This window comes from Somniosus microcephalus, chromosome 5 (genome assembly GCF_052327205.1).
Source record: "Somniosus microcephalus isolate GS21.2 chromosome 5, FLI_Smic_1.0, whole genome shotgun sequence".
In the NCBI taxonomy this organism is placed as follows: domain Eukaryota; kingdom Metazoa; phylum Chordata; class Chondrichthyes; order Squaliformes; family Somniosidae; genus Somniosus; species Somniosus microcephalus.
In genome coordinates, this window is record NC_140991.1 from 261,835,711 (window position 1) to 262,124,068 (window position 288,358).

General features: G+C 48.4%; 1 protein-coding gene, 1 long non-coding RNA gene and 1 pseudogene across 2 annotated transcripts; 2 read left to right on the top strand and 1 right to left on the bottom strand.

Annotated features, from left to right (window-relative positions):
* Window positions 1-32,416: 32,416 nt before the first annotated feature.
* LOC147117692 (RNA-binding protein 24) lies at window positions 32,417-75,916 on the top strand. The gene is made up of 6 exons (XM_085988891.1): window positions 32,417-33,167; window positions 33,372-33,660; window positions 61,935-62,162; window positions 62,329-62,452; window positions 62,772-62,826; window positions 73,805-75,916. The coding sequence occupies exons 3-6, from the start codon at window positions 61,995-61,997 to the stop codon at window positions 74,139-74,141; spliced, it is 684 nt and encodes a 227-aa protein (XP_085845017.1). The 5' UTR covers window positions 32,417-33,167; window positions 33,372-33,660; window positions 61,935-61,994; the 3' UTR covers window positions 74,142-75,916.
* Window positions 75,917-77,899: 1,983 nt separating this feature from the next.
* On the top strand, window positions 77,900-154,614 carry LOC147117693 (uncharacterized). The gene is made up of 3 exons (XR_015078503.1): window positions 77,900-78,460; window positions 152,912-153,010; window positions 154,383-154,614. It is a non-coding gene; the product is annotated as an uncharacterized LOC147117693 (long non-coding RNA).
* Window positions 154,615-186,856: 32,242 nt separating this feature from the next.
* On the bottom strand, window positions 186,857-187,153 carry LOC147117694 (large ribosomal subunit protein eL33 pseudogene; annotated as a pseudogene).
* Window positions 187,154-288,358: the final 101,205 nt, after the last annotated feature.

Consider the following 288,358-nt stretch of genomic DNA (forward strand, 5'->3'; position numbering starts at 1 on the left):
TGGGCGTTACCGCCTTACACCCACAGGCCCGGCCAAGCACGGACAGTGCTTGGAGGTATTCCTCAGTCGATTCCCCAGGTTGTTGCTTGCGACTCCCCAGGAGGTGCCTGGCATAAACTTCGTTCACAGGGCGCGTGTACTGGGTCTTGAGGAGCTGGAGGGCGGCTGTGTACGAGGTCGCGTCCCGGATGACTGAGTACACTCGGTGGCTCACCTTGGAGATCAGGACAGACAGTTTGTTCGCATCCGTTACGACCGCAGTGGAGGCAGTCAGGAATGCCTCGAAGCACATGAGCCAGTGAGCAAACTTGGTGGAAGCGTCCGCTTCCCGACTGTCCAGGTCCAGGCATGCTGGTGTGAGGATCTTCTCCATTATAAAAAATTTAGTTAATAAAATTGATGCGCCATCAATTACTCAAAAGACTGAGGTTAAGCGAGTAACAACCAGGCTTTTATTAACTAAAGAATGAAGGTCTAGTCTCGAGTGGTCGACCCGTCCAGAATACTAAGGGACTGGGAGGTAGTCACTTATATACCTGGAATAGTGGGAGGAGTCAGCCGAGGCATGTCCAGACCTGTACCTAGTGGAATACACATACACATACAGACAGGTATAACAGTGGTTTACCACAGCTTGTACAACGATAAATCAGATAAGAGGTGGAAATGTTCCAACACATTGCCGCATACAGTGGTGGAGCATGAGTTCGCATTCTATGATCTCAGAAGTGTCGTATAGAGGATAGAAAAGTTCCCCACAAGTGGAAAGGGGTGGTTGAAGAGACTTTGGAGGGAGAGTCAACCTGCACTCTCCCAGGACTAGTATCAGGGTGAAGGCCTGGGAGCAAGTTATTTCCCATTCTTCTAATCCAGGGATGGCGTGTACTGTGGGAGGACCCAAACTAGAGGAAGGGGAGAAAAAAACATTACCTTTCAATTGACTTAAGTGCCTGAAATAGAAACATAGGAAGAGGGGGCCATTCAGCCCATTGAGCCTACCCCGCCATTCAATTAGATCATGGCTCATTTGTACCTCAACTCCATTTACCCGTCTTAGCTCCATATCCCTCGATACCCTTACCTAACAAAGATAAATAAGCACTCTTAATAGTTTTTTTAATGGACCGGTAACTTCTTGATAGATACTTGTCAGAATCCTAGTAGTACTGAGCTTGGTATGTGTGGATCGTAATATTCCACAGAGTAGAATTACATTTGCAGCACTGCTAAATAAATTGAGTAGCATAATATGTCAATCAAATACTTTAGCAACGCCACAAGCATTAAAGTCATTTTAGCCTCCCGCTAGCTGCCGGCACCAATTAATGACAGTGCAAGATTTCTACAAGCCACAGTTAGATGGGGTAGGATTGGCAGTTCTGTATTCTTCTGGAATTCAAGGGCTTCCATCAGAATTGTGATTTTTAAAAATTCCTTTTGAATTATGTGGTTCTTTTCATGGCATCGACGATAATGTAGAACTGGCACCATATCTACTTGTGCAGCGTAAAATGAACCATCAAATGATTTCAGCACCTGATAGAATAATCCAAGCTTTATTTCAAAGCTTTGACATTCTCTGCACTGACACCATGAACAATAGGTACGGCCTAAAGATTTACAGCTTACCACAACCTTTCAGATCCATGGAAAGGTACTAGCCACCCCTGCTGCTCTCTTTTCTTGCTGTATCCTGCACTTCTGAAACACTTGTGTTGTCTCCTTGAATTTTGATTCTGTGCATTTGTGTCTCAAATTATCCTGCGTTCATTTTTTTCCTCACTGGAAAGGAAGTTTCATCTGTTGTAGAATCTTCCTTCTTACAAATTCCTTCTTACAAAGTTCTACTCCAAACACCAGTTCAAAGGAGCTGCATGTTCTTGTATTCATCCTGACATTCCTCCAACTCATTGTGGCTCCATTGCATCACCTGACTTCAATCAAAACACGGACCGCCCCCCCCCCTTCCCCAATTCCAGGCCCCATACCCCAACACCAAGTACAACTGGACTCCAGACCACCTCCTGACTGTTCCCAGGCTCCAACCCCCTTCTGAGCACACCGGGTGCCAAAGAATCGCATATCTTAACCCCCCCCTTAAGTGATTCCAGGCCCCAGCAGTGATCCAGCTGGCTGCTCCCTAACACGAGGTCCCGCCAGTGTTCCCAGGATCAAATCAACCTCAATGCTCCCAGACCTCAGCTCTCACTCTCTCATTCAAGCGTACCAGGACCCCAGTAGCCTTTCAGTGTCTCCATGGCTCAGTCTCTTCTATAGGTGCTCCCATGTCCCAACAACAGCAACTTACATTTATATAGAGCCTTTAACGTAGTAAAACATCCCAAAGCATTTCATAAGACATTAAGACAGGTGACCAAATGCTGGTCAAATATGTAACTTTTATGCAGTACCTGAAAGGAAGAGAGAGATGTGGAGAGGTTTAGGGAGGGATTTCCAGAGCTTAGGGCCTAGACTGTTGAAGGCATGACTGCCAATGGTGGGATGAAGGAAGTGTCTCTCTCCCAGTCTGAGGCCTTGTTCAATCCTAGGTTCAGGCCCCCAGTTTCACAACCAGTGCTTGCTTTCAAATCATTTTGTGTTACGAGATTCCTTAGAGCAGTTCAGTGAGGGAAGCATTTGGACCGAGATCAGGATGGGATCCCTCCCAAGCACTTACAAGTCAGACTTTCAACAGAGACACAGGCTTAGAAATTGGATATGGCCCGAAAATGGGTGGTGTCATGGCCCAGCGCTATTTAGCTGCGCCAGGTCAAAGTAGTCTAGGTAGCACGCAAAATTCGTACTCAGTGCTCATTCACATAATTACAGTGCTGCGCCCTCATGCTGGCCAAGTTGTGAAGCCTGCAGCAGACCACCATGAAATGGGACACCCGCTCCGACGAGTGGTCAAGGCAGCGGAACCGTTGCTTCAGCAGCCCGATGGTCTGCTCGATGATGCTCCTGGTGGCAGCATGGCTCTTATTATAGGAGTGCTGGGCAGAAGTGGTGGGGTTGCGGAGGGGAGTCATGAGCCAGGTGTACAGCGGATAGCCCTTGTCTCCGAGCAGCCACCCTTTGGTTTGACATGACTGGAAGATTGCTGGCACGCTGGACTGACACAGGATGAAGGCACCATGACTGCTGCCAGTATAGTCAGCATTGACCATCAGGAAGCACTGGGCATGGTCACACAACAACTGCACATTAAGTGAGTGGTAGCCTTTGCAGTTATGGAAGATCTCAGGATTGTTATGCGGCGTCCACAAAGCCACGTGTGTGCAGTCGATGGCGCCCTGCACCACGGGGAAGCTCGCTATCCTGGCAAAGCCACAAGCACACTCCTCCTGCTTCTCTCTGCTCAGAGAGAAGAAAATGAAGTCCCTTCTCCTGGTCTAGAGAGCCTCAGTGACCCCCTGGATGCAGCGATTGACGGTGAACTGGAGATGTTAGCTATGTCTCCTGCTGCAGACTGGAAGGATCCGCTGGCAAAGAAATTGAGGGCCACGGTGCCCTTGAGAGCTGCTGGGAGAGCTGTGGTCACCCAGCTCTCAGGCTGCAGGTCTGGTTACAGGAGGTGGCAGAGTTCTGTGACCACCTCCTTGGTGAAGCGGAACCTCCTAATACACTTCTCCTCGCTTAAGTGGCTATTAGAGAAGTGCCCTCTGAAGACCCTAGGTGGGTAAGGCCTCCTGTTGAGAGCATTCCTGGCCCTCCACCTCCTTCCTCTGTGAGCATCTTTTCTTCTTTGCTGCCTCCGCTCCCTCCCCCTAAGATACTCGAGTGCGAGGGGGACTGCCAGTAGAGTCCCCGTGACTGTGAGCAAGTGTTGTGAGCAGAAGCCTTTAAATAAGAATGAAGACATTCTTCACTTGTCCCACCACTCCCTGTCACCTTAGAGCCTTGATAGAAGTTTATAAAGCCGCTAGAGTTGCAGAAAGTTCCACAGAGCCATTCAAACCGAAGAAACATGTCAGCTGCAAGTTGTTGCTGATAATCCCTTTAAATAACGCTGCTGGAGCCTCCTTCCTGCTCGTCAATGCTTGCTCAGCTGGTCGCACTGAAGACAGTAAGTGGAGCAGTGGACTCCAAAATAGCAGATTGGGCGTCAAGTGAACATTGCACACCCAGTGATGTCATGATCTGCATAATCTCCATAATAATAGCGAGCGCACACATCGGCAGCGCTGCCGCCCAGCTGAAAATGGCGGCTGCCACGGGAGCCGCCAGCAGTGAGCAGAAGTGCAGCAGCCGCTATTTTTTCCCCAGAATCGGGCCTTAATGGCCGGTACTAAACCCCCAAATTTCTAGGCTAAACAGTATTACATAACCTCAAAATGTAATAAGTGTGAGACACATACAGAGAAAATGTAATGCATACACAATAAAGATAGAGAAATGGAGAGACTTAGAGCAAGGGAGAGAGAATAAATAAGAAGGAGTCACAGACAGAGAGTACAATGAGAGGACATTCATGAGAGATATTTTCGGCCGTGCCTTCGGCTGACCAGGCCCTAAGTTCTGGGACTCACTCCCTAAATCTCCCCACTTCTCTCTTCCTTTACGACGTTCCTTAAAACCTACTTCTTTGACCAAGCTTTTGGTCATCTGTTCTAATATCACTTATGTGATGCGATGTCAAATTTTGTTTGCTAACGCTCCTGTGAAGTGCTTTGGGATGTTAAAGGTGCTATATAAATACTTGTTGTTGTTGTTGATCTATCAGAAAAAGAGTGACAGAAAGAATGAAAAAACAATGACAACTTGCATTTATATAGCACCTTTAACATAGAAAACACCCCATGGCGCTTCACAGAAGTGTAATCAGACAATAATTGACGCTGAACGAAAGAAGGAGATATTAGGAGGGGTGATTAAAAGCTTGGCCAATGAAGTGGGATTTCAAACGTGTCATAAAGGAGGAGAGGGAGGTGGAGAGGTGGAGAGGTTTAGGGAGGGAGTTTCAGAGCTTAGGGTCATTAAAGAGAAAAGAAAGACTCGAGTTTATATAGCGCCTTTCACGTCCTCAGGGTGTCCCAAAGCACTTTACAGCCAATGAAGCACTTTTGAAGTGTAGTCATTGTTGTAATATAGGAAACGCGGCAGCCAATTTACCACACAGCAAGGTCCCACAAACAGCAATGAAATAAATGACCAGATCATCTGTTTTAGGTGGTCGCTAGACCTAGATGGCTGAAGGCACAATTGGCAATGGTGAGCGATGGGGGCAGGTAGGTGGGGTGATGCACAAGAGGCCAACAGTTGGAGGAGTGCAGTCCTCTCAGAGGGATGTAGGGCTGGAGAAGTTTACAGAGTTAGAGAGGGGCGAGGCATTGAAGGGATTTAAAAATGAGAATGAGAATTTTTAGACAAGCAGAAAAACAGAAAGAGACAAAAACAGATAGACTGGGGAAGACAAGCAGAGAGAAAATTACAGGAAGAGAGACATAGGAGCAGGACTGGGCCATTCAGCCCCTCGAACCTGTTCCGCCATTCATTTAGATCATGACTGATCTGCACCTCATCTCCATTTACCCACCTTTGCTCCATATCCCTCGATAACCTTACCTAACAAAAATCTATCGCACATACATTTTATTTTTTATTTTTGTCTGTAAACAATGCCATGGTTATATCAACTAGTAAATTATAAATAACTAAGAAAAAAAGTGACGGGTGACTCAGTTACAGCCTCTGACAGCTAGATGGCACTCTGTTGTTACAATATCTTCAGATCTGCAGTACTTTATTCAGCTTTTGTTCTCGTTCCTGCAAAACATTTTTCAACCACCTAAGGTGCTTTCTTTTTAATTCTTGCAAAACAACATTTTCAGTTTGATGAACTTTAAATTGCAGAGCAGGAGATGCAGAATGACCGTGATGATGCCATTAAATTGAATGCAAGCAAAATGAGCACAATAAATAACTGATGGAGCAAAATACAAGTAGTTACCAATCCATAATATAAAACACCAAAGGTTGTATTTTCCTCTATTTAAAAAAAGGGGAGAATTATGAATTTTCCTTAATAATTCATAGCCCACTATGCATGGTTTTGAAATGGGTGATTCTTGAGAATGAAAAATAGCAGCCAATCACAACACATTTGCAATCAATAATGCTCCTTTTAACACTTCTCAAGTAGCTAATGAGCCCCCTTGACCAGTAATGTTGAAACATTTGTTTGTCCAGTTGTCTTAAGCATGTAAAATTTGTGTGGAATGGCTCAATACCAAATTTGTACAGCCTGGTTTTTTTTTGGAGGTTTTGTGATGGAAAAATGTAAGGACATTTTCGGTGGGAAAGAATGGCAACAAGCTTAGCAACTTGTCCCACAAAGAATCAGAGTCTTGGAAAACTTGGCAAGAAGCTTGGAAGGATTTGCACCATTTAAGAAGTAGCACAGAGGCATAGGCTGTGAATATTCTTGCAAAATAACAGCAAGATTACATGCACGGGAGGAAAATAAACTGCAGATGTTGGAAATCTGAAACGAAATAGAAAATGCTAAAGAAGAGTCTACTCCTGAAACATTAACTCATCTGTTCTCCCAACAGTTGTTGACTGGCCTTCTGAACGTTTTCAGTGGTTACTGGAAAAAAGAAAAATAATAGTTGTTAAAGATATGTGCAAAAATAATTCTGTAGTGACACGGGGGAATGTTAGTAAGTATTTAGAAATGAGAATATTGGGGTTATGTATAAAACGTCTATGGGCCCTGCCTCAATCCCCACTGCACTTATGCTTAGAGACAAAGGTGGCACATAATGGGACATAATGGGAGGACACAAGATACAACAGGAGGTGCACCATGAAAGCAATCACAATTTATGAGGAAAGAATTGTTGAATTTCTTTGAGGGAGAGCTCAGAAGGCACAGACTATCCCCAGAGATTGGAGGAACGCTGGGAAGTTGTGGTATGTAGAATCATAGAACCATGAAGCACAGAAGGAGGCCCTTTGGTCCATCGTGCCTGTGCCGGCTCTTTGAAAGAGTTGTCCAATTAGTCCCACTCCCCTGCTCCTTTCCCTGTAGCCCTTGTCTTCTCCAGTCTAATTGTTTTGTCTGCTTCTCTCTGCTTTTCTGCCTGTCTTAAAATTCTCATTCTCATTTTTAAATCTATTCACAGCCTCACCCCTCCTTATCTCTGTAAACTTCTCCTTTTAAAGTATATGTTAAATTCTCTTTTGAAAGTTACTGTCGAATAATATGTACCATATTATTCAGATGTTCTATGTTATATCAACGCATTCACACACAGTGATTGTGCACCAGTGAATAGTGGATTTAATGACAATACAGTACCCGAACGCATAGATTTTATCGACTCATTCTCCAGCTGCAAATGAGGAGCACTATTTAGCAGAGCACCACTGGCCCCATAAAGAAAAAAGAAAGAATTTGAAAGCCAATGAAGTACTTTTGAAGTGTTGTCACTGTTGTAATGTAGGAAACGCGGCAGCCAAATTACGCACAGCAAGGTCCCACAAACAGCAATGTGATACAGGTTGCAGACCTTCTGTATCCCATGCAGCTTGCCAGCTAGCTATGGAAACAGCCATTTTGCTACCTCTTAAAATATAGGAGCATCTAATTATAAGGCACATGCACAACCAGCAGAAAGTAGTTCACAAAACAACAAGAGACAAATACACCAGCGCAACAGATTAAACAATCACGCCACCCCATCAAATTAGCTCACTTTCAATAAATCATGCAGTCTGATTCTTTCATTGTGTGGAATAGAAAGCATCCGTTTTCCAAAAGGTTGAATCCTGACCTGTCTCCTGTGGGTGCCTATATGTATGCCCTCTGACATACAACCTGCAGTCAGCGGCAGTGTAAACCGCCATTGTGTGGAATAAACTTCTCAATGTGTGGAATAAACTTCCAGATAGAGTAGTGAAGGCAAAAACCGTGGAATCAATTAAGAATGAATTGGATGCTGCAATGGAGTGATTTTAGGATCTGTCTAGATGGTTGAATGGCCTTCTTCATCCATAATTATCTTGTGATAGCATAGTGTAGGTGGCTGCTTGACTTTGCAGGTTTCCATGGCCCATGTGGCACATCTGAGTCACAGTTTCTCTGCTGAGCTTGAGCCTCCCAATGCAGTGAAAGATTTGTGGTCGATCTGCTGTCAAGGGTATTACTCACTGCACGTCTTGAGCGTCCTCTGTGGTTCTAGGCAGACTTCTCTTTCTCCTACTCCACTGCATACCAATGGCCATTGCATTTATGCTAACAAAAGCTGCTAAATATGTATCACTGCCATGGTGATACTTTTCATTAAACTCTGATGCTTGGCTTAGAATAAAATACTCACTTTACGATTTAATTCTGCAGCTGCTGAATGCTGCATGAGTCCCTCACTAATCGTCTTTAACAAAGCCTTAATAAGTAAAATCAATGGCCCAGAATTTGCGGTCGAGATGACGGCAAACTGGTAGCGTTCGCCACCATTCTGCCTTTGGGAACGGACCGCAACTTCGGGGTTTGGCGCAGGCACATGCAGAAATCCCGAAGTTGCAGTCTGTCGATGACAGCTCCGAAACAGGCCGTGCTGTGCCCACCCCCATAAAGTTGGCAATCAGTGAAATCTCATAAATCATTGAAACTGACGAAGACTTCGCCTCTTCCGCGGTAATTATGCTGTTAAATCCCCCACTAAAAGTTAGAACCAAGGGGTTAAGTGTAACTGGGGTTTTAACAGTGTATTGCCTGCCAAACAAATGTTAAGGCCCTGGAAAACTAATTTTAATTTTGTGCAATGTGAAATTTGTCCATTTTAATAAAAACTAAAAAAATTTAAGAAACTTTTCAATAAAAATTCTTTAAATTTTTTAAGTTTGTCCATCTTTATTTTAAGTTTGCCTTTTCACTATGTGAGAACCCCAATCTTTCATTTGCTCTCTCTCTAACTATTTAAAAAAGTTATAATTTTAAGGGCTTACTCACTTCCTTGTTCGCTGTCTATTAGAATTCTGCCTTTTGATTGGCTGCTGAGACAGCCTGTTGAGTCACAGCAGTTCGAACAAGGGAATCCCCATTAAGTTCCGTTGAATTGAATTGTAGGTCGGAAAATCCAAGGCTCTCGACACAGGGATTGTGAAATCCTTGTGCGGAGCGTACTTCGGGGCCAGCAGCGAACGCCTTTGTTTCGCTGTTGACCGCAAATTCCGGGCCAATGATTATATTCTTACACTTTTCACCAGCTTCCATTAATCTATTTTTGAAGGGTTACAGATCTTCAGAGTAACACTAAACATGGAAGTAAAGTCTGTTTGTGTTTTCTACAAGTATCGCACCCCTTTTATTTATGCCTACAATTTCAATAAAATTATTGAACAGAATATTATCATGAGCTTTATTCGTAAAGAAACTATTGTTTATGAAGCAACATGGCATGCGCTCCCCAGGCTTCAGACCATCGAGGTGCTTGATATCGAGCCATCTATAAATGAGCTTGAAAAGACAATCTGTTCCCTAGCATCAGGAAAGGCTGCAGGGAATTCACATCAATAACAACAACATCTTGCATTTATATAGCACCTTTAACATAGTAAAATGTCCCAAGGTGCTTCACAGGAGCATTATCAGACGTAATTTTACATTGAGATATTAGGACAGGTGACCAAAAGCTTGGTCAAAGAAGTAGATTTTAAAAAGCATCTTAAAGGAAGAGAGAGCAATAGAGAGACAAAGAGATTTAGGAAGGGAATTCCAGAGTTTAGGGCCTGGAAAGCTGAAGGCATGGCCGCCAATGGTGGGGTGAAGGAAATTGAGGATGTATAAGAGGCCAGAATTGGAGGAACGCAGAGTTCATGGAGGGTTGTGGTGCTGGAGGAGGTTAAAGAGATAATGAGGGGTGATGCCATGGAGGGATTTGTACACAAGGATGAGACTTTTTAATTTGAGGCACTGTTGAACCAGGAACCAATGTAGGTCTACAAGCACAGGGGTGATGGCTGAACGGGACTTGGTGCGAGTTAGAATACGGCAAAGTTTTGGATGAGCTGAAGTTTACAAAGGGTGGAAGGTAGGAGGGCAGCCAGGTGAGCATTAGAATAGTGGAGTCTGAGGTAACAAAAGCATGGATGAGGGTTTCAGCAACAGATGGGCTGAGGCAGATGCAGAGACAGGTGATATTATGGAGGTGGAAGTTGCGGTTATGGTGATGGAGAGGATGGTGTCGGAAGCTCTGCTCAGGATTCCAGCTTAAGTACTGAAACAAGGGGGACAAGTTGTGCTTAAACATCAGCACAATGTCTTCCTTGCATGTTGCAGGAAGGGTACCACAAGGCATGAGGGATGCCAACATCATTCCATTGTACAAAATAAAAGGAGATCGGAGTGATTTCAACAACTATTGGGGAATTTCTCGCCTTGGTGTTGCTGGCAAGGCATGGGTCATTCTTGAAAGACTGCAAGTACTCACTGAACGTGTTTATCCAGAGAGTTGGTGTGGCCTCTATGTCGGTGGATCAACAATACAGATAGGGGGGAAATTCAGTTGGTCAATGCCTCCAGTTACTGCCTGGCGGGGCACTAACGGGGTACTGATGCAGTAGTGTCGGGGCAGGGCGAGGCAAATCCAGCGACATGCCAAATCCGCACCCCCACCCCGCTGTAGTGCCGCTGCTACAAGTTACCGCTGGGGACCTTGGCGTCAAGCAGATCATGACGTCAGTGAGCATGCAACGCTCACTGGGCACCTGATCTGCAAAATTAATTGTTGCCCCTGCCTTAGCACCTCGCCCCAACAGCAACAGGGAGAGGAGGCGTCAAGCAGGCGGATGCCGGCTCCAGGAGCCCTACTTAAAGGGATGAGTCGCAGCTGTCATGTTAGTACTGTTTCACTGCTTCCTTGTCAGTTTGACATTGTGCAACAATTTAATTCAGTCATTTAAAGGTTGTTTAGTATCAGGAGTGTTGTGGCTACTAAAACTTATTTACATATATTCTCACAAAATATCAGAAGTGCTACACTTGGTTACATTAATGTTGGCTGTACTGGCAGTTGACCTCTCCCTCCAGGATCTACGGCAGAGGCAGGGAGAAAGATTGGAACATGTGGCCAGAGGGAGGAGGAGGGCCATGAAGGCTCTCAACAGGAGGCCTTACCCTCCAAGGGTTTTCCGAGAGCACTTCTCCTACCTCCAATTAAGCACGGAGTAGTGTATTAGAAGGCTCTGTTTCACCATGGAGGTGGTCACAGAACTCTGCCACCTCCTGCAACCAGATCTCAAGCCTCAGATTAGGTTGACCATGGCTCTCTCAGTGGCAGTCAAGGTCACCGTTGCCCTCAATTTCTTCACCAGGGGATTCTTCCAGTCTGCAACAGGAGCTATAGCTAACATCTCGCAGTTTGCCAACCATCGCTGCATTTGGGAGTTCATAGTGGCTCTCTACAGTAGGAGAAGGGATTATATTTCCTTCCCCATCACCAGGGAGAAGCAGGACAAACATGCATGTGGCTTTGCCAGGATAGCGGGCTTCCCCATGGTACAGGACACCATTGACTGCACCCACATGGCTTTGTGGGCACCGCATAACAATCCTGAGACATTCCGTAACCACAAAGGCTACCACTCACTTAATGTGCAGTTGGTATGCGACCACAGACAGCTAATCCTCAATGTGAATGCCTGCTATCCTGGCAGCAGCCACAATGCCTTTATCCTGCGCCAGACTGTGGTGCCAGCACTCTTCCAGTCACCACGTCAAGCTCACAGCTGGCTGGTCAGAGACAAGGGTAATCTGCTCTCCACCTGGCTCATGACTCCCCTTCACAACCCCAACACTCCTGCCCAGCACTCATATAATGCAAGTCTCATATAATTTTTTAATGTGTCTTTTAATGAGAGCCATGCTGCCACCAGGAACATCATTGAGCAGACCATCAGGGTGCTCAAGCAATGGCTCCGCTGCCTTGACCGCTCGGGAGGAGCCCTCCAGTAATTGCTGAGTGGGTGTCCCATTTTGTCATGCTCTGCTGCATGCTCCACAACTTGGCCATCATGAGGGCCCAGCCCTTGCCACCAGACATAGCAGAACCACCTCAGGAGGAGGAAGAGGAAGATGAGGAGGAGGCAGCCACTCAATCGGCCTTCTGGAAGGGCGGTCCATGACTGCCTCATCAGACTGTGGTTCCAATAAATCAAACCCCAGATCCCCGTTGCTCACCACATCCCCATCATTCCATCCCTGTCGCAGGCCATATCACAGCGCAAAGCTGAAATGAGAGACACCACAAAATAATCCAAACTGAATTCATAAATTTATCAATAATCAGTGAACACATATTTACAACAATATTACCTATTCACCCTTGTGCAATCCCTTAGTGCCACTCCTTACTGTGCCTTTGCCTACTCTAGTGCTCCTATGAAGTGTTGGCCCAGTGGCTGCAGCACAGCTGGTGGAAAGCTGCTGAGTGTCCATGCGGGAGACTTCAGATGACCTTGCAGAACGCCATTGACCAGCTCTGGGCCTGAAAGGCCTGGCTGTAGACTGCACCACCTCAGCATGGGTGGCAGCCGTCTGGGATGACTGGATGACAGGCAGCGACAAGAACAATGGTGGAGTGGCAGTGGTGGGAGCAGGGATGCTATCATCCTGAGAGAGGACAGCAGGTTCCTGCTCCACTGACCCACTGCCACTCCCCCAGGGCAGCACCTCAGCATCCCTAGCAATCTGTTGCTGCACAGATTGTTGGCCTGCTGCGACACCGTGAAAGCCCTGGTCGACGGTGGTAGACCCAGCCACAATGGCAGCTGTCAGAACTTGGGTGGCAGCATGCTGAGACTGTATGAGAGCAGACTGAGATTGAATGCCACCAGGCATAGACTGAATTACAGCACTAAGACATTGCGCCGCTTCTGCCTGTGCTGCAATTGAAGCTGCCAGATCGCCCATCACACGTTGCATGAGGTCTGTGTCGCCACGGTCTCTCTGGGAGTCTACCATCCTTTGCAGACTGGAAATGATGGGCTCCATGGTGTGTACAGAGCTATGTGCAATGTTGGAAGCGGACTCCTCCATGCTCCTTACCATTGCCGACAGGCTCTCGGGCACCCTTGCCATTGCACCTATCATCTCCGTGTGCATGCCCGTCAGCCTTCTTCTAAAGGCCTCCCCATCGAGGTCCTTATCTGAGACTTGTGCAGCAGAACTCGCATGCGAACTCACCCTCCGGGGAGCTGGCTCCCGAGCTACCCTTTCCCCCTGGCCTTGCTGCAACCCGCTCATCCCCAGTGCATCACCCTGTGTAGATCCCGCTACTATACTAGCCTCTAAAGAATGCGTAGTGCCAGTATCTGAGCTGGTGCCTGCGGGTGAGACAAGCAGTGATGCGTTGTGCTCTTCCTCCTCTTCCTCTCCCGCCTCGCTCTCAACAGTACCCTCAGAGACAGGCTGCTCAGGTGCTTGCTCATTATCTGAAAGCATAAAGGCACAAGATTTGGGTTAAGGTGAGGGGAGGGGGCAGGAAGGGAGAAATGCATGCATAAAGCATGATTAGCTGGAAAGTGCAAAATGCTTGTGGGATGAGGGGGAAGTGGGATGTGAGAAGAAGGAGTAGGGATGAACATACCGTTGTTGTCCCAAAGGGGGTCAACATCGCCGGTGGCCATGGCACCTACCACCTGATGGCCAATAATCTGCAGCGCTCAAGTCTATAGCTCAGACAGTGGTTGGGTGTTGGCTTGTCACCCGCCAGTGTGCTCCTGCTCCCTCCTGTTGTGAGCATCCTTGGCCTGCAAAAGAAAGGAAAGTGTGTGAGTGAGTGTGGAGCAATGTGTTTGGGTGATGTGGCTGCCACAGTTGAATAGCTGTCATTGTGTGCAAGGTGTGAGATGTGGGTGTGAGTGCTGGTAGGTAGAGATTGTTGATGGGTGAGTGCTGGGGGTGCTTTGGGCAGTGTGTGCAGACTGTGGTTCAGACGGTGGTATGTAGCATTTGTTGAAGCATTGACTCACCCTGACCACCCAAGTGAGGTCGTTAAATTATTTCCTGCACTGTGTGTGGGTCCTGGGGACCACAGTGCTGCCCGAGACATGCTGGGCTACCTCCCACCACATGGTGCGGAAGAGTTGCGGCGAGGGCCTCCTGCCACTTGCCGGGTAGAGCACCGCCCTCCATCTTTCCCCTGGAACACCAACGCCTCCAATGCATGGTCGTAGAATCTGTGGGCTCTCTCCCTGGTGCGTGGATCTGCCATCATTACGGCTGCTTGAGTCGTCTGGCTCCTTCTCCTTGACCTGCTGCTGCTGGCTGAGATGGCTGCACAGCCAGCAGTGATGAGAATGAGGTTCTGCAGCATCAATGAACTTCCCCTTTAAGAACTGGAAAGAGCCTGTGGCAATGATGACTTGTGATTAGACTGCACCTGATATTGGTCAGCATTTCCAGTTTAACGCCACTGAGCTAGGCCATTAGTGCTTGATTTAGCGCTCCCATCCTTTCTTTGTGTAATGAGGCTGAATTTTGCGTGTAATCTGAAGCATTAGCATCTGGCGCTAATTCTCAAACTTTTCAAAAGTTACCGCACATTCCTGGGCAATAATGAACTTCTCCCCCATGGTCTTTACACTAATGCAACTGCAAGAAAAGTGTCAGGAGCAGGGAAAACCTCTTTACACAGCCTTTCTAGATCTAGGCTGATACTTCAGAGCAGGACTGAGGGAGTGCTACACTGTCAGATGAGATGTTAAGTGGATGTAAAAAATCCCATGCCACTATTTTGAAGAAGAGCAGGGGAGTTCTTCCCAGTGTCCTGGCCAACATTAATTCCTCAATCAACACCTAAAGACAGATTATTTGGTCATTATCTCATTGCTGCTTGTGGGACCTTGCTGAGCATAAGTTGACATTTCCTACATTACAACAGTGACTACACTTCAAAACTACTTCATTGGCTGTAAAGTGCTTTGGGATGCCCTGAGGTCATGAAAGGCGCTATAGAAATGCAAGGCTTTCTTTCTTTTATAAAGGCTTTTGACCTGGTCAGCACAAACATCCTTTTCCAATTGTTGGTTAGCCCCAAGCCTCCTCAGTATGATATGTTCCTTCCTTGATGGTACAAAGGCTACAATCCAATATGATGATAATTTGTTTTGAAATCCGTAGTGGTGTCAAGCAGTGATGTGTTTTAGCACCAACATTCTTTGGTATAGCTTCTCTAAAAGCTAAAAGTGTTCTGTTCCTCAGAGCGTCGACATTCCTCATGAAAAGGAAAATGTCAGTTTATGGAACATATATTCAATACTCACTCATGAGTTATTAGCCCTTCATCACTCAATGAATAAACAGAAGCTTTCACTTCCCTATTGTGCTGTTTCTGATATAAATCCTTCATCTGTCAGTAGTAACGTTATTTCCTGTTGTATTTCACCTACATATTTAATTTGCAACAATTAAGAATGCTGATTTAATATTGACTTTGTCCTGATTCCATTATTTGTTTGTTAAGTAATATGATTAAAAGGCTATCTAAAATGAAAAATCCTACTGCAGGTATTCACCTCTGTAAATGCTGAAAATGTGGTGTATTTCCAATAATCTAGAGCTTGAATGTTACACCGGGTGGTTGCTCTTAGGAATAGTTGAAAAAAAAATCACATTTTTGGATGATTGTAAATTAGCAAATATCTATTGTCATGGAAATAGTAATTTAAAAGATATTAGAACTAGCTGGGGGGGCCCCGGCGTTGCCAGGGCTGTTTTGGGCCGGGCGTTTTAAATCGACTCCCAGACTTTGGGGCCTGTCTGTCTGTCCCTGTGTGAATCTGCTGCCGGGCAACATTTTAAATGGCGTCCTAGGCTTTGGGGCCTGTCTCTGTGTCCCTCTTTGAATCTGCTGCCGGGCAACATTTCTACCTTTTAATAGCTTCAAAGATGAAAGTGAAAGTACTTATAAAACGTTTTTGGTAAATGTTATGTTACTTTTAAAAGAGATACTAACTTTTTCGAAGCTGGATTAGCAGATTTTGAGCTGGAAGTAAATGGGGTTGTTAGCTTGAGGCAATGGCTGCCAGATCCCTGAGATGAAAACGATTAGTCCCGCCCACAGACGCAGCGATTGGCCAACCATCAGGCGACTGAACTGTAGGATTGGTCAATCGTGACGGCACAGGATTGGTCGACCTTGACGTCAGTCAATCAATGCTAATTAGCAGATAATGAGTTTAATTTTGAAGGTTTTTTGCATAACGCGCGAACAATTTTATTCAGACCGAAAAGTAAATATGCTTATGACGGTTCTGGAATCGTAAGCTTTCTTTTGATGAAACACATGTGTAGGTACGCTCCATAACTTTTGAGTTTATTCAATACAGACAGACGGAATGACAGACAGACAGAAGTATCCTTTTATATACATAGACTAGCTGGGGGTGCCCGGCAGTGCCGAGGCTTTTTTGAGGGCATGTTGTTGTTGGAAGAGAGAGAGAGAGAGTTGGGGGGAAGAGAGCGAGCGAGTTGGGAGGAAGAGAGAGAGCGACTGGGGGGAAGAGAGAGAGCGACTGGGGGAAGAGAGAGAGCGACTGGGGGGGAAGAGAGAGAACGACTGGGGGGAAGAGAGAGAGCGACTGGGGGGAAGAGAGAGAGCGACTGGGGGGAAGAGAGAGAGTGACTGGGGGGGAAGAGAGAGAGCGAGAGACGGGGGAGTGAGCACGACTGGGGGGGAGGAGAGAGAGCGATGGGGGGGAAGAGAGCGAGAGACTGGGGGGGAAGAGAGAGAGCGAGAGACGGGGGGAAGAGAGAGAGCGAGAGACTGGGGGGAAGAGAGAGAGCGAGAGACTGGGGGAAGAGAGAGAGCGAGAGACTGGGGGGAAGAGAGAGAGAGTGAGAGACTGGGGGGAAGAGAGAGAGTGACTGGGGGAAGGGGGAGGAAGGGGAAGGGGAGGAAGGGAAGGGGGGAGGGGGAGAGGAAGGGGGGAGGGGAGGGGGAGTGAAGGGGGAGGGAGAGGGAGGGAAGGGGGAGCAGGAGGGGGGAGAGGGGAGGGGGGAGGGAAGGAGGGGTAGGGAAGGGAGGGGGGGAGAAGGTGGGGGAGGGAGGAGAGGGGGAGAGAGTGGAGGGAGAGAGGGGAGGCAGAGGGAAGGAGAGAGAGAGAGAGAGAGGGAAAGAGAGAGAGAGGGAAGGAGAGAGAGAGAGAGGGTGAGGGAAGGAGAGAGAGAGAGAGAGTGGGAAGGAGAGAGAGAGAGAGAGATTGGGAGTGTGAGCGAGAGAGATTGGGAGTGTGAGAGAGAGAGAGATTGGGAGTGTGAGAGAGAGAGAGATTGGGAGTGTGAGAGAGAGAGATTGGAAGTGCGAGAGAGAGAGATTGGGAGTGCGAGAGAGAGAGATTGGGAGTGCGAGAGAGAGAGGCTGGGAGTGTGCGAGAGAGAGAGACTGGGAGTGTGCGAGAGAGAGAGACTGGGAGTGTGAGAGAGAGAGACTGGGAGTGTGAGAGAGAGAGAGATTGGGAGTGTGAGAGAGAGAGAGATTGGGAGTGTGAGAGAGAGAAAGATTTGGAGTGTGAGAGAGAGAGAGAGATTGGGAGTGAGAGAGAGAGAGAGAGATTGGGAGTGTGAGAGAGAGAGAGATTGGGAGTGTGAGAGAGAGAGCGATTGGAAGTGTGAGAGAGAGATTGGGAGTGTGAGAGAGAGAGATTGGGAGTGTGAGAGAGAGAGAGATTGGGAGTGTGAGAGAGAGAGACTGGGAGTGTGTGAGAGAGAGAGACTGGGAGTGTGTGAGAGAGAGAGAGATTGGGAGTGTGAGAAAGTGAGAGATTGGGAGTGTGAGAGAGAGAGAGATTGGGAGTGTGAGAGAGAGAGAGATTGGGAGTGTGAGAGAGAGATTGGGAGTGCGAGAGAGAGAGAGATTGGGAGTGTGAGAGGGAGATTGGGAGTGTGAGAGAGAGAGAGATTGGGAGTGTGAGAGAGAGAGAGATTGGGAGTGAGAGAGAGAGAGAGATTGGGAGTGTGAGAGAGAGAGATTGGGAGTGTGAGAGAGAGAGACTGGGAGTGTGAGAGAGAGAGACTGGGAGTGTGTGAGAGAGACTGGGAGTGTGTGAGAGAGAGAGACTGTGAGTGTGTGAGAGAGAGAGACTGGGAGTGAGAGAGAGAGAGAGATTGGGAGTGTGAGAGAGAGAGATAGATTGGTAGTGTGAGAGAGAGAGAGATTGGGAGTGTGAGAGAGAGAGATTGGGAGTGTGAGAGAGAGATTGGGAGTGTCAGAGAGAGATTGGGAGTCTCAGAGAGAGATTGGGAGTGTCAGAGAGAGCGATTGGGTGTGTGAGAGAGAGAGAGATTGGGAGTGTCAGAGAGAGAGATTGGGAGTGTGAGAGAGAGAGAGATTGGGAGTGTGAGAGAGAGAGATTGGGAGTGTGAGAGAGAGAGATTGGGAGTGTGAGAGAGAGAGAGATTGGGAGTGTGAGAGATTGGGAGTGTGAGAGAGAGAGATTGGGAGTGTGAGAGAGAGACTGGGCCGCCGCGGCCGGTGACCTGATGGCTTTGGGTCGGGCTCTGGGGCGGTGCTGTTGACATTGCAGGGAGGTTTTGTGCGAGGCAGCTCCCGGCACGGCTCGCCGCGGCCGGTGACCTGGTGGCTATGGGTCCGGCTCTGGGGCGGGGCTGTTGATGCCGCAGGGAAGTTTTGTGCGCGGCAGCTCCCAGCACGGCCCGCTGCGGCCGGTGACCTGATGGCTTTGGGTCGGGCTCTGGGGCGGGGCTGTTGACGCCGCGGGGAAGTTTTGTGCACGGCGGCTCCCAGCACGGCCCGCAACTCAAGGCCCAGGCTTCCCGGGCTGCTAGGCCGCGCCCGGCACCGGCACAGCCACTCGAAATGGCCGTCAAAGTAGGCGAGCCTCCGGGCGAAGGGCTGGGGATCACTTCATTTCCTACTGTTGCTAAATACAATTTAAAACTCAAATAAATTGTTTTTTAATTCCCTAACACATAATTCAAATAATTCCCTAACACACAAAGTGTGGAAAAAAAATCGTGAAGAATCAAGATGGTGGCCACTCACCTTGGTACAGAATGATAAGGCCCGCCCACACATGCACCGATTGGTCGACCGTCAGGTCACCGAAGCATAGGATTGGTCAATCGTCAAGTCACTCAACACTCAACTGTAGGATGGCCCGCCCACACGCGCAATGAACCCGCCCCCGCGACGCAGCGATTGGTCAACCGTCGGTCAACTGTCAGGTCGCTCGACCGCACGATTGGTCACCCTTCACGTCACTCAATGCTAATGAGCAAATGAGCGGAACTTTTCCCATTTAATGAGTGGAATTTTGAGCGTTTTTTGGATACCGTGGGCACGATTTTTGACTGACGGAAAAGTAAATATGCCTATGACCGGTCCGTAATCGTAAGCTTTCGTTTGATGTGACGCACGTGTAGGTACGCTCTATAACTTTCGAACGTATAGAGAACGGACAAACAAACAGACAGACAGACAGAAGAGGTCTTATATAGATATCGATTATTATACCATCTTATTGCATATTCAGGCCACTCAAAGTATTTTATAACCAAATAATTATTTTTGCTGTTATGTAAACAAATAATTGCAATGAAAAGGTCCCATAAAGAGCAAATGAGATGAATGATAATGAGTTCTGTTGGTTGAGGAGGAAATATTCATCAGGACAATGTCCTACTCCTCTTTAAACAGTGCTGTAAGATCCTTCACACCCACCTGAACAGGCAGCTGACATCTGATGGGGTGGAGTTTTGGTGTCAGCCTTGGCCCAGTTGGTAGCATTCTTGTCTCTAAGGCTGTGGGTTTGAGCCCGACTCCAGAGACCTGAGTATATAATCTAAGCAGAAATGTCCATGTGGTACTGAGAGAGTGCTGCACTGTTGCAGGTGATGTTTTTCAGATGTGATGTTAAATCAAGACCCTGTCCGCCCTCTCGGGTGGATGTAAAAGATCCCACGTCACTATTTGAAGGAGAGTTGGGGAGTTCTCCCTGTGTCCTGGCCAACATTTATCGCTCAACCAACATCGCCAAAACAGATTATCTGGTCATTTATCTTATTGCTGGGATCTTGCTGTGTGCAAATTGGCTCCCATGGTTACCTACATTACAACAGTAACTACACTTCAAAAGTACTTTGCTGGCTGTGAAGTGCTTTGGGATGAAAGGCGTTGTATAAATGAAAGTTCTTTCTTTTCTACTTCCCTATTCCTGCTGTGTGTAAGGGATCGGCAGACAGCACCAACCCCAGAACAATTAAGCGAGGAGGATACCACACCTGCAAAGGAACCCACCCAATTTTCTGTCCATTAACCTAGATGAGCAGGAAATCTGGTGGGCTTCCTTGCCCATTTATCCTTTATTGGTGTGCCCACGACGATCCAATATGCTGAGATTCAGGAACACAAAAATGTCCCCTTGCATTTTCAACAGCACGGCACTTCCCTGAAATATCAGCCGAGATTGTGCAGCACGAGACTTGAACCCACAACCTTCTAACTCAAAAGCTAAGGTGCTACCGACTGAACCAAGCTGACACTTGAACAGCACAGTTTAAATCAGCTTCCTAGAACTGTGCCTTACGTTTGAAGCACTTCATTAAATAAAAGAGTTTGCTAATTAAAAATGCAGAAGCGCTGAGTTTAAGGTTACTTTTTTCAAATTTACACCATGGAAACTTCAGTGTTGTTTTATTTAAATGGAGATTGAATTTGTGCATTTGGTTTCAATGACAAAGATATCAGGCATCGGTTACCTGAAGTAAAAGCTGCTCACCATATACCGTGTATCCAATAAATTAAAAATAAACCTGCCATCGAAACAACACCCAAGTCTGAATATTTATTATTGTCATTTTTAACTTATTTTACAAATAATACATGTTTTCTGTATTTATAATACATTGTAAACATTTCTGAATTGTTTAACTTGTAAAAGGATACTTATACCTGGAATCACGCTTAAGTTTAAGTAGTTTAGAATCACCGTGAAACCACTTGGCTCCCCCTATTCATGGAGTGGGCTAAGTTTCAGTGGGTTATCTTTACCTCCTGTGGTGTCCCTAGTCCCATCTAGAAAGTGAAGCACAACAGTAAGCAGCATCAACAGAGCTGACACTTGTCCAAATAATGTCATTAGCACTTAAAAAACCACACAATAAGGAAATGTCATTGGATCTATCAAGCCCAGTTTTTCTGCACAACAATGGAAGGTCACTGGCCTATCAAGCCCAGTTTTTCTACACAACAATGATGTGGTGACGATCACCTCATATAAACAGTAAGTACTGTATAACATTAATCAGGGCCAGAGTGGTCTCCTGGATGAGTTGTTATAAATACAAGTTGTTGTTGAGTTGTGATTGCCCAAAGGACGTCGGAGAGAAATTTTTCAGTTTTCATTTCCCCTAATTGGCCTGCCTTTTTATCTTTTGTTGACTCTCCCAGGAGATGAAGGGGCTTTCAGGTGGGGTGGTGACTGTATCTATTGTGATGCACAAGCATTGCAGTTGCGTGGGACAGGCTGGATGGACTAGTGGGTCTTTTCCTGTCCATCGTTCTTCATATGCTCGCATGTATCCTGGCTTCCTCCGCATCTCCTGTGATACTCCTGTGAAGCGCCTTGGGACATTTCACTACATTAAAGGCGCTATATAAATACAAGTTGTTGTTGTTGTTGTTGAATCTGCCTCTTCCCAACAAAGTTATTGTTTGGCAAAGGTTTTCCCCACATCCCTGAAAGGAAATGAAGAAAAATGTCAGGATCAAAATCAAAAAGACATACAAGCTAACGTGATGAATATCAAATCCAGAAAAAAAGCTTCTTCACACAATGGGCTGTGAGAATATGGAATGAACTTTTGAGAGACCAATGATGCAAAATCAATGGAGGTGTTAAAGCGGAAATAAATAAGGGATATGGAGAAGGTGCAAGGAATTGTGATTAGGAAGATAACAACAATAACTAACAAAATGGCAGAGCAGGCTTGATGACTGAATGGCCTACACCTGTTCCTATGTTCTAAAATGGCAGACATTTTGCTTTATACACATGTCTACACAGAGTCCAGTGAAAGTACAGCAGCAATTATTGTTTGCTAATGTGATCTGAATTATAGAATCCATGAATTAAGATGGAGATTGCTAAAATATTGGTGACATACTAAACATGCAATATCAGGACAGTACTTTACTCAAATTAAAATCATTAGTTAATTAAGTAACAGCAGCACTATTACATAGAATTCTGAGGGTCTTTTTCAGGTAAATAAATTGCTGGTTTGTTCAAATCAGATAGTTATGAAAAAGTATTAAAAAGGAACAAGAAACCAATACAAAACCAACCAACTAAATTACTTATTTGCTAATAAAGGCGCCAATCTAGCAGCAGCACCTATCACAGGGCAAACCAATTGCATCACTCAATTTATTTTGTCAAGTTGGCTTGAATTTCCATCTTTATTTCTGAATATATAAGCCATATAAATGATATTCATAACAAACAATAAAATTAAATATTTAATATTAAGTGTTTAAGTTTACCCATACCCATGATTTTCTGTCTGGTTCCATGCTGTATGCTGTTTTAAATTCTTGCAATAACATACCCTTCCAGAGGCCTACCTGTTCTCAAAAACCTGGAACTCAGTTTTTGTTTATACCTGCAACTCCAATTCTTCTGCTGGACTTTGCTGCCTTTTGTTTCCCTTAATCATGGAGTTCCAGTGTGGTTGAAGGCCCTATTCTCCATGTGTGCATGGTGTTTTACAGTGTGTTCTATTCTTTTGTATTTTCCTCTCTGATATTTTGCTCTGTTGTCATTTTGGCCTCCTTGGAGTTACATTAGTTTATGTTTGATTTAACCTTTTTGTTTACATTTTTCCCATTTTCAAATCGGGCTAATCTTGCATGCGCAATCTGGCCCTGTTTTAGCGATTTTTGAATCTTTCTGTACTCCCATTATTCAAAAACAATGTCCATTTTTTTCAATTTTTTTAACTCAATTTGTTGAACTGTATCTATTGTAATATATATAAACTAGCTGGGGGGGCCCCAGCGTTGCCAGGGCTGTTTTGGGCCGGGCGGTTTAAATCGAGTCCCAGGCTTTGGGGCCTGTCTGTCTGTCCCTGTGTGAATCTGCTGCCGGGCAACGTTTTAAATGGAGTCCTAGGCTTTGGGGCCTGTCTCTGTGTCCCTCTTTGAATCTGCTGCCGGGCAACATTTCTACCTTTTAATAGCTTCAAAGATGAAAGTGAAAGTACTTATAAAACGTTTTTGGTAAATGTTATGTTATTTTTAAAAGAGATACTATCTTTTTCGAAGCTGGATTAGCAGATTTTGAGCTGGAAGTAAATGGGGTTGTTAGCTTGAGGCAATGGCTGCCAGATCCCTGAGATGAAAACGATTAGTCCCGCCCACAGACGCAGCGATTGGCCAACCATCAGGTGACTGAACTGTAGGATTGGTCAATCGTGACGGCACAGGATTGGTCGACCTTGACGTCAGTCAATCAATGCTAATTAGCAGATAATGAGTTTAATTTTGAAGGTTTTTTGCATAAAGCGCGAACAATTTTAGTCAGACCGAAAAGTAAATATGCTTATGACGGTTCTGGAATCGTAAGCTTTCTTTCGATGTAACACATGTGTAGGTATGCTCCATAACTTTTGAGTTTATTCAATACAGACAGACGGAATGACAGACAGACAGAACTATCCAGAAGCTGGGGGTGCCCGGCGGTGCCGAGGCTTTTTTGAGGGCATGTTGTTGTTGGAAGAGAGAGAGAGAGAGTTGGGGGGAAGAGAGAGAGTGAGTTGGGGGGAAGAGAGAGAGCGACTGGGGGGAAGAGAGAGAGCGACTGGGGGAAGAGAGAGAGCGATGGGGGGGAAGAGAGAGAATGACTGGGGGGAAGAGAGAGAGCGACTGGGGAGAAGAGAGAGAGTGACTGGGGGAAGAGAGAGAGCGACTGGGGGGAAGAGAGAGAGCGAGAGACGGGGGGAGTGAGCACGACTGGGGGGGAAGAGAGAGAGCGACGGGGGGAAGAGAGCGAGAGACTGGGGGGGAAGAGAGAGCGCGAGAGACGGGGGGAAGAGAGAGAGCGAGAGACTGGGGGGAAGAGAGAGAGCGAGAGACTGGGGGGAAGAGAGAGAGTGAGAGACTGGGGGGAAGAGAGAGAGCGAGAGACTGGGGGGAAGAGAGAGAGCGACTAGGGGGAAGGGGAGGAAGGGGAAGGGGGAGGAAGGGAAGGGGGAGGAATGGAAGGGGGAGGGGGAGAGGAAGGGGGGGAGGGGGAGGGGGAGTGAAGGGGGAGGGAGAGGGAGGGAAGGGGGAGCAGGAGGGGGAGAGGGGAGGGGGAGGGAAGGAGGGGTAGGGAAGGGAGGGGGGAGAAGGTGGGGGAGGGAGGAGGGGGGAGAGAGTGGAGGGAGAGAGGGGAGGCAGAGGGAAGGAGAGAGAGAGAGAGAGAGAGGGAAAGAGAGAGAGAGGGAAGGAGAGAGAGAGAGAGAGAGAGGGAGGGAAGGAGAGAGAGAGAGAGAGGGAAGGAGAGAGAGAGAGAGATTGGGAGTGTGAGAGAGAGAGATTGGGAGTGTGAGAGAGAGAGAGATTGGGAGTGTGAGAGAGAGAGAGATTGGGAGTGTGAGAGAGAGAGATTGGAAGTGCGAGAGAGAGAGATTGGGAGTGCGAGAGAGAGAGATTGGGAGTGCGAGAGAGAGAGACTGGGAGTGTGCGAGAGAGAGAGACTGGGAGTGTGCGAGAGAGAGAGACTGGGAGTGTGAGAGAGAGAGAGACTGGGAGTGTGAGAGAGAGAGAGATTGGGAGTGTGAGAGAGAGAGATTGGGAGTGTGAGAGAGAGAAGAGATTGGGAGTGAGAGAGAGAGAGAGAGATTGGGAGTGTGAGAGAGAGAGAGATTGGGAGTGTGAGAGAGAGAGAGATTGGAAGTGTGAGAGAGAGAGATTGGGAGTGTGAGACAGAGAGAGAGATTGGGAGTGTGAGAGAGAGAGAGATTGGGAGTGTGAGAGAGAGAGAGACTGGGAGTGTGTGAGAGCGAGAGACTGGGAGTGTGAGAGAGAGAGAGATTGGGAGTGTGAGAGAGAGAGAGATTGGGAGTGTGAGAGAGAGAGAGATTGGAAGTGTGAGAGAGAGAGATTGGGAGTGTGAGAGAGAGAGAGAGATTGGGAGTGTGTGAGAGAGAGATTGGGAGTGTGAGAGTTATATACTGTATGAATAGATCTGCGTTTATGTGTTCAACCATAAATGTATTTTGATGCTTTGGCAACATAAGATGTACCTTATTCATGCCAATAAAGCGATTTGAATTGAATTGAATTGAATTGAATTGAAGTGAGAGAGAGAGAGATTGGGAGTGTGAGAGAGAGAGAGATTGGGAGTGTGAGAGAGGGAGAGATTGGGAGTGTGAGAGAGAGAGAGATTGGGAGTGTGAGAGAGAGAGACTGGGAGTGTGAGAGAGAGAGAGATTTGGAGTGTGAGAGAGAGAGATTGGGAGCGTGAGAGAGAGAGAGATTGGGAGTGTGAGAGAGAGAGAGATTGGAAGTGTGAGAGAGAGAGAGATTGGGAGTGTGAGAGAGAGAGAGATTGGGAGTGTGAGAGAGAGAGACTGGGAGTGTGAGAGAGAGAGAGATTGGGAGTGTGAGAGAGAGAGATTGGGAGTGTGAGAGAGAGAGAGATTGGGAGTGTGAGAGAGAGAGAGATTGGGAGTGTGAGAGAGAGAGATTGGGAGTGAGAGAGAGAGAGACTGGGAGTGAGAGAGAGAGAGAGATTGGGATTGTGAGAGTGAGAGATTGGGAGTGTGAGAGAGAGAGAGATTGGGAGTGTGAGAGAGAGAGAATGGGAGTGTGAGAGAGAGAGAGATTGGGAGTGTGAGAGAGAGAGAGATTGGGAGTGAGAGAGAGAGAGATTGGGAGTGTGAGAGAGAGAGATTGGGAGTGTGAGAGAGAGACTGGGAGTGTGAGAGAGAGAGACTGGGAGTGTGTGAGAGAGACTGGGAGTGTGTGAGAGAGACTGGGAGTGTGAGAGAGAGAGACTGGGAGTGTGTGAGAGAGACTGGGAGTGTGTGAGAGAGACTGGGAGTGTGAGAGAGAGAGATTGGGAGTGTGTGAGACAGAGAGACTGGGAGTGTGTGAGAGAGAGAGACTGGGAGTGTGAGAGAGAGAGATTGGGAGTGTGAGAGAGAGAGATTGGGAGTGTGAGAGAGAAAGACTGGGAGTGAGAGAGAGAGAGAGATTGGGAGTGTGAGAGAGAGAGAGAGATTGGGAGTGTGAGAGAGAGAGATTGGGAGTGTGAGAGAGAGAGATTGGGAGTGTGAGAGAGAGAGAGATTGGGAGTGTGAGAGAGAGATTGGGAGTGTGAGAGAGAGATTGGGAGTGTCAGAGAGAGATTGGGAGTGTCAGAGAGAGATTGGGAGTGTCAGAGAGAGCGATTGGGAGTGTGAGAGAGAGAGAGATTGGGAGTGTGAGAGAGAGAGATTGGGAGTGTGAGAGAGAGAGAGATTGGGAGTGTGAGAGAGAGAGATTGGGAGTGTGAGAGAGAGACTGGGCCGCCGCGGCCGCTCACCTGATGGCTTTGGGTCGGGCTCTCGGGCGGTGCTGTTGACGCCGCGGGGAGGTTTTGTGCGCGGCAGCTCCCGGCACGGCCCACCGCGGCCGGTGACCTGGTGGCTATGGGTTCGGCTCTGGGGCGGGGCTGTTGACGCCGCGGGGAAGTTTTGTGCGCGGCAGCTCCCGGCACGGCCCGCTGCGGCCGGTGACCTGGTGGCTTTGGGTCAGGCTGTGGGGCGGGGCTGTTGATGCCACGGGGAGGTTTTGTGCGCGGCAGCTCCCGGCACGGCCCGCCGCGGCCGGTGACCTGATGGCTTTGGGTCGGGCTCTGGGGCGGGGCTGTTGACGCCGCGGGGAAGTTTTGTGCGCGGCGGCTCCCGGCACGGCCCGCAACACAAGGCCCAGGCTTCCCGGGCGGCTAGGCCGCGCCCGGCGCCGGCACAGCCGCTCGAAATGGCCGTCAAAGTAGGCGAGCCTCCGGGCGAAGGGCAGGGTATCACTTCATTTCCTACTGTTGCTAAATACAATTTAAAACTCAAATAAATTGTTTTTTAATTCCCTAACACATAATTCAAATAAATTCCCGAACACACAAAGTGTGGAAAAAGAATCGTGAAGAATCAAGATGGTGGCCACTCACCTCGGTTCAGAATGATAAGGCCCGCCCACACACGCACCGATTGGTCGACCGTCAGGTCACCGAAGCGTAGGATTGGTCAATCGTCAAGTCACTCAACACTCAACTGTAGGATGGCCTGCCCGCACGCGCAATGAACCCGCCCCCGCGACGCAGCGATTGGTCAACCGTCGGTCAACTGTCAGGTCGCTCGACCGCATGATTGGTCAACCTTCACGTCACTCAATGCTAATGAGCAAATGAGCGGAACTTTTCCCATTTAATGAGCGGAATTTTGAGCGTTTTTTTGATACCGTGGGCACGATTTTTGACTGACGGAAAAGTAAATATCCCTATGACTGGCCCGTAATCGTAAGCTTTCTTTTGATGTGACGCACGTGTAGGTACGCTATATAACTTTCGAATGTATAGAGAACGGACAGACAGACAGACAGACAGACAGAAGAGGTCTTATATATAGATAATAGATAGATATATTGTGAGTTACATAGTTTATTAATCCTGTTATAAATAGCCTATCATCTAACTCACCATGAGCAATTCTATATAACATTCTTGTGTCTGAGAAGAAAGACTTGCAATAATAGAACTACTTTCAGGGCCTCAAGATATCCCATAGTTACTTTGTACAAATGCCTTATGGACAAAACTTCCAGAATGTAGCAGTGTCATTATCTGCAAGCAATCTGTGCATTACAATTCCAAGAGTACAATTAAGGCTGCCTCACATCTGAATTTAATGAATACCACTGTAGGAATTCAGGTTGACCTCAGCAGGTATTGAACGAATGCCTACTAAATAATCGAGTTTGACTTCAGGAGAACAATAAATAAGTTATTTAATGCAGGAAGCAGACGAAATACAGTAGGTAAGTGAGATGGTTGCAGGAGAGCCGTACAGTAGGTCTTTCCCCAGCGAGGACGCCATGAGGACTGAGTCCGCAGTCCTCTGGATAGCGCGATGATGTCATCACGCTCGGCTGTGTTTTCCCGCGCTTCGGGCATCACGTGACCGCGTCGTGATGTCAGCGCGTTCGCCTGCGCTTGGGGCGGTCACGTGACCCGCGCCGATACGTCGACGCGTCTACCCGGCACTGAGGCTGGCCGTTGCGGCCGAAGTCGCGGGAGCGGGAGAGGCACCCGGCATTGTGGCTGGCCGTTGCGACCGTCGAGGGAGCAGACGGCCGAACTAGGCCGGTGGCCGACGCGTTTAGGTGCATCACGTGACGTCAGCGCGCTAGGGCGCATCTTAAAGGGACAATGGCCCAAACAGGTAAGTTAAAGGGGCAACGGCCCAAACAGGTAAGTAATATACATACAGTTAGGTTAAAGTGAATTATGTACATTATATATGTAAGGGGTGGAACCGCCACATGCGCCCCCCCAGAATTTGCTTTAACGAAAGTCCAAAGATGAGATGGTCTGACGAGCTAGTGGTCTCGGCGGGCGTGCTGTCTCGACTTGGCGGGCCAGGTCTGAAGATGCTGGTCGTAAGCGGATCCTTACGTGCGTCGTGGCGAATAAAACGTATCCGTCAGGCGAAGGACCGTGGAGACGTGCGAAACAGCAGGCCTTGTCAGAGTGACGAGCAGGTTGGGCGGACGTGGGCGATGTCTCCGTTGATGTTGAAACAAGTCCATGTTCTGACGAACTCTGCAGGAACGCCAACCGAGCGATCCAGAAGGACTTGACAGGCGAGGTCGGTGAACTCGCCGACAGGTGAGCGAACACCTCGGGAGGCTGGAACGCATGGAACGGTGCGTGCCATAGTGCTACGACGATAACACAACAGAGGGTGAAAAGTTGCTGCGTCGATCAGTGATCGGTGAGGACAGCAACTTTCACGTGGCTGATCGCGGCCGTGGGATGCCCGTTGGACCCATCCTCGATGTTTGCAGCGTCAGTAGATGTTTGCGTTTCTTAAGGAGAAAACTGGAGAAAGGGCGGCAATGGACCGTTGTTAATTTCGGTAGGGGTAAACAGCCTGGAGGGCGGCAACACTTGTAGTTGTTCTTGCTATAGGAGAAAACAGCCGGGAGGGCGGCACGCTTCTTGTCTCGCCGAAAAGTGTGGTAGGTAACACAACTAGCAGGCTGATGGGCTGGTGCGTCGTCGGCGGGGGCATGAGTCTTCGTGTTTCACGAGGGATGGGTCCTCGTGGTTCACGAGGGATGGGCCCTCATGGGTCGTGAGGAGCGATTCCTCGTAGTTCGCGGGGGTGAGTCCTTGTGGTATCCCGCAGGGCGCGCTCCGATCTTGTGGGCCCGAACATGCTGTACCCCACGCTTGGAGAGATTTATACTTGCTGTTGCATTGGACATAGAGGCGGACGGCCCGCGTGGTGGTAGAAAAGTCGAATACGGAGACCGTAAGCAAGTGCATGGTTTGCGATGCATCGATGTTCTCGGCGAACAGGGCTTCTACCTTTACAAAGCACGAGGGCGGTTGTTTCTCCCTGAATTGCGGTAGTGACAGTGGAACGGCTGGTGCTTCCATGGCGTGCTTCTTTTGTGAAAATTGTTCACAAAAATCGGGGTCCGGCTGCATTTTGTCCGTGAAAAACAGGATCACCTCCAGGCTGCGCTTCCTTTGCGAATACATTCGCAAAGGCGGGGTCGCCAATGTAGGAATTGGTGTTCGTCGGCTGTTCATCGGTCGTCTTCTGTGAAGACGAGGTTCAGGTTGCGCGTTGCTTCCGTGAAAATCGTTCACGGATACGGGGTCACCAATTGTAGTGTAGGAATTGATGAGCTCCTGTACTCACGTCGTTGGGTCACCAATTGTAGGAATTGGTGTTCGTCGGTTGCTGTTCGTCGGTTGTTCGTTGGTCATCTTCCGTGAAGATGAGGTTCAGGCTGCGCGTTTCTTCCGTGAAAAACGTTCATGGATATGGGGTCACCAATGTAGGTATTGATGAGCTCCCGTACTCACGTCGTTGGGTCACCAATTGTAGGAATTCGGGTTGACTTCAGCAGGTATTGAACGAATGCCTACTAAATAATCGAGTTCGACTTCAAGAGAACAATAAATAAGTTCTTAATGCAGGAAGCAGCCGAAATACAGCAGGTTGCAGGAGAGCCGTACAGTAGGTCTTTCCCCAGCGAGGACGCCACGAGGACTGAGTCCGCAGTCCTCTGGATAGCGTGATGATGTCATCACGCTCGGCTGTGTTTTCCCGCGCTTCGGGTGTCACTTGACCGCGTCGTGACGTCAGCGCGTTCGCCCGCGCTTGGGGCGGTCACGTGACCCGCGCTGATACGTCGACGCGTCTACCTGGCACTGAGGCTGGCCGTTGCGGCCGAAGTCGCGAGCGTGAAAGGCACCCGGCACTGAGGCTGGCCGTTGCAGCCGAAGTCGCGGGAGCGGGAGAGGCACCCAGCATTGTGGCTGGCCGTTGCGACCGTTGAGGGAGCGGATGGCCGAACTAGGCCGGCGGCCGACGCGTTTAGGTGCGTCACGTGATACGTGATGTGACGTCAGCGCGCTAGGGCGCATCTTAAAGGGGCAACGGCCCAAACAGGTAAGTTAAAGGGGCAACGGCCCAAACAGGTAAGTAATATACATACAGTTAGGTTGAAGTGAATTATGTACATTATATATGGAAGGGACACCCGGTGGAACCGCCACACCACCACAATTTGGAATTGAGCATTATTGTTTCCCCAGAGTGTATTCTGCCCCCTTGCTTCCCTCAGTGCTTCCACCAAGTGTTGTTCAACATGGAGGAGTATTGATTCATCAATTGAGCAGTAGATGGTAATCAGCAGGAGCTTTCCTTTCCCTTTTCTGACCTGATGACTTCATGGAGTCTGCGGTCAATGCTGAGGCCATCCAGAGCCATTCCTACCTGACTATATACACCTGTGCCTCCACCTCTGGTGGGCCTTTCCTACTGATAGCGAGCAGAGAGAGACAAAAGTGAAGGAGGACAGGGAACCAGAAGTAAAAGTGAAAGAGAGAAATAAAGGAGATAGAGTGAGCAAAATGGTGGAGAGCGAAGTGAAGGGGAAAACAGAGAGACAAAAGAAAAAGACTTGCATATATATTGTGCCTTTCACGACCTCAGGATGTCCCAAAGCACTTTGCAGCCACTGGAGTACTTTTGAAGTGTAGTCACTGTTGTAATGTAGGAAACGCGGTAGGTCCCATCAAACAGCAATGTGATAATGACCAGATAATCTGTTTTCGCAACGCTGATTCAGGGATAAATATTGACCAGGACACTGGAGAGAACTCCCCTGCTCTTCTTCAAAATAGTGCCATGGGATCTTTTATGGCCACCTGAGAGGGCAGATGCGGCCTTGGTTTAATGTCTCACAAGAAAGGCGACACCTGCAACAGTGCAGCAGTCCCTCAGTACTGCACTGAAATGTCAGCCTAGATTATGTGCTCATAAACCCATGATGGGCCGAATGGTCTCCTTCTGTGCTGCATCACTATATGATTCTAAGGGGGTGAAATTGGATATCGCCCCGTTTAAAGTTTGGAAAATTAGTGCTAGGCGCTATGTTTTTCTAACTTTTAAAAAATGCGGTTTTCTCACTCCAAGAGGGAGATGGAGCGCTAAATCAAGCGCTCCACTTCCCTCTTGGAGCGCGACCGGCAGCAGGTGGGGTGGCGAGTTCTGCAGCGTTGCACACTGGGTTGCCACATTGGAAGGCTCCTTTCCTCCCTTAAAGGGAAGGGCCATCGCTGCAGGCTCTGCAAAAGAAAGGGCATCTACCTGGACCACCAAGGGAGCGGCGAACCCGTGTGATCAGCCCGGCACTCACTCAGACTGCCGGGCTGATCGATCACGGGCAAGAACCCGCAAAAAAAACTGGATCAAAAAAGGTACTTTTTTTTAACTTACCTCGGACACCTCACCTTTAAGCATCGCCGCAAAGCGACCGGTCGCCCAATGCATGTCCCCTGAAGCTGGTGTTTTCACCCAGCGATGCTTCAGAGGGGCGGAAATGAATTTCGGGTCCGGGGTGCTACCGGGGCGATGCGCGGCCAGATGATGTCACGATCTCCAGCCGCGGGTGGGCGTGGCGATAAGGGTTACCGCCACCGCAAACCGGCAGGTGAATTTCGCGGGTGGCGGTAACATTGCCGTGCCTGGGCGGTAAGACCTTAGTGACCTGTTATCGCCCCCGGAGGCGATAACTGGAGATGCTAAGGCACCGAATTTCTAGCCCTAAGTGTCTGGAGGGGAACTTGAACCCATGACTTTCTGACTCAGAGGCGAGAGTGCTACCACTGAGTCAAAGCTCACATAAAAGTGAAAGACAGCACACACAGAGATGGTGAAGGAGGAGTGCAGAGAGACAGAAGTGTACGAAAGCAGAGAGGACAACAGAAGCTAACGAAAGGGAGAACCAAAAGTGTAGAAACAGTGCAGAGAGAGAGAAGGAGGAGAGACAGAGTGAATGAGGAGGGGAGAGAAAAAGAGAAGTAGAGAAAAAGACAGAAATGAATCAGGAGACCAACAGAGCAAAGGAGGGGAGAGAGGAACATTGAAGTAACAGAGACACAGGGAGGAGAGAGACTAACAGAAGTGAACAGAGAGACAGACAGTGAAGTAAGAAAAAGATGAAGGAAAAGAAGACAGATTGACAGAAATGACCAGAGACCGAAGAGGAGAAACAGAAAGGAAAGGTCGACCCGCCCCACACACAGACACCCCATTACGCAGTTTTTTCGGGTTTTGCGCCGATCTTCCGCCGAAATCGCAGTGGATGATCAGGAGAATCCCTGTGTCAATTAATGGCGAGAGAGAAGCGAAGAAAGGAAGAAAGAAAGGGAATAAAGAAAAGTAACTTTAATCGGTGATCCAGGAATTGTAAGAAAAGCGAAACAGATTGAGAGCTGGAGGTGCCATTTCATCACATCCTGCCGGACTCAAACATGATTTAATCAGTCTGGAACCGATTGACTTAGAGGTGCCAGGGATAAATGAGTAGTCTCCAAGTTAATTAAAGCCAACATGTTTCCAAGAATCCGTTGCCATCATGTTCCCCCATAAGGTAATAATAAGGCATGATGTTGGTATATGTGTGGGAGGGTTTGTTTTCTCTCAATCGCTGAATGTGAAAAATGCTGTAAGTGGAGTTAAAGTTTTTGCAAATGATGAATAAAATTGAACATAGTTAATGATTATGCATCAGTAATGTAGGGAGACCGTCCCTGCGATATTAAACGCGTGTAATGGTGGTTATTCTCTGTTAAAGGCTGGGAGACAGGCTGTCGAAAGGCGGCGCTCCGGATCACTACATGGTCCGGCTGAACCCAGGGAGAGGGTTAGTTCAGGACAGAGACTCGCTGCCACTCAACGACATCAGCTCAGCCGGTAACAGAGCCGGGACAACATACAAACTCGCCTCTAGTACTCGGGTCACTTGGCCACATGACACTGCGGGTCTCAGGCGATGCGATGCGCATCTGGCGATGTTAAATAAATAAAGAGGCGTCCGATTACAGCCCGATCGGGTAACGCTATTCACCAGCTTGCAGCATTGGGTGAGTTCGCATTTAGCCCCAGCACTTTTATTGGGGGAACAGCAGAAAACAAAAGCGTCATGAGGCAAGTTTGCCAACTGTAAGTGATAGCCCGCGAGTCTGAAATACTCTCGTCAGGAGGCCATCTCTTTATAACAGCTATTTATAAAATGTACATATTCATAAACTATATATATACATATTTATAAAATATCTTTATAAAACTTATAAAATGTCCCTAGATAATGTTCGAGTCGGCATCTTATAATTTTAAAATAGACAATTTAGAACTATTTTACATTGTTAAAAGTTCCCATATAGCTTTTTGACATATTTAAACGGGATATTTGAAGTTCAGTGATCCGCTGGTGGTGATTTAAAAACGTTCAAAATGTGGACTGTGGGTGTGAATTGTCCCAAGCTGCTTCCAAACTTGCTGCTGTCGGAAACTAGGTGGTGAGAAAGGGAAACAGCGGAGTGTGTCAACTTTTTCTGACTTGCATTTGGTAATCGTCAAAATCGACAAGACTCCAGTGACTGTGTCAATAACCTGTCGCCAGCAGCCCGCGTGTGTATTTGTGATCTGACAGCGAGCGGAACACTTAATGAGTCTTCGCAGACCAAAAAACACACACGCTATAACCAGTCTTCCATATAATATGACACACTAAGTAAAAAAGATCTTTATAGACTTGGGTCGATTTGCATACGTCTATCTGCATGTTGCCGCGCATTCTTAGTGTCAGCACCTTACATGTATCGATTTGATTAGGATCGCATTTTGCTCATTGGTTTCTGTACAAATTCACATCGTTTTTATTCAGCAGAAGTTCACTTTCACTCCGGAAACTTAGTTATGCAAAGTACAGTAGTAGCAACGTTTTAGCAAACTCCACAGTGACTAGGTTGGTTCAGTTACCTCAGTATCCATTTATATGCAGTCTCAATGTATACTGTTTTGTTTAGTCGGCTCAGTTTTGCTGCCTTTGTACTACAAGTACCGATTTAACACCAGCACATGCTTTGAAGCTGACAGCACCGATTTACCGACAGCTCCGCATGACTCGGATTAAGGAGAAACAGTACTGTACATGTGTACTTAAATGAACGATCTAACTGCCGATGGACGTTTTAGAGACTGCCTTTCAGCACTATACTAAAATAAAATAAACTTAAAGGATGGCCCAGCCCACAAAATAAAAACTTTTTAAACTTTAATTGTAAAGTTTAAAACGATTGCTTTGTAGCAGTCCCAACTATACTGTAGCTGGTGCGAAGCAGGAGCTGTACAAGAGGAGTTCTTCAAGCTGCTTTCACACCTGAGGATCAAACTCAAAACGAAGGTCATTTTGGCCTCATGCTTTGCATTGCTGCAGAGCCAAAACTGTCGTGTAACTGGTCTGTTGGTTAATATGTAATGTCAAATTTACACAGAGTCTCTCCTGTTCCCATAAATTTATAAGGAATTTAATGAGCATAGAAATAAATACGGATTAATCATGAAATATATATGTGGTGCATAAAACTAGTTATTGTTTCCATAGATATCCCTACTCTGTAACCTCCTCCAGCCCCACAACTCTTCAAGATCTCTGCGTTCCTCCAATTCTGGCCTCTTGTGCATTCCCCACTTCCTTCACCCCACTATTGGCAGCCGTGCCTTCAGCTGTCTAGGCCCTAAGCTCTGAAGTTCCCTCCCTAAACCTCTCTGCCACTCCACATCTCGCTCCTCCATTAAGACGCTGCTTAAAACCTACTTCTTTGACCAAGCTTTGGTCACCTGTCCTAATGTCTCCTTCTTTGGCTCAATGTCAATTTATGTCTGATTACGCTCCCAAGAAGCATCTTGGGATGTTTTACTATGTTAAAGGCTCTATATAAATCCAGGTTGTTGATAGATAAATTGTTAGTTTTTATATTTCAAAGAATTAGATTTTAGCCATTTGTGAAGTTTAAAGTAGGTAGTTATTTTGGATAAGTAAATACAAAAGTAAAAGCCCATTAAGAGAATGGTATAGTTCTAAAGACAATGTAACACTTCAGAACAGCTAACACAGGTCGTATTTCAGAAGTGCTTAAAAAATCTATGTAGCATTAAATCAGCAACCCCAATATGTGCGTGCTGTACACTGATCTGAGGTATTTTAAAGTCTAGAATGAGATATGGTGCTTGCTCAATGTAACCTTTCTCACTGCTGGGCCAATATTCCTTAATGCAGTAACCAAATAAACAAGACTGGCCTCAGGGAATGTTATGAGCTTAATATTCAAATATAATAGTAAATAAGATGGAAGATCGTAGCATTACTGCGACTTTTATTTGGATCCAACTGAAGAAAGATGCTGAAGTTGAAAAAAGTGTGGAATCCACCTGGGTTTCTGGAAACAAGAATTGTTGCTAGGAGATATGCCCAGGATCAGTTGTTGGAATAACCAACAACAAACTGAAATACATTGCCAATTCAAATCAATCTTCTTTTTAAATATAATTACCATATATAAATAAAGACTGCCATTAGATGAAAAAGTATGTTCAGTAGGAACTTTTAGATCACCACAGGATGTAATAATAAAGGAATGTTCCAGGATCACCACTACAGAAGAATGGCAAATCCTTGGTGTCTGTAAAACCAGGGGAAATTGTATGTGCTATCATATAGGTTTTCACTAGATGTAGACATACAAAAACTAAGCATTGATTGGGCTTTGGGAAAACTTCAAATTAGCCTTTGATACCCAATATGGTTTCTCCAAGTCTTTCTAGGATCTTAGCAACCACAAGGGTCAAATCTGTGGAATATCTGTCCTTATTACAGTTGTACAGAGTAGACTAGGCCTATATTCTCTGGAGTTTAGAAGAATGAGAGCTGATCTCATTGAAACATACAAAATTCTTACAGGGCTTGACAGGATAGATGCAGGGAGGATGTTTCCCCTGGCTGGGGAGTGTAGAACCAGGGGTCACAGTCTCAGAATAAGGGGTCAGCCATTTAGGACTGAGATGAGGAGACATTTCTTCATTCAGAGGGTGGTGAATCTTTGGAATTCTCTACCCAAGGGGGCTGTGGAGGCTCAGTTGTCGAGTATATTCAAGACAGAGATCGATAGATTTTTGAATATTAAAGGAATCTAGGGATATGGGGATCGGGCGGGAAGGTGGAGTTGAGGTAGAAGATCAGTCACGATCTTATTGAAGGGCAGAGCAGGCTCGAAGGGCCAAATCTACTACTCCTGCTCCTATTTCTTATGTTCTTATGTCTCTGACTGTATGCTATGATTGTAGCTCATACAGAAAACAAAGTGAACTCCTATTCCCTCCGCAATTATAATTAGGTTGAAATTGTCCTTCAATTATATAACCATTATCCTTCATCTCTACACTGAGGGATAAATTTACAACCCTGTCACATTTTCCAATGGCAAATGAAGACAGATTATCAAAAATTATATATAAACATGTCAAATGTACTAAGATAATTGCACAAATGTAGTCAAAAATTGTGCTGAATGAGTAGACCTGTCAGAATTTTCTCAGCCTGTGGACCTTGTGTCGAATGCATGCCCTATCCCACCAAGGTCACCACAATGTAAAGTTGCACAATTATTTTTACGATTACATGAATGTGGGAACAAAAAGTAAATGAAATTAGATAATAGGAGAACAATGAGTTAAAATAGAATGGCAGCCATGAGGCTGGGCAGGGGGAGGGGTGGGTTTAAACCAATGGCTGATGAATTAGCAGTATTGGATTTTTCTCCTCTGGTTGTCTACTGTATTTTGATCTGATGGTCTTCTATTACCAATCTCACATTCAGTTAAGATAGAAATGTTAAACAAAAGTGTACTGGCAACATAGTAAATACACCACAATTGTATCAAAGTTTCACACCAGGCATTCCCCACATAGTGAGTTCCTGATTTCAGTCCTAGTGTTGGGTGAGGTAATAAATGGAGACAAACACTTATTCACAGGGAGAATCAGCCCTTATAGCAAAATCCTAATTAAATATTGAATTTGTTTTTATTATCATGGAGGCACTCGCTCATCAATGTCATATCTTTAGACAATGAGAAAAGCCAAGATTTTTTAATTCAGTTGTGATGTTAAATACTTCATTCCTCTCCACCAACATCACCGCCACATTGGATAGTTGCGGACAATTTGGACATATAATGGCAGTGTATTAAAGATGGACTAAAGTTCACAGAGTTGTTACACAATGGTAATAAGTATAAATTTTAATTACTGTTTTAATAGTGGTATGGTTACAGTGAGTCACTACATTTTACAAAACTTGTTTCAGTTATCACAGTATCAGTATTCTTCACAATTGTTTATATTATAAAATAGAGCAAGCATTCATCAGAATGTGATTCAATGGCACATTGGGTTAGACACCGGTCTTTTACATCTGAGACCTGATTTCAAGTCCAGTCGAGACTGATGGCATGAAAGTCTCTTCTGCTGTAAGAGCTCCATGTGAAATGAATCTTAAATCGAGTTCCCAGTAGGCATGGTTCCCAGCACAAAAATGGTTATAATTGGTAGTTTTATTCACAGAGGCTGATGGTTGTGTTGGTAAAGGAAAAATACAAACTGGTGGAGTAGGGCTTTGAAAAGGGAATTGGATAAGTACCTGAAGGAAAAAGATTTGCAGGGCTACGGGGAAAGGGCGGGGAAGTGGGACTAGCTGAAGTGCTCTTGCAGAGAGCTGGCATGGACTCGACGGGCCGAATTGCCTCCTTCTGTGCTGTAACCATTCTATGATTCTAGGGCCTACTTTTTGGAGATTCAGCCAGACCTGGGATTTTGCAGCGCTAACATCCCTCAACTTGATGAACACAAAATTCACAAAAATGTCAAAGGGAAAAGACTGCCATCTTTCACATTGTCAGGTCCATTTACACTACACAATTGTGACAAGAGATGGTTTTAGTTACACATGATAATCCATGGCAGTTACAAATATTTATGAAATGAGTGGATGTGACTGTAAAATTCATAAATGACTAAACCACTGTTATGTTATGAGATTACAGTCACTCATATAAATAATGCATAACACCAGCACCCATAAACTATATTATTCATACAATTAAAATGTTAAGTGTCAATTGATTTATTATGTTTAAGATATTTAGTCTCTTTATATATATATATATATAAACTAGTTGATCTCCTGGAGAGTTTTATACAGTGAGTCAGAGAATATGGTCACTCTTACCAGTCTCTGATGTCTTTGTGTTGCTGTTTGTCTCTTCTCTTCTGCTTCTAACTCTCTCTCCTCTGCTTCTCCCCGAAACTCTTTTTCTCTCCCTCTTCTGCTTCTCTCTTTTTCTTTTCTTCTTTCCTTTCAGGTGGGAAGTAGTGGGTGGTATAGCACAAAAGGAGCCACCAGTGGCTGGCTGTAGGCTGCATTTGGGGTGTGACTTGCAAGAATATCTGACCCTCAGTAGCTTCCTTCCCACCCCTCCCCCAATCACTCATGATTTTCCCAGACTCCTTTGCTCCAAACACGTCCCCTACCTCTTCACTTTCCCTCTACTCATTCTCCTTCCTACCACCCCTTCATTCCCATCATTACCCTACCACTTCCCCATTGAACCATTCACTCAACCTTTATATCCTCCCCTCCCCCTGTTTTGCTGTATTACTTATTTCAAGTGGACCACTTTCCATACCTCGGGAGCCTACTGTCAACAAGGGCAGACGTCGATGACGAAGTCCAACACCGCCTTCAGTGTGTCAGTGCAGCCTTCGGTCACCTGAGGAAGAGAGTGTTTGAAGACCAGGACCTCAAACCCGGCACCAAGCTCATGGTCTACAGAGCAGCAGTGATACCCGCCCTGCTGTATGCCTCAGAGACATGGACCATGTACAGCAGGCACCTCAAAGCACTGGAGAGGTACCACCAACGCTGCCTCTGCAAGATCCTGCAAATCCATTGGCAGGATTGGTGCACCAACGTCAGTGTTCTTGCTCAGGCCAACATCCCCAACATCGAAGCTTTGACCACGCTCGATCAGCTCCGATGGACGGGTCACATCGTCCACATGCCCGATACGAGATTCCGAAAACAACTGCTCTACTCGGAGCTCCGACACGGCAAGAGAGCCCCAGGTGGGCAGAGGAAATGCTTCAAGGACACCCTCAAAGCCTCCTTGAAGAAGTGCAACATCCCCACCAACACCTGGGAATCCCTGGCCCAGGACCACAGAAAGTGGAGGAGAAGCATTCGGGAAGGCGCCAAACACCTCGAGTCTCTTCGCCGGGAGCAAGTGGAAGCCAAGCGCAAGCAGCGCAAGGAGCGCACGTCAACCCAAGCACCCCAGCCACCCGCACCTTCAACCACTGTCTGCCCCACCTGTGACAGAGACTGTAGGTCCCGCATTGGACTCATGTAGGAGGTGGCGTGTGATGGTGTTTGGCGTATACGCCCAGTCAGTTATGCCTCTGACTGTTTTGTGAGCGGTTTGAATCGCTCCCACGCCCCTGGGTTCTAGACACCGGACTTAGGTACAAGGCAGTACTAAAACTTGCTTGAAGTATCATACTTTTAAGGTGAGCAAAATTTTTCTGACCCTCCATAGTCAACCTTCCCCTGTAATTATCTATCTAATATACCCACGACACATGCACTTCCCATTCCACGAAAATGTAGTGTACATCAGCATACAGAGAGTAAAATTACAGACTTTACACACACATCCAAGCATGGAGGGGGTCCAATACCCCTGCACCACTTGGTACACATATCTTTATTAAACCGCGTCACAGAAAAACAACAAAAGAAAAACCTATTAAAAATAACAAACACAAAGAAACAACAATCTTTAACTTATAATACAGGGAAAAGACTTAAACTGGCGTATCTCCCTCCACCTTTACATAATGTTCCTTCCAAATCCTCTGGTTTCGGAATTCTGACCACTGACCTTTTCCCTTACACTGGATACAAACTAAATACAACACTATCCCTAACTGGCAAACCACGAGAATGTGGGAAGCCAGTCTGATCCACGAAGGGACCTCTATATTACTGAAAATGTTCCACCAGGGTGGAGTCACAATATCCAATATCTTAATCCCTATCTCTACTGTTTTCTGTTCAAGAGTGTAAAAATGTTTCTGCGAAACTATAACGGCTTTGAGTATTTTGGTAAGGTGTTCAGGGAGAGGGGGAATTTCATAGCCAAAGTGCGCTACGTACTTCTGCAAATTCGTAAAATTCTCCTTCACAGTGAGGTGAACAGTGGAGGGTTCAGGAATGGGGACAATTCACTCCTGGGCCACTTGAACTTCTGCCTCGGGTGTAAAAAAGAAACTGCTGTCACTAATCGGACACCAACTATGCTGTCCATGCTGGTAGTGGGACGCGCCGGTGGTAACGCAATATGTCCCACCTCCTATATATGCTACCTGCGGGGGAAAATGGCCTTAGAAACATAGAAACATAGAAGATAGGAGCAGGAGTAGGCCAATCGGCCCTTTGAGCCTGCTGCGCCATTCAACGAGATCATGGCTGATCATCCAAACCCTAGCACCCGGTCCCTACACCGACAGCCATCCCACCCAAGCCCTATCCCCGTAACCCCACATATTTAATCCCCCCTAACACTAAGGGCCAATTTTTATCATGGCCAATCAACCTAACCCGCACATCTTTGGACTGTGGGAGGAAACCGGAGCACCCGGAGGAAACCCACGCAAACACGGGGAGAATGTGCAAACTCCACACAGACAGTCACCTGAGGCCGGATTTGAACCCGGGTCCCTGGCACTGTGAGGCAACAGTGCTAACCACTATGCCACCTTGTGCCATTGCCTCCATGGTACAATTTATAGGCTTCGCGCCAGCAGCTCTGAACCCACACTGCGGTTTTGAAAAGGCATTCAAGTGCTGGGGACACAGGATTATGTGTGCTTCCCGACTCCGGCACCCTGGGAGGTCATTACCTGTCATAGCGTGCTCCCACTTAATGACGTAAGGCGGGACCGCTGTGAAACGAATGTGTGCACCCCCTTGAATGAATCCAATGTTCTCAACCCTGTATACCGGTGCGGGTCGGGCTGTCCTACCCATGACCGGCATCCTAACTACTACTCCCATGATTGTGTGGTTGGACTGCTCACAATCCACGGGGACTGGATAGGCTTCAGAGGCTAGCCGGAGTTGGCACGGGCTCAATGCATTCTCAAAAGGGTGGAGGGCTGCGAAGTGCTTGTTGCTAATCCAGGAGGGGACCAAACCTTGTTTTAAATCCTCCAGAGTACTGCGGCCCTCGCCCAGTAACCACGCCCCTATAACACGCACACCTCATTCTGCGCAGCCTGGTCAGAGGCATTTCTGTCCTCCCTTATGAGAGCATTCACCGTCTTTGCGTGCTTTTCCAACTCGGCTATGATCTCTTTTAAATGGACCATCATGGCCTGTTCCTCATGCAGCTCCGAGCCCACTACCTTGTTCTCATCCAGTAATATCCCTTTTAACTGTGTTTTTAAACCGTTTACCTGGGTCTGCAGCTCTATGTCATCCAAGCTGTTGATGACAGAGGACCCAGTATTAAACGCAGTAAAAAACATCATTCCATACTCCCCTTCTTTGTCTCCCTGCATTACTCAAAAATTCTTGGTGTGTGGCGTAAAGTTCGCTCTTGTCCATGTGGGCAAAATCAAACTCGTAAAATTTCTTGAACATGTCCTTTAATAGGGCCTGGTATAACTGCTATGTTTCTTTGGGGCACCACTCTGGTAAATGAACCTCCATGAGATTTAAAATCACGGAGGCTACCGCGTAGTGTACCCCCTGGTACAGCATCTGATCGGTGGGGACTAGTACCAACCCATTCCCTGGTCCCTTGGTGGCGGTGGGGCAATCTTCCCTGGATAACCTCGCTGCCTGCGCCATGGGCGGGGCACAAGCTCAGTGGCATTGACTGGGATCTGGGTGTATGGGACCACACACACCTTCAGGCTGGTATCCCACCTTATCCCATCCCTGGCGTCTTGCCACTGCCGGTGGAAAACAATGGATATGCCTGCGGGGCAGACCTTCTCTGACCCCTACATACAGATGTAAATCCCTTGATCCGGTTCCCACCATTTGTCCCAACACACGCTTAGTCCTCCATGAGTCCCGGTAATCGTCTGATGGGTGTTGTTACCCAACCGTTCCCACTCGACTTCGGGGTTCCTCATGTCCTTGCTCAACTTCCTGAGCCACCACCATCTATCCAGTGGAATGTGTCCTTTACACATTAAACATATTCGCTTTCCAACGGTGACGCTGACCCTCGTGGTAACGACCCGTACCCTGGGGCACAGGAGGGAGGCCTCCCCATACGTGAATCCGGTTTGGCTGGAGTACTGAGACGAATTGGACCCCAGCCATCCTGGCCACCTTCCCTCGTGGAAGTAAATGGCGGTCTCCTCCGCATCCCGCTCACCGCTCCCATTGATCGCCAGGGGCGCCTTGTCTCCCGAACACCCGTAGATGTGGGAGTCTTGGACGTCGCCCCTCCTCTCCACACTCATCCCGATCAGGGCGAATAGGATCACGATCCATTCCATCCCGAAAATCTTTCTGCAAAAAGATGTAAAAGAACATGCAGCCAGGTCACTAAGAGATTCTCTGGCTCGGTGAAGCATGGTCGGGTCCCACGACCTCGACCCAAATATACACTCTTAACAGACTACTTAACTTAAAACTACCCATCACCTTATTTAACTTAAATTATATACACCCAAACTTAAGCCAAATAATTACACTTTCTTAAACTTAACTTGAACTAAAACTATGTACATCCGCCGCCCGTCTCCGGGCGGCCAGGCTAATCCCTGGTTGGACTGCGGCTCACCGCTACCCCCGTCGTGACCGCACCGTCCTTGACTGTTGGTCCCTCGCAGCCCGTGGCTGCTGGCTGAGGACCTGTGTCCTTGGACCTCTCCCTGACTCGAGGGGCGGCCCTAGGTAACTGGAGGGCTGGTGACCATGGCTTTCTCGGCTGGGGCATCCGTGGGGACCTTCTAGGGGCTTTGACGGGTGGGGCTTTCTTGGCCGCTGGGCCTTTTACCCGAACCGCTGCTCCCCCAGGCTTGACCCCTCCCAAACCTGGGCCAGGGGCAGGTAACTTTTCACAGCCTGCTGCTGCGAGCTGAGAGTCTCCGCCCCCAGGTCCCATGGCTGGGTCCGGGGCAGGGTTTTTGACCTCAGGTCCCTCCCTCTCTACACCTGGGTTAGGGGGCAGAGTTTTCGCCCTCAGGTCCCTCCCCCTCGTTTGGATCCCAGAAGAGTGGGGGCTTGTCCCAATCGATGGGCTGGATGGTCCCTCCCTTCAAACAAGCCACAGCGCCTGCCTGTGCAGTCTGTGGACTCGCTCCTGCTGCAGGCTGAGGATCTTTATCCGCAGACCCTCTTCCAACTGGCTGCTTTCCCCTTTCAGGTGTAAACAGCTTACACTGGTTGATGTAACCAGCGGCCTGTTTTAAAACCTGTGTGGAGGGCTTGCCCGCTGCCGCAAGCGGACCTTCTAGGGGCTCCCCTTTCTCCTTCCTCACCGGGACGGTCTTACAGACGGGATCTTGGGCCCAGACCCGCTTTAGGTCCGGGGCCAAAACTACCCCCTGTGTGCCTCCCTTGTCCCAGACTGCGGCTTCCAGACCTGCCCGATAGGGGCCTCGGGACTCTCCTTCCCCAGCCTTATCTATGGCCCTTTCTCCAGCGCGCACGGTCAGACCAAGGAATTTCACCTCCTGCTGGCCGATTTGCGCCTTCTTGGGATTTACCTTGAAACCCTTCTGTCCTAACAGCTCCAGCAGTTCGGCCAATAGCGGGCCATGCTCCTCTTTTGAATCAGTGAACAGGAGCAGGTCATCCATATATTGAACCAACTGTCTGGGCTGGCGAAAATCCTTCAAACTGTCGGCCATGCACTGATGGAAAATGCTGGGGCTGTTGTGGAAGCCCTGTGGCAAACAGTTCCACGTGTACTGTTGCCCTTTAAACGTAAAGGCAAACTTGTACAGATCCTCCCTCCTTACAGGGATGGACCAAAACGCATTTGAAATATCCAGCACCGTGAAAGTAGTCGCGGATGCTGGAATACTCCCAATGAGGTCGGCAACTGCTGCTACTGTGGGTGTGCAGGCTGGGATGTTGCTATTGAGCACCCAATAGTCCACCGTGGCCCTCCAGGAATTGTCCGTCTTTCTGACCGGCCATAATGGAGAATTCACGTGGGTAGCTATCGGTCTCAGAACTCCCTGCTGTACTACCGAGGACATGGCTGCTTCCATGTCCGGCTCCGCTTCCCTGGGGAAGTTATACCGTTTCTGTGGTCGGGCCATGGGGTCCCCGTCTACACTGGCCTCAAACCCTGTGACCCTCCCGCAGTCATGTTTGTGAGTGGCAAATGTGGTCAGGTGGGCCTGCACAAATGCCTGGAACTCTGGTGGGGTGTTGCTGACCATGAGCCCAAGGTTATAATCCTCTTTGGGCTTCATGGTGCAGAGGGTTCCCTTCCCTTCCTTACCCGAGATAACTATGACCTCTCCATTCTTTACTTTTCCTGCCCCCCAAAGGCAGTGATTCCTCAAATCCACTAGGATCCCGTGGCCTACAATAAAGTCGGCTCCAAGGATCCCTCTTACATCCTCCATGTCCCATTTCATCAGGACACATGTCCACTTGGAGCGGAGCGGCCCTATCCGAATAGCGAGCGGGATGGAAACCGAGCCGGCCTGTTCCTTACCCGTGAACCCCGATAGACTGTATGGGACCCCGCTGGAGAGAGGTGAGGTGATGGGGTTAGCTGAGTAGATCACGGTGCGCGATGCCCCCGTGTCCAACAGATAGGTCCCTGTCACCTTTTCCACCTCCATCTCCAAAAGGGGTCTTCTCCACTCATCATATCGGAGCGAACACAGATAAACAGGCTGCGCTGGCTCTAGTCACGGCTGTGGGTTGGATGGGGTTGACGGGGTGAGAGCACTGCTACTCTCCCCAGGCCAGTCAGTAAGGACCTCATGGCGTCCAAAAGTGACTCGATCTCTGCGGAAGGGGTCCCTACCCCCGCCTTTTGGGCTGGGGCTGTGGGATGCTTTCCCTTGTTATCCTTCCAAGGGTTTTTGCACTCCTTCCGCCAGTGACCATCCTTCCCACACCCGTAACAATTGGTCTTTGTGTTGGGGGGGTTACTCCCTTCCTGGTGCCACTCTTTCCTACTCTGCACTCCTGGTTTTATCTCATGCACCTTCCCCTTGGGTGGGTGTGCATCGGTTCCCCTGCCATTTTTGTAGGCTAGGGTTAGCTGCCTGATTACCATGAGCTCTGTGGTCTGGGGATCTTTGGGATCGAACCAGGCTTCTGCGTTGGCCCGGACCTGTGGCAAGCTGTTCGCCACCAAGCAACGGAGCCAATGTGTCAGGGAATCCCCGTTCAGGAACGTCTGGCCTGGCGTCCCTGGGCAAGCTTTCCAGTACACCGGCCACAGCCGGTCCGCAAAAGCCCGCGGGGTTTCCCCAGAAAGCTGGATCGTCTTCTCCACGCGGGAGAAGGGACTTCCCTCATCCATCCCCATGGCCTCTAGGACTGCATCTCTAAGCTCCTCATACCCGCTCTGCCCCCTTTTACACTCGTCAGAGAGGGATTGGAGGAGATTACTCTCCAGGGAGAATAGCAGCATCTTGGCCTTCTCAGCGTCATCGCAGTTGTTGACGCTGGCTGTCTGCTCTATTTCCCTGAAGTGGATCGAGGGGTCTCCGTTTGCGGAAAGCTTCGGGATATGGTTGACCATAACCCTGAGCTGTTGGGTGTCAAAGGGTAACACAAACTGGTTTTGGAGGGGTCCCTCAATGTCGCCATTGGCAGGTGGGCTGAACCTCCGATGCCACGCTGGGCACATCGGTCCCGGCTCCGGCCTCTCGGGCAGGGGTTGCTCCACCTCTGCCTCCACCTCTGGCTCCACTTCGGGTTCCACCCCCGGTTGCACCCCCCCTTGCTGCCAAACCTAACTGAAACTTGGCGCTACGGGTGGTGGCCATGAGGTCTCCTCTCTCTCAACCGGGTCGTCCCTAGGCACCACCGGTGACGTTGGAACTGTCCTCCCCTCATTCCCCATAAAATCTGCCTGGCCTGCCTTTGGGCTTATGAGGCATACCATGCCTTTTGCCTTCCGGAGGGCCCGGCTCAGATTTTCTATCCTCTCTCTACAGGGGTCTTGGTCTGCCTCCTCAAACCCCTGTTCACTTGGTAGCTTGTAAGCGGCTTTTACCTCCTGTAATTTTTCTTCCTGTTCCCTGATCTGCCTTGCCAAGCGGGCAACCTGAACTCGTTTCCCTTGGCCTCAGTGACTTGGCACCGTAGGTATTCCAACTGGGCCTCGTGTTCTCCTACTAAATGTACTCTCTCTTGGTTCAAAACCTGCAAAGCTACTAATAACTTCTCCCCTGCGAGAGCCTTATCCTGGATCTCTAGGGCTGACTCCCTTAACTCGACTGCCTGTGCTGCAATGAGCCCGTCCAAGAGCTGGACCTGCTTTTTAAAGCACATCAGCCAAACTGCCTTCTCTAAGGACTTCTTGTGTTCCTTTCCCTCTGTCCACTTAGCTGCTGCATCTATCAGACGCCCAGCTCTTAACAGAATGGTGATCCACTTCTTAGTGATATTCACCTTGCTAAACACATAATCAGAAATCCTTTCCTCCATCACGGTTCGCTCATCCGAACCACTGTCCACTGCATCGCAACCTTGTTGCCGGTGTCCTGCCGTGGTCGCCATTTCTGTACGGGGGTGGCGTATGGTGGTGTTTGGCGCATACGCCCAGTCAGTTATGCCTCTGACTGTTTTGTGAGCGGTTCGAATTGCTCCCACGCCCCTGGGTTCTAGACACCGGACTTAGGTACAAGGCAGCGGTACAGAGAAGATTCAAATAGACAGGTGGTTGGATGTAAACAAAAACCAAGATTTTATTGAAAAGGAAAAACTGATACAATCTTATGGAAAATTACTAGTGTACACTTCTACAGGCAAAAAAAATACAAAAGAATAACTATATTTATACGGGAAATGGGGAACACATGGCACATCGAGGGAAAACAACTATCTTAACAATCCCCTTATCCTTATCCCACCCCCTATACCTAACTAGATTAAGCTATGAAGGGTCAGAACTGCATGCTCACCAATCAAAAGGTTTGTTGGACTCAAAACAGCGGTGGGGTTTGGGGTTCGCTCTTGGTGCTCTCTGGAGCCTGCCGTCGTCATGTGGTCTCCGCGTGCTGCAAGGGCATTGTCCAGGTTCGAGTACCCCAAAGTTAAAGTCTCTGTTTGGGTACTTTACCTTGCAGGGATGATTCTTCGTCGCCAGCTGACAGTTTGAGTTGGTGTGCAGATATTCAAAGGTCGGCTGAAGCTGAAGGCCCGATAATTCGAAGTCTCCCCTCAGTTCGTCTCCTCAGTTGGTTTTCTTCAGCCGGTCTTCCTCAGATGGCCTTCCCTCCGGTGGTCTTCCCTCCTCCCCTCGTCGTGTCCCGCCTCGCCTGGCCTGAATTGTCCATGTCCGCCCGACCCGGTGCCGGGGCGATTCCAGATGGAGTGGGGAAAGGCACGGGCAAAGGCCAGGGGTAAGCGTGGGACAGGGAAAGAGCGGCAGCCACGAGGGCGAGGGGCCGAAGAGCGGAGAGAGAAGAGAAGAGCAGCAGCACACAGCACACCGATTGCTACCCGGGAGCCTTCAATTATACCTTTTTCGAAAACCCTTATTTGCGCGCCAAATCAGGTTAGTCCTTTGTCTTAATCTTGGCGGGCTATTTTAAATAATGGTAGCAATCCATACTAACTGTTTTTAGATGGCCAGTAATCGCATCAACCGGCCCGATAATCGACTTGTATTGTCATGAATGTTCCTTGATGGGCCTGTCCAGCCTCGATGGCTCTGTTAATCTGTTTCCGATTATATATATAGACTGCTTGATGGCCTTAACTATAGGCCTAAACTGAATTTAGATTTGTCTCCAATTCGGTCTAATGCATAATTCAGAGTCCTGTCTGGTTTCAAAATACAAAGTCTCTCTTCACAGAAACCTGCAGCTTGGGCTTCGATCCACAAGCTGTCTGCGTTGCAGTGTCCATTTTAAAATCTCACAGGCTTTCTGCCAGGAGGCACAGGCGCCATCTTGGGTACCCTTTTTGATTTAAAATGTCCACGCAGGGTCCCGTTTATTAACAGCCTTCGGGGAAATGCAGAAATGTTGCAAATCTTACACTCATCAGAGCCACCTGAGAACTCATTTTTAGTGTGGAAACAAGTCATCCTCGGTTCCGAGGGACTGCCTAAGAAGAAGAAGATTACTCATTTCACCCTTAACCCTCCATCCACTCCCACTTGCTGCACTCCCCGCGCCCCCCCCCAACACCCCCACCGGCATCCGGTGAGAGGCTTGGGGGTCTCTCACTCTCAGCAATTCACTCCTCCTGCTACCCGCCCTTCCTATCTCTTTTCCTCAAAGAAGCTTTGTTTTTGTTTATAAAATGAAACTTTTTAAAGAAGCCAAATTAGCAGGAAAGAAACTGTTGGCCTCTCTTTCTCTCTCTGTTTCTCTCTAATTTTTCCCTTTCTCTCTCCCTCTGTCTCATTGATTTTAGAAATTAAAATCTCTGTCTTACAGGTGCAAGTGTTAGCATTGATCTTTTCTAACTGTTAGCAAACCACTAGTGAGATAATTGGTTGGCTTAAAAATGCACCTTTTTTGAAAATTGAAATGAAGAAACACACCCACTGTCTCCTTCCCTCTCTCACCCCTCTCCTTCTCTGTGATCAGAGTCTTGCACTATCCTCTCCTTAGCTTTAATACGCTTTCTAAAGTTTATAGTATGCAAAACAAAAGCTATGAAATCATTTTTCTCTCTGACTTACATTCACAAATATATACACAGACACACACACTTCTCTGTATTTTTAAAAGAAAGCACAATCTAAATTTACCTTAATAAAGCTTTTGAAATTTGTCCTATTGTTTTTCTAAATAATTTGAATAAAAGCTACTGAGCAAGAAAGTGCTAGAAGCTGAAGAAAAATATTCCACCAATACGGCTAACTGAATTGTACTGATGCATCCTAGGAAATTAGGCAGATTGTACATGCTTAGACTGCACAATCCAAATTCAGCTCACAAAGTCATAATTCATATTACGTCCAAGCCCAGGCTTTTGGAAGAGGCTGAGACCTTCGGGTAAAATCTTTAATGCAGGCATTAAAAGATACAAAAGACAATTCAATTGATAAGTTTAATTATTCTACTGTCAAATATGTAATTATTTAGAATTTTAAAAATTGGTTTAAAGCCTTATTTTCAACGTTAAGAATTTTAGTTACTGAGAAAAAATGACAGATAAACAACAAGAACAACTTGTATTTAAAGCACACCTTTAACATAGTAAAACATCCCAAGATGCTTCACAGGAGCGTTATCAAACAAAATTTGTCACCAAGCCACATAAGGAGATATTAGGATAGATGACCAAAAGCTTGGTCAAAGTGATAGGTTTTAAGGATTTTAAAAAATGTCAGAAAGCATTGAGAGTGATTATTGGGAGCCCTGTGCCCAAATTATACAGAGTGACAGCAGAGAAAATAGCATACTCCAGAAAGATTGTAAATTATTCCTGTTTGGAATGATGTTCTGAATAAAAGCTCTAAATTTAAGTTATTTTTAACTTGTTTATTTAAGCAGAACCTTACAGTTACACAAAGTTCCAGCACAATTTATTTGGAAAAGAAGAAACAGTACAAATTAATTTATCTCTTAAGTGTTATATTTCTTGGCCTTCAATATAAAATCTCCAAATCTAAATGGATGGGACAAGCCTCCCTTTGATTATGTTGTAATCAGGTATCTGTCAAGAAAACTTTTGATAGGGTGTATTATTTTAGCTACAAATATTGCATTTTATGCATCTAACCATGAAGAAAACATAGCAGAAATTGTTTGATGTTTAAAGCTGTGTTTCAAATTGAAAGAGAACCCATTCTTTAAAACAGGAAATCATAATGTGGTTCACTGGCTTTAGTTTATGTAATGCAGGTTGGATAACTGTAGATTTTAAGATTATACATGTTTTGATTGCCTGTGAAAATGTTTATTTACTGGCAGTATTGACTTGGCTTCTATAATAACTTATCTGTATGACTGTGTAGGGCAATTGTTACAACCACATCTAGTTCACTCGCATGTCTGATAAAGAGTGCATGTGTGTGAAAAGAAACTAATAAATGAGCTGCAAACAGAATGCTGTGACCTGCCGAGAAGGCCAAGCACCAAATTTCACAATAGGGAAATGGCGGTGGCATCATCCCCTGTGACAAAACACTTTAGGCTTCTGTGCATGCACTACTTCAGTGCCTGGTGAAGAAAGAAGAAAGACTTGGATTTATATAGCGCCTTTCGTGACCACCGGATGCCCCAAAATGCTTTACAACCAATGAAGTACTTTTTGAAGTGTAGTTACTGTTGTAATGTAGGAAACACGGCAGCCAATTTGCGCACAGCAAGGTTCCACAAACAGCAATGTGATAATGACCAGATAATCTGTTTTAGTGATGTTGATTGAGCGATAAATATTGTCCAGGACACTGGGGATAGCTCCCCTGTTCTTCTTCCAAAAATCGATTATCCGGTCATTTATTTCATTACTGTCTGAGGGAGCTTGCTGTGCGCAAATTTGCTGCTATATTTCCTAAATTACAACAGTGACTGCACTTCAAAAGCACTTAATTGGTTTCAAGTGCTTTGGGTTGGCCTGAGGTCATGAAAGGTGCTATAGAAATGCAATTTCTTTATTTTATAGGGGTACTGCTCACAGGAAGCAGCCAGGAGTGGAGTCAAAGAACTCAAGTTTGACTCCCAGAAACAAACGGCATATTTTTAACAATATAGCCTGGAAGGGCCAGCTGTAAGGGGAACAAATGTCAGCTGTGGCTCAGTGGGTATCACCCTCGCCTCTGAGTCAGAAGGTTATGGGTTGAAGTCCCACTCCAGAGACTCAAGCACAAAAATCTAGGCTGATACTCCAGTGCGGTACTGAGGGAGTGTTGCTCTCTTGGGTGGACGTAAAGGATCTCATGGCACTATTTCGAAGACCCCTTGAAATCTTCTCGTGGACCCCGAGGGGTCCGCCAATGTGCAGCCAAAATAAATACTTTATTTTGCCCTAACGAAATATGGCGGTAGCCATTCTCAAATCGGCACGGCCCCAGAGTGCGCATGCGGTACAGTGAGGTGACTGGAAAGTGGTCGGCGATTGCAAGCTATCGGCAGCAGCGCGAAGTTTAATTAAAAGCAGCGATTCCTGAGCAGGGCACCGTCCTGCGCCCTGTGGCTCCTGCTGATATATTGGGGAGCGCTTGTAGCGTTTGAGGACAGGCGGCTGATTGCTGCCGAGAAACCTGGCGATAGGGTTGTATGAAAGCGGAGCCTGGAGTCTGATGACGAGTCCACTGGTGCCGCGATCCCGCTCCAGGAATGGCCACACAGCCGAGGGAAATCCTTCCCGAGGCCGCTTAACTTCCAGCCGTTGCATCCCGAGGGAGCGGCTGGAGGGGGGTTTACGGCATTTGTCGGGGTGTGTTTGTGGGTCATTGCTCCTTTCTGGAGGACAATACAATCAGAGGCTCGATCTCGCGGCTATTCGAGCTGAATTGGAGGCTGTATTTAACTGGCCGGCACAGGCACAATGGGCGGAATGGCCTCTTCTGCGCTGTAGGATTTTATGATTCTATGATTATTCTATGTTTGAGAAAGGCGAGTCGTTATAAAGCAGCATGCGGAGGTGAAGGACACACCTGGAGACAGGCAGAGGCGCAAGGGGATAGTCCTAGCACGATAGCAAAATACTGCAGATGTTGGAAATCCGAAATAACAACAGAAAATGCTGGAAAAACTCAGCAGGTCAGGCAACATCCGTGGAGAGAAATTTGAGTTGACGTTTCGGGTTGAACCCTTCTTCAAAACTGGAAAGAAAAGAAACTAGATCGAAGGCAGGGCTGCTATCGGACAAAAGAATAAAAGAAACAAAAGAAGTAAAAGAGATTAGAAGCTAGACGAGATGGTAATAGGCTGGGATTAGGTGTAAAGTGTACTGGCAGGGCAAAAGATAGCTGCCAGGTGTGAGAGAGAAACAAAAGGAAAGGGGGGGGGGGAAAGGAGTGGAACAATTACAAGAGAAAATGAAATGGGGGCCGAGCTTATGATCTGAAATTGTTGAACTCGATATTGAGTCCGGAAGGCTGCAGAGTGCCTAATCGGAAGATGAGGTGCTGTTCCTTGAGTTTACGTTGAGCTTCCGGATAGTCCTAGCAACTCACCTGGAGACAGTAAGGCCGCGACTTCTAGGTGAATCCCAGTTCCCCTCTTGCCGGGGGCGGATGATGTTGACGGTTACGGACGAGTTGTAGCCCGGCCCTCCTCCTTCTGCCACTCGCTCTGTCCTTTCCCTGTCCAGACTCCGGCTGTGCTGGGCTCGCTATTTAGTCATCTGCAGGCGGCCGCTCCAAGAACGCGTGAGGCAGGAGGACGCGCTCGGCAACTCAACCCGCAGCGCCTCCTTACAACAGGGAATTCATGTGGTGCAGGTTCACAATATGACTTATCAAAACGTCCCCTTTATAGGGAGCGAAAAAACAAATAACTACAACAGTACACGTACTGGAAAACAGCATGTCAGTCAACATCTGCAGGAAGAGCAGATAGAAGGGGTTGAGGTATCTGATTCTTTGTTCACCCACCTGGGGTATCTGATGCTTTGCTCATCCATAGAATCATATGTGAGGTAGCTGATGATATGTTGGCCCATCTGAGGTTGGGGTATCATGCTTTACTCACAATTCAAGTGAGGGCTGGGATATTTTTAATATATATGTTGATTCTTGGGATGTGGGTAAGGCTGACATTTATGTCCATCCCTAGTTGGTGCGTGTTTATTACATGCTGAAAGTGCAGAAATTAACACGTTATCAGGTTACGTAATATGTTCTCTCTTTACATAAGGTGTAATATTTCACAATAAGTAAAACAAAAATAATAATAAATATATATGTTTAATTGTATAACTTTTTTATACAGAAAAAAATACTTGTTTTCTGTTACAGGGGGTCCGTGGAATTTTTATAACACGGGATGCGCGCCTCAGAAACAAAAAAGTTGAGAACCCCTGAACTAGAAATTCAAGGTGGCTGGCATGGTGCAAGCTACCATCTGTAGGCCCTTTCACTATGCTGAAAGTAGATGCCCATCTTATAGCTAATGAGGAGACTGGGACTTGGGATGGCAGCTACTTACCTGGAAGACAGATATGAGAACATACACTCGTATCCAAGGCACAATGCCTACCATGATTGGTTTGCAGAGAGGCAAGCAGCAGCTCCTGAAATTCCACACCTGCAAAGGCTCCAACCACTTGGAACCACTGATCAATGGGAAGTGATATGTGTCCATGCTGTGGTCAGGGAATGGTAGCAATGTACTTGCATCTTACAGTAAGTTGTGCTGATCACCATGCCAATTGTGAGGAGCTCCTGATACCTGATGCCTACCTAACGAGGGCTCAGACCTGTAATTAATTGTTCAACAACCACCTAGTGACTATCATCCAGGGAGAGGGAGGTGTGATAAGCAGGGGGTTCAGATTGCTCCAAGGTGACATGCGTAGTGAAGCTCAGTACCAAAGTCAGCCATCTGTGGCAGACTCACTAATCCGCTATCTATGGCAGGCAGTACACCAGGGTGATTGTAATGATTAACCAGCCAGTCTGGCTTATGAATGGGTTGACATTCTTACCACTCGGCTCCACGTGATCCTGCAAGCCAATGCCTCAACAAGTAGGATAATCCTAGCTGGACGAGCAGCAGGGAGCCGCTCCTGAATGCTGCATGGTATTAGCTAGTTAAACTAGCATTGGATACAGCAAAGGTTATGGGCCCCAACAACATCCTGGCTATTGTGCTGAAGACTTGTGCTTCAGAACTAGCCATGCCTCTAGCCAAGCTGTTCCAGTACAGTTACAACACTGGCATCTATCCGGCAATGTGGAAAACTGCCCAGGTATGTCCTGTCCACAAAAAGCAGGACAAATCCAATCTGGCCAATTACCACCACCCCCAGTCTACTCTCAATCATCAGCAAAGTGATGGAAGGTGTCATCGACAGTGCTATCAAGCGGCACTTGCTCACCAATAACCTGCTCACTGATGCCCAGTTTGGGTTCCGCCAAGACCACTTGGCTCGTGGCCTCATTACAGCCTTGGTCCAAACATGGACAAAGGAGCTGAATTCCAGAGGTGAGGTGAGAGTGACTGCCCTAGACATCAAGGCAGCATTTGACCGAGTGTGGCATCAAGGAGCCCTAGTAAAACTGAAGTCAATGGGAATCAGGGGGAAAACTCTCCACTGGCTGGAGTCATACCTAGCACAAAGGAAGATGGTTGTGGTGGTTGAAGGTCAATCATCACAGCCCCAAGACATCGCTGCAGGAATTCCTCAGGGCAATGACCTAGGCCCAACCATCTTCAGCTGCTTCATCAATGACCTTCCCTCCAACATAAGGTCAGAAATGGGGATGTTCGCTGATGACTGCACAGTGTTCAGTGCCATTCACAACTCCTCAGATAATGAAGCAATCCATGCCCGCATGCAACAAGACCTGGATGACGTTCAGGCTTGGTCTGATAAGTGGCAGGTAACATTCGCGCCACAGAAATGCCAGGCAATTACTATCCCCAACAAGCGAGAGTCTAACCCCTGCCCCATGACATTCAATGGCATTACCATCGCCGAATCCCCCACCAGCAATATCCTGGGGGGTCACCATTGACCAGAAACTTAACTGGACTAGCCACATAAATACTGTGGCAACAAGAGCAGGTCAGAGGCTAGGTATTCTGCGGTGAGTGTCTCACCTCCTGACTCCCTGAAGCCTTTCCACCATCTACAAGACACAAGTAAGGAGCATGATGGAATACACTCCACTTGCCTGGATGAGTGCAGCTCCAACAACACTCAAGAAGCTCGACACCATACAGGACAAAGCAGCCCACTTGATTGGCACCCCATCCACCACCTTAAACATTCACTCCCTCCACCACCGGCGTACCGTGGCTGCAGTGTGTACCATCTACAAGATGCACTGCAGCAACTCGCCAAGGTTTCTTCGGCAGCACCTCCCAAACCCGCAACCTCTTCTACCTAGAAGGACAAGGGCAGCAGGCGCATGGGAACACCACCACCTCCAAGTTCCCCTCCAAGTCACACACCATCCTGACTTAGAAGTATATCGCTGATCCTTCATCGTCGCTGGGTCAAAAGCCTGGAACTCCTTACCTAACTGCACTGTGGGAGTACATTCACCACACGGACTGGAGCAGTTCAAGAAGGCGGCTCACCACCACCTTCTCAAGGGCAATTAGGGATGGGCAATAAATGCTGGCCTTGCCAGCAACGTCCACATCCCATAAACGGATTTTAAAAAACTTCAGCACCCCTGTTCACATTTGGGGGTCCCTAAGTCTTGGTTCTGCCAACCTGCACCTAAGCTCTGTGGTCTTGGGTTAGTTTCCTGCCAGGAAAAAATGTGGGCTGCTTATTGGGAAAATAGAAGTCTTACAGGCAGGTGTAAATTTCTTAGTTGCTTGTTTTGGAGATTCTTAGACAAGGGACAGGAGCACACCCCACAAGTGTTACTTGCAGACCCTTGGCTGACCAAAATAAATTAATTCCATTTTAGTGAAAGTACCTGTTTTTATGTAATGCCCTCAATATAGGACCAGTTTAATGACACAAGAGACTTCATCAACAATGTAAGTTAAATTAACTCAAAGCATTTATTTGATATCAGACTTCATAGGCCCAGGCATTGGGCAATGGTTGTATTTTTCTAATTATCATTAACTACCTGCTCTTTGAGCCACTGTGTTGCAGCATTTCCACTGTTACTCGAGCAACATAAGCACTGCAATGCTGTATTTCTTCTTTTATGACAATGTAACTGTTTACACAGGACCAAAACAACATTAAACAAATCGTAAATCATCTTACTCCTGGACCCATGCTAGTTCGGACGAGTAGGCCTATTTTTGCTTCCATTTTCATTTTCGCAGGAATTTTCTCTCCTGTTTCTGTAGGCATTGGCCTCTAGATGGTAACAGTTTCATTACGTGCTTTGGACCCTCCGGTACCTCATCCAGGTTTATGTGAGGATCACTGCAGAGCCCTAACTCTAGTATTGTGCAACGAGAAAGGGTTAATTAATAACCTTGTAGTAAAGGGACCTTTAGGGAAGAGTGACCATAATATGATAGAATTTTATATTGAGTTTGAAAGTGATTTAGTTAAATCCAAAACTAGGGTCTTAAATCTAAACAAAGCAAACTACGTAGGTATGAGGGGCGAGTTGGCTAAGGTAGATTGGGAAAGTACATTAAAAGTTATGATGGTAGACAAGTAATGGCTAGCATTTAAAGAATTATTACATAATTTACAATAAATATACATTCCTTTAAGGCACAAAAATCCCACAGGAAAAGTGGTTCAACCGTGGCTAACAAGAGAAGTTAAAGATAATATTAGATCAAAGGAAGAGGCTTATAATGTTGCCAAAAAGAGTAGTAAGCCAGAGGATTGGGAGGATTTTAGAATTCAGCAAAGGAGGACCAAGAAATTGATAAAGGGAAAATAGAATATGGGAGTAAACTAGCGAGAGACATGAAAACAGACTGTAAAAGCTTCTATAGGTATGTAAAAAGAAAAAGATTAGCAAAAGTAAATGTGGGTCCTTTACAGGCTGAGACAGGAGAAATTATAATGGGGAATAAGGAAATAGCACAGAAATTAAACAAATACTTTGGGCTGGATTTTCATTGAGGAGTCGGGTAGGAAGCGGGACTACAACTTTTGGGGTTGTAGTCCCGCCTCCATCAAGTTCTAGCCAACCCACGCGATTTTGACTTGATTGACCTTGTTGAGCCCGCCCAGTGGGCTCAGCAGGCCAATTAAGGGCTACCCGGCAACAGGTGACATCACAGATTGATATTTCATCTGTCAAGACCTTTTGACAGATGAAATATCAGCGTTTCACAGCTGTTTGAAGCTGTCAAACACTGACAATCTGTACTCTAAGTTAATTCCTTCCTCTCAGGATGATTTAGAGATCTCCCCGGAACAGAAAGCTGAATGCTGCAATTTTTGACAGCTCGCAGCCATTCTGCTTTCTGTGCCAGTGAGATGAGGGACTCCTGAGACCTGAAGGAAGGGAGGCTGTAAAAGTAAGTAAAGGTATGTAAAACTTCTTTAAACACTTTACACACATCAAACACACTTACCTTTGCACTCATGCACCCATCACTCACCTGAACACCGGACATCTTGACCCCTCCAAGCCCTTCATCCCGACGGTCTGCCTCCTCTAACTTGGCGTGGTTTGGAGCCATCGGGAATCCCACACTTCAACATTAAAAATAGGGATTAGGCTAAAAACTGCCTGTTAACTACCTGTTAACAGGCAGTTAATTGGCACTAATCCCATTCCCGCCTCGGGGAGGTGGGTCCCAGTGCGGGTCGGGTACCCGCCTCCTATCAAACTGGCATGGAGGCGGGTTGGGTCCAGGATGGGTTCGTGCCCCCCGATTTCGGGATTTTAACCCCCCACACGCCTCCAATCCCGCCTCCACGGCCCAATGAAAATCCTGCCCTTTGTGTCTGTCTTCATGGAAGAAGACGCAAAAAACTTCCCAGAAATAGTGGAGAACCAAGAGAATGAGGAACTGAAAGAAATTATTAGTAAAAAAATAGTACTGGAGAAATTAATGGGACTGAAAGCCAATAAATCCCCTGGACCTGATGGCCTACATCCTAGGGTTTTGAAAGAGGTGGTTACAGAGATAGTGGATGCATTAGTTGTCATTTTTCAAAATTACATAGATTCTAGAATGGTTCCCGCGGATTGGAAGGTAGTGAATGTAACCCCACTATTTAGGAAAGGAGGGAGAGAGAAAATGGGGCACTACAGACCAGTTAGCCTGACATCAGTAGTAGGGAAAATGCTAGGATCTATTATTAAGGACGTGATAACAGGGCACTTAGAAAATAATAATAGGCAGAGTCAACACAGATTTATGAAAGGGAAATCGTGTTTGACAAATCTGTTAGAGTTTTTTGAGGTTGTAAGTAACAGAATAGATAAGGGGGAACCAGTGGATGTGGTGTATTTGGATTTTCAGAATGCATTCGATAAGGTGCCACACAAGAGGTTATTAAACAAAATTAGGGCTCATGGGATTGGGGGTAATATACTACAACAACAACAACTTGTATTTATATAGCACCTTTAATGTAGTAAAATGTCCCAAGGCGCTGCACAGGAGAATTTTAAGACAAAAAATTTGACACTGAGCCACATAAGGATAAATTAGGGCAGGTGACCAAAAGCTTGGTCAAAGAGGTAGGTTTTAAGGAGCGTCTTAAAGGAGGAAAGAGAGGTAGCAAGGCGGAGAGGTTTAGGCAGGGAATTCCAGAGCTTAGGGCTTAGGCAACAGAGGGCACAGCCACCAATTGTTGAGCAATTATAATCAGGAATGCTCAAGAGGTCAGAATTAGAGGAGCATAGACATCCTGGGGGGGGGGGGTTGTGGGGCTGAAGGAGATTACAGAGATAGGAAGGGGAGAGGCCATGGAGGGATTTGAAAACAAGGATGAGAATTTTGAAATCGAGGGGTTGCTTAACCGGGAGCCAATGTAGGTCAGCGAGCACAGGGGAGATGGGTGAACGGGACTTGGTGCGAGTTAGGACACGGGCAGCCGAGTTTTGGATGACCTCAAGTTTACATAGGGTGCAATGTGGGAGGCCAGCCAGGAGTGCATTGGAATAGTCAAGTCTAGAGGTAACAAAGACATGGATTAAGGATTGATTAACGGACAGAAAATAGAGAGTAGGTATAAACGGGTAATTTTAGTGTTGGCAGGCTGTAACTAGTGGGGTACCGCAAGGATCAGTGCTTGGGACTCAGCTATTCACAATCTATGTCAATGATTTGGATGAGGGGACCAAATGTAATATATCCAAGTTTGCTGATGATACAAAGCTAGGTGGGAATGTAAATTGTGAGGAGGATGCAAAGAGGCTTCAAGGGGATATAGACAGGCTAAGTGAGTGGACAAGAACATGGCAAATGGAATATAATGTGGAGAAATGTGAAGTTATCCACTTTGGTAGGAAAAATAGAAAAGCAGAGTATTTTTTAAATGGTGAGAGATTGGGAAATGCTGGTGTTCAGAGGGACCTGAGTGTCCTTGTACACGAATCACTGAAAGTTAACATGCAGGTACAGCAAGCAATTAGGAAAGCAAATGGTATGTTGGCCTTTATTACTAGAGGATTTGAGTATAAGAGTAAAGACATCTTACTGCAATTATATAGGGCCCTGGTGAGACCACACCTGGAGTATTGTGTACAGTTTTGGTCTCCTTACCTAAGGAAGGATATACTTGCCATAGAGGGAGTGCAACGAAGGTTCACCAGACTGATTGCTGGGACGGGGGGATTGTCCTATGAGGAGAGATTGAGTAGACTAGGCCTATATTCTCTGGAGTTTACAAGAGTGAGAGGCGATCTCATTGAAACATACAAAATTCTTACAGGGCTTGACAGGGTAGATGCAGGGAGGATGTTTCCCCTGGCTGGGGAGTCGAGAACCAGGGGTCACAGTCTCAGAATAAGGGGTCAGCCATTTAGGACTGAGATGAGGAGAAATACCTTCACTCAGAGGGTGGTGGATCTTTGGAATTCTCTACCCCAGAGGGCTGTGGAGGCTCATTCGTTGAGTATATTCAAGACAGAGATCGATAAATTCTTGGATATTAAGGGAATCAAGGGATATGGGGATAGTGCAGGAAAATGGAGTTGAGGTAGAAGATCAGCCATGATCTTAATGAATGGCAGAGCAGGCTGGAGGGGCCAAATGGCCTACTCCTGCTCCTATTTCTTATGTTCTTGACCCCACCCAAATGTGCACTCCACGCACTTCAGGCAGTGGTCACCGGATCGTAATCTGGGCCATAAACCGTGGCCGATCTAGGAAGGACAATTGTAGCACCTCTACCCGCAGGTTAGCCGTGGGCCAGCCAATAGATCTGTTTTGATGATTTCGATGTCTCTTCCCCCCCTCGCCCGATTCTTTATGCAGCCCTATTTATTCACCTGTTCTTTTATACCCCGGAACAGGAGGAGGAATAAAGTGGGGGATGAATTCACTAGTTGACATATATTCAACCTTCATCTTTGTCAAATCCTATCAAATTATGCCCAATAAAAGCGCAACTTGACCCCTGACTCATTTTGTGTTTCGTTTTAATGTTGAACTCGATTTCGCTTCTCACTTTCGAAACTAATCCCAACTCTTGTGTAATTTAAACAAGCGAGTTGTTTCTGTCTCACTTCTCTCGCCCTTTCCCCTTATTAAAGACGCTGGGTGACGGTGGCTCTGAATTACCCTCTTTAGTGCACAGTCGCATGCTTTGACCGCGAGCGTCACCCGCTCCAGAAAAGCCAAACCGCCCTCCAGCCAATCCGCCGGCGACCTAATCCCCCAGCTCCGGGTCAAACCCGAAACGTCAACTCAAATTTCTCTCCACGGATGTTGCCTGACTTGCTGAGTTTTTCCAGCATTTTCTGTTGTTATTCCGGCGGCACAATGGCAGGAAGCCAATGATTGGTCGGTCTCCGGGGGGGCGTGGCTTGATGACCGACACGCACAATCGGCGCCTCATGTGTGGGCGGGGCATTGTGCTGGGTGGGTTTGTCTCGGCGGAGGAGGCGGAACAAGAGAGAGGGGCGGGGTTAGCGAGGGGCGGAGTTCGGCGTGGGCGGGGTTAGAGAGTGGGCGGAGTTCGGCATGGGCGTGGTTAGAGAGTGGGCGGGGTTCGTCGTGGGCGGGATTAGAGAGTGGGCGGAGTTCGGCGTGGGCGGGGTTAGAGAGTGGGCGGAGTTCGGGGCGGGAGAATGACAGGAGCAGCCAGACCGACAGCGGGCACTTAAAGAGCCCAGACAGCGGGCACTGGAAACAGCGGATTGCGAGCGGGCCGGGAGCGCAGCCCACAAAGTGTGTTTTTTTGCATTTTATCTACCTCACGGGGCAGCTGGAAACTTTTATTTATTTATTTATTTATTGGGGAAGTGCGGGGAGGGGGGACGACAAGTCAGAAAGGGTGCATTTACATCATTTCTCCGCCGGCTCGTGTCATTGTGACAGGATCAAAGCCCACCGTCGCGCGTGTCTCGTGTGAGGTTTGCAGGCTGCGCCGGGGGCAAGATGCACACCACCCAGAAGGACACCACCTTCACCAAGATCTTCGTCGGCGGGCTGCCCTATCACACCACCGACGCGTCGCTCCGCAAGTACTTCGAGGTGTTCGGCGACATCGAGGAAGCGGTGGTCATCACGGACCGGCAGACGGGCAAGTCCCGCGGCTACGGCTTTGTAAGTACTCAGCGAGGCAAGAGTGTGGAAGTTAACCAACGATAGTTGATAAATGATCATTAATAAATGACGATGATGATGATTGCTGTCAGTGCGATGGCTGGTTTGCTGTTTTAAGTGGTTTGATGCCGGGCTGTGTCCCGGGTTTTCTTTTCCCTGGTTACAGGTGACCATGGCTGACCGGGCGGCGGCGGAGCGAGCATGCAAAGATCCCAATCCCATCATCGACGGCAGGAAAGCCAATGTCAACCTGGCTTACCTGGGGGCGAAACCTCGGATCATGCAGCCAGGTGAGTGAGAGAGTCGGGGCCAAGAGCTCAAGATAACCCCCCCCCCCCACCCCCCGCCAAAAAGAAAAATAATCCATCAGTCAGAATCAATTTAAAAGAAAAAGTCTTTAAAAAAAAGCACAACAAATAAGGGCAAGAAGGTTTGGAAGAAAGGGGGACATTGAGATTAGGATATTAATCTGGACGCTGTTGCGTTTTCACAGTAGATGGTCAAAGCACTTGATCTAAAGTTGGGACCGTGTCTCTGTGTCAGCTTGTATTCCTGTGCTGAGTGAAGTTTTGTTTCCATTTGTAACGTTGAATCTGGTTGCCTTGACAGGTTTCGCTTTCGGAGTGCAGCAAATTCACCCTGCTTTCGTCCCCCGACCATATGGGTAAGTGTCGTTCCGCTCCCACCGCAATGAATAACCGGTTTCCGATCCACTTAAAAGCAGATATATTTATACTGTTAACGCCTTCCGACTTCACAGAACTGCAGTTAATCAAACTGTGCATCTCAACGCTATTAAAAAAAAACAAGCTAGAAAGTGATTATATGTCTGTTTAGCAAACGATCCTAACTCTGTCATAGGACGACTATAATTTAACACCCTTCTTCAATGACTAACACAAACTTTTGGAGAAAAAAATCATCTACGGTGCTGTACAATCTCTCAATGAGTCAAGTTCTGAAAGCGTTTCCGTTCATCCAACCAGCCACCCAGACACAATACTTTTTGGTGCTGTACAATGGTGTTATTTACTTATTTTAACAAATCGACTTTGTGCCCCCTTTTGGCTTGACTCAATTCTATGTATTTCTTTCTGATCTGACAGGGGTCGTTTACAGTTAAGATAACATGATGATGAGAGAAGGATTTGATGATATGAGGTGGAATAGTTACCGAATGAGCAGATCTTAAACTGTAACCAGTAGACTCAAACACACAAACAAGCTAAAAATGGTGATTAACTGTTGCATGTATGTTGTTTCTTAGAGTGTAATAGAGCTGCGTGTGCTTTTTACTTTTAATGAAGTGGTGTTTAGAGCTAAACAAGCAAACTGCGTGCTTTTTAATGAAGAGAGCTATAGTGAGGACTTTTCTGGAGTTTTCTTTGTTCAAGAGTGTTGATTTGTTTTGCCATTGGGAGCAAGGGGTCCCACTTTATTTTGCTTTGTTGCTGTAGCCTGATTTCCAGTTTAACAATTCAGTTTCTGGGTTGTAGTGAGTGCTAAATTCTGTGTGACTTTATTTTTTGATTACCAAATCAACTCATCGCGTGCATGTTGCGATGTTTTTATTTATTTTGGGTTTGGTTGTTTTTTTATTTTGTTAACACAAGTGCTTCCATTCTATGTTCTATAAAGTCATGAGTACAGTACTTGATAATATCCACAACATCATAATTCAGCGTGACTTCCAAGTGCTACATTTCCTAAAGACATTTTGTACGTTGGGCCCATCTAGTTTTAGGCTGGGTACCATGCTCGATATCCTGGTAGGAAAAGTGGAAGAGACTGCCTCAACATCAGTACACTTTGCCACTTCCTGTGCTTTGCCCTATAGATTAGTTCATTTCAAAAGTTACGTTGTAAAATATTTTAAAATCCAGAATCTTTAAACCCACGTTACAAATATTTTTCCAGCATACACGCACATTCTCTTGGATGAGTAAATTTAAAGTTGAAAACAATGTGGTTGTGGGGGGGTGGGGGGGTGGCGGCGGTAGTGAAGCAGTATTGTTATACATTTTTTTTACAAAATAATTGTTGCTCAACATGTGTCACGTTAATGTATTTTAAACAATTGTTTAGAAATTGGAGAAAATAAAAAATGCGAACAACTGCAAGTTCCATAATACAATGGGTACACGTATTGTGTACATTTAAAATAGGTGTGCACACAATTTCAGTTTGCTAATCTGCATTTTCCCCATGAATAAGTGATGACACCTAACAACAAACTAAGTAAATAATGAATGAGTCATGCAATAATGCAGGTGGAAAATACCAGGCGGTTTTAAGTTTTGAAAGGCAGTATAATGACTTCATTGTACTCGGTAGTCTGAAGGACTCATCTAATTTTTATAACTGCAGACCTAGGTTAGCACTCGAGATCTTTACGTCAGCCCACCTGTCCAAATCAATCCTATTTACAACAATTATTTTACTAAAGCACTTGATGTGGAATGATCTAGGATACTTCAACATTCTATTCTTCCCCCAAATAATAGTTGTGGGCAGAATTTGAAGAGAACAAATCCAACTGGATCATTATGGCTGACACTATATGGAAGCTGTAAAATTGAATTTTTTTCATTAACATATTTAACGTAGATTACAGGTCAAACTATTTCTGATCACTATCCTTGTGGGTTACACAAGGAAAGTTGCTCATTTTGCCTTATACACACATTCCTTCTCTTTGATAGATCCCTTTAGCAGAACATTAAAAATAGAGTAGGGAGTCATACTGCAGCCTGTCTTGTCAGTCATCCAGTGTGAAATGGCACGGGCTGGGGAGTGTGCTAAAAGTTCCTATGAGTTTAAAAGAGAATGACCCTCGGGAGCTCGGGTTTCACGCTCCAGCACCTGTTCAGTTTTCTGTGGATTTCAACCAAAAGCCACTCCCCCCTCCCTCCACAAACACATACACACACAAATAGGCTTGAGAGTCTGATGAAGGACACATTTTATATATCTGGACACAATAGCAGCCAGTTCCAAAAAATCTATCCAATTTAACTTGCGTATAGGATATAGACGCACTGGAGAAAGTGCAAAAAATATTTACAAGGATGATACCAGAATTGAGAGGCTACAACTATCAGGAAAGATTGAACAGGCAGGGGCTCTTTGCTCTAGAAAAGGGAAGATGGAGTGGTGACCTGATAGAGGTCTTTAAAATGATGAAGGGGTTTGATAGGATAGAGGTAGAGAAGATGTTTCCACTTGTGGGAGTACAAAACTAGGGGCCATCAATATAAGATAGTCACTAAGAAATTCAATAAGGAATTCAGCAGAATCTTCTTTACTCAGAAAGTGATGAGAATGTGGAACTTGCCACCACATGGAATGGTTGAGGCAAATAGCATAGATACATTTAAGAGGAAGCTAGATAAGCATATGAGGGAGAAAGGAATAGAAGGATATGTTGCTAGGGTGAGATGAAGTAAATTGAGTGGGAGAAGGCTTGTGTGGAGCATAAACAGTGGCTGGGCTGAATGGCCTGTTTCTGTGCTGCAAATTCGATATAATTCTATGTATATACACATGAAAAAATAACACATTCTAATCAATATGCCTTAACCTACTATTAGGTGAATTGTAGATGTAACTTAATCCAAAGCAGTATGTTTACATGTTTCTCACAAATTCTGAAATATGACATCTGTCATTAATTTTAAGTAATGAACTATATAAAATCTGTTGTAACTACTGGATTATGGTACAGGGTATACTTGTACATACAGGCCACAATCAAAAATGTGTTGGCCCAGAATTTGCAGTGGGTAATAACAGCGAATGAACATCGTTCGCTGATATTATCCCTTTGAAACTGACCGCAACTTCAGGATGTAGCACATGTGCATCCTAATGCGGAAATCCTTCACTGCTCCGACACTGTTTCTTTAAAAAATTTGTTCATCTTTATTTCAGGTTTACCTTTTCCCCCATGTGAGAGCCTCATCTTTGTTTTGCTCTCTATTACATTTTTTAAAAGTTAGAATCAAAGGAGCTTACTCACTTCCTGGTTCTTGGTCTGTGAGAATTCTGCATTGTGATTGGCTGCTTAGATAGCTTGCTGATGTCACAGCAATGTGATTCCCAATAAACTACGTTGATTTCAACTGTACGTTGGAAAAGCCGAACTTCTTGCCACAGAAATCGCGAGATCTTTGTGGGAAGCTTACTTTGGGGCCAGTGGCGAATGCCTTTGCTTCACCGCTGACCGCAAACTACGGGTGTTTAAAAAAACAATTTTGATTGGGGGAGGGGTCTAATGATAGCACTTTCTTTACATTTCACAAGTGCTCCCTTATCTTTTTCTTTTTTCAACAAGTATTTATTTACTTAAGTACTAACTGCCTTTTTTTGTTCCAGTTTTTTACATGGTATCTGGTAGTATGTTTTGCTAATATAGCTGGATGGAAATTTAGAAGGCTGATTACTTTCAGTCAATTCTTTTCTCTCCCACCCTACTGCAAATATTATGGGGGAAGATGTGATGGGAAGGGGGAACTTAATTCTCTACCTATGTCTAATTTTAGTGTATTTTAACTAGCCTATGGAAACCGGCCATTTCAGTTGACTCTGGGTGTATCAATGAGCAGCTCCACAGGTGCAATCAGGAAATGTGTGAAAACTCCATACTAGCACATCATACAACAGAAATGGGCTATTCGGCCCAGCCACTGTTTATGCTCCACACAAGCCTCATGAGTAGGCTCATGACTCTGACATGTAGAGTTAGGGGTCAGAAAACAAAGAGTAGAGATAATCAGGTCTTTTTCAGGATGTCAGGCTATGACTAGTGGGGTACCGCAAGGATCGGTGCTTGGGCCCCAGCTATTCACAATCTATATCAATGATTTGGATGAGGGGACTAAATGTAACATTTCCAAATTTGCTGATGATACAAAGCTAGGTGGCAGTGTCAGTTGCAAAGAGGATGTGAAGAGGCTTCAAGGGGTTATTGACAGGCTCAGTGAGTGGGCGAGAACATGGCAGATGCAATATAATGTGGATAAATGTGAAGTTATCCACTTTGGTAGAAAAAACAGAAAGGCAGAGTATTTCCTAAATGGTGAAAGATTGGGGAATGCAGTTGCTCAAAGGGACCTGGGTGTCCTTGTACATGAGTCACTGAAAGTGAATGTGCAGGTGCAGCAAGTCATTAGGAAGGCCAATGGTATGCTGGCCTTCATTACAAGAGGATTTGAGTACAGGAGTAAAGAAATCTTATTCCAATTATATAGGGCCTTGGTGAGACCACACCTGGAGTACTGTGTACAATTTTGGTCTCCTTACTTAAGGAAGGATATACTTGCCATAGAAGGAATGCAACGAAGGTTCACGAGATTGATTCCTGGGATGGCGGGACTGTCATATGAGAAGAGATTGAGTAAACTAGGCCTGTATTCTCTTGAATTCAGAAGAATGAGAGGGGATCTCATTGAAGCATACAAAATTATTACAGGGCTTGATAGGGTGGATGCTGGGAGAATGTTTCCCTTGGTTGGGGAGTTTAGAACCAGGGGCCACAGCCTCAGGATAAAGGGTAGGCCATTCAGGACTGAGATGAGAAGAAATTTCTTCACACAGAGGGTGGTGAATCTTTGGAATTCTCTTCCCCAGAGGGCTGTGGAGGCTCAGTCATTGGGTATATTCAAAACAGAAGTTAATAAATTTCTGACTAGTAAGGGCATCAAGGGATATGGCGATAGGGCCGGTGAATGGAATTGAGGCAGAAAATCAGCCATGATCTCATTGAATGGCGGAGCAGGCTCGAAGGGCCGAATGGCCTACTCCTGCTCCTATTTCTTATGTTCTTATGCATTTAAGGGGAAGCTAGATAAACCCATGAGGGAGAAAGGAATAGAAGGAAATGTTGATGGGGTTAGATGAAGAAGGGTGGGAGGAGGCTCGTGTGGAGCATAAACACTGGCGTGGACTTGTTGGGCCGAATGGCCTGTTTCTGTGCTGTAAATACTATGTAATGCTATTTATTTACCCACAGACACTACTGGATTCACTTTGGAGCTGCCTGCTGGTGTTCCTATTACTGTTGTTAGTGCTGTGACTCCCTGATTAGTGCAGACCCCAAATGGCTGGTCTTCAAGGGCCAGAAAAATATGCCAAAATGAACTGCTTTATATGAAAAAGGCTGACCCCATCATCGTTGGTGAGATGACTGATGGGAATTTAGTAGTATATGAAATAGGAGATTTACATTTTTTTTACAGTAATTTTATAAGTGCAGCATGTTTACGTACAATGGCAACTTGCATTTATATAGCACTAAAGTAGTAAAACATCCCAAGGCGCTTCACAGGAGGAGAGAGAGTTAGTGAGGTTGAGAGGTTTAGGGAGGGAATTCCAGAGGTTAGGGCCAAGCGAGATGAAGGCACACCCCGCCAATGTTGGAGCGATGGAAATCAGGGCTATGCAAGTGGCCAATATTTGAGGACCACAGAGATCTAGGAGGGTTGTAGGGCTGGAAGAGGTTACAGAGATAGGGAGGGGCGAGACCATAGAGTGATTTTAAAATAAGGATGAGAATTTTAAAATCGAGCCGTCATCGAACTGGAGCCAATGTAGGTCAGTGAGAACAGAGGTGATTTGTGAACGGGATTTGGTGCAAGTTAGGATACAGCAGCAGAGTTCTGGATAAACTCAAGTTTACAGAGGGTGCCAGGTTCCCCCTTCCACCATGCATACCTTATAAGACCTACAATGTTATGTTATCATTTTATAAGTCCAGAGTACCTTAAATGAAAGGGCAACATTGGCTACTTTGACTTAACTGTCAAACTATAGCAAATTAATATGAGAGGATTGTAATACAAGGAGTTTTATTTAGAAAATTATTCTGCCCCCAGTTTTGTTATTCTAAAATAAAGTGCATCCATAATTTAGCTAAATATTTGTAACTTGCTTGCTGTTGCTTAGAGCAATAATCAATCATTAATTAGTTGGAGAAAAATTGAGAACTTTATTCAAAGTGTTTTAATGATCTAGCAGAATTCCAGTGTGTACATGAATTGAGCAGCAGTCATCACTAAATGTGGGGAAGATAATTCAACATGTTGTAAGATTGACTTGGTGAAGCAATGAACTCTCCAAACACTAAGGCCAGAATTTTCCAGTGTGGTAGCAGGTGCAATCGGTGGCAGGTCGGGTGGGAAAGTTATTTTTGACATCGGGTCGGGAACCTGCTGTCATCTCGCTCCCACGCGCCTTTCCCCCAAGTGCGTCTGTTATTGCGGAGTCGACCCGACCGGCAGCGGCGGGGGACCCAACTGAGAAGATTATCAGGTAGCTTGCAGGCACTTAAGAGCCTTTTTTGACTTACTTTTTAAATTTCCCTGTATGGCCCCGGGATTCACGCAGCTCGGGAACCACGTCTGTCAACCTGAGGTGGGAGTTCCATCGCCATTGCTCCAGCTGATTATTTGACAGCATCAAATGTACAGTACAAGCTCCCACGTGACAGATGATCACTTTCCTCAGGCAGAAGCTGTTGCTCAGTCCATTTCCAGCACAGATTCTGCAGGCTGCAAGTGTTTCCAGCAAAGTCTCCATCCAGTGTCACCTCATTGGAAAAACTCTTTCACCTTTGACAGAATGTTTCTGTCATCTGTACTTCACCTGCCATCTATTCCATCAGCATGGGTGCCGTTTATACTGTCTCACCTTGGTCCTCAGAATCAGACCACGATGAGCCCCAACACCAGCAGCACCAGGAACACCAGCAGCACCAACAACAACACCAACCTTCTCCGCAATCACCTAATGTTGCACAGGACAGAGGGCATCAGCACCCGATCACAATGCTGCCCGGGAGGCCAGGGATGGCTTCACCATGGCCAGATTTACTTCACTTGACACTGTACACCCATATGACTGTCACATGATGCGCCAGGTTGGCACCACCCCAAACCAACACTGTAACGCATCCCCAAATGACCAAGCCATTCCTTTCACACTCAGCACCATTGCGGGGGATACCGTTATGTCACACCATTCACTGTAACTCACTAAGCCACTTCCAAAGATGCACACAAATCGGTCCAAGACTGGAAAGTGTTGAAAATAAAGATCTTTATGTTTGACATCACAGTAACAGAAACTTTACATAAACATTGCATAAAACACCCAAGTGGCTACCCTTGTGTGTTGTTAGTTGGTATGATTGCACTAGGATGAGGGTGAGTGTGAGGGGTGACTAATGAGATGGGGATGTGATAATGTAGATAGAGAGGGACGGGTGGAGGTGCAAGGTATTTTGGTGTGAATAAGGATGTGCAGGAATAGGGTAGGGAAGGCAGAGTGATGGGGATGTGATGAGAGGCACAGCAGGATGCAGTTGAGTGTGGCTTTGGACTAACGATTCCTGATCTAATGAGATCATTGAAACGTTTGCGGCATTGCACCCAGGTCCTCCTGAACACATCCCTGCTTGTGTCCTCCTGTGCAATCTGCAACCAAGCTGTTTTGGTCTCCTGGGGAGTTCTCTTCCGCCCATCGGAAGGGAAGAGGATCTCCCTGCGCACTCTGACTCCCTCCATAAGCATATGGAGGGAGTCATGGGTGAATCTGGATGCAGCCCTCTGCCTCTGTGCAGTCATTGTCAGCGTTTGCAGCACTCCAACACTGTAGTGCACTGACAGAACTATGTTAGATGTAATGTGGCCATGGTCCCTTGAAAGATCCCGGCTGTAAACGCGTCATGAATGACATCACCAGACCTGCTCCATCTCATTGGGCTGGGTAATGCACTGGGTGGGCTTAATAGGCCCCATTAAGGTAAGTTCATTTTCAACAGCGGGATGGAGCCAGCAGTGGGGTCGTGACCCAACATGGCCACTGCCCGCACCGGACCTGCCAAGCTAAAGAAAATTCCAGCCTAAATGTATGACAGTAGGTTTTTATAATGCTAGGGCATTATTTAAAAATGGTAATATCTGACAAACTAGTGTCTCTAGCAGTAACTATATATCTGAGAGGCAGAGTTTGAATCCCAGCCTCGACATCATTTGAATACTACTATCATTGAATACTAAGTAGGATATTGCATGATATTAGAGCATTCTATCTGGGGGAAGAGAGAAGGAAAAATCTGCCCACAACCTGCCCCATGTCACATACACCTTCTGTCTTTCTGACTGCCATAGACAATCTTCAGTCCAGACTGTTTCTTCCCATTCTTTGATCAAGGACAGTAGGACGGCAGCAGTGGTCAGTAAACAGTTTAAAAAGAAATCTGTTTCCATCCGGTACATACAGATGAATTTACAAGATTTCATTTTGTTTAACACTACAACTTGAGAGTATCTTTAAACCCAAAACAGTTGTACTCCAGTATTATTATTCAAGATGTGCTTTTTCGCATTGAGTAGATTGGAAGCCATATGTTTAACAAGGTAATATTCAGTGTGCTGTTTTCTGTACACTTCACCTTAAGTAGAAGGTTCAAGTGTCTGACTTTATAGATGTTGGGCATAGTTCATTGGTCTTTGTTTCTAACTTGGGTTCCTGTGGTTCATTCAGAACTTCTCAAACGACAGCTCAATCATCATTATAATTGTGGACAAGATGGAAGGTCACTTACAATTAAGGGAAACTTTGCTTAACTGGACTGAGACTCGAGTACTTTAGGTTGTAGTGGTAATGATAATGCCATTGTGCTTTGATGCCACTGAGGTTTGCCAAGGAAGTTGTTTGTCAAGAATTACTATTGTAGGAATAATCAAAACAAATAGATTTTTATTTATAATTTTTAACGCTTTTCATTATTTCTGTCATAGCCATGATATCCATAAGTTGGAAAATGATACAATATGACTTTGCAGTAGAAAATTGATGCACTTTAAATGACCATTAGTAGTCTCACAGCATCTTTATTCACAAAGTGTCTGGGTGTTCATGTGTTCTTTCTATAGCCAACCTCCTACAATCTTTGATATTTTTTCTTTGGTGGTTTATTGCACATGGAGTAATGCAAAGAACTGTTGAAGGACTAATTTTGAAGCAGGAAGGGAATTACTTCTACCATTACCCTAAAACGTGAAAAACAAACGCCACTGTGCTCCTGCCAATAGCAGTTGTGCTGAATTGGACTCACCAGCTAACTCCCAATGACCTTTTCAGCTTGTGCACATTTAGAAATAAGGTGGAGCTATCTTTCAAGAATAAAACAGGACAGTTCGATTGGTCCATCAACCGTCTACCTAACTGCAAGACAGCATGACAGAAAGAAGCTACAAGTGACTGTCGCTACAGGTGTTGCAACATATCTCGTATGAGATGAGTTTGTAGCAGTTATTATCCAGCTGCTTGCTGACTTGAGTCTGTGGGTTTTAACGTTTAGTTCACACTGAAAACTAATAACCTGAGGAAGGGAAGTCATGGTTACTGCTGAACTAATATGATCACCTTCTACTAACTGACCTGGAGTTTACATAGTCACTGCGCTGTAGAGGAGTGTGCAGAACCACTGGGCTGGTTGAACACCTGACTGGGTGCCGTCATTTAAGTATTGTCATCCCATAGATTGTAGAACACCTCAAAAAAAACTTTTAAGTTAAATAATCCATATTTTCTTTCTAAAAAGAAATGTAATTTTTCTTTAGTCTCTGCAGCCAACTTTCTCCCCCTCACTGTGACATGTTTTCCTTTCATCCCACAATCTCTTTGTCTTTTAGTGTCTTTTTTCTTTTGCATGTTATTAGGCGGATCGTTGCAGGCCAGCTGATGGGTTCCAGGTCTATATGTTTTCGGTTTGCCCAAGGACTTCCTGTGACCTTTTCCTAGAATGTAATGCACATGTACTGGGGTTCAGTGCTGTGTTGTTAATAGTGTCTGTTGGGCCTCTATTGGAGCCTCGTTTGTGACGAGTGAGAGCCTCACTAGATTTCACGTGTAGAGTGATCTTGCCGTGTGACCATTTGTTTATCACCTTGTGGCCTTTGTTTGGTACTTTTAATTTTTTTGTTTTTTGCCTGTGTTTTACTTTAATTAGGGTGATGGGGTTGTGGATCTGTGATATGATATTAATGAGTGCTGAGACTGCATAGCAACACATAGGGTTGCCATGATATATTTATAACTACTGCAGCCAAAAATATCAACAGAAGTTGCCCTGCAAAATGTCACTGAAATATTGTCAAAAAAAAATTACTCAAAAAAAAGTTTTGAATTTTCAGAAACTAAGTCCAAAAACCTGTTATCTAATGAAAGTTGGTGAAATGTTTGCAATTTTCTATGGGTTATCTCAGATTTCAACTTGCAATACTAGAATAGAATCCTATCTCTTTCATGCTTACTTTAGTTATAAAGGTAAAATTACAAAAAGTCACAACTTGCTTTTTGATATCTAATAATTGTTAATGCCCAAATGTTTCTCTCTCAAGTTCTAATCACAAATCATACTGTAAGTAGTTGTCCAAAAAAATTCTGTAAAATCTATTACACTTATAAAGATCCTTGGGCATTCAAAGGTTATACAGTGCATTCATTAAGCCTTCCCTTATTGTGGCAACCCTATATGCACAATAACAATTAGAATCTTAAAAAGACTGTGGATGGATCGAGCCAGAAGCAGTGCTAGCTGTTTCTTTACTGGTATTTTCTTCTTCCTTATCCCACAGGATCCCCGCTCATTATGTCTACCCACAGGCCTTTATGCAACCTGGAGTCGTCATCCCGCATGTCCAACCCGCAGCCGCCGCGTCTCCTTACATCGACTACACGGGGACTGCCTACGCGCAGTACTCCGCAGCCGCAGCCGCAGCAGCCGCCGCCTACGAGCAGTATCCGTACGCCGCCTCACCCGCCGCTGCGGCAGCGGCCGCCGGTTATGTCACCGCCGCCGGGTACAGCTACGCGGTGCAGCAGCCCATCCCCAGTTCAGCTCCCGGGGCTGCTGCAGCCGCAGCTTTCAGCCAGTATCAGCCACAACAGCTGCAGACAGACCGCATGCAATAACGGTGGGATGTTTAAAAAAAACTAAAAGTGCACACTACTTTTAGAATCAGGAGAGCAACCATATATTCCAGAACTCCCCAACCAGTTACAACTACAGCATACAAGAATAATGGACATGGGGGTGGGGGAAAACAAAGTACAGTATACTACTTTCTGATTGCGAGAAAAATATTTTTGCAGCTTTTGACTACTACAAACAATTGTGCTATATATTGTCATAACACAAGAAGATGGAACAGCAGAAAATGTTTTTTTGTTTACGATCAAGAAAAACTTTTAAGATGCAAGTCCAAAGCCTTCAACCAGCCTGCAACTTTCATACATTAACAATGGGACATAACAGTGTAATTGTCTTGTGCAAACCATTTCTTCATCAGGGAAAACGCTGCAATTCTTTCAGCCTGTACCAACTGCAGGAGCTGCATGCAATAACACTGCAACATGCAATAATAATGATAATTTAAAAAAGATGAAATGTGCACATCAGGGGGGTCAGTGAGATACAGAGACAATTCTACATTATGGTAACGACTACCATTTGAATTTCAAAGCACTGAATGTCATTCTCATTTTTTTAAAACTCTAACCTATGCAAAGTATTTGAGATATTTGAAGTCTTTCTCGGGCATCGAACAATCAAAGCATATGACCATGTGGCGTGATGGACAGGCACCGAAGTTATTTATTTTTTTAATATATTCTTCCCTTCTGTGCATGAATGGAACGCTGAGCAAGTGATCTGGATTTAATGGACAGAACAGCTGTGCGGGCAATCAATAAAGCAGACAGTTCTGGAAATACACATCACTTGTGCGTGTTTGATGACCTGTCACATTTTAATCCCCCCCCGTCCTGTTTCACTTTTCGGGAAACTTTAACTGCTGCTGTCAGCACTTCGGATTCTGAAATCGGATCAGCCCCTGACAATAACAGTCTCCTCTTTCTGTTTTATTGCATCTGTCCATGGTCATTGATTGAAAGCAAAAAGGAAAAAAAATTGTGAATTTTAATAGTCATTGGTTGAAACTGTGCCTTATAAAAATATTGTAAAACTATTTTAAAATTATTTATTGTAAATGTTTTTACAATCCTGCGCACTATAGAAGGAGACATAAGTGCGAAACTGTATATGTATTCAGCTCATTGCAGATAAATTATTCAGTAGGTATTAGTTTATAATGTTAAACCATATCAATCTTCAAAATGTTGACTCCAGTTTATTTAAAATATTTCTATGACGCACTATTCAGTGGTTTTGTTACCTTGACACTTGTCAATTTTAGGATATTAAATTAATATTTACTCAAGGGTTTTTTTTTCGTAATGTTATAAGCTGTACACAGACAGACCTCTGACTTTAGGAGTTTAGAAATGTATAACTTTTGGATTTATGTTGAAATATTTTAAACTATTATTCTGCTTGGTAGAAAGCTGTAACTGCTGCTCTGTAGCCTGTTTCTAATTCTTAATTGCTTGCTGACTTAAATGTTTTCTTATATATGCTGCAAACAGGTGAAATGTAGATTTTTTTTATACTTGGTAGAAAAAAATCTAAGATTTTCTTACAAGGGAAAGACAACCAAGCATTTTGAAGACCTTTTTCATGTCGCTGGACTAGTTTAAATATTCAGGCAACTGTAGCTAGTATTCTACAAATCTTAATCTTAGATGTAAAAGTCCTGTTGCTATCATGTATCTATAACAGTGTAAACTGCTTTATAATAAATCAACATTCACCTCTACTAAATACATTCAAAATAAAAAAATAATAAAAAGCTGTATGTCATGGTATTTGTTTTACTGGTAATTTTATACTTCTTTTATTTTTGTTTAAATATGGGAGTCTTTCCTTCATCACTAAACTCTGGATATACAAAAAGTGTCAAAACTAGTCCACAACAGATAAAAGAAAACTGGCGGGGTAATGTTGACTTTGTGTGGTGATAGTGTGAAACAGGTGATATTCAGCCATCTGTTATACATCTCTCCTGATTTTCATTTCCAGTGAAGTCAATGCAAGTTAAAATGGGAAGAGCTGTATCGGGGTGCCTTAATCGATATCGCCCACTTCACACTTTCCCCCAAGATGTTTTAGCTCTGGAACAAGGCTGTGCTGGGTGCCTGACACACTGGTGCAACAACATATAAAGAGTTGAGGGGACATCAGAGGTAATTCCAGGAATTGGAGCAAGGTACTGTACACTTAAACCCAGGTTCAATGTATTAAATAAAATTACATTTAATGGAAATAAATCCTTTACAAGTGAAATTAAAAATTAAATTGGCAATTTCAATGTTAAATGCTCATGTTTAGCACATTGATAACTATGGCCCACAAATTAAAGAAATAAACAAACAACTTCCATTTATACAGCACCATTGACATCCCAATGTGCTTTACAACAAATGAAATGTTTTTTTGTTAAGTGTAGTCACTGTTGTACTGTAGGAAACGTGACAGCCAATTTGCATACAGCAGGGTCCCATAAAGCGCAATGAGATAATGACCATATAATCTGTTTTTTATGATGTTGGTTGAGGTATAATTATTGGCCAGGACATCAGGGAGAAATTCCCTGCTCTTCTTCAAAATAGTGCCATGGGATCTTTTATGCTCACCTGAGAGGGCAGACGAGACCTCGGTTTAATGTTTCATCCAAAAGACGGCACCTCTGACAGTGCAGCACTTAGCCTGGATTATCAGCCTAGATTATGTGCTCAGGTCTCAATATTAGTGGACAAATGTTTAATGTGTATGTAGACACTTCTTTGCTATTTTAATAGGGGCATTAATCCTTTAAAAATAAATGGGTTATTTTTTGTGTTAAAATGGCAAACAAAAGAATCTCATATTAAACATTGTCCACTAATATCACCAACACTAATTTCTAAGCTCACATCTTTATTGGTGTACCATAATATACATGATGACTTAATTCCAAACAGTGCAAGGTAAGAGCTAAGCTGTGTCACGAGACACTTCTGATACTGAGCAAAACGTAATCCCAAGTCAAGATGATATGTTATACGGAATATAAAAATGTATATTTTGTTTGTATCATAAGTTTTTGGGTAGTAAAGTATGGTGCCAAAATTTTTAAGCTGTTTTAACAATGTATTGTGCAAAGTTATAAAAGATTACAATCTTGAAAGTAAATCCCAAGCCACTTTATTTATTTCCATTACTTCTAATGTTATTCAATATATTAAAACTGGGCTTATGTGTACACTTTCTGAATAATGATAATGTATTTCCTTTGTGATGGCAGTGAACAGATAAATTGCAATTTTAAGAAAGCCCTGATACTTGAGCCTTTCTCAATGGGCGAGCAGATTGTGGAATCAGTTAAGAAGGCCAGCCTGCCTGATGTGCAGTGCTCCCGATTTCCAGCTATTAGTCTCCAAATATCTACGTAGTGAATTCTTTATGGATTCTTTCTAAAATCACAATTTTTTTGGATTTTACACAGATTTGCAATCTTATTTATTTGGTTTTGCAATCTCCTCTCCTGGACAATTCATTTTGTAAAATAATATATTGGCTTCCAATGTGAATTTAGCAATATATACTAAGCAACTACTGCAGAGCATTGCTCGCCAGTGTACCTATTATCACAACTCCAAATCAGATTAGGAGCAATGCACTCCATTGAAGATCATTGCCTCCAGTGGAAAATAGCATTAATGGTCATTAACCAGCTCCTTAATTGCATCTTTGAAATTAACTGGTTAATTCCTCTGTGAAAATAGCATTTGTACATTAATATCACATAACATGATTTCATCTCTCTGGTCTACATACAGACTTGACTGTGCTCCAAGTGTCGCAGCATAAGCCAACCAACATCGGTAAATTCTTCTATGGTATGCTGTGTGCTGCATGACCTAGCAGTTCTGAAGGGTATCCACATAAAAATAACTGAGCAGACCCATGCCCATACCATTTGGTGGAATGGCCTCCACTGAGGCTGATGACTAATTGGCAAGAAATTTTGCAGCAGTCACATTGAACAACCCTTCAGCTGAAGTAAACTCTTCCCCAATGTGACCTCAGTTAAGCACACTTTCTGCTGTCGTACTATTGTGAGCCAACCTATTACAAACTGGTGCCATCTGAACTTGTGCCAACTTAATTCTTTAAACTAAATAAGGGAGTGGGGAGGGTCGCGCTGGAGAGAAATCTAGAATGCTAAAGAGAAAAGACAAGGAAGCAGTGCAGGAAAGTGATTGGGGTAAGGATAACCAGATTGTATCAGGAACGGACAGAGCGTACAAACAAAGGAGTGCACGAACAAATAGGGTCCGGGTAAGAAAAAATGGTAAGACAAATAGGGCCATAGTACAAAAAAATGTTAAGATGTCTAAAAATGTTAAGACAAATCTAAAGGCACTGTATCTGAATGCACAAAGCATTCATAATAAGGTAGACGAATTAACAGCGCAAATAGATGTAAATGGATACGATGTAATTGCGATTACAGAGACATGGCTGCAGGGTGACCAAGGCTGGGAGCTGAATATCCAAGGATATTTGATATTTAGGAAGGACAGGCATAAAGGAAAAGGAGGTGGGGTGGCGTTGTTAGTAAAGGATGAAATCAGAGTAATAGTGAGAAAGGATATTTGCTCAGAAAATCAAGATGTAGAATCAGTCTAGGTGGAGCTAAGAAGCACCAAGGGGCAGACAACATTGGTGGGAGTTGTCTATAGGCCTCCAAACAGTAGTGGTAATGTAGGGGATGGCATCAAACAGGAAATTAGAGATGCATGTAACAAGGGTACTACAGTAATCATGGGTGACTTTAATCTACATATAGACTGGCCAAACCAACTTAGCAATAATACTGTGGAGGATGAATTCCTGGAGTGTGTACAAGATGGTTTTTTAGACCAGTACGTTGAGGCGCCAATTAGGGAGCAGGCTATCCTAGATTGGGTATTGTGCAATGAGAAGGGGTTAATTAATAATCTTGTTGTGCGGGGTCCTTTAGGGAAGAGTGACCATAACAAGGTAGAATTCTTCATTAAGATGGAAAGTGAAGAATTCCAAGCCGAAACTAGGATCCTAAATCTAAACAAAGGAAACTATGACGGTATGAGGAGTGAGTTGGCTATGATAGATTGGGGAGCTTCATTAAAAGGCGTGACAGTGGATAGGCAATGGTTAATATTTAAGGAACGAATGCATGAATTGCAACAGTTACACATTCCTTTCTGGCGCAAAAACACAAAAGGAAAAGTGGCCCAACCATGGCTAAAAAAAGAAATTAAGGATAGTATTAGGTCCAAAGAGGAGTCATATAAAGTTGCCAGAAAAAGTAGCAAGCCTGAGGATTGGGAGCAGTTTAGAGTTCAGCAAAAAAGGACTAAGAGATTGATTAAGAGGGGAAAAATAGAGTGAGAGTAAACTTGCAAGGAACATAAAAGCGGACTGTAAAAGCCTCCACAAGTATGTAAAAAGAAAAAGATTAGTGAAGACAAATGTGGGTCCCTTACAGTCAGAAACGGGAGAATTTATAATGGGGAACAAGGAAATGGCAGAGCAATTAAACAAATATTGTGGTTCTGTCTTCATGGAAGAGGACAAATAACTTCCCAGAAATGCTAGGGAACCAAGGGTCTAGTGAGAAGGAGGAATTAAAGGAAATTAGTATTAGTAAAAAAATAGTGCTGGAGAAATTAATGGGACTGAAAGCTGATAAATCCCCATGGTCTGATAATCTGCATCCCAGAGTACTAAAAGAGGTAGCCATGGAAATAGTGGATGCATTGGTTGTCATCTTCCAAAATTCTATAGATTATGGAACAGTTCCTGCAGATTGGAGGATGGCAAATGTAACCCCATTATTTGAAAAAGGAGAGAGAGAGAAAACAGGCAACTACATCAGTAGCCTAACATCAGTAGTCGGGAAAATGCTAGAGTCTATTATAAAGGATGTGATAACAGGACACTTAGAAAATATCAACGGGATTAGACAAAGTCAACATGGATTTATGAAAGGGAAATCATGTTTGACAATCCTACTGGAGTTTTTTGAGGATGTAACTGGTAGAATAGATAAGGGAGAACCAGTGGCTGTGGTGTATTTGGATTTTCAGAAGGCCTTTGATAAAGTCCCACATAAGAGGTTAGTGTGCAAAATTAAAGCACATGGGATTGGGGGTAATATACAGGCATGGATTGAAAATTGGTTAACAGACAGGAAACAGAGAGTAGGAATAAATGAGTCTTTTTCGGGGTGACAGGCGGTGACTAGTGGGGTACCGCAGGGATCAGTGCTTGGGCCCCAGCTATTCACAATATATATCAATGATTTGGATGAGGGAACCAAATGTAATATTTCCAAGTTTGCTGACAACACGAAACTAGGTGGGATTGTGAGTTGTGAGGAGGATGCAAAGAGGCTTCAAGGTGATTTAGACAAGTTGAGTGAGTGGGCAATACATGGCAGATGCAGTATAACGTGGATAAATATGAAGTTATCCACTTCGGTATGAAAAACAGAAAGGCAGAGTATTATTTAAATGGAAATAACAACAGAAAATGCTGGAAAAACTCAGCAGGTCAGGCAACATCCGTGGAGAGAAATTTGAGTTGACGTTTCGGGTTTGACCCTTCTTCAAAACTGGAGAGAAAAGGAACTAGATCGAAGGCAGGGCTGCGATCGGACAAAAGAATAAAAGAACCAAAAGAAGTAAAAGAGATTAGAAGCTAGACGAGATGGTAATAGGCTGGGATTAGGTGTAAAGTGTACTGGCAGGGCAAAAGATAGCTGCCAGGTGTGAGAGAGAAACCGATCGCAGCCCTGCCTTCGATCTAGTTCCTTTTCTCTCCAGTTTTGAAGAAGGGTCAAACCCGAAACGTCAACTCAAATTTCTCTCCACGGATGTTGCCTGACCTGCTGAGTTTTTCCAGCATTTTCTGTTGTTATTTCGGATTTCCAACATCTGCAGTATTTTGCTATCGTATTATTTAAATGGAGATGGATTGGGAAATGTTGATGTACAAGGGGACCTGGGTGTCCTTGTACACCAGTCACTGAAAGCAAACATGCAGATGCAGCAAGCAGTTAGGAAGGCAAATGGTATGTTGGCCTTCATTGCAAGAGGATTTGAGTACAGGAGCAAGGATGTCTTACTACAGTTGTACAGGGCCTTGGCGAGACCACACCTGGAGTACTGTGTGCAGTTTTGGTCTCCTTACCTAAGAAAGGATATATTTGCCATAGAGGGAGTGCAGCGAAGGTTCACCAGACTGATTCCTGGGATGGCAGGACTGTCATATGAGGAGAGATTGGGTCACCTCGGTCTGTATTCACTAGAGTTTGGAAGATTGAGAGGGGATCTCATTGAAACATATAAAATTCTGACAGGGCTAGACAGGGAGGATGTTTCCCCTGGCTGGGGGGGTCTAGAACGAGGGGTCGCAGTCTCAGGATAAGGGGTAGGACATTTAGGACTGAGATGAGAAGAAATTTCTTCACTCAGAGGGTGGTGAACCTGTGGAATTCTCTACCACAGAAGGCTGTGGAGGCCAAGTCATTGAATATATTTAAGAAGGAGATAGATAGATTTCTAGACACAAAAGGCATCAAGGGATATGGGGAGAGAGCGGGAATATGGTATTGAGATAGAGGATCAGCCATGATCATATTGAATGGAGGAGCAGGCTCAAAGGACCGAATGGCCTACTCCTGCTCCTATTTTTTCTATGTTTCTAATTCCTATGCTAAACTATACACAAAAATGGCTGAACTAATGACATCCTGAGGTTGTGAAAGGCGTTCTATAACTGCAAGTGTAGTGTCCGTGTGTAGATAAAGACACTGAAGACAGGAGTTGGTTCATAGGTATTTACTAAGCAAGTCTGGGGGGGGTTTCTAAAGGATATACACAATACACAGGCTTATATAGCCCAAGTGGCAATTACCGGCATTACGCACACCTGGGGCTCTTAAAGGCACATACACCATAATTGCTCTAAAAGGCACATACACCACAATTCCTCCCCTTCTAGCTAACTAGTACATCATATTTTAAGTAATTATTAATTACATGTTATATGCAAAATAATATACATTGCTGTATTAATTAATTATAAGTTAGTCTCTCAGGAGGCTTCCTGACTCGGTCCGGATAACGCCTCGGGGGTGTAGTAGTTTCTGGTGGTGTAGTAGGTTCTTCTGGCAAGGCTGATTCGGCTTGAAGGCCAGTGTCGGGTTCATCGGGCTCCAGTATCACCGGATCGGAGGTAGATATGGGTATCTCTACTTCATCGTTAGATGTATAGAGTGGTGATGTAGGTTGTCCCTTTTCGGATGACTTGATGATTTGGTCAGCATGGCGCCTTATTATGCTGTCTCCGATGTCCACGGTATACATCAGTGGTCCTAATCGTGTGCAGATAGTTCCAGGCTGCCATTTCTCGGTACGGTAGTCCCAGGCCAAAACCGGTTGGCCTATCTGGAAGGCCCTAGTTGGCCTTTCATTCATGCCCTGAAACTGCCGGTTCTCCACGTCCCTTCGGATGTTGGGCTTGACCAAATCCAGCCGGCATCTTAGGTTTCTATTGTAGAACATCATGGCGGGAGTTTGGTTAGTAACCATATGCGTTGCATTCCTATATGCAAATAAGAAGTTATCCACCTTGTGCTGAAGTTTTATGTCTTCATTACCCATGGCCTTGATGGCCTTCTTGAAGGTCTGGACAAACCTTTCAGCCAATCCATTGGTGACGGGATGGTATGGGGCGGACGTGTAGTGCTTTACCCCATTGTTCTTTAAGAACTTTCTGAATTCTTCGGACACAAATTGCGGTCCATTATCAGAACATATCTGCTCCGGCAGCCCATTCCTGGCAAATATGGTCCTTAATACTGTGATGGTTTTTTCCGTGGTGGTGGAGGACATCTTTATTACCTCCGGCCACTTGGAGTGTGCATCAACTGCGATTAAGAACATTGAGTCCATAAATGGACCAGCAAAGTCGATGTGCACCCTTTGCCAGGGAGATGAGGGCCACTCCCATGGATGTAGAGGGGCCTGTGGCGGAGCACTTTGGACCTTCTGGCATCCTAGGCAGCTCTTGGTCATGTCTTCGATGTCTCCATCGATACCTGGCCACCATACAAACGCCCTAGCTAGGTTCTTCATTTTCACTCCACCCAGATGCCCCTCGTGAAGCTCCTTTAGCACTTTATCCTGGTGTTTGGGTGGAATCACCACTCTGGATCCACACATCAAGGTTCCTCGGCACACTGACAGCTGTTCTCTTCTTTGCGAGAATGCTGGCAACAGTGGTTCGTCATGTGCTGGCCATTCCTTCACTGTTAAATCGTAGACCCGTGAGAGAATAGGGTCATTTCTTGTCTCCCTTTCAATGGCAGAATTTGTCACCGGTAGACATTCCACTATGGTAGAGTGGAATATCTCTACTGGGTCTACTGTAGGTGCCTCTTCTATCGTTGGCAACGGTAGGCGTGATAAACCGTCAGCATTCCCATGCTGTTTTGACCCTTTGTATTCAATGTTGTATTGGTGTGCCCCTAGAAAAAGGGACCACCTCTGTAGTCTTTGTGCCGTCATAATGGGGACACCTTTTTTAGGGTTGAATATGGAGATGAGGGGTTGATGGTCAGTCAGCAAGGTAAATTTTTGTCCGTGTAGGTAATGGTTGAATTTCTTCACTCCCCATACCAGGCTGAGTGCTTCCCTGTCTATCTGGGCATAGTTACGCTCAGCTGAGTTCAATGAGCGTGACGCAAAAGCTATCGGCCGTTCCGAGCCATCAGGGAATCTATGGGACAATACCGCTCCTATGCCGTAAGGGGATGCATCGCACGCCAGTCTGATTGGTAGTGATGGGTTGTAATGAGCCAAAATTTTCTCGGATGTGATTAAGTCTTTACATTTATGGAAGGCACGTTTACAGTCTTCGTTCCATTTCCAAATCACTCCTGTCTGTAGAAGATCATTAAGAGGGTGTAGAATAGTTGATAAGTTCGGTAAAAATTTATGATAGTAATTTATTAATCCCAGGAATGACCTTAATTGTGAAACATTTTCAGGTGCTGGGGCTTTTATAACTGCTTCAATTTTTTCAGGTGACTTATGCAACCCTTCCTTATTAATTATGTGGCCACAATATGATATCTGATTTTGGAAAAATTCGCACTTGGGACGATTTGCTCGTAGGCCCCGTTCTTTCAGCCTAGTGATCACCTGCTCCAAATTGGCAAGGTGCTCGTTGTCGTTTTCTCCTGTTATAAGGATGTCGTCTAGGTAGCATTGAGTCCCCGGAATCCCTTGCAGGACTTGCTCCATAGCTCTTTGCCAGATAGCTGGAGCTGATGCTATTCCAAAAACCAGTCAATTGTACTGGTACAGGCCTTTGTGTGTGTTTATTGTGTGATACTTTTTAGAGGTCTCCTCAACCTCCATCTGTAGATATGCCTGTGCCAAGTCAATTTTTGTGAAACGTTTCCCTCCGGATAGTGAGGCGAAAATATCTTCTATCCTCGGAAGAGGATACTGTACCGTGTGAAGGACCGGGTTTACAGTCACCTTAAAGTCCCCACAGATGCGAATGTTTTTCTGTTCCTCAGAGTTATTTTTCAATGTTTTTTTCATGACTGGAACGATGGGTGTTACCCATTCGCTCCAATCTATTTTGGATAATACGCCTGCCTTTTCCAAATTCTTCAGCTCTGCCTCGACTGCCGGACGTATTGCGTATGGCACCGGTCTTGCCTTAAAAATTTTTGGAATTGCTGTATCTTCCACTTTTATTGAGGCGGTGATGCCTTTCAAGGTTCCTAGTTTCTCTTGAAACACTTCTTTGGCGTTGGCCAAGATATCGTTTAATCGTTCAGGTATGATGTCATCATTGTTTTTTTCCTTACTGGTCACCGTCAGTGCCTGAATGGAGTGCCAGTCTAATCGTATCTTCCTTATCCATTCACGTCCCAACAACGGTGGACCACCATCTTGTAGAATGTATAAATACAACTTTTGTATTTCTTTGCCGTTGTATACCACAGGCACCCTTATTTTTCCTTTGGGGTAGACTTTCTGCCCCGTATATGTTTTTAAGATAATGGATGTGTCTTTTAGAGGTATATGCGAAAATAGCCTCTCGTAATCTCGTCGATTTATTACGGTTAGAGCTGATCCTGTATCTAGCTCCATTTTAACTGGGGACCCTGCTATTGTGAGGGTAACCCAAATGGTTTGGTAATCCTCTTTGGCAAGTACATTATGTAATTTGAGACAGCTTAGTCTCTTGTTTCCGGAGTCGCTATCGCTATTCTGGTCTTCGGAGCTATTGTCCGTCATCATTTGTACCTTCCTGTACTTTTCTTTATTGATTTTTTGTTTTCTGTCAGTGGATTTATTTTGTCCGGATTGGCATACCCGTGCAATGTGTCCAATCTTACCACATTGCCTGCATGCTTTGCCCTTGAACCAGCAGTCCCTCTGGTTATGGGTGGATCTGCCGCAGCGATAACATCTTCCGAACTCCTGTGTCATTTTATGGGTGCCGAAGTCCTGTGTCTCTTGTTGTATCTCTGCAGCTCCTTTTGCTGCTGCTTCGTATGATACAGCCATACTGAAAGCTTTGTCCAATGTTAAATCTTTTTCAGAAAGCAGTCTTTTTTGTGTTCCTTCACTTAAGAGACCGCAAACAAATTTGTCTCGAAGATAATCCGATAGTCCTGCTCCGAATTGGCAGTACTTTGATAGCTTTCTTAATTCGGTTAGGTAATCAGCGTTACTTTCATTCTTGTGTTGATTTCTCTTGAAGAACTTGAATCGTTCCGCTATCAGCAGCGGTGTTGGGTTTAAATGCTCCTGCAGGGTATCAACAATTTCTTTAAAAGTCTTGTCCTTTGGTTTGGCTGGAGTGATTAAATTTCGTAACAGCCCGTATGTCTTCGCGCCCATTAAGTTCAGAAGTACTGAAGCTTTTTTTTCATCTGTTATTCCATTAGCAGTGCAATAAACCTCTACTCTTTCCATGTATGTGGTCCAATCTTCTATTTCGCCATCAAAAGCCTCAATATTACCAGATTTAGGCATTTCAGAAAAGATATGGCGCTTCCCGCGCTTTTTTTTTTTCTCTCTCTGTAGCAACGATATGGCGCTTCCCGCGCTTTCCCGCCGCTGCTACCGATAACAACGCTGTTTTACTGTGGTTTCCGTTTATTCACTGTTGGAGACTCGTTCCCGACGGAGGTCTAAACGCTGACCTGCTTGCCGCGCCGGCCGTCTCTCAAGTGCACCCTCCCAGTCCGTTATTGCTTGCCTCCGATTTCGCTGCCTGTCTCAGCTGTAGAGCCCGCCGCTGGAGCTCCAGCCTGACGCCCAGGAAGGATTAGCGCAGTACCTGTCACCAGCTTGGCCAGCTGGTGAAACCACAGTTTCTCTTACTTCCTTGAGTCTTCTGGACGCTGGAGGAATCGATGTCCTTGAGGTGCTGCCGAATTGCAGGTAAGTCCATTTCCACTTCGTCGCCACTGTAGTGTCCGTGTGTAGATAAAGACACTGAAGACAGGAGTTGGTTCATAGGTATTTACTAAGCAAGTCTGGGGGGGGGGGTTTCTAAAGGATATACACAATACACAGGCTTATATAGCCCAAGTGGCAATTACCGGCATTACGCACACCTGGGGCTCTTAAAGGCACATACACCATAATTGCTCTTAAAGGTACATACACCACAGCAAGTATTTCTTTTTATGGTACAGGAATCAAGAACATTATCTGAACGTTTTAAAATTTGATACAAAAAAAAGGTGAATTCACCTCAGATTTATTGGGTGAAGGGTTCATTTCACAGATGCCGATTTCAACTCTGCTGAACCTGGACATATTTTGAGGTTCAGCTATTTTAAGTGTTACAGTTTAGTGCTGTATGGCTTTAAAACCTCAGATGTAGAACTTGCACAGGATAGGAGGCAGGAAGCTATGTGCTTCGAGCTTACAGCAGAGCAAAAGCAAATAGGAGTTTAGCATCAATTGCATCTGTTTTTGCACCACCCACACAGTATAGGCATATGCAAAAAACTACTTTTAAAATTGGTGAATGTAATGACAAATAATCTCTAAATCATTGAGCTGAATGTTGCTGGCTGTCCATTGAAAGATCTTCTGATCTCACGCCATAGCCTAGCAATGCCCAATATCCAATTTCTATGGGTGATCCTCAAACTAGGCCTCAGCTTCATTGCTTCATTGGCTTCAGAAAATGACAGTGAAGACGATGGCCCAGAAATTCGGCTCTCCACGGGTGAGTACGCACGGGGTACTCACCCATAGGCCGAATGGAAGTGCGGGTTTCCTGCATGCACTGCGCATACGCGGGAAACCGGCACTTCCGATCCTCTGAACGAAGGGGTTCAGAGGTCGAATGCGCACGCAGAGGAGGCTGCGCGTGCGCTTTGAACTTAGTTTTTTTTTGCAGGTTTTCACGCGAGGTTAAGCCTGTAGGATTTACACATTTAAAAAGCAGGCGTAAGGCCTGCTTTTTACAAGGTAAGTGGTCAATTAATTAAAATTAAAACATTTTTTCCACAGGTTTATTATTTTTAAATACTTTAAAGCAAGGTAAGTTTATTTTTAGCCCCGTTTTTTTATAAAATTATTTTTTTCAAAAATTAGATTATTGTTTAAAATAGTTATTTAATGTAATTTGTAGTTTATTGAAAAAGTGTGATTTAAAAAAAAAAATTATTTGAAGGTTTAATGCTATTTTGAGCCCCGTAGTATTCATAAGTTTAGACAGCCTTCCTGTCAATCTTATGAATGGGCTTTTCCCTCCTCCGATTGGCTGCCCATGGCTCACGTGATCCCAGGGGACGCATCGCACTAACTACGCCCCTGGGACACGCAAGCACAGCGCGCCGGCCTCTGGGCCAGGCCCCGGAGCGGAATTCCACGGGGCCCTACAGCTCAACTGCCGTCGCGCAAGGTAAGTGCAGGTCGGGGGCTTGCACCCGCGGAAAGCCTCCGACCCGAATTTCTGGGCCATTGTGGCCTAGAAATTAGGCTCCCCACTGAAAGTTGGTTTTCCCTGAGTTTTTTAAATACTTACCCCACAATAAACGAACGCGGGCTGCTGCCAGACACCGACACACACCCTGAAACGCTGTCACTCCCCCGATTGACACCGACGCCATCCTGATTGCTGCCGCTACCTCCCCGTCCCCCTTGCCCCTCCCACGGCCACCGCTACCACCCGACCCAGACGCCTCCCCCTTCCCGGTCACCCCCCCACTTCCTCATTTACCTGAGGACAGCTGCTGGCGTCGCAGTGGCCCAATCTTCTATCAAGCTTCGCTGACGAGCTGCAGTTCACTAGCTCGATGGAAATGAGGCTCGAGGCCCAAAATCGGAGGATCCTTGGACCTCACCATTTAGCTGTGACTCCCGCTCCCGCTCCTACTCCCGCTGCCGCTCCCGCCCTCTCCTCCACGCCCAAGCCCAAGCCCAAAAATGGCCGTGCCAAATTTATAGGCCTGTGTCATTATGCCCAACTCATTTAAGTGCCTTGTAAATGCTTCCACGTGCTTCAGGATTGAGCTTCCCACCGGCCGGTTTGGCCCCTGAAAATATGCAAAATACACGAAAGGGTTATCGGTCTCCACCCATTTTTCTATTCAAAATCCCTCAGGAACTGGAGCACAAGGGAAATACAGACAGGAAACCAGGCCTGGGATGTCTGTAATCATACCTTTACACCTATATGGATTTATCCACTGCACAATGGAAATAGTTTTTGCACAGTGAAACATATTGGCACTTTAGCCCAGTGAAGTTATAAAATTGGGCTCCAGTTGCTTATCATTGGTTCATTGTCACCCCATAAGTCTGAAAATAACCATTTTTTTTTTTACTGGCCCAGAATTTGTGGTCAGCTGTGAAGCAAAGCCGTTTGGGGCTCTCACATGGGGAAAAGGCAACTTTGAAATAAAGATGGAGAAACTTAAAAAAAAAATTTGAAAGGTCTAATTTTAGTGGGGAATTTAATGGCGGTATAGCCAAAGTTTTCATCAGTTTCCATGATTTGACAGATTACACTGATTGCTGGCTCTCAGGGGTGGGGCAGGCAGTGGTGGTGGAGGTGGAGGTTGGGGCGGGGGAGGGTCCACAGCGCAGCCTGTGGAGGAGCAGTGACTGACAGACCACAACTTCAGGATTTCTGCGTTAGGCTGGGCATGCGCTAAATCCTGAAGTTGCGGTCAGTTTCAAAGGTGAAATGACGGCGAATGCTGCCAGTTCGCCGTCATCAGGACCACAAATTATAGGGCTGTTGAGGTACCGCAGCAAACGTGGGAGTCGAGACCAGAGCTAGTAAAACACAACTGCTTTATTCAACCTCATGGCAAAGAGGAACTGGAAAAGCCCGCGCATCCACTTAAATACTCCCCAGACAGGAAGTGCTCCTGGCAGCCTGTCCCTGCGGGAAACAAGTTGCTGGAGGAAAGGACCCCAGCTGGGGGCATCTGCTTAAACTGCCCATGCCGCCGTGAGCGGATTATGTCCAGTGGTGGCGTGTCGCCACAGAGCTCCCCCCAGAATCCGCTTAGGAGAAGTGGACGAGTCGTGACGGTGGTCTGATGGTTCTGCCGCAGCAGCTCTGAGTGGTCGCCGGTCTAGTTGGTGGGGCCGGGCGGTTCGCCGCTGGCTGTGCTGGCTTGCTGGCGGGACGGCCTCTAGTTGGAGGCCGGGCCACGGGGATCTGTCCCCCTGGTTCTGTGTGTGCTGGTTTGAGCCGGTCGATGGAGACTGTGTCGACCCTGTCGCCGAGTCGCAGCTTGAAGACCTTGTCCCCGGTTTGTAGTACCTCGTACGGTCCGTCGTACGGGGGTCGCAGGGGCCCGCGGTGCGCGTCGTGTCGCACGAAAACGAAGCGCGCCTGCTGTAAGTTTGGCGGGACGTGAGGTGCGAGTTCGCCGTGTCGGTTGACCGGAAGTGGGGCGAACTGCTGAGTGGAAGAGAAAGAGTTGAGCCGCTGCTGTTCGGCCGACCAAGGCATGGTAGCCTCCGGAAGGAATTCGCCTGGGACGCGCAGTGGTTGTCCGTAGACTAACTCCGCTGCCGAGGACTGGAGGTCTTCCTTGACCACGGTGCGTAGGCCTAGTAGCACCCACGGTAGGCGGTCAGTCCAGGTACTGTACTGCAGGCCGGCGCGGAGTGAGGCCTTGAGTGACCTGTGGAAGCGTTCACACAGCCCATTGACCTGCGGGTGGTACACCGTGGTTCGGTGGAGCGTCACCCCGAGGTTGCGTGCTGTGGCCGTCCAGAGTTCGGAGGTGAACTGGGCGCCTCTGTCGGAGGTTATGTCGGCCGGTACGCCGAACCTTGCGACCCAGGTGTTAACGAACGCCCTGGCGATGTCGGCTGTAGTGGTGGAGGGCAGCGGCACTGCCTCAGGCCAGCGTGTGTAGCGGTCGACCATCGTGAGGAGATAAGTTTGGCCTTGCGATGGCGGCAGAGGACCGACGATGTCGACGTGTACGTGGTCGAAGCGGCGGCTGGGTACCTCGAAGTCTCCCAGGGACGCTTTTGTGTGTAGCTGTACCTTAGCCCGTTGGCAGGCGAGGCAGGAGGTGGCCCAAGTCCGAACATCTTTGCTGAGGCCGCGCCAGATGAAACGCTGGGAGAGGAGTTTGACGGATGCGCGGGCACCCGGATGGGAGAGCGCGTGTAGCGCGTCGAAGATGCGGCGGCGCCAGGTTGCAGGGACGACCGGCCTGGGTTGGCCGAGTGAGACGTCGCAAGTGACTGCCGTGGCTTCGGGCCCGTGCGCGACCTTGGCTAGGCGTAGCCCTGGCAGGCTGGTAGCCGCCGAGAGGAGGTCTGGGTCCGTGAGCTGGGCCGCTGCTAGTTGCGTGTAGTCGACCGCGAGGTGATTCGCGCAGATGGCGGGACGGGAAAGGCAGTCGGCGACAACGTTGTCTCTACCGGAGACGTGCTGGATGTCCGTAGTAAACTCGGACACGGCTGCGAGCTGGCGTTGCTGCCTAGCGGACCAGGGTTCGGTGTGCTTGGCCATCGCGTATGTGAGCGGCTTGTGGTCCATGTACAAGGTGAAGGGGCGGCCTTCCAGGAGGAACCTGAAATGGCGGACCGACAGGTGGAGCGCGAGAAGCTCGCGGTCGAAAGTGGAGTATTTGACCTCCGGGGGGCGCAGTTGGCGGCTGTAGAAGGCAAGTGGCTGCCACGCGCCATTGACCCACTGCTCGAACACGGCTCCGACCGCGTGTTCGGAGGCGTCGGTGGTGAGCGCGACCCGGGCATTGGCCCTCGGGTGCGCGAGCAGGGTGGCGTCGGCGAGCACGTTTTTGGTGGCGTCGAAGGCGGCTGACGTGTCAGTTGTCCAGGCTACGTCCATCTTGCCGGATTTACCCCGGAGGGAGTCGTATAGGGGCTTCATGAGGGCTGCAGCTCTGGGGATGAACCTGTTGTAGAAGTTCACCATCCCGAGGAACTCCTGGAGGCCCTTGATGGTTTTGGGGCGGGGGAATTGCTGGACGGCCTGCACCTTGTTGGGCAGGGGGATGGCCCCAGCAGGGGTGATGTGGTGACCGAGAAAATCGATCTCGGTTAGGCCGAATTGGCACTTCGCCGGGCTGAGGATGAGCCCGTGTTGGGCTAGGTGCCCGAACAGGATGCGAAGGTGTTCGAGGTGTTCCTGTTTGGAGGAGCTGGCCACGAGAATGTCATCTAGATAGACGAATGGGAAGTTCAGGTCCCGGGGGACTGAGTCCATAAGGCGCTGGAAAGCCTGGGCTGCATTCTTGAGGCCGAAGGGCATCCTCAGGAACTCGAACAGGCCAAATGGGGTGATGACGGCCGTTTTGGGGATGTCCGCGGGGTGTACGGGGACTTGGTGGTAACCGCGCACCAGGTCGACCTTGGAAAAGACGGTTCGTCTGGCCAGTTGGGCCGAGAAGTCCTGGATGTGTGGCACCGGGTATCGGTCGGGGGTGGTGGCGTCGTTGAGGCGGCGGTAGTCCCCGCAAGGGCGCCAGCCTCCGCCGGGCTTGGGGGCGATGTGGAGGGGCGAGGCCCAAGGGCTGCTGGAGCAGCAGATGATGCCGAGTTGTTCCATGGTGGTGAACTCGGCCCGCGCGATTTCCAGCTTGGCCGGGTTGAGTCTGCGGGCGTGGGCAGAAACTGGGGGGCCGGTGGTGGGGATATAGTGCTCCACACCGTGTTTGGCGGCTTTGGCTGAAAAGGTCGGGTTAGTGAGGGCGGGAAACTCGGCTAGGAGTGCCGAGTAGTCGTCCGTGGCTGTGGCGAGGCAGTAGGTCGTCAGGCCGGCCGAACGGGCCGGGGTGAATGCGCCGGGGATGGGGGCCATAGTGTTGATGTCAACGAGGCGGTGCCTCGGAATGTCGACAAGGAGGCCGTGGGCGCGTAGGAAGTTGGCGCCGATGAGTGGGCAGAGGACCTTGGCTGTGAGGAACTCCCAGCGGTAGCGGCGGCCTGCGAGGTCGAGCGTGACCATGCGGGTGCCATATGTGCGGATGTCAGAGCCATTGGCTGCGGCCAGCGTGATACCCCGTGTGCCGCGTTGGATTTCGAGGGCGGAGGCGGGGGTGATGCTGTGCTGGGCCCCTGTGTCGCACAGAAATCGGCGGTTGGTTCTGTCGTCGGTGACGTACAGTAGAGGCCCCTTTTGCCCGGCGGCCATCGCGGGGGCCGGTGCGGGGGGGGGTTTGAAAGTGCACGGTGGCGTGCAGCGTTGGGCCCTAGTGCCAAAACGGGTGTGGTAGTAGCAGTGACCCGGAGTGGTAGGGCGGTCGGGCCTAGTGGGCCGGGAAGACCGCGTGGTCGTTGCCGTGAGGTCGGGCGCGACGTCGCGAGCGGACTGCGCAGAGAGCAGCCGATCGGCCTTTTCGGCTATGTCATTCAGGTCCGTGGAGCCAGACTCCACAATGAGCGGGCGGATGCTGGCGGGGAGCTGCCGAATGAAAAGCGTGCGAAAGAGGGCGCCGGTGTTTTTGTCGTCCGAGAGGGACAGCATGTGGGAAAGCAGATCTGAGGGTGAAGCGTCACCAAGGCCGGGGAGGTCAAGGAGTTGGCAGTTGCGCTGGTAAGAGGACATTTGAAATTTTTTAAGGAGCGCAGCCTTCAGATGTTCGTACTTGCCTTCCACTGGTGGATCCTGCAGCGCTGCCCAAACCTTGGGGACTGTGGCGTAGGTGAGAGAGGAGACGAGGTAGTCGTACTTTGTAGCATCAACTGTAATGTGTTTCAGCCGGAATCTGGACTCAGCTTGAACAAACCAGGCTTCGGCCAGGTTCTCCCAAAAGTCCGGTAGTTTAACCGTGACTGCGTTTGTATCCGCCATGCTAGCTTAGGATTTGTCCTGAGCGTCGGGGTCACCAGTGTTGAGATACCGCGGCAAACGTGGGAGTCGAGACCAGAGCTAGTAAAACACAACTGCTTTATTCAACCTCATGGCAAAGAGGAACTGGAAAAGCCCGCACATCCACTTAAATACTCCCCAGACAGGAAGTGCTCCCGGCAGCCTGTCCCTGCGGGAAACAAGTTGCTGGAGGAAAGGGCCCCCGGCTGGGGGCGTCTGCTTAAACTGTCCGTGCCACCGTGAGCGGATTATGTCCAGTGGTGGCGTGTCGCCACAGGGCATTATTTCCACGTTTCAGCATGTCATCAGTTTGTTTAGTCCATCCACTGAAACAGACTCAAAACCGCAGTATGTGATTTTAACTGAACTTAAAATTGTTTATGTTTATGTATTCACGATCAGAAAAGGCCATCAGGCCACCACTGATGTCATCCCTGTGCACCAACCATCTCTTCCCCCCACCTCCTTGGAGAAGTAAAAACCCAGAGACTTGCTATTTGTTCATAAAAGCTACAGGAACCTTGGCTACAAAACAAAATCACTGCAATGAATGTCATAATTTAGGGGACAACATTGTAGAAACCATTTAACAAGTAAATTGATTTTAGCTGCAAGTGGGCCAGCTGAATTTTCATTTAGCAGTGATTTTTCTCTGTGTTTATGTGTGTGGGAGTTTCAGTCAGTGGGGTAGATCTTAACTTTATGCACTAGGTGGAGAGATTTAGGGAGGAAATTCCAGAACTTAGGGCCCTAAATTCTGTAATTCTCTCCATAAACCTCTCTGGCTCTCTACCTCTCTCTCCTCTTTTAAGACGCTCTGTAAAACCTACTTCTTTGGTCACCTGTCCGAATATCTCATGCAGCTCGGTGTCAATTTTTGTCTGATAACGCTCCTGTGAAGCACCTTGGGACGTTTTCACTATGTTAAAGGGGCACTATAAATGCAAGTTGTTGTTGTTGTATAAAATGGGTGAGTTGGCAGTCCGGTTTTTGAAGTCAATGGAAATAGAAAACAAGAGAGATGTAAAACAGGCTGCTGACTGGCTTTCACGTGTTTTACACTATCGCACAAAGTCAAAGTCTACCCCAGTGTGTGAGCTGTTCAGCATCAGGGGCGGCTTCATCAGAACCCTTCGTATTAGGGCACCAATGTGCTCTTATATAATAATAAATATTATAGGAGAGAAATTCTGGGGGATGGGGGGGCAGTAGATGTGGGGTGAAGTGAAACTTCCCCCAGCCCACTGTCTATGCCACTAACCCCATCTGAAATCCTGAGGCCGGGATTATCTGCATATTTTGCTGCTACACTTTGCCTCATCATACCCAAGTAAAAATAAAAAGGGAAAAGGCCCAGGATTGAGGTTTACCATTTCCCCAGCAGAAACATTTAAAAAGCTGTTGGGCTCCAGTTCCACCAGGATCTAATATCTGGTACAGAACACTGGGGGAGGGGCAACTGAGGCGAAACTGGCGGGGTTCAGGGCGGTTGACATCATCCCACCAGTCCAGGCTCTTCCTGTGACGTTACCATGGAAGGGGCCAGGTATTTTTAATTCATTGTCGGGAAGTGTGCGTCGCTGGCAAGGTCGGCATTTTATTGCGCATCCCTAGTTGCCCCTGAGAAGGTGGTGGTGGGCTTTTTTCTTGAACCGCTGGGTAGCGGTTTTGACACAACTGAGTGACTTGCTCAGCCACTTCAGAGGGCAGGTAAGAGTCAATCACGTTGGTATGGGACATGTAGGCCCAGACCGGGAAAGGACGGCGGGTTTCCTTCCCCAAAGGAACCAGTGAACCAGGTGGGCTTTTACAACAATCTGACAGCTTTTTATTTCCATATTTCTTTAAAATTGAATTTGAATTCTTAAGCTGCCATGGTGGGATTTGAACCGAGCCACTGGATTACTAGTCCAGTAACGTAACGACCACACTACCGTACCCACTGAGGTGCAAGAAATATCCCCTCCCACTTCCTGAGGACTTTGAATCTTGTCAAAAAAAAGGGATGAAGACCCAGTGGACCAGATTCCAGACAAACTCCTCTCCCAACCCCTCCATCTATCTGATGCTTCAAAAGCACCATTCTAAGCTCCTATTTATTTATTTTGTACCAGATATTTATTTATCTTGCAACTCACCAAGGCTTCTTCAGCATCACCTCCCAAACCCACGACCTCGTCTACCTAGAAGGACAAGGGCAGCAGGCACATGGGAACACCACCACCTCCAAGTTCCCCTCCAAGTCACACACCATCCTGACTTAGAGGTACATCGCCGATCCTTCATCGTCGCTGGCTCAACATCCTGGAACTCCCTACCTAACAGCACTGTGGGAGTTCCAGGACCACGCGGACTGTTGCTGTTCAAGAAGGCGGCTCACCACCACCTTCTCGAGGGCAATTAGGGATGGGCAATAAATGCTGTCCTTGCCAGCAACGCCCCACATCCCATAAACGAATAAAAAAAAAGATGGAATCTCAATCAATATTTAGAACTCTGGCCTTCATAATGTTTACCATCTTTATTTTTAATTGGACTCTTAAATAATTCATAGTGGTGATCAAAAGTGTGAAGGTGACAGTGCTGTACTTTATTACGCGCTTGAGATAAATTACAGTTATCTTAATACTTTCTTGTATTGTAAAGAGACAATCAGTGGGGTTTAACTGCAGCAGTCAGTGCCTTGGAAGCATTCAATCATTTGTAGCCAGTAACAGATCTCAATTAATTGCTGTTCATATAGGGGGCCCGTGCTCTTGATGGGGGGGCCTTGTCCATGAGCAGCCAAAACCAGAACTATGAGAGCATACATTAAAGAAAGAAAGAACTTGCATTTGTATAGCACCTTTCACGTCCTCAGGATGTCCCAAAGCACTTTTTTTTGAAGTGCAATCACTGTTGTAATGTAGGAAACATGTCAGCTTATTTTTGCACAGCAAGGTCCCACAAACAGCAATGTGATAGTGACCAGATAATCTGTTTTAGCACTGTTAGTTGAGGGATAAATATTGGCTAGGACATAATGGTTGGAAAATCAAGGGCAACGCATGCCTGGATTTTTGATCTGCGCTAACGGTAGGAACATAGGGCCGTATTTTCCGATTGGAGGCCTCCCGCATGCGGAGGCCTCCGATCTGGAAAAATCTACGAATTTACCCGAGGGCTCCCGAGGCACCTATACCTCCAATCCTGAGCCTCTCCAAACTCTAAGTGTGCAGGGCCTACGTATCCCAGGGGTGCAGGCAGTTCGCAAGCGTCCCTGGGGTCACGTGGGCCATGGGGAGCCAATAGAAGAAGGGAATCTCCCTTCATACACTTGACAGATATGTCTGTCAAATATATGAATGGAGATCACCCCAAAAACATAGTAAAACTTTACATAAATTAAAAAAAAACCATCACCTTTTTAAAATTGGTTGAAATTACAATAAATTAAATATTTAAACAAAAATTACATTATTTGAAAAAAAAATTAAAGTTTTTTACAGGGCTAAAAATAAACTTACCTTTTTTAAAGTATTTTTAAATGATACATGAGTGAAAAAAGTTTTGTTTTTACTTTTTTCAACTCTTATCCTGGTAAAAGCAGGCCTGACGCCTGCTTTTACCAGGCATAAGAATTCTAAGGGTTTTCTGCAGGTGGCTGTTCTGCAGAAAGCGGAACTATCCGCCCGCAGAGGCCCTTCTCCAGGGCAGCCGGAGGATCTGTCAAGAGCATTCTTGACAGATCGGAAATGCTGGTTTTCAACGCATGTGCTGTGCATGCCTGAAACCAGCATTTCCAATGTCTCTACAGGTGGATACACAGCACGTACCCACCCGTAGGGATCGGAATATACGGCCCATAGGAACAGGAGTAGGTAATTTAGCCCCTCGAGCCAGTTCTGCCATTCAGTGAGATCATGGGGGCTGATCTGTGACCTAACTCCATATACCCTTTGCCCCATACCCCTTAATACCTTTGTTTAACAAAAATCTATCAATCTCTGATTTAAGATTAACAATTGACCTAGCATCAATTGCCGTTTGCGGAAGGGAGTTCCAAATTTCTACCACCCTTTGTGTGTAGAAGTGTTTCCTAATTTCACTCTTGAAAGGTCTGGCTCTAATTTTTAGACTATGACCCCTAGTCCTAGACTCCCCAACCAACGGAAATAGTTTCTCTCTATCTACCCTATCTGTTCCCCTTAATATCTTGAAAATTCCGATCAAATCACTCCTTAACCTTATAAATTCCAGGGAATTCTACCCTAGTTTGTGTAATCTTTCTTTGTAATTTAGCCCCTGGAGTCCAGGTGTGGTAAAACCACCAATGAACTCCTGTACAAATGAATAACTGTCTTTAAAGCAATGTTACAGCACCTATGTCCGTTTGCTGAGTGTAAACAAGCTTTCTGTAAAAACCCTGAAACAACGCGATGACGTCATCACGTTGGTCACGTGGTGCCCCGAGTGGCGGGAAACGTGATGACGCCATGACGTCAGAGGTGGGAGGTTCTGAGTTCAGACCTCGTGGAACAAGCTACTGTATAGACCTGTTTGCTGTTGCTCCTGCATGTTTTTGTTTTGTTCACCAGTTTAATTAAATTCAGTTAATTTACTGAACTGACTCGACCTCAGTGATTTAGATAGGAATCTGTTGATTCCTACACAGGTATCATTCTGGTAGGCGAGGTTCTTTGCTGGTAACGTGGACTTGTACAGTGACCCCCACAGATTTGTTAGTGCCAGACAATTTTCCACCATGGAAGTCTATAAGTTGTAATGTGTTACCTTCATTTATATGAGGTGTTCTTACACAGATCCCACGCAAAGCAGTTTACTAGGGAGAAAACAGGAAACAGGTTTATTTGGGGAGAAAGCAGTAAAATGGCAAAGCGTAAAATCAGGCCCTGAGAGTGGCCTAATTTTGGGCTGGCAAGAAGGGCCGAATGGACCTAAAATTCCGTGGATGCAATTTGCACTCCCGGCACAGGTGTAAAACAGGCAGCTGATCCACAACCAGCAGTTTTCTGCCCTCGCCAAAGGTAAAAAGGTGGGGGGACTTTCAACTGCCAGCTGTCTGTTTCTCGCCTGGGAAACAGGTGGCCAGCAGAAGAAAAGTTGATGGGGACATTGGACCCCCATTAGCCAGCCTGATTCAATTTTCTGGCAGGCCTTTAAATGTGCAGCCAGCACTGCTAACTAAAACAGGCGAGAGGGCGATTATATATGTGAATCAGGGAGATACGCCAGTTGTCGGGCCACATTACAGTATCCACGGAGGAGTGGGCAAATCATGTGAAGTGCATGCGGCTTCTACTTTTTTCAGGCTTTGACTGGCCTAACCAGTGGTCCTTAAAGCTGGAGGTTGTTTAGGAAAGGTAAAATTTGGCTTTTTTGAAAAAAGATTTTTCTGGGGCCAGGAGGAGCATTCAAGATCCCACGCCCAACAGTTTATTGGGGACAAAACAGAACACTGAGATTAATCTGGGGAGAAAAAGGGAAAGTGGGACTGTGTAAAATTCATGTGCCTCCTGGCCCCACAGAAATATTCCGGCCACTGCCATCCATTTGCCCCCATCCCCCCAGGATCCATCTACCTCCACCGCCCCCCCCCCACAACAGACCGCTGGCCAGCTCCATGCAGCAATTGACTGACTTTCTGCTGAGCCTGTTTAGCGCCTGCAGCTCAGCACTAAAATTTAAATAAGGCCCGATTTTCAAATGTTTTGGGAGCCCGTTTTGAGCAAAACTTGAAAATCTCCCGTATGTTTCTGATTTCCCTAAGAAGCTCTCCTGCAGAACCTCCTGCTAAGTCTTTCCAAAGCCTCTTGCCTCTGAATCAGAAGGCTGTGCGTCCACTCCAGGGACTTGAGCACATAATCTAGGCTGATACTTCAGTGCAGTACTGAGGGAGTCCTGCGCTGTCTTTCAAATGAGACGGCCTCTCAGGTTGGCGTAAAAGATCCCATGGCACTATTTGAAGAAAAGTAGGGGTGTTCTCCCCGATGCTCAGGCCAACATTTATTCCTCAATCAATACCTAAGAACAGATTATCTGCTCATTATGACATTGCTGTTTGTGGGATCTTGCTGTGTGTAAATTAGCTGCCGCGTTTCCTACATTATAACTGTGACTACGCTTCAAAAGTACTTAATTGGCTGTAAAGTGCTTTGGGACATGCTGAGGTTGTGAAAGACATTATACAAATGCAAGTCTGTCTGTCTGTCTTTTCTTCTAATTCACCTAAGATGCTCTTCTGCAGAACTTCCATGGATCTGATCAATCTTTCCACAGGCTGGCTTTGAAGACCACGTTAGAAGTTTCTGTGTTCATGTCCATCAGGAAAACAAGACAGACTCACCGAGTGTGCTCCCTGGAATGATTCCCTCCTCCCCATTGTTATGAGGCATGCCAGTGATTTATTTACAACACTAAGTAACATGCTTTAATGTTGAAGATTAGGTAATTCATGGATTTCTGTCTTGTTTGCAGGAATTAATTTACTTGGATTTTGTTGTGTTAGTCCTCATGAAGTTCAATGCAGATCAACACACCAAACTCTGATTATACCTCAAAGCTTCTCCTGATTGTGGAAATCAATCTTCTTAAAATACACTGGGCCACTAAAGTGGAGTTAAATATTAACAATTATCTTGATGATCTGACGACCACAAAGTAATCAAATTTATCTTGCCCAACAATGTCACCAGTCTCATCGGTTATCATAAGTCAGTGCCAGTCATCAAGCGATGAATCAGGTGGTTCAGTGAGTTAATGTGCTGTCCTTTCACAATAAGAACAACTTGTATTTATATAGCGCCTTTAACATAGCAAAATATCCCAAGATGCTTCACAGAGGCGTTATCAAGCCAAATTTGACACCGAGCCACATAAGGAGATATTAGGGCAGATGAGGTAGGTTTTAAGGAGCGTCTTAAAGGAAGAGAAAGAGGTCGAGAGGGAGAGAGGTTTAGGGAGGGAATTCCAGAGCTTAGGGACTTGGCAGCTGAAAGCACGGCCGCCAATGGTAGAGCGATTAAAATCGGTGATGCTCAAGAGGCCAGAATTGGAGGAGCGCAGATATCTCAGAGAGTTGTAGGATTGGAGGAGGTTACAGAGATAGGGAGGGGCAAGGCCATGGAGAGATTTAAAAACAAGGATGAGAATTTTAAAATGGAGGACCGGGATCTGAATCCATTCCAGAAAGCTGGGGTGAAAAGTCTCTACTTTCTGATGATTGTAAGAGTTCTATGCAAAATGAACTTAGGAAGTGTCAAGACAGTTCCTAGTGGGCATGGGTCCACAGCATAAAATTTGCCAATAATTTAGCACAATTTGGCCATCTCACTCGGAGAGGCCAAAAGGATGGCTGCTGTGAAAAACAGAAATCAGACTGATGCGTTATGGGGTGCTCTTCTAAGGTTAAAGGGAAGATGATTTTTGGGCAGAGCACAGGGACTTTACTCTGCATCTGACTGTGCTATTCCTTATCTGGGAAGTCCCTGATACTGGTACTGCGGGCGGGGGTAGGGTGTAATGTTTAATTAACCGCTGGAGCATTAAACTAGCATTAGGGGTCAGGCATCCCTTACAAGAACTGCCCGATTCTTCTTTGTACTGAAACTGAAAGTTTAGGTTGTCTCAATTCATTACCTGGTATGAGTGGCTCCAATGGGGGAAATATAGACATCTTTTATCATAGAATGATATAGCACAGAAGGAGGTTGTTCAACCCATCATACCTGCTCTTTGAAAGAGCTATCCAATTAGTCCCACTCCCCTGCTCTTTTCCCAAATGTTTCCTTTTCAGGTACTTTTCCAATTTCCTTTTGAAAGTTACTAGTGAATCAGCATCCACCATCCTTTCAGGCAATGCATTCCAGATTATAACAACTCACAGTGTAAAAAAAATTCTCATCTTCCCCCAGTTGTTTTGCCAATTATCTTAAACCTGTGCCTTCCGGTTACTGACCTTCTCATCAGTGGAAACACTTTGGGCTGGATTTTGTTAGTGTGGGCGGGCTGGGGCGTGTCAGGTGGAAATCGTGTCAGGGCCCCGACTCCTAAGTGAAGTGTTGAAAAAGTGCGTTTTTCCCCTAATTGGGCAATTGATTTCCTGCGTGTGGGAACCCCTGGCCCATTGGGTCTTTTCATGCATGACATCATCAACGCTGCTGGATTTAAGGCCTGCAAGCAGCCTTGATCTTCTGGAGACTGCAAATGCTTTGCAAATTGTATGAAGGAGTTGATTTCCCGACAATGTCCACAATCAAGCAAAAGTGTGCACCTCGGTTTGATGAGCCCTCCCTCCAAGCTCTGGTGCACTGAGTCAGATATAATAAAGAGATGCTGTTCCCTTCCTCAGGGAGAAAAAAGCCACCCCAGCAGACCAAAGCTGTGTGGCTGCAAGTGGCGCTCCTGTTGATGCTCCTGCTGTTGGTTCTGCTGTTGTTCATGGTTCTGCTGCTGCCGTGGCTGGTCTTCGTCCAAATCTGATGTCCAGGATAAATGGTTCCCATGCTTCTGGTATATGCCTCAGTTGAAGAAGCGCTCAGTCAAGGTGGGGAGAGGGGCTTCCCAGGAGGTCACACTGGAGCTGGGTGTCAGGCTCCAAACTTCCACAACAATGAGTAGGCCTGCTAAAAGTTTGCCCAGACCTGAGACAACAAAGTTCTGCCACCTGCAAATGATGATTGCTGAAAACTCCTTTGTAATGGTGAAGCTGCAGCTGTTAGTAAGCAATCCACTTGTGAGGCCACCAGGATTACCTGGCGTGTTCCAGAGGAGGTATGTAGGATGTGGGAAATGTCTAAAAATCAGTAAGGCCTCTCAAAATGGGATAATAGAGGCAATTAAGTGGTTGTTAAGGGCCTTAAGGGCCTAGGATGGAAAGGGGGTCAGAAAACACGCATTTGGGAAAGTTGCTCGGAGGCGGAATGGAGGCAGGATCGGGCTTGCCCACCATTTTTGGCGATTTTATCACCTTGCACGCCTCCAAACCCGCCGCCTCGTGCTTGGCAAAATCGAGCCCTTTATCTCTACTTACTCTATCAAAACTTCTCAGAATTTTGAACACCTCTATTAAATCTCCCCTTAACCTTCGCTGCTCTGTGGAGAACAATCTCAGTTTCTCTAGTCTCTCCACATAACTGAAGTTCCTCATCCCTGAGATCTGTGTATGTGAAACCCCAGGGCCTAGAAATTCGGTTGTTTGCGCCAGCGGTTAGTGCCTAAAGAGAACGAGAATTGGGGCGTAACCTAATGTTGGGGCAGGCGCAATGAAGGTAGCGACAACTCCCATATTGACTATACATTTAATGCCTGCGCTAAGTGTTTGCGCGCGCCCGCGAGCGCAAGCAGATCATGACGTCATTTCATTGTGCAATGCCTTTTAGGGGTGCCTGAGCGGATATTGGGTGGCGCCCGGAGCCTTTACGCCTAGCGCTATTAGTGACAGTTCGAAGGAGCGTTAGCAGGCCCTTCTCGGAGTCGGGGGGCGCTATTTCAAGGGGACAGCTCTAGTACAGAAGCTTCAGCCACTTGGCCTGTTCATTGCGATCGTTGGTGGAGAGAGTTGGTGAGCTACTGTGGAGCAGAGTTTTTGGAATTTAGCATTAGAGTACTTGGGACCCTCAAACCTGTCCGGAGCAGTTGGAGCACTAGACCTAACAGCCTTTTGACCAACTGGCATCGGAATGGGAGATGCTTTGGAGGGCCACGGCCTCATGGCCGAACACTATGAAGGGGCACAGAGACGGCGGGAGAGAGGGCCGGGATTGGCCAGAAGGAGGAGGGGCAATGGAGGTCGGCCAATCCGAGGGCATGCTGCGAGGGTCTTTAGGCAGCAGGTGTCATACCTTGACATGTCGGAGGAGCAGTGTGTGCGAAGGCTCCGATTCGGGATGGACGTTGTTACTGAGCTGTGCCACCTGCTTGCTGAGGGTCTGCAGCCGCGTCTACGGTGCATGACCTCTCTGTCGGTGGCCGCTAAACTGACTGTTGGCCTCAATTTTTATGGCAACGGATCCTTTCAATGAGCCATTGGGGACATCGCGAATATCTCTCAGGTTGCAGTCCACTGCTGCATCCGGCAAGTTACAGCTGCCCTTTATAGGCGAAGGCGTCAATTCATCACCTTCCCTCTGACCCTGGAGAAGCAGGCGGAGGAGGAGGAGGAGGAGCATGCGGACGAGGAGGAGGAGGGGGAGGAAGATGGAAGGGCTCCTGAAAGTGGAAGGGCCATCCGTCACAGGCTCATGAGGACTCGTATCGAGGCCCCTCTGGTGGAATGATGAGTGTCTTAACTGCTGCGCACTTTGGATGTTTCAAAGCCTCTGAAGGCCAGCATCACTGTAATTAGTCACGTACACCATAGCACATTTAAACTTCTCTTTATTGTCACAAAAGTCTTTCATTACAGCAAAACAACGTCATGTCAACAGAAACCATAACTAACAAAATAACAGTTAACTCTTCGGCAAAGCCGCCAAACTAAACAAACTATTTCCAACAATTCCAACAGGTGAGGGTCTCCTTGATTTTGGCCAAAGAAACATCTCAGCACCTCCCTCTACTGCTGGCCCCTTGATGGAGAACGACTTCTCTTTCGCGCTCGGCCCCTTCCCTCCCTGCTGCTCCTACGTAATTGAACCCCAGTGGCGGGGTGAAGGCTGGGGGACGCCTGCTGACTGTCTGGAAGCGCAGAAGCCCCTGAGGGACGGCCTGGCTGACCTCTGGGCTTGGAGGGTGCGGACGCAGGATGCTTGATCTGAGCATGGCTGGAAGCAGTGTGCACTGCAGGTGGTGGCAGCTGCACTGCAGACGTGCCAGCGCTGGCATGTGGAATGGTCACCTGCCGAGAGAGGACACCTGCACCATTGTCGGACGACACACTGGCTCTCTGAGGTGACCGGCTCGGCTCATCCGCCACAATCGCATGCTCCACTGATTCCTGGCCTTGTATGGGACTGGAAGGGCCCGGGGTGATCCTAGCTGATGCAGATAGGGTGGCTGCAGTGAGAGTTCGCGTTGCCTCAATCTGGGTGTGGACGAGGCCGGCAAGTGGCTGCGTGGCAGCAGTGAGGACCTGTGAGCCAGGTGCCAGTGCTTCGGAGAAACCCTTGACAGTTCTTTCCATTGCTTCGGACAAGGCCGGTGCTGACTGCTCCACTGCCTCGGACAAGCCCTGCACAGACCTTTCCAGGGATTGTCTGAAGCCCTGAACAGTCCTTTCCATAGCGGCCTCGAAGCCCTGGACAGTCCTCTCCATTGTTGGCCCAAAGCCCTCGACAGACCTCTCCATTGTTGCCCCGAAGCCCTGGAGAGTCCTGTCCATTGTTGCCCCGAAGCCCTGGAGAGTCCTCTCCATTGCTGGCCCGAAGCCCTCGACAGACCTCTCCATTGTTGCCCCGAAGCCCTGGAGAGTCCTGTCCATTGTTGCCCTGGAGAGTCCTCTCCATTGTTGCCCCGAAGTCCAACACACTCTTTGTCAGTGTATCTATTGACTGAGGCATCCTCCCCACTGCAGCCATCAGCTCAGTGTGCCTGAGCCGGGCCTGGGTGCTCATTTCAGCCAGGCGACGCACCTCCTCTGCACTCTGTGCAGCAGTCATCACTACCTGCCTTTCCCTCCGGGGAGACGGTGGCCGAACTTGCCTACCCCCCTTGCGTTGCTGCATGCTGCTTGGTCCGGCAACTGCCTGATCCTCAGAGCCCCCTCCCCTCCCCTCCAGGGAACTACTATCCCCAGTCTGTACATGTGTATGCTCCCCTGAGATTGGAACGGATGGTCCGGCTTCCTCCTGATCCTCGCCTCCGGAGGCACTGGCATTGGCAGCTTCAGGGCGTGGAGCCCCAGTTGGTGATGCATCATCTGAAAGCAGGGAGGTGGAAGAGTGGCTTTAGCAAAAGGACAGGTTGGCGGAAAGGCATGGCAGATTGTGGCACACTGAGGAAGCATGCTGGCGGGGGGACCAAGTGGAAGGAGACAGCTGCAAAAGGTGAGAGCCTTACCCTCGCTGTCGAGAATGGGGTCGGCAGCTGCAGTGGTAACAGGACCAGACAGACGTCCTCCAAGAATCTGGTGCACTCTCTCCTCGAGATCTGTGAGAGTGACCACTTGTGGAGGTCCGCCACCGGTTCGGCGCTGCTCCTTCCGCATCGTTGCCAGCTTGGACTGCAGGGGAAAGAAGGGGAAGTTCTGTAACATGATGCCTTGAGAGATCATCTCATGCCCCCCATGGTGCAAGAGCCCTTACATGATGCCTTGAGAGATCATCTCATGCCCCCCATGGTGCAAGAGCCCTTACATGATGCCTTGAGAGATCATCTCATGCCCCCCATGGTGCAAGAGCCCTTACATGATGCCTTGAGAGATCATCTCATGCCCCCCATGGTGCAAGGGCCCTTACATGTGGCCTTGAGTGAAATGTCCATGTGTGTGCCCAGAAAGGGCCATGGGTGCTTGCTGACAGATGGCCATTGGGGCATCATGGCAACAGGGTCCTCGAAGTTAGGTGCAGATGGAGGGAATCAGAAGTTTGCATAACCAACACTCATCCTAACGACCCGAGTGAGGTCGTTGAATTTCTTCCTGCACTGAACAGGGGTCCTGGTCGCCATGCTGTTGGAGTTGACCCTCTGAGAAACCTTCCTCCAAGATCGCCGGTAAGCCTTTTGATTCGGCCTCTTGCCATTGTCAGGATACAGAACATCTCGACGGCGCTCAACTGCAGACACCAACTGGCCCAGAGCCTCAGTGCTGAAGCGCTCTGCTCTCTGTCTCACCTTCTCCATCCTCACCAAGTTTCTTGCGCCAGAGAAGGGCGAGCGCCGATTCTGAGGTCTACAGGGCGTTGAGTATAGCAGCTCAGGCTGACTGACCCACCCCTTTAAGAGCCGGCCGGCGCCTGGAAGTCTCGTGGTCTCCGGTAATTGAGATCACCTGCACTGCGCCCGTCCGCGCCGATATTGGGTAGCGCCTGAACTTTTGCGCCTTAGGAGCCCCGTGCAACGTCTGAGTTAGCGCCTCAATCCCCTTTGGGGGTGATGCAACCCAATATCTCGCCAGGCAGCGATAAGTTTCGTCTGGCTATAAACTTTGCGCAGCGCCAGTTCTAACGCCTCAAGCGGGGCTATACCCAATTTCTAGGCCCAAGTCTTTCTGTTCTTGCACCTCCTTTAAAATTGGTTTATATTGCCTCTCCTCATTTTTGCTCCCAAAACAAATCGCTTCACACTTTTTTGCATTAAATTTCATCACCAGTCTGTCTATGTCCTCCTGAAGTCTGCTGATATATAAGGCAATCCATTTTCTACTAATTAAAATATGGGAGTTCATTTCCCTGCCTGTGGCAGCGAACCTCATCCCGGTCTGCACTGTCGGACGTGCTATCCTTCAGGTGAAACATTAAACCGAGACCCCGTCTGCCCTCTCAGGTGGACGTAAAAGATCCCACGGCACTATTTTGAAGAACAGCAAGGGAATTCTCCCCAGTGTTCTGGCCAATATTTATCCCTGAATCATCACCTAAAACAGATGATCTGGTCATTTATTAAATTGCTGTTTGTGGGAGCTTGCTGTGCCTAAATTGGCTGCCGTGTTTCCTACATTACAACAGTGACCACATTTGAAAAAGTACTTCATTTATTGTAAAGCGCTTTTGTAACGTCCGTGTGTAATTGAGACACGGACTGCAGAAGTTGGTTATAACAGGTCTTTACTGAATGGAGACAAAACTGGAACTACTATACAAAGTTACTGCACAGGCTTATATACAGGGGTGGTCACTACTGGTACTGCAGTATACAGGGGCTGCAGAATATAGTTCCTTCTTCAAGGTACATACACTACAATTCCTCCCCTTTTAGCTAAACAGTACATAACATTCGATTAATAATTAAATAACATATTTACAATTACAGTTGCTGTATACATTAGCTGAAGTTAATCAATTATAAATTCAGTCTTTGAGGAGGCTTCCTGATTCTGTCCGGATAACGCCTCTTTGGGGTATCAGGTTCTTCTGGCAAAGTTGATTCGGGATCAACGTCGTTGTTTGGTTCGTCTGCTTCCAATATCACCGATTCTGAGGTAGATGCAATTGGTACTTCGGTTTCATCACCAGGTGTATAGGATCGTGGTGCAGATTTGACGTTTTCCAGTGACTCTAGAATCTGGTCAGCATGGCGTCTTACGATGCTCTCTCCAACGTCCACGGTATACATTAGAGGTCCTTGCCGTGTGCAGATCGTTCCTGGCTGCCATTTCTCTGTGCGGTAGTCCTGGGCCAAAACTGGTTGACCTATCTTGAAACTCCTGGTTGGCCTTTCATTCATATTCTGAAACTGTCTGTTCGCCACATCTCTTCTGATGTTTGGCTTAACCAAATCCAAGCGGCATCTTAGTCTTCGATTGAAGAACATCATGGCTGGAGTTTGGTTGGTAACTGCATGTGTCGCATTCCGGTAGGCAAACAAGAAGTTATCCACCTTGTGTTGTAGGGGTATGTCTTCATTACACATTGCCTTGATAGCCTTCTTGAATGTTTGAACGAACCTCTCAGCCAATCCATTGGTGGCTGGATGATATGGGGCGGATGTGTAATGCTTAACACCATTGTTCTTTAAGAACCTCCGGAACTCTTCAGACACAAACTGTGGTCCATTGTCGGAACAAATCTGTTCAGGCAGCCCATTTCTGGCGAATATGGTTCGTAAGACTGTGATAGTTTTTTCTGTGGTGGTTGAGGACATTTTTATTACCTCTGGCCACTTTGAATGTGCATCTACCGCAATTAAAAACATCGAGTCCATAAATGGACCAGCAAAATCAATATGTACCCTTTGCCATGGAGATGAGGGCCACTCCCATGGATGTAGAGGGGTTTGTGGTGGGGCGTTTTGGACCTTCTGGCATCCTATACAGCTCTTGGTCATCTCTTCGATTTCTCTATCGATTCCCAGCCACCACACAAACGCTCTGGCTAAGTTCTTCATTTTTACCCCTCCCAAATGACCCTCATGAAGCTCATTGAGCACTCTATCCCTCAATTTGGGTGGAATTACTACTCTGGATCCACACATCAAGGTTCCTCGGCACACTGACAGCTGTTATCTTCTCGGCGAGAATGCTGGCAACAGTGGTTCGCCATGTGCTGGCCATCCCTTCACCGTTAAATCATAGACCCTGGAGAGTGTCGGGTCATTTCGTGTTTCCTTTTCTATGTTTGCATTCGTCACAGGTAGACATTCGACTATGGTCGAGTGGAATATCTCCACAGGATCCACTGCAGGTGCTTCTTCCACCATCGGCAACGGTAGGCACGACAATCCATCAGCATTCCCATGCTGTTTAGTTCCTTTGTACTCGATGTCATATTGGTGTGCCCCTAGGAAAAGGGACCACCTCTGTAGCCGTTGTGCTGTCATTATCGGGACGCCCTTCTTAGGGTTGAAAATGGAGACAAGAGGTTGATGATCAGTTAGTAGAGTAAATTTCTGTCCGTGCAGGTAGTGATTGAACTTCTTCACCCCCCACACCAGGCTGAGGGCCTCTCTGTCAATCTGGGCGTAGTTACGCTCGGCTGCAGTTAACGAGCGTGACGCAAAAGCTATCGGCCTCTCTGAACCATCAAGGGATTTATGTGACAGTACCGCTCCAACGCCGTAGGGAGACGCATCACACGCCAGTCTTATCGGTAGTGATGGGTTGTAGTGAGCCAATACTTCTCTTGAAGTGATCAGGCCTTTACACTTCTGAAAGGCCCGCTTACATTCATCGCTCCATTTCCATGCTACTCCAGTTTGTAGCAGGGCATTCAGTGGGTGCAGAATTGTGGACAAATTCGGCAAAAACTTATGGTAGTAATTCATCAATCCGAGGAATGACCTCAGTTGCGACACATTTTCAGGCGCTGGAGCCTTAACTACCGCTTCAATTTTGTCAGGGGACTTATGTAACCCCTCTTCATCAATCACGTGGCCACAATACGATATTTGTTTCTTAAAAAACTCGCACTTGGGGCGATTGGCTCGTAGCCCATGTTCTCTTAGTCTAGTGAGCACCTGCTCTAGGTTGGCAAGGTGTTCACTGTCATTTTCACCTGTCACTAGGATGTTGTCCAAGTAACACTGGGTCCCCGGAATCCCTTGCAGGACTTGTTCCATCGCTCTTTGCCATATAGCCGGAGCTGATGTAACTCCGAATACCAGTCGATTATACTGGTAAAGACCTTTGTGAGTGTTTATCGTGAGATATTTCCTAGAGGATTCTTCAACCTCCATCTGCAAATATGCTTGCGCTAGGTCAATTTTTGTAAAACGTTTCCCTCCAGATAGTGAGGCGAAAATATCTTCTATCCTCGGAAGAGGATACTGTACTGTGTGAAGGACTGGGTTCACAGTCACCTTGAAGTCCCCACAGATGCGAACCTTCCTTGGCTCCTCAGACTTATTGTTTAACATTTTCTTCATGACAGGAACGATGGGTGTCGCCCACTCGCTCCAGTCTACCTTAGTTAACACGCCTGCATTCTCCAGATTCTCCAGCTCTGACTCGACGGCTGGGCAAATTGCATACGGTACCGGTCTTGCTTTGAAAAACTTGGGAATTGCATTCTCTTCTATTTTTATCGAGGTGGTTAAACCTTTAAGAGTTCCCAGTTCTTGTTCAAATACCTCTTTAGCGTTAGCCAAGATTTTTGACAATCGTCCAGGTGTGACGTCGTCATCCTTTTTACCAGCCACAGTCAGTGCCTGAATGGAGTGCCAGTCTAAACTTATCTTTCTGATCCATTCACGTCCCAATAACGGTGGTCCACCATCTTGCAGTATGTACAGATACAATTTCTGTATTTCCTTGCCATTGTATTCGACAGGCACCCTTATTTTCCCTCTGGGGTATACTTTCTGCCACGTATATGTCTTCAAGACAATGGATGTGTCTTTCAAGGGTATGTGTGAGAATAGCTGCTCGTAGTCTCGTCGATTCATGACGGTCAGGGCTGATCCTGTATCCAATTCCATTTTGACTTGGGACCCTGCTATCGTGAGGGTGACCCAAATGGTTCGGTGATCCTCTTTTGTGATTACGTTTGTGTAGTTTGAGACAGCTTAGTCTCTTGTTCTCGGATTCACTATCGCTCTTCTGGTCTTCGGAACTACTGTCCGTCATCTTTTGTACTTTCCTGTACTTTTCCTTAGTAGTCTTTTTGTTGTCGTTAGTCTTCTTCCCGGACCTGCAAACTCGTGCAATGTGTCCCATCTTTCCGTATTGCCTGCATGTTTTGTCCTTGGACTAGCAGTCCTTCTGGTCATAGGTTGTTCTGCCGCAGCGATAACATTTTTCAAATCCCCGTGTCATTTCATGGGTGCTGTATTCCTGTGGCTTTTGCTGTATTTTTGCAGCTCCCCTTGCTGCTGCTTCGTACGATACTGCCACGCTGAAAGTCTTATCTAGCGTCAGCTCTTTCTCTGAGAGTAACCTCTTCTGGGTTCCTTCACTCAGGAGTCCACAGACAAATTTGTCCCGTAGGGTATCTGCCAGTCCTGCTCCGAACTGGTAGTGCTTTGATAGCTTGCGTAGTTCCGTAAGGTAATCAGCATTGCTCTCATCTTTATGCTGATTTCTCTTGTGGAATTTAAATCTTTCTGCTATCAGCAGCGGTGTAGGATTTAGGTGTTCCTGTAGGATATCAACAATTTTGTTAAAACTCTTCTCCATCGGTTTGACTGGAGTGATCAGGTTCCGCAATAGGCCGTACGTTCTTGCGCCCATTAAGTTTAGTAGTACTGATGCCTTTTTCTCATCGGCTACTTCATTTGCCTTGCAATATACTTCGACTCTTTCCACATACGTGGTCCAGTCTTCTATTGCATTATCGAAGGCAGTGATATTGCCAGTCTTCGGCATCTTGGAGATCTAAGATGGCGCCTCCCGCGCTTTGCCTTCTTCCCCGATTGAATAAAATGGCGCCTCCCGCGCTTTGCCTTCTTCCCCGCTGGATTAAGATGGCGCCTCCCACGCTTTCTGTCTTTTCCGCTGCTGCCTGCGCTGTTGCTGGCGTTTTTATGCCTTGATGGCGATGCCCTATGGTCTTCGCGCACTTCCCCCTGCACTGCTGCCAACGCCGCTCTCCGCGGTCCCCGTGGCAAACTGCAGCTCCTCGCGGCGTTCTGCACTTCTAATTTCTTTTATTTTAATTACTGTTCCCGTCGTCACTTTCCTCCCTCTTCTCGGGCCTGTACGCTGCCCGGCTTCATAGCACCGGTCGCGCCCTGTGTGCTCCACCCTCTCTCTCTCTCTCCTCTTCCCGACAACGCTGCTCGGCCCCGTTGAAAAGCCACCCGATCGAGCTCTAGCCCGCCGCAGCCCAGGAAGGATCAGTGTACTACCTGCCACCAGCCCGATTAGCTGGAACACCATCGACTGGAGAACCAAGCCCAGCTCTCGGCAGCCTCTCCTGCAAATCTTCGAATTCGATGAATCAGAGGGCGGTTGCCCACGGTCGACGCCCGTTTCTTCTGTTTGTTTTTTTTCTTTTTTTTCTTTTTGGATTTCTTCCTTCTGGCCTCGACCTCTAACAACTTCGCTTCAGGGATGGATCCCCGTGAGGTGGTGCAGGACTGTAGGTAAGTTCGGATCTGTTCGTCGCCAATGTAACGTCCGTGTGTAATTGAGACACGGACTGCAGAAGTTGGTTATAACAGGTGTTTACTGAATGGAGACAAAACTGGAACTACTAAACAAAGTTACTACACAGGCTTATATACAGGGGTGGTCACTACTGGTACTGCAGTATACAGGGGCTGCAGAATATAGTTCCTTCTTCAAGGTACATACACTACAGCTTTAGGATGTCCTGAGGTTCTGAAAGGCACGATATAAATGCAAGTCTTTCTTTCCTTTCTTTCTATTAGAAGACAGGAAAATTGTGGGCAATGGGCCTGTGACTTTCCGATATATTCAGAAGGCAAACTTTAAAAATGACCCTGACCACAGATACAAAATCAACTAATGTTGGGATTTATTTAATTTAAAAATTAATTTAATATTTGTGCAACATTGAATTCTGATCAACAGAGTGATACATGTTTGGTCTCAATAATAATAAAACACAATAAATAAAATTAAATCTCGCTCCATTATACAAAGGTCTAGTTGCTAACCTACTGCACTCATACTTTATCCCTGAAAAAAGCAAAATAAAACCTGAGAAGAAAGAAACAATTGTGCTTTTTATAAATAAAACAGGAGCTATTGTTGACCTCATAGGTAACCATATTGAAATAGAACCAAAACACCACATATTATGTTGTGTTACTAAATCTTTACAAATCACTATTAAGGCCTCAGCTGTATCCAATTCTGGGCACCACATTTTAAGAAGAATTTCAAGGCCTTGGAGAAAGTCCAGAGGAGATTTACTAGAATGATACCAGGGGTCAAGGACTTGTGTTATGTGGAGAGACTAGAGAAGCTGGGATCGTTCTTCTTAGAGCAGAGAAGGTTAAGAGGAGATTTTGTAGAGGTGCTCAAAATTATGAGGGCTTTTGATAGAGTAGATAGGGAGAAACTGTTTCCACTGGCAGGAGGGCCGATAATCAGAGGATACAGATTTAAGATAATTGGCAAAAGAACCACAGGGGAGGTGAGGAGACTTTGTTTACGCAGCGAGTTGTTATGATCTGGAATGCACTGCCTGAAAGAATGGAGGAAGCAGATTCAATAGTAACTTTCAAAAGTGAATTGGATAGATACTTGAAAAGAAGACATTTGTAGGGCTATGGAGAAAGAGCGGGGAAGTCAGACTGATTGAATAATTCAAAGAACTGGCAAGGCACGATGGGCCGAATGGCCTCCTTCTGTTCCATAAGATTCTATGATTCTGTGAATAGATTCTGTTCACTAGGTGTGTTTGGTCTCAATAATAATAAAACACTCAATTAAATCTTGCTCCATTATACAAAGGTCTAGTTGCTAACCTACTGCATTCATACTTTATCCCTAAATAAAGCCTGAAGAAAAGGAAACAATTGTGCTTTTTATAAATAAAACAGGAGCTATTGTTGATCTTAATATGTCACCACATTGAAATAGAACCAAAACACCATGTATTACTAGTTGATCTCCCATGATCTTGCAGACAGGAAGTCAAGAACGAGTGATCTTCAGGTGACGTGGGGTGTGGAATATAATTCAAGCTGCATTTTGAAACCACACATTCGGACCTTATTTTTATTTATGGTTAAATAGAAAAACTTAGAGCAACTGGGGAAACAGAGAAGTAGAGTTGGTTGGAGCTGAGGAGTTTCTCTAAGGAACAAGAGGTTGAGGAATGAGGAGGTGCAAAACTGAGGCACTACAGCACCACCAGTGGCAGACAGGTGTAATTACAGAATATAAATATAGAAAGGTAGACACAAAGTTGACAACAGAATGTAATGTTTTGTAGACAGGAAGTACGCACGGACATAAAAAAACTCAAGGTTCCCGGCCACAAATAAGGGGCGGAGTCCCAGTTTGCCAGGTCTCTGCTCCTTTAACGCTGCCCCAGTATTCCCAGTGCTTTCCTGCAGGGCTGGAGTCTGGCCTCCACCTGCAGAAGCCACAAGCCAGACAGTATCATCTTCATGAGGCACAAGGGGCATTCCATCTTGCCTCTTTTGCCAACCAGTACACCTGCTGGATGTCCAAGCAAAGAGGTACTTAGAAAAAGCAGGCTTCAGGGCTTGCCCTGGAACCCTTGATAATGAGGAGGCCCCCAGGGGTCCTAGAGGCAGGCTGAAAAACTGAAGGTAGGCCACAGTTGGCATTGCACACACGAACCCGGCCCCCTCCCCTCCCCTCCCTTCCCACCAACCAGGACTTCAGCTGGATTGAGGACATTCTGGTTGCTGATCTCCATCTGCAACTAGGAGGTCCCAATCACCCAGGCCAAAGAGACAGAAGTTGCTCCTGATATTTTGGGCCCTACAGCTGGTGCTAGATCCTTCCAGGGAGATGACCTGCGCAGAGGCTTCTGCCAGGCCATATAAAACTTCAGCCAGGGAATGGGGGCGAACTTGGGGATGGGCAGGTGATGTATATACAGAGAAGGGCAAGGATGATCTCTGGCCTGAGAACGTTGAGCTATGGAGCTAGACTTGATGCCTTTAGTTTAAATTAACTGAAGAGGTGTAGACTTAGAGAAGAACTGATTCAGGACCTTGATTAAGGCCATTGATATACAGATGGATAGATTGTTAGTAGTGATGGGTCCAGGTAGAACCAGGGCCCTTCTAAATTAAGGCCACAGGGAGTGAGGTTGGATGTGCAGAAATTTTCTTTTACCTCAGAAAATGATCGATCTGTGGAATAGCATTCTGGAGGTGGTATTGAGTACTGACTGCTGTAGTCCTTCAAGAAGGCATTAGACGCATTTCTGGAAAACTATGAGATCATGGGAGGAGGAAGGTAAGATTTTGGGTAATAACTAATGGGTTGGAGGTTCATGGGGATTGTCTTTAAAGGAGGTTAGGTAAGAATCTGAGACACAGGTTCCTGAATAGGCTACAGGTCTCAGGAGGTAGTGTAGGGGAGGGGGGGGGGGGGTGGAAGGGGTTGCCAGGGGCGGGGTGCAGGAAGAAAAGGAAGAGTGGGAATACAGGGACAAGTCCAGTAGAAAGTGAGGCAAGCTTGTATGGACCTGATGACCTTTTCTCATACTGAGTACGTAACATAACAAACACAACACATGACTATTGGACTGAATGGTTCTTCAGATGCACCCTAATCGCAGCATCTCATGCTTCACATGCCATGGCACAAACGATGACATGTCAAGATTGTCTAGAGCCAGCATTGGCTGATTGGCCACTTTTGCCAAGGTGACACAAACCATTTCTGCAGGTCCTGCCCTACCTACCTGCCAGTGAACATAAGAACATAAGAAATAGGAGCAGGAGTAGGACATTTGGCCCTTCAAGCCTGCTCCGCCATTCAATGAGATCATGGCTGATCTTCTGCCTCAACTCCATTCACTGGCCCTATCGCCATATCCCTTGATGCCCTTACTAGTCAGAAATCTATCAACTTCTGTTTTGAATATACCCAATGACTGAGCCTCCACAGCCCTCTGGGGTAGAGAATTCCAAAGATTTACCACCCACTGTGTGAAGAAATTTCTTCTCATCTCAGTCCTGAATGGCCTACCCTTTATCCTGAGGCTGTGGCCCCTGGTTCTAGACTCCCCAGCCAAGGGAAACATTCTCCCAGCATCCATCCTATCAAGCCCTGTAATAATTTTGTATGCTTCAATGAGATCCCCTCTCATTCTTCTGAATTCAAGAGAATACAGGCCTAGTTTACTCAATCTCTTCTCACACGACAGTCCCGCCATCCCAGGAATTAATCTCGTGGATCTTTGTTGCACTCCCTCTATGGCAAGTATATCCTTCCTTAGGTAAGGAGACCAAAATTGTACACAGTACTCCAGGTGTGGTTTCACCAAGGCCCTATATAATTGGAGTAAGACTTCTTTACTCCCGTACTCAAATCCTCTTGTAATGAAGGCCAGCATACCATTGGCCTTCCTAATGGATTGCTGCACCTGCACATTCACTTTCAGTGACACATGTACAAGGACACCCAGGTCCCTTTGAGCATCTGCATTCTCCAATCTTCCGCCATTTAAGAAATACTCTGCCTTTCTGTTTTTTCTACCAAAGTGGATACCTTCACATTTATCCATACTTTATTCCATCTGCCATGTTCTCGCCCACTCACTGAGCCTGTTGATATCCCCTTGAAGCCTCTTCACATCCTCTTCGCAACTGACACAGTCACCTAGCTTTGTATCATTAGCAAATTTGGAAATGTTACATTTAGTCCCCTCATCCAAATCATTGATATAGATTGTGAATAGCTGGGGCCCAAGCACCGATCCTTGCGGTACCCCACTAGTCACAGCTTGTCATCCTGAAAAAGACCCGTTTATCCCTACTCTTTGTTTTCTGTCTGTTAGCCAATTCTCAATCCATGCTAGTATATTACCCCCAATTCCATGTGCCCTAATTTTGTTCACCAACCTCTTGTGTGGGACCTTATCGAAGGCCTTCTGAAAATCCAGATACACCACATCTACCAGTTCTCCTTTGTCTACTCCACTAGTTACACCCTCAAAGAACTCCAATAGGTTTGTCAAACAGGATTTCCCTTTATTAAATCCATGTTGACTTTGCCCAATCTTACTATTAGTTTCTAAGTTCCCAGTTATTGCATCCTTTATAATAGATTCCAGCATTTTCCCAACTACGGATGTGAGGCTAACAGGTCTGTAGTTCCCCGTTTTCTCTCTCCCTCCTTTCTTAAATAGCGGGGTTACATTTGCTATCCTCCAATCTGCAGGAACCGTTCCAGAATGTATAGAATTTTGGAAGATGACAACCAATGCATCCACTATTCCAGTGGCCACCTCTTTCAAAACCCTTGGATGTAGGCCATCCAGTCCTTGGGATTTGTTGACTTTTAGTCCCATTAATTTTGCTAGTATTTTTTTTTACTAATAATAATTTCTTTAAGTTCCTCATTCTCGTCACACCCTTGGTTTTTTTGTATTTCTAGGAGGTTTTTTGTGTCTTCCTCTGTGAAGACAGAAACAAAGTATTTATTTAATTTCTCTGCCATTTCCTCATTCCCCATTATAAATTCTCTCGTCTCTGACTGTAAAGGACCTACATTTACCTTTGCCAGTCTTTTTCTTTTCACATACCTATAGAAGCTTTTACAATCCGTTTTTATATTTTTCGCTAGTTTGTGTTCATATTCCATTTTCCCTTTCTTTATCAATTTCTTGGTCCCCCTTTGCTGATTTCTAAAAAGATCCCAATCCTCAGGCTGACCGCTTTTTCTGGCAACTTTATAAGCTTCCTCCTTTGACTTAATACGACCTTTAATTTATTTTGTTAGCCCTGGTTGGATCACTTTTCCTTTTGGGTTTTTATGCCCTAGAGGAATGTATGTTTGTTGCAAATTATGCATTATTTCCTTGAATGTTAGCCATTGCATGTGGGAACTTGTCTTTTCAGGGTCTTCTTCAACAGAGAGGTAGATGTAAAACTGTGCCAACTACTGCAAGGACACCTGTGGCTACCATGCAGTGGAGTGCTGGCACAAGCAGGGATAGCATGGCTGCATCTCCTTGCTACATTTTTGCCCTATTTAGATGGTACTGTGGAGTGGCACAGAGGGTAGCATTCCCCACAAGGACCTCATGCAACATCACCTTAACCAATAGCCATCAAACAGGGGCTCAGGTGCTTGGCTGCTCCATCACTGGTCAGCAGACTCATGTCTGCACATTTCCCTTCATTTTTCCCTTGCACTTCTTAATCTCCTGTCCCTTTAGCCTTGGCCAAGATCAGTAATGAGTTGAGGCTCTACAATGGCTTTCAGAACTTTTATCCCCTTACAGTGAAACTCATGTTAAATTGGATGCATCCCTTTAAATTTAACTTACGTACAATTTCCCCTACAACTAATGTGCTTCCCAGACTTACCTGAATCTGCAGCTGGTGCTGTCAACATTTATGTTATTGAGTTTACACTGAAGAATTATGTGCTCTTAGCACCTGACCTTTCAGTGGGGGGTTTGACCTAGTTCTTAATGGTTTAGAGCTGACTGACAACTGTACATGAAAATCAACCCAGTCTCTCTGGGAACTGGGGATTTGGAGGGAATTGAATGTCTGCAAAACTTGAGGTAGTGGATTGGAAGGGATAAGGCGTTTGAACCTGGAGTGGCTAAAGTGTCTGTGAATCTTCAGGAATGGGAACATAGGAATAGGAGAAGGCCATTCAGACCCTCAAGCATGTTCTGCCATTCAATTAGATCATGGCTGATCTGTACCTCAACCCCATTTTTATCCACCTTGCTCCATATCCCTCCATACCCTTACCTAACAAAAATCTATTGCTCTCAATTGTCCCAGCAATCAAAATCTTATAGGGGAGCAGGTTGCAGATTTTCACTACCCTTAGTGTGAAAAAGAGCTTCCTGATTGCACTCCTAAATAGCCTAGCTCTAATATTAAGATTATACCTCCTTGTCCTGGATTCCCCAACCAGGGGAAACAGTTTCTCTCTATCTGCTCTATCAAATCCATTTATTATTTTAAACATCTCAATTAGATCACCCCTTAATCTTCTAAACTCAATGAAATACAAGTAAAGTTTATGCAACCTGTGCTCATAATTTAGACCTTTAAGCCCTGCTATCACTGATGAATCTGTGCTGTACCCCCACCAAGGCCAATATATAATTTCTGAGGTTCAGTGCCCAAAACGTAAAACATTAAGAAAATATTCCAATTTGTCTTTCTCAAATCCAAACCCACTTTCCCATGTTGAACTCCATCTCCCATAGTTTTGCTCACTCACTCTATGTCCCTTTGTAACTTCCTGCTCTTATCTACACAATTTACTGTGCCTCCTAACTTAGTGTCATCTGCAAACTTGGATATACAACTCACTATTTGTTCATCAAACATTGATAAATATGGTGAAAAGCTGAGGCCTCAGTACAGAACCCCACTTCTCACATCCCCCAATCACAGACGTTACCTTTATCCCTTCTCTGTCTCCTACCTGCCAACCAATTACCAACCCATGTCACAAGGTCACCTCCAATTCCATGCACTTTTATTTTTGCTAATAATCCCTTGTGTGGAACCTTATCAAATGCTTTGTGGAAGTCCATATAGACAACATCCATAGACACTCCCCTATCCATCATGTTAGTGACTTCCTCAAAAAATTTAACTAGGTTAGTCAGACATGACCATGATGACTATCTATGTTCAGCTCATATTGGTCCAAGTGCTTAGTCACTGTCTCTGATGATAGATTCCAGTAACTTCTCCACAGCTGATGTTAAACTGATGGGTCTGTAGTTACCTGGTTTCTCCCTCCCTCCTTTCTTAAATAATGGAGTGGCAATTACACTTTTCCAATGCCCAGCACTCCCTTCATTCTGCATTAAAGAACAGTGAAACCATGCAGCTTGTAATGTATGTACCTTTAAGGGGGGGAACTACTTTCTACAGCTCATGTATACTGTACTACCGGCAGTGACCACACCTGTATATAACGCTGAGTAGTAATCTGTTGTTTCAGTTGCAGTTTGAATCACGTTGAGTAAACACCTGTTGTACCGTTCTCTGCAGTCCTTTTCTTATTATTACACGGATGTAACAGTGGCGACGAGCAAGTTCGAACCTACCTGCAACTCTGCATCACCTCCCAGGGATTCGCTCCTGGAGAACAGTGGAAGAAGGTTGAGTCCAGAAGCACGGGCGTCGACCACGGGCAACCGCCCAGTCATCCAGCGGAGATTTGAGCATCGCAGGGGAGGCTGTTGAGAGCCAGCCTTGGCATTCCAGTCATGGTGGTCTAGTGAAACGGGCTGGCAACAGGTACGGCGCAGATCCTTCCCGGACAGCGACGGGCTAGAGCCCGACCGAGCGGCACAGAAAAAGGCTGAGCAGCGTCGACGGGGGAGAGAGAGAGGGCAGAGCACACAGGGCGCAGCCGGTGTTCAGGACCGAGCGGCGTCAACGGGGGAGAGAGGCGAGAGAGAGCAGAGCGCAGTCGGTGGTCAAGGGCCGAGCAGCGTCAACAGGGGAGAGAGGCGCGCAGGAAAACGCGAGGCGCTGCCATTGCCATGAGGACCGCAGAGAGCGGCATTGGCAACAGCGCAGGAGCAGTGCACGAAACCCACAGGGCGTCGCCATTTGCCACGAGGACCGCCGAGAGCGGCGTTGGCAGCAGCGCGGGAGACGGCATTTTAAGCCGCAGCAGGGAAGAAAGGAAAGCGCGGGAGACGCCATTTTAAGCCAGTCTAACCACACCCAAAAATGCCGAAGAGTGGCAGTATCACAGCGTTCGACAATGAAGTCGAAGATTGGACGACATATGTCGAACGCATAGAAGTATACTGCAAGGTGAATGAAGTGCCAGATGACAAGAAAGCGCTGGTATTGTTGAATTCAATGGGTGCAAAAACGTATGGCTTACTACGAAACCTAGTAACCCCAGAGAAGCCAGTAGAAAAGGATTTTGAAAAAATAGTGTCAATCCTACAGGACCACTTAAACCCCACACCGCTGCTGATAGCAGAAAGATTTAAGTTTCACAAAAGGAACCAGCATAAAGATGAAAGTAATGCTGAGTATTTAACGGAACTGTGCAAGCTATCGAAACACTGCCAGTTTGGAACGGGACTAGCAGATACTTTAAGGGACAAGTTTGTGTGTGGGCTTCAAAGTGAAGGAACCCAGAAACGGCTTCGATCAGAAAAGGATCTTACGCTGGACAAGGCTTTCAGCATTGCAGTATCACACGAAGCAACAGCACGGGGCGCTGCAGAGATACAATGGAGACCACAAGAATATGGCACAAATGAAATGTCATACGGAACAGTGAAGTGCTATCGCTGCGGCAGAACAACACACGACCATAATGATTGCTGGTTCAAGGACAAAGTGTGCAGACAGTGTGGAAAAGTAGGACACATAGCAAGAGTCTGCAGGTCAGGAAAGAAAACCAGCAGCAAGAAATCTCCACAGGAGAAGTACAAAAAGGTACATAAGGTGACGGAGAATAGTTCAGACGAACAGAAGGGTGATACAGACTCCGGAAGCAAGGAGCTGGGTTGTCTGAAACTACATAATGTGATCAAAACGGAGGATCACCAAACTATCTGGGTCACACTCAAGATAGCAGGAGTCCAAGTGAAAATGGAATCGGACACAGGATCAGCCCTAACAGTCATAAACCGAAGGGACTACAAGCGGCTATTCTCACATATACCCTTGAGAGATACAAAGATTGTCTTGAAGACGTACACGGGGCAAAAAGTCTACCCCAAAGGAAAAATAAGGGTGAACGTTATATATAACAGCAAGGAAACACCAAAAATGGACCTATATGTATTGCCAGATGGAGGACCACCACTACTAGGATGTGAATGGATCCGGAAGATACAGCTAGATTGGCATTCCATACAAGCACTGACTATAGATGCCAAAAAGGATGACGACGTCACACCTGGACGACTGTCAAAAATGCTAACTGACGCACAAGAAGTGTTCCAGCAGGGACTCGTAACACGAAAAGGCATAACAGCGACGATCAAAATAGAGGAAAATGGAAGCCCAAAGTTTTTTAAGGCCAGACCGATACCTTATGCGATCCTCCCAGCCGTCGAAGCAGAGCTGGAAGGTTTGGAACGTTCAGGAGTACTGTCCAAAGTGGACTGGAGCGAGTGGGCTACACCCATCGTTCCTGTAATGAAGAGGTCGTTGAGTAATACGCCTGGGGAACCAAAGAAGGTTCGCATCTGTGGGGACTTTAAGGTGACCGTGAACCCAATCCTTCACACTGTACAATATCCGCTTCCGCGGATTGAAGATATTTTCGCCTAGCTATCTGGAGGGAAACGCTTCACTAAGATTGATCTGGCCCAGGCGTACCTGCAAATGGAGGTAGAAGAAGCCTCGAAACAGTACCTCACGACCAACACTCATTAAGGTCTCTACCAATACAACTGGCTGGTGTTCGGGGTAGCATCAGCTCCGGCTATTTGGCAAAGGGCAATGGAACAAGTCCTGCAAGGGATTCCAGGGACCCAGTGTTATTTGGACGACATCCTGGTCACGGGCGAAAATGACAGTGATTACCTCGCCAACCTGGAGCAGGTGCTCACTAGATTGAAGGAATATGGGCTCCGAGCTAATCACCACAAATGCGAGTTTTTCCAGAAGCAGATCTCATATTGTGGCCACGTTATTGATAAAGAGGGGTTACATAAGTCCCCTGAAAAGATTGAGGCAGTAGTCAAGGCTCCAGCACCAGAAAATGTGTCACAACTGAGGCCGTTCCTCGGGCTGGTGAATTACTACCATAAGTTCTTGCCGAATTTGTCTACCGTACTGCACCCACTGAACACTCTACTGCAAACGGGGTTACCATGGAAGTGGAGTGATGAATGTAAACGAGCTTTCCAGAAGAGCAAAGCATTGATCACATCAAAAGTGGTGTTGGCTCATTTCAACCCAGCACTACCAATTCGGTTGGCGTGTGATGCATCACCCTATGGCATTGGAGCGGTGCTGTCGCACAAATTCCCGGACGGCTTGGAGAGGCCAGTAGCCTTTGCGTCTCGGTCACTAACCTCAGCCGAGCGTAACTACGCCCAGATTGACAGGGAGACCCTCAGCCTAGTGTGGGGAGTGAAAAAGTTCAATCACTATCTGCACAGGCAGAAGTTCACCTTGCTGACTGACCACCAACCACTTGTCTCCATCTTTAATCCAAAGAAGGGCGTTCCGGTGATGACTGCGCAACGGCTACAAAGATGGTCCCTTTTTCTAGGGGCGCACCAATATGAAATCGAGCATAAGGGCACGAAACAGCATGGAAACGCTGATGGGCTATCACGCCTGCCACTGCCTACTGCGGAGGAAGCACCAGCAGTGGATCGTGTCGAAATATTTCATTCGACTATAATTGAATGCTTGCCAGTAACTAACGCTGGTATAGAGAAGGAGACCCGAAGTGACCCGACACTGTCTCGGGTATATGATTTGACGGTGAAGGGATGGCCAGCACATGGCGACTCACTGTTGCCAGCATTCTCATCCAGAAGAGAACAGCTGTCAGTATGCCAAGGGACCTTGATGTGTGGCTCCCGAGTGGTAATTCCACCCAAGTTAAGGGAGAGAGTGCTCAATGAGCTTCACGAAGGTCATCTGGGAGGGATGAAAATGAAAAGCCTTGCTAGGGCTTATGTGTGGTGGCCGAGAATCGATCAGCAAATCGAGGACCTGAAAAGAGCTGCTCAGGATGCCAGAAGTTCCAAAATGCAGCACCACATGCCCCTCTACACCCATGGGAGTGGCCCTCATCTCCATGGCAACGGGTGCATATTGATTTTGCTGGTCCATTCATGGACTCAATGTTTTTAATAGCCGTGGATGCGCACTCGAAATGGCCTGAGGTCATCAAAATGTCCTCCACCACCACGGAGAAAACTATTGCAGTCCTACGGACCATTTTTGCCACGAACGGCTTGCCAGAACAGATTTGCTCTGATAACGGACCACAGTTTGTGTCCGAAGATTTTCAAAGATTTATGAAAAGGAATGGGGCAAGGCATTACACATCCGGCCCGTATCATCCAGCCACAAATGGATTGGCTGAGAGGTTCGTACAAACCTCTAAAAAAGCAGTTGTGGCGTACCGATCACAGAACGGACACAATCCGCTTTCCGGTCCGTAGACTATAAATCAGGCGTCATCCCTTTAAGAAGGATCACACCTTTAAGAAACTCGGTCTGCATATAGTTAAGCCCAGAGCGGGGGAGGAGTAGTGGAAGCTGTGCACTGAGGAAAGGCAGTTGTACTTTGTGTGCTCTCTGACTCCATTTTGTGTTCAGCATGCAGCCTCAACAATTAAACCTTTTCTGTTGAACCTCTCCGAGTGCAGTATTTTTTGCTAGTAGTACGTAGACTCCTACATTGGTGATCCCAACGCTCAGGACGACTCCTAAGCATAACCATGGCTGACACAAACGCAGTTTCTGTGAAGCTGCCGGAGTTCTGGGAGAACCTGGCCGCCGCCTGGTTCCTTCAAGCCGAATCGCAATTCCGACTCCGCGGCATCACCGCCGACGCAACGATGTACGACGACCTCCTCGCCTTCCTGGGCAGCTCCACAATCACGAAAGTCTGGACAACACTACAAAACCCTCCGGAGGAAGGCAAGTACGCACATCTCAAGGCCGCATTCATTAAACCTCCTCGACCTCCCGGGCCTCGGTGACTCCACGCCGTCAGACTTGCTCTCACACATGCTTGCTCTGACCGACGAGAAACCGCCCGGCTCCCTCTTCCGCACGCTCTTTATCCGCCAACTACCTCCCAGCATCCGCCCGGCGATCGTGGCGCCCAGCCTCACGGACCTCGAGGCCCTGGCCGATGAAGCCGATAAGCTCCTGTCCGCCAGCTCCAACCACGCCTTCACCCCCGATCTGGCCTCCGCAGCGTCGGCGCCCAGCCCACCCTCTATCGCGCGGCCACACAGCTCGGCCACAAGGCCCCCCAGGCCCCCATGTCCCCCAAGCCCTCTGACCCAGGGCTACTGCTACTTCCATAGCCGGTTCGGCGCATGGGCACGCCGCTGCAGCCATCCCTGCATGTTTCCAACCGCCCCCACACCAGCCTACACGATGGCTGTGGGGCAAGCAGGTGCGCTGCTGTACGTTACGGACAGCGTCTCCGGACGCCGTTTCCTATGCGACACGGGCGCGCAGCGCAGCATCATCCCCGCGTCTGCCCTCGAGATCCAGTGAGGTGGCCACAGCCCTGCGCTGGCTGCCGCCAATGGCACCGACATCCGGACGTACGGCACCCGCACCGTCACCATCGACCTCGCAGGCCGCCGCTGCCACTGGGAGTTTATCACTGCCAAGGTGCTCTCCCCGCTCCTCGGTGCGGATTTCCTGTGCGCCCACGGCCTGTTGGTCGACATGCCTCGGCGCCGCCTCGTGGACATGAACACCATGTCATCTGTCCCGGGCGCCATGGCCCCCCCCAACCCGCCGAAATGGCGTGGCAGTGCCGCACCCACTCAATGGACGACTACTCAGCACTCCTGGCTGAGTTCCCAGCCCTTACCAACCTGACCTTCTCCGCGAAGGTTGCTAAACACGGGGTAGAACACTTCATCCCCACCACAGGCCCAGCGGTGTATGCCCACGCCCGCAGGCTGGACCCGGCCAAGCTGGAGATCGCGCGGGCCGAGTTCGCCACAATGGAACAGCTCGGCATCATCCGCCGCTTCAACAGCCCCTGGGCCTCCCCACTCCACATCGTCACTAAACCCGACGGGAGATGGCGCCCCTGCGGGGACTACCGGAGCCTAAACGACGCCACCACGCCGGATCGGTACCCCATACCGCACATTCAGGACTTCTCGGCTAGACTGGCCGGCCGCTCAGTCTTCTCCAAAGTCGACCTGGTGCGCGGTTACCATCAGGTGCCAGTCCACCCCACGGACGTTCCCAAGATGGCCATAATCACCCCTTTTGGGTTATTCGAGTTTCTCCGAATGCCCTTTGGCCTCAAAAACGCGGCCCAGGCCTTCCAGCGGCTCATGGACTCAGCCCTCCGGGACCTGAAGTTCCTCTTTGTCTACCTGGATGACATCCTGGTAGCCAGTTCCTCCAAGCAGGAACACATCGAGCACCTCCGCACCCTGTTCCGGCGGCTCAGTGAGCACGGGCTCATCATCAGCCCAGCCAAGTGCCAATTCGGCCTCAGCAGGATCGAATTCCTCGGCCACCACATCACGCAGGACGGAGCCATTGTCCTGCCCGCCAAGGTGCAAGCCGTCCAGCAGTTCCCCCGGCCTACCACCATCAAAGGCCTCCAGGAGTTCTTGGGGATGATCAACTTTTACAACCGCTTCATTCCTGGAGCGGCCTCCCTCATGTGGCCCCTATACGAAGCCCTTCGGGGTAAGAAAGACAGAATGGCGATCGAGTGGTCGGCGGACATGTTGACCGCTTTTGACTCGACCAAAAAGGCGCTCGCCGATGCCACCATGCTCGCTCACCCACAGCCCAACGCCAGGGTGGCCCTCACCACGGACGCCTCCGACCACGCGGTCGGTGCCATGTACGAACAGTGGGTCGACGGGGCCTGGCAACCGCTGGCCTTTTTCAGCCGCCAACTGCGCCCCCCGGAAGCCAAATACAGCGCCTTTGACCGTGAGCTCCTCGCACTGTACCTGGCTGTCTGCCATTTTAGATTTCTTCTGAAGGGCCGCCCCTTCACCGCGTTTGTCGACCACAAACCCCTGACATTCGCGATGGCAAAATCTGCGGACCCGTGGTCAGCCAGGCAACAACGCCAGCTCGCCGCGGTGTCCGAATTCACCACGGAGATCCGGCATGTCTCCGGCCGAGACAACGTGGTGGCCGACTGCCTATCCCGCCCCGCCGTCCACGGCGCCCACCTGGCAGTGGACTATGCTCAACTGGCAGCGGAGCAACGCACCGACCCCGATCTGCTCTCCGCGCCCACAACCCTCCCAGGGCTGTGACTGACCGACGTCGCCTGCGGCCCGTCCGCCATCACAGTCAAATGCGACACCTCCTTGGCGCAACCCCGCCCCGTAGTCCCGGCGTCCTGGCAAAAACGGGTGTTCGACATCGTCCACGGCCTCTCACACCCCGGCACCCGCGCGTCCATTAGACTGGTGGCCAACCAATTTGTCTGCTGCGGCCTGCGCAAAGATGTGTGCGCCTGGGCCAGCTCCTGCATAGCTTGCCAGCGTGCCAAAATCCACCAGCACGTCAAAGCCCCACTCGAGGAGTTCACCGTGCCAGAAAGGAGGTTCGACCACGTCCACATCGACCTCGTCGGCCCCCTGCCGCCATCACAAGGTCACACGCACCTGCTGACAATCGTGGACCGTACCACCCGTTGGTCTGAGGCCATTCCACTGACGTCCACCACCACCGCCGACATTGCGAGGGCGTTCATCGGTACCTGGGTCGCTTGGTTCGGCGTCCCCTCCGACATGACGTCGGATAGAAGCCCGCAGTTCACCTCTGATCTGTGGGCCGCCATCGCCCGAAACCTCGGGGTGGCCGTTCACTGCACCACGGCTTACCACCCCCAAGCCAACGGACTGTGCGAGCGATTCCACAGGTCCATGAAGGCGTCCCTCCGTGCCAGCCTCGAGGACGAGGCTTGGATCGACCGCCTCCCGTGGGTGCTACTCGGCCTACGCTCCACGGTCAAGGAAGACCTGCAAGCCTCGGCGGCGGAAGTCGTGTACGGCCAGCCGCTGCGCGTACCCGGAGAGTTCCTGCCCACCACCACGACCCCCTGGTCGGCTGACCAGCAACGCCGCGCTTTCACCAACCGAGCACAACAGTTCGCTCCGGTACCCACCGGCCAGCACGGCGAACCAGCAACCCGCGTACCACCTAGCCTGCACATGGCCAAATTTGTTTTCGTGCGCCATGACGCCCACCGAGGACCTCTATGGCCCCCATACGATGGACCCTACAAGGTACTCCACACGGGGAACAAGTTCTTCCTCCTCGAAGTGGGCGGCAGAACTGACAAGGTGTCGGTCGACCGGCTCAAGCTGGCGCACCTAGAGCCTGACGAACCCGTTCAAGTGGGCCAACCCCCACCGCGGGGCAGACCGCCTAAGAGCCCGACGCGTCCGACCGCCCTGCTCCCGACACCAACCGCCAAGAGCCGTTCCGGCCGTGCCATCAAGCCACCACGCTGGTTTGTACACTCCCTACTAGCGGATTCTGGGGGGAGCTGTGTGGCGTACCGATCACAGAACGGACACAATCCGCTTTCCGGTCCGTAGACTATAAATCAGGCGTCATGCCTTTAAGAAGGATCACACCTTTAAGAAGCTCGGTCTGCATATAGTTAAGCCCAGAGCGGGGAGGAGTAGTGGAAGCTGTGCACTGAGGAAAGGCAGTTGTACTTTGTGTGGTCTCTGACTCCATTTTGTGTTCAGCATGCAGCCTCAACAATTAAACCTTTTCTGTTGAACCTCTCCGAGTGCAGTATTTTTTGCTAGGAGTACGTAGACTCCTACACAGTAAAGGCCATGTGCGATGACGACATTCCACTGCAGCATAAGGTGGACAATTTCCTGTTAGCCTACAGAAATGCGACACATGCAGTCACCAACCAGGCCCCGGCCATGATGTTCTTTAACCGAAGGTTGGGATCTCGTCTGGATTTGCTCAGACCAAATGTACGAAGAGATGTTGAGAGTAAGCAATTCCAGCACATCAATGAGAAGCCGACAAGGAGCTTCAATGTAGGGCAACCAGTCTTGGCCCGCGACTACTGAACAGAGAAATGGCAACCAGGAACGATATGCACACGGCAGGGGCCACTAATGTACACAGTGGACGTTGGGGAGAGCATCGTGAGACGCCATGCTGACCAGATCCTAGAGTCACAGGAACGAGTCAACCCCATGCCTCGCCCATACGTACCTGGTGATGAACCCGACGTACAGGTAGCATCTACCCCAGAAACAGTAGCATCGGAAGCTGATGAACCAACCGACGACAGGGGGCCAGAATCGCCTCTGCACCAAGAGCAAGACACTCGGGAAAGGCGCTATCCAGAAATGATCAGGAAGCCTCCCCAAAGATTGAATTTATAAATAGACTATTTTCAGCTAATGTTGCATGTTAAAAGTGTTAATTGTAATTAGTTTGATATTTAATTGTTAAATGAGTGTTATGGTACTGTTACTCTAAAAGGGGAGGAATTGTAATGTATGTACCTTTAAGGGGGGAACTACTTTCTACAGCTCATGTATACTGTAGTACCAGCAGTGACCACACCTGTATATAATGCTGAGTAGTAATCTGTTGTTTCAGTTGCAGTTTGAACCACGTTGAGTAAACACCTGTTGTACCGTTCTCTGCAGTCCTTTTCTTATTATTACACGGACGTAACACAGCCGACCTCTATATTACTGTTATTCTGCCAATGCAGAATAACTAGTTGCAATGAAAAGAGACCAAACACCAAACTCCCAAAAGGTGATGAATTTATTTACAAACAGAAGATTGAACTAAAGCCTTTTACAAAGAATTACATAGAATTTACAGCGCAGAAACAGGCAATTTGGTCCAATTGCTCTGTGCCATTGTTTATGCTCCACCCAAGCCTCCTCCCACCCTATTTCATCTAACCGTACCAGCATATACAGGTAGACTACCCTTTATCCGAACTTCCGAAAACCGAAACCCTCTAAAAACCGAAGGTTTTTTCGGTCAGCGTAAGTCGTGCGCACGACATGACCAGAGTGGCGCACGACTTACGCTGAGCAGAGGGTCAGCGTAAGTCGTGCGCACGACCTCCTGCGGACCCCCCCGCGGACCCCCGCCGACCCCCCCGCCGACCCCGACCCCCGCTGACCCCCCCGCGGACCCCCCGCGGACCCCCGCGGACCCCGACCCCCGCCGACCCCCCCGCGGACCCCCGCCGACCCCGACCCCCGCCGACTTACGCTGAGCAGAGGGTCAGCGTAAGTCGTCCGCATGACCCCCCGCCGACCCCCCCGCGGAACCACCTGACTCTCTTCCAAAGGCTCGAAAGCAACGAGAGCTCTGAGCCCGCGGCGGTGCCGGCCCCTGTTCCGACCGAGCACGACGACCTGTTGGTGGAAATGCGGAACTTCATTGCATTGCAGGCTAGCAGCGACGGACAAGCCACGACTGCGGACCCCCCCGCGGACCCCCGCGGACGCTGCCCCCCCGACCCTGACCCCGGCCGACCCCCCCGCGGACCCCCGCCGACCCCGACCCCCGCCGACCCCCCCGCGGACCCCCGCGGACCCCGACCCCCGCCGACCCCCCCGCGGACCTCCGCCGACCCCGACCCCCGCCGACCCCCCCGCGGACCCCCGCCGACCCCCCCGCGGACCCCTGCCGACCCACCTTCCGAAATCCGAAATTTTCCGAAAACCGAAACACGGCTGGTCCCGAGGTTTTCGGATAAAGGATAGTCTACCTGTGCTTCTATTCCTTTCTCCCTCATGTACTTAGCTAGCTTCCCCTTACATGCATCTAAGCTATCACCTCAACTACAAGTGAAAACATCTTCTCTATATTTACCCAATCAAATTTTAAAGACCTCTATTAGGTCACCCCTCAGCATTCTTCACTCTACCACCCCACAACGTGTTCCCCAGAGGCTTCAGTTGAGCTGATGGAAGGCTGCTGTGGCAAAGATGATTGTGGTCAGTGATGTCTGGGTGCTTGAGCCTCTGAGGGCCCAGCTGCTGACAGCAGGGCTTGGTCTGCTGCCTGGGGAGTCTGGCCCAGCTGGCTTTCTGGCACCATGGTTGGTGTTGGTCGAGGGGATGGTGAGGAAGCAGATGAGCTGATATCCTGAGAGAGGGCAACACGTGCCGCTCACTCTGCGCCACTGTCACTCCCATGGGGCTGGGGCTCATCACTTCCACCTATCTGCAAGAGAGCAGCCTGCAGAAGATCAGCAAGGCCTAGAAAGCCCCTATTCAACTGTTCCATCGATCAGTCCAGGGTGGACGTCTGCCTCTCCGAGGTGAAGCACAGATTTGAACCCAGAGTCTGTGTGGCAGCCGTTTGAGCTTTCACCAAAGCTGCAAAGGCTGTGAACATGGACTCCTGTAAGTGGCTGGCTGCAGCATCCCTGGAGGTGGCCACACTCTCCAAGGTAAATTGCAGAGTGTTAATCCCTGGGAGATGACACCAAGGGAGGAATTTTCTGGGGTGGGTTTTTTGACAGTGGGTTGGGACCCTGCTGTCAACCCGCCACCACGGGCTTTTACCAAATGTCGGGTCTGTCAGCGCTGAGCAGACCCGACACGCAGCGGCAGGGGAGCTAATTCAGGTCATTATGACCTTGTTAACAGAGGATTAACAACAATTTTCAGCTCACCTTTAGAATTTACCAGCTCACCCACGGGGTCCATACTGCTCGGGCCACGTCTGTTAAGCTGGGCAGGAGTTGAATGGCCATGGAATCATCTCATTACTTGACAGCTTGAAATGTGCTATAAAAGCTCCCATCTCACAGCTGTTCACTTTCCAAGCTCAGAAGCTGTTGCTTACTGCATTTGAAAGACAGATTGAGCTTTATGCAGGTTGCAAGTGTTTGGAGCAAACTCTCTATCCAGTGTCATCTCATTGGAACAACCTCTCTCACCATTGACAGATCGCTTCTGTCATCTCAAGTTCACCTGCCATCTATTCCATCAGCATGGGTACGGTTTATACTCTCCCACCTTGGTCCTCAGAATCTGACCACGATCAGCCCCAACACCAGCAGCACCAGGCACACCAGCAGCACCAACAACCACACCAACCTTCTCCGCAATCACCTAATGCTGCACAGGACAGATGGCATCAGCACCCGACCACATTTCTGCCTGAGATGCCAGGGATGGCCTCACTATGGCCAGATTTATTTCACTTGACACTGCACACCTTGGCTGCCACATGATGCGCCAGGTTGGCACCACACACCATAAAGCAGCCCTACAATGCCCAAGCCATTCCTTTAACACTCATCAGCATTAAAAAAAAAAAAAAATTATTCATTGATAGGATGTGGGCGTCGCTGGCTAGGCCTGCATTTAGTGCCCATCCCTAATTGCCCTTGAGAAGATGGTGGTGAGCTGCCTTCTTGAACCGCTGCAGTCCATATGGTGTAGGTACACCCACAATGCTGTTAGGAAGGGAGTTCCAGGATTTTGGCCCAGCGACAGTGAAGGAACGGCGATACAGGTCCAAGTCAGGATGGTGTGTGGCTTGGAGGGGAACTTGTAGCTGGTGATGTTCCCATGCGTCTGCAGGGTGTATCGTTATGTCTCACCATTCACTACAACTCACTAAGCCACTTCCAAAGGTGCACACAAATCTGTCCAAGAACGGAAAGTGTTGAAAATAAAGATTTCAATGTTTGAAAGCACTTTAACAGAAACTTCACATGAACATTGGCTAAAACACACAAGTGCCTACCCTTGCGTGTTGTTAGTTGGTATGATTGGACTAGGATGAGGGTGAGTGTGAGGGCTGGCTAGTGAGATGGGGAAGTGATAATGGGGGAAGTGATAATGCAGATAGAGAGGGATGGGTGGAGGTGCAAGCTAAGTTGATGTGAGTAAGGATGTGCAGGAGTAGGTTAGGGAAGACAGAGTGATGGGGATGTGATGAGTGGCACAGCAGGATGAGGTTGATTGTGGCTTTGCAGTAACGTCTCGTGATCTACTGGGATCATGGAAAGGTTTGTGCCACTGCAGCCTGGTGCTCCTGACGACATCCCTGCTTGTGCCTTCCTGTGCAATGTGCAACCAGAGTGCGTTGATCTCCTGGGAAGGTCACTTCCGCCCATTGGAAGGGAAAAGAACCCCCCTGTGTGCTGTGACTCCCTCCATAAGCATATGGAGGGAGTCATGGGAGAATCTGGGTGCAGGCGTGCACCTCTGTGCAGTGCTTATCAGTGTTTGCAGCACTTCAATGATGTAGAACACTGACAGCACAAATGTCAAAGTAAATTTGGGCATGGTCCCTTTAAGGAAGCTGGCTGATGACGCATCATCAAATGACATCATCAGACCTGCTTCGTTCAATTGGCTGGGAAACGCGCTGGGCGGGCTTAACAAGCCCAATCAGGGGAAAGCCATGTCGGAGACCGGGATGGAGCCAGCAGCGAGGCCGCGACCCGCCACCGATCTCGCCCGCCACAGACCCACCCAGGTAGGGGAAATCGCGGCCTAGGAGTTAAAATACCCCGGGCCTGTTCTCTGCAGGGTATTAAACTCTGCTCGTTACTGACCTGCCCAAAACCCATCCGGAGTTAAAATCATGGCCCTTCTTTCCTTCTTCACTGATCTATTCAGAACTTGTGCACAATCAACGTATGGACACCGCGACATATGATGTGTATCAAATCATAGAATATATTATTAATATGGTACATTTGGCCTGTACAGCTGTCTGCACACCTCAGACCTATGCCTTTGAAAGCCTCCCTCCCAATTAATAGAACAAGTCTGATTTCATTTGCAGTTAATGTTTTCTCCTGGGAGGCTCCACCACCTGCTGCAGTCCTTGCCCTCCTGTTATGTACCACTTTTGTCTTTAACAAAAGCAGTATGGATTAAAGCGGAATGAATTGGCAGTTTGAAATTCAGACATTTCTCAATGCCAGTGAGAATGATTACTTTAAATCTCTGTCTCTGAATTTTATATAAAGATATGTGTATATAGTTATGTCGACATGTTGGGAACCATTCTAATTCTATCAACATAAGCGGTTTGTTGAGATGAACAGACATAATATATAAATATAAAAATAAAGTCACTGTCACAGAATTTCTGAGTTTTAAATTTCTGTATATTTAATTGAATTTCCTTAACTTATTTATTTAAAAAGTAATTTAAGAGTAGACTGTTTCAAATGCGACACTTGTTCTTTTCAGCTTATCAAAATACTTAGCTGCTTCTTCCATTTCTTTCAATGGCTCTGATTGAGAAATAAATATCTGCAATCTTTCACATGCTGAATGCTTCTTCTCACATCACACGCCGAATAGTGGATCCTTCCTCATTGTCTTCAAGTTCCTCGGCTTTTTGGATGTCGTGTTGACCTTTCTTTTTTGAGGCGACTATACCTGCATCTGTCAATGGCACAGTGCACTGCTTATTTGCATCTGAGTTAACAACAAGAGTTAGGAACTCTTTCTTTTGCAAGCCAAGAGCTTCATACGGAACCTGATCATTGGCATCTTCTTCAGCTCTATCCGCTGTGAATCCACCGAAGTCATCATCGTGTGGGTCATAGAAAAAAAAATACGCATAAAATGATTTTGAATTGTGTCTTGTTTAACCAATATCCAGACATTTTTAAATTGTGCATCGTCCCCAGTAGGTTTTCCATAAACTCTTTCTTGGCGTCAATGGCTGCTAACTTTTTATAGAAACATAGAAAGAAATAGGAGCAGGAGTAGGCCATTCGGCCCTTACAGCCTACTCCGCCATTCAATATGATCATAGCTGATCCTCTATCCCAATACCATATCCCCGCTCTCTCCCCATACCCCTTGATGCCTTTGTGTCTAGAAATCTCTCTTCTTCTTAAATATATTCAGTGACTTGGCCTCCACAGCCTTCTGTGGTAGAGAATTCCACAGGTTCACCACCCTCTGAGTGAAGACATTTCTCCTCATCTCAGTCCTAAATGTCCTACCCCATATCCTGAGACTGTGACCCCTCGTTCTAGACCCCCCAGCCAGGGGAAACATCCTCCCTGCATCCAGTCTGTCTAACCCTGTCAGAATTTTATACATTTCAATGAGATCCCCGCTCATTCTTCTAAACTCTAGTGAATACAGGCCGAGGCAACCCAATCCCTCCTCATATGACAGTCCTGCCATCCCAGGAATCAGTCTGGTGAACCGTCACTGCACGCCCTCTATGACAAGTATATCCTTTCTTAGATAAGGAGACCAAAACTGCACACAGTACTCCAGGTGTGGTCTCACCAAGGCCCTGTACAACTGTAGTAAGACATCCTTGCTCCTGTACTCAAATCCTCTTGAAATGAAGGCCAACATACCATTTGCCTTCCTAACTGTTTGCTGCACCTGCATGTTTGCTTTCAGTGACTGGTGTACAAGGACACCCAGGTCCCTTTTTAACATCAGTATTTCCCAATCTATCACCAGTTAAATAATACTCTACCTTTCTGTTTTTCATACCGCAGTGGATAACTTCACATTTATCCACGTTATACTGCATCTGCCATGTATTGCCCACTCACTCAACTTGTCTAAATCACCTTGAAGCCTCTTTGCATCCTCCTCACAATTCACAATCCCACCTAGTTTCATGTCGTCAGCAAACTTGGAAATATTACATTTGGTTCCCTCATCCAAATCATTGATATGTATTGTGAATAGCTGGGGCCCAAGCACTGATCCCTGCGGTACCCCACTAGTCACCGCCTGCCACCCCGAAAAAGACCCATTTATTCCTATTCTCTGTTTCCTGTCTGTTAACCAATGTTCAATCCATGCCAGTACATTACCCCCAATCCCATGTGCTTTAATTTTGCACACTAACCTCTTATGTGAGACTTTATCAAAGGCCTTCTGAAAATCCAAATACACCACAGCCACTGGTTCTCCCTTATCTATTCTATCAGTTACATCCTCAAAAAACTCCAGTAGGTTTGTCAAACACGATTTCCCTTTCATAAATCCATGTTGACTTTGCCTAATCCCGTTGATATTTTCTAAGTGTCCTGTTATCACATCCTTTATAATAGACTCTAGCATTTTCCCCACTAAAGCTAACTGGTCTGTAGTTCCCTGTTTTCTCTCTCCCTCCTTTTTGAAATAGTGGGGTTACATTTACCACCCTCCAATCTGCAGAAACTGTTCCATAATCTATAGAATTTTGGAAGATGGCAACCAATGCACCCACTATTTCCATGGCTACCTCTTATAGTACTCTGGGATGCAGATTATCAGGCCCTGGGGATTTATCAGCTTTCAGTCCCATTAATTTCTCCAGCACTATTTTTTTTACTAATATTAATTTTCTTTAATTCCTCCTTCTCACTAGACCCTTAGTTCCCTAGCATTTCTGGGAAGTTATTTATTACGCGCTAATAGTTTTTGGCCGTGGCAGTTGAATAATCCTTGATCCGTTTGCTGGATTAAGGACATGGTATTTGGAGGAAGAAAAACAAACTTAATGGCTCGTATATCATTGACATGAGGGTGGATAGAGCAGTTATCGACTGATAACACTATTTTCCCCATCAAGTATTGTAATCTCTCAACTGAGTTTTTGGATCCATCTTGTAAACATCTACCAGACTCATAATCGACTGGTAGATGTTTCAAGTTTTTAAAGCCTTGCTGGTTTTTTGACGTTCCTATTGAAAGCAGTTGTAGCTTATCTTTTTAGTCACATTAGCAGTGACAAGAATTGAAACATGGTCTTTGTATAGTATACCATCGGTACACGATTGTCTCTTAATGCAGCAGATTTTCTCGTACCATAAGCGCATTTAAAGAACAAGGCTGTCTCGTCCGTGTTATAAATATGGCCCAAATTGTAGTCTTGCATAATTTCCTGGAGAGGAGCCTTCCACTTGTTGGGGCGAGACAAGGCGGTCAATTTTACCCTCACTGCAAATTTTGTGTGCACCATGCTTTGAAGCGACTAAACCACCCGTTGCCAGAGGTGAAATTTTCCACGTCTAGCCTTGTCCTTCTCAGTAAACACGTCACGATCGATTGTGATGTTGGGATTTTGGGCAAGTTTTTCATTAAACCACGTGGCTAAAACATAGAAACATAGGAACCTTAGGAACAGGAGTAGGCCATTTAACCGCTTGAGCCTGTTCCGCCATTCAATTAAATCATTAAAATAAGAATGCTGATTTGCACCTCAACTCCATTTACCCACCTTTGCTCCATATCCCTTCATAAAATCTATCAATCTCAGTCTTGAAAGCTTTAATTGATCCAGCATCCACAGCCTTTTGGGGGAGAGAGTTCCAGATTTCTACTACCCTTTGTGTGGAAAAAGTCCTTCTTGATATCACTCCTGAATAGCCTGGCTTGAATTTTAATATTATGTCCCCTTGTTCTTGATTCCCCCACTAGAGGAAACAGTTTCTCTGTATCTACCATATCGAATCCATTTATCATTTTAAACACCTTAATTAGATCACCCCTCAACCTCCTAAACTCAAAGGAATACAAGCAAAGTTGACATTAATGGTAATAACAGAAGGCTTGTAATGCTGTTGTCAAATTAGGTGTGGCAGAGTTTATGTCTACACATACTGTAAGTATTTGTTATTAATGTGCAGAGATGGGACTGGGGCATCACTTTTTCTCAAATTAAGTGTGATTTTGACATAAACGCTCAGTGGAGACACACATATATAGATATATATATCTGAGTGTGTGGAGATGTGTGTGTGAATATATATGGCAATCCCATTTTATTTCTGGCGCCATGGCACAATAAAGTGAGGAGCGGCAATCTTAGTGAGAACAGATTGGGAAATCACAAGCCGCAGGGCTTGCGGTTTCCTGATCAGCGCTCCCTGAAAGGGCAGCTCCAAGGCCAACTAGGCCAAGTCAGCTCTTCTTTCTTATCAAAAGAAGATAAGAAACCCCCACCCCACTCCTCCCCCTGCCCCCTCCCCCATCTACCTGTGAACAGTGGTAGAAAATGGATGGACTTCTTGGCTGACTTTGCTATTTGGCTGGTAAAATGGAAGATATATAGGCCTCCATGGAGGAGTCCTGTAATCCGGAATATTTAAAATTGAATTGTGTTAAACATTAACAGGAAAAATTCTTTCTGTTCCTATTCATTGCATCTGATCCATGAAATTCCTTTCCCTTTAAGATATTAGTACAATCTTTCACTCCCTGAAAAATAAAAGAGAAAGCAGAGCTGGCCTGAAAGTGGCACGGTAAGAAGCAATTACATGAGTCATTGATTCGGAACAGTGATTGCTGAAAAACACCAAAAGTGCCACTAAAACCCCCCACATTCTTCAGACAAAAAAAACAATGGGCCAGATATTCCAATCCCTATGAGTGTGTACGCACTGTGTACACACCCGTAGGGACATCGGAAATGCCGGTTTTAGGCATGCCAAGCACATGCGCTGAAAACCAGCATTTCCGATCTGTCAAGAATGCTCTTGATGGATTGGACGCCTGCCCTAGAGAAGGGCCTCTATGGGTGGATAGTTCCGCTTTCTGGAGAACCTCCGCCCGCAGGAAACCCTTAGAAATCTTACACCTGGTAAAAGCATAAGATTTGAAAAAAAGTAAAAAAAAAAAAAAAAATTTTCACTCATTTAGCATTTAAAAATACTCTTAAAAAAGTTAAGTTTATTTTTAGCCTTGTAAAAAACTTTAATTATTTTTTTCAAAAAATTACATTTTAGTTTAAAATATTTAATTTATTGTAATTTCAACTAATTTAAAAAATGTGATTTCTTAAAAATTTTATTTAATGTTTTAAAGTGTTTTTGGAGTGATCTCCAATCATATATTTGACAGGCCTATCTGTCAAGTGTATGAAGGGAGATTCCCTTCTTTGATTGGCTCCCCATGGCCCACGTGATCCCAGGGATGCTGTGAACTGCATGCATCCCTGGGATACATGGGCCCTGCACATTTCGAGTCAGAGAGGCCCAGGAGCGGAAGTGTCCGGAGCCTCGGGAGCCCTCAGGTAAGTCCGTAGGTTTTTTCCAGATCAGAGGCCTCCACATGCAGGAAGCCTCCGATCGGAAAATATGGCCCATTATGTCAAAAAAGTCACAGCATTTGCCTGACCTGTGCAAAATCCCCATAATTATTGAGATGTTATCTGTAGTCTTACTGTCACTCTTCCTAAATGAGTGTGGTCAGGATCTGTCAGCAGATCTTGTTGTACGAGGCCCCTTGGGTCTGAGCGATCATAATATGATCGAATTCTTCATTAAGATGGAGAATGAAGTAGTTGACTCAGAGACTAGGGTCCTCAATTTAAATAAAGGAAACTACGATGGTCTGAGGAGCGAGTTGGGTAGGATTGATTGGGGAATGGCACTCAAAGGGTTGACGGTGGATAGGCAATGGCAAACATTCAAAGACCGAATGGATGGGCTACAGAATTTGTTCATCCCAGTTTGGCATAAAAATAAAACAAAAAAGGTGACTCAACCGCAGCTAACAAGGGAAATTAGGGATAGCATAAGATCCAAGGAGACGACATATAAATTGGCCAGAAAAAGCAATAATCCTGAGGATTGGGAGCAGTTTAGGATTCAACAAAGGAGGACAAAGGGATTAATTAAGAAAGGGAAAATAGAATATGAGAGTAAGCTTGCAGGGAACATAAAAACTGACTGTAAAAGCTTTTATAGAGATGTGAAGAGAAAAAGATTGGTGAAGTCAAGCGTAGGTCCCTTACAGTCAGAATCAGGGGAATTTATAATGGGAAACAAAGAAATGGCAGACCAACTAAATTCATACTTTGGTTCTGTCTTCACAAAGGAGGACACAAATAACCTCCCAGAGATGCCGGGGAACATAGGGCCTGATGAAAGGGTGGAACTGAAAGAAATCAATATTTGTAGGGAAATGGTGTTAGGAAAATTGATAGGACTGAAGGCCGATAAATCCCCAGGGCCTGATAATCTACATCCCAGGGTACTTAAGGAAGTGGCCCTAGAAATAGTAGATGCATTGCTGGTCATCTTCCAGAACTCAATAGACTCTGGAACAGTACCCATGGATTGGAGGGTAGCTAATGTTACCCCACTATTCAAAAAAAGTGGTAGAGAAAAAGCGGGGAATTATAGACCGGTAAGCCTGACATCGGTAGTGGGGAAAATGCTAGAATCAATTATAAAAGATGTAATAGCAGAGCACTTGGTAAGCAGTGACAGGATCGGACAAAGTCAACATGGATTTACAAAAGGTAAATCATGCTTGACTAATCTACTGGAATTTTTTGAGGATGTAACTGGTAAAATAGATAAGGGAGAACCAGTGGATGTGGTGTATTTGGACTTTCAGAAGGCTTTCGATAAGGTCCCACATAAGAGGTTAGCGTGCAAAATTAAGGCACATGGGATTGGGGGCAAGGTATTGACTTGGATAGAGAACTGGTTGGCGGACAGAAAGCAAAGAGTTGGAATAAACGGGTCATTTTCCGAGTGGCAGGCAGTGACTAGTGGGGTACCGCAAGGATCGGTCCTAGGACCCCAGCTGTTCACAATATATATTAATGATCTGGACGAGGGAATTGGATGTAATATCTCCAAATTTGCAGACGACACAAAGCTGGGTGGGAGGGTAAGCTGTGAGGAGGATGTCGTGAAACTCCAGTACGATTTGGACAGATTGGGTGATTGGGCAGAAACATGGCAAATGCACTATAATGTGGATAAATGTGAGGTTATCCACTTTGGTGGCAAAAACAGGAAGGCAGATTGTTATTTGAATGGCAATAGATTGGGAGAAGGGGAAGTGCAAAGAGACCTGGGTGTTCTTGTGCACCAGTCGCTGAAGGTAAGCATGCAGGTGCAGCAGGCGGTTAAGAAGGCAAATGGTATGTTGGCCTTCGTAGCAAGAGGGTTCGAGTACAGGAACAAGGATGTCTTGCTACAGTTGTACAGGGCCTTGGTGAGACCACACCTTGAGTATTGTGTGCAGTTTTGGTCGCCTTACCTGAGGAAGGACGTTCTTGCCATGGAAGGAGTGCAGTGAAGATTCACCAGGCTGATACCTGGGATGGCAGGAATGACGTATGAGGAGAGATTGTGTCGATTGGGCTTATACTCACTGGAGTTTAGAAGATTGAGAGGGGATCTCATCGAAACCTATAAAATTCTGTCAGGCCTGGACAGACTAGATGCAGGAAGGATGTTTATGATGGCCGGGGAGTCCAGAACCAGGGGTCATAGTCTAAGGATAAGGGGTAAGCCATTTAGGACTGAAATGAGGAGGAATTTCTTCACCCAGAGAGTGGTGAACCTGTGGAATTCTCTGCCACAGAGGGCGGTGGAGGCCAGTTCATTAAATATATTCAAAAAAGAGTTGGATATATTTCTTAAGGCTAAAGGGATCAAGGGATATGGGGAGAAGGCAGGGACAGGGTACTGAATTTGGATGATCAGCCATGATCTCATTGAATGGCGGAGCAGGCTCGAAGGGCCGAATGGTCTACTCCTGCTCCTATCTTCTATGTTTCTATGTTTCTAGAACACGCGTACTAACAAAGGAGGAATTTGGCTGGCTGAAGCCTACCCTGAAACCTAAAGTAAACGTGAAGTAGGTAAAATTTGCTATTCATGAGAGCTAGTACATGCGTTAAATATGCTTTACAGTGTAGTGTTTTTGTGTGTTAACACTAAAAGTGCAATCGCTATCTTTTGCTAACTGGATTCGTGCAAAATTACTCTGAGTTGACTGAAAGTGCATATTGTATTAATATTCAAGAAGATGGTGACGACCACACTCTCAAGAGCAACTAAAGATGGGCAATAAATGCTGGCCTTGCCAGCAATGCCCATATCCCAACAATTAATTAAAAAAAGAAAAAATTGCTTTTATATAGCGCCTTTCATGACCTCAGGACATCCCAAAACCAATTGATGTAACAAAAGAGTCTCACACATCAAGGAACTTTAAAGTAAGCTTTAAGCAACTTATAATTAAACTATACACAAGAGCGGTCTTCACCATGCCTCTAGGTGAAGCCCTTTTACCATACTGAGCAGTTCAGTATTTATACTAGTCCAAAGACAGGAAGTGACGTATGCACAGGAAGTGATGTATGCACAGAGTTCACAGTTCACAGTTCACAGGAAGTGATGTGCACATAACTTCCCGGAAGTTATTATTATTATCACATTCTTCCCTCCTGCGAGATTAGAAGGCTGTGGTCTTCCTTTTATTCCGCAGCCGCCAAACGAGGAAGAGTCGCACCCGTTTGGGTTCCCGTCGTAGAGGGTCGCTGGTCCGCTTACATGCTGTTGGCCATTGGTCAGAGTCTGTGTGGCCTGGGTTACCCTGTGAAGGGTCGGGGAGATCATGGCTTCGTGTACGAGTCCCAATAGGTGCAGAATCGGTCTGTCTCTGTTCAGAGGGAGGTGCAGAGCTGGTCTGTGGCAGATCAGTACTTTGGTGCGTGGTACTGGGAGGGTCGCAACTTTGAGTACGGGGTTCTACCGGCACCAAGCTAGTTGGTGTCAGATCAGGATCCTGGAGAGGGGTACCCGGTAGGTTCCAAGAGGCTCCTGGTAAAATACCATCACTCGATGTCCCACTAGGTCCTGGTGGGCAGGGAGCCAGATCCCGTAATGATACGGTAGATTCTCGGCCGTCGGGATATCGTATGTATGCATAGGTGGGGTTGGCATCGGTTAGTTCGACCTCGTCTACGAGAGGGTCATTTTTAGACGTCCGAACGTATCTTCGGAGTAGTACAGGTCCAGGAGTAGTTAGCCATGACGGGAGGGATGTCCCATAAGATGAGCGACGCTGGAATCCAAAGAACCGCTCATGAGGTGTAGTATTTGTGGCTGTAGAAAGAAGGGACCGTATAGCGTGCAATGCATCCGGAAGCACTGTTTCCCATTGCTGGTTTGGTAGGCCCCGAGATCTTAAAGCAAGATGTACGGAATTCCAGATGATACTGTTATACCTCTCTACCTGCCCATTTCCGATGGGATGATATGGCGTCGTTTTGCTTGTAGCAATTCCCCGTTCTGAGAGGTAGTCCTTGAGTTCCCTTGACATAAAGGATGGACCCCGATCCGAGTGAATGTAAGCCGGCATGCCACAGAGAGAAAATACCTGCTCAAGGCAGCAGATTACTGTGGACGCCAGCATATTGGAGCAGGGGAAGGCAAACGGAAAACGTGAATATTCATCAATCATGGTGAGCAAATATGTGTTCCGAGTTGAAGAGGGTACTGGGCCCTTAAAATCGATGCTAAGTCATTGCATCGGTTGGGTTGCGTGTATGAGCATACCATCTGAGGGGCGGAAGAACTGAGGTTTTAATTCTGCACAAAGCCGGCATTCTGAGCACATTTTCTTTACATCTCCAGTAGAAAAAGGGAGATTCCGTGATCGTACGAAATGTAGCATGCGCGTAACGCCAGGATGACACAATCCATTATGGACATCTATGAGAGTAGAGGATGACATAGTGGAGCAGAATGCTCGTGTGAGGGTATCCGGGGCCACATTCTCCTTGCCAGGTCGATAGTGAATGGTGTAACCAAAAGAGGCCAGTTCCATCCTCCAAAGCTGTATTTTATTATTCTTAATTTTGGTTCGTTTTCGATTATCGAGCATGAAGGCGACTGATCGCTGGTCCGTGATTAATGTAAAGTTCTGGCGAGCTAGGAAATGGTTCCACTTCCGTACCGCCTCTATGATGGCTGTGGCTTCCTTCTCAACCGGAGGATAATGTAGCTCGGCACCTTGCAAGGTCCTGGACATGAATGCTACAGGACGACCTTCCTGATTTAGAGTAGCCGAGATCGCCACCTCCGAGGCATCACATTCGACTATGAAAGGGAGATTCTCATCGATGGAGTGAAGAGCCGCTTTCTCCAACTGTTTTTTGAGAAGGTTAAAGGCTGCAACAGCCGCTGTTTCCAATGGAAATGATCGAGCATGCAGCAAGGGTTGGATTTCGTCTGAAAAATGAGGAATCCATTTAGCGTAGTATGCAAACAGACCGAGAGCCCGACGTAAAGAAGCCGGATTCTTAGGTGACGGGAGCTCTTGGAGCGGGCAAAGTCTTTCTGGGTCTGGCTTAATGATACCATTGTCTACGCAGTAGCCAAGGATGTTGATGGTCGGTTGCGACTCAACAGATTTAGATTCATTCAAAGTTAAGTTACGGTGATGGAGGGCATCCCGAAATTTTTGGAGGTTGGCGTCGTGTTCCTGTTGATCGTGACCTGCAATAGTAATGTTATCAAGATAGGGAAAAGTGTCCCTTAAGTTTTCCTGCTTAACCAGGTCATCCATTGCCCGTTGGAAGACAGCCACTCCATTAGTAACCCTGAATGGGAGGCGACGAAATTGGTACAGCCGTCCATTAGCCTCAAAGGCCATGTACTGCTTATCTGAGACCTTCAAGGATACCTGATGATAGGCACTTTTTAAATCGTAAGTTGAGAACACTTTGTATTCGGCCAGTTTATTAACCATATCATCAATGCGTGTGTGGTAAACCACTGTTTGTATTCCACTGTGTACATGCCTGGACATGCCTCGGCTGACTCCTCCCACAAGTCCTAGTATAAAGGTGACTGCTCCCCAGCCCTTTGTATTTCTGGACCGGTCGGCCACTCGAGGCAGACCTTCATTCTTTTGTTAATAAAAGCCTTTAGTTACTCTCTTAACTCTCAGTCTTTTATGAGTAATTGATAGCGCATCAATTTTATTAACAAAATTTTTATAATGGAGAAGATCCTCACACCAGCATGCCTGGATTTAGATCATCGGGAGGCGGACTCATCCACCAAGGTTACTCACTGGCTTAAGTGTTTCGAAAAATTCCTGACCGCCTCCGCAGCAATCAAATCGGACGAGGACAAACTGGATGTCCTGACCTCCAAAGTGAACCACCGAGTGTACTCGGTCATCCAAGACGCGACCTCGTATGCGGACGCTATCAAGCTCCTCAAGGACCAGTACACGCGCCCAGTGAACGAAGTGTACGCCAGGCACCTTCTGGGGAGTCGTAAACAACAACCTGGGGAATCGACCGTGGAATACCTTCAGGCACTGTCTGTGCTTGGCCGGGCCTGTGGTTGTAAGGATGTAAAGGCCGCCGTGTACACAGAGGAACTTATCCGGGACGCTTTTGTAGCGGGCCACAGATCCAATTACACCCGACAGCGACTGTTGGAGCAGAGTGATCTCGACCTCAACAAGGCCTCTGAACTCGCACTATCATTGGATGCAGCCTACCGGGGCATGGATGCCTACTCCTCTGCACCGTGGACGCTGCGGGGAATGACAGCCTGGGACACGGTAGGACCGCCTCATAGCGCCGTGCCACCCCAGCCACACCCCAGCAACGGCCCAACTACCGCAGCAGTGTCCCAAGGCCAGACAGCAGTGCCCCAAGGCCAGAAATGCTACTTCTGTGGCCAGGCAAAACACCCCAGAGCGCGCTGCCCGGCGAAAAACGCAATCTGCTTGGGCTGCGGGAAGAAGGGACACTACGCTAACGTCTGCAGGGCCAAAGCCACCCCGAACCCCAGCAGCGCCGCATGTGGGCCATGCGGGCCGCCATCTTGGGCCTCCCCGGCCATGTGCAAACCACCGGTACAGCAGCCATTTTGGACGCCTCCAGCCACATGGGGATCATGGATGCCGCCATCTTGGACGACAGCCGGAACGCAGCAGGCCCCCAACACCGCCTCATCTGATACCCGCAGCGACACTCCGACCCCTACACTGGCATCCGTTACACTGGACCAAGCGAGACCGCACCAGCTGGCCAGTTCCACAATGGACATTAAGGTAAATGGCCACGATACAATCTGCCTTTTTGACTCTGGGAGCACGGAGAGCTTCATCCACCCCGACACGGTGCGGCGTTGCTCTCTCCCAGTCCTGCCTGCGCACCAGCGGATTTCTATGGCCTCCGAGTCCCAGTCGGCGGACATCGGCGGCTACTGCGTAGTGACACTCGTAGTAGACGGGACCGTGTACGATCATTTTAAACTTCTGGTCCTGCCCGACCTCTGCGCTGCCGTCCTGCTGGGGTTAGATTTTCAGTGCCACCTTAAAAGTGTTACAATGACGTACGGTGGACCCCTACCCCCACTCACAGTCCGCAGCCAGCAGCTCCCAAATTGCCCACCGCGCACCAGGTGCAACCTCTCCACACTCAGAGTCACCCCCCCCCCCACTGTTTGCTAACCTCACCCCCGACTGTAAGCCCATCGCCACAAAGAGCAGGCGATACAGTGCCGGGGACAGGGTTTTCATTAAAACCGAAGTTGAGCGGCTCCTGAAGGAAGGGATTATTGAGGGCAGCACCAGCCCCTGGCGAGCCCAGGTTGTGGTCGTTAAGACCGGCGAGAAGCAGCGCCTGGTCATCGACTACAGCCAGACAATAAATCGCTACACCCTGCTGGACGCCTACCCACTCCCCCGCATAGCTGATATGGTCAACCAGATCGCGCAGTACCGCGTCTTCTCGACCATTGACCTGAAATCAGCGTACCACCAGCTCCCTATCCGCCCTGAGGACCGCCAGTATACTGCCTTTGAGGCAAACGGCCGCCTCTACCACTTCCTTAGGGTTCCCTTTGGCGTCACCAACAGGGTCTCCGTCTTCCAAAGGGAGATGGACCGGATGGTAGATCAAAATGCGTTGCAGGCCACTTTCCCATATCTGGACAATGTGACCATCTGCGGCCGTGACTTGCAGGACCATGACGCAAACCTCGAAAAATTCCTCCGCACCGCCCAACTCCTGAACCTGACATATAACAAGGAGAAGTGCATATTCCGCACAAACCGCCTCGCCATCCTTGGCTGTGTTGTAGAACACGGAGTCATGGGCCCCGACCCCGACCGGATGCGTCCCCTTATGGAACTCCCACTGCCCCACTGCCTCAAGGCCCTGAAGAGGTGCCTGGGGTTTTTCTCCTATTATGCCCAGTGGGTCCCCTACTATGCGGACAAGGCCCATCCACTGATCAAGACCACCTCTTTTCCCTTGACGGCAGAGGCCCGCTTAGCCTTCCACCGTATCAAGGAAGACATTGCCAAAGCCACCATGCACGCAGTGGACGAATCCATCCCCTTCCAGGTGGAAAGCGACGCGTCCGACTTTGCCCTGGCCGCTACCCTCAATCAGGCGGGGAGACCCGTGGCCTTCTTTTCACGAACCCGCCAAGGCCCGGAGACCAGACACTCCGCTGTTGAGAAGGAGGCCCAGGCGATTGTGGAGGCTGTGCGTCATTGGAGGCACTACCTGGCCGGAAAACGATTTACCCTGCTCACTGACCAACGTTCAGTTGCTTTCATGTTTAACAACAAGCAGAGGGGCAAAATCAAAAATGACAAGATCTTGAGGTGGAGAATCGAACTTTCCACCTACAATTACGAGATCTTGTACCGGCCCGGGAAGCTCAATGAACCCCCGGATGCGCTATCGCGTGGCACCTGCGCCAGCGCGCAGATCGATAGACTGCGGGCCCTCCACAATGACCTCTGCCACCCGGGGGTCACCAGGTTCTTCCACTTCATCAAGGCCCGCAACCTGCCTTACTCTATTGAGGAGGTCAGGACCATGACCAGGAACTGCCAAGTCTGTGCTGAGTGCAAACCGCACTTTTATAGACCAGACAGGGCCCACCTGATAAAAGCCACTCGCCCCTTCGAGCGCCTGAGCGTTGATTTTAAAGGGCCTCTCCCCTCCTCCGACCGCAATGTGTACTTCCTCAATATTATTGATGAGTACTCCCGTTTCCCGTTCGCCATCCCCTGCCCGGACATGACCAGTGCCACGGTCATTAAATGTCTGAACAACCTCTTCACCCTGTTCGGTTTCCCCAGCTATATCCATAGCGACCGGGGCTCATCGTTTATGAGCGACGAACTCCGTCAGTACCTGCTAACTAGGGGTATTGCCACAAGCAGGACCACCAGTTACAACCCCCGGGGGAACGGACAGGTGGAAAGAGAAAATGCGACAGTTTGGAAGGCCGCCCTGCTAGCCTTAAAGTCTAGGGGCCTTCCAACCTCCCGCTGGCAGGATGTGCTCCCCGATGCGCTCCACTCTATTCGGTCACTGCTCTGCACTGCCACTAACGCCACCCCTCATGAGAAAATGTTTGTCTTCCCAAGGAAGTCCACATCGGGGACATCACTACCGCCATGGCTGACATCCCCAGGGCCGGTCCTACTGAGAAGGCACGTGAGGACCCATAAAATGGACCCCCTGGTCGAGAGGGTCGACCTCCTCCACGCCAACCCCCAGTATGCTTACATTGCATACCCGGACGGGCGGGAGGACACAGCCTCCATAAGAGACCTTGCACCCTCGGGGGCCGCAGTAACCCACTACTCACTACCACCCCCCCCACGATCCGATATCCAGCCCCAGCAGACGGCAGGCCTGGGCCCCGCGACCCGCTCGACATCTACGAGGACAACACGCCTGTGCCACAGCCCACGCAGGACTCGACGCCGGAAGCTCCACTACCCCTGCCGTCGCCACGCCGGTCACAGCGCCAGACAAGACCTCCGGAGAGACTCCAATACACTAACTTTTAATACACTTCACCCCGCCGGACTCAATTTTAAACAAGGGGTGAATGTGGTAAACCACTGTTTGTATTCCACTGTGTACATGCCTGGACATGCCTCGGCTGACTCCTCCCACAAGTCCTAGTATAAAGGTGACTGCTCCCCAGCCCTTTGTATTTCTGGACCGGTCGACCACTCGAGGCAGACCTTCATTCTTTTGTTAATAAAAGCCTTTAGTTACTCTCTTAACTCTCAGTCTTTTATGAGTAATTGATAGCGCATCAGCGTGGCAATGGGTAGGCGTCCAAGTCAGTATATTGATTGATGGTTTTGAACAATCAATGCATAGTCGTTGTTTGTGAGGTTTTAGAGGGTTCTTGACGATGACGATTTGAGCCCGCCAGGGCGACGAACATGGTTCGATGATATCCTCTGCTAAAAGTCGAGAGATTTCAGCCTCAATAAAAGATTGGCCTTCCTGACTAAAGCGCCGTGATTTTGTTATTATTGGTTTGCATCGAGGAGGAATACTGGCAAATAATGAGGGTTCATCAAGTGAAGCTGCTGATAATTCACAAAACGGTAATTTAGACAGTATATTAGAAATAGTAAGTCCAGGTTTGGATCCGCCGAACTCAATGGTGAGTTTCTTATGCTGTTTTTGAAAATCCAACCCTAAGATGAGATCGCTACATAAGTCCTTGAGCACCGAAAGTCGGGTGGAGGGATACATGCGACCATTAAGTGTCATCAATAATACAAAAGCCGGAGATTCTGGTATTAAGTGATGACTGAGCCACCGCAATTGCCTGGTCCGATGGGAAGATATGTAGTTTCAATTTCGCAACAATCTGTTCTCTAATGAAACTATCAGTACTTCCTGAGTCAATTAAGGCATCTAAGGTATGCCCATTAATTGAAACTTTTGTAGCTGCATGAAACAGGTTCTGTGGGCAAGCAGCTGTAATTGGTGTGGTTGCACAGAGAGTGGCTGAAACTCTAGGTGTGCTTCTTCGGGAGAGAGCTCGAGAGGAAGCTTGATAGGTCCTAGCCGGAGCATCTTGATAGGCCCTAATTGGGGCAGTTCGATTGGCCTTAGCTGGATAGGCCCTCGTAGAGGCTCTTGATTGGCAAACTTTTGCAAAGTGTCCCTTTTTATCGCAATGACTGCAGATCGCATTGCGAGCAGGGCAGAATTTCCTAGGGTGAAAAGAATCTCCACAAAAGAAGCATTCCTTCCTAGATTGCCAAGAGGCTGCTAAAGTGGGGTCATACTCCTCTTCTTCATCAGAAGTATCATCAGGATTAGATTCCTCCATGATAGGGTTCACCTGACGCCACTTGAGTCGTCTGGTTGCAGTTACAGCAGCAGATCGAGATCTGGGCAGCTGATAGAGGTCTGCATTTTTCTTTGCCAAATCCAGAGAACAAGCCAGGTCAAAAGCCTTTTGTAGCTCAAGTGTTTTACTTTCCAGTAGACGCTGGCGTATAAATGGAGAGGCAATCCCGCAGATGAAAGCATCACGAATCATTTCTTCGCGGTACAGCTCAGCCAAGGCTGCCTGAAAGTTACAATCTACGCTGAGCCTGTGAAGCTCTTGAAGGAATTCGTTAATCGATTCCCCTGGCCCTTGTCGGGCTGTGGCCAGTAGATGTCTAGCATAGACCTCATTTGCGGTCTTGACATATAGTTTTTTAAGTGCCCGGATCACCTCATCGTAATTATCCCATTCATCAACATATTCAAACACTGTTGGGGTCACATAGTTGATAAGTATCCTCAGTTTAGTAGAAGCATTCGCTTTACATTCATCAAGAAAATTCTCAAAAGTACGGTACCAATGCTTCCATACCCTGCCAGCTGCTGGTGCGTTTGGGTCCAAGTCCAGACGAGTAGGTTTAAGGATGTTTTCCATGATGGGTGGTTCCCTGGATCCTTAACTCCGAGTTTGTCCGAAGGTCTAGTATTTGTGAGTGTAAATACTAAGTTGCTTAAATTGATGTAACAAAAGAGTCTCACACATCAAGGAACTTTAAAGTAAGCTTTAAGCAACTTATAATTAAACTATATACAAGAGCGGTCTTCACCATGCCTCTAGGTGAAGCCCTTTTACCATACTGAGCAGTTCAGTATTTATACTAGTCCAAACACAGGAAGTGACGTATGCACAGGACGTGATGTATGCACAGAGTTCACAGTTCACAGTTCACAGGAAGTGATGTGCACATAACTTCCCGGAAGTTATTATTATTATCACACCAATGAAGTACATTGAAGTGTAGGCCACGATTTCCCCTACCGTGACGGGCGACGTCGGTGATGGGTCCCGACCCCATTGTTGACTCCAGCCTGCTGTGTAGAATGATTTTATGTTGATTGGGCTTGTTAAGCCTGCCCAGCGCGTTTGCTGGCCAATTGAAGGAAGCGGGTCTGATGATGTCATTTGATGACATGTTATCAGCTGGTTTCCTTAAAGGGACCATGCGCAAATTGATTTTGACAGTTGTGCTGTCAGTGTTCTACAGCTTTGAGGTGCGGCAAACACTGACAAGCACTGCACTGAGGTGCACGGCTGCACCCAGGCTCTCCCATGACTCCCTCCATATGCTTATGGAGGGAGTCACAGCACGCAGGGAGGTTGTCTTCCCTTCCAATGGGTGGAAGAGACCTCCCCAGGAGACCAACGCAGCCTGGTTGCACATTGCAGAGGAGGGCACAAGCAGGGATGGCGTCAGGAGGACCTGGGTGCAGTGGCGCAAACCTTTCAATTATCTCAGTAGATCAGGAAACGTTAGTACAAAGCCACACTCAACCTCATCCTGCTGTGCCACTCATCACATCCCCATCACTTTGCCCTCCTACCCTACTCCTGCACATCCTTACTTACACCAACTTACCTTGCACCTCTACTCATCCCTCTCTACCTACATTATCACTTCCCCATCTCACTAGCCAGCCCTCACACTCACCCTCATCCTAGTCCAATCATACCAACTAACAACACACAAGGGTAGGCACTTGGGTGTTTTAGCCAATGTTCATGTAAAGTTTCTGTTATTGTGCTGTCAAACATTGAAACCTTTATTTTCAACACTTTGCATTCTTGGACAGATCTGTGTGCACCTTTGGAAGTTGGTCAGTGAGTTTCAGTGAATGGTGAGACATAATGGTACCCCCCGCAATGGTGATGAGTGTGAAAGGAATGGCTTGGACATTGTAGGGATGCTGTATGGTGTTGGTGTGGGGTGGTGCCAACCTGGCGCATCATGTGGAAGCCATGGTGTACAGCATCAAGTGAAGTAAATCTGGCTATAGTGAGGCCATCCCTGGTGTCCTGGGCAACAATGTGGTCGGGTGCTGACGCCATCTGTTCTGTGCAGCGTCAGTTGATTGCAGAGAAGGTTGGTGTTGTTGTTGGTGCTGCTGGTGTGCCTGGTGCTGCTGGTGTTGGGGCTGATCGTGGTGGGATTCTGAGGACCAAGGTGAGATAGTTTCAAGGGCACCAATGCTGATGTAATAGATGGCAGGCGAACTTGAGATGGCAGAAGCGATCTGTCAATAGTGAGAGAGGTTGTTCCAATGAGGTGACACTGGATAGAGAGTTTGCACCAAACACTTGCAACCTGCATAAAGCTTAATCTGTCTTCCAAATGCAGTAAGCAACAGCTTCTGAGCTTGGAAAGTGAACAGCTGTGAGATGGGACCTTTTATAGCACATTTGCAGCTGTCAAGTAATGAGATGATCCCATGGTCTTACAACTCCCGGACCTCCTTACCTGACGTGATCCCTGAGCAGCGTGGACCCCATGGGCGACCTCGTAAAATGGTAAGGTGAGCTCAAAATACTGTTGAATGGACTGTTAACAAGGTCATAATGACCTGAATTGCCTCCCCTGCCTCTGCGTGTCGGATCTGTTCAGCCCTGACAGACCCGACATGTGGGTAAGTTGCATGGCAGCAGGTTGACAGCGGGGTCCTGACCCGCTGTCAAATTTTTTTTCCCCATCCGACCCGCCACCAAACGCACCCACTGACCCCCTGAAAAATTCCCCCTGTAGTCACTGCTGTAATGTAGGAAACTTGTAAGAGTGGTAAAGGAATATACAAAATTGCATTAGCTGACCTGAGAAAGAAGCAGCATGTCTTGATATTGTGGAATCATAGACAAATGAATAGAGTGGGCAAGAGACTACAGAAAGTTCCAATCTGACTTAATGGGAAAGTGTTCCACAAGCCAATACATGTTACAAGTGACGTCAAATCCGTCAGTTGTTTCTGCGATACAGCACATCATCACGTGAGATGGTAGAGATAAAGAGTTGCAAAAGGCAATCTCACAAACACATTAGCATCGTATTGCTATGTACACATTAGCACCGAATGATTGTGTACACAGGTCAGCTTGTTATTTACAGGATGGTCAAAATTTACCAAATCTACCTCAGTGAGTCAGCCCGATGAACATATCTCCATTCGTCTGCTCTAAGTTTAGAGTTTTACATGTTTCTGGAATGGAGGTTGCACATGCCACTCAATATCCCCAACAAAGACAAATTGAATTGATATATGATGTGCAGCAGTGTGCTATTGCATTTATTTCACAGCTGTTGCCACACTTTGTACCCCATCAACTGTGCGGTCTAGTGGAGGGCCTGCTATTGATCAGTTTCAGTCAATGAGCAGTACCATTGATACTGGTTTAGCTGCATTGTATCAAACAGAGCATTTTGCACCTCATTAATCTGCTAGTGTCTGATATTGAGCCTTTCAGTGAGTGCATATAAAATGATATAATTTAGTCCTATTAGATTGAACAGAGTATTTTGTACCTTGTTAAATTTTCTATTATGCGAAGTCACTGACTACTTCAAACTAACACAGCTGAATATGACACAAAGCTAGCAGGTACTGTTTTTTAAATGAGCTTCACGTAAAAAAACTCCCTCCCTTCTTTCAATAAAACTCTATTTCCTTTGGCTTCTAAAAACAGCAGCACGTTGAAGGAAAGTTATGCCTATTTAAAAGGAGTGGCAACTCTAATCGAGGCTGCAGGTCCATCAGCCTAACATCAATAACAGGTAGAATAATGGTAAGCAATCTAAGAAGCAGACTGGAGGTATACCTGTATAACAAAAAGTTAATGAAAATATTCAGCACAGGTTGATAAGGGAAAGATCCTGCCTCACAAATCCCATTGGCCTTTTTGAGGTTATTATCGTGGTACGAGCAAGAGCCCAATGCTTGCTTGCATTTTGCACATCACTCAAAATCCAGTGTCTCAAATAATTATGGAGATTCTGTGAGTAACTGATAGTTGGGTTCCTTCCATTATAGAAACCAATCAATTGTCATTTCCAACGGAAATGAAATCAGGCAGTTTCTACAATGGGCAGCCAATCTGCGATGCCTGCTTCATGCCCGGGCGCAAGTTTAAAATTTACTGCGATACTTCTCGAAGCACACGTAAATTAATCCTTATTATTAAACTGTTCCAGCAGTGGAGCTGGTAATAAGACTTAGCAGATGGATGGCAAGCAATAATTCTAACACGGGCTGCAATTTTTCATTTTCAAAAAATCCAAAGGTTTGCCTTTAAGGGGCTGAGCAAGTTCAGGGCCTTCTGCGTCATCGGGTATTCTGTGCATTCCGATGAGCGAATCTGAACTAAAAAAGAACCCACCAGAGGCGTGAGCAACCACACAGCATCTTGGCAAAGGTTTCCAGCTTTCAGCTCGCTAAGTGGCTTATTAACAGCTTAGCAAATGGTTCTTCAGCATTAGTGCAGGTGCGAAGGGACTAGCTGTTCTGTTCATAGGTACAGTACTAACATACTGCACCACCCAGTCCCTGAGTGTTCAGTTTGATAAGAACAGCTGGAGGTGGGGGTCATTATTCTTCATTAAAAATCAGTTTGAGGTTGGAATGAGGGGGCGGTGTGCATGTACACAATACACAATGTACATGAGTTGAATTTGTGATTATTGATCAGAGAGTGTGCCCCAACACAACTTGACTTTCTAAAAACATTTCTGGAAACATTGACCTAATCAGAGCAAACTGGCATATTAACTATTTTACCAGGATTGTGTCATTAAAGCTGGGGCAATCCTGATCACATCTAGTCTGCTCATCATATCCAGTCACCTGATCATATCCAGTCACCTGGTCAATTTACATTTGAAAGGACTCTGTTCAATGCACAGTCAGGCTAAGCAAAAACAAAACCACAAAGCTTTCTAATATATGTTTTAAAGCCTTTCAAAATACAAGCAGCCAGATATCCCCTATCTCGTTGTAGGGACTTGTGAGCCCTTTGGTCATTCTGCTCCATTACCAACACAACAGTGATTGTAATATTGCTGCATTGCCCATTTACAGCTAGTAAACAACAGATTTCTGTCTATGGAGCTGTTAACTCCCAATTCTTGTGGTAATAAACCTTTTTGCTTCATTTAACCAAGTGAAAGGCTTTCTTTAGCAAGAGCAAAATACTGCAGATGCTGGAAAAGGAAGCTCAACGCCAGCTCGAGGAACAGCACCTCATCTTTCAACTTGGCACATTACAGCCTTCCGGCCTCAACATTGAGTTCAACAACTTTAGATCAGAACTGTAATGTATTATCGCATGGTTTGTCACATGGTTTGGTATGAGCATGCTCAGTTCACCCTGGCCTAATAAAACAAGCACATGGACTAGCAGCTCATCCTGTCTCTGTCCTTCATTTGTTCTACCCACATATATTACATTTTGGCGACAAAGATGGGATCCCAAAGCCATTTTTAGGGATCATGGAAGGACACAGTGTTCAACCTTCGAGTGGAAAAGTTTAAGGTGAATTTGCGACACCTAAACTGAATTTTTGTGATGTTTTACTGTTAATGCTGATGCAGAATCGTCTCTGCTTCGCCTTCACGTGTATGTATACACAGCAACAGCGGTGTTGATTCTCACAGGTACACAGGTAGCGTGCCGAGTCATTGTTCAACGGGATCGGGACAATCTTGGCCGCGCCTACAGGATTCATCGGAAGTCTCGTCATGTATGACCCAGCTCGTGAACCATTCAGTTCTTACATTGAGCGGATGGAGATCTTTTTTAAGGCCAATAACATTATTGAGACTGAAGGTGCAGATGAGAATGTTCAAGGTCAAAATAAAATAATTAATGAACGGAAAAAAGCAATTTTTCTAACGAAAATCGGGCCAGATGTCTACGGAACATTGACAAACCTACTAGTGTCAGCAAAGACATTGTCGAGAAACTCGAGGACCATTTCGACCCAAAGCCGTTAGAAATAGCAGAGAGCTATAATTTTGGTACTAGAAACCAAAAACAAAGTGAAACCATCAGTGAGTACATTGTAGCTCTTAAGAACCTGTCTTTGCATTGTAACTTCAGCACATTTTTGGATCATGCGTTGTGAGATAGGTTTGTGTGTGGACTGGTGGATGAGCGCACACAGTCCAAGTTACTGAACACGCCGAGCCTAACATTTGACATAGCATGCAAAATTGCCCTATCTATGGAGATGGCATCTAAGAATGCTAAGGAGCTCCGTCCAACTCAAGTGACTAGTGCAGCTGAGGCCTACAGTCACAAATCCACCACCAAACCTAAAGCTCTGAGACTGGGTCAAAAGCATGTCGGTGAGAGCAGTTCAGTGAATTGTTATCGCTGCAATGGAAATCACTCACTACAGACCTGCCAATATAGAAACGTGAAGTGTTTTCACTGCCAGTAGCAAGGCCATATTTCAACAGCTTGCAGAGCTAGATCGAAAGCAGGTAGTAAGAACCATTCTAGTGGCAATGCAAAGCAGCGACAGCAAAAGGGAGGAATTCACAACATTGAAGTGAACACACCTGATGTTGAAGAACTAGGCATCTACAGTATCTATGCTACTAGTGGCAACACTAGCAGTCGTGAGAAAGACTTCTGTACAAAACTTGATCAATGAGCAATATATTGATATGTGTATCGACACAGCACGGACTGCTCTATTATGAGTAAGGACACATACGAGAGTAAGTTTAATCAAATACCACTTACAAAGAGTACCGTAGAGTTAAAAACCTACTCTGGACAAATGGAATGTATAGTTCAACACAATGGCCAGTCAGTAAAGCTGCTTATTATTGTAGCGAGCTACAACAACAGGCCAACCCTTATGGGCAAAGACTGGTTGAGAAAGTTAAAACTAGATTGGAAAAACATCTTCAGTGTAGGTGCTTCAAAGAAGCGACTTGACACAATGCTGAACAAGTATGAAAGCATGTTCACAGACAGTTATGAGGGCATCACTGGGTATGATGCGCAGATCTGCATCAAGCCCAACTTGAAGCCTGTCTAATGTAAGGCAAGGCTTGTCACCTATGCGTTGAAAAGTCAGGTGGAGGAAGAGCTAGCGAAGCTCAGAGAGAACGGAGTGCTGGTAAAAACTGACAAAAGTGAATGGGCTACCCTGATTATGGTAGTGCCCAAAGCAGACAAAACTGTTGATGACCGTGAAAGCTGCCGAATTTGCTAATCTCCTTCAGGGAAGGGAGTGTGTCACCCCTATCGTCAGACCACTCGTCCATGCTACGTGATTGTTCTCCTTAAAGCAGAGAAGGTTAAGGGAGATTTAATAGAGGTGTTCAAACTTATGAAGGGTTTTGATAGAGTAAATAAGGAGAAACTGCTTCCACTGACAGGAGGGTTGGTAACCAAAGTCACAGATTTAAGATAATTGACAAAAGAACCAAGGGGGAGATGATGAGAAATTTTTAATGCAGCGAATATTTTTGATCTGGTAGGCACTGCCCGAAAGGGTGGTGGAAGCAGATTCAGTAGTAATTTCCAAAAGCGAATTGGATATACACTTGAAAAGGAAAGATTTACAGGGCTATGGGGAAAGAGCGTGGCAGTGGGACTAATTAGATAGCTCTGTAATAGAACTGTCACAGGTACAATGGGCTGAATGGCCTCCTTCGATGATTCTATGAACAGGGTATATTGTAATGCTTCAGTGACGAATAACTGAAGTGACTGAACAAACTGGGGTAAGGACTAATGACTGACTTTTATCATGTGAATGGAACTTTTGGAAACAATGGAACAGTGAGGGGAATTTTCTAAATTGACAACAGAAGCAAAAAAAGAAGCATTGAAAATCATTGAGCTTACATAGAACTTACAGTGCAGAAACAGGCCATTCAGTCCAACTTGTCTATACCAGCAATTATGCTCTACACGAGCCTCCTCCCACCCTCTTCATCTAACCCTATCAGCATATCCTTCTATTCCTTTCTCCCTCGTGTACTTATCGAGCTTCTATCTTTAAATGCATCTATGCTATTCACCTCAACTATTCCTTGTGGTAGCGAGTTACACCTTCTAACCACTCTTTGGTAAGCTTGGATTATTTTTAGAGTTAGTTTTTGGAAACAGATACACAGGTCGGTGAATTGTACTAGTAATTGCACACCCGCTATAACACCATAGATCATACTTTTGATTGTTCGGTGAGCAGCATTTATTTCATTATTTGTTCTTTTTATTTCATTCAGTCAGCACTCATTATCGCTTGCTCCCCTCCAACAATCATTACAGTTAAAGCACGGCGGTGGATACAATTAGAGAGAGCTGGAATGAACGGACACACAAACACGATGATTTATCTTCACATAATGCATCAGATGACGCCCACACAGTGTATTCAAAGTACTGTGAAAATTGAAAGCAGCTCCACACTGTTAAATCCATTTGTTAAGCATGCCTTTCCAATTCAAATAGATGCAAACACTTGCTTTTTTGGCTTTGCTTTGTTAGCACAGTGATGAATGAGCGTCATGCCCGAGAATGCCATGTGTGCACCAACGCCTGTGCCTCACTGTTATGGGATCAAGTTCCTGGGGATGTGTTTACATATTTTGATTGGATGGCCAAAGAAACTTTGTTGCTAGCAGATACAAAGGAGGGTAATTTTAACCCCCAAAAAACAGGTAGGTTTGGGTTGGGTGGGATGTTAAAATGTAAAAAATCTCAAACCCGATCCCAACCTGCCTCCAACCCACCCACTTCTGGTTTTAATGGAGGCGGGACAGGGGACGGGGTGGTGGGGGCGGGCGAACAACCCGCTCCCAGGAATTGGATCGTTCATTTAAATATTTTAATGAGGCTGCATGCCTCAGATTTTAATTCTCTTCTAGCTTTAACGCTGGCCAGCCGGGTTTCATGAACCTTGGGAATCCTGGCAGCTAAAGCGAGGCGAGGACTGCTGCGTGGAAGAGGTAAGCGACTTTCCAGCACTGCTTGTGGGCCAGGAGGAGCAGGAGTGCTTCCCCCCCACCCCAGCAAGCCCCCCCACCCCCGCCAAGCAAAATCTGTTTCCCACTGTATGTGACTGGACCACGCAACCCCCCCCACGATTGGACCACCGCCCCAATTGGACCACCCCATGATCACCGACCCCCTCCCGCAATCACTCAACCCCCGCCATGATCACCGCCCCCCCGGATCACCAACCTCTCAGCCCCCAATCTCTCTCCAACACGCGATCACCTCCTGACCCTCCAAACCACACTGTACCCACCCCTCCTCGCAATCTCTCACCGAGAAGCATGAAACCTACCTGCTCCTGGTCTACAGCCTCTGCTGGAGTGTTCCCCGCCCAACAGCGAGCCAAGCCTGCCAGTCAGGCTGGCTTCCGGGCGAGGAACATGTTAAAAGAAAAAACACGCACGCTGTGGAGTTAAAACTCCGCAGCTTTCGCCAGAACTCCCACCTCAGTAAATATCAGAGCCAAATTGTCAACCAGTGTCTCAGTCATAGCACTCTCGCCTCTAAGTCAGAAGGTTGTGAGTTCAAGTCCTACTCCAGAGACTTCAGCACAAAATCTACAACAGCGACTACACTTCAAAAAGTACTTAATTGGCTGTAAAGCGCTTTGGAACGTCCTGAAGTCATGAAAGGCGCCATATAAATACAAGTTTTTTTTCTTTTATATAACGCTCAATTTTGATTCACAGTTCCACAATTGTAACAATTGCATAACAGGTGCAGTAGCACGGTACTTTGAGGGCTACTGTGAGAGTGATTGTATGTTCAGCACTGACTGACATATAACCTCAAGTTAGGTTATCATCTAGAGAAGAGCTTCAAAGGATTAGAATTGCTTTTTAGGATTTATGCAGCTTCCAAATTCTGGTACAATGAATGTATACAGTACAGTATGCAATATACAGTAGCAGTATTGTATTTTGGCTAAACCAAGCAGAGAGGAGCCTAAACAGGGAATCAAATGAATTTCTAGGATGTATGTTTTAGTCGGGCAAATTGTGTGATGCTCGCATACTTGGAAAATGGACCCTATACAAATAACACCAGCCTACTGGATAAAGATAGTAGGGCCCATTTTAACTACAGGTGGAGAATGGGCGGGCAGTGGGCAGAGTGTGACCATGGCTCGCCCGCCCATTCTCGCCAGTGTTAGGCCCATCTCAGGACCCAACCCAAGATAGCAGTGGTCCAAACGCCAGTGGAGTGGTAAGTAACCCAGTGCCATTTTTGGGCCACTACCATCCCGGTTACCCCGGACGGAGGGAGCTAAAATCGGCCCTATAGTTACTGGAGTAAAATTGCTCGACAAAACCATTGAATATGTTCAAGCATCAGTAGATGCTTCCTTCAGTGCACTCCAGAAATGCTTTTATTGTGTCTTTGTTCATTACAAATCATCATCAGTAAAGATTAAGGTTTATAAAGTGTACTAATTGTACTGAGTACATTTTTAATCTAGCGAGGTATCAGGATAGATTAGGCAACTGGCAGGATCATTCCCAGCTGTGGGATTTGGGCATGCAGAGATCAAGAAACTGGAAATCAAGCAATCTCGCCCAGTCCCTGCTGAAACCAACCCCTTCACCCGTGCGATTTTCTTAACACCCACATGATTTGCTCTCAAACATTTTGCACTGGTTGGGGGCAGGGGGACAATGATCAGGTGGACACTGAGCATAGAGGGACTGGTGCCAGGGGCCAAGGTTTCTAGAGAGGGCAAAGGGTCTGAAATATTTTGGAATTTAAAGGCAGCCCGCCTCCCTTTCCTTCAGTGCCCCTTCCAAATGGACACCATGCAGTTGGATTGCTGCTCAGGGATTCCAGCTGCATTAAGGAGCAAGTGCCTAATTTAAATGAAAGTGGGAGGCATAATGAGTCTGGTTCACAGTGAGAGCACAGGCTATGGGTCCGCTTTGCACTCATCACCTGCATTGGGGGTTTCCACACTCAATTTTCCAAAAAAGTGGGTGCCTGCCGTTGTATTATTAGCTCCTATATGTGTCTGGGACATTGAAGATGAAAACCTAGGCCACTGTGGGTGCTGTCTGTGTGGTTCTGTGTGTTCTTATGTGGGACTGAGTGAGAAGGGGGACAAGACATAGAGCAGGTTGGTACCAGGTTGGCAGGCAGCATGTTGTGGCATGCTATACCTGCCTGATACACGGTACTGTTGTGTAGTCTTAGCTTGACACATTCCTTTGAAGTGTACTGTCTTCTCCCAATCGGTTCCTGCAAGTAGTGTTAAGCCTGGCTGTCACTTCCTGCCAGCACTGGTGCACTGCCATCCTCTGAGCTTCATCGGGCACTGCCTCCTCGGTTATGCCCACATCGCTGACTCTGCACTTTCAGGAATAACACAACTGACACTGGTTCTGACCTACAGTTCAATACTCACTTTTCATTTTAATCATGCACTATCCACATTAAATTCAAGACTCACCTTAATCAACAGAAACGTCTATCTTCTTATTGCGAGTTTATGTGAACCTATTTTAGGATACGAGCATTACACAGAGTGAAAATAAAAGTGGATGAATGATCCATTTACATTTTCTATCAGTATTGGTTTACCCACATCCACTTTTTCTGTGAAAATTAAGGCTGAGTGGAGAATACGACCCTCAGAAGTGTGACATCTACGCTGTATGAAGCCCAATTAGTAACTAATGAGCCTTTTAGATAAACGATTAACCCCATAATCAACTTTTATTGTCATTGTTAGTGCACAAGTGCAGTACAACGAAATGTAGGCTTGCTGCTCCCGAGAGTGTACATTTAGATTAAGACATTTAAACATTCAACATACATTTGGCTTGTAATACATTAACATAAACATAACCATAATAAAGTGCATTGGCAGATGTGCAGGCTTTAGAGTTTATTTGTGGAGTTCAGTAGGATGACAGCCCTGGGAAAGAAGCTGTTCCTAAATCTGGTCGTACGGGTGCGAATGCATCTGTAGCGTCTCCCAGATGGCAGGAGGGCGAACAGACTGTGGCTGGGGTGGGTAGGGTCTTTGATGATGGTCCGTGACCTCTGTAAACAGCGTTTCTGGTATATGTGCTCTATGGTCGGTAGCCGGGTGCCGGTAATGCATTGGGCAGTTTTGACTACCCGCTGCAGGGCTTTCCAGTCATAGTAGCTACAGCTGCCATACCATACTGTGATACAGTTCATCAGGATGCTCTCTATTGTGCAGCGGTAAAAGTTAGAGAGGATCAGGGGTGACAGGTTACATCCCTTCAGCCTCTTTAGGAAATATAGGCGCTGCTGGGCCTTCTTCACCAGAGAGGAGGTATTGAGGGACCAGGAGAGGTCTTCCGTGATGTGGACTCCGAGGAACTTAAAGCTGTCCACCCTTTCCACCACAGCCCCATTGATGTGGATGGGGGTGTGACTTCCGCCTTTAGACTTCCTGAAGTCCACAATGATTTCTTTGGTTTTCTTGATGTTAAGGGCCAGGTTGTTATCGGCGCACCACTTCACGAGATGCTGGACCTCCTCCCTGTAGGCTGACTCATCGTTGTTGGTGATCTGGCCTACTACCGTGGTATCATCCGCAAACTTGATGATGGTGTTGGAACCATGAACAGCCACACAGTCGTGGGTGAAGAGGGAGTAGAGGAGGGGGCTCAGCACACATCCTTGTGGGGCCCCCGTGTTCAGGGTCAGGGGGGAGGAGGTGTGGTTACCTAATTTGACAGACTGGGGTCTGTTTGTTCGGAAGTCCAGGGTCCAGTTGCAGAGGGAAGTGTTCAGGCCAAGAGTGTGGAGTTTGGTGGCCAGCTTGTTGGGGACGATAGTGTTGAATGCTGAGCTGTAGTCTATGAACAGCATTCTGATGTAGGTCTCTTTACCATCTAAGTGATTCAGTGCAGAGTGTAGAGCAGTTGTGATTGCATCCTCCGTTGATCTGTTTGCACGATAGGCAAACTGGTGTTGGTCAAGAGAGGCGGGAACACTGGCTTTGATGTGAGCCAGGACCAGTCTCTCGAAACACTTCATTATGATGGGTGTGAGTGCGACAGGTCGATAGTCGTTCAGGCACGTCACAGCCGTTTGTTTTGGCACAGGAATAATGGTAGCGGTCTTGAAGCATGTAGGGACGACTGCCTGAGCCAATGACAGATTGAAGATGGCGGTGAAGACATCAGCCAGCTGATCAGCACATTGCTTGCGTACCCGTCCAGGGATGCTATCCGGTCCAGCAGCCTTTCGTGTGTTCATTCCGCGTAGAACACCCCTTACGTCGGAGGTCGACAGAGTGAGCACCTGGTCTTCCGGGGGTGGCAAGGCTTTGGTAGCCGGCTCCCTGTTGTCCCTGTCGAAGCGAGCGTAGAAGTTGTTAAGCTCCTCCGGAAGGGAGGCATCGCTAACCGGGGGGCTGGTGTTTTTGCTCTTGTAGTCAGTGATGGACTGGATGCCTTGCCACATGTGCCGGGGGTCCGAGTTGTTGTGGAAATGATCCTCTATCCGCAGTGTCTGTTTCCTTTTGGCAGTCCTGACACCCTTTTTTAGGTTGGTCCTAGCTGCACTGTAAGCCGCCGCGTCGCCAGATTTAAATGCTGCGTCGCGTGCTTTCAACAGCGAGTGGACCTCTTCGTTCATCCAGGGTTTCTGGTTGGGGTATGCCCTGATATTTTTATGGGTCGTGACGACCTCGACGCAACTGTTAATGTAGAATAGCACTGTGGATGCGTATTCCTCGATGTCATTATGGGCAAACATGCCCCAATCAGTGCGTTCGAAGCAATCCTGAAGCTCCGAGACTGCCCCCTCTGGCCATACTTTCACCGATCTCACTGATGTTCTCACTCTTTTGATGAGCGGTTTGTATGCCGGGGCTAGAAACAGGGAGAGGTGGTCAGACTTCCCAAGGTAGGGGCAGGGAATGGCCTTATAAGCATCTACAATGCTCGTGTAGACTTGATCCAGTGTGTTCTCCCCTCTTGTGGGGCAGGAAACATTCTGGTGGAATTTCGGTAGTACAGTTTTTAGGTTTATGTGATTGAAGTCCCCCGCGACGATAAAAGCTCCATCTGGGTGCGCAGTTTGTTGTTCGCTGATGGCCCTGTAGAGGTCCTTCAGTGCTAGTTTGGCATTAGTGTGTGGTGGGATGTAGACCGCAGTGATGATAACAGCCGTGAATTCCCGAGGTAGGTAGAAGGGTCTGCACCTTACCATGAGGAATTCCAAATCAGCCGAACAGGATCTATCGATTATGTCCGTGTTAGTGCACCAGGCATTGTTAGTGTAAATGCACAAACCGCCTCCCTTACTCTTACCGGAGTCTGCAGTTCTGTCGGCGCGGAAGACCGTGCGTCCTTCTAGTTGGATGGTGGTGTCAGGGATGCCGTTGTTCAACCAGGTCTCTGTGAAGATCATGGCGCAGCATTCCTTTATCCTCTTTCTGTGAGGAGAGATCCAGTTTGATCTCATCCATTTTATTTTCTAGTGACCTGACGTTGGCCAGGAAAATACTTGGGAGGGAGGGTTTGTGTGGGGCCCTCTTCAGCCTATTTTTGATTCCGGCCCTCTTACCCTGCTTCTGCTTGCGTTCTCTGCGCGGTCTTTGCATGCACTGAATTCTGTGAAATGAAGAACTTGCTTTGCACTTGTTGTGCACTTTTCAGCAGTTGTCATGTGTTGGGACGTTTCCCGGAAATTTTCTGGGATACAATTTCTTTCCTTCAGTTGTAATGTAGGATGGTCCATTGGGTAAATGTGATGAATGCGCTCTGCTGGCAATGAAGCTTCACCTGATCAAAGTGTCTATCAGAAAACTGAGGGCCTGCTCCCTGTGATTTTCTACCCACAATAAATGGAAAACTGTGGGGAGCACTGCAGCCATTGCTTGATCTGTATTCTGGGAGGAGGGAAGAGGCTGCGAAGGTGAGGGAGAAGGAGTGGGAGACGGGAGGGAGAAGGGAGGGAAAGGAGAGGTGGAGGGGGATGTGGTGGAGAGAGGGGGAGGAGGTGGCGAGGTTCCGCACTGGGAGCGTGCATTAATAAAACAATGCAAAGAATTGGTTTAAAATGTAAGTTTCAGACTGTTAATGCTTTCATTTTGAAGGAAAATCATTGGAATTTGCCAATATAGGCAGCTATTGGGCAAAGCTCTGCGCAATCGGGCAATGTACTGTCTCAAATCATTCAGCCAGCAGAGGGGGATGGGAAAGGTGCAAATTGCATTCGTAATTCACATTCTATTCACGTAACAATAATGTGATTTCAAGGAGGAACCACCACTGTTTTAGGAGGGAAATCTTTACACTAGGCAGCAGGATGATATTTTTCTGATGCACCTACCTTTTTCAATGTTTAAAGCATAATTGGACCATTGGTGTACAAACATCCAAAGCTACGTATTCTACAAGCACATACATAACAAAAGAAAAATCAGGCAGGGGTAGGGCCACTAAGGGATACCCATGATAAACTCACAGGAAATGACAGCGAAATGGCAGAAATATTAAATAATTACTTTGCCTCGGTATTTACCAGGGAGACTAGCATGGTGGGCATGATATTAGAGAAGAGATCAAAAAATATATAAAGACATTTAAGATAGAAATTGGGAGAGGGCGAACAATTGATAAACTAATCAAACTTAGAGAGGATAAAACCCCTGGATGGATTGCATCTGCACATATTAAAGAAGTTAGGGAAGAGATAGCAGAGGCACTATTACATATATATAAAAAAATCATTAGAAAAGGGAATAGTGCCAGCAGACTGGCAGACAGCTCATGTGATTGCTATATTGAACAAGGGAGATAGAACGAGTTCAGGGAACTATAGAACAATTAGCTTAACGTTGTTGGCAGGAAAGATAATTGAATCATTACTAAAAGATGTAAAAGAAAATAATCAAGAAACTGAAAATTTAATAAAGAGCAGTCAGCATGAATTTCAAAAGGGAAGGCCATGCTTGACCAACCTTATTGAATTCGTTGAAGAAGTAACAGAAAGGGTAGACAGGGTAATGCAGTGGACGCAATATATTTGGATTTTCAAAAGGCCTTCCATAAGGTGCCCCATAGTAGGCTCATGACTAAGGTCAGAACAGGTGGAGTTAGTGACAAATTTCACAATAGACAGCAAGCTGGCTACAAAACAGAAAACAGAGAGTAGAGGTTAAAAGTAGTTACTCAGACTAGCAAAAGGTGGGAAGTGGTGTTCCACAAGGTTCAGTGCTGGGACTACTGTTGTTCACCATTTACATAAACGATTTGGACTCAGGAATTGAAGTACAAATTCAAAATTTGCAGACGACTCAAAATTGAGGGGTGTAGTTAATACAGAGGAGGACTGCGACAAAATACAGGAAGACATTAATAAACTTGCAGAACAGGCGTGTAATTGGCAAATGAATTTCAATATAGATAAGTGTGAGGTGGTGCATTTTGGTAGGAAGAATAAGGAGACCACATATTCCTTGGAAAATAAATGTCTAAATGGGGTAGAGGAGCAGACGGGTCTGGGGGGTACATATGCACAAATCACTAAAAGTAGCAATGCCAGTTAAATAAGGCCATACACAAGACAAAAAAAGCACTAGGGCCTAGAAATTCAGTTGTTAGCGCCAGCTGCTAGCGCCTTAGGAGGAGGAGAAGTGGGGTGCGAAGCGGCTAGCGCCCGGGCGCGGCGCGATCTGCGCCTCTCGCGAACTTCAGTCAAGATTTAGCGGTGGCGCAAAACTGCAGCGCCCGCTCAGCTGCACGCGCAGATCCTGACGTCATTTGATGGTGCAAGGCCGTTGGTGCGCCCTGAACCGGAACTTCAGTGGCGCCCCCCTTCTGTGCGCCTGGCGCCCCCAGCGACTGGTTGAGTGGAACGTGTTGTGTATGTCCCTTTAAGGGAATAACTGGTCTCAGACTGCAGTACCAGCAGTGACCATCCCTGTATAAAAGGCCCTGGCAGGCTTCTGTAGTTTCAGTTTCCAGATTGTCTCCATTCAGTAAAGGCTTGTTAAACCAACTCCTGCATTCCGTGTCTCCATTAACACACGGATTTAATACTGGTGACGAGTAAGAAACGAACTTACCTGCAACTCAGCAGCACCTCAGACGACGCTATTGAAGGTCGAAGCCAGAAAAGAAAAAAAAAATAATCCAAAGAAACTCGAGAAACAGGCGTCGACCGTGGGCAACTGCCCTCCAAATCATCGGATTGAAAACTTGCAGGGGAGACTGTCAAGAGCCAGGCTTGGTTCCCCAGTCTGTGGTTTCCCAGCTAATCGGGCTGGTGGCAGGTAGTGCACTGATCCTTCCTGGGCTGTGGCGGGCTAGAGCTCGATCGGGTGGCTCTGCAACGGGGCCGGGCAGCGAGTCGGGAAGCAAAGAGAGAGAGAGAGGGTGGAGCACACAGGGCGCGGCCGGTGCTTCGCAGCCGGGCAGCGTTCTGACCTAAGAAGAGAGAGGGAAGTGTCCCAGAGGGTCCGCTCCACGACGGGAACGGTTAAAAATAAAAATACCGCGGAGAGTGGCGTTGACAGCAGCAGCAGCGGCGGGAAAGCGCGGGAGGCGCCATCTTAACTCGGTGGGGAAGAAGGAAAAGTGCGGGAGGCGCCATTTTGATCCATCGGGGACGAAGGAACAGCGCGGGAGACGCCATCTTAGATTTTCAAGATGCCAAAGACTGGCGATATCACTGCCTTCGATAATGCAATAGATGACTGGACCACGTATGTGGAAAGAGTCGAGGTATATTGCGAGGCAAACGAAATAGCCGAGGGGGAAAAGGCATCGGTATTGCTAAATTTAATGGGCGCAAGAACGTATGGCCTATTGCGGGACCTGATTACTCCAGCCAAACCGAAGGCGAAGAGTTTTAACGAAATTGTTGCTATCCTACAGGAACACCTAAATCCTACACCACTGCTGGTAGCAGAAAGATTTAAATTCCACAGGAGAAATCAGCATAAAAATGAGAGCAATGCTGATTGCCTTACAGAACTACGCAAGCTATCAAAGCACTGCCAGTTCGGAGCAGGACTGGCAGATACCTTACGGGACAAATTTGTCTGTGGACTCCTGAGTGAAGGAACCCAGAAGAGGTTACTCTCAGAGAAAGAGCTGACGCTAGATAAGGCTTTCAGCGTGGCAGTATCGTACGAAGCAGCAGCAAGGGGGGCTGCGGAAATACAACAAAAGCCACAGGAATACGGTACCCACGAAATGACACGGGGATTTGCAAAATGTTATCGCTGCGGCAGAACAAACCATGACCAGAAGGACTGCTGGTCCAAGGACAAAATATGCAGGCAATGCGGAAAGATGGGACACATTGCACGAGTTTGCAGGTCTGAGAAGAAGACCAACGGCAATAAAAAGGCTACTAAGGAACCGTACAGGAAAGATCACCGAACCATTTGGGTCACCCTCATGATAGCAGGGTCTCAAGTCAAAATGGAATTGGATACAGGATCAGCTCTAACCGTCATGAATCGATGAGACTATGAGCGGCTATTCTCACACATACCCTTGAGAGAGACATCCATTGTCTTGAGGACGTATACGGGGCAAAACATATACCCCAGAGGAAAAATAAGGGTGCCTGTCGAATACAGCGGCAAGAAAATATGGAAATTGGATCTCTACATTCTGCATTGCGTGGGTTTCCTCCGGGTGCTCCGGTTTCCTCCCACAGTCCAAAGATGTGCGAGTTAGGTTGATTGGCTATGATAAATTGACCCTTAGTGTTAGGGGGATTAAATACGTGGGGTTACGGGGATAGGGTGGGATATGTGTTGGTGTAGGGGTTACGGGGATCGGGTGGGATATGTGTCGGTGCAGGCTCGATGGGCCGAAATGGCCTCTATCTGCACTGTGGGGTTTCTGTGATTCTGTGATTCTGTGAAGATGGTGGACCACCGTATTGGGACGTGAATGGATCAGAAAGATAAGTTTAGACTGGCACTCCATTCAGGCACTGACGGTGGCTGGTAAAAAGGATGACGACGTCACTCCTGGACGATTGTCAACAATCTTAGCTGACGCCAAAGAGGTATTTCAACAAGAACTGGGCACTCTTAAAGGCGTAACCGCCTCGATAAAAATAGAGGAGAATGCAATTCCCAAGTTTTTCAAAGCAAGACCGGTACCATATGCAATTCGCCCAGCCGTCGAGGCAGAGCTGGAGAATCTGGAGAATGCAGGCATGTTATCTAAGGTAGACTGGAGCGAGTGGGCGACACCCATCGTTCCTGTCATGAAGAAAACGTTAAACAATAAGTCTGAGGAGCCAATGAAGGTTCACATTTGTGGGGACTTCAAGGTGACAGTGAACCCAGTCCTTCACACAGTACAATATCCTCTTCCAAGGATAGAAGATATCTTCGCCTCACTATCCGGAGGGAATCGTTTTACAAAAATTGACCTAGCGCAAGCATATTTGCAGATGGAGGTTGAAGAATCCTCTAGGAAGTATCTCACGATAAACACTCACAAAGGTCTTTACCGGTATAATCGACTGGTATTCGGAGTAGCATCAGCTGCGGCGATATGGCAAAGAGCAATGGAACAAGTCCTGCAAGGGATTCCGAGGACTCAGTGTTACTTGGACGACATCCTAGTGACAGGTGAAGATGACAGTGAACACCTTGCCAACCTAGAGCAGGTGCTCACTAGACTACGTGAACATGGGCTACGAGCCAATCGCCCCAAGTGCGAGTTTTTAAGAAACAGATATCGTATTGTGGCCACGTGATTGATGAAGAGGGGTTGCATAAGTCCCCTGACAAAATTGAAGCGGTAGTTAAGGCTCCAGCGCCTGAAAATGTGTCACAACTAAGGTCATTCCTCGGATTGGTGAATTACTACCATAAGTTTTTGCCGAATTTGTCCACAATTCTGCATCCACTGAACGCCCTACTACGAACGGGAGTAGCATGGAAATGGAGCAATGAATGTAAGCGGGCCTTTCAGAAGAGTAAGGACCTAATCACTTCAAGAGAAGTATTGGCTCACTACAACCCATCACTACCGATAAGACTGGCGTGTGATGCGTCTCCCTACGGCATTGGGGCGGTACTGTCACATAAATTCCTTGATGGTTCTGAGAGGCCGATAGCTTTTGCGTCACGCTCGTTAACTTCAGCCGAGCGTAACTACGCCCAGATTGACAGAGAGGCCCTCAGCCTGGTGTGGGGGGTGAAGAAGTTCAATCACTACCTGCACGGTCAGAAATTTACTCTACTAACTGATCATCAACCTCTCGTCTCCATTTTCAACCCTCAGAAGGGCGTACCGATAATGACGGCACAACAGCTACAGAGGTGGTCCCTTTTCCTAGGTCACCTTAAGAGAACTACTTTAAGAGATGTACTACTTTCTCTTGGCTGCTGTATACTGTAATACCGGTGGTGACCACACCGGTATATAAGTGTTGTGTAAGGATTTGCTGGGCAGTTCAGCCCTGACCTCCGAATAGTAAAGACCTGTTAAAAGTTATTCTTGTTGTCTGTGTCAGTGATTGATCCTAAACATAACTGGGACACACAGACTCAACAGTGGCGACGAGTCCGATCTTACCCTGCGGCAGTTTTACTTCCAAGGCAGCTTCGTCCTCAGAACGGGCGTCGAGAAGAGGCATCCGCCCTCATCATTCTGCTGAGCACCATCGCACGGGAGGCATCGAGAACCCGGGTTAAAAAGAAAAAGAATTCTGACCACGAAGCCCTCCATCAGCGACAGGCAGTGATCATCCCTTCTACCACGGTGGTGGGTAAGCCGATCAGCGACACGAGCAGAAAGTCAGCCGCGTTGGCTGTGGAGTAGGGGAGGGAAAACGGAGGAATAAGGGCGGAGAGCTCGACCACGGCCGGTAGAAAGGGCCGGGCTGCAATCGAGGCCGAGAGGCGCAGCGACTGGGGCAGCTTAAGGCTCGAGAGCCGCGGAGAACTCAAATGCAGCCAGTGTAAAGGACCGGGCTGCAAGCGGGGCTGCGAGGCAAAGCAGCGTCGGGGAGTGAGAACCGCTGGGGAGGCGAGAACGGCAGCAGCAAGGCAATCGCCATTGCAGCCAGCGGGGGAAGAAGGCGAACGCGGGAATCCGCCATTGTAGTCGGCGGGGGAAGAAGACGAGCGCGGGAAAGAAGACAAGCGCGGGAAGCCGCCATTTTGAAAAAAAAAAAAATTGCAAGGATGCCGAAACATGGGAGCATTAATACCTTTGATAGCAATATCGAAGATTGGACCACGTATGTAGAACGCATGGAAGTGTATTGTAAAGCAAATAAGGTACCAAATGATGAGAAAGCACTAACCTTATTAAGCTCAATGGGTGCGAAAACATACGGGCTATTGAAGCACCTTCTATCACCAAATAAACCGACGGATCAGACTTTCACGAATATTGTTACTGTCCTGAAAGATCATTTAAACCCCACGCCACTGATGATAGCGGAACGATTTAAATTTTACAGAAGAACGCAGCTGAAAGACGAAAGCAACGCTGAATTTTTAATTGAGCTGCGTAAGCTAGCAAAGTACTGTCAGTTTGGAACAGGACTAGCAGATGCGCTGAGAGATAAATTTATGTGTGGATTGTTAAAAGATGGAACACAAAAGCGACTGCTTGAGGAGAATGAGCTTACGCTTGATAAAGCTGTCACTATTGCAGCATCGCACGAAGCCGCAGCGAGAGGCACTGTGGAAATGCAGCTACGGTCACGGGAACTCAGCACCAATCAAATGGTCTTGAGTACAGTAAAATGTTATCGTTGTGGAAAGACAACGCACGATCAGAACCAGTGCTGGTTCAAAAATCAGGAATGCAGAAAATGTGGCAGGCTTGGTCACATAGCTAAAGTATGCCGGTCAGGAAAGAGGACCAGCAACAAAAAGTCACCGCAGGAAAAGTACAGAAAGGTACACAAGGTGACAGAGAACAGTTCGAACGAACAGAAGTCAGATTCAGACTCCAGCAGTAATGAACTGGGTAGTCTAAGAGTACACAATGTTGGTAAGGAAGCAGACCTCCAAACAATTTGGGTCACACTTCAGATAGCAGGAGTCCAAGTGAAGATGGAATTGGACACTGGATCGGCATTGACGGTCATGAATAAGAAAGATTACAAAAGGTTATTCCCACATATTCCCCTACGGGATACGGAGATTGTATTGAAAACATACACGGGGCAAAGAGTATACCCCATCGGGAAGATAGAGGTAAAGGTGGTCCACAAGGGCAAAGAAAGCCGAGGAATGGACTTATATGTGCTACCTGAGGGAGGTCCACCACTACTGGGACGAGAGTGGATTAGGAAAATGAATATGGACTGGCATTCCTTAAAAGCACTAACGGTAGATTCTGGTACAAAAGATGTCAAACCTAAACGATTGTCCAGAATATTGGACGATGCTAAAGAGGTGTTCCAACAGGGACTGGGAACACTGAGAGGAATTACGGCAAACATCAAGGTTGAAGAACATGCAAACCCGAAATTTTTCAAAGCCAGACCGGTACCTTATGCAACACGACCTGCTGTGGAAGCTGAGCTGGAAGGGCTAGAACGTTCAGGAGTACTGTTTAAGGTAGACTGGAGTGAGTGGGCCACGCGCCTGCCACTACCTACAGAGGAGGAGGCACCGACGGTTGACGCTGTTGAGTTATTTCACTCGACCATCATCGAATGTTTACCAGTCACCAATGCAAGTATTGAAAGAGAAACCAGGAACGACCCGACACTGTCCAGGGTCTACGAAGTGACAGTGAAGGGATGGCCAGCACATGGTGATCCACTGTTACCGGCATTCTCAGCAAGACGAGAACAGCTGTCCGTCTGTCAAGGAACATTGATGTATGGAACAAGGGTGATTATTCCTCCTAAGTTAAGAGAGAGAGTTCTAAAGGAACTGCATGAAGGTCATCTGGGGGGAGTCAAGATGAAAAGCCTTGCTAGGGCTTATGTGTGGTGGCCGGGTATCGACCAACAGATAGAGGAGCTGACGAAAAGCTGCTCAGGGTGCCAAAAAGTGCAAAATGCACCTCCGATTGCACCGCTGCATCCATGGGAATGGCCTTCAACCCCATGGCAACGTGTACATATTGACTTTGCTGGTCCTTTCATGGACTCCATGGGCCAGAAATTCCAGAACGGGGCTTGCAGCGCGTACAAGCCCCATATTTGCACTTACCCCGCGCTCCTGCCGATCAGCTTCTGGGACGCCTGAACTTGGAGAAATTGAAAGCACATTCCCGGGCAGCGTATGACGTCACGCCGCCCAGGAGTGCAGCCAGCGCGGACCCAGGAGCGTGCAGTGTAAGTGAGACACGCCCCTTGAGGTCTCAGTTTCACTGGACACGCCCCCAATGTTTCTGTCAAGCTGCTTTGCTTTTTTACATGCAAAGCAGCAGTTTAAATAGGTTTTTGGAAGTTTTTTGAAGATTTTGGTAACTTTTATAAACTTTTTTAAATGTTTACATTATTTTGAGTAATCTGAAGTAGTTTTAAAGAGAATTAAAGCAATTTAAAGACTTTTAAAAGCCCTAAAAGAATTTTTTTAATTCCATTTATTTATTTAGCAATGTCGTCGTCATACGTGTCTTCACACTGTTCCCTTTGGGGAACTGTATGAAGTGGTGGAAGGATTTATGGCCGTGATTAACGCTCATTCCGTGACCGTAACCATCTTTGAACCAGCCATTAGGGCGGTTAGTCCTATGGCGGGAGGGTTTTACGGGCTCCCACAAGCTATACAAGGAGGGGGGGCCACCCACACCCACGGACGCAAATATCCCACTGGATGTCAACCCAGAATTTAGAGCCGGAGCTCCGACTCCACTTGCCGGGACTGTCTGGAGCGGGGTTCGAAACCCTACCCTGATCTGGCCCAGCGGCGGGGATCCTACCGCTATGACAAACGCCCAATCCGATTAGCTACGTGAAATGGCAGCATAGGGCTCCAGTCACGGGGAGGGAAAAGGCGCAGGAAACGTATGGGTGTCACCTTTTGTGCGGAGTGGGCCTTTTGCGTAGCAGTAAGCATCCCTGCCGTTGGGCCAGAAGGAGTAGGGTTTTGAACCCCACTCCAGGCAGTCCCGGCAAGTGGAGTCGGAGCTCCAACTTTAAATTCTGGGTGGACATCCAGCGGGATACTTGCGTCCGTGGGTGTTGGTGGCCCCCCCCCTCAGATGGGTTGTGGGAGCCCGTAAAACCCTCCCGCCATAGGACTAACCACCCTAATGGCTGGTTCAAAGATGGTTACGGTCACGGAATGAGCGTTAATCACGGCCATAAATCCTTCCACCACTTCATACAGTTCCCCAAAGGGAACAGTGTGAGGATACGTGCGATGATGACCTCTTGCGCAATGCACCTCCTTGGACCCTCAGTCGCAGATGCGAGGGGGCAAGTCGTGCAAGTGTTAAATTTTTTATTTTATTGACATGTAAAATGTTGGCCCAATAATTCCCTTCCAAATGCGCTAGTACGGTCGGGGTACTTACGCATCTGGCCGGATGAAATGCCGGTTTTCAGCATGCACAGTGCATGTGGGGAAAACCGGCATTTCCTGTCCTCTGAACAAAGGGGTTCAGAGGCAGAACGCATGCGACTGCACAGGCAGCACGTGCGCAGTATAATTCGCCGCTTTCATTAATGCTTTCAGTGAGGTCCAGTCATTACAACTTACACATGAAAAAAGCATGGGTACAGTTGCTACAGAGGCTGCGGAGGAAGATATTTCTTATCGTGGAGCTTCTGAAAGTATGTATGTCTGTATATATTCCTTTGCGTGTTATGTATATATTCCTTTACTTATGTGTATGAATGTATTATTTAATTATGACTTTCAGAGAAAGTAACTTATTGGAAAATCATAATTAAAAACATACATTCATAGTAAAGGAATATAAAACATACATACATATACGTAAAGGAATATATGTGGACATACATACATAACTCATTCTCACATTCCATTCACACAGCCACAATTGCTCCTTCTACCTACCGTTCTGAAAACCCTTTTTAAAAAAAAAAAAAATTTTAACTTTAAAACTTACTTAAAATTTCTTAAAATAACTTCCCTCCCTTTCCCAAACAAAAATATTGCATTTCAAAAGCTCCACGATAAAATATATCTTCCTCCGCAGCCAATGAACCACTTTACACTTGCTTTTTTTCAGTGTAACTTCGAAGGACTTAACCTCACGGATTTCATGAATGAAATCCACGAAGTTCACTGCGCAAGCGCTGCCTGTGCAGTCGCACGCGCTCGAGGTCTGGAAATGCCGGCGTTCCCCGCATGCGCTGTTCATGCTGAACGCCGGCATTTCCAACGGCCAGAAGCGTGAGTAAGACGACCGCACTCACGCTTCTGGCCTGGAATTTCTGGCCCCATGTTTTTAATTGCGGTGGACGCACATTCTAAATGGCCAGAAGTGATTAAGATGACTACCACTACCTCGGAAAAGACGATCGCGGTGTTAAGAACGATATTTGCAAGAAATGGATTGCCAGAACAAATATGTTCAGACAACGGACCGCAGTTCGTGTCAGAGGAATTCCAGAGATTCATGAAGAAGAATGGGGTGAAACATTATACCTCTGCCCCATATCATCCGGCTACAAACGGGTTGGCCGAGAGATTTGTACAAACGTTCAAAAAAGCAATAAAGGCCATGAGCGAAGATCAGATTCCACTACAACACAAGGTGGACAAATTCCTACTGGCTTATCGAAACGCCACCCATGCAGTGACAAACCAAAGTCCTGCCATGATGTTCTATAACAGGAGGTTGCGGTCCAGGTTGGACTTGTTAAAACCAAATGTGCGGAGGGAAGTTGAAAACAAACAGTTCCAGCATATAAATAACAAGACCACTCGGAGTTTCGAAATAGGACAACCAGTGTTAGCCCGGGATTATAAAAACGAGAAATGGCAATCTGGAACAATTCGGGCCAGACAAGGACCCCTGATGTACACGGTAGATGTTGGTGAAAATGTAATACGGCGTCATGCTGACCAACTGGTAGAATCGAGAACAAGGGTCGAACACATGGTTATGGCAGAGACAACCGTGGAAGAAGTTAGTGAACCTGAAGCATCTACCTCAGAAGTGAATGTACCTGATGATGATGTCCAATTCATAAGAGACCAACTAGATGAGTCACCCCAACAACGAGAATCAGAGACCCCTGAAAGGCGTTATCCAACTCGAATCAGGAGGCCTCCTCAGAGACTGAATCTTTGAACTGTTTTGCATGAAGTTGTATATATGTTATTATGTTATGTTAAATGGGGATATAACTGTTAAGCTAAAAAGGGAGGATTGTGGTGTATGTAACCTGTTCCACCTTACTACTTTCTCTTGGCTGCTGTATACTGTAATACCGGTGGTGACCACACCGGTATATAAGTGTTGTGTAAGGATTTGCTGGGCAGTTCAGCCCTGACCTCCGAATAGTAAAGACCTGTTAAAAGTTATTCTTGTTGTCTGTGTCAGTGATTGATCCTAAACATAACTGGGACACACAGACTCAACACTAGGGGCACACCAATATGACATCGAGTACAAAGGAACTAAACAGCATGGGAATGCTGATGGATTGTCGCGCCTACCATTGCCGACGGTGGAAGAAGAACTGGCAGTGGATCCAGTGGAGTTATTCCACTCGACTATTGTCGAATGTCTCCCTGTGACGAATGCAAACATAGAAAAGGAAACACGAAATGACCCGACACTCTCCTGGGTCTATGATTTAACGGTGAAGGGATGGCCAGCACATGGCGAACCACTGCTGCCAGCATTCTCGCCGAGAAGAGAACAGCTGTCAGTGTGCAGAGGAACCTTGATGTGTGGATCCAGAGTAGTAATTCCACCCAAATTGAAGGATAGAGTGCTCAATGAGCTTCATGAGGGTCATCTGGGAGGGCTAAAAATGAAGAACTTAGCCAGAGCGTTTGTGTGGTGGCCGGGAATCGATAGAGAAATCGAAGAGATGACCAAGAGCTGTACAGCATGCCAGAAGGTCCAAAACACCCCACCGCAAGCCCCTCTACATCCATGGGAGTGGCCCTCATCTCCATGGCAAAGGGTGCACATTGATTTTGCTGGTCCCTTTATGGACTCGATGTTTTTAATTGCGGTGGATGCACATTCAAAGTGGTCAGAGGTAATAAAAATGTCCTCAACCACCACAGAAAAAACTGTCACAGTCTTACGAACCATATTCGCCAGGAATGGGCTGCCTGAACAGATTTGCTCTGACAATGGACCACAGTTTGTGTCTGAAGCGTTCCGGAGGTTCTTAAAGAACAATGGTGTTAAGCATTACACATCTGCCCCATATCATCCAGCCACTAATGGATTGGCCGAGAGGTTTGTTCAAACATTCAAGAAGGCTATCAAGGCAATGTGTAATGAAGATATACCCCTACAACACAAGGTGGATAACTTCTTGTTTGCCTACCGGAATGCGACACATGCGGTTACCAACCAAACTCCAGCCATGATGTTCTTCAATCGAAGACTACGATGCCGCTTGGATTTGGTTAAGCCAAACATCAGAAGAGATGTGGAGAACAGGCAGTTTCAGAATATGAATGAAAGGCCGACCAGGAGTTTTAAGATAGGTCAACCAGTTTTGGCCTGGGACTACCGCACAGAGAAATGGCAGCCAGGAACGATCTGTACACGGCAAGGACCTCTAATGTATACCGTGGACATTGGAGAAAGCATTGTAAGACGCCATGCTGACCAGATTCTAGAGTCACTGGAAAACCTCAACTCCACACCATGATCTGATTCGATGAAACTGAAGTACCAATTGCATCTACCGCAGAATCGGTGATATTGGAAGCAGACGAACCAAACAACGACATTGACCCTGACTCAACCTTGCCAGAAGAACCTGATATCCCAAAGAGGCATTATCCAGACAGAATCAGGAAGCCTCCTCAAAGACTGAACTTATAATTGTTTAACTTCAACTAATGTATCTAGCAACTGTAATTGTAATTGTAATTAGTTGTTATTTAGTTGTTAAATGAATGTTATGTACTGTTTATCTAAAAGGGGAGGAATTGTTGTGTATGTCCCTTTAAGGGAATAACTGATTTCAGACTGCAGTACCGGCAGTGACCATCCCTGTATAAAAGGCCCTGGCAGGCTTCTGTAGTTTCAGTTTCCAGATTGTCTCCATTCAGTAAAGACTTGTTAAACCAACTCCTGCATTCCGCGTCTCCATTAACACACGGATTTAATAGAACGGTTCCCAGTCGCTGTGGGGCACGGGGGGCGCTATTTAAAGGGGACTCTTCCTGCATTCTTTGTGGCAGCCATTTTGTTCCACTCCTTCTGTGTGAGAGAGAGAGATTTGGAGAGAGACAAAGGGAGAGAGCTTTCTGCTTTGACTCAGTGCTCGCACATGTACTTCTGGCTTCAGGCCAGAGCTTTGCACTGGGATTTACCTTTCAGTGCCATAGCCATGAGTCGCCACATATAACGGGGGCTGCAATGGGTGGAAACGTTGGGTTTCTGCATTGCATTAAAGGGGCTCAGAGACGCCGAGAGAGAGTGCCAGTCATGGCCAGATGGAGAAGGGCCAACAGGCGTCGGCACAGGAGGCCTTACCCACCCAGGGTCTACCGCCAGCAGTTCTCATATCTCAACATGTCTGAGGAGCAGTGTGTTCAGAGGCTGCGATTCAGAAGGGAGGTGATCACCGAGATCTGCCACCTGCTTCAGAGAGATCTGCAGCCACAGCTGAGGAGCAGGATGTCTCTGTCGGTGGCAGTGAAGGTGACAGTGGCTCTCAACTTCTATGCCACCTGCTCCTTCCAATCCGCTACTGGGGACATTGCTAATATCTCCCAGTTCATGGTACATTGCTGCATCCGCCAGGTGATGAATGCCCTCTTCAGAAGGAGACGTCGGTACATCTCCTTCCCCATGACCCCAGACAAGCAGCAAGAGCGTGCAATGGGATTTGCAAGAATAGCGGGCTTCCCCATGTTCCAGGGCGCCATTGACTGCACGCATGTGGCTTTGCGGGCACCTCTACAGAATGCTGAGGATTACCGCAACCGGAAGGGATACCATTCGCTCAACGTCCAGTTGGTGTGTGACCACAGGCAGCTCATACTAGCTGTCAATGCCCGCTTTCCAGGCAGCAGCCACGATGCCTTCATCCTGCGCCAGACTTCTGTGGCAGACATTTTCGAAGCCCCGGCTCACCCAGGAGGCTGGCTTGTCGGGGACAAGGGCTATCCTTTGTGCACCTGGCTGATGACCCCGCTCCATGCGCCCAGCACCCCTGCTGAAGAACGATACAATGACAGCCATCAAGCGACCAGGAACATCATTGAGCACACAATCGGTGTGCTCAAGCAATTGTTCCGCTGTCTGGACCATTCCGGGGGAACCCTTCAGTACTCGCCTGAGCGAGTCTCCCATTTCGTTGCAGTGTGCTGCATGCTGCACAACCTGGCTATCCTCAGGACTCAGCCACTGCCAGCAGACATTGGAGGACCACCAGAAGAGGAGGAGGAGGAGGAGGAGCACCAAGATGGGTGGGAGGCACAAAGTGCAAGGGCCGTCCGTCGGCGGATTATTGCAAGTCGGTTCTAGGCCCCCTCTCAGGGAATGGCTTGTGACATTGAAAGAACATGAATGGAGCAGCTCCGCAAACCCTGAGGGGGTCAAGGCAACAAATAGTTCAAAGTGCAAACATGGACAATCTGAATAAAGACAATTTTTATTTTTCAAACTCTGTGCCCTTCCCGCATGACAAACAAATACAGAGAAACCCCCCAAAAAACAGTCAGACACATAACTGGCTCTCACAACCTGGAGAAAATGAAAAAAACAGTTAAACAAAAATGACCATGATCCTCGGCCTTCATATAAAAAACTCACATAACCTTCTCGGCCTTCATATAAAAAACAAACACAACATTGTCGGCCTTCATATAAAAAACAAACACAACATTGTCGGCCTTCATATAAAAAACAAACATAACATTGTGGGCCTTCATATAAAAAACAAACACAACATTCTCGGCCTTCATATAAAAAAAACCTTTTGCCACACCTTCTACTTTTTCACCTGCGAGGGTGATCCGCCTCGCTTGCGCGATTTGCCCCTTCCCGCCCTGCAGCTCCTCCTCAATGGGACCCCAGTGGCTGCAGAAAGGCTGGGGGAAGGCTGCTAAGGGTTAGATGGTGAGTCGGCAGATGCCCTTGGGGGACGGCCTGGACCAGCTCTGGGCCTGGAGGGCCCGGCTGCTGACTGCTCCAACTCTGCTTGGGCGGCAGCAGTCTGTCCAAAGGGTGGTGGCAGCTGCAGTGGAGGAGTGACAGTGTTGGCAGCAGGAATGCTGCCAACCTGACAGAGCACAGGCACTCCCTGGTCGGCCGATACACTGGCACTCGCACGGGCCAGCACTGAAGCATGCGCAGCAATCTGCTGAAGCACAGACTGCTGGGCTGCTGCGGCGCGGCGAAGGCCCCGGCGATTCCTGGCCGATCCAGCGAGGATGGCAGCAGTTAGTGCCCGTGTGGCCCTGATCTGTGTCTGCATCAGACCAGCCAGTGATTGCATGGCACGGCTAAGCACTTGGCTGGAAGCCGCCTGTGCTGCCCCGAAGTCATGCAGACTCCTGGCCTGTGCTGCCCCAAAGTCCTGCAGACTCCTGGCCTGTGCTGCCCCGAAGTCCTGCAGACTCCTGGCCTGTGCTGCCCTGAATTCCTGAACACTCCTTGCCAGTGACTCTATGGAGTCAGGCATCCTTGCCACTGCAGCCATGAGCTCAATATGCCTGCGTTCAGCCTGGGCGCCCATTTCACCAAGGAGCCACACCTCCTCTGCACTCACCGTAGCAGGACTGGAGGCCGCACTCACCCTCCGGGGAGAAGGCTGCCGAGCTTCCCCACCCCTCCCGCGTTATTGCAGCCCGCTGGGCCCCGGAGCTTCACCGTCATCAGACCCTTCCCCCCTGCTCCCCTCCAGGGAAGACGTGTCCCCATCATGGCCATGGGCTGCCTCGGCTGAGGGTGGCACTGATGGGCCGGCTTCCTCTTCCTCCTCCTCGAATTCCGAATCAGTCGCTGTGCCAGCTTGAGGGCCCGCCTCCTCACCTGGCGATTCATCATCTGAAAGCAGGGAGGCACAGGAGTTGCTTTAGAGTGAGGACAGGGCGGCAGCGAGGGAGGCATGAGTGCTGCAATGCACTGCATTGGTTCGAGAGTGGCAAAGGATGCTAGTGTGAGGCACAAGTGGAAAGAGAGAGGTCAAAAAGGTGATGACCTTACCATTGCTGTCCAGAACGGGGTCAGCATCTCCAGTGGCGACGGGGCCAATCAGCCGGCCTCCCATTATCTGCTCCACTCGCTGCTCCAGGTCGCTCAGCTCTTTAAGGTCAGGATGGCCTCCCCCGGTCCGTCACTGCTGCTTCCGATTGTGGGCCAGCTTGCCCTGCAAGAGAAAGGATGGCTTCTGAGTACAGTGTCAAGCCCTGATCTTGCCTGCACTGTCTCCCATGGTGGAATAGCCCTGACAGTGTCAAGCCCTGATCTTGCCTGCACTGTCTCCCATGGTCGAATAGCCCTGACAGTGTGAAGCCCTGATCTTGCCTGCACTGTCTCCCATGGTGGAATAGCCCTGACAGTGTCAAGCCCTCATCTTGCCTGCACTGTCTCCCATGGTCGAATAGCCCTGACAGTGTGAAGCCCTGATCTTGCCTGCACTGCCTCCCATGGTGGAATAGCCCTGACAGTGTCAAGCCCTCATCTTGCCTGCACTGTCTCCCATGGTCAAATAGCCCTGACAGTGTGTAAAGTGGTGAATGTGCATGTGATTTTCATGAGAGTCCCATAGCTGTTGGATGAGGGCTGGGCATTGGGGCTTTCAGGGCCCTTTGGCCGTAAAGTGAGGTGCCCATGCAGGGATGAAGAGGATACTGGAACGAGTACTCACCCTGACAACCCGAGTGAGGTCGTTGAACTTTTTTCTGCACTGCGTGGGTATCCTGGGGACCAAGCTGCTGGAGGTCACCCTGTTTGCCACCTCCCTCCAGGCTTTTCTGTACTCGCTGGGCAGCGGCCTCCTGCCACTGTCAGGGAAGAGGACAGGTTGCCTGCGCTCCACTGCGCCCACCAGAACTTTCAGGGCACCCTCGCTGAAGCGCTGCACTCGCTCCCTGGCCTTCTCCATAGTCGTGGGCGTAGCGTTCTTGAAGCAGCTCTGTTTAGGTCTAGATTCAGGGCTGCAGTGTGCAGGGTGTGGGTGCAATCCAAATCGACCTCCCCCTTTAAGAGCTGACCGGCGCCAGCGTGTCTGCCTTCAATCAATAACTCGCCGCACCTGCGCTGCGCCCGCCCTCGGTGGTAGCGCCTCGGCTCGCCGGCTTAGCGCCTTATGATAGTCGTGCACTGCCTGCTTTAGCGCAGCAGCAACCTCTTGGGGCGATGCAGCTCAATTTTGGCGAAGGTGGCGCTAAGTTGCGCCGGCCACTAAATTTAGCGAACGCCCAGCTGTAGCGCCCCAAACGTGGCGATACTGAATTCCTAGGCCTAGGTTTAATTTCTAGAGGGATACAATTAAACAGCAGAGAACCTTTGGCCGCAGTTTTCTCAGCGGTGTTGGGATGGGGGCGTGTCAGCTGGTTTCCCGGTTCCAGTCCCGCCCCTGGCTGCCTCTGCTCTGCAGACGTGCTTTTCCCTTGATTGGCCTTGTGAAGCACGCCCTGTGGGCTAATTAACAGTAAACGGGTCTGATGACGTGTCATGTGCCGGTTTCTTTAAAGGGACCATGCACAATTTTATTTTGACAGTTGATTTTTCAGTGTTTGACAGCACTGAGGTGCTGAAAACACTGACAATCAGTGCACAAAGGTGAACGCTTGCACCCAGGCTCTCCAATGATTCACTCCATATGCTTATGGAGGGAGTCACAGTACACAGGGAGGTTCTCTTCTCTTTCAAGGGCAGAAGAGACCTCCCCAGGACACCAGCTTACCTTGCACCTCCACCCAACCCTCTCTATCTACTTTATCACTTTCCCATCTCACTAGCCACCCCTCACACTCACCCTCATCCTGGTGCAAGCATACCAACTAACAACACACAAGGGTGGGCACTTGAGAGGTTTAGCCAATGTCCATGTGAAGTTTCTGGTAATATGTTGTCATACAGTGAAATCTCTTTTTCAAAAAGTGCCTCTTATTGGACAGATCTGAGCACACATTGAGAAGTGTCTTAGTGAGTTCCAGTGATTGTTCAGTCATAACTGCCCCCCCATCCCCGCCCTGCTATAGTGATGAGTGTGCATGGACTGGCTTGGACATTAAAGGGATGCTTTATGGTGCTGGTGTGGGATAGTTTCAACCTGGCGCATCATGTGGCAGCCAAGGTTTACAGCATCAAGTGAAGACAGTCTGGCCATGGTGATGCCATCACTGGCCTTCCAGCCAGCAATTTTTTCAGAGGCTGATGCCCTGTGTCCAGATGGTGGCAAAGGTTGGTGATGAGGTTGGTGATGTTGGTGTTGGGGATGATTGTGGAAGGATTCGGGGGACCAAGGTCTGATTGTTTCATTGGCTCTGATGTTGCTGGAATAGATGGCAACTGCAGGTGAGATGACCGAAGCGATGTGTCACTGGTGAGAGAGGTTCTCCCAATGTGGTGGCACTGGACATACAGTTGGATTTAAAAACTTGTAAGCTAAAGAAATCTGTATGTATTAAAAATGCAGTAACCAACATTTTCTGTGCTCTGAAACTCACCATCTGCAACATGGCATCCTTTACACCACTTCTGCAGCTGTCATCTTTTCACAAACATCAGAGCAGACTCAAAACACGCCAGGTTGAGCTGGTGTGTTCCCCGAACAGTGGGTAACCCGTGGGGGAGAAGGTAAAATTACAAGTAAGCCTCAAAAGACTCTTAAATTGACTCTTAACAAGCCATTTAAGTACCAGAATTGTCTTCCCCGCTGCTTGGTGTTGGGTCAGTTCTGCGCTGACAGACCCGACACCCGGGAGACTCGCATGGAGGCGGGTTGACAGTGGGTTTCCTACCCGCTGTCAATCTTTGCGATTTTGACAGTGGACCCGCCTCCAAACCCGCACTCTGAGCGCCGGCAAAATTCCGGCCTTAGTTAGACCACACTTGGAGTACTGTGAACAGTTCTGGTCTCCATATTATAAAAAGGCTATGGAAACACTGGAGAACGTGCAAAAAGATTTACTAGAATTATACCAGAACTGAGAGGTTATACCCATCAGGAATGATTGAAAAGGCTGGGGCTCTTTTCTCTAGAAAAGAGAAGGCTGAGGGTTGACCTGATAGAGGTCTTTAAGATTATGAAAGGATTTGATAGGGTAGACATAGAAATGATGTTTCCACTTGTGGGGGAGACCAGAACTAGGGGCCATAAATATAAGATAGTCACTAATAAATCCAATAGGGAATTCACAGAAACTTCTTTACCCAGAGAGTGGTTAGGATGTAGAACTTGCTACCACAAGGAGAGTTGAGGCAAATAGCTTAGGTGCATTTAAGAGGAAGCTTGATAATCACATGAGGAAGAAAGGAATAAAAGGATATGCTGATGGGGTTAGATGAAGAAGAGTGGGAGGAGGCTCGTGTGGAGCATAAACTCCAGCAACGACCTGTTGGGTCGAATGGCCTGTTTCTGTGCTGTAAATACTATGTAATATGTAATAGCCATAATCATTTTCCATGGTGATGGTGTCCCTGTGAGTTGTTTGAGAAATTAAAAAATAAGACTCCACCAGCTGATCTCCCATGGCATTGCTCAAATATCAGTATAGATTTGGTTCTTATTGAACCCTGATGTTGCTGGTGCGTAGTGTTCAGCATGTTGTAATCAGAAGTAGAATCCTTGCTCTCTCCTAGACTATTCAAGCCTTATTTCTTCCATTGTGAGCTAATTTCCTGCTCCCTCTCTCGGATACTGTTTTAGCTCACAATTCTCTCCACTGCACTTACTCAGAAATTTAAGCATAGGAAACCACTTCAGAAATTCATACTTCTGCCACTGCTAGAACCATTCTGGAGCTATTTACTTAGTTGAATTTTCCCACTTTTTTCCCATGCTCTTTAATATTTTTAGTCTACAAGTGTTTATCTAATTCCCTCTTAAATGTTGTGATTAACTCAGCTTCAATAAACACTTCATTGAATCATACAGGACAGAAGGATTCTATTCAGCCCATCGTGCCTGAGCGGACACTTTGAAAGAGCTATCCAATTAGTCCCACTACCCTGTTCTTTCCCCATCGCCCTGCAAATGTTTTCTTTTTAAATATACTGTATTGTAGGTATTCGTGTTGACCTCTCGGGACGAATGCCTACTAAATAATTTAGTTCGAGTTCGGATGAATAATCACTAAGTTGTTTATTAACTGGAACTGACGAAATACAACAAGTAAGCTGGCTTTACACAGGAGCAATGCGAGATAGGTCTTACCCCGACGGGGACTCCACGAGGACTGAGTCCGTAGTCCTCGGGAGAGCGTGATGACGTCATCACGCTTAGTCGCGTTTTCCCGCTCTTCGGATGTCATGTGACCGCGTCCTGACGCTAGCGCGTTGGCCTGCGCTTGGGGCGGTCACGTGACCTGCGCCGATACGTCGGCGCGTTCACCCAGTGCGGAGGCTGGCCGTTGAGGCCGAAGTCGCGGTAGGCCGGGCTACGCCGGCGGCTGTCGCGCGTACGTCATGCAATGCATGACAGGACATCCGAAGGGCGCGTCTTAAAGGGGCAACGGCCCCCACAGGTAAGTTAAAGGGGCAATGGCCCAAACAGGCAAGTAATACACGTACAGTTAGGTTAAAGTGAATTATATACATTATATGTGTAAGGGACACCCAGTGGAACCGCCACATGCGCCCCCCCAGAATTCACTTTAACGAAAGTCCAAAGATGAGATGGTCTGACGAGCAGTTGGTCTCAGTGGGCGTGCTGTCTCGACTTGGCGGGCGAGTTCTGAAGATGCTGGTCGTCAGCGGATCCTTACGCACGTCATGGCGAATAAAACATATCCGTCAGGCGAAGGACCGTGGAAACGTGCGAAACAGCAGGCCATGTCAGAGTGACGGGCAGGTCGGGCGGACGCGGGCGATCGCTCTGTTGATGGTAGAAGTCCTTGTTCTGACGAACTCTGCAGGAACGCCAACCGGGTGATCCAAAAGGACTTTACGGGCGAGGTTGGTGAACTCGCCGACAGGTGAGCATAATCGTTGGGAGCCTGGCACGCACAGAACGGTGCGTACCATAGTGCTACGACGATCGCACAACGGAGAGTGAGCCGTTACTACGCAGAGCAGTGCTCGGTGCGGACTGCAACTTTCACGTGGCCGATCGCGGCCGCAGGCTGTCCGTTGGACCCGTCCTCAATGTTTGCTGCGTCAGTAGATGTTTACATTTGTTAAGGGGGAATGGGTGGCCGCAGCGAGCGAGTGGCTGAAAAACAGCATCGGCATGTAATGGGCTAGGATGGCAAATGTCGGTCCGTGTCAGGTGCCGTCCGAACGTCGGAGTTGGAGACGGGCAGGCCCTTAGTTCCTAGTTCTGATCATTCTGTTGATTCGGTCTTTTCTGTTACCAGCAGCACTACCCTCAACAAAAGGTATTGTCTTTTCGTTCATGCCACAACGTGGCGAGGACAGTTTGAAGGGCCACAAGACATCGTTGGCCATGTTGAAGTTTTTGCCGACTGTGTAGATCCCATGGATCACATCGCCAATACAAATTATGTCATACTTTCCAAGCTGCTTTGCAATCAAGGCATTGGCAGTGAAAGCGATGCGCTGGTGTTGGATCTGTCGAAACCACGTTTGTAAATCAATTCACGGACAGACTTCAGATTTGAATATTCCCATGTAATGTATGGCTCTGCAATACGGAGCATGTTGATTGAAGCTTTATTCGTTTTTGAATTTCAGATGCTTCGTAGTGGGAAGGAGCATTTAGGATGATAGTAGGACTAAAAGGTTCACTGGCCTGTGTTGGGCCGCATTTTTTCGAATCCTCATCACTGATGGGAGTGACCGAATCGAGTTCTTCATGAGGAAGGCAATTAGAAAAGCCACTGTCCACAGGGTGACGCAACAATTTTACCCCTTGAGTGCCCCTGCCAAAGCGTTTGAAACGAAAAACTGGTGAGGCAGCAACATTGAGGAAGCGATTGAGCAAGGGGGTGTGCATCTTGAGCACCGTCTCTGAATCTTGCCCTACTTGCCTGTTGAGGACTGGGCAATCAATCACACGCATGTCAAAGGCAGATCCTAAAAAGGATGGTTTGTGAGTCTCGTTGGCTGAGCTGCGGATTCATCGCAATATTTCCCAAACAAGCCAACCGGAAGGATTCACTGAGTGAGATTGCTACGTAGATGCTCTTTTGGGCAATTAACGTTCTGAGTGTGTCTTCCGAAGAAAATGGTCACCGTCATTGCATTAAGTCTCTGAGAGGCTTCCGGGAACGCCATTTTAAACAGTAGAGCTGACAGAAGTCATCGGTGATGTCTCATCTCAGCATTACGTTCAAATCTGTGCCTTGCGGTGCTAAAGGAACTGGAAGTTAACTAAGCAGATGAGGAAACATTTGTTATTTATTGTCAATTGACGTGCAGCTATGCTTCAAATCCTTGATGGGTACAGCTTTGCACGAATCCTGTGCCCCCTAGCCCTGGTAGGCAGGTTACTGCTGGACTTGGCACGGACCATGCCACTGTTTCAATGAGCACGAGTCTTGTGTGGTTTACCACCAGGAGTGACAGTGCTGTTCTTAGCTTTGTAGACGTAGGCACCTCTCGTGCCCAGGTAAAGGTCTGTTTTAGCGCGGCAAGAAACTCCCTCAATCTGCAGGAGAGCAGTGTGCTCTCTTTGGTTGCGAAAGCCTCGTTTATAGCCAGTAAATGCAGTTTTGCAGAACATATGGATATTACAAGTCCTGATATCAGTAATGAAACAGTAGAAGGAATAGTAACCTGCTTTCGGTAGGTTTTCTTTCACTGTTTCTGTCGGAAGGCTATTCGCTCGGCTCTTGTCAGGTCGTTAAAATCAGAGTGCAGGTTTTCGACCTTCTGTAGCTTAAAACCTGTTTCTAGCACGTGCTCTATGGAGAGGAATCGCTTCCGGACCCTTGTGCTGATGGACCAGAGAAAGGGTGGGACAGACCGGGTCGTCATCGCGGTCGGTGGGGGGAAACTGCTGGAAGGGCGGCAACGCTGCTTGTCATTTCTGTTGACTTAGTGAAACTACTGCCAAGAAGGCGGCACGCTTCTCTTACTCGCCAGCAAGTATGATAGGTAACACAACCAGCAGGCCGACGGGCTGGTGCGTCATCGGCGGGGAATGAGTCTTCGTGTTGCACGAGGGGTGGAGCCTCGTGGCTTGCGAGGGATGGGTCCTCGAGGTTTGCGAGGGGTGGGTCCTCGTGGTTCGCGAGGGATGGGTCCTTGCGTTTCAAGAGGAGCGAGTCCTCGTGTTTGGGGAGGAGCGAGTCCTTGTGGTTCGCGGGGGTGAGTCCTCGTGGTATCCCCGCCGGGGGCGCTCCGATCTGTGGGCCCGAACATGCTGTACCCCGCGCTTGGAGAGATTTATACTTGCCGTTGCGTTGGACGTAGGGGCGGACGACCCGCATGGCGGTAGAAAAGTCGACCACGGGGGCAGTAAGCAAATGCGTGGTCTGCTCCGCGTCGATGGTCCCGGCGAACTGGGCTTCTACCTTGCCAAAGCACGAGGGCGGTTGTTTCTCCCTGAAGTGCGGCAGCGACAGCAAAACGGCTGGTGCTTCCATGGCATGCTTCTTTAGTGAAAAGCGTTCGCAAAATCGAGGTCCGGCTGTTTTTTTGTCCGTGAAAAACGTGATCACCTCCAGGCTGTGCTGCCCTTGCGAATACGTTCGCAAAGACGGGGTCGCCAGGTTCAGGCTGTGTGCTTCCTCCGTGAAAACCGTCCACGGAGTCGGTTGTTCGTCGGTTGTTTGTCGGTCGTCGTCTGTGAAGACGAGGTTCAGGATGCGCATTTCTTCTGTGAAAAACGTTCACGGATACGGGGTCACCAGTTGTAGTGTAGGAATTGATGAGCGCCCGTACTCACGTCGTTGGAGGTGTTGTTGGCTGCGCTTCGGCCGTGAAAAACGTTCACGGTCTCGGGGTCACCAATTGTAGGTATTCGTGTTGACCTCTCGGGACGAATGCCTACTAAATAATTTAGTTCGAGTTCGGATGAATAATCACTAAGTTGTTTATTAACTGGAACTGACGAAATACAACAGGTAAGCTGGCTTTACACAGGAGCAATGCGAGATAGGTCTTACCCCGACGGGGACTCCACGAGGACTGAGTCCGTAGTCCTCGGGAGAGCGTGATGACGTCATCACGCTTAGCCGCATTTTCCCGCTCTTTGGATGTCATGTGACCGCGTCCTGACGCTAGCGCGTTGGCCCGTGCTTGGGGCGGTCACGTGACCCGCGCCGATACGTCGGTGCGTTCACCCGGTGCGGAGGCTGGCCGTTGAGGCCGAAGTCGTGGTAGGCCGGGCTGTGCCGACGGCTGTCGCGCGTACATCACGCAATGCGTGACGTGACGTCAGCGCGCTAGGGCGCGTCTTAAAGGGGCAACGGCCCCCACAGGTAAGTTAAAGGGGCAATGGCCCAAACAGGTAAGTAATACACGTACAGTTAGGTTAAAGTGAATTATATACATTATATTATATGTGTAAGGGACACCCGGTGGAACCGCCACAGTATATCCAATTCCCTTTTGAAAGTTACTATTGAATCTGATTCCACCACCATTTCAGGCAGTGCATTCCAGATCATAACCACTCGCTGTGTAAAAAAAAGTTCTTCTCATCTCCCCTCTGGTTCTTTTGCTAATTGTCTTAAATCTGTGTCCTCTGGTTACCGACCCTCAGTGGAAACAGTTCCTCCCTAGCTACCCATCAAAATTTAAACCCTCCTATTAAATCTCCCTACAACCTTCTCTGCTCTAAGGAGAATAAACCCAATTTCTCTAATCACTTGTGGTAAAGTATTGCATAGTCTAAGGTGTGTTTCAGTATTAAACTTGTGCCCCCTTGTTACCAATTCATTGATCCTCTCCAACTCTCTCATAATTTTAAACATTTGTTTTAGATTCCTTTAACTTTCTTTGCTCTAGTGAATATGTTTTCAAAGTCTCTTGTTATAACTACAGGGTTGATTCCACAGTCCAATTTCTTCCTCGCCTGCAATTTCCCATCTCTTCTATATTTAGGGATCTCAAGTGCTTGCGCCCAATTTGTACATGGACCTCATTAAGGCCATGGATTTCATGCAGAAATACTTTAATTAATATTGAGCACATCAGTATTAGGGTCGGTTTTCACTTTATTTCTTGTGTGCCCATTTGGAATGGGAACAATGGAAGCACTACAGGTGCAGTTCTTAAATAGTTTTCGGAGAGCTTTTTTGTGATGTTCATATCTTTTAGGGTAGTGTTTTTTGTTAACCTTTTTTTCCCATATTTCTGACATTTTTATTAATTTAAAAAAAATGTTGCTGCCAATTTTTTTCACTGCTGAGGATAACTTTGTTTTCGCAGGACCTCAAGTGAAGGCCATGATTTTGCCGGCACTCAGCGGACCCAATTGGTGGTGGATCAGCTGTGAAATTTAAAATGATTGATAACCGATTGGGAACCCGCTGTCAAAATGCACACACCTGCATTTCCCAATGTCGGGTCTGCCAGCGCTGAGCAGACCCGACAGGCAGCGGCGGGGGAACCAATTCAAATAATTAGTGGCTTGTTTACAGCCACTGAACAATGCTATTTTTCTCAGATTTTTGAATTTGACAGGTCGCCCACCGGTTTCCCGCTGTGTCTAGACCTCGTCTGTGAAGCTAAGGCAGGAGGTCACTTGCCATTGAATCAGCTGATGAATTGACAGCTTCAAATGTCAAGTCAAAGCTCCCAGCTGATTGAGAAATGTTCCCTTAACCAGTAGCTTCTCTAAACTGCATTTCCACTACAGATTCAGAATGCTGCAAGTCTTTATACAAATCTTCATCTAGTCTGACCTCATTACCACTCCCACCATTGACAGAATGCTTCTGTCATCTCTACTTCACCTGCCTTCTATTCCATTAGCATGGGTGCCCTTTATACTCTCTCACCTTGGTCCTCAGAATCGGACCACGATCAGCCCCAACACCAACATCACCAGGCACACCAGCAGCACCAACAACTACACCAAACTTCTCCGCAATCACCTGATGCAGCACAGGACAGAAAGCATCAGCACCTGACCACATTGCTGCCCTAGATGCCAGAGATGGCCTCACCATGGCCAGATTTACTTCACTTGACACTGCACACTCTGGCTGCCACATGATGTGCCAGGTTGGCACCACCCCACACCAGCAACATAAAGCATCCCTACAATGCCCAAGCCATTCCTTTCACACTCATCACCATTGTGATGGGAACCGTTATGTCTCATCATTCACTGCAACTCACTAAGCCACTTCCAAAGGTGCACACAAATCTTTCCAAGAAAGCAAAGTGTTGAAAATAAAGATTTCAATGTTTGACAGCACATTAACAGAAACTTCACATGAACATTGGCTGAAACACCCAAGTGCCTACCCTTGTGTGTTGTTAGTTGGTATGACTGGACTTGGATGAGGGTAAGTGTGAGGGATGGCTAGTGAGATGGGGAAGTGATAATGTAGATAGAGAGGGATGGGTGAAGGTGCAAGGTAAGTTGGTGTGAGTAAGGATGTGCAGGAGTAGGGTAGGGAAGGCAGAGTGATGGGGATGTGATGAGAGGCACAGAAGGATGAGGTTGAGTGTGGATTTGCAGTAAAGTTTCGTGATCTACTGAGGTCATTGAAAGGTTTGCGGCAATGCAGCCTGGTCCTCCTGACGACATCCCTGCTTGTGCCCTCCTGTGCAATGCACAACCAGGCTGCGTTGGTCTCCTGGGGCGGTCTCTTCCACCCATTGGAAGGTAAGAGAACCTCCCTGCGTGCTGTGACTCCCTCCATATGACCTCCATACGGGAGAGCCTGGGTGCAGCCGTCACCTCTTTGCAGTGATTGTCAGTGTTTGCAGCACCTCAATGCTGTAGAACACTGACAGCACAAATGTCAAAGTAAATTTGCGCATGGTCCCTTTAAGGAAACCGGCTGATAATGCATCATCAAATGACGTCATCAGACCCACTTCCTTCAATAGGAAGGGAAACATGCTGGGCGGGCTTAACAAGCCTAATCAGGGGTAAGTCATGTCGGAGGCTGGGGTGGATCCAGCAGCGGGGCCACAACCTGCCACCGTGTCGCATCAAGTCTCGGTCACCCATCACCCCTGTGCTCGCTGACCTACATTGGCTCCCAGTTAAGCAACGCCTCATATTTAAAATTCTCGTCCTTGTTTTCAAATCCCTCCATTGCCGCGCCCCTCCCTATCTCTGTAATCTCCTCCAGCCCTACAACCCTCCAAGGTATCTGCTCTTCCCCAATTCTGGCTATTGAACATCCCCGATTTTAATTGCTCCACCATTGGCAGCCATACCCTCAGCTGCCAAGGCCATAAGCTCTGGAATTCCCTCCTGAAACCTCTCCGCCATTCTACCTCTTTCCTCCTTTAAGACGCTCCTTAAAACTGACCTCCACCTGCCCTAATATGGGGCTCGGTGTCAAATTTTGTTTGATAATGCTCCAGTAAAGCACCTTGGCACATTGTACTACATTAAAGTCGCTATATAAGTACAAGTTGTTGTTGCTACGATGCACCTGAACCGTACGGACATCACCAGATTTGTGAAGCAGGCCAAGGGAAGTGTATATTTATTACGGCACGATGATTTTTCCCAGCAGACAAGGGAATGTTGCTATTTGGGGATCTTAGATACTTGTGCACAACCAGTTTTCATTTACACTCTGACAAATTTAGAACATTTAAAACCTATGTCCCTCCTTTGGGATTTGGTGGGTAATTTTGTTTTGACAAATAGAGTAATGGTGCTGTCATGGGGCTGCACTATAGGGTAGGGTAGTTGTTATGGGGCTGCATTATAGGGTAGTGTAGTTGTCATGGGGCTGCACTATGGGGTAGTGTAGTTGTCATGGGGCTGCACTGTGGGGTAGTGTAGTTGTCATGGGACTGCACTATGGGGTAGTGTAGTTGTCATGGGGCTGCACTATATTTTTTTATTCGTTCCTGGGATGTGGGCGTCGCTGGCAAGACCAGCATTTATTGCCCATCCCTAATTACCCTTGAGAAGGTGGTGGTGAACCGCCTTATTGAACCGCTGCAATCAGTGTGGTGAAGGTACTCCCACAGTGCTGTTAGGGAGGGAGTTCCAGGATTTTGACCCAGCGACAATGAAGGATTAGCGATATAATTCTAAGTCAGGAAGATGTGTGACTTGGAGGGGAAATTGGAGGTGGTGGTGTTGCAATGCGCCTGCTGCCCTTGTCCTTCTAGGTGGAAAAGGGCGCAGGTTTTGAAGGGGCTGCCGAAGAAGCCTTGGCGAGCTGCTGCAGTGCATCTTGTAGATGGCGCACACTGCAGCCACAGTACGCCGGTGGTCGAGGGAGTGAATGTTTAAGGTGGTGGAGGGTAGTTGTCATGGGGCTGCACTATAGGGTAGTGTAGTTGTCATGGGGCTGCACTATGGGGTAGTGTAGATGTCATGGGTCTGCACTATGGGGTAGTGTAGTTTTCATGGGGCTGCACTATGGGTTAGTGTAGTTGTCATGGGGCTGCACTATGGGGTAGTGTAGTTGTCATGGGGCTGCACTATAGGGCAGTGTAGTTGTCATGGGGCTGCACTATGGGGTAGTGTAGTTTTCATGGGGCTGCACTATGGGTGGTGTAGTCATGGGGCTGCACTATAGGGTTGTGGCGTACCGATCACAGAAAGGACACAATCCGCTTTTCGGTCCGTAGACTATAAATCAGGCGTCATGCCTTTAAGAAGGATCACACCTTTAAGAAACTCGATCTGCAACATAGTTAAGCCCAGAGCGGGGGAGGAGCAGTCGAAGCTGTGGACTGATGAAAGGCAGTCGGACTTGGTGTAGTCTCTGACGCCATTTTTGTGTTCAACGTGCAGTCTCAACAATTAAACCTTTCTGTTGAACCTCTCCGAGTTCAGTATTTTTTGCTAGGAGTACGTAGACTCCTACATTGGTGACCCCGATGCTCAGGACGACTCCTAAGCATAACCATGGCTGACACAAGCGCAGTTTCTGTGAAGCTGCCGGAGTTCTGGGAGAACCTAGCCACCGCCTGGTTCCTTCAAGCCGAATCGCAATTCCAACTCCGCGGCATCACCGCCGACGCAACGATGTATGACTACCTCCTCGCCTCCCTGGGCAGCTCCACAATCACGAAAGTCTGGACAACACTACAAAACCCTTCGGAGGAAGGCAAGTACGCACATCTCAAGGCTGCGCTCCTTAAAAAATTCACAGCCTCCCAATTCGTGCGCAACTGCCACCTCCACGACCTCCCGGGCCTCGGTGACTCCACGCCGTCAGACTTGCTCTCACACATGCTTGCTCTGACTGACGAGAAACCGCCCGGCTCCCTCTTCCGCACGCTCTTTCTCCGCCAACTACCTCCCAGCATCCGCCCAGCGATCGTGGCGTCCAGCCTCACGGACCTCGAGGCCCTGGCCGACGAAGCCGATAATCTCCTGTCCGCCGGCTCCAACCACGCCGTCCCCCCCTGACCTGGCCTCTGCAGCGTCGGCACGCGCTCCACCCTCTATCGCGCGGCCACACAGCTCGGCCACGAGGCCCCCCAGGCCCCCACGTCCCCCAAGCACTCCGACCCAGGGCTTCTGCTACTTCCATGCCCGGTTCGGCGCACGGGCACGCTGCTGCAGCCATCCCTGCACGTTTCCAACCGCCCCCACACCGGCCTACACGATGGCCGTGAGGCAAGCAGGCGCGCTGCTGTACGTTACGGACAGCGCCTCTGGACGCCGTTTCCTATGCGACACGGGCGCGCAGCGCAGCATCATCCCCGTGTCCGCCCTCGAGATCCAGCGAGGCGGCCGCGGCCCTGCACTGGCTGCCGCCAACGGCACCGACATCCGGACGTACGGCACCCGCACCATCACCATCGACCTCGCAGGCCGCCGCTACCACTGGGAGTTTATCACCGCCAAGGTCCTCTCCCTGCTCCTCGGTGCGGATTTCCTGTGCGCCCACGGCCTGTTGGTCGACATGCCTTGGCGCCGCCTCGTGGACATGAACACCATGTCACCTATCCCGGGCGCCATGGCCCCCCCCAACCCGCCGAAATGGCGTGGCAGTGCCGCGCCCGCTCAACGGACGACTACTCAGCACTCCTGGCTGAGTTCCCAGCCCTCACCAACCCGACCTTCTCCGCGAAAGTTGCTAATCACGGGGTAGAACACTTCATCCCCACCACAGGCCCACCGGTGTATGCCCACGCCCGCAGGCTGGACCCGGCCAAGCTGGAGATCGCGCGGGCCGAGTTCGCCACAATGGAACAGCTCGGCATCATCCGCCGCTCCAAAAGCCCCTGGGCCTCCCCACTCCACATCGTCACCAAACCCGACGGGGGATGGCGCCCCTGCGGGGACTACCGGTGCCTAAACGACGCCACCACGCCGGATCGGTGCCCCATACCGCACATTCAAGATTTCTCGGCTAGACTGGCCGGCCGCTCAGTCTTCTCCAAAGTTGACCTGGTGCGCGGTTACCATCAGGTGCCAGTCCTCCCCACGGACGTTCCCAAGACGGCCATAATCACCCCTTTTGGGCTATTCGAGTTCCTCCGAATGCCCTTCGGACTCAAAAACGCGGCCCAGGCCTTCCAGCGGCTCATGGACTCGGTCCTCCGGGGCCTGAAGTTCCTCTTTGTCTACCTGGATGACATCCTGGTAGCCAGTTCCTCCAAGCAGGAACACATCGAGCACCTCCGCACCCTGTTCCAGCGGCTCAGTGAGCACGGGCTCATCATCAGCCCAGCCAAGTGCCAATTCGGCCTCAGCAGGATCGAATTCCTCGGCCACCACATCACGCAGGACGGAGCCATTCCCCTGCCCGCCAAGGTGCAAGCCGTCCAGCAGTTCCCCCGGCCTACCACTATCAAAGGCCTCCAGGAGTTCTTGGGGATGATCAACTTTTACAACCGCTTCATTCCCGGAGCGGCCTCCCTCATGCGGCCCCTATATGAAGCCCTCCGGGGTAAGAAAGACAGAATGGCGATCGAGTGGTCGGCGGACATGTTGAACGCTTTTGACTCGACCAAAAAGGCGCTCGCCGACGCCACCATGCTCGCTCACCCACAGCCCAACGCCAGGGTGGCCCTCACCACGGATGCCACCAACCACGCGGTCGGCGCCATGTACGAACAGTGGGTCGATGGGGCCTGGCAACCGCTGGCCTTTTTCAGCCGCCAACTGCGCCCCCTGGAGGCCAAATACAGCGCCTTTGACCGCGAGCTCCTCGCACTGTACCTGGCAGTCCGCCATTTTAGATTTCTTCTGGAGGGCCGCCCCTTCACCGCGTTTGTCGACCACAAACCCCTGGCATTCGCGATGGCAAAATCTGCGGACCCGTGGTCAGCCAAGCAACAACGCCAGCTCGCCGCGGTGTCCGAATTCACCACGGACATCCGGCACGTCTCCGGTCGAGACAATGCGGTGGCTGACTGACTATCCCGCCCCGCCATCCACGGCGCCCACCTGGCAGTGGACTATGCTCAACTGGCAGCGGAGCAACGCACCGACCCCCATCTGCTCTCCGCGCCCACAACCCTCCCAGGGCTGCGACTGACCGACGTCGCCTGCGGCCCGTCCACCATCACAGTCAAATGCGACACCTCCTTTGCGCAACCCCGCCCCGTAGTCCCGGCGTCCTGGCGAAAACGGGTGTTCGACATCATCCATGGCCTCTCACACCCCGGCACCCGCGCGTCCATTAGACTGGTGGCCAACCGATTTGTCTGGCGCGGCCTGCGCAAAGATGTGCGCGTCTGGTCCAGATCCTGCATAGCTTGCCAGCATGCCAAAATCCACCAGCACGTCAAAGCCCCAGTCGAGGAGTTCACCGTACCAGAAAGAAGGTTTGACCACGTCCACATCGACCTCGTCGGCCCCCTGCCGCCATCACAAGGTCACACGCACCTGCTGACAATCGTGGACCGTACCACCCGCTGGCCCGAGGCCATTCCACTGACGTCCACCACCACCGCCGACATCGCGAGGGCGTTCATCGGTACCTGGGTCGCTCGGTTCGGCGTCCCCTCCGACATGACGTCGGATAGAGGCCCGCAGTTCACCTCTGATCTGTGGGCCGCCATCGCCCGAAACCTCGGGGTGGCCGTTCACCGCACCACGGCTTACCACCCCCAAGCCAACGGACTGTGTGAGCGATTCCACAGTCCATGAAGGTGTCCCTCCGCGCCAGCCTCGAGGACGAGGCTTGGATCGACCACCTCCCGTGGGTGCTACATCGCCTACGCTCCGCGGTCAAGGAAGACCTGCAAGCCTCGGCGGCGGAACTCATGTATGGCCAGCCACTGCGCATACCTGGAGAGTTCCTGCCCACCGCTACGACCCCCTGGTCGGCTGACCAGCAACGCCGCGCTTTCGCCAACCGAGCACAACAGTTCGCTCCGGTACCCACCGGCCGGCACGGCAAACCAGCAACCCGCGTACCACCTAGCCTGCACATGGCCAAATTTGTTTTCGTGCGCCATGACGCCCACCGAGGACCCCTACGGCCCCCATACGATGGACCCTACAAGGTACTCCAGACAGGGAACAAGTTCTTCCTCCTCGAAGTGGGCGGCAGAACTGACAAGGTGTCGGTCGACGGGCTCAAGCTGGCGCACCTAGAGCCCGACGAACCCGTTCAAGTGGGCCAACCCCCACTGCGGGGCAGACCGCCTAAGAGCCCGATGCGTCCGACCGCCCCGCTCCCGACACCAACTGCCAAGAGCCGTTCCGGCCGTGCCATCAAGCCGCCACGCCGGTTCATACACTCCCTACTAGCGGATTCTGGGGGGAGCTGTGCGGCGTACCGATCACAGAAAGGACACAAGCCGCTTTTCGGTCCGTAGACTATAAATCAGGCGTCATGCCTTTAAGAAGGATCACACCTTTAAGAAACTCAATCTGCAACATAGTTAAGCCCAGAGCGGGGGAGGAGCAGTCAAAGCTGTGGACTGATGAAAGGAAGTCAGACTTGGTGTAGTCTCTGACGCCATTTTTGTGTTCAACATGCAGTCTCAACAATTAAACCTTTTCTGCTGAACCTCTCTGAGTTCAGTATTTTTTGCTAGGAGTACGTAGACTCCTACAAGGTAGTGTATTTGTCATGGGGCTGCACTATGGGGTAGGGTAGTTGTCATGGGGCTGCACCACAGGGTAGTGTAGTTGTGATGGGGCTGCACTATGCGGTAGTGTAGTTTCATGGGGCCGCCATATAGGGTAGTGTAGTTGTCATGGGCTGCACTATGGGGTATGGTAGTTGTCATGGGGCTGCACTATGGGGTAGTTTGGTTGTCATGGGGCTGCACAATAGGGTAGTGTAGTTGCCATGGGGCTGCACTATAGCATAGGGTTGTTGTCATGGGGCTGCACTATAGCATAGTGTAGTTGTCATGGGGCTGCATTATAGGGTAGTGTAGTTGTCAAGGGGCAGCACTATGGGGTAGTGTAGTTGTCATGGGGCTGCACTATAGTGTAGTGTAGTTGTCATGGGGCTGCACTATGGGGCAGTGTAGTTGTCATGGGGCTGCACGATGGGGTAGTGTCGTTCTCATGGGGCTGCATTATAGGGTAGTGTAGTCATGGGGCTGCACTATGGGGTAGTGTAGTTGACATGGGGCTGCACTAAGGGGTAGTGTAGTTGTCATGGTGATGCACCATAGGGTAGTGTAGTTGTGATGTGGCTGCACTATGGGGTAGTGTAGTTGTCATGGGGCTGCACTAAGGGGTAGTGTAGTTGTCATGGTGATGCACCATAGGGTAGTGTAGTTGTGATGGGGCTGCACTATAGGGTAGTGTAGTTGTCATGGGACTGCGCTATGGGGTAGTGTAGTTGTCATGTTGCTGCACTATAGGGTAGTGTAGTTGTGATGGGGCTGCAGTATAGGGTAGTGTAGTTGTCATGGGGCTGCACTAAGGGGTAGTGTAGTTGTCATGGTGATGCACTATAGGGTAGTGTAGTTGTGATGGGGCTGCACTATAGGGTAGTGTAGTTGTCATGGTGATGCACTATAGGGTAGTGTAGTTGTCATGGGGCTGCACTATGGGTAGTGTAGTTGTCATGGGGCTGCATTATGGGGTAGTGTAGTTGTCATGGGGCTGCACTATGGGGTAGTGTAGTTGTCATGGGGCTGCACTATAGGCTAGTGTAGTTGTCATGGGGTTGCACTGTGGGGTAGTGTATTTGTCATGGTGTTGCACTATGGTGTAGTGTCATTGTCATGGGTCTGCACTATGGGGTAGTGTAGTTGTCATGGGGCTGCATTATGGGGTAGTGTAGTTGTCATGGGGCTGCACTATAGGGTACTGTAGTTGTCATGGGGCTGCACTATGGGGGAGTGTTGTTGTCATGGGGCTGCAATATGGGGTAGTGTAGTTGTCATGGGGCTGCACTAAAGGGCAGTGTAATTGTCATGGGGCTGCACTATGGGTAGTGTAGTTGCCATGGGGCTGCACTCTGGGGTACTGTTTTTGTGATGGGGCTGCACTATAGGGTAGGCTAGTTGTCATGGGGCTGCACTATAGGGTAGTGTGGTTGTCATGGGGCTGCACTATGGGTGGTGTAGTTGTCATGGCGCTGCACTATAGGGTAGTGTAGTTGTCATGGAACTGCACTATGGGGTAGGATAGTTGTCATTGGGCTGCACTATGAGGTAGTGTAGTTGCCATGGTGCTGCACTATGGGGTAGTGTAGTTGTCTTGGAGCTGCAGTATGAGTAGTGTAGTTGTCATGGGGCTGCACTATGGGGCACTGTAGCTATCATGGGGCTGCACTGTGGGGTAGTGTAGTTGTCATGGGGCTGCACTATGGGGTAGTATAGTTGTCATGGGACTGCACTATGCGGTAGTGTACTTCTGGGGCTGCACTATAGGGTAGGCTAGTTGTCATGGGGCTGCACTATAGGGTAGTGTAGTTGTCATGGGGCTGCACTATAGGCAGTGTAGTTGTCATGGCCCTGCACTATAGGGTAGTGTAGTTGTCATGGAACTGCACTATGGGGTAGGATAGTTGCAATGGGGCTGCACAATAAGATAGTGTAGTTTCCATGGGGCTGCACTATGGGGTAATGTAGTTGTCTTGGAGCTGCAGTATGAGGCAATGTAGTTTTCATGGGGCTGCACTGTGGGGTAGTGTAGGTGTCATGGGGCTGCACTGTAGGGTAGTGTATTTGTCATGGGGATGCACTATAGGGTAGTGTAGTTGTCATGGGGCTGCACTATAGGCTTAGTGTATTTGTCATGGGGCTGCACTATGGGGTTGTGTAGTTGTCACGAGGCTGCACTATGGGATAGTGTAGTTGTCATGGGGCTGCAGTATGGGGTAGTGTAGTTGTCATGGGACTGCACTATGCGGTAGTGTACTTCTCGGGCTGCACTATGGGAAGTGTAATTATCATGGGGCTGCATTATGGGTAGTGTAGTTGTCATGGGGCTGCATTATGGGTAGTGTAGTTGTCATGGGGCTGCACTATGAGTAGTGTAGTTGTCATGGGGCTGCACTATGGGGTAGTTTAGTTGGTATGGGGCTGCACTATGGGGTAGTGTAGTTCTCATGGGTCTGCACTATAGGGAAGGGTAGTTGTCATGGGGCTGCATTATGGGGTGGTGTAGTTGCCATGGAGCTGCACTATGGGGTTGTGTAGTTGTCACGGGGCTGCACTATAGGGTGGTGTAGTTGTCATGGTGCTGCACTATAGGGCAGGGTAATTGTCATGGGGCTGCTCTAATGGGTGGTGTAGTTGTCATGGGGCTTCACTATGGGGCAGTGTAGTTGTCATGGGGCTGCACTATGGGGTGGTGTCGGTGTCATGGTGCTGCTTTATTGGGTAATGTAGTTTTCATGGGGCTGCACTATGGGGTAGTGTAGGTGTCATGGGGCTGCACTATAGGGTAGTGTATTTTTCATGGGTCTGCACTATGGGTGGTGTAGTTGTCATGGCGCTGCACTATAGGGTAGTGTAGTTGTCATGGAACTGCACTATGGGGTAGGGTAGTTGTCATGGGGCTGCACTATGCGGTAGGGTAGTTGTCATGGGGCTGCACTATACGGTAGTGTAGTCATTGGGCTGCACTATGGGGTAGGGTGGTTGTCATGGGGCTGAGGATTGGGAGCAGTTTAGGAGTCAACAAAGGCGGACAAAGGGATTAATTAAGAAAGGGAAAATAGAATATGAGAGTATGCTCGCAGGGAACATAAAATCTGACTGTTAAAGCTTTTATAGATATGTGAAGAGAAAAAGATTGGTGAAGTCAAGCGTAGGCCCCTTACAGTCAGAATCAGGGGAATTTACAATGGGAAACAAGGAAATGGCAGACCAACTAAATACATACTTTGGTTCTGACTTCACAAAGGGGGACACAAATAACCTCCCAGAGATGCTGGGGAACATAGGGTCTGATGAAAGGGAGGAACTGAAAGAAATCAGTATTTGTAGGGAAATGGTGTTCGGAAAATTGATGGGACTGAAGGCCGATAAATCCCCAGGGCCTGATGGTCTACATCCCAGGGTACTTAAGGAAGTGGCCCTAGAGATAGTAGATGTATTGCTGGTCATCTTCCAGAACTCGATAGACTCTGGAACAGTACCCATGGATTGGAGGGTAGCTAATGTTACCCCACTATTCAAAAAAGGTGGTAGAGAAAAAACAGGGAATTATAGACCGGCAAGCCTGACATCGGTAGTGGGGAAAATGCTAGTCTATTATAAAAGATGTAATAGCAGAGCACTTGGAAAGCAGTGACAGGATCGGACAAAGTCAACATGGATTTACAAAAGGTAAATCAAGCTTGACTAATCTACTGGAATTTTTTGAGGATGTAACTGGTAAAATAGATAAGGGAGAACCAGTGGATGTGGTGTATTTGGACTTTCAGAAGGCTTTCGATAATGTCCCACATAAGAGATTAGCGTGCAAAGTTAAGGCACATGGGATTGGGGGCAAGGTATTGACTTGGATAGAGAACTGGTTAATGGACAGAAAGCAAAGAGTTGGAATAAACGGGTCGTTTTCCGAGTGGCAGGCAGTGACTAGTGGGGTACCGCAAGGATCGGTCCTAGGACCCCAGCTGTTCACAATATATATTAATGATCTGGACGAGGGAATTGGATGTAACATCTCCAAATTTGCAGACGACACAAAGCTGGGTGGGAGGGTAAGCTGTGAGGAGGATGTCGTGAAACTCCAGTACGATTTGGACAGGTTGGGTGATTGGGCAGAAACATGGGAAATGCACTATAATGTGGATAAATGTGAGGTTATCCACTTTGGTGGCAAAAACAGGAAGGCAGATTATTATTTGAATGGCAATAGATTGAGAGAAGGGGAAGTGCAAAGAGGCCTGGGTGTTCTTGTGCACCTGTCACTGAAGGTAAGCATGCAGGTGCAGCAGGCGGCTAAGAAGGCAAATGGTATGTTGGCCTTCGTAGCAAGAGGGTTCGAGTACAGGAACAAGGATGTCTTGCTACCGTTGTACAGGGCCTTGGTGAGACCGCACCTTGAGTATTGTGTGCAGTTTTGGTCAACTTACCTGAGGAAGGACGTTCTTGCCATGGAGGGAATGCAGTGAAGATTCACCAGGCTGATACCTGGGATGGCAGGAATGACGTATGAGGAGAGATTGTGTCGATTGGGCTTATACTCACTGGAGTTTAGAAGATTGAGGGGGGATCTCATCGAAACCTATAAAATTCTGTCAGGTCTGGAGAGACTAGATGCAGGAAGGATGTTTCTGATGGCCGGGGAGTCCAGAACCAGGGGTCATAGTCTAAGGATAAGGGGTAAGCCATTTAGGACTGAAATGAGGAGGAATTTCTTCACCCAGAGAGTGGTGAACCTATGGAATTCTCTGCCACAGAGGGCGATGGAGGCCAGTTCATTAAATATATTCAAGAAAGAGTTGGATATATTTCTTGAGGCTAAAGGGATCAAGGGATATGGGGAGAAGGCAGGGACAAGGTACTGAAATTGGATGATCAGCCATGATCTCATTGAATGGCAGAGCAGGCTCGAAGGGCCGAATGGTCAACTCCTGCTCCTAGCTTCTATGTTTCTATGTTTATGGAAGTGTAGTTGTCATGGGTCTGCAATATGGGGCAGTGTAGTTGTCATGGGGCTGAGCTATAGAATAGTGTATTTTGCATGGGGCTGCACTATAGGGTAGTGTAGTTGTCGTGGGGCTGCTCTATAGGGTAGTGTAGTTGTCATGGGGCTGCACTATAGGGTAGTGTAGTTATCATGGGGCTGCACTATAGGTTAATGTAGTTTACATGGGGCTGCACTGTGGGGTAGTGTAGGTGTCATGGGGCTGCATTATAGTGTTGTGTAATTTTCATGGGGCTGCACTGTGGGGTAGTGTAGTTTTCATGGGGCTGCGCTATGGGGTAGTTTAGCTGTCATGGGGCTGCACTATAGGGTAGTGTTGGTGTCATGGGACTGCAGTATAGGGCAGTGTAGTTGTCATGGGGATGCACTATGTGGTAGGGTAGTTGTCATGGGGCTGCACAATAGGGTAGTGTAGTTGTCATGGGGCTGCACTATAGGGTAGTGTAGTTGTCATGGGGCTGCACTATGGGGTAGTGTAGTTCTCATGGGGCTGCACTATAGGGTAGGGTAGTTGTCATGGGGCTGCATTATGGGGTAGTGTAGTTGCCATGGAGCTGCACTCTAGGGTTGTGTAGTTGTCATGGGGCTGCAATATAGGGAAGTATAGTTGTCATGGGGCTGCATCATAGGGCAGGGTAGTTGTCATGGGGCTGCTCTATCGGGTAGTGTAGTTGTCATTGGGCTTCACTATGGGGCAGTGTAGATGTCATGGGGCTGCAGTATGGGGTAGTGTCGTCATGGGGCTGCACTATAGGGTAGTGTAATTGTCATGGGTCTGCACTATGGGGTAGTCTAGTTGCCATGGGGCTGCACTATGGGGTAGTGTCGTTGTCATGGGGCTGCACTATAGGGTAGTGTAATTGTCATGGGGCTGCACTATGGGGTAGTCTAGTTGCCATGGGGCTGCACTATGGGGTAGTGTCGTTGTCATGGGGCTGCACTATAGGGTAGTTTAGCTGTCATGGGGCTGCACTGTGGGGTACTGTTTTTGTCATGGGGCTGCACAATGGGTAGTGTAGTTATCATGGGGCTGCACTATAGGGTAATGTAGTTTTCATGGGGCTGCACGATGGGGTAGTTTAGCTGTCATGGGGCTGCACTATGGGGTACTCTTTTTGTCATGGGGCTGCACTGTAGGGTTGTGTAGTTCTCATGGAGCTGCACTATGGGGTAGTGTAGTTGTCATGGGGCTGCACTATGGGGTAGTGTAGTTGTCATGGGGCTCCACTATGGGGTGGTGTCGTTGTCATGGGGCTGCACTACTGGGCAGTGTAATTGTCATGGGGCTGCATTATGGCGTAGTGTAGTTGCCATGGGGCTGCACTATAGGGTAGTGTATTTGTCATGGGGCTGTACCATAGGGTAGTGTAGTTCTCATGGGGCTCCACTATGGGGTAGTGTAGTTATCATGGGGCTGCATTATAGGGTAATGTCATTTTCGTGGGGCTGCATTATGGGGTAGTGTAGGTGTCATGGGGCTGCACCTTAGGGTAGTGCCTTTGCCATGGGGCTGTACTATGGGCTAGTGTAGTTTTTATGGGTCTGCACTATGGGGTAGTTTAGCTGTCATGGGGCTGCACTATGGTGTAATGTATTAGTCATGAGGCTGCATGATAGGGGCTGCTCCATAGGGCAGTGTTGTTGTCATGGGGCTGCACTTTGGGGTAGGGTAGTTGTCATGGGGCTGCACTATGGGGTAGTGTAGTTGTCATGGGGCTGCACTATGGGGTAGTGTAGTTGTCATGGGGCTGCACAATAGGGTAGTGTAATTGTCATGGGGCTGCACTATGGGGTAGTGTTGTTGTCATGGGGCTGCATTATGGGGTAGTGTAGTTGTCATGGGGCTGCACTATAGGGTAGTGTAGTTGACATGGGGCTGCACTACAGGGTAGTGTCGTTGTCATGGGGCTGCACTATAGGTTAGTGTAGTTGTCATGGGGCTGCATTATGGGGTAGTGTAGTTGTCATGGGGCTGCACTATAGGGTAGTGTAGTTGACATGATGCTGCACTACAGGGTAGTGTCGTTGTCATGGGGCTGCACAATAAGGTAGTGTAGTTGTCATGGGGCTGCACTATGGGATAGTGTAGTTGTCATGGGGCTGCATTATGGGATAGTGTAGTTGTCATGGGGCTGCCCTATTGGGTAGTGTAGTTCTCATGGGGCTGCTCTATAGGGTAGTGTGGTTGTCATGGGGTTGCACTATGGGGTAGGGTAGTTGTCATGGGGCTGCACTATAGGATAGTGTAGTTGGCATGGGGCTGCACTCTGGGGTAGTGCAGTTGTCATGGGGATGCACTATAGGGTAGTGTATTTGTCATCGGGCTGCACTATGGGCTACTGTAGTTTTTATGGGTCTGCACTATGGTGTAGTTTAGCTGTCATGGGGCTGCACTATTGTGTAATATATTAGACATGAGGCTGCGCTATAGGGTAGTGTAGTTCTCATGGGGCTGCTCTATAGGGTAGTGTAGTTGTCATGGGGCTGCACAATAGGGTAGTGTAGTTGTCATGGGGCTGCACAATGGGGTAGTGTTGTTGTCATGGGGCTGTATTATGGGGTAGTGTAATTGTCATGGGGCTGCTCTAATGGGTGGTGTAGTTGTCATGGGGATTCACTATGGGGCAGTGTAGTTGTCATGGGGCTGCACTATGGGGTGGTGTCGTTGTCATGGTGCTGCTTTATTGGGTAATGTAGTTTTCATGGGGCTGCACTATGGGGTAGTGTAGGTGTCATGGGGCTGCACCTTAGGGTAGTGCCTTTGCCATGGGGCTGTACTATGGGCTAGTGTAGTTTTTATGGGTCTGCACTATGGGGTAGTTTAGCTGTCATGGGGCTGCACTATGGTGTAATGTATTAGTCATGAGGCTGCACGATAGGGGCTGCTCCATAGGGCAGTGTTGTTGTCATGGGGCTGCACTTTGGGGTAGGGTAGTTGTCATGGGGCTGCACTATGGGGTAGTGTAGTTGTCATGGGGCTGCACTATGGGGTAGTGTAGTTGTCATGGGGCTGCACAATAGGGTAGTGTAATTGTCATGGGGCTGCACTATGGGGTAGTGTTGTTGTCATGGGGCTGCATTATGGGGTAGTGTAGTTGTCATGGGGCTGCACTATAGGGTAGTGTAGTTGACATGGGGCTGCACTACAGGGTAGTGTCGTTGTCATGGGGCTGCACTATAGGTTAGTGTAGTTGTCATGGGGCTGCATTATGGGGTAGTGTAGTTGTCATGGGGCTGCACTATAGGGTAGTGTAGTTGACATGATGCTGCACTACAGGGTAGTGTCGTTGTCATGGGGCTGCACAATAAGGTAGTGTAGTTGTCATGGGGCTGCACAATGGGGTAGTGTTGTTGTCATGGGGCTGTATTATGGGGTAGTGTAATTGTCATGGGGCTGCTCTAATGGGTGGTGTAGTTGTCATGGGGCTTCACTATGGGGCAGTGTAGTTGTCATGGGGCTGCACTATGGGGTGGTGTCGTTGTCATGGTGCTGCTTTATTGGGTAATGTAGTTTTCATGGGGCTGCACTATGGGGTAGTGTAGGTGTCATGGGGCTGCACTATAGGGTAGTGTATTTTTCATGGGTCTGCACTATGGGTGGTGTAGTTGTCATGGCGCTGCACTATAGGGTAGTGTAGTTGTCATGGAACTGCACTATGGGGTAGGGTAGTTGTCATGGGGCTGCACTATGCGGTAGGGTAGTTGTCATGGGGCTGCACTATACGGTAGTGTAGTCATTGGGCTGCACTATGGGGTAGGGTGGTTGTCATGGGCCTGAGGATTGGGAGCAGTTTAGGAGTCAACAAAGGCGGACAAAGGGATTAATTAAGAAAGGGAAAATAGAATATGAGAGTATGCTCGCAGGGAACATAAAATCTGACTGTTAAAGCTTTTATAGATATGTGAAGAGAAAAAGATTGGTGAAGTCAAGCGTAGGCCCCTTACAGTCAGAATCAGGGGAATTTACAATGGGAAACAAGGAAATGGCAGACCAACTAAATACATACTTTGGTTCTGACTTCACAAAGGGGGACACAAATAACCTCCCAGAGATGCTGGGGAACATAGGGTCTGATGAAAGGGAGGAACTGAAAGAAATCAGTATTTGTAGGGAAATGGTGTTCGGAAAATTGATGGGACTGAAGGCCGATAAATCCCCAGGGCCTGATGGTCTACATCCCAGGGTACTTAAGGAAGTGGCCCTAGAGATAGTAGATGTATTGCTGGTCATCTTCCAGAACTCGATAGACTCTGGAACAGTACCCATGGATTGGAGGGTAGCTAATGTTACCCCACTATTCAAAAAAGGTGGTAGAGAAAAAACAGGGAATTATAGACCGGCAAGCCTGACATCGGTAGTGGGGAAAATGCTAGTCTATTATAAAAGATGTAATAGCAGAGCACTTGGAAAGCAGTGACAGGATCGGACAAAGTCAACATGGATTTACAAAAGGTAAATCAAGCTTGACTAATCTACTGGAATTTTTTGAGGATGTAACTGGTAAAATAGATAAGGGAGAACCAGTGGATGTGGTGTATTTGGACTTTCAGAAGGCTTTCGATAATGTCCCACATAAGAGATTAGCGTGCAAAGTTAAGGCACATGGGATTGGGGGCAAGGTATTGACTTGGATAGAGAACTGGTTAATGGACAGAAAGCAAAGAGTTGGAATAAACGGGTCGTTTTCCGAGTGGCAGGCAGTGACTAGTGGGGTACCGCAAGGATCGGTCCTAGGACCCCAGCTGTTCACAATATATATTAATGATCTGGACGAGGGAATTGGATGTAACATCTCCAAATTTGCAGACGACACAAAGCTGGGTGGGAGGGTAAGCTGTGAGGAGGATGTCGTGAAACTCCAGTACGATTTGGACAGGTTGGGTGATTGGGCAGAAACATGGGAAATGCACTATAATGTGGATAAATGTGAGGTTATCCACTTTGGTGGCAAAAACAGGAAGGCAGATTATTATTTGAATGGCAATAGATTGAGAGAAGGGGAAGTGCAAAGAGGCCTGGGTGTTCTTGTGCACCTGTCACTGAAGGTAAGCATGCAGGTGCAGCAGGCGGCTAAGAAGGCAAATGGTATGTTGGCCTTCGTAGCAAGAGGGTTCGAGTACAGGAACAAGGATGTCTTGCTACCGTTGTACAGGGCCTTGGTGAGACCGCACCTTGAGTATTGTGTGCAGTTTTGGTCAACTTACCTGAGGAAGGACGTTCTTGCCATGGAGGGAATGCAGTGAAGATTCACCAGGCTGATACCTGGGATGGCAGGAATGACGTATGAGGAGAGATTGTGTCGATTGGGCTTATACTCACTGGAGTTTAGAAGATTGAGGGGGGATCTCATCGAAACCTATAAAATTCTGTCAGGTCTGGAGAGACTAGATGCAGGAAGGATGTTTCTGATGGCCGGGGAGTCCAGAACCAGGGGTCATAGTCTAAGGATAAGGGGTAAGCCATTTAGGACTGAAATGAGGAGGAATTTCTTCACCCAGAGAGTGGTGAACCTATGGAATTCTCTGCCACAGAGGGCGATGGAGGCCAGTTCATTAAATATATTCAAGAAAGAGTTGGATATATTTCTTGAGGCTAAAGGGATCAAGGGATATGGGGAGAAGGCAGGGACAAGGTACTGAAATTGGATGATCAGCCATGATCTCATTGAATGGCAGAGCAGGCTCGAAGGGCCGAATGGTCAACTCCTGCTCCTAGCTTCTATGTTTCTATGTTTATGGAAGTGTAGTTGTCATGGGTCTGCAATATGGGGCAGTGTAGTTGTCATGGGGCTGAGCTATAGAATAGTGTATTTTGCATGGGGCTGCACTATAGGGTAGTGTAGTTGTCGTGGGGCTGCTCTATAGGGTAGTGTAGTTGTCATGGGGCTGCACTATAGGGTAGTGTAGTTATCATGGGGCTGCACTATAGGTTAATGTAGTTTACATGGGGCTGCACTGTGGGGTAGTGTAGGTGTCATGGGGCTGCATTATAGTGTTGTGTAATTTTCATGGGGCTGCACTGTGGGGTAGTGTAGTTTTCATGGGGCTGCGCTATGGGGTAGTTTAGCTGTCATGGGGCTGCACTATAGGGTAGTGTTGGTGTCATGGGACTGCAGTATAGGGCAGTGTAGTTGTCATGGGGATGCACTATGTGGTAGGGTAGTTGTCATGGGGCTGCACAATAGGGTAGTGTAGTTGTCATGGGGCTGCACTATAGGGTAGTGTAGTTGTCATGGGGCTGCACTATGGGGTAGTGTAGTTCTCATGGGGCTGCACTATAGGGTAGGGTAGTTGTCATGGGGCTGCATTATGGGGTAGTGTAGTTGCCATGGAGCTGCACTCTAGGGTTGTGTAGTTGTCATGGGGCTGCAATATAGGGAAGTATAGTTGTCATGGGGCTGCATCATAGGGCAGGGTAGTTGTCATGGGGCTGCTCTATCGGGTAGTGTAGTTGTCATTGGGCTTCACTATGGGGCAGTGTAGATGTCATGGGGCTGCAGTATGGGGTAGTGTCGTCATGGGGCTGCACTATAGGGTAGTGTAATTGTCATGGGTCTGCACTATGGGGTAGTCTAGTTGCCATGGGGCTGCACTATGGGGTAGTGTCGTTGTCATGGGGCTGCACTATAGGGTAGTGTAATTGTCATGGGGCTGCACTATGGGGTAGTCTAGTTGCCATGGGGCTGCACTATGGGGTAGTGTCGTTGTCATGGGGCTGCACTATAGGGTAGTTTAGCTGTCATGGGGCTGCACTGTGGGGTACTGTTTTTGTCATGGGGCTGCACAATGGGTAGTGTAGTTATCATGGGGCTGCACTATAGGGTAATGTAGTTTTCATGGGGCTGCACGATGGGGTAGTTTAGCTGTCATGGGGCTGCACTATGGGGTACTCTTTTTGTCATGGGGCTGCACTGTAGGGTTGTGTAGTTCTCATGGAGCTGCACTATGGGGTAGTGTAGTTGTCATGGGGCTGCACTATGGGGTAGTGTAGTTGTCATGGGGCTCCACTATGGGGTGGTGTCGTTGTCATGGGGCTGCACTACTGGGCAGTGTAATTGTCATGGGGCTGCATTATGGCGTAGTGTAGTTGCCATGGGGCTGCACTATAGGGTAGTGTATTTGTCATGGGGCTGTACCATAGGGTAGTGTAGTTCTCATGGGGCTCCACTATGGGGTAGTGTAGTTATCATGGGGCTGCATTATAGGGTAATGTCATTTTCGTGGGGCTGCATTATGGGGTAGTGTAGGTGTCATGGGGCTGCACCTTAGGGTAGTGCCTTTGCCATGGGGCTGTACTATGGGCTAGTGTAGTTTTTATGGGTCTGCACTATGGGGTAGTTTAGCTGTCATGGGGCTGCACTATGGTGTAATGTATTAGTCATGAGGCTGCATGATAGGGGCTGCTCCATAGGGCAGTGTTGTTGTCATGGGGCTGCACTTTGGGGTAGGGTAGTTGTCATGGGGCTGCACTATGGGGTAGTGTAGTTGTCATGGGGCTGCACTATGGGGTAGTGTAGTTGTCATGGGGCTGCACAATAGGGTAGTGTAATTGTCATGGGGCTGCACTATGGGGTAGTGTTGTTGTCATGGGGCTGCATTATGGGGTAGTGTAGTTGTCATGGGGCTGCACTATAGGGTAGTGTAGTTGACATGGGGCTGCACTACAGGGTAGTGTCGTTGTCATGGGGCTGCACTATAGGTTAGTGTAGTTGTCATGGGGCTGCATTATGGGGTAGTGTAGTTGTCATGGGGCTGCACTATAGGGTAGTGTAGTTGACATGATGCTGCACTACAGGGTAGTGTCGTTGTCATGGGGCTGCTCAATAAGGTAGTGTAGTTGTCATGGGGCTGCACTATGGGATAGTGTAGTTGTCATGGGGCTGCATTATGGGATAGTGTAGTTGTCATGGGGCTGCCCTATTGGGTAGTGTAGTTCTCATGGGGCTGCTCTATAGGGTAGTGTGGTTGTCATGGGGTTGCACTATGGGGTAGGGTAGTTGTCATGGGGCTGCACTATAGGATAGTGTAGTTGGCATGGGGCTGCACTCTGGGGTAGTGCAGTTGTCATGGGGATGCACTATAGGGTAGTGTATTTGTCATCGGGCTGCACTATGGGCTACTGTAGTTTTTATGGGTCTGCACTATGGTGTAGTTTAGCTGTCATGGGGCTGCACTATTGTGTAATATATTAGACATGAGGCTGCGCTATAGGGTAGTGTAGTTCTCATGGGGCTGCTCTATAGGGTAGTGTAGTTGTCATGGGGCTGCACAATAGGGTAGTGTAATTGTCATGGGGCTGCACTATGGGGTAGTGTTGTTGTCATGGGGCTGCATTATGGGGTAGTGTAGTTGTCATGGGGCTGCACTATAGGGTAGTGTAGTTGACATGGGGCTGCACTACAGGGTAGTGTCGTTGTCATGGGGCTGCACTATAGGTTAGTGTAGTTGTCATGGGGCTGCATTATGGGGTAGTGTAGTTGTCATGGGGCTGCACTATAGGGTAGTGTAGTTGACATGATGCTGCACTACAGGGTAGTGTCGTTGTCATGGGGCTGCTCAATAAGGTAGTGTAGTTGTCATGGGGCTGCACTATGGGATAGTGTAGTTGTCATGGGGCTGCATTATGGGATAGTGTAGTTGTCATGGGGCTGCCCTATTGGGTAGTGTAGTTCTCATGGGGCTGCTCTATAGGGTAGTGTGGTTGTCATGGGGTTGCACTATGGGGTAGGGTAGTTGTCATGGGGCTGCACTATAGGATAGTGTAGTTGGCATGGGGCTGCACTCTGGGGTAGTGCAGTTGTCATGGGGATGCACTATAGGGTAGTGTATTTGTCATCGGGCTGCACTATGGGCTACTGTAGTTTTTATGGGTCTGCACTATGGTGTAGTTTAGCTGTCATGGGGCTGCACTATTGTGTAATATATTAGACATGAGGCTGCGCTATAGGGTAGTGTAGTTCTCATGGGGCTGCTCTATAGGGTAGTGTAGTTGTCATGGGGCTGCACAATAGGGTAGTGTAGTTGTCATGGGGCTGCACAATGGGGTAGTGTTGTTGTCATGGGGCTGTATTATGGGGTAGTGTAGTTGTCATGGGGCTGCACTAAGGGGTAGTGTAGTTGTCATGGGGCTGCACTATAGGGTAGTGATGTTGTCATGGGGCTGCAGTATGGGGTAGGGTAATTGTCATGGGGCTGCACTATGCGGTAGTGTAGTTGTCATGGCTGCACAATGGGGTATGGTAGATGACATGGGGCTGCGCTTTGGGGTAGTGTAGCTGTCATGTGGCTGCGCTATAGGGTAGGGTTGTTGTCATGGGGCTGCACTATAGGGTAGTGCAGTTGTCATGGGGCTGCACTATGGGGTAGTGTTGTTGTCATGGGGCTGCATTATGGGGTAGTGTAGTTGTCATGGGGCTGCACTATAGGGTAGTGTAGTTGAGATGATGCTGCACTACAGGGTAGTGTCGTTGTCATGGGGCTGCACTATAGGGTAGTGTAGTTGTCATGGGGCTGCACTATGGGGTAGTGTTGTTGTCATGGGGCTGCATTATGGGGTAGTGTAGTTGTCATGGGGCTGCACTATAGGGTAGTGTAGTTGACATGGGGCTGCACTATAGGGTAGTGTAGTTGTCATGGGGCTGCATTATGGGGTCGTGTAGTTTTCATGGGGCTGCACTATGGGGTAGTATAGTTCTCAAGGGGCTGCACTATGGGGTAGTGTAGTTGTCATGGGGCTGCACTATGGGGTAGTGTAGTTCTCATGGGGCTGCACTATAGGGTAGGGTAGTTGTCATGGGGCTGCACTATAGGGTAGTGTAGTTGTCATGGGCATGCACTATGGGGTAGGGTAATTGTCATGGGGCTGCACTATGGGGTAGTGTAGATGCCATGGGGCTGCACTATGGGTAGTGTAGTTGCCATGGGGCTGCACTATGGGGTAGTGTAGTTGTCATGCAGCTGCACTATGGGTAGTGTAGTTGTCATGGGGCTGCACTATGCGATAGGGTAGTTGTCATGGGGCTGCACGGTGGGGTAGTGTGGGTGTCATGAGGCTGCACTATAGGGTAGTGTATTTTTCATGGGGCTGCACTGTGGGGTAGTGTAGTTTTCATGGGGCTGCACTATGGGGTAGTTCAGCTGTCATGGGGCTGCACGGTGGGGTACTGTATTTGTCATGGGGCTGCACTATAGTGTAGTGTAGTTCTCATGGGGCTGCACTATAGGTTAGTGTAGTTGTCATGTGGCTGCACTATGGGGTAGGGTAGGTGTCATGGGGCTGCACGATAGGGTAGCGTCGTTGTCATGAGGCTGCACTATGGGGTAGTGTAGTTGACATAGAGCTGCATTATGTGGTCGTGTAGTTGTCATGAGGCTGCACTATGGGGTCGTGTAGTTGTCATGAGGCTGCTCTATAGGGTAGGGTAGTTGTCATGGGGCTGCATTATGGGGTAGTGTACTTGTCATGGGGCTGCACTATGGGGTAGTGTAGTTGTCATGGGCTTCACTATGGGGTAGTGTAGTTGCCATGGGGCTGCACTATAGGGTAGTGAATTTGTCATGGGGCTGCACTATAGGGTAGTGTAGTTCTCATGGGGCTGCCCTATGGGGTAGTTTAGCTGTCATGAGGCTGCACTATGGTGTAATGTATTACTCATGAGGCTGCATTATAGGGTAGTGTAGTTCTCATTGGGCTGCTCTATAGGGTAGTGTGGTTGTCATGGGGCTGCACTATGGGGTAGTGTAGTTGTCATGGGGCTGCACTATAGGGTAGCATAGTTGGCACGGGGCTGCACTATGGGGTAGTGTAGTTGTCATGGGGCTGCACAATAAGGTAGTGTAGTTGTCATGGGGCTGCACTATGGGATAGTGTAGTTGTCATGGGGCTGCATTATGGGATAGTGTAGTTGTCATGGGGCTGCCCTATTGGGTCGTGTAGTTCTCATGGGGCTGCTCTATAGGGTAGTGTGGTTGTCATGGGGTTGCACTATGGGGTAGGGTAGTTGTCATGGGGCTCCACTATAGGATAGTGTAGTTGGCATGGGGCTGCACTATGGGGTAGTGTAGTTGTCATGGGGATGCACTATAGGGTAGTGTATTTGTCATCGGGCTGCACTATGGGTGTGGTAAACCACTGTTTGTATTCCTGTTTGTCCTGTTTGTATTCCACTGTGTACATGCCTGGACATGCCTCGGCTGACTCCTCCCACAGGTCCTAGTATAAAGGTGACTGCTCCCCAGCCCTTGGTATCCTGGACCGGTCGACCACTCGAGGCAGACCTCCATTCTGTTGTTAATAAAAGCCTTTAGTTACTCTTCTAACTCTCAGTCTTTTATGAGTAATTGATAGCGCATCAATTTTATTAACAACATTTTTATAATGGAGAAGATCCTCACACCAGCATGCCTGGACTTAGATCATCGGGAGGCGGACTCATCCACCAAGTTTACTCACTGGCTTAAGTGTTTCGAAAAATTCCTGACCGCCTCCGAAGCAATCAAATCGGACGAGGACAAACTGGATGTCCTGACCTCCAAAGTGAACCACCGAGTGTACTCGGTCATCCAAGACGCGACCTCGTACGCGGATGCTATCAAGCTCCTCAAGGACCAGTACACGCGCCCAGTGAACGAAGTGTACGCCAGGCACCTCCTGGGGAGTCGTAAACAACAACCTGGGGAATCGACCGTGGAATACCTTCAGGCACTGTCTGTGCTTGGCCGGGCCTGTGGTTGTAAGGATGTAAAGGCCGCCGTGTACACAGAGGAACTTATCCGGGACGCTTTTGTAGCGGGCCACAGATCCAATTACACACGACAGCGACTGTTGGAGCAGAGTAACCTCGACCTCAACAAGGCCTCTGAACTCGCACTATCGTTGGATGCAGCCTACCAGGGCATGGATGCCTACTCCTCTGCACCGTGGACGCCGCGGGGAATGACAGCCTGGGACACGGTAGGACCGCCTCATAGCGCCGTGCCACCCCATCCACACCCCAACAACGGCCCAACTACCGCAGCAGTGTCCCAAGGCCAGACAGCAGTGCCCCAAGGCCAGAAATGCTACTTCTGTGGCCAGGCAAAACACCCCAGAGCGCGCTGCCCGGCGAAAAACGCGATCTGCTCGGGCTGCGGGAAGAAGGGACACTACGCTAGCGTCTGCAGGGCCAAAGCCACCCCGAACCCCAGCAGCGCCGCGTGTGGGCCATGCGGGCCGCCATTTTGGACCTCCCCGACCGTGTGCGAATCACCGGTACAGCAGCCATTTTGGACGCCTCCAGCCACATGGGGATCATGGACGCCGCCATCTTGGACGACAGCCGGGACGCAGCAGGCCCCCGACACCGCCTCATCTGATACCCGCAGCGACACACCGACCCCTACGCTGGCATCCGTTACACTGGACCAAGCGAGACCGCACCAACTGGCCAGTTCCACAATGGACATTAAGGTAAATGGTCACGATACAATCTGCCTTTTTGACTCTGGGAGCACGGAGAGCTTCATCCACCCCGACACGGTGCGGCGTTGCTCTCTCCCAGTCCTGCCTGCGCAACAGCGGATTTCTATGGCCTCCGAGTCCCAGTCGGCGGACATCGGCGGCTACTGCGTGGTGACACTCGTAGTAGACGGGACCGTGTACGATCATTTTAAACTTCTGGTCCTGCCTGACCTCTGCGCTGCCGTCCTGCTGGGGTTAGATTTTCAGTGCCACCTTAAAAGTGTTACGATGGCGTACGGTGGACCCCTACCCCCACTCACAGTCCGCAGCCAGCAGCTTCCAAATTGCCCGCCGCGCACCAGGTGCAACCTCTCCACACTCAGAGTCACCCCCCCACCACTGTTTGCTAACCTCACCCCCGACTGTAAGCCCATCGCCACAAAGAGCAGGCGATACAGTGCCGGGGACAGGGTTTTCATTAAAACCGAAGTGGAGCGGCTCCTGAAAGAAGGGATTATTGAGGGCAGCACCAGCCCCTGGCGAGCCCAGGTTGTGGTCGTTAAGACCAGCGAGAAGCAACGCCTGGTCATCGACTACAGCCAGACAATAAATCGCTACACCCTGCTGGACGCCTACCCACTCCCCCGTATAGCTGATATGGTCAACCAGATCGCGCAGTACCGCGTCTTCTCGACCATTGACCTGAAATCAGCGTACCACCAGCTCCCCATCCGCCCTGAGGACCGCCAGTACACTGCCTTTGAGGCAAACGGCCGCCTCTATCACTTCCTTAGGGTTCCCTTTGGCGTCACCAACGGGGTCTCCATCTTCCAAAGGGAGATGGACCGGATGGTAGATCAAAATGCGTTGCAGGCCACTTTCCCATATCTGGACAATGTGACCATCTGCGGCCGTGACTTGCAGGACCATGACGCAAACCTCGAAAAATTCCTCCGCACCGCCCAACTCCTAAACCTGACATATAACAAGGAGAAGTGCATATTCCGCACAAACCGCCTCGCCATCCTTGGCTGTGTTGTGGAACACGGAGTCATCGGCCCCGACCCCGACCGGATGCGTCCCCTTATGGAACTTCCACTGCCCCACTGCCTCAAGGCCCTGAAGAGGTGCCTAGGGTTTTTCTCCTATTACGCCCAGTGGGTCCCCTACTATGCGGACAAGGCCCGTCCGCTGATCAAGTCCACCTCTTTTCCCTTGACGGCAGAGGCCCGCTTAGCCTTCCACCGTATCAAGGAGGACATTGCCAAAGCCACCATGCACGCAGTGGACGAATCCATCCCCTTCCAGGTGGAAAGCGACGCGTCCGACTTTGCCCTGGCCGCTACCCTCAATCAGGCGGGGAGACCCGTGGCCTTCTTTTCACGAACCCTCCAAGGCCCGGAGACCAGACACTCCGCTGTTGAGAAGGAGGCCCAGGCGATTGTGGAGGCTGTGCGTCATTGGAGGCACTACCTGGCCGGAAAACGATTTACCCTGCTCACTGACCAGCATTCAGTTGCTTTTATGTTTAGCAACAAGCAGAGGGGCAAAATCAAAAATGACAAGATCTTGAGGTGGAGAATCGAACTTTCCACCTACAACTACGAGATCTTGTACCGGCCCGGGAAGCTAAATGAACCCCCGGATGCGCTATCGCGTGGCACCTGCGCCAGCGCGCAGATCGATAGACTACGGGTCCTCCACAATGACCTCTGCCACCCGGGGGTCACCAGGTTCTTCCACCTCATCAAGGCCCGCAACCTGCCTTACTCTATTGAGGAGGTCAGGACCATGACCAGGAACTGCCAAGTCTGCGCTGAGTGCAAACCACACTTTTATAGACCAGACAGGGCCCACCTGATAAAAGCCACTCGCCCCTTCGAGCGCCTGAGCGTTGATTTTAAAGGGCCTCTCCCCTCCTCCGACCGCAATGTGTACTTCCTCAATATTATTGATGAGTACTCCCGTTTCCCGTTCGCCTTCCCCTGCCCGGACATGACCAGTGCCACGGTCATTAAATGTCTGAACAACCTCTTCACCCTGTTCGGCTTCCCCAGCTATATCCATAGCGACCGGGGCTCATCGTTTATGAGCGACGAACTCCGTCAGTACCTGCTAACTAGGGGTATTGCCACAAGCAGGACCACCAGTTACAACCCCCGGGGGAACGGACAGGTGGAAAGAGAAAATGCGACAGTTTGGAAGGCCGTCCTGCTAGCCTTAAAGTCTAGGGGCCTTCCAACCTCCCGCTGGCAGGATGTGCTCCCCGATGCGCTCCACTCTATTCGGTCACTGCTCTGCACTGCCACTAACGCCACCCCTCATGAGAAAATGTTTGTCTTCCCAAGGAAGTCCACATCAGGGACATCGCTACCGCCATGGCTGACGTCCCCAGGGCCGGTCCTACTGAGAAGACACGTGAGGACCCATAAAACGGACCCCCTGGTCGAGAGGGTCGACCTCCTCCACGCCAACCCCCAGTATGCTTACATCGCACACCCGGACGGGCGGGAGGACACAGTCTCCATAAGAGACCTTGCACCCTCGGGGACCACAGTAACCCACTACCCACTACCACCCCCCCCCCACGATCCGATATCCAGCCCCAGCAGACGGCAGGCCTGGGCCCCGCGACCCGCTCGACATCTACGAGGACGACACGCCTGTGCCACAGCCTACGCTGGACTCGACGCCGGAAGCTTCACTACCCCTGCCGTCGCCACGCCGATCACAGCGGCAGACAAGACCTCCGGAGAGACTCCAATACACTAACTTTTAATACACTTCACCCCGCCGGACTCAATTTTAAACAAGGGGTGAATGTGGTAAACCACTGTTTGTATTCCTGTTTGTCCTGTTTGTATTCCACTGTGTACATGCCTGGACATGCCTCGGCTGACTCCTCCCACAGGTCCTAGTATAAAGGTGACTGCTCCCCAGCCCTTGGTATCCTGGACCGGTCGACCACTCGAGGCAGACCTCCATTCTGTTGTTAATAAAAGCCTTTAGTTACTCTTCTAACTCTCAGTCTTTTATGAGTAATTGATAGCGCATCAATGGGCTACTGTAGTTTTTATGGGTCTGCACTATGGTGTAGTTTAGCTGTCATGGGGCTGCACTATTGTGTAATATATTAGACATGAGGCTGCGCTATAGGGTAGTGTAGTTCTCATGGGGCTGCTTTATAGGGTAGTGTAGTTGTCATGGGGCTGCACAATAGGGTAGTGTAGTTGTCATGGGGCTGCACAATGGGGTAGTGTTGTTGTCATAGGGCTGTGTTATGGGGTAGTGTAGTTGTCATGGGGCTGCACTAAGGGGTAGTGTAGTTGTCATGGGGCTGCACTATAGGGTAGTGATGTTGTCATGGGGCTGCACTATGGGGTAGGGTAATTGTCATGGGGCTGCACTATGCGGTAGTGTAGTTGTCATGGCTGCACAATGGGGTATGGTAGATGACACGGGGCTGCGCTTTGGGGTAGTGTAGCTGTCATGTGGCTGCACTATAGGGTAGGGTTGTTGTCATGGGGCTGCACTATAGGGTAGTGTAGTTGCCATGGGGCTGCACTATAGGGTAGGGTTGTTGTCATGGGGCTGCACTATCGGGTAGTGTAGTTGCCATGGGGCTGCATTATGGGGTAGTGTAGTTGTCATGGGGCTGCATTATCGGAAGCATAGTTGTCATGGGCTGCATTATAGGGTAGGGTAGTTGCCATGGGGCTGCAATATGGGGTAGTGCAGTTGTCATGGGGCTGGATTATGGGTAGTGTAGTTGCCATGGGGCTGCACTATAGGGTAGGGTTGTTGTCATGTGGCTGCACTATGGGGTAGTGCAGTTGTCATGGGGCTGCATTGTGGGTAGTGTAGTTGCCATGGGGCTGCATTATAGATAGTGTAGTTGCCATGGGGCTGCACTATGGGGTAGTGCAGTTGTCATGGGACTGCACTATGCGGTAGTGTAGTTGTCATGGGGCTTCACTGTGGGGTGGTGTGCTTGTCATGGGGCTGCACTATAGGTTGTGTAGTTGTCAAGGGGCAGCACTATAGGGTAGTGTAGTTGTCATGGGGCTGCACTATAAGGTAGGCTAGTTGTCATGGGGCTGCGCTATAGGGTAGTGTAGTTGTCATGGGTCTGCACTATGGGGCAGTGTAGTTGTCATGGGGCTGAGCTATAGGACAGTGTATTTTTCATGGGGCTGCACTATAGGGTAGTTACTTGTCATGGGGCTGCTCTATAGGGTAGTGCAGTTGCCATGGGGCTGCAGTACAGTGTTGTGTATTTGTCATGGGGCTGCACTATAGGGTAGTGTAGTTCTCATGGGGCTGCACTATGGGGTAGTGTAGATATCATGAGGCTGCACTATAGGGTAATGTAGTTTACATGGGGCTGCAATGTGGAGTAGTGTAGGTGTCAAGGGGCTGCATTATAGGTTAGTGTAGTTATCATGGGGCTGCATTATAGTAAAGTGTAATTTTCATGGGGCTGCACTGTGGGGTAGTGTAGTTTTCATGGGGCTGCGCTATGGGGTAGTTTTGCTGTCATGGGGCTGCACTATAGGGTAGTGTTGGTGTCATGGGACTGCAGTATAGGGCAGTGTAGTTGACATGGGGATGCACTATGTGGTAGGGTAGTTGTCATGGGGCTGCACAATAGGGTAGTGTAGTTGTCATGGGGCTGCACTATAGGGTAGTGTAGTTGTCATGGGGCTGCATTATGGGGTCGTGTAGTTTTCATGGGGCTGCACTATGGGGTAGTATAGTTCTCAAGGGGCTGCACTATGGGGTAGTGTAGTTGTCATGGGGCTGCACTATGGGGTAGTGTAGTTCTCATGGGGCTGCACTATAGGGTAGGGTAGTTGTCATGGGGCTGCACTATGGGGTAGTGTAGTTCTCATGGGGCTGCACTATAGGGTAGGGTAGTTGTCATGGGGCTGCACTATGGGGTAGTATAGTTGTCATAGGGCTGCACTATGGGGTAGTGTAGTTCTCATGGGGCTGCACTCTAGGGTAGGGTAGTTGTCATGGGGCTGCACTATGGGGTAGTGTAGTTCTCATGGGGCTGCACTATAGGGTAGGATAGACGTCATGGGGCTGCATTATGTGGTCGTGTAGTTGTCATGGGGCTGCACTATGGGGTAATGTAGTTCTCATGGGGCTGCACGATAGGGTAGGGTAGTTGTCATGGGGCTGCACTATGGGGTAGTATAGTTGTCATAGGGCTGCACTATGGGGTAGTGTAGTTCTCATGGGGCTGCACTATAGGGTAGGGTAGTTGTCATGGGGCTGCACTATGGGGTAGTGTAGTTCTCATGGGGCTGCACTATAGGGTAGGATAGACGTCATGGGGCTGCATTATGTGGTCGTGTAGTTGTCATGGGGCTGCACTATGGGGTAATGTAGTTCTCATGGGGCTGCACTATAGGGTAGGGTAGTTGTCATGGGGCTGCACTATGGGGTAGTGTAGTTCTCATGGGGCTGCACTATAGGGTAGGGTAGTTGTCATGGGGCTGCACTATGGGGTAGTATAGTTGTCATAGGGCTGCACTATGGGGTAGTGTAGTTCTCATGGGGCTGCACTATAGGGTAGGGTAGTTGTCATGGGGCTGCACTATGGGGTAGTGTAGTTCTCATGGGGCTGCACTATAGGGTAGGATAGACGTCATGGGGCTGCATTATGTGGTCGTGTAGTTGTCATGGGGCTGCACTATGGGGTAATGTAGTTCTCATGGGGCTGCACGATAGGGTAGGGTAGTTGTCATGGGGCTGCATTATGGGGTAGTGTAGTTTTCATGGGGCTGCACTATGGGGTAGTTTAGCTGTCATGGGGCTGAACTATAGGGTATTGTTTTTGTCATGGGGCTGCACTATAGGGTAGTGTAGTTGTCATGGGGCTGCACTATGGGGTAGTGTAGTTGTCATGGGGCTGCACTATGGGGTAGTGTAGTTGTCGTGGAGCTGCATTATGGGGTAGTGTAGTTGTCATGGGGCTGCACTAAGGGATAGTGTAGTTGTCATGGGGCTGCAATATAGGGTAGTGTTGTCATGGGGCTGCACTATAGGGCAGGGTAGTTGTCATTGGGCTGCTCTATTGGGTAGTGTAGTTGTCATGGGGCTTCACTATGGGGCAGTGTAGTTGTCATGGGGCTCCACTATGGGGTGGTGTCGTTGTCATGCGGCTGCATTATAGGGTATTGTCGTTTTCATGGGGCTTTATTATGGGGTAGTCTAGGTGTCATGGGGCTGCACTATAGGGTAGTGACTGTCATGGGGCTGCACTATCGGCTAGTGTAGTTTTTATGGGTCTGCACTATGGGGTAGTTTAGCTGTCATGGGGCTGCACTATGGTGTAATGTATTAGTCATGAGGCTGCACGATATGGTAGTGTAGTTCTCTTGGGGCTGCTCCATAGGGCAGTGTTGTTGTCATGAGGCTGCACTATGGGATAGTGTAGTTGTCATGGGGCTGCACTATAGGGTAGGGTACTTGTCATGGGGCTGCACTATGGGGTAGTGTAGTTGTCATGGGGCTGCACAATAGGGTAGTGTAATTGTCATGGGGCTGCACTATGGGGTACTGTTGTTGTAATGGGGCTGCCTTCTGGGGTAGTGTAGTTGTCATGGGGCTGCACTGTAGGTAGTGTAGTTGTCATGGGGCTGCACTACAGGATAGTGTCGTTGTCATGGGGCTGCACTATGGGGTAGTGTAGTTGTCATGGGCATGCACTATGGGGTAGGGTAATTGTCATGGGGCTGCACTATGGGATAGTGTAGATGCCATGGGGCTGCACTATGGGCAGTGTAGTTGTCATGGGGCTGCACTATGGGGTAGTGTAGTTGTCATGGGGCTGCACTATGGGGTAGCGTAGTTGTCATGGGGCTGCACTATGGGGTAGTGTAGATGCCATGGGGCTGCACTATGGGCAGTGTAGTTGCCATGGGGCTGCACTATGGGGTAGTGTAGTTGTCATGGGGCTGCACTATGGGGTAGCGTAGTTGCATTTGGGCTGCATTCTGGGGTCGTGTAGTTGCCATGGGGCTGCACTATAGGGTAGTGTAGTTGCCATGCAGCTGCACTATGGGTAGTGCAGTTGTCATGGCGCTGCACTATAGGGTAGTGTAGCTGTCATGGGGCTGCACTATGGGTGGTGCAGTTGTCATGGGGCTGCACTATGTGATAGGGTAGTTGTCATGGGTTGCACGGTGGGGTAGTGTGGGTGTCATGGGGCTGCACTATAGGGTAGTGTATTTTTCATGGGGCTGCACTATGGGGTAGTGTAGTTTTCATGGGTCTGCACTATGGGGTAAATCAGCTGCCATGGGGCTGCACGATGCGGTACTGTATTTGTCATGGGGCTGCGCTATAGGGTAGTGTAGTTCTCATGGGGCTGCACTATAGGTTAGTGTAGTTGTCATGTGGCTGCACTATGGGGTAGGGTAGTTGTCATGGGGCTGCACAATAGGGTAGTGTAGTTGTCATGAGGCTGCACTATGGGATAGTGTAGTTGCCATGGGGCTGCACTATTGGGTAGTGTAGTTGTCATGGGACTGCACTATGCGGTAGTGTACTTCTCATGGGGCTGCTCTATAGGGTAGGGTAGTTGTCATGGGGCTGCATTATGGGGTAGTGGCATTGTCATGGGGCTCCATTATAGGGCAGGGTAGTTGTCATGGGGCTGCTCTATTGGGTAGTGTAGTTGTCATGGGCTTCACTATGGGGCAGTGTAGTTGTCATGGGGCTGCACTATGGTGTCGTTGTCATGGGGCTGCACTATAGGGTAGTGTAATTGTCATGGGGCTGCACTATGGGGTAGTGTAGTTGCCATGGGGCTGCACTATAGGGTAGTGTATTTGTCATGGGGCTGCACTATAGGGTAGTGTAGTTCTAATGGGGCTGCACTATGGGGTTGTCTAGTTATCATGGGGCTGCACAATAGGGTAATGTCGTTTTCATGGGGCTGCACTATAGGGTAGTGTATTTGTCATGGGGCTGCGCTATGTGATGGTGTAGTTTTTATGTGTCTGCACTATGGGGTAGTTTAGCTGTCATGGGTCTGCTCTATGGTGTAATGTATTAGTCATGAGGCTGCATTATAGGGTAGTGTAGTTCTCATGGGGCTGCTCTATCGGGTAGTGTGGTTGTCATGGGGCTGCACTATGGGGTAGGGTAGTTGTCATGGGGCTGCACTATAGGGTAGTATAGTTGGCACGGGGCTGCACTATGGGGTAGTGTAGTTGTCATGGGGCTGCACAATAAGGTAGTGTAGTTGTCATGGGGCTGCACTATGGGATAGTGTAGTTGTCATGGGGCTGCACTATGGGATAGCGCAGTTGTCATGGGGCTACATTATGGGATAGTGTAGTTGTCATGGGGCTGCACTGAGGGGTAGTGTAGTTGTCATGGGGCTGCACTATGGGGTAGTGTAGTTGTCATGGGGCTACATTATGGGATAGTGTAGTTGGAACGGGGCTGCACTATGCGGTAGTGTAGTTGCCATGGAGCTGCACTATTGGGTTGTATAGTTGTCACGGGGCTGCTCAATAGGGTAGTGGCGTTGTCATGGGGCTGCACTATATGGCAGGGTAGTTGTCATGGAGCTGCTCTATTGGGTAGTGTATTTGTCATGGGGCAGTGTAGTTTTCATGGGGCTGCACCATGGGGTGGTGTCATTGTAATGGGGCTGCACGATGGGGTAGTGTAGGTGTCATGGGGATGCACTATAGGGTAGTGTATTTGTCATGGGGCTGCACTATGGGCTAGTGTAGTTTTTATGGACCTCCATTATGGGGTAGTTTAGCTGTCATGGGGCTGCACTATGGTGTAATGTATTAATCATGAGGCTGCACTATTGGGTAGTGTAGTTCTCATGGGGCTGCTCTATAGGGTAGTGTGGTTGTCATGGGGTTGCACTATGGGGTAGGGTAGTTGTCATGGGGCTGCACTATAGGATAGTGTAGTTGGCATGGGGCTGCACTATGGGGTAGTGTAGTTGTCATGGGGATGCACTATAGGGTAGTGTATTTGTCATCGGGCTGCACTATGGGCTAGTGTAGTTTTTATGGGTCTGCACTATGGGGTAGTTTAGCTGTCATGGGGCTGCACTATGGTGTAATATATCAGACATGAGGCTGCGCTATAGGGTAGTGTAGTTCTCATGGGGCTGCTCTATAGGGTAGTGTGGTTGTCATGGGGCTGCACTATAGGGTAGTGTAGTTGGCATGGGGCTGCACTATGGGGTAGTGTAGTTGTCATGGGGCTGCACAATAGGGCAGTGTAGTTGGCATGGGGCTGCACTATAGGGCAGGGTAGTTGTCATGGGGCTGCACTATAGGGTAGTGTAGTTGCCATGGGGCTGCACTATGGGGTAGTGTAGTTGCCATGGGGCTGCATTATGGGGTAGTGTAGTTGTCATGGGGCTGCATTATCGGAAGCATAGTTGTCATGGGCTGCATTATAGGGTAGTGCAGTTGTCATGAGGCTGCATTATGGGTAGTGTAGTTGCCATGGGGCTGCACTATAGGTAGTGTAGTTGCCATAGGGCTGCACTATGGGGTAGTGTAGTTCTCATGGGGCTGCACTATAGGGTAGCGTAGTTGCCATGGGGCTGCACTATAGGTAGTGTAGTTGCCATGGGGCTGCACTATGGGGTAGTGTAGTTGTCATGGGGCTGCACTATAGGGTAGCGTAGTTGCCATGGGGCTGCACTATAGGTAGTGTAGTTGCCATGGGGCTGCACTATGGGGTAGTGTAGTTGTCATGGGACTGCACTATGCGGTAGTGTAGTTGTCATGGGGCTTCACTGTGGGGTGGTGTACTTGTCATGGGGCTGCACTATAGGTCGTGTAGTTGTCATGGGGCAGCACTATAGGGTAGTGTAGTTGTCATGGGGATGCACTATAGGGTAGTGTATTTGTCATCGGGCTGCACTATGGGCTAGTGTAGTTTTTATGGGTCTGCACTATGGGGTAGTTTAGCTGTCATGGGGCTGCACTATGGTGTAATATATTAGACATGAGGCTGCGCTATAGGGTAGTGTAGTTCTCATGGGGCTGCTCTATAGGGTAGTGTGGTTGTCATGGGGCTGCACTATAGGGTAGTGTAGTTGGCATGGGGCTGCACTATGGGGTAGTGTAGTTGTCATGGGGCTGCACAATAGGGTAGTGTAGTTGTCATGGGGCTGCACAATAGGGTAGTGTAGCTGTCATGGGGCTGTATTATGGGGTAGTGTAGTTGTCATGGGGCTGCACTAAGGGGTAGTGTAGTTGGCATGGGGCTGCACTATAGGGCAGGGTGGTTGTCATGGGGCTGCACTATAGGGTAGATTAGTTGCCATGGGGCTGCACTATGGGGTAGTGTAGTTGCCATGGGGCTGCATTATGGGGTAGTGTAGTTGTCATGGGGCTGCATTATCGGAAGCATAGTTGTCATGGGCTGCATTATAGGGTAGTGCAGTTGTCATGAGGCTGCATTATGGGTAGTGTAGTTGCCATGGGGCTGCACTATAGGTAGTGTAGTTGCCATAGGGCTGCACTATGGGGTAGTGTAGTTGTCATGGGGCTGCACTATAGGGTAGCGTAGTTGCCATGGGGCTGCACTATAGGTAGTGTAGTTGCCATGGGGCTGCACTATGGGGTAGTGTAGTTGTCATGGGACTGCACTATGCGGTAGTGTAGTTGTCATGGGGCTTCACTGTGGGGTGGTGTACTTGTCATGGGGCTGCACTATAGGTCGTGTAGTTGTCATGGGGCAGCACTATAGGGTAGTGTAGTTGTCATGGGTCTGCACTATGGGGCAGTGTAGTTGTCATGGGGCTGAGCTATTGGATATTTTTTTTTTCATGGGGCTGAACTATAGGGTAGTGTAGTTGTCATGTGTCTGCACTATGGGGTAAGGTAGTTGTCATGGGGCTGCACTATAGGGTAGTGTAGTTGTCATGTGGCTGCACTATGGGGTAGTGTAGTTGAAATAGGGCTGCATTATGTGGTAGTGTAGTTGTCATGGGGCTGCACTATGGGGTAGTCTAGTTGTCATGGGGCTGCACTATGGGGTACTGTAGTTCTCATGGGGCTGCTCTATAGGGAAGGGTAGTTATCATGGGGCTGTACTATGGGGTTGTGTAGTTGTCACGAGGCTGCACTTTGGGGTAGTGTGCTTCTCATGGGGCTGCACTATAGTATAGGCTAGTTGTCATGAGGCTGCACTATTGGGTAGTGTAGTTGTCATGGGGCTGCACGATGAGTAGTGTAGTTGTCATGGCGCCGCATTATAGTGTAGTGTAGTTGTCATGGAACTGCATTATGGGTTAGGGTAGTTGTCATGGGGCTGCACTATGGGTAGTGTAGTTGTCATGGTGCTGCATTATAGGGTAGTGTAGTTGTCATGGAACTGCACTATGCAGTAGGGTAGTTGTCATGAGGCTGCACTATAGGGTAGTGTAGTTTTCATGGGGCTGCACAATGGGGAAGTGTAGTTTCCATGGGGCTGCACTATGGGGCAGTGTAGTTGTCATGGGGTGAGCTTTAGGGTAGTGTAGTTTTCATGGGGCTGCACTGTGGTGTAGTGTAGTTGTCATGGGGCTGCACTATAGGGTAGTGTATTTGTCATTGGGCTGCATTATAGGGTAGTGTAGTCCTCATGGGGTTGCACTATGGGGTTTTGTAGCTGTCATGGGGCTGCAAAATAGGGTAGTGTAGTTTCCATGTGGCTGCACTATTGGGTAGTGTACTTGTCTTGTTGATGCAGTATGGGGAGTGTAGTTGTCATGGGGCTGCACTATGTGGTACTGTGGTTGTCATGGAGCTGCACTATGGGGTAGTGTAGTTGTCATGGGGCTGCACTGTGGGGTAGTATAGTTCTCATGGGTCTGCACTATACGTTAGGGTAGTTGTCATGGGGCTGCATTATGGGGTAGTGTAGTTGTCATTGGGCTGCACTATGGGGTAGGGTAGTTGTCATGGGGCTGCACTATGCGGTAGGGTAGTTGTCATTGGGCTGCACTATGGGGTGGGGTAGTTGTCATGGGGCTGCACTATACGGTAGTGTAGTTGTCATTGGGCTGCACTATGGGGTAGCGTAGTTGACATGGGGCTGCACTATGGGGTAGGGTGGTTGTCATGGGGCTGCACTATGGGGTAGGATGGTTGTCATGGGGCTGCATTTATGGAAGTGTAGTTGTCATGGGGCTGCACTATGGGTAGTGTAGTTGCCATGGGGCTGCACTATAGGGTAGTGTATTTGTCATGGGTCTGCACTATGGGGCAGTGTAGTGTCATGGGGCTGAGCTATTGGATATTTTTTTTTTCATGGGGCTGCACTATAGGGTAGTGTAGTTGTCATGTGTCTGCACTATGGGGTAAGGTAGTTGTCATGGGGCTGCACTATAGGGTAGTGTAGTTGTCATGTGGCTGCACTATGGGGTAGTGTAGTTGAAATAGGGCTGCATTATGGGGTAGTGTAGTTGTCATGGGGCTGCACTATGGGGTAGTGTAGTTGTCATGGGGCTGCACTATGGGGTACTGTAGTTCTCATGGGGCTGCTCTATAGGGAAGGGTAGTTATCATGGGGCTGTACTATGGGGTTGTGTAGTTGTCACGAGGCTGCACTTTGGGGTAGTGTGCTTCTCATGGGGCTGCACTATAGTATAGGCTAGTTGTCATGGGGCTGCACTATTGGGTAGTGTAGTTGTCATGGGGCTGCACGATGAGTCGTGTAGTTGTCATGGTGCCGCATTATAGTGTAGTGTAGTTGTCATGGAACTGCATTATGGGTTAGGGTAGTTGTCATGGGGCTGCACTATGGGTAGTGTAGTTGTCATGGTGCTGCATTATAGGGTAGTGTAGTTGTCATGGAACTGCACTATGCAGTAGGGTAGTTGTCATGAGGCTGCACTATAGGGTAGTGTAGTTTTCATGGGGCTGCACAATGGGGAAGTGTAGTTTCCATGGGGCTGCACTATGGGGCAGTGTAGTTGTCATGGGGTGAGCTTTAGGGTAGTGTAGTTTTCATGGGGCTGCACTGTGGTGTAGTGTAGTTGTCATGGGGCTGCACTAAAGGGTAGTGTATTTGTCATTGGGCTGCATTATAGGGTAGTGTAGTCCTCATGGGGCTGCACTATGGGGTATTGTAGCTGTCATGGGGCTGCAAAATAGGGTAGTGTAGTTTCCATGTGGCTGCACTATTGGGTAGTGTACTTGTCTTGTTGAGGCAGTATGGGCAGTGTAGTTGTCATGGGGCTGCACTATGTGGTACTGTGGTTGTCATGGAGCTGCACTATGGGGTAGTGTAGTTGTCATGGGGCTGCACTATGGGGTAGTGTAGTTCTCATGGGTCTGCACTATACGTTAGGGTAGTTGTCGTGGGGCTGCATTATGGGGTAGTGTAGTTGTCATTGGGCTGCACTATGGGGTAGGGTAGTTGTCATGGGGCTGCACTATGCGGTAGGGTAGTTGTCATTGGGCTGCACTATGGGGTGGGGTAGTTGTCATGGGGCTGCACTATACGGTAGTGTAGTTGTCATTGGGCTGCACTATGGGGTAGCGTAGTTGACATGGGGCTGCACTATGGGGTAGGGTGGTTGTCATGGGGCTGCACTATGGGGTAGGATGGTTGTCATGGGGCTGCATTTATGGAAATGTAGTTGTCATGGGGCTGCACTATGGGTAGTGTAGTTGCCATGGGGCTGCACTATAGGGTAGTGTATTTGTCATGGGGCTGCACTATAGGGTAGTGTAGTTCTCATGGGGCCGCACTATGGGGTAGTGTAGTTTTCATGGGGCTGCACTGTGAGGTAGTGTAGGTGTCATGGGGCTGCACTATAGGAAAGTGTAATTTTCATTGGGCTGCACTATAGGGTAGTGTACTTTTCATGGGTCTGCACTATGGGGTAGTTTAGCTGTCATGGGGCTGCCCTATGGGGTACTGTTTTTGTCATGGGGCTGCACTATGGGCTAATGTAGTTCTCATGGGGCTGCACGATAGGGTAGGGTAGTTGTCATGGGGCTGCATTATGGGGTGGTGTAGTTGCCATGGAGCTGCACTATAGGGTTGTGTACTTGTCACGGGGCTGCACTATAGGGTAGTGTAGTTGTCATGGGGCTGCACTATGGGGTGGTGTAGTTGCCATGGAGCTGCACTATGGGGTTGTGTACATGTCACGGGGCTGCACTATAGGGTAGTGTAGTTGTCATGAGGCTTAACTATAGGGTAGTGTATTTGTCATGGGGCTGCACTATAGGATAGTGTAATTTTCATGGGGCTGTACTGTACGGCAATGTAGTTTTCATGGGGCTGCACCATGGGGTAGTGTAGTTGTCATGAGGCTGCATTATGGGGCAGTGTAGTTGTCATGGGGCTGCACTAAGGGGTAGTGTAGTTGTCATGGGGCTGCACTATAGGGCAGGGTAGTTGTCATGGGGCTGCACTATAGGGTAGTGTAGCTGCCATGGGGCTGCACTATGGGGTAGTGTAGTTGCCATGGGGCTGCATTATGGGGTAGTGTAGTTGTCATGGGGCTGCATTATCGGAAGCATAGTTGTCATGGGCTGCATTATAGGGTAGTGCAGTTGTCATGAGGCTGCATTATGGGTAGTGTAGTTGCCATGGGGCTGCACTATAGGTAGTGTAGTTGCCATGGGGCTGCACTATGGGGTAGTGTAGTTGTCATGGGGCTGCACTATAGGGTGGTGTAGTTGCCATGGGGCTGCACTATAGGGTAGAGTAGTTGCCATGGGGCTGCACTATAGGTAGTGTAGTTGCCATGGGGCTGCACTATGGGGTAGTGTAGTTGTCATGGGGCTGCACTATGGGGTAGTGTAGTTGTCATGGGGCTGCACTATAGGGTAGAGTAGTTGCCATGGGGCTGCACTATAGGTAGTGTAGTTGCCATGGGGCTGCACTATGGGGTAGTGTAGTTGTCATGGGACTGCACTATGCGGTAGTGTAGTTGTCATGGGGCTTCACTGTGGGGTGGTGTACTTGTCATGGGGCTGCACTATAGGTCGTGTAGTTGTCATGGGGCAGCACTATAGGGTAGTGTAGTTGTCATCGGTCTGCACTATGGGGCAGTGTAGTTGTCATGGGGCTGAGCTATTGGATATTTTTTTTTTCATGGGGCTGCACTATAGGGTAGTGTAGTTGTCATGTGTCTGCACTATGGGGTAAGGTAGTTGTCATGGGGCTGCACTATAGGGTAGTGTAGTTGTCATGGGGCTGCACTATGGGGTAGTGTAGTTGAAATAGGGCTGCATTATGGGGTAGTGTAGTTGTCATGGGGCTGCACTATGGGGTAGTGTAGTTGTCATGGGGCTGCACTATGGGGTACTGTAGCTCTCATGGGGCTGCTCTATAGGGAAGGGTAGTTATCATGGGGCTGTACTATAGGGTTGTGTAGTTGTCACGGGGCTGCACTTTGGGGTAGTGTGCTTCTCATGGGGCTGCACTATAGTATAGGCTAGTTGTCATGGGGCTGCACTATTGGGTAGTGTAGTTGTCATGGGGCTGCACGATGAGTAGTGCAGTTGTCATGGCGCCGCATTATAGTGTAGTGTAGTTGTCATGGAACTGCATTATGGGTTAGGGTAGTTGTCATGGGGCTGCACTATGGGTAGTGTAGTTGTCATGGGGCTGCACTATGGGTAGTGTAGTTGTCATGGTGCTGCATTATAGGGTAGTGTAGTTGTCATGGCACTGCACTATGCAGTAGGGTAGTTGTCATGAGGCTGCACTATAGGGTAGTGTAGTTTTCATGGGGCTGCACAATGGGGAAGTGTAGTTTCCATGGGGCTGCACTATGGGGCAGTGTAGTTGTCATGGGGCGAGCTTTAGGGTAGTGTAGTTTTCATGGGGCTGCACTGTGGTGTAGTGTAGTTGTCATGGGGCTGCACTATAGGGTAGTGTATTTGTCATTTGGCTGCATTATAGGGTAGTGTAGTCCTCATGGGGCTGCACTATGGGGTATTGTAGCTGTCATGGGGCTGCAAAATAGGGTAGTGTAGTTTCCATGTGGCTGCACTATTGGGTAGTGTACTTGTCTTGTTGATGCAGTATGGGGAGTGTAGTTGTCATGGGGCTGCACTATGTGGTACTGTGGTTGTCATGGAGCTGCACTATGGGGTAGTGTAGTTGTCATGGGGCTGCACTATGGGGTAGTGTAGTTCTCATGGGTCTGCACTATACGTTAGGGTAGTTGTCATGGGGCTGCATTATGGGGTAGTGTAGTTGTCATTGGGCTGCACTATGGGGTAGGGTAGTTGTCATGGGGCTGCACTATGCGGTAGGGTAGTTGTCATTGGGCTGCACTATTGGGTGGGGTAGTTGTCATGGGGCTGCACTATAAGGTAGTGTAGTTGTCATTGGGCTTCACTATGGGGTAGCGTTGTTGACATGGGGCTGCACTATGGGGTAGGGTGGTTGTCATGGGGCTGCACTATGGGGTAGGATGGTTGTCATGGGGCTGCATTTATGGAAGTGTAGTTGTCATGGGGCTGCACTATAGGTCGTGTAGTTGTCATGGGGCAGCACTATAGGGTAGTGTAGTTGTCATCGGTCTGCACTATGGGGCAGTGTAGTTGTCATGGGGCTGAGCTATTGGATATTTTTTTTTTCATGGGGCTGCACTATAGGGTAGTGTAGTTGTCATGTGTCTGCACTATGGGGTAAGGTAGTTGTCATGGGGCTGCACTATAGGGTAGTGTAGTTGTCATGGGGCTGCACTATGGGGTAGTGTAGTTGAAATAGGGCTGCATTATGGGGTAGTGTAGTTGTCATGGGACTGCACTATGGGGTAGTGTAGTTGTCATGGGGCTGCACTATGGGGTACTGTAGCTCTCATGGGGCTGCTCTATAGGGAAGGGTAGTTATCATGGGGCTGTACTATAGGGTTGTGTAGTTGTCACGGGGCTGCACTTTGGGGTAGTGTGCTTCTCATGGGGCTGCACTATAGTATAGGCTAGTTGTCATGGGGCTGCACTATTGGGTAGTGTAGTTGTCATGGGGCTGCACGATGAGTAGTGCAGTTGTCATGGCGCCGCATTATAGTGTAGTGTAGTTGTCATGGAACTGCATTATGGGTTAGGGTAGTTGTCATGGGGCTGCACTATGGGTAGTGTAGTTGTCATGGGGCTGCACTATGGGTAGTGTAGTTGTCATGGTGCTGCATTATAGGGTAGTGTAGTTGTCATGGCACTGCACTATGCAGTAGGGTAGTTGTCATGAGGCTGCACTATAGGGTAGTGTAGTTTTCATGGGGCTGCACAATGGGGAAGTGTAGTTTCCATGGGGCTGCACTATGGGGCAGTGTAGTTGTCATGGGGCGAGCTTTAGGGTAGTGTAGTTTTCATGGGGCTGCACTGTGGTGTAGTGTAGTTGTCATGGGGCTGCACTATAGGGTAGTGTATTTGTCATTTGGCTGCATTATAGGGTAGTGTAGTCCTCATGGGGCTGCACTATGGGGTATTGTAGCTGTCATGGGGCTGCAAAATAGGGTAGTGTAGTTTCCATGTGGCTGCACTATTGGGTAGTGTACTTGTCTTGTTGATGCAGTATGGGGAGTGTAGTTGTCATGGGGCTGCACTATGTGGTACTGTGGTTGTCATGGAGCTGCACTATGGGGTAGTGTAGTTGTCATGGGGCTGCACTATGGGGTAGTGTAGTTCTCATGGGTCTGCACTATACGTTAGGGTAGTTGTCATGGGGCTGCATTATGGGGTAGTGTAGTTGTCATTGGGCTGCACTATGGGGTAGGGTAGTTGTCATGGGGCTGCACTATGCGTTAGGGTAGTTGTCATTGGGCTGCACTATTGGGTGGGGTAGTTGTCATGGGGCTGCACTATAAGGTAGTGTAGTTGTCATTGGGCTTCACTATGGGGTAGCGTTGTTGACATGGGGCTGCACTATGGGGTAGGGTGGTTGTCATGGGGCTGCACTATGGGGTAGGATGGTTGTCATGGGGCTGCATTTATGGAAGTGTAGTTGTCATGGGGCTGCACTATGGGTAGTGTAGTTGCCATGGGGCTGCACTGTAGGGTAGTGTATTTGTCATGGGGCTGCACTATAGGGTAGTGTAGTTCTCATGGGGCTGCACTATGGGGTAGTGTAGTTTTCATGGGGCTGCACTGTGGGGTAGTGTAGGTGTCATGGGGCTGCACTATAGGAAAGTGTAATTTTCATTGGGCTGCACTATAGGGTAGTGTACTTTTCATGGGTCTGCACTATGGGGTAGTTTAGCTGTCATGGGGCTGCCCTATGGGGTACTGTTTTTGTCATGGGGCTGCACTATGGGCTAATGTAGTTCTCATGGGGCTGCACGATAGGGTCGGGTAGTTGTCATGGGGCTGCATTATGGGGTGGTGTAGTTGCCATGGAGCTGCACTATGGGGTTGTGTACTTGTCACGGGGCTGCACTATAGGGTAGTGTAGTTGTCATGGGGCTGCACTATGGGGTGGTGTAGTTGCCATGGAGCTGCACTATGGGGTTGTGTACTTGGCACGGGGCTGCACTATAGGGTAGTGTAGTAGTCATGGCGCTGAGCTATAGGGTAGTGTATTTGTCATGGGGCTGCACTATGGGGTAGTGTAGTTGTCATGGGGCTGCCCTATGGGGAACTGTTTTTATCATGGGTCTGCACTATATGTTAGGGTAGTTGTCATGGGGCTGCATTATGGGGTAGTGTAGTTGCCATGGAGCTGCACTATGGGCTTTTGTAGTTGTCACCAGGCTGCAATATAGGGTAGTGTAGTTGTCATGGGGCTGCACTATAGGGCAGGGTAGTTGTCATGGGGCTGCTCTATCGGGTAGTATAGTTGTCATGGGGCTTCACTATGGGGCAGTGTAGTTGTCAAGGGGCTGCACCATGGGGTGGTGTCGTTGTCATGGGGCTGCTCTATCGGGTAATGTAGTTTTCATGGGGCTGCACTATGGGGTAGTGTAGGTGCCATGGGGCTGCACTATAGGGTAGTGTATTTGTCATGGGGCTGCACTATGGTTAGTGTAGTTGTCATGGCGCTGCACTATAGGGTAGTGTAGTTGACATGGAACTGCACTATGGGGTAGGGTAGTTGTCATGGGGCTGCACTATACGGTAGTGTAGTTGTCATTGGGCTGCACTATGGGGTAGTGTAGTTGCCATGGGGTTGCACTATGGGGTAGTGTAGTTGTCATGGGGCTGCACTATACGGTAGTGTAGTTGTCATTGGGCTGCACTGTGGGGTAGCGTAGTTGACATGGGGCTGCACTATAGGGTAGTGAAGTTGTCATGGGGCTGCACTATGGGTAGTGCAGTTTCCATGGGGCTGCACTATGGGGTAGTGTAGTTGTCTTGGTGCTGCAGTATGGGTAGTGTAGTTGTCATGGGGCTGAACTATGCGATAGCGTAGTTGCCATGGGGCTGCTCTATAGGGTAGTGTATTTGTCATGGAGCTGCACTATAGGGTAGTGTAGTTCTCATGGGGCTGCACTATGGGGTAGTGTAGATATCATGGGGCTGCATTATAGGGTATTGTAGTTTTCATGGGGCTGCACTGTCGGGTAGAGTAGGTGTCATGAGGCTGCACTATAGGGTAGTGTAATTTTCATGGGGCTGCACTGTGGGGTAGTGTAGTTGTCATGGGGCTGCACTATGGGGTAGTGTAGTTGAAATAGGGCTGCATTATGGGGTAGTGTAGTTGTCATGGGGCTGCACTATGGGGTAGTGTAGTTCTCATGGGGCTGCCCTATGGGGAACTGTTTTTATCATGGGTCTGCACTATATGTTAGGGTAGTTGTCATGGGGCTGCATTATGGGGTAGTGTAGTTGCCATGGAGCTGCACTATAGGCTTGTGTAGTTGTCACCGGGCTGCAATATAGGGTAGTGTAGTTGTCATGGGGCTGCACTATAGGGCAGGGTAGTTGTCATGGGGCTGCTCTATCGGGTAGTATAGTTGTCATGGGGCTTCACTATGGGGCAGTGTAGTTGTCAAGGGGCTGCACCATGGGGTGGTGTCGTTGTCATGGGGCTGAACTATGCGATAGCGTAGTTGCCATGGGGCTGCACTATAGGGTAGTGTATTTGTCATGGAGCTGCACTATAGGGTAGTGTAGTTCTCATGGGGCTGCACTATGGGGTAGTGTAGATATCATGAGGCTGCACTATAGGGTAGTGTAATTTTCATGGGGCTGCACTATAGGGTAGGGTAGTTGTCATGGGTCTGCATTATGGGGGAGTATAGTTGCCATGGAGCTGCTCTATGGGTTTGTGTACTTGCCACGGGGCTGCACTATGGGGTAGTGTAGTAGTCATGGGGCTGCATTATGGGGTAGTGTAGTTGTCATGGGGCTGCACCATAGGTTAGGGTAGTTGTCACGGGGCTGCACTATAGGGTAGTGTAGTTTTCATGGGGCTGCACTATGGGGTAGTGTAGTTGCCATGGGGCTGCACTATAGGTTAGTGTAGTTGGCATTGAACTGCACTATGGGGTAGGGTAGTTGTCATGGGGCTGCACTATTCGGTAGGGTAGTTGTAATAGGGCTGCACTATAGGGTAGTGTAGTTTTCATGGGGCTGCACAATGGGGTAGTGTAGTTTCCATGGGGCTGCACTATGGGTTAGAGTAGTTGTCTTGGAGCTGCAGTATGGGTAGTGTAGTTGTAATGGAGATGTACTATGGGGCAGTGTAGTTGTCATGGGGCTGAGCTATAGGGTAGTGTATTTGTCATGGGGCTGCACTATGGTCTAGTGTAGTTTTTATGGGTCTGCATTATGGGGTAGTTTAGCTGTCATGGGGCTGCACTATGGTGTAATGTATTAGTCATGAGGCTGCACTATGGGGTAGTGTAGTTCTCATGGGGCTGCTCTATAGGGTAGTGTGGTTGTCATGGGGCTGCACTATGGGGTAGGTTAGTTGTCATGGGGCTGCACTATAGGGTAGTGTAGTTGGCATGGGGCTGCACTAAAAGGGAGTGTAGTTGTCACGGGGCTGCACTTTGGGGTAGTGTACTTCTCATGGGGCTGCACTATAGGGTAGGCTAGTTGTCATGGCGCTGCACTATTGGGTACTGTAGTTGTCATGGAACTGCACAATGGGGTAGGGTAGTTGTCATGGGGCTCAACTATGCAGTAGGGAAGTTGTCATGGGGCTGCACTATAGGGTAGTGTAGTTTTCATGGGGCTGCACAATGGGGTAGTCTAGTTTCCAAGGGGCTGCACTATGGGGTAGGGTAGTTGCCTTGGAGCTGCAGTATGGGTAGTGTAGTTGTCATGGGGCTGCACTATGGGGCAGTGTAGTTGTCATGGGGCTGCACTATAGGGTAGTATATTTGTCATGGGGCTGCACTATAGGGTAGTGTAGTCCTCATGGGGCTGCACTATGTGTAGTGTAGTTTCCATGCGGCTGCACTATGGGGTAGTGTACTTGTCTTGGTGCTGCAGTATGGGTAGTGTAGTTGTCATGGGCTGCACTATGTGGTAGTGTGGTTGTCATGGAACTGCACTATGGGGTAGTGTAGTTGTCACGGGGCTGCACTATAGGGTAGTGTAGTTGTCATGGGGCTGCACTATAGGGCAGGGTAGTTGTCATGGGGCTGCTCTATCGGGTAATATAGTTGTCATGGGGCTTCACTATGGGGCAGTGTAGTTGTCAAGGGGCTGCACAATGGGGTGGTGTCGTTTTCATGGGGCTGCACTATGGCGTAGTTTAGCTGTCATGGGGCTGCACTATGGGGTACTGTTTTTGTCATGGGGCTGCAATATAGGGTAGTGTAGTTGTCATGGGGCTGCACTATAGGGTAGTGTAGTTGTCATGGGGCTGCATTATGGGGTAGTGTAGTTGTCATGGGGCTGCACTATGGAGTAGTGTAGTTGTCATGGGACTGCACTATCGGCTAATGTAGTTCTCATGGGGCTGCACTATAGGGTAGGGTAGTTGTCATGGGGCTGCATTATGTGGGAGTGTAGTTGCCATGGAGCTACACTATGGGTTTGTGTACTTGCCATGGGGCTGCACTAAGGGTAGTGTAGTTGCCATGGGGCTGCACTATAGGGTAGGGTAGTTGTCATGGGGCTGCATTATGGGGTAGTGTGGTTGTCATGGGGTTGCACTATGGGGTAGTGTAGTTGTCATGGGGCTGCACCATGGGCTAATGCAGTTCTCATGGGGCTGCAATATAGGGTAGGGTAGTTCTCATGGGGCTGCATTATGGGTTAGTGTAGCTGCCATGGAGCTGCACTATAGGATTGTGTACTTGCCACGGGGCTGCACTATGGGGTAGTGTATTTGTCATGGGGCTTCATTATGGGGTAGTGTAGTTGTCATGGAGTTGCACTATTGGATTGTGTAGTTGTCATGGGGCTGCACTATCGGGCAGAGTAGTTGTCATGGGGCTGCTCTTTTGGGTAGTGTAGTTGTCATGGTGCTTCACGATGGGGTAGTGTAATTGACATGGGGCTGCATTATGGGGTAGTGTAGTTGTCATGGGGCTGCACTATGGGGTAGTGTAGTTGTCATGGGGCTGCACTATGGGCTAACGTAGTTCTCATGGGGCTGCACTATAGGGTAGGGTAGTTGTCATGGGGTTGCATTATGGGGGAGTGTAGTTGACATGGAGCTGCAGTATAGGGTTGTGTACTTGCCACGGGGCAGCATTATGGGGTAGTGTAGTTGCCATGGGGCTGCACTATGGGGCAGTGTAGTTGTCATGGGACTGCGCTATGCGGTAGTGTGGTTGTCATGTGGCTGCACTATAGGGTTGGGTAGTTGTCATGGGGCTGCATTATGGGGTAGTGTGGTTGTCATGGGGCTGCACTATGGGCTAGTGTAGTTGTCTTGGAGCTGCAGTATGGGTACTGTAGTTGTCATGGGGCTTTACTATGGGGCAGTGTAGTTGTCATGGGGCTGCACTATAGGGTAATGTAGCTTTCATGGGGCTGCACTGTGGGGTACTGTAGGTGTCATGGGGCTGCACTATAGGGTAGTGTATTTGTCATGGGGCTGCACTATGTGGTAGTGTGGTTGTCATGGAGCTGCACTATGGGGTAGTGTAGTTGTCATGGGGCTGCACTATGGGGTAGTGTAGTTCTCATGGGTCTGCACTATACGTTAGGTTAGTTGTCACGGGGCTGCATTATGAGGTAGTGTAGTTGCCATGGAGCTGCACTATGGGGTTGTGTAATTGTCACGGGGCTGCACTATAGGGTAGTGTAGTTGTCATGGGGCTGCACTATAGGGCAGGGTAGTTGTCATGGGGCTGCTCTATCGGGTAATGTAGTTGTCATGGGGCTTCACTATGGGGCTGTGTAGTTGTCAAGGGGCTGCACAATGGGGTGGTGTCGTTGTCATGGGGCTGCTCTATCGGGTAATGTAGTTGTCATGGGGCTGAGCTATAGGGTAGTGTATTTGTCATGGGGCTGCACTATGGGTAGTGTAGTTGTCATGGCGCTGCACTATGGGGTAGGGTAGTTGTCATGGGTGTGCACTATGCCGTAGGGTAGTTGTCATGGGGCTGCACTATACAGTAGTGTAGTTGTCATTGGGCTGCACTATGGGGTAGTGTAGTTGCCATGGGGCTGCACTATACGGTAGTGTAGTTGTCATTGGGCTGCACTATGGGGTAGTGTAGTTCTCATGGGTCTGCACTATACGTTAGGTTAGTTGTCATGGGGCTGCATTATGAGGTAGTGTAGTTGCCATGGGGCTGCACTATAGGGCAGGGTAGTTGTCATGGGGCTGCTCTATCGGGTAATGTAGTTGTCATGGGGCTTCACTATGGGGCAGTGTAGTTGTCAAGGGGCTGCACAATGGGGTGCTGTCGTTGTCATGGGGCTGCTCTATCGGGTAATGTAGTTGTCATGGGGCTGAGCTATAGGGTAGTGTATTTATCATGGGGCTGCACTATGGGTAGTGTAGTTGTCATGGCGCTGCACTATGGGGTAGGGTAGTTGTCATGGGTCTGCACTATGCGGTAGGGTAGTTGTCATGGGGCTGCACTATACAGTAGTGTAGTTGTCATTGGGCTGCACTATGGGGTAGTGTAGTTGCCATGGGGTTGCACTATACGGTAGTGTAGTTGTCATTGGGCTGCACTATGGGGTAGCGTAGTTGACATGGGGCTGCACTATAGGGTAGTGTAGTTGTCATGGGGCTGCACTATGGGGTAGGGTGGTTGTCATGGGGCTGCATTTATGGAAGTGTAGTTGTCTTGGTGCTGCAGTATGGGTAGTGTAGTTGTCATGGGGCTGCACTATGTGATAGTGTGGTTGTCATGGAGCTGCACTATGGGGTAGTGTAATTGTCATGGGGCTGCTCTATAGGGTAGTGTAGTTGTCATGAGGCTGCACTATAGGGTAGTGTATTTGTCATGGGGCTGCACTATAGGATAGTGTAATTTTCATGGGGCTGCACTAAGGGATAGGCTAGTTGTCATGGGGCTGCAGTATAGGGTAGTGTAGTTGTCATGGGGCTGCACTATGGGCTAATGTAGTTCTCATGGGGCTGCACTATAGGGTAGGGTAGTTGTCATGGGGCTGCATTATGGGGTAGTGTAGTTGCCATGGAGCTGCACTATTTGGTTGTGTACTTGCCACGGGGCTGCACTATGGGGTCGTGTATTTGCCATGGGGCTGCACTATGGGGTAGTGTAGTTGTCATGGGACTGCACTATGCGGTAGTGTCCTTCTCATGGGGCGGCACTATAGGGTAGGGTAGTTGTCATGGGGATGCATTATGGGGTAGTGTAGTTGCCATGGAGCTGCACTATTGGATTGTGTAGTTGTCATGGGGCTGCACTATAGGGCAGGGTAGTTGTCATGGGGCTGCTCTATTGGGTAGTGTCGTTGTCATGGTGCTTCACTATGGGGCAGTGTAGTTGTCATGGGGCTGCACTATGGGGTGGTGTCATTGTCATGGGGCTGCACTATAGGGTAGCGTACTTCTCATGGGGCTGCACGATGGGGTAGTGCAGTTATCATGGGGCTGCACTATAGGGGAATGTCGTTTTGATGGGGCTGCACTATGGGGTAGTGTAGTTGTCATGGGGCTTCACAATAGGGTAGTGTAGTTGTCATGGGGCTGCACTATGGGGTAGTGTTGTTGTCATGGGGCTTAATTATGGGGTAGTGTTGTTGTCATGGGGCTGCACTCGGGTAGTGTAGTTCTCATGGGGCTGCTCTATAGGGTAGTGTATTTGTCATAGGGCTTCACTGTAGGGTTGTGTATTTCTCATGGGGCTGCACTATGGGGTAGTGTCGTTTTCATGGGGCTGCACTGTGGGTTAGTGTAGTTTTCATGGGTCTGCACTATGGGGTAGTTAAGCTGTCATGGGTCTGCACTATGGGATAGGCTAGTTGTCATGGGGCTGCACTATAGGGTAGTGTAGTTGTCATGGGGCTGCACTATGGGGTAGTGTAGTTGCCATGGGGCTGCACTATGGGGTAGTGTAGTTGTCATGGGGCTGCAGTATAGGGTAGGGTAGTTGTCATGGGGCTGCATTATGGGGTAGTGTCGTTGCCATGGAGCTGCACTATTGGATTGTGTAGTTTTCACGGGGCTGCACTATAGGGTAGTATAGTTGTCATGGGGCTGCACTATAGGGCAGGGTAGTTCTCATGGTGCTGCTCTATTGGGTAGTGTAGTTGTCATGGTGCTTCACTATGGGTTAGTGTAATTGACATGGGGCTGCAATATGGGGTAGGGTATTTGTCATGGGGCTGCACTATACGGTAGTGTAGTTGTTATGGGGCTGCACTATGGGGTCGTGTAGTTGCCATGCGGCTGCACGATGGGGTAGTGTAGTTGTCATGGGGCTGCACAATAGGGTAGTGTATTTGTCATGGGGCTGCACTATAGGATAGTGTAATTGTGATGGGGCTGCACTATGGGGCAGTGTAGTTGCGATGGGGCTGCACAATGGGGTAGTGTAGTTGTCATGGGGCTGCACTATGCGTAGTGTAGTTGCCATGGGTCTGCACAATAGGGTAGTGTATTTGTCATGGGGCTGCACTATAGGATAGTGTAATTGTGATGGGGCTGCACTATGGGGCAGTGTAGTTGCGATGGGGCTGCACAATGGGGTAGTGTAGTTGTCATGGGGCTGCACTATGCGTAGTGTAGTTGCCATGGGTCTGCACATTGGGGTAGTGTAGTTGTCATGGGGCTGCACTATACGGTCGTGTAGTTGTCATGGGGCTACACTATGGGGTAGTGTAGTTGCCATGGGGATGCACTATAGAGAAGTGTAGTTGTCATGGGGCTGCACTATGGGTAGTGTAGTTGTCATGGGGCTGCATTATGGCCGGTGAAGTTGTCATGGGGCTGCACTATGGGTAGTGTAGTTGCCATGGGGCTGCACAATAGGATAGTGTAGTTGTCATGTGGCGACACTCTGGGTAGTGTAGTTTCCATGAGGCTGCACTATGGGGTAGTGTAGTTGTCATGGGGCTGCAGTATGTGGTAGTGTGGTTGTCATGGAGCTGCACTGTGGGGTAGTGTCGTTGTCATGGGGCTGCACGATAGGGTATTGTAGTTGTCATGGGGCTGCACTATGGGGCAGTGTAGTTGTCATGGGGCTGCACTATAGGGTAGTGTGTTTGTCATGGGGCTGCAGTATAGGGTAGTGTAATTGTCATGGGGCTGCACTATGTGGTTGTGTACTTATCATTTGGCTGCACTATAGGGTAATGTAGTTTTCATGGGGCTGAACTATGGGGTAGTGTTGTTGTCATGGGGCTGCACTTTGGGGTAGTGTAGTTTTCATGCGGCTGCACTATGGGCTAGTGTAGTTCTCCTGGGGCTGCACTATAGAGTAGTGCAGTTGACATGGGGCTGCACTATGGGCTAATGTAGTTGTCATGGGGCTGCACTATGGGGTAGTGTAGTTGTTATGGGGCTGCACAATGGGGCAGTGTAGTTGTCTTGGGGCTGCACTATGGGGTAATGTTGTTGCCATGGAGTTGCACTTTAGGGTTGTGTATTTGTCACGGGGCTACACTATTTTGAAGTGCAGTTCTCATGGGGCTGCACTGTGGGGTAGTGTAGTTATCATGGGGCTGCACTATGGGGTAGTGTAGTTGTCATGGGGTTGCACTATGTGGTAGTGTAGTTGTCATGGGGCTGCACAATGGGGTAGGGTAGATGTCATAGGGCTGCACTATAGGGTAGTGTATTTGTCATGGGGCTGCACTATGGTGTAGGGTAGTGGTCATGGGGCTTCTTTATGGGAAGTGTAGTTGTCATGGGCTGCACTACAGGGTAGTGTAGTTGTCATGGGGCTGCACTATAGGGTAGTGTAGTTGTCATGGGGCTGCACTATGGGGTAGTGTAGTTGTCATGGGGCTGCATTATGGGGTAGTGTAGTTGTCATGGGGCTGCACTATGAGGTAGTGTAGTTGTCATGGGGCTGCACTATGGGCCAATGTAGTTCTCATGGGGCTGCACTGTAGGGTAGGGTAGTTGTCATGGGGCTGCATTATGGGGCAGTGTAGTTGCCATGGAGCTGCACTATGGGGTTGTGTACTTGCCACTGGGCTGCAGTATGGGGTAGTGTAGTTGCCATGTGGCTGCACTATGGGTTAGGGTAGTTGTCATGGGGCTTCTTAATGGGAAGTGTAGGTGTCATGGGGCTGCACTACAGGGTAGTGTAGTTGTCATGGGCCTACACTATGGGGCAGTGTAGTTGTCATGGGGCTGCAGTATGGGGCAATGTAATTGATTTGGTGCTGCACTATGGGGTAGTGTAGATGGCATGGGGCTGTACTGCTGGGTAGTGTAGTTGAGTTAGGGCTGCTCTATGGGGTGGTGCAGTTGTCATGGGGCTGCACTATGTGTTATGTATTTGTCATGGGGCTGCATTATAGGGTAGTGTAGTTGTCATGGGGCTGCACTATGGGTTAGTGTTTTTGTCATGGGACTGCACTATGGGGTAGTGTAGTTGTCATGGGGCTGCACTATAGTGTAGGGTAGTTGTCATGGGGCTGCACTTTGGGGTAGTGTAGTTGTCATGGGGCTGCTCTATAGGGTAGGGTAGTTGTCATGGGGCTGCACTATGGGGTAGTGCATTTGTCATTTGGCTGCACTATGGGGTAGGGTAGTTGTCATGGGGCTGCACTATAGGGTAGTGTAGTTGTCATGGTGCTGCATTATAGGCTAGTGTAGTCTTGGGGCTGCACTATTGAGTAGTGTAGTTGTCAAGGGGCTGCACAAAAGGGTAGTGTAGTTTTCATGGGGCTGCACTATGGGTAGGGTAGTTGTCATGGCGCTGCACTATAGGGTAGTGTAGATGTCATGGAGCTGCACTATGGGGCAGGGTAGTTGTCATGGGGCTGCACTATGCGGTAGGGTAGTTGTCATGGGGCTGCATTATGGGAAGTGTAGTTGTCATGGGGCTGCACTATGGGGTAGTATAGCTGCCTTTGGTGCTGCACTGTGGGTAGTGTATTTGTCAAGCGGCTGCACGATGGGGTAGTGTAGTTGTCATGGGGCTGCACTTTGTGGTAGTGTGTTTGTCATGGAGCTGCACTATGGGGTCGTGTAGTTGTCATAGGGCTGCAGAATAGGGTAGTTTAGTTGTCATGGGGCTTCACTATAGGGTAGGGTAGTTGTCTTGGGGCTGCACTATTGGGTAGTGTAGTTGTCATGGGGCTGCACTATAGGCTAGTGTAGTTGTCATGGGGCTGCACTATAGGGTAGTGTAGTTGTCATGGGGCTGCACTATAGGGTAGTGTAGTTGTCATGGGGCTGCACTATAGGCTAGTGTAGTTGTCATGGTGCTGCACTATAGGGTAGTGTAGTTGTCATGGGGCTGCACTATAGGCTAGTGTAGTTGTCATGGGGCTGCACTATGGGGTAGTGTAGTTGTCATGGATCTGCACTATAGGCTAGCGTCGTTGTCATGGGGCTGCACTATAGGGTAGTGTATTTGTCATGGGGCTGCACTATCTGGTAGTGTAGTTCTCATGGGGCTGCACTATGAGGTACTGTAGTTATCATGGGGCTGCAGTATAGGGTAATGCAGTTGTCATGGGGCTGCTCTGTGGGTTAGTGTGTAGTTATCATGGGGCTGCACTATAGGCTAATGTAATTTTCATGGGGCTGCACTATGGGGTATTGTTGGTGTCATGGGTCTGCACTATAGGGTAGCCTATTTGTCACGGGGCTGCACTATAGGTTAGTGTAGTTTTCATGGGGCTGCACTATGGGATGTGTAGTTTGCATGGGGCTGCACAATGGGGTAGTTTAGCTGTCATGGGGCTGCACTATGGGGTAGTGTAGTTGTCATGAGACTGCACTATAGGGTAGGCTAGTTGTCATGGGACTGCACTATATGGTAGGGTAGTTGTCATGGGGCTGCATTATAGGGTAGAGTAGTTTTCATGGGGCTGCACTATGGGTAGTGTAGTTGTCATGGTGCTGAACTATAGGGTAGTGTAGATGTCATGGAGCTGCACTATGCGGTAGGGTAGTTGCCAAGGGGCTGCACAATGGGGTAGTGTAGTTGTCATGTGGCTGCACTATAGGGTAGTGTAGTTGTCATGGGGCTGCACTATGTGGTAGTGTGGTTGTCATGGAGCTGCACTATGGGTTAGTGTAGTTGTCATGGGGCTGCACTATGTGGTAGTGTAGTTGCCTTGGTGCTGCAGTATGGGTAGTGTAGTTGTCATGGGGCTGCACTATGGGGTAGTATAGTTCTCATGGGGCTGCACTATGTGGTAGTGTGGTTGTCATGGAGCTGCACTATGGGGTAGTGTAGTTGTCATGGTGCTGCACTATAGGGTTGTGTAGATGTCATGGAGCTGCACTATGGGGTAGGGTAGTTGTCATTGGGCTGCACTATGCGGTAGGGTAAGTGTCATGTGGCTGCATTATGGGAAGTGTAGTTGTCATGGGGCTGCACTATGGGTAGTGTAGTTGCCATGGGGCTGCACAACGGGGTACTTTCGTTGTCATGTAGCTGAACTATGGGTAGTGTAGTTTCCATGGGACTGCACTATGGGGTAGTGTAGTTGCCTTGGTGCTGCACTGTGGGTAGTGTAGTTGTCATGGTGCTGCACTGTGGGGTAGTGTAGTTGTCATGGGGCTGCAGAATAGGGTAGTCTAGTTGTCTTGGGGCTGCACTATTGGGTAGTGTAGTTGTTGTGGTAAACCACTGTTATACCTGTCTGTATGTGTATGTGTATTCCACTAGGTACAGGTCTGGACATGCCTCGGCTGACTCCTCCCACTATTCCAGGTATATAAGTGACGACCTCCCAGTCCCTTAGTATTCTGGACGGGTCGACCACTCGAGACTAGACCTTCATTCTTTAGTTAATAAAAGCCTGGTTGTTACTCGCTTAACCTCAGTCTTTTGAGTAATTGATGGCGCATCAATTTTATTAACTAAATTTTTTATAATGGAGAAGATCCTCACACCAGCATGCCTGGACCTGGACAGTCGGGAAGCGGACGCTTCCACCAAGTTTGCTCACTGGCTCATGTGCTTCGAGGCATTCCTGACTGCCTCCACTGCGGTCGTAACGGATGCAAACAAACTGTCTGTCCTGATCTCCAAAGTGAACCACCGAGTGTACTCAGTCATCCGTGACGCGACCTCGTACACAGCCGCCCTCCAGCTCCTCAAGACCCAGTACACGCGCCCTGTGAACGAAGTTTACGCCAGGCACCTCCTGGGGAGTCGCAAGCAACAACCTGGGGAATCGCATGAGGAATACCTCCAAGCACTGTCCGTGCTTGGCCGGGCCTGTGGGTGTAAGGCGGTAACGTCCACTAAGTACACGGAGGAACTGATCTGGGATGCCTTCGTAGCGGGCCACAGGTCCAACTACACCCGACAGCGACTGCTGGAGCAGAGTGACCTCACCCTCGACAAAGCCTCCGAAATCGCACTAACGCTGGACGCAGCCTACCGGGGCATGGATGCCGCGGGGAACGACAACCTGGGACACGGTAGGACAGCCCCATAGCACCGTGCCACCCCAGCCACAGCCCAACAACGGCCCAACCACCGCAGCAGTGTCCCAAAGCCAGACAGCAGTATCCCAAGGCCAGAAATGCTACTTCTGTGGCCAGGCCAAACACCCCAGAGCGCGCTGCCCGGCGAAGAATGCGACCTGCTCGGGCTGCAGGAAAAAGGGACACTACGCTAGCGTCTGCAAGGCCAAAGCCACCCCGAACGCCAGCAGCGCCGCGTGTGGGCCGTGCGAGCCGCCATCTTGGGCCCCCAACAGCGCCGCGTGTGGGCCGTGCGGGCCGCCATTTTGGGCCTCCCCAGCCATGTGCGAACCACCGCAGCAGCAGCCATCTTGGACGACTCCAGCCACATGGGAATCATGGACGCCGCCATCTTGGACACCAGCCGGGACGCAGCAGGTCGCCAACCCCCCCCCATCTGATACCCGCAGCGACACACCGACCCCTACGCTGGCCTCTGTTACGCTGGACCAAACGAGACCGCACCAACTAGCTCGGTCCAAAATGGACGTTAAGGTAAACGGCCATGCAATAAACTGCCTTTTTGACTCCGGGAGCACAGAGAGCTTCATCCACCCCGACACGGTGCGGCGTTGCTCTCTCCCAGTCCTGCCTGCGCACCAGCGGATTTCTATGGCCGCTGAGTCCCAGTCAGCGGACATTGGCGGCTACTGCGTGGTGACACTAGTAGTAGACGGGACTGTGTTCAATAATTTTAAACTCCTGGTCCTGCCCCAACTTTGCACTGCCGTTCTACTGGGGTTGGATTTCCAGTGCCACCTCAAAAGCGTTACGATGGCGTACGGTGGCCCCCTCCCCCCACTCACAGTCCGCAGCCAGCAGCCTCCAAATTGCCCGCCGCGCACCAGATGCAACCTCTCCACACTCAGAGTCCCACCCCCCCACTGTTTGCTAACCTCACCCCCGACTGTAAGCCCATCGCCACAAAGAGCAGGCGATACAGTGCCGGGGACAGGGTTTTCATCAAAACCGAAGTGGAGCGGCTCCTGAAGGAGGGGATTATTGAGGGCAGCTCCAGCCCCTGGCGAGCCCAGGTTGTGGTCGTTAAGACCAGTGAGAAACAACGCCTGGTCATCGACTACAGCCAAACAATAAACCGCTACACCCTGCTGGATGCCTACCCACTCCCCCACATAGCTGACATGGTCAACCAGATTGCGCAGTACCGCGTCTTTTCGACCATTGACCTGAAATCAGCGTACCACCAGCTCCCCATCCGCCCCGAAGACCGCCAGTATACTGCTTTTGAGGCAAACGGCCGCCTCTACCACTTCCTTAGGGTTCCCTTTGGCGTTACCAACGGGGTCTCCGTCTTCGAAAGGGAGATGGACCGGATGGTCGATCAAAACGCGCTGCAGGCCACTTTTCCTTACCTAGACAATGTGACCATCTGCGGCCATGACTAGCAGGACCATGACGCAAACCTTGAGAAATTCCTCCGCACCGCCCAACTCCTGAGCCTGACATATAACAAGGAGAAGTGCATATTCCGCACAGACCGCCTCGCCATCCTTGGCTGTGTTGTGGAACACGGGGTCATCGGTCCCGACCCGGACCGGATGCGTCACCTTATGGAACTCCCACTGCCCCACTGCCTAAAAGCTCTGAAGAGGTGCCTAGGGTTTTTTTCCTACTACGCCCAGTGGGTCCCCTACTATGCAGACAAAGCCCGTCTGCTGATCAAATCCACCTCTTTTCCCCTGATGGCAGAGGCCCGCTCGGCCTTCCACCGTATCAAGGAGGACATTGCCAAAGCCACCATGCATGCAGTGGACGAATCCATCCCCTTCCAGGTGGAAAGCGATGCGTCCGACTTCGCTCTGGCCGCCATCCTTAATCAGGCGAGGAGACCTGTGGCATTCTTCTCACGAACCCTCCAGGGCCCGGAGACCAGACACTCCGCGGTCGAGAAGGAGGCCCAGGCTATTGTGGAGGCTGTGCGTCATTGGAGGCACTACCTGGCCGGAAAACGATTTACCCTGCTGACTGACCAGCGTTCAGTTGCTTTTATGTTCAACAACAAGCAGAGGGGCAAAATCAAAAATGACAAGATCTTGAGGTGGAGAATCGAACTTTCCACCTACAATTACGAGATCTTGTACCGGCCTGGGAAGCTCAATGAACCCCCAGATGCCCTATCGCGTGGCACCTGCGCCAGCACGCAGATCGATAGGCTGAGGGCCCTCCACAATGACCTCTGCCACCCGGGGGTCACCAGGTTCTTCCATTTCATCAAGGCCCGCAACCTGCCTTACTCCATTGAGGAGGTCAGGACCATGACCAAGAACTGCCAAGTCTGCGCTGAGTGCAAACCGCACTTTTATAGACCAGACAGAGCCCACCTGATAAAAGCCACTCGCCCTTTCGAACGCCTAAGCGTCGATTTTAAAGGGCCTCTCCCCTCCTCCGACCGCAATGTGTACTTCCTCAACATCATTGACGAGTACTCCCGTTTCCCGTTCGCTATCCCCTGCCCGGACATGACCAGTGCCACGGTCATTAAATGTCTGAACAGCCTCTTCACCCTGTTCGGTTTCCCCAGCTATATCCATAGCGACCGGGGCTCATCGTTTATGAGCGACGAACTCTGCCAGTACCTGCTCGCTAGGGGTATAGCCACAAGCAGGACCACCAGTTACAACCCCCGGGGGAACGGACAGGTGGAAAGAGAGAATGCAACAGTTTGGAAGGCCGCCCTACTAGCCTTAAAGTCTAGGGGCTTTCCGACCTCCCGCTGGCAGGAGGTGCTCCCCGATGCGCTCCACTCGATTCGGTCACTGCTCTGCACTGCCACCAATGCCACCCCTCACGAGAAAATGTTTGTCTTCCCAAGGAAGTCCACATCGGGGACAGCATTACCGCCATGGCTGACGTCCCCAGGGCCGGTACTACTGAGAAGACACGTGAGGACCAATAAAATGGACCCCCTGGTCGAGAGGGTCGACCTCCTCCACGCCAACCCCCAGTACGCTTACATTGCGTACCCGGACGGGCGGGAGGACACAGTCTCCATATGAGACCTCGCACCCTCGGGGATCGCTGTAACCCACTACCCATTACCACCCCCCCCCCCACGACACCTTCGGGGACCGCTGTAACCCACTACCCATTACAACCCCCCCCCCCCCCCCACGACCCGATATCCAAACCCAGCAGCCGGCTCGCCTTGGACCGTCACCCACGAGGACTACACTCCAGTGCCCCAGCCTACATGGGACGCGACGCCGGAAGCTCCACCACCCCTGCCGTCGCCACGTCGATCACAGCGGCAGACAAGACCTCCGGAGAGACTCCAATACACGAACTTTTAAATACACTTCACCCCGCCGGACTCATTTTTAAACAAGGGGTGAATGTGGTAAACCACTGTTATACCTGTCTGTATGTGTATGTGTATTCCACTAGGTACAGGTCTGGACATGCCTCGGCTGACTCCTCCCACTATTCGAGGTATATAAGTGACTACCTCCCAGTCCCTTAGTATTCTGGACGGGTCGACCACTCGAGGCTAGACCTTCATTCATTAGTTAATAAAAGCCTGGTTGTTACTCGCTTAACCTCAGTCTTTTGAGTAATTGATGGCGCATCAGTTGTCATGGGGCTTCACTATGGGGTAGTGTAGTTGTCATGGGGCTGCACTATGGGGTTGTGTCGTTGTGATGGGGCTGCACTATAGTGTAGTGTAGTTGTCATGGGGCTGCACTATAGGCTATTGTAGTTGTCATGGGGCTCCACTATAGGGTAGTGTATTTGTCATGGGGCTGCACTATCTGGTAGTGTAGTTCTCATGGGGCTGCACTATGGGGTACTGTGGTTATCATGGGGCTGCACTATAGGGCAATGCAGTTGTCATGGGGCTGCTCTATGGGTTAGTGTGTAGTTATCATGGGGCTGCACTATAGGGTAATGTCATTTTCATGGGGCTGTACTATAGGATAGTGTAGTTTTCATGGGGCTGCACTATGGGATGTGTAGTTTGCATGGGGCTGCACAATGGGGTAGTTTAGCTGTCATGGGGCTGCACTATGGGGTAGTGTAGTTGTCATGAGACTGCACTATAGGTTAGGCTAGTTGTCATGAGACTGCACTATAGATTAGGCTAGTTGTCATGGGACTGCACTATAGGGTAGAGTAGTTTTCATGGGGCTGCACTATGGGCAGTGTAGTTGTCATGGCGCTGCACTATGGGAAATGTAGTTGCCATGGGGCTGCACAATGGGGTAGTGTAGTTGTCATGTGGCTGCACTATGGGTAGTGTAATTTACATGGGACTGCACTATGGGGTAATGTAGTTGCCTTGGTGCTGCACTGTGGGTAGTGTAGTTGTCATGGTGCTGCACTATGGGGTAGTGTAGCTGTCATGGAGTTGCACTATGGGGTAGTGTAGTTGTCATGGGGCTGCAGAATAGGGTAGTCTAGTTGTCATGGGGCTTCACTATAGGGTAGGGTAGTTGTCTTGGGGCTGCACTATTGGGTAGTGTAGTTGTCATGGGGCTTCACTATGGGGTAGTGTAGTTGTCATGGGGCTGCACTATGGGGTGGTGTCGTTGTGATGGGGCTGCACTACAGGGTAGTGTAGTTGTCATGGGGCTGCACAATGGGTTAGTGTAGTTGTCATGGGGCTACACTATGCGGTAATGTTGGTGTCATGGGGCTGCAATATAGGGTAGTGTATTTGTCATGGGGCTGCATTATAGGATAGTGTAGTTTTCATGGGGCTGCACTATGGGATGTGTAGTTTGCATGGGGCTGCACAATGGGGTAGTTTAGCTGTCATGGGGCTGCATTATGGGGTAGTGTAGTTGCCGTGGGGCTGCACTATGGGTAGTGTAGTTGTCATGGGGCTGCACAATGGGGTAGTGTAGTTGTCATGGGGCTGCACTATGTGGTAGTGTGGTTGTCATGGAGCTGCACTATTGGGTAGTGTAGTTCTCATGGGGCTGCACTATGTGGTAGTGCAGTTCACTTGGTGCTGCACTATGGGTAGTGTAGTTGTCATGGGGCTGCACTATGGGGTGGTGTAGTTGTCATGGGGCTGCACTATGGGTAATGTAGTTGCCATGGGGCTGCACAATGGGGTAGTGTAGTTGTCATGGGGCTGCACTATGTGGTAGTGTGGTTGTCATGGAGCTGCACTATTGGGTAGTGTAGTTCTCATGGGGCTGCACTATGTGGTAGTGCAGTTCACTTGGTGCTGCACTATGGGTAGTGTAGTTGTCATGGGGCTGCACTATGGGGTGGTGTAGTTGTCATGGGGCTGCACTATAGGGTAGTGTAGTTGCCTTGGTGCTGCAGTATGGGTATTGTAGTTGTCATGGGGCTGCACTATGGGTAGTGTGGTTGTCATGGAGCTGCACTATGGGGTAGTGTAGTTGTCATGGGGCTGCAGTATGTGGTAGTGTAGTTGCCTTGGTGCTGCACTATGGGTAGTGTAGTTGTCATGGTGCTGCACTATGGGGTAGTGTAGTTGTCATGGGGCTGCACTATGGGGTAGTGTAGTTGCCTTGGTGCTGCACTGTGGGTAGTGTAGTTGTCATGGTGCTGCACTATGGGGTAGTGTAGTTGTCATGGGGCTGCACTATGTGGTAGTGTGGCTGTCATGGAGTTGCACTATGAGGTAGTGTAGTTGTCATGGGGCTGCACAATGGGTTAGTGTAGTTGTCATGGAGCTGCACTATGGGGTAATGTTGGTGTCATGGGGCTGCACTATAGGGTAGTGTATTTGTCATGGGGCTGCTCTATAGGAGAGTGAAATTTTCATGGGGCTGCTCTATGGGTAGTGTAGTTTTCATGGGGCTGCAATATGGGGTAGTTTAGCTGTCATGGGGCTGCATTATCGGGTACTGTATTTGAGAAGGGGCTGTACTATAGTATAGTGTTGTTCTCATGGGGCTCCACTAGAGGGTAGTGTAGTTGTCATTGGGCTGCACTATGGTGTAGGGTAGTTGTCATGGGGCTGCACTATAGGGTAGTGTAATTGTCATGGGGCTGCGCTATAGGCTAGTGTAGTTGTAATGGGGCTGCACTATGGGGTAGTGTAGTTGTCATGGGGCTGCACTATGGGGTACTGTAGTTATCATGGGGCTGCACTATAGGGTAATGTAATTTTCATGGGGCTGCACTATGGGGTATTGTTGGTGTCATGGGGCTGCACTATAGGATAGTGTAGTTTTCATGGGGCTGCACTATGGGTTGTGTAGTTTTCATGGGGCTGCACTATGGGGTAGTTTAGCTGTCATGGGGCTGCACTATGGGGTAGTGCAGTTCTCATGTGGCTGCATTATGGGGTAGTGTAGTTGCCATGAGTTTGCACTATGGGGTAGTGTAGTTTTCATGGGGCTGCACTATGGGTAGTGTAGTTTTCATGGCGCTGCATTATAGGTTAGTGTAGTTGTCATGGAACTGCACTATGGGGTAGGGTAGTTGTCATGGGGCTGCATTATGCGGTAGTGTAGTTGCCATGGGGCTGCACTATGTGGTAGTGTGGTTGTCATGGAGCTGCACTATGTGGTAGTGTAGTTGCCTTGGTGCTGCAGTATGGGTAGTGTAGTTGTCATGGAGCTGCACTATGGGGCAGTGTAGTTGTCATAGTGCTGCACTATAGGGTTGTGTAGATGTCATGGAGCTGCACTATGGGGTAGGGTAGTTATCATGGGGCTGCCCTATGCGGTAGGGTAGTTGTCATGTGGCTACATTATGGGAAGTGTAGTTTTAATGCAGCTGCATTATGGGAAGTGTAGTTTTCATGTGGCTGCACTATGGGTAGTGTAGTTTCCATGGGACTGCACTATGGGGTAGTGTAGTTGCCTTGGTGCTGCACTGTGGGTGGTGTAGTTGTCATGGTGCTGCACTATGGGGTAGTGTAGTTGTCATGGGGCTGCACTATGTGGTAGTGTGGCTGTCATGGAGTTGCACTATGGGGTACTGTAGTTGTCATGGGGCTGCACTATAGGTTTTGTAGTTGTCATGGGGCTGCAGAATAGGGTAGTCTAGTTGTCATGGGGCTTCACTATAGGGTAGGGTAGTTGTCTTGGGGCTGCACTATTGGGTAGTGTAGTTGTCATGGGGCTGCACTATGGGGTAATGTTGGTGTCATGGGGCTGCACTATAGGGTAGTGTATTTGTCATGGGGCTGCACTATAGGATAGTGGAATTTTCATGGGGCTGCACTATGGGGTAGTGCAGTTCTCATGTGGCTGCATTATGGGGTAGTGTAGTTGCCATGGGGTTGCACTATGGGGTAGTGTTGTCATGCGGCTGCAGTATGCGGTAGTGTCTTTGTCATGGGGCTGCACTATGGGGTAGTGCAGTTGCCATGGGGCTGCAGTATAGGGTAGTGTAGTTTTCATGGGGCTGCACTATGGGTAGTGTAGTTTTCATGGCGCTGCATTATATGGTACTGTAGATGTCATGGAGCTGCACTATGGGGTAGTGTAGTTGGCATGGGGCTGCATTATGGGAAGTGAAGTTGTCATGGTGCTGCAGTATGGGTAGTGTAGTTGTCATGGGGCTGCACTATGTGGTAGTGTGGCTGTCATGGAGTTGCACTATGGGGTACTGTAGTTGTCATGGGGCTGCACTATAGGTTTTGTAGTTGTCATGGGGCTGCAGAATAGGGTAGTCTAGTTGTCATGGGGCTTCACTATAGGGTAGGGTAGTTGTCTTGGGGCTGCACTATTGGGTAGTGTAGTTGTCATGGGGCTGCACTATGGGGTAATGTTGGTGTCATGGGGCTGCACTATAGGGTAGTGTATTTGTCATGGGGCTGCACTATAGGATAGTGGAATTTTCATGGGGCTGCACTATGGGGTAGTGCAGTTCTCATGTGGCTGCATTATGGGGTAGTGTAGTTGCCATGGGGTTGCACTATGGGGTAGTGTTGTCATGCGGCTGCAGTATGCGGTAGTGTCTTTGTCATGGGGCTGCACTATGGGGTAGTGCAGTTGCCATGGGGCTGCAGTATAGGGTAGTGTAGTTTTCATGGGGCTGCACTATGGGTAGTGTAGTTTTCATGGCGCTGCATTATATGGTACTGTAGATGTCATGGAGCTGCACTATGGGGTAGTGTAGTTGGCATGGGGCTGCATTATGGGAAGTGAAGTTGTCATGGTGCTGCAGTATGGGTAGTGTAGTTGTCATGGGGCTGCACTATGGGGTGGTGTATTTCTCATGGGGCTGCACTATGTGGTAGTGTGGTTGTCATGGAGCTGCACTATGGGGTAGTGTAGTTGTCATGGGGCTGCAGAATAGGGTAGTGTAGTTGTCATGGGGCTGCACTATAAGGTAGGGTAGTTGTCTTGGTGCTGCACTATTGGGTAATGTATTTGTCATGGGGTTTCACTATGGGGTAGTGTAGTTGTCATACGGCTGCACAATTGCGTGGTGTCGTTGTCATGGGGCTGCACTATAGGGTAGTGTAGTTGTCATGGGACTGCACTATGGGTTAGTGTAGTTGTCATGTTGCTGCATTATGGGGCAGTGTAGTTGTCATGGGGCTGCATCATAGGGTAGTGTAGTTGTCATGGGGCTGCTCTATGGGGTAGTGTCGTGTGATGGGGCTGCAATATGGGGTAGTGCAGTTGTCATGGGGATGCACTGTAGGGTAGTGTATTTGTCATGGGGCTGCACTATAGGGTAGTGTAGTTCTCATGGGGCTGCACTATGGGGTAATATAGTTATCATGGGGCTGCACTATAGGGTAATGTAATTTTCATGGGGCTGCATTTTGGGGTAGTGTTGGTGTCATGGGGCTGCACTATAGGGTAGTGTATTTGTCATTGGGTTGCACTATGGGTAGTGTAGTTTTCATGGGGCTGCACTATGGGGTAGTTTAGCTGTCATGGGGCTGCATTATGGGTTACTGTATTTGTGATGGGCCTGTGCTACAGTACTGTATAGTGTAGTTCTCATGGGGCTGCACTATAGGGTAGTGTAGTTGTCATTGGGCTGCACTATAGGGTAGTGTAGTTGTCATGGGGCTGTACTATACGCTAGTGTAGTTGTCCTGGGGCTGCACTATGGGGTAGTGTAGTTGTCATGGGGCTGCACTATGGGGTACTGTAGTTATCATGGGGCTGCACTATAGGGTAATGTAATTTTCATGGGGCTGCACTATGGGGTATTGTTGGTGTCATGGGGCTGCACTATAGGGTTGTGTAGTTTTCATGGGGCTGCACTATGGGGTCGTTTAGCTGTCATGGGGCTGCACTATGGGGTAGTGCAGTTCTCATGTGGCTGCATTATGGGGTAGTGTAGTTGCCCTGGGATTGCACTGTGGGTTAGTGTTGTTGTCATGGGGCTGCACTATGCAGTTGTGTCTTTGTCATGGGGCTGCACTATGGGGTAGTGTAGTTGCCTTGGGGCTGCACTATAGGGTAGTGTAGTTTTCATGGGGCTGCAGTATGGGTAGTGTAGTTTTCATGGCGCTGCATTATAGGGTAGTGTAGATGTCATGGAACTGCACTTTGGGGTAGTGTAGTTGCCTTGGTGCTGCAGTATGGGTAGTGTAGTTGTCATGGGGCTGCACTATGTGGTAGTGTGGTTGTCAAGGAGCTGCACTATGGGGTAGTGTAGTTGTCATGGTGCTGCACTATAGGGTTGTGTAGATGTCATGGAGCTGCACTATGGGGTAGGGTAGTTGTCATGGGGCTGCACTATGCGGTAGGGTAGTTATCATGTGGCTGCATTATGGGAAGTGTAGTTTTCATGGGGCTGCATTATGGGTAGTGTAGTTGTCATGGGGCTGCACTATGTGTAGTGTAGTTTCCATGGGACTGCACTATGGGGTAGTGTAGATGTCATGGGGCTGCACTATGTGGTAGTGTGGTTGTCATGGAGTTGCACTATGGGGTCGTGTAGTTGTCATGGGGCTGCAGAATAGGGTAGTCTAGTTGTCATGGGGCTTCACTATAGGGTAGGTTAGTTGTCTTGGGGCTGCACTATTGGGTAGTGTAGTTGTCATGTGGCTTCACTATGGGGTAGTGTAGTTGCAATGGGGCTGCACTATGGGGTGGTGTCGTTGTGATGGGGCTGCACTATAGGGTAGTGTAGTTGTCATGGGGCTGCACAATGGGTTAGTGTAGTTGTCATGGGGCTGCACTATGGGGTAATGTTGGTGTCATGGGGCTGCACTATAGGGTAGTGTATTTGTCATGGGGCTGCACTATAGGATAGTGGAATTTTCATGTGGCTGCATTATGGGGTAGTGTAGTTGCCATGGGGTTGCACTATGGGGTAGTGTTGTTGTCATGGGGCTGCACTATGCGGTAGTGTCTTTGTCATGGGGCTGCACTATGGGGTAGTGTAGTTTTCATGGGGCTGCACTGTGGGTAGTGTAGTTTTCATGGCGCTGCATTATAGGGTAATGTAGATGTCATGGAGCTGCACTATGGGGTAGGGTAGTTGTCATGGGGCTGCATTATGGGAAGTGTAGTTGCCATGGGGCTGCACAATGGGGTAGTGTAGTTGTCATGTGGCTGCACTATAGGGTAGTGTAGTTGTCATGGGGCTGTCTATGTGGTAGTGTGGTTGTCATGGAGCTGTACTATGGGGTAGTGTAGTTGCCTTGGTGCTGCAGTATGGGTAGTGTAGTTGTCATGGGGCTGCACTATGGGGTGGTGTAGTTCTCATGGGGCTGCACTATGTGGTAGTGTGGTTGCCATGGAGCTGCACTATGGGGTAGTGTAGTTGTCATGGGGCTGCACTATAGGTCGTGTAGTTGTCATGGGGCTGCAGAATAGGGTAGTGTAGTTGTCATGGGGCTGCACTATAAGGTAGGGTAGTTGTCTTGGTGCTGCACTGTGGGGTAATGTAGTTGTCATGCGGCTTCACAATGGGATAGTGTAGTTGTCATACGGCTGCAATATAGGGTAGTGTAGTTGTCATGGGACTGCACTATGGGTTAGTGTAGTTGTCATGGGGCTGCACTATGGGGCAGTGTAGTTGTCATGGGGCTGCACCATAGGGTAGTGCAGTTGTCATGGGGCTGCTCTATGGCGTAGTGTCGTTGTGATGGGGCTGCAATATGGGGTAGTGTACTTGTCATGGGGCTGCACTGTAGGGTAGTGTATTTGTCATGGGGCTGCACTATAGGGTAGTTTAGTTCTCATGGGGCTGCACTATGGGGTAATGTAGTTATCATGGGGCTGCACTATAGGGTAATGTAATTTTCATGGGGCTGCACTATGGGGTAGTGTTGGTGTCATGGGGCTGCACTATAGGGTAGTGTATAACCCCAGCATAACTACCAGGGAGGAAGCCACACATAGTCCCCCTACCATTCCCAGCTCACCAAGAGAAGAGCAGCATAGCCAGGAAGTGAGTGAGCCCTCCAGGGCCGACCAGCCTAGCCAAGAAGTGAGTGAGCCTTCCAGGGCCGACCAGACACATACCCCGGGATCACACAGCCAGATACAACCATGAGATAAATTTAATCCATTAGAGATAGAGATGGTTAAACTTAGAGAGGAGTTCCTCAAAATGAATGACGATCAAAATCAGGAGAGGGAGAGACACAAGAGAGAGCTGAAGCTACTTGAGAACCAGGTGAATCTACTTAGGAATCAGGTGAAAGAGCTGCAGGAAAAAGAAGAGAGCCATAGAGGAGAGATAACACCATTAGACCAGCAACCAGAGGCTAGAGATAAGACAAGACAGAGCCGGACGGAACGGCTGCACTCCCACACGGAACAAAAGCAACAGACACACAATACAAGGGGTGCCACACAGACCGACCAGCATACTGATTCGCAATCTTCCCCCACCACCGTGGAACCACAAGCGAGCCGCTCACAAGAGGCACGCACACACCAGACACCCCAGCCCAGCACACACACTATGAGTCCAAGCGAAAGCCACCAGACAGTAAACACAAACAAGGCTGACGTCGTAATACTCATAGACTCAAATGGGAAATTTCTATGGGAGAAAAAGCTATTCCCTAGAAGTAAAGTAGAAAAGATCTGGTGCCCAACAACAAACAGAGCCATGGGATGGCTGACCAAAGCCAGATTAGGCTCCCCCCAACACATAATAATACACACGGGCACAAATGACCTAAAGACCCAACAGAAAGAAGTAGCAACATCGCTCAGAGCAATGATTAGGAAGGCAAGCAGTACATTTCCAAACACTAGAATCACTGTTTCCACAATATTGCCGAGAACAGACTTCAACAACAACACAATTCATGAGATAAATGCCAGCATAGCAAGAGACTGCGAATCAAACCACAATGTACACCTGGCCCAACACCCCACCCTCGATGAGGACTGTCTTTACGACCACGTCCACATCCAAAGGCAAAGAATATCGATCTTTGCTAAAGCCCTGAAGGACGTCGCTTTTAACCGGGTCCATACCCAGACTCCAAGAGGACCCCCCCCCCGACCACCAGAGATCAGCGGGGTACATATCAGGAACACTACAAGGACCACCAACACACCAACCGAGACCAGAGAGGATCCCCATGCAAAACAACAATATCAGACCTGCACCACTCCTGTCCCACAGGGGAATAGGACCGCTCCCAGCCAGACAGAGGGAGAGATGCACAGGACGTACGCAATACCTCAGACAGAAACAATCCATTAAGAGACAATAAGCAGATGTGCAGCAGCATCTACTTCTGCCTTATGGATCAAGGACTAATTAATAGAAAGAGCTGTAACCAAATTGTATTAACTTTTATAGACAACTGAAGTGATCTTTTTTTTTCCCACACTTAGACACGACAAACACGTACCACTCTTTAACCTATCATAGTAAAAGATCAAACTTAACATGAAATCCTTATATATTTCGACCTGGAATATCCAAGGTCTACGCTCTTCAGTGCGAGAAGTGAAAAGTAGGACCCCAGAGTTCATAGATGAAACTAAAGACCTAGATATTATCATTTTACAGGAAACTTGGTATAAAGGAAAAGGACACACTGGCTGTCCCCAAGGGTACACTGAGCTGGTGGTCCCCTCCAATAAATTACCAAGTGTAACCCAAGGCAGAGACTCCGGAGGCATACTGATCTGGTTTAAAACAGAACTTAAGAATTACATCAAATTTATAAAAAAGGGCGAAAACCATATGTGGCTCAAACTTGAGAGGGAGATTATCTCAAACACCCAAGATGTTTACATTTGCGCACTTTATATCCCTCCAATCGATTCCCCGTACTTTAAAGAGGACACCTTCTCCAACATGGAGGGGGAAATTATCCAATACCAGGCCCAGGGGAACGTGTTGATCTGTGGGGACCTCAATTCAAGAACGGGCGAAGAACCAGACTTCACCAATAATCAGGGAAACAATTACGTTTTCGGGAATAACCACTTTGACATCCCTTCCCTTCCATACAGGCATAACTGCAACAAGCAGTCAAATACCAACGGAAAACAGCTACTACAGCTCTGTCGAAACCTGGGTCTGTACATTGTCAATGGTAGGTTCATAGGAGACCTCCTAGGAAGATCGACCTATTGCTCACCTCTTGGCTGCAGCACAGTAGACTATATGATTACAGACTTAGACCCATCCTCTTTCAGAGCATTCACAGTCAAACCACAAACAACACTGTCAGATCACAGTCAAATTACTATGTTCCTCAAAAAGACAGAAACAAACAACATAGAAACACAACCCAGTAAACTGTACAACACCAAAAAATCGTACAGATGGGCCAAAAACGACACGGAAAAATACCAGAAAACAATTAGCAATGCATCAACTCAAGCTCTCTTAGACACCTTTCTGGATAACATATACACTCACAATAAAGAAGGCGTAAACCGGGCAGTTAGTAAACTAAACAATATTTTTGATAATTTGGCAACAAATGCAAACTTGAAAGCTCGCAAGAACAAACCCAAAACAAAAAACTATGAAAAATGGTTTGACCGAGATTGTCATAACATGAGGAAAAAACTTAGAAAAATATCAAACCAAAAACACAGACATCCAGAAAACGAGGAACTACGCCTTACTTATTGTCAGACACTAACACAATACAGAAACACACTCAGAACCAAAAAAGAGCAATATATTAAGAATACACTCAGCTCCATGGAGGAATCCATTGATTCAAATTGTTTCTGGGAAAACTTGAAAACACTACACAAAAAACAACACGACGATTTGGCCATGTAGTTGTCATTGGGCTGCACTATGGGGTAGTGTAGTTGTCATGGGGCTGCACTATACGCTAGTGTAGTTGTCATGGGGCTGCACTATGGGGTAGTGTAGTTGTCATGGGGCTGCACTAAGGGCTAGTGTAGTTGTCCTGGGGCTGCACTATTGAGTAGTGTAGTTGTCCTGGGGCTGCACTATAGGGTAGGGTAGTTGTCATGGGGCTGCACTATGGGGTAGTGTATGTAGTGTCCGCGTATCAATAACACACGGACTGCAGGAGAACAATAATAACAGGTGTTTACTGAACAGAGGGTATGCTGGAAGTGAAAGTACAGAAGCCTGCTATGGGTTTATATACAGGTGTGGTCACTGCCGGTACTACAGTATAAAAGCAGTTCTCTCTTAAAGGTACATACACAACAATTCCTCCCCTTTTAGATAAACAGTACATAACATTCATTTAACAATTAAATAATAACTAATTACAATTACAATTTACACTGTACTATATATATCAACTGAAGTAATCATTTATAAATTCAGTCTTTGAGGAGGCTTCCTGATCCTGACTGGTTAGTGCCTTTCTCGAGTATCCTGTTCTTGCGGCGGAGTCGATTCTGGCTCATTGTCATTGGTTGGTTCGTCAGCTTCCAATACCACTGATTCTGAGATAGACGCAATCTGTACTTCGGGTTCATCACCAGGTGCACATGCTCGTGGTATGGGTTTGACTTGTTCCTGTGACTCTAGGATCTGGTCAGCATGGCGTCTCACGATGCTCTCTCCAACGTCCACTGTGTACATTAGTGGTCCCTGCTGTGTGCATATCATTCCTGGCTGCCATTTTTCTGTTCGGTAGTTGCGGGCCAAGACTGGTTGCCCTATCTTGAAGCTCCTGGTTGGCTTCTCGTTGATGTGCTGGAATTGCTTATCCTCAACATCTCGTCTTATGTTTGGTTTGAGCAAATCCAGGCGACATCTTAGCCTTCGGTTGAAGAACATTATGGCTGGAGCTTGGTTGGTGACTGCATGTGTCGCATTCCGGTAAGCAAACAAGAAATTATCCACCTTGTGTTGTAGTGGTATGTCGTCGTTATACATCGCCTTTATTGCTTTTTTAAAGGTCTGAACAAACCTCTCAGCCAATCCATTTGTGGCTGGATGATATGGGGCAGATGTATAATGTTTTACCCCATTATTCCTCAAAAACCTCCAGAAATCCTCGGACACAAACTGTGGTCCATTGTCGGAGCAAATCTGTTCTGGCAAGCAATTCCTGGCGAAGATGGTCCGTAGGACTGCAATAGTTTTCTCCGTGGTGGTGGAGGACATTTTGATGACCTCTGGCCATTTCGAATGTGCATCCACGGCGATTAAAAACATTGAGTCCATAAATGGACCAGCAAAATCAATGTGTACCCGTTGCCATGGAGATGAGGGCCACTCCCATGGGTGTAGCGGGGCCTGTGGTGGAGTGTTTTCGACCTTCTGGCATCCTGTGCATCTCTTGGTCATATCCTCGATTTCTTTATCGATTCCCAGCCACCACACAAACGCCCTGGCTAGGCTATTCATTTTTACCCCTCCCAGATGACCCTCATGAAGCTCATTGAGCACTCTATCTCTCAACTTGGGTGGAATTACCACTCGAGATCCACACATCAAGGTCCCCCGGCACACTGACAGCTGTTCTCTCCTTGGCGAGAATGCTGGCAACAGTGAGTCGCCATGTGCTGGCCATCCCTTCACCGTCAAATCATAGACCCGAGAGAGTGTCGGGTCATTTCGGGTTTCCTTCTCTATACTCGAGTTTGTAACAGGTAGACATTCGACTATGGTCGAATGGAATATCTCAACAGGGTCCACTGCAGGTGCTTCCTCCACCGTAGGCAACGGTAGGCGCGACAGCCCATCAGCGTTTCCATGCTGTTTCCTACCCTTGTACTCTATGTCGTATTGATGTGCCCCTAGAAAAAGTGACCATCTTTGCAGCCGTTGCGCCGTCATCACCGGAACGCCCTTCTTTGGGTTAAAAATGGAGACCAGGGGCTGATGATCAGTCAGTAGGGTGAATTTCTGCCCGTGCAGATAGTGATTGAACTTCTTCACCCCCCAAACCAGGCTGAGGGCCTCCCTGTCAATCTGGGCGTAGTTACGCTCGGCTGAGGTTAACGAGCGCGACGCAAAGGCTATTGGCCTCTCTGAACCGTCAAGAAATTTGTGTGACAGCACCGCTCCAATGCCGTAGGGAGACCCATCACATGCCAACCGAATCGGTAGTGTTGGATTGTAGTGGGCCAATACTTCTTTTGAAGTGATTAGGCATTTACATTTCTGAAAGGCACGCTTACACTCATCACTCCATTTCCATGTTACTCCAGTTTGCAGCAGGGCGTTCAGTGGGTGCAGAATTGTAGATAAATTTGGCAAGAACTTATGGTAGTAGTTCACCAACCCGAGGAACGACCTCAGTTGCGACACATTTTCCGGTGCTGGAGCCTTGACTACTGCCTCAATCTTGTCTGGGGACTTATGTAACCCCTCCTCATCAATCATGTGGCCACAATACGAGATTTGTCTCCTGAAAAACTCGCATTTGGGGCGGTTGGCTCATATTCTTGTAATCTAGTGAGCACCCGCTCCAGGTTGGCAAGGTGTTCACTGTCATTTTTGCCCGTAACCAGGATGTCGTCCAAATAACACTGGGTCCCCGGGATCCCTTGCAGGACTTGTTCCATCGCCCTCTGCCAAATAGCCGGGGCTGATGCTACCCCGAATACCAGTCGGTTGTACTGGTAAAGACCTTTGTGAGTGTTTATCGTGAGGTATTTCCTAGATGCTTCTTCCACCTCCATTTGTAGATACGCTTGGGCCAGATCAAACTTCGTAAAGCGTTTCCCTCCAGATAGTGAGGCGAAAATATCTTCTATCCGTGGAAGTGGATATTGTACTGTGTGCAGGACTGGGCTCACAGTCACCTTAAAGTCCCCACAGATGCGAACCTTTTTCAGCTCCCCAGGCGTGCTGCTCAATGATTTCTTCATTACAGGAATGATGGGTGTGGCCCACTCGCTCCAGTCCACCTTGGTCAGCACACCTGAACGCTCCAGACTCTCCAGCTCTGCTTCAACGGCTGGGCAGATCACGTACGGTACCGGTCTGGCCTTAAAAATTTTGGGTTTGCGTTATCTTTGATTTTTATCATTGCCGTTACTCCTTTTAGAGTCCCAAGTCCTTGTTGGAACACCTCTTTCGTGTCAGTTAGAATTTTTGACAGTCGTCCAGGTGTGACGTCATCATCCTTTTTGTCAGCCACAGTTAACACCTGAATGGAATGCCAATCCAATTGTATTTTTCGGATCCATTCATGTCCCAATAATGGTGGTCCTCCATCTTGTAGTATATATCGATACAGCTTCTGTGTTTCCTTGCCGTTGTATTTAACGGGCACCCTTATTTTTCCTCTGGGGTAGACTTTTTGCCCCGTGTATGTCTTCAATACAATGGACGTGTCCTTCAAGGGTATGTGGGAGAATAGCTGCTCATAGTCTCATCGATTCATGTCGGTTAGGGCTGATCCTGTGTCCAATTCCATCTTTACTTGGGACCCTGCTATCATGAGGGTGACCCAAATGGTTCAGTGATCCTCCTTTGCGATCACGTTGTGTAACTTTAGACAACTTAGTCTCCTGCTCCCGGAGTCATTATCACTCTCCTGATCTTCTGAACTACTGTCTGTCATTTTTTTTACTTTCTTGTACTTTTCCTCAGTAGTTCTTTTAGTGTTGGTTTTCTTTCCCGACCTGCAGACTCTTGCTATGTGTCCCATTTTCCCACATTGCCTGCATACTTTGTCCTTAAACCAGCAGTCCTTCTGATCATGGGTTGTTCTGCCGCAGCGATAGCACTTTTCTGCTCCATATGCCATTTCGTCAGCGGTAAATTCTTATGGTTTCTGTTGTATTTCCGCAGCTCCCCGTGCTGCTGCTTCGTAGGATACTGCCACGCTGAAAGCCTGTTCTAACGTCAGGTCCTTTTCAGAAAGTAGTCGTTTCTGGGTTCCTTCACTCTGGAGCCCGCAGACAAACTTATCCCTTAATGTATCTGCCAGTCCTGCTCCGAACTGGCAGTGCTTCGATAGCTTGCGTAATTCCGTAAGATAGTCAGCATTGCTTTCATCTTTGTGCTGGTTTCTTTTATGGAACTTGAATCTTTCTGCTATCAGCAGCGGTGTAGGGTTTAGATGTTCCTGTAAGATATTGACAATCTCTTCAAAACTTTTCTCCATTGGTTTAGCTGGGGTAATTAAATTCCGCAATAGGCCGTACGTTCTCGCGCCCATCAAATTTAATAATACCGACGCCTTCTTTCCATCGGCCACCTCATTTGCCTTGCAGTACACTTCAATTCTTTCCACATATGTGGTCCAGTCTTCTATTTCGTTGTCGAAAGCAGTGATACTGCCACTCTTCGACATCTTGGGTGGTTTAAAATGGCGCCTCCCGCGCTTTTCCTTCTTCCCCAATGGATTAAAATGGCGCCTCCCGCGCTTTTCCTTCTTCCCCAATGGAATAAAATGGCACCTCCCACGCTTTTCCTTCTTCCCCAATGGAATAAAATGGCGCCTCCCGCGCTATTTCTTCTTCCCCTTGCTGTCAACGCTGCTCCGAGCGTTCTAAAGGGTAATGGCGGCGCCCCGTGGCTTCGGCGCGTCTCTCTTTTCCTTCCCTTCGTTTTATTTTCTCTACGCTGCTCGGTTCTTGAGCACCGACCGCGCCCTGTGCGCTCCACCCTCTCTCTCTCTCTTTTCCTCCCGACGACGCTGCATGGACCCTTTGCAGAGCCGCTCGATCGAGCTCGAGCCCGCCGCAGTCCGGAAGGGTCAGCGCACTACCTGCTACCAGGACGATTTGCTGGAACACCTTGACTGGGGAGCCAAGCCCAGCTCGTCACAGCCTCCCCTGCGATTCTCTGAACTCCGATGGATCACTGGGTGGTTGCCCGCGGTCGACGCCCGTTGCTCTGACTTCGATCTCCAAGAAGCTTCTTTTCAGGGATGGATCCCCGTGAGGTGATGCAGTACTGCAGGTGAGTTTGAACCTGCTCGTCGCCAGTGTAGTGTCCGCGTATCAATAACACACGAACGGCAGGAGAACAATAATAACAGGTGTTTACTGAACAGAGGGTATGCTGGAATTGAAAGTACAGAAGCCTGCTACGGGTTTATATACAGGTGTGGTCACTGCCGGTACTACAGTATGAAAGCAGTTCTCTCTTAAAGGTACATACACAACACTGTAGTTGTCATGGGGCTGCAATATGGGGCACTGTAGTTGAAATGGGGCTGTACTATGGGGTAGTGTACTTGTCATGGGGCTGCACTATAGGGTAGTGTAGTTTTCATGGGGCTGCACTATGGGTAGTGTAGTTGTCATGGCGCTGCACTATAGGGTAGTGTAGATGTCATGGAGCTGCACTATGCGGTAGGGTAGTTGTCATGGGGCTGCATTATGGGAAGTGTAGTTGTCATGGGGCTGCATTATGGGTAGTGTAGTTGTCATGGGGCTGCATTATGGGTAGTGTAGTTGACATGGGGCTGCACAATGGGGTATTGTAGTTGTCATGTGGCTGCATTATGGGTAGTGTAGTTTCCATGGGGCTGCACTATGGGGTAGTGTAGTTGCCTTGGTGCTGCACTATGGGTAGTGTAGTTGTCATGGGGCTGCACTATGTGGTAGTGTGGTTGTCATGGAGCTGCACTATGGGGTAGTGTAGTTTTCATGGGGCTGCTCTATAGGTCGTGTAGTTGTCATGGGGCTGCAGAATAGGGTAGTGTAGTTGTCATGGGGCTGCACTATAGGGTATGGTAGTTGTCTTGGGGCTGCACTATTGGGTAGTGTAGTTGTCATGGGACTTCACTATGGGGTAGTGTAGTTGTCATGGGGCTGCACTGTGGGGTGGTGTCATTGTCATGGGGCTTCACTATAGGGTAGTGTAGTTGTCATGGGGCTGCACTATGGGTTAGTGTAGTTGTCATGGGACTGCACTATGGGGCAGTGTAGTTGTCATGCGGCTGCACCATAGGGTAGTGTAGTTGTCATGGGGCTTCACTATGAGGTAGTGTATTTGTCATGGGGCTGCACTATAGGGTAGTGTAGTTCTCATGGGGCTGCACTATGGGGTAATGTAATTTTCATGGGGCTGCACTATGGGGTAGTGTAGTTGTCATGGAGCTGCACTATGGGTAGTGTAGTTGTCATGGGGCTGCACTATAGGATAGTGTAATTTTCATGGGGCTGCTCTATAGGGTAGTGTAGTTGTCATTGGGCTGCACTATGGGGTATTGTTGTTGTCATGGGGCTGCACTATAGAGTAGTGCAGTTGTCATGGGGCTGCACTATAGGCTAGTGTAGTTGTCATGGGGCTGCACTATGGGTTAGTGTAGTTGTCCTGGGGCTGCACTATTAAGTAGTGTAGTTGTCATGGGGCTGCACTATAGGGTAGGGTAGTTGTAATGGGGCTGCACTATGGGGTAGTGTAGTTGTCATGGGGCTGCAATATGGGGCAGTGTAGTTGAAATGGGGCTGCACTGTAGGGTAGTGTAGTTGCCATGTGGCTGCACTATAGGGTAGTGTATTTGTCATGGGGCTGCACTATATAGTAGTGTAGTTCTCATGGGGCTGCACTGTAGGATAGTGTAATTGTGATGGGGCTGCACTATGGGGTAGTGTAGAGTCATAGAGTCATAGGCCCAGAATTTCGGGTCCCAACGCGTGAGTACGGACGGAGTACTCACGCGTGGACCCGATGGAAGTGCCGGAATCTTGCATGCACTACACATGCGCGGGAAACCGGCACTTCCGATCCTCTGAACCAAGGGGTTCAGAGGTCGAACGCGTGCGCGCAGGAGTCTGCGCGTGCGCGTTGAACTTCCTTTTTTTTTTCAGGTTTTAACGTGCGGGTAAGTCTATACATTTTAGAAATGTAAAAAGCAGCCGTAAGGACTTCATTTTCAAAGGTAAGTGGTCAATTATTTAAAATTAAAACATTTTTTGCACAGGTTTTTTACTTTTAAATACATTAAAGCAAGGTAAGTTTATTTTTAGCCCCGTTTTTTTATAAAATTATTTTTTTCAAAAATTTAAATTTTTGTTTAATATACTTATTTAATGTCATTTATCGTTTATTTACAAAGTGTTGTAGGAACGGAGGTTCCTATCTGAATAAAGTATTCGACTCGATGAATCAAATCAACAGGTTTTAATGAACAACGAAGCTAACAGGGAAACTACAGGAGAAACGGTACACAGGTCTAATCAGCTTGCTGGGCACTCGATGACTACTGGAAGCTGACGTCATGACGTCATCGCGTTCTTCGCGCCACTGGTGGTCACGTGATCGGCGTCATGACGTCATCACGTGGAGTGCAGGAAAACACAATACAGTACAGTTAACAGGCAGTTTAAAGGTGCAGTCCGCGGCTGCACTACGCTGTAGTTAAAGGGATTATTACTAATTGTTCTGAGACCCTTGGTGGCTCCGCCACAGTGCGATGTTTTTAAAAAATTTATTTGAAGGTAAAGTACAGTTTTACAGCCTCAGCATTTATACGTTTTGACAGGTCTATCTGTCAAGACTTATGAATGGAGCATTCCCTGCTCCGATTGGCTGCCTGTTGCTCACGTGATCCCAGGGGACGCTTCGCACTAACTACGCCCCTGGGACACGCCAGCATAGCGCGCCGGCCTCTGGGACAGGCCTCGGAGAGGAATTCCACGCCGGCCAAGAGGTCAACTGCCGGCGCGCTAGGTAAGTGTAGGTCGGGGGCTTGCACCCGCGGGAAGCCCCCGACCCGAATTCCTGGGCCATAGAGTTATACAGCACAGAAAGAGGTCCTTCGGCCCATCGCGTCTGCGCCGTCCATCAAGCCCTGTCTAATCTAATCCCATTTTCCAGCATTTGGTCCGTAGCCTTGTATGCTATGGCATTTCAAGTGCTCATCCAAATGCTTCTTGAATGCTGTGAGGGTTCCTGCCTCTACCACCCTTTCAGGCAGTGAGTTCCAGATTCCAACCACCCTCTGGGTGAAAAAGTTTTTCCTCAAATCCCCTCTAAACCTCCTGCCCCTTACCTTGAATCTATGCCCCCTTGTTATTGACCCCTCTACTAAGGGGAAAAGTTCCTTTCTATCTACCCTATCTATGCCCCTCATAATTTTGTACACCTCAATCAGGTCCCCCCTCAGCCTTCTCTGCTCCAAGGAAAACAACCCCAGCCTGTTTAGCCTTTCTTCATAGCTGAAGCGCTCCAGCCCAGGTAACATCCTGGTAATTCTCCTCTGCACCCTCTCCAAAGCAATCACATCCTTCCTATAGTGTGGCGACCAGAACTGCACACAGTACTCCAGCTGTGGCCTTACCAGCATTTTGTACAGCTCCATCATAACCCCCCTGCTCTTATAATCTATGCCTCGGCTAATGAAGGCAAGTATCCCATATGCCTTTTTAACCACCTTATCCACCTGTTCTGCTGCCTTCAGGAATCTATGTACATGCACACCAAGGTCCCTCTGATCCTCTGTCTTTCCTAGGGTCTTACCATTCATTGTGTATTCCCTTGCCTTGTTAGTCCCTCCAAAATGCATCACCTCACACTTTTCAGGGTTAAATTCCATTTGCCACTGTTCCGCCCATCTGACCAACCCATCTATATCGTCCTGTAGCCTGAGGCTTCCCTCCTCGCTATTCACCACCCCACCAATTTTCGTGTCATCTGCGAACTTACTGATCATACCTTTTACATTCACATCCAAATCATTAATGTAGACCACAAACAGCAAGGGACCCAGCACCGATCCCTGTGGTACCCCACTGGACACAGGCTTCTGTTAAGTCCGTGAATGATTGAGACATGGACTAGCAGGAGAGAAACAAACAGATCTTTACTGGTGAAAGGCATAAACGAAACTAAACAACAGAGGCTCTCTAGCGCCTTTTATACAGGGGTGGTCACTGCCGGTACTGCAGTCTGAGACCAGTTATTCTCTTAAAGGTACAACAATTCCTCCCCTTTTAGATAAACAGTACATAACATTCATTTAACAACTAATGATAATGAATTACAATCACAATTACTGTTGCTAGATACATTGGTTAAGTTTAAGCAATTATAAGTTCAGTCTTTGAGGAGGCTTCCTGATTCTGTCTGGATAACGCCTCTATGGGGTATCAGGTTCTTCTGGCAATGTTGAGTCGGAATCAATGTCGTTGTTTGGTTCATCTGCTTCCAATATTACCGGTTCTGCGGTAGCTGCAATTGGAACGTCGATTTCATTACCAGGTGTATCAGATCGTGGTGTGGAGCTGACGTTTTCCAGTGACTCTAGAATCTGGTCAGCATGGCGTCTTACAATGCTCTCCCCAACGTCCATGGTATACATGAGAGGTCCTTGTCGTGTACAAATCGTTCCTGGCTGCCATTTCTCAGTGCGGTAGTCCCGGGCCAAAACTAGCTGACCTATCTTAAAACTCCTGGTCGGCCTTTCATTCATATTCTGAAACTGCCTGTTCTCCACATCTCTTCGGACGTTTGGCTTAACCAAATCCAAGCAGCATCGTAGCCTTCGATTGAAGAACATCATGGCTGGAGTTTGGTTGGTAACCGCATGTGTCGCATTCCGGTAGGCAAACAAGAAGTTGTCCACCTTGTATTGTAGGGGTATATCTTCATTACACATTGCCTTAGAGTCATAGAGTCATAGAGTTTTACAGCACAGAAAGAGGCCCTTCGGCCCATCGTGTCTGCGCCGCCCATCCATCCCTGTCCAGTCTAATCCCATTTTCCAGCATTTGGTCCATAGCCTTGTATGCAATGGCATTTCAAGTGCTCATCCAAATGCTTCTTGAATGTTGTGAGGGTTCCTGCCTCTACCACCCTTTTAGGCATTGAGTTCCACATTCCAACCACCCTCTGGGTGAAAAAGTTCCTCCTCAAATCCCCTCTAAATCTCCTGCCCCTTACCCTGAATCTATGCCCCCTTGTTATTGACCCCCCTACTAAGGGGAAAAGTTCCTCTTTGTCTACCCTATCTATGCCCCTCATCATTTTGTACACCTCAATCAGGTCCCCCCTCAGCCTTCTTTGCTCCAAGGAAAACAACCCCAGCCTGTTTAGTCTTTCTTCATACCTGAGGCGCTCCATCCCAGGTAACATCCTGGTGAATCTTCTCTGCACCCTCTCCAAAGCAATCACATCCTTCCTATAGTGAGGTGACCAGAACTGCACACAGTACTCCAGCTGTGGCCTCACCAGCGTTTTGTACAGCTCCATCATAACCTCCCTGCTCTTATATTCTATGCCTCGGCTAATGAAGGCAAGTATCCCATATGCCTTTTTAACCACCTTATCTACCTGTTCCGCTGCCTTCAGGGATCTATGTACATGTACACCAAGGTCCCTCTGACCCTCTGTACTTCCTAGGGTCCTACCACTCATTGTGTATTCCCTTGCCTTATTTGTCCGTCCAAAATGCATCACCTCGCACTTTTCAGGATTAAATTCCATTTGCCACTTTTCCGCCCATCTGACCAACCCGTTTATATCGTCCTGTAGCCTGAGGCTTTCCTCCTCGCAATTTACCACCCCACCAATTTTTGTGTCATCTGCGAACTTACTGATCATACCTTTTACATTCTCATCCAAATCATTTATGTAGATCACAAACAACAAGGGACCCAGCACCGATCCCTGAGGTACCCCACTGGACACAGGCTTCCAGTCACAAAAGCAACCTTCGACCATCACCCTCTGCCTCCTGCCACTCAGCCAGTTTAGGATCCAACGCGCCAAGGCACCCTGGATCCCATGGGCTCTTACCTTCTTGACCAGTCTCCTGTGCGGGACTTTGTCAAAAGCTTTACTGAAGTCCATGTAAACCACATCCACAGCATTTCCCTCATCCACCCCCCTAGTCACACCCTCGAAAAATTCAATCAGATTTGTCAGACATGATTTACCCTTGACAAAGCCATGCTGACTATCCCCGATTAATCCTTGCCTCTCCAAGTGGAGACTAATTTTGTCCCTCAGAATTTTTTCCAATAATTTCCCTACCACAGATGTTAGGCTCACTGGCCTGTAATTCCCTGGTTTATCCCTGCTACCCTTCTTGTATAATGGTACTACATTAGCTGTTCTCCAGTCCTCTGGTACATCCCCTGTGGCCAGAGAGGTTCTGAAAATTTGATAGCCTTCTTGAATGTTTGGACAAACCTCTCGGCCAATCCATTAGTGGCTGGATGATATGGTGCAGATGTGTAATGCTTAACACCATTGTTCTTTAAGAACCTCCGGAACTCTTCAGACACAAACTGTGGGCCATTGTCAGAGCAAATCTGTTCAGGCAGCCCATTCCTGGCGAATATGGTTCGTAAAACTGTGATAGTTTTTTCCGTGGTGGTTGAGGACATTTTTATTACCTCTGGCCACTTTGAATGTGCATCCACCGCAATTAAAAACATCGAGTCCATGAAGGGACCAGCAAAATCAATGTGCACCCTTTGCCATGGAGATGAGGGCCACTCCCATGGATGCAGAGGAGCTTGTGGTGGGGCGTTTTGGACCCTCTGGCATCCTGCACAGCTCTTGGTCATCTCTTCGATTTCTCTATCGATTCCCGTCCACCACACAAACGCTCTGGCTAAGCTCTTCATTTTTACCCCACCCAGATGACCCTCATGAAGCTCATTGAGCACTCTATCCATCAACTTAGGTGGAATTACTACTCTGGATCCACACATCAAGGTTCCTCTGCACACTGACAGCTGTTCTCTTCTTGGCGAAAATGCTGGCAGCAGTGGTTCGCCATGTGCTGGCCATCCCTTCACTGTTAAATCATAGACCCGTGATAGTGTCGGGTCATTCCGTGTTTCCTTTTCTATGTTTGCATTCGTCACAGGGAGACATTCAACTATGGTCGAGTGGAATAACTCCATTGGATCCACTGCAAGGTCTTCTTCTTCCACCGTCGGCAACGGTAGACGTGACAATCCATCAGCATTTCCATGCTGTTTAGTTCCTTTGTACTCGATGTCATATTGGTGTGCCCCTAGGAAAAGGGACCATCTCTGCAGCCGTTGTGCTGTCATTATCGGTATGCCCTTCTGAGGGTTGAAAATGGAGACAAGAGGTTGATGATCGGTTAGTAGAGTAAATTTTTGACCGTGCAGATAGTGATTGAACTTCTTCACCCCCCACACTAGGCTGAGGGCCTCTCTGTCAATCTGGGCGTAGTTACGCTCAGCAGAAGTTAACGAGCGTGACGCAAAAGCTATCGGCCTCTCCAAACCATCAAGGAATTTATGTGACAGTACCGCCCCAATGCCGTAGGGAGACGCATCACACGCCAGCCTGATTGGCAGTGCTGGGTTGTAGTGAGCCAATACTTCCTTCGAAGTGATTAAGTCCTTACTCTTCTGAAAAGCACGTTTACAATCATCGCTCCATTTCCATGCTACCCCCATTCGTAGCAGGGCGTTCAGTGGGTGCGGAATTGTCGACAAATTCGGCAAAAACTTATGATAGTAATTCACCAACCCGAGGAATGACCTGAGTTGCGACACATTTTCAGGCACTGGGGCCTTAACAACCGCTTCAATTTTGTCAGGGGACTTATGTAACCCCTCTTCATCAATCACGTGGCCACAATACGATATCTGTTTCTTAAAAAATTCGCACTTGGGGCGGTTGGCTCGCAGCCCATGTTCCCGTAGTCTAGTGAGCACCTGTTCTAGGTTGTTAAGGTGTTCACTGTCATCTTCACCTGTTACAAGGATGTCGTCCAAGTAACACAACGGGGTCCCCGGAATCCCTTGCAGGACTTGTTCCATCGCTCTTTGCCATATCGCCGGAGCCGATGCTACTCCGAATACCAATCGATGATACTGGTAAAGACCTTTGTGAGTGTTTATCGTGAGATACTTCCGAGAGGACTCTTCAACCTCCATCTGCAAATATGCTTGTGCTAGGTCAATTTTTGTAAAACGCTTCCCTCCAGACAGTGAGGCGAAGATGTCTTCTATCCTTGGAAGAGGATATTGTACTGTGTGAAGGACAGGGTTCACCGTCACCTTGAAATCCCCACAGATGCGAATCTTCCTTGGCTCTCCAGACTTATTGCTTAACGTTTTCTTCATGACAGGAACGATGGGTGTCGCCCACTCGCTCCAGTCGACCTTAGACAACACGCCCGCCTGCTCCAGATTCTCCAGCTCTGCCTCGACGGCTGGACGAATTGCATATGGTACCGGTCTCGCTTTGAAAAACTTGGGAACTGCATTCTCTTCTATTTTTAACGAGGCGGTTACGCCTTTAAGCGTGCCCAGTTCTTGTTGAAATACCTCTTTGGCGTTAGCTAAGATTGTTGACAATCGTCCAGGAGTGATGTCTTCATCTTTTTTACCGTCCACCGTCATTGCATGAATGGAATGCCAATCTAAGTTTATCTTCCTGATCCATTCCCGTCCCAATAACGGTGGTCCACCATTTGGCAGTATGTAAGATACAATTTCAGTATTTTCTTGCCATTGTATTCGACAGGCACCCTTATTTTTCCTCTGGGGTATACTTTTTGCCCCGTATACGTCGTCAAGACGATGGATGTCTCTCTCAAGGGTATGTGTGAAAATAGCCGCTCGTAGTCTCGTCGATTCATGACGGTTAGCGCTGATCCTGTATCCAATTCCATTTTAACTTGGGACCCTGCTATCGTGAGGGTGACCCAAATGGTTCGGTGATCCTCTTTTGCGATTACATTGTGAAGTTTGAGACAGCTTAATCTCCTGTTCTCGGATTCACTATCTCATCTGGTCTTCGGAACTACTGTCCGTCATCTTTTGTACTTTCTTGTACGGTTCCTTAGTAGCCTTTTTGTTGTCGCTGGTCTTCTTCCCAGACCTACAAACTCGTGCAATGTGTCCAATCTTCCCGCATTGTCTGCATATTTTGTCTTTGGACCAGCAGTCCTTCTGGTCATGGTTAGTTCTGCCGCAGCGATAACATTTTGCAAATCCCCGTGTCATTTCGTGGGTGCCATATCCCTGTGGTTTTTGTTGAATTTCTGCAGCTCCCCTGGCTGCTGCTTCATACGATACTGCCACGCTGAAAGCCTTATCTAGTGTCAGCTCTTTTTCTGCGAGTAACTTCTTCTGTGTTCCTTCACTCAGGAGTCCACAGACAAATTTGTCCCGTAGGGTATCTGCCAGTCCTGCTCCGAACTGGCAGTGCTTTGCTAGCTTGCGTAGTTCCGTAAGATACTCAGCATTGCTCTCATCTTTGTGCTGTGTTCTCCTGTGGAATTTAAATCTTTCTGCTATCAACAGCGGTGCAGGGTTTAAGTGCTCCTGTAGAACAGCAACAATTTCGTTAAAACTCTTCGCCTTCGGTTTGGCTGGAGTAATCAGATCCCGCAATAGGCCGTACGTTCTAGCGCCCATTAAGTTTAGCAATATTGATGCCTTTTTCCCCTCCGCTATTTCATTTGCCTCGAAATATACCTCGACTCTTTCCACATACGATGGGCCGAAGGGCCTCTATCCGTGCTGTATTACTCTATGACTCTATACGTGGTCCAGTCCTCTAATGTATTATCAAAAGCAGTGATACAGCCAGTCTTCGGCATCTTGTAAATCTAAAATGGCGCCTCCCGCGCTTTGCCTTCTTCCCCGATTTAACAAAATGGCGCCTCCCGCGCTTTGTCTTCTTCCCCGCTGTTGTTAGCGCTGCTTTCCACGGTTTCCTGCGCGTTAAATATTAATTCGTTTTCTTTTATTATCTTCCCGTCGTGGAGCGGACCCTCTGGGACACTTCCCTCCCTCTTCTGAGGTCCGAACGCTGCCCAGCTTCGAAACACCGGCCGCGCCCTGTGTGCTCCACCCTCTCTCCCTCTCTCCTTGCTTCCCGACTCGCTGCCCGGCCCCGTTGGAAGGCCACCCGATCGAGCTTCAGCCCGCCGCAGCCCAGGAAGGATTAGAGCACTACCTGCCACCAGCCCGACTAGCTGGGAAACCACGGACCGAGGAACCCAGCCTGGCTCTGGACAGTCTCTCCTGCGAGTTTTTAAATCGATGATTGACGGTCGACGCCCGTTTCTCGAGTTTCAATGGCCTCTTTTTTTTTCTTTCTTCTGGCTCTGACCTTCAACAACGCCGTCGGAGCTGCTGCTGAGTTGCAGGTAAGTTCGTTTCTAACTCGTCGCCAGTGTTAAGTCCGTGAATGATTGAGACACGGACTAGCAGGAGAGAAACAAACAGATCTTTATTGGTGAAAGGCATAAACGCAACTAAACAACAGAGGCTCTCTAGCGCCTTTTATACAGGGGTGGTCACTGCCGGTACCGCAGTCTGAGACCAGTTATTCTCTTAAAGGTACATACACAACAGCTTCCAGTCACAAAAACAACCTTCAACCATCACCCTCTGCCTTCTGCCACTAAGCCAGTTTTGGATCCAATGTGCCAAGGCACCCTGGATCCCATGGGCTCTTACCTTCCTGACCAGTCTCCTATGCGGGACTTTATCAAAAGCCTTACTGAAATCCATGTAAACCACATCCACTGCTCTACCCTCATCCACACACCTAGTCACCTCCTCGAAAAATTCAATCAAATTGGTCAGACATGATCTTCCCTTGACAATGCTATGCTGGCTATCCCTAATTAATCCTTGCCTCTCCAAGTGGAGACTAATTCTGTCTCTCAGAATTTTTTCCAATAATTTCCCTACCACTGATGTTAGGCTCACTGGCCTGTAATTCCCTGGTTTATCCCTACTACCCTTCTTGAATAATGGTACTACATTAGCTGTTCTCCAGTCCTCTGGCACATCCCCTGTGGCCAGAGAGGTTCTGAAAATTTGTGTCAGAGCCCCTGCAATCTCCTCCTTTGCCTCACATAGCAGCCTGGGATACATCTCGTCCGGGCCTGGGGATTTATCCACTTTTAAGCCTGTTAAAACCGCTAATACCTCCTCCCTCTCGATGCTAATATGTTCAAGTATATCACAGTCCCCCTGCCCGATTTCTATGTCCACATCGTCCTTCTCCTTAGTGAACACAGATGCAAAAAATTCATTTAAAACTCCACCTACATCTTCTGGCTCTACACACAGATTACCACTTTGGTCCCTAATGGGCCCTACTCTTTCCCTAGTTATCCTCTTGCCCTTAATATACTTGTAAAACACCTTAGGATTTTCCTTTATTTTGCTCGCCAGTGTTATTTCATGGCCCCTCCTCGCTCTCCTAATTTCTTTTTTAATTATCCCCCTGCACTTTTTATACTCCTCTAGGGCTTCCTCTGTCTTTAGTCCTTTGTATCTGCCAAAAGCCCCCCTTTTATTCCTAATCCATTCTTGTCTATCCCTTGACATCCAAGGTTCCCTGGGCTTGTTGGTCCCACCCTTGACCTTTACAGGAACATGTTACCATTGTACTCTCTCAATTTCCTTTCTGAAAGACTCCCATTGCTCCGATGTGGATTTTCCTTCAAGTAGCTGATCCCAGCCCACATTGGCCAGCTCCTGCCTTATAATATTAAAACCGGCCTTCCCCCAATTTAGAACCTTTATTTCCGGTCCATCCTTGTCCTTTTCTGTGACTACCTTAAATCTCACCGAATTATGGTCACGGTCACCAAAGTGCTCACCTACTAACACTTCTACCACTTGCCTGGCCACATTCCCTAGAATTAGGTCCAGTACCACCTTCTCTCTTGTAGGACTTTCTACATGCTGGCTCAAAAAGCTCTCCTGGATGCACTTTAAGAATTCTGCACCCTCTAAGCCTTTCACACTCTGGCTATCCTAGTTAATATTGGGGAAGTTGAAATCCCCCACTATTATTACCCTATTATTTGCACACTTCTCTGAGATTTGCCTACATATCTGTTCCTCTCTCTCTCCCTGACTGTTTGGGGGCCTATAGTACACTCCCAGCAAAGTGCTTGTCATGGGGCTGCACTCTAGGCTAGTGTAGTTGTCATGGGGCTGCACTATGGGGTAGGGGAGTTGTCATGGGACTACACTATGGGCTAGTGTAGTTGCCATGGGGCTGCACGATGTGCTAGTGTAGTTGTCATGCGGCTGCAATATGGGGTAGGGTAGTTGTCATGGGGCTGCACTATGGGGTAGGGTAGTTGTCATGGGACTGCACTATGGGTAGGGCAGTTGCCATGGGGCTGCCCTATGGGGTCATGTAGTTGTCATGGGGCTGCACTATGGGGTAGGGTAGTTGTCGTGGGGCTGCACTATGGGGTAGTGTAGTTGTCATGGGGCTGCGCTATGGGGTAGTGCAGTTGTCATGGGGCTGCACTATAGGGCAGTGTAGTTGCCATGGGCCTGCACTATGGGGTAATGTAGTTGTCATGGGGCTGCACTATAGGGTAATGTAGTTGTCATGGGGCTGCACTATGGGGTAATGTAGTTGTCATGGGGCAGCACTATAGTGTGGTGTAGTTGTCATGGGGCTGCACTATGGGTAGTTTAGTTGCCATGGGGCTGCACTATGGGTAGTGTAGTTGCCATGGGGCTGCAATATGGATAGTGTAGTTGTCATGTGGCGGAACTTTGGGTAGTGTAGTTTCCATGGGGTTGCACTATGGGGTAGTGTAGTTGTCCTGTTGCTGCACTATGGGGTAGTGTAGTTGTATTGGGGCTGCACTATAGGTAGTGTAGTTGTCATGAGGCTGCACTACAGGATAGTGTAATTGTGATGGGGCTGCACTATGGGGTAGTGTAGCTGTCATGGGGCTGCCCTATGGGGCAGTGTAGTTGTCATGGGACTACACTATGGGGTAGGGTAGTTGTCATGGGGCTGCACTATGGGGTATTGTAGTTGTCATGTGGCTGCACTGTGGAGAAGTGAAGTTGACATGGGGCTGCACTATGGGGTAGTGTAGTTGTCATGGGGCTGCACTATAGGGTAGGGTAGCTGTCATGGGGCTGCACTATGGGGTAGTGTAGTTGTCATGGGGCTGCAATATAGGGTCGTGTAGTTGTCATGGGGCAGCACTATAGGGTAGAATAGTTGTCATGGGGCTGCACTATGGTGTAGTGTAGTTGCTTTGGGGCTGCATTTTGGGGTAGTGTAGTTGCCATGCGGCTGCACTATAGGATAGTGTAGTTATCATGGGGCTGCACTGTAGGCTAGTGTAGTTGTCATGGGGCTGCACTATGGGGTCGGGGAGTTGTCATGGGGCTGCACTATGGGGTAGTGTAGTTGTCATGGGGCTGCACTATAGGGTACGGTATTTGTCGTGGGGCTGCACTATGCGGTAGTGTAGTTGTCATGGGGCTGCACTATGGGGTAGTGTAGTTGTCATGGGGCTGCACTATAGGGTAGTGCAGTTGCCATGGGCCTGCACTATGGGGTAGTGCAGTTGTCATGGGGATGCACTATGGGGTAGTGTAGTTGTCTTGGGGCTGCACTATAGGGTAGGGTAGCTGTCATGGGGCTGCACTATAGGGTCGTGTAGTTGTCATGGGGCTGCACTATGGGTAGTTTTGTTGCCATGGGGCTGCACAATGGGGTAGTGTAGATGTCATGGGGCTGCACTATGTGTTAGTGTGGTTGTCATGGGGCTGCACTATAGGATAGTGTAATTGTGATGGGGCTGCACTATGGGGTAGTGTAGTTGCCATGGGGCTGCACTATGGGGTAGTGTAGTTTTCATGGGGCTGCATTATAGGGTAGTGCAGTTGTCATAGGGCTGCACTATAGGCTAGTGTAGTTGTCATGGGGCTGCACTATGGGGTAGGGTAGTTGTCATGGGACTGCACTATGGGGTAGGGTAGTTGTCATGGGGCTGCACTATGGGTTATTGTAGTTGTCATGGGGCTGCACTGTTGGGTAGTGTAGTTGTCATGCGGCTGCACTATGTGGTAGTGTAGTTGTCATGGTGCTGCAATGTATGTTAGTGTAGTTGTCATGGGGTTGTACTATAGGGTAGTGTATTTGTCATGGGGCTGCACAATAGGGTAGTGTAGTTGTCATGGGGCTGCCCTATGGGGTAGTGTAGTTGTCATGGGGCTGCGCTATGGGGTAGTGCAGTTGTCATGGGGCTGCACTATAGGGCAGTGTAGTTGCCATGGGCCTGCACTATGGGGTAATGTAGTTGTCATGGGGCTGCACTATAGGGTAATGTAGTTGTCATGGGGCTGCACTATGGGGTAATGTAGTTGTCATGGGGCAGCACTATAGTGTGGTGTAGTTGTCATGGGGCTGCACTATGGGTAGTTTAGTTGCCATGGGGCTGCACTATGGGTAGTGTAGTTGCCATGGGGCTGCAATATGGATAGTGTAGTTGTCATGTGGCGGAACTTTGGGTAGTGTAGTTTCCATGGGGTTGCACTATGGGGTAGTGTAGTTGTCCTGTTGCTGCACTATGGGGTAGTGTAGTTGTATTGGGGCTGCACTATAGGTAGTGTAGTTGTCATGAGGCTGCACTACAGGATAGTGTAATTGTGATGGGGCTGCACTATGGGGTAGTGTAGCTGTCATGGGGCTGCCCTATGGGGCAGTGTAGTTGTCATGGGACTACACTATGGGGTAGGGTAGTTGTCATGGGGCTGCACTATGGGGTATTGTAGTTGTCATGTGGCTGCACTGTGGAGAAGTGAAGTTGACATGGGGCTGCACTATGGGGTAGTGTAGTTGTCATGGGGCTGCACTATAGGGTAGGGTAGCTGTCATGGGGCTGCACTATGGGGTAGTGTAGTTGTCATGGGGCTGCAATATAGGGTCGTGTAGTTGTCATGGGGCAGCACTATAGGGTAGAATAGTTGTCATGGGGCTGCACTATGGTGTAGTGTAGTTGCTTTGGGGCTGCATTTTGGGGTAGTGTAGTTGCCATGCGGCTGCACTATAGGATAGTGTAGTTATCATGGGGCTGCACTGTAGGCTAGTGTAGTTGTCATGGGGCTGCACTATGGGGTCGGGGAGTTGTCATGGGGCTGCACTATGGGGTAGTGTAGTTGTCATGGGGCTGCACTATAGGGTACGGTATTTGTCGTGGGGCTGCACTATGCGGTAGTGTAGTTGTCATGGGGCTGCACTATGGGGTAGTGTAGTTGTCATGGGGCTGCACTATAGGGTAGTGCAGTTGCCATGGGCCTGCACTATGGGGTAGTGCAGTTGTCATGGGGATGCACTATGGGGTAGTGTAGTTGTCTTGGGGCTGCACTATAGGGTAGGGTAGCTGTCATGGGGCTGCACTATAGGGTCATGTAGTTGTCATGGGGCTGCACTATGGGTAGTTTTGTTGCCATGGGGCTGCACAATGGGGTAGTGTAGATGTCATGGGGCTGCACTATGTGTTAGTGTGGTTGTCATGGGGCTGCACTATAGGATAGTGTAATTGTGATGGGGCTGCACTATGGGGTAGTGTAGTTGCCATGGGGCTGCACTATGGGGTAGTGTAGTTTTCATGGGGCTGCATTATAGGGTAGTGCAGTTGTCATAGGGCTGCACTATAGGCTAGTGTAGTTGTCATGGGGCTGCACTATGGGGTAGGGTAGTTGTCATGGGACTGCACTATGGGGTAGGGTAGTTGTCATGGGGCTGCACTATGGGTTATTGTAGTTGTCATGGGGCTGCACTGTTGGGTAGTGTAGTTGTCATGCGGCTGCACTATGTGGTAGTGTAGTTGTCATGGTGCTGCAATGTATGTTAGTGTAGTTGTCATGGGGTTGTACTATAGGGTAGTGTATTTGTCATGGGGCTGCACAATAGGGTAGTGTAGTTGTCATGGGGCTGCCCTATGGGGTGGGGTAGTTGTCATGGGGCTGCACTATAGGGTAGTGTAGTTGTCATGGGGCTGTACTATGGGGTAGTGTAGTTGACATGGGGCTGCACTATGGGGTAGTGTAGTTGTCATGGGGCTGCACTATAGGGTAGGGTAGCTGTCATGGGGCTGCACTGTGGGGTAGTGTAGTTGTCATGGGGCTCCACTATCGGGTCGTGTAGTTGTCATGGGGCAGCACTGTAGGGTAGAATAGTTGTCATGTGGCTGCACTATGGGTAGTGTAGTTGTCATTGTAATGTATATACCTTTAAGGGGGGAACTATCTTTTACAGCTCATCTATACTGCAGTACCGGCAGTGACCACACCTGTATACAGCACTGAGTAGTAATCTGTACAGATCAGTTCCAGTGTGAGCCACGTTGAATAAACACCTGTTGTACCATTCTCCTGCAGTCTGTGTCTTATTATACACAGACACAACATTGGTGGCAAGGCAAGTTCGAACCTACCTGCAACTCTGCATCACCTCCCGGGGATTCGTTCCTGGAGATCAGTGGATTGGAGGTCAAGGCCAGAGACTCAGGCGTCGACCACGGGCAACCGCCCAGTCATCCAGCAGAGACTCGAGAATTGCTGGGGAGGCTGTCGAGAGCCAGGCTTGGCTTTCCAGTTGAGGTGGTCCAGCAAAACGGGCTGGCAACAGATAGTGCGCAGACCCTTCCCGGACAGCGGCGGGCTAGAGCCCGACCGAGCGACACAGTAAAGGGCCGAGCAGCATTGATGGGGTAGAGAGGGAGAGGGCAGAGCGCACAGGGCGCAGCCGGTGTTCAGGGGCCGAGCAGCATCGAAAAGAAGGAGAGAGAGACGCGCAGAAACCCGTGAGGCGCCGCCATTGCCACGAGCACCGCCGAGAGCGGCGTTGGCAGCAGCGCAGGAGAAGCGCGTGAAACCTACAGGGCGCCGCCATTGTCACGAGAACCGCCAAGAGCGGCGTTGGCAGCAGCGGGGGAGGAAGGAAAGCGCGGGAGATGCCATTTTAAGCCATTGGGAGACGCCATTTTAAACCACACCCAAAATGCCGTAGAGTGGCAGTATCACCGCATTTGACAATGAAGTCGAAGATTGGACTACATATGTCGAACGAATAGAGGTATACTGCAAGGCAAATGAGGTGTCAGATGATAGAAAGCATCGGTATTGTTAAATTTAATGGGTGCAAAGACGTATGGTTTATTACGAAATCTAGTAACCCCAACGAAGCCAATGGAATAGAGTTTTGAAGACATAGTAACGATACTATAGGAACATTTAAACCCCACACCGCTGCTGATAGCAGAAAGATTCAAGTTTCACAAACGGAACCAGCATAAGGATGAAAGCAATGTTGATTATTTAACAGAACTATCGAAACACTGCCAGTTTGGAGCGGGACTGGCAGATACCTTAAGGGACAAGTTTGTGTGTGGGCTTCAAAGTGAAGGAACCCAGAAACGGCTTTTATCTGAAAAGGACCTTACGCTGGAAAAGGCTTTCAGCATTGCGGTATCATATGAAGCAGCAGCATGGGGCGCTGCAGAGATACAACAGAGACCGCAAGAATATGGCACAAACGAAATGTCATATAGAACAGAGAAGTGCTATCGCTGCGGCAGAACAACACACGACCAGAATGATTGCTGGTTCAAAGACAAAGTGTGCAGACAGTGTGGAAAAGTAGGACACATAGCACGAGTCTGCAGGTCGGGAAAGAAAACCAGCAATAAGAAACCTACCAAAGAAAAGTACAAGAAGGTACATAAGATGACGGAGAATAGTTCAGATGAACAAAAGAGTGATAACGACTCCGAAAGCAGGGAACTGAGTTGTCTGAAACTACATAATGTGATCACAACGGAGGATCACCGAACCATTTGGGTCACTCTGAAGATAGCAGGAGTCCAGGTAAAGATGGAATTGGACACAGGATCAGCCCTAACAGTCATAAACCGACGGGACTACGAGCAGCTATTCTCACACATACCCTTGAGAGACACAAAAATTATTTTGAAGACGTACACAGGGCAAAAAGTCTACCCCAAAGGAAAAATAAGGGTGACCGTTATATATAACGGTAAGGAAACACCAAAACTAGACCTGTATGTATTGCAAGATGGAGGACCACCATTACTGGGACGTGAATGGATCCGGAAAATACAACTGGATTAGCATTCCATACAGGCACTGACTGTGGCTGACAAAAAGGATGACGACGTCACACCTGGGCGACTGTCAAAGATCCTAACTGACGCGAAAGAAGTGTTCCAGCAAGGACTCGGAACACTAAAAGGCATGACAGCGACGATTAAAATTGAGGAAAACGCAAGCCCAAAATTTTTTAAGGTCAGACCGGTACCTTATGCAATCCGCCCAGCCGTCGAAGCAGAGCTGGAGAGTCTGGAACGTTCAGGTGTACTGTCCAAGGTAGACTGGAGCGAGTGGGCTACACCCATCGTCCCTGTGATGAAAAAGTCATTGAGCAGCACGCCTGGGGCACCAACGAAGGTTTGCATCTGTGGGGACTTTAAGGTAACAGTGAACCCGGTCCTTCACACCGTACAATATCCACTTCCGCAGATTGAAGATATTTTCGCCTCACTATCTGGAGGGAAACGCTTCACTAAGGTTGATCTGGCCCAGGCGTATCTGCAAATGGAGGTAGAAGAAGCATCAAAAAATACCTCACAATCAACACCCAGAAAGGTCTCTACCAATACAACTGGCTGGTATTCAGGGTAGCATCAGCTCCGGCTATTTGGCAGAGGGCAATGGAACAAGTCCTGCAAGGGATCCCAGGGACCCAGTGTTATTTGGACGACATCCAGGTCATAGGCGAAAATGACAGTGATCACCTTGCCAACCTGGAGCAGGTGCTCACTAGATTGCAGGAATATGGGCTCCGAGCTAACCGCCCCAAATGCGAGTTTTTTAGAAAACAGATCTCATATTGTGGCCACGTTATCGATAAAGAGGGGTTACATAAGTCCCCAGAGAAGATTGAGGCAGTAGTCAAGGCTCCAGCACCGGAAAATGTGTCACAACTGAGGTCGTTCCTCGGGCTGGTAAACCACTACCATAAGTTCTTGCCAAATTTGTCTACAATACTACACCCACTGAACACCCTACTGCAAACTGGGGTGCCATGGAAGTGGAGTGGCGAATGTAGACAAGCTTTCCAGAAGAGCAAAACACTAATCACATCGAAAGAGGTATTGGCCCATTAAAACCCAGCATTACCAATTCGGTTGGCATGTGATGCGTCACCCTACGGCATTGGAGCGGTGCTGTTGCACAAATTCTCGGACAGCTCAGAGAGGCCAATAGCCTTTGTGTCACGATCACTAACCTCAGCCGAGCGTAACTATGCCCAGATTGACAGGGAGGCCCTCAGCCTAGTGTGGGGAGTGAAAAAGTTCAATCACTATCTGCACGGGCAGAAATTCACCTTGCTGACTGATCACCAACCTCTTGTCTCCATTTTGAATCCGAAGAAAGGCGTTCCGGTGATGACTGCGCAACGACTACAAAGATGGTCACTTTTTCTAGGGGCGCACCACTATGAGATTGAATATAAGGGCACGAAACAGCATGGAAATGCTGATGGGCTATCACGCCTGCCACTGCCTACTGCGGAGGAAGCACTAGCAGTGGATCCTGTCGAAATATTCCATTCGACTACAGTTGAATACCTACCGGTAACTAACGCTTGTATCGAAAAGGAAACCCGAAATGACCTGACACTATCTCGGGTATATGATTTGACGGTGAAGGGATGGCCAGCACATGGCGACTCACTGTTGCCAGCATTCTCGACAAGGAGAGAACAGCTGTCAGTGTGCCGGGGGACCTTGATGTGTGGATCCCGAGTGGTAATTCCACCCGAGTTAAGGGATAGAGTGCTCAATGAGCTTCATGAGGGTCATCTGGGAGGGGTAAAAATGAAAAGCCTAGCCAGGGCTTATGTGTGGTGGCCGGAAATCGATAAACAAATCGAGGACCTGACCAGGAGCTGCTCAAGATGCCAGAAAGTCCAAAATGCACCACCACAGGCCCCTCTAAACCCATGGGCGTGGCCCTCAGCTCCATGGCAACGGGTGCATATTGATTTTGCTGGTCCATTCATGGACTCAATGTTTTTAATAGCCGTGGATGTGGACTCGAAATGGCCTGAGGTCATCAAAATGTCCTCCAGCACCACGGAGAAAACTATTGCAGTCCTACAGACCATTTTTGCCAGGAATGGCTTGCCAGAACAGATTTGCTCCGACAACGGACCACAGTTTGTGTCCGAAGAGTTCCGGAGGTTCTTGAAAAAGAATGGGGTAAGGCATTACACATCTGCCCCGTATCATCCAGCCACAAATGGATTGGCTGAGAGGTTCGTACAAACCTTTAAGAAGGCAATAAAGGCTATGTACAATGACAACATTCCGCTGCAGCACAAGGTGGACAATTTCCTGTTCGCCTACCGGAATGCGACACATGCAGTCACCAACCAGGCCCCAGCCATGATGTTCTTTAACCGAAGGTTAAGATCTCGCCTGGATTTGCTCAGACCAAACATACGAAGAGATGTTGAGAGTAAGCAATTCCAGCACATCCATGAGAAGCCAACAAGGAGCTTCAATGTAGGGCAGCCAGTCTTGGCCCGCGACTACCGAACAGAAAAATGGCAGCCAGGAACGATATGCACATGGCAGGGCTCACTAATGTACACAGTGGACGTTGAGGAGAGCATCGTGAGATGCCGTGCTGACCAGATCCTAGAGTCACAGGAACAAGTCAACCCCATGCCTCGCCCATACGTACCTGGTGATGAACCCGACATACAGGTCGCATCTACCCCAGAAACAGTAGCATCGGAAGCTGATGAACCAAGCGACGGCAGGGGGCCAGAATCGCCTCCACACCAAGAGCAAGACAGTCGGGAAAGGCGCTATCCAGGAAGGATCAGGAAGCCTCCCCAAAGACTGAATATATAAATAGACTATTTTCAGCTAATGTTGCATGTTAAAAGTGTTAATTGTAATGAGTTTGATATTTAATTGTTAAATGAGTGTTATGGTACTGTTAATCTAAAAGGGGAGGAATTGTAATGCATATACCTTTAAGGGGGGAACTATCTTTTACAGCTCATGTATACTGCAGTACCGGCAGTGACCACACCTGTAGAGAGCACTGAGTAGTAATCTGTACAGACCAGTTCCAGTGTGAGCCACGTTGAGTGAACACCTGTTGTACCGTTCTCCTGCAGTCTGTGTCTTATTATACACAGCCACAACAGTCATGGGGCTGCACTATGCGCTAGTGTAGTTGTCATGGGGTTGCACTATACGGTAGTGTAGTTGTCATGGGGCTGCACTATGGGGTAGTGTAGTTGTCATGCGGCTGCACTATGGGTAGTGTAGTTGTCATGGGGCTGCACAATGGGGTAGTGTAGTTTTCATGTGTCTGCACAATGGGGTAATGTAGATGTCATGGGGCTGCATTATGGCTGGTGAAGTTGTCATGGGGCTGCACTATGGGTAGTGTAGTTGCCATGGAGCTGCACAATGGGGTAGTGTATTTGTCATGTGGCGGCACTATGGGTAGTGTAGTTTCCATGAGGCTGCACTATGGGGTAGTGTAGTTGTCCTGGTGCTGCAGTATGGGTAGTGTAGTTGTCATGGGTCTGCACTATGGGGTAGTGTAGTTGTCATGGGGCTGCACTATGTGGTAATGTGGTTGTCATGGAGCTGCACTGTGGGGTAGTGTCGTTGTCATGGGGCTGCACTATAGGGTAGTGTAGTTGTCATGGGGCTGCACTATGGGGTAGTGTAGTTGTCATGGGGCTGCAGTATAGGGTAGTGTAATTCTCATGGGGCTGCACTATGGGGTAGTGTACTTATCATTTGGCTGCACTATAGGGTAATGTAGTTTTCATGAGGCTGCACTATGGGGTAGTGTCGTTGTCATGGGGCTGCACTATAGGGTAGTATAGGTGTCATGCGGCTGCACTATGGGGTAGTGTAGCTTTCATACGGCTGCACTATGGGGCAGTGTAGTTTTCATGGGGCTGCACTATGGGCTAGTGTAGTTGTCCTGGTGCTGCAGTATGGGTAGTGTAGTTGTCATGGGTCTGCACTATGGGGTAGTGTAGTTGTCATGGGGCTGCACTATGTGGTAATGTGGTTGTCATGGAGCTGCACTGTGGGGTAGTGTCGTTGTCATGGGGCTGCACTATAGGGTAGTGTAGTTGTCATGGGGCTGCACTATGGGGTAGTGTAGTTGTCATGGGGCTGCAGTATAGGGTAGTGTAATTCTCATGGGGCTGCACTATGGGGTAGTGTACTTATCAATTGGCTGCACTATAGGGTAATGTAGTTTTCATGGGGCTGCACTATGGGGTAGTGTCGTTGTCATGGGGCTGCACTATAGGGTAGTATAGGTGTCATGCGGCTGCACTATGGGGTAGTGTAGCTTTCATGCGGCTGCACTATGGGGCAGTGTAGTTTTCATGGGGCTGCACTATGGGCTAATGTAGTTGTCCTGGGGCTGCACTATAGAGTAGTGTTGTTTACAATATGGCTGCACTATAGGGTAGGGTAGTTGTCATGGGGCTGCACTATGGGGCAGTGTAGTTGTCTTGGGGCTGCACTATGGGGTAATGTAGTTGCCATGGGGCTGCACTTTAGGGTTGTGTATTTGTTACAGGGCTACACTATTTGGAAGTGCAGTTCTCATGGAGCTGCACTATGGGGTAGTGTAGTTGTCATGGGGCTGCACTATGGGGTAGTGTAGTTGTCATGGGGTTGCACTATGGGGTAATGTACTTGTCATGGGGCTGCACTATGGGGTAGTGTAGTTGCCATGGGGCTGCACAATGGGATAGGGTAGATGTCATGAGGCTGCACTTTGGGGTAGTGCAGCTGTCATGGGGCTGCACTATAGGGCAGGGTAGTTATCATGGGGCTGCACTATAGGGTAGTGTAGTTGTCATGGGGCTGCACTGTGGTGTAGGGTAGTTGTCATGGGGCTTCTTTATGGGAAGTGTAGTTGTCATGCGGCTGCACTATGGGGTAGTGTAGTTGTCCTGGGACTGCACTACAGGGTAGTGTAGTTGTCATGGGCCTACACTATGGGGTAGTGTAGTTGTCATGGGGCTGCCTTATGGGGTAATGTAGTTGTCATGCGGCTGCAGTATGGGGCAATGTAATTGATTTGGTGCTGCACTATGGGGTAGTGTAAATGTCACGGGGCTGTACTATAGGGTAGTGTAGCTGAGTTAGGGCTGCACTATGGGGTAGTGGAGTTGTCATGGAGCTGCACTATGGGTTATGTAGTCGTCATGGGTGTTAAATCCGTGAATCTTAAGGTATGGTGTTCTTCAATAAATAGACGGAGACTGCAGATTAAAATTAACAGGTGTTTACTGGATGAGGGTTGTCTAAAAACTAACAGTACAGATCCCTGCAC

Coding starts and splice junctions, on each gene's coding strand:
- LOC147117692 (XM_085988891.1), top strand. CDS start 61,995: ATGCACACCACCCAGAAGGACACCACCTTCACCAAGATCTTCGTCGGC. Junction 62,163..62,328: donor AGTCCCGCGGCTACGGCTTT/GTAAGTACTCAG, acceptor CCCTGGTTACAG/GTGACCATGGCTGACCGGGC. Junction 62,827..73,804: donor TTCGTCCCCCGACCATATGG/GTAAGTGTCGTT, acceptor CTTATCCCACAG/GATCCCCGCTCATTATGTCT.